Here is a 261,528-nt window from a genome sequence, read left to right as displayed (position 1 = left end):
TTTTATCTTTGCGGTGAAGGTATGAATGCATGATAAATGTGTTGTGGTCCTTGAGAGGGAGCAATGTAGTGTACAGAACATTAGGAACACCTTCCTAATATTGAGTTGCACCCCCTTTTGTACACAGAACAGCCTCAATTCGTCGGGCATGGACTGCAAGGTGTCGAAAGCATTCCACAGGGATGCTGGCCCATGTTGAATCCAATGCTTCCCACAGTTATGTCAAGTTGGCTGGATGTCCTTTGGCTGGTGGACTGTTGATACACACAGGAAACTGTTGCGCGTGAAAAACCCAGCAGTGTTGCAGTTCATAACACAGTCAAACCTGTGCGCCTGGCACCTACTACCATACCATGTTCAAAAGCATTTACAGTGCATTGGGAAAGTGTTCAGACCCGTTGACTTTTTCTACATTCTGTTACTTTACAGCCTTATTCTAAAATGGATTAAATCGCCCCCCCCCCCCTCAATCTACACACAATACCCCATAATGACAAAGGAAAAACAATTTGCAAAAAATAATATCACATTTACATAAGCATTTAGACCCTTTACTTAGTACTTTATTGAAGCACCTTTGGCAGCGATTACAGCCTTGAGTCTTCTTGGGTATGATGCTACAAGCTTGGCACACCTGTAGTTGGGAAGTTTCTCCCATTCTTCTCTGCAGATCCTCTCAAGCTCCGGCAGGTTGGATGTGGAGCGTCATGGCACAGCTATTTTCAGGTCTCTCCAGAGATGTTCGATTGGGTTCAAGTCCGGGCTCTGCCCGGGCCACTCAAGGACATTTAGAGACTTGTCTCGAAGCCACTCCTGCTTTGTCTTTTCTGTGTGCTTAGGGTCGTTGTCCTGTTAGAAGGTTAACCTTCGCCCCAGTCTGAGGTCTTGAGCGCTCTGGAGCAGGTTTTCATCAAAGATCTCTCTGTAATTTGCTCCGTTCATATTTCCCTTGATCCTGACTAGTCTCGCAGTAACTCACGCAAAAGAGAAATCCCTCAGCATGATGCTGCCACCACCATGCTTCACAGTAGAGATGGTACCCTTCCCCAGATCTGTGCCTCGACACAATCCTGTCTCGGAGCTCTACGGACAATTCCTTCAATGCACTGTGGGACTGTGCACTGTGGGACAATGCACTTATATAGACAGGTGTGTGCCTTTCCAAATGATGTCCAATTAATTGAATTTACCACAGGTGGATTCCAATCAAGTTGTAGAAACATCTCAAGGATGATCAATGGAAACAGGATGCACCTGACCTCAATAAATAAGGTATTTCAGTTTTTTATTCTTACTAAACCTGTTTTTGCTTTGTCATTATGGGGTATTTTGTGTAGATTTATGAGGGAAAACAATTATTTAATCCAACAAGGCTGTAGCGCATCAAAATTTTGAAAAAGTCAAGTGGTCTGAATACTTTCCGAGTGCACTGTACATCTTTTGTGTTGCCCTTTTACCCTCTGAATGGCACACATACATAATCCATGGCTCAATTGTCTCTTTTTAACCTGTCTCCTCCCCTTCATCTACACTGATTTTGAAGTGGATTTAACAAGTGAAATCAATAAGAGATCATAGCATTCACCTGGTCAGTGTATGTCATGGAAAGAGCAGGTGTTCCTAATGTCTTGTACACTCAGTACCGTATTTTAGGGGTACTTGACAAGACATGAGCAAGTTAATTCATGAGCAGAAATGTACATGCTTGTCTTACATGATGAACTGAGGCTAATATAAGACACACTTAAAACTGATTGACATTTCACATTGATGTGTCGAATCTAGTTAAGAACTAAGATACAACAGGAAAATGTAAGTCTCTGTCTTTGTTGAGATGGTGTCAACTAGACGTAAGATTTTTTTTTAAACTAGAATGAGATGGATATTAGTTTAATAGGCTTTTTTCTTGACTTTTGAGAACTGGTGATGCTGGTCTATGCTTTGTACAAAAGAATGCCCTTCTGATGTGTTTAGAGTTGGCTTGTACAAGAAACACAGTCAGGACCGTGGTGAAATGGAGGGATTTAATATTCTCTCAGGGCTCAAAGAGCACCACCATCTATCAGCAGTAGAAATGGAATGGGTTGTGTTTCTCTGAGCTTCACAGATTAGATAGGCATAGATGGTTTGCACGCAGAGCAGAGGCCTACAAGTATGCTTACCTTGCTACTGCTTTGGGATCAAGCATAGCACACTGACACAACTCTGGGAAAACCTGTCTCTTTCTGGCAAATCAAATGTTATTTGTCACATGCACCGAATACAACAGGTGTAGTAGACCTTACAGTGAAATGCTTACTTACAATCCCTTAACCAATGATGCAGCTTTAAGAAAGTACAAAAAAAATACAACAATTAAAGTACAAACAAGTAAGAGATAAGAAAAACAAATAATTAAAGTGTAGCCGTAAATGACAATAGCGGTGCTATATACATGGGGTACCGGTACAGAGTCAATGTGTCAAGGTATTGGGGGCACCGGCGTCAAGGTATTTGAGATATTTATGTACATGCAGGTAGGGTTGTCAAAGTGGCTAGGCATAGATAATAACAGAGAGGAGCAGCAGCGTGGTGGGGGGGGGGGGGGGGGGGGGTGCAATGGGTAGCCAATTGATTAGCTGTTCAAGAGTATTATGGCTTGGGGGTAAAAGCTGTTTAGAAGCCTCTTTCATCTAGACCTGGCTCTCCGATACCGCTTGCCGTGCGGTATCAGCTAGGGTGGCTGGATTCTTTGCCGATTTTTAGGCCCTTCCTCTGGCGCCGCCTAGTATAGAGGTCCTGGATGGCAGGAAGCTTGTCCCCGGTGATGTACTGGGCCGTAAACACTACCCTCTGTGGTGCCTTGCGGTCGGAGGCTGAGCAGTTTCCATACCAGGCAGTGATGCAACACGTCAGGATGTTCACGATGGTGCAGCTGTACAATCCTTTGAGGATCTGAGGACCTATGCCAAATCTTTTCAGTCTCCTGAGGGGGAATAGGTTTTGTTGTGCACTCCTCACGACTGTCTTGGTGTGCTTGGACAATGTTAGTTTGTTGTTGATGTGGGCGCCAAGGAACTTGAAGCTCTCAACCTGCTCCGCTACAGCCCCGTCGATGAGAATGGGGGCGTGCTCGGTCCTCTTTTTCTGTAGTCCACAATCATCTCCTTTGTCTTGATCACGTTAAGGGAGAAGTTGTTGTCCTTGCACCACATGGTCAGTTCTCATCGTTGTCGGTGATTAGGCCTACCAGTGTTGTGTCATCAGAAAACTTAATGATGGTACTGGAGTTGTGCCTAGCTGTGTAGTCATGAGTGAACAGGGAGTACAGGAGGGGACTGAGCACGCACCCTTGAGGGGCCCCCATGTAGGAGATCAGCGTGGCGGATGTGTTGTTACCTACCCTTACCACCTGGGGGCGGCCCGTCAGGAAGTCCAGGATCCAGTTGCAGAGGGAGCTGTTTAGTCCCAGGGTCCGTAGCTTAGTGATGAGCTTTGAGGGCACTACGGTGCTGAACGCTGAGCTGTAGTCAATGAATAGCATTCTCACATAGGTGCTCCTTTTGTCCAGGTGGGAAAGGGCAGTGTGGAGTGCAATAGAGACTGCATCATCTGTGGATCTGTTGGTGCGGTATGCAATTTGGAGTGGGTCTAGGGTTTCTGGGATAATGGTGTTGATGTGAGCCATGACCAGCCTTTCAAAGCATTTCATGTCTGTCTGTGGTGGCGATGACATGTTCTTTTAATTGGTTTAGAGAGTATCCCTTTGCCCTGGAGTTTAATGCCAGACCTGTGCTATTTCCATACTAGGCAGCCCAGGGATTCTTCATTATGTGTTGTAGTTGGGATGTTTGGTAATGTGTGATTCCCCTTGGAGTGTACCCTGTGTGGTGGCATTATTAACCATATGAAAGCAAGTTTCATCAAAGACTGCTTAAATTTGATGAACTGCTTTCTTAAATGTCAGAATATGTCCCCATGTGTACGGTTTGACATTTTTACCATGCAAGAAATGCCAGTTTAGATTGCTTTACAATACAGAGTGCAGAAACTTCTTTGTGACACCAGAACTAGCTACTATAGTCAGAATAAATAGTGCTAGTCCTTTTTGGAGGCTGCTTTAAATGTAGGAAGGCAGAATCTCCGTTGACTGAAGATGGAGGCCATTATCAACTGAGCCAGGTGAAACAGGAAATCAATATCACCTGTTGACAAACATTGACCAGCTTAAACATTATAGCAAGGGTATTTCTTCTGGCCTGACTCCAGTTGGTGAACAGTTTGGTCTATTGTTTTAATTACACACTGTATGTGTGAGTTTTGTATTATTTGTATGAGAGATGGTTTACTGCAGGGATGACTTTTTCCTTTATTGTGAACTGTGGTAATAATCTACCTCCCCTCCTCTGTCCCCCCAGTACCTACATGGGACAGAACCTATTTCACGGCCCTGTTAGGGTTCCTGCAGTGATGGATCCTGAGTCACGTTGGTCTTCTTTGCACAATCCACCCCTCTCTCCATGTTATCTATCTCCCCCCTGCAGACCTTCTTTAATGCATTATCTATTCACACCAACATTTGACATTGCCTTTTCTTCACAGCCCTCCATGGAATAAAAAGAACCACCAGTTTCCCATTGTTCAGCAGTCAGCCATGTTGAGATATTCAGAGTGAGGAAAGGAGTGAGAGATGGGGAGTAAAGGAGGGGAGGTACCGAGCAGGGAGGAGGTGGTGTAGAAAATAGGAGGACGAGAGGGTGGGAGCAATAGAGAAAGAGAGAGGAGGAGCAATAGAGAGAAAGAGAGAGGAGGAGCAATATTTTTTTTATTTTTTTATTTAACCTTTATTTAACCAGGAAGGGCTCATTGAGATTTAAAATCTATTTTTCAAGAGCGTCCTGGCCAAGATAGGCAGCACCAAGTCATTACAAAAATGACAGACAAACAACATGAAAAACTACAAGTAATCTAGTAAAGACCATAGAATTCACAAGAGTATAACAAAATCAAAAACAGCAAATTAAAAACATTGACAGGTCAGGAATCAGCCTCAAAATCCTTCATCAGTGATTTAAAAACACCAATCGGGACAAGTTCCCAATCGGGACAAATGGAGAGAAAGAGAGAGGGGGAGCAATAGAGACAAAGAGAGGAGGAGCAATAGAGAGAGAGAGAGGGGGAGCAATAGAGAGAAAGAGAGAGGGGGAGCAATAGAGAGGAGGAGCAATAGAGAGAGAGGGGGAGCAATAGAGAGAAAGAGAGAGGAGGAGCAATAGAGAGAAAGAGAGAGGAGGAGCAATAGAGAGAACGAGAGAGGGGGAGCAATAGAGAGAAAGAGAGAAGGGGAGCAATAGAGAGAAAGAGAGAGGGGGAGCAATAGAGAGAAAGAGAGAGGGGGAGCAATAGAGAGAAAGAGAGAGGAGGAGCAATAGAGAGGAGGAGCAATAGAGAGAAAGAGAGAGGAGGAGCAATAGAGAGGAGCAATAGAGAGAAAGAGAGAGGAGGAGCAATAGAGAGAAAGAGAGAGGAGGAGCAATAGAGAGAAAGAGAGAGGAGGAGCAATAGAGAGAACGAGAGAGGAGTAGCAATAGAGAGGAGGAGCAATAGAGAGAACGAGAGAGTGGGAGCAATGGAGAGAAAGAGAGAGGGGGAGCAATAGAGAGAAAGAGAGGAGGAGCAAGAGAGAGGGGGAGCAAGAGAGAGGGGGAGCAATAGAGAGAAAGAGAGAGGGGGAGCAATAGAGAGAAAGAGAGAGGGGGAGCAATAGAGAGAAAGAGAGAGGGGGAGCAATAGAGAGAAAGAGAGAGGGGGAGCAATACAGAGAAAGAGATAGGGGGAGCAATAGAGAGAAAGAGAGGAGGAGCAATAGAGAGAAAGAGAGAGGGGGAGCAATAGAGAGAAAGAGAGAAGGGGAGCAATAGAGAGGAGGAGCAATAGAGAGAAAGAGAAAGGGGGAGCAATAGAGAGGAGGAGCAATAGAGAGAACGAGAGAGGGGGAGCAATAGAGAGGAGGAGCAATAGAGAGAAAGAGAGAGGGGGAGCAATAGGGAGGAGGAGCAATAGAGAGACAGAGAGAGGAGGAGCAATAGAGAGAAAGAGAAAGGGGGAGCAATAGAGAGGAGGAGCAATAGAGAGAAAGAGAGAGGGGGAGCAATAGGGAGGGGGAGCAATAGAGAGAAAGAGAGAGGAGGAGCAATAGAGAGAAAGAGAGAGGGGGAGCAATAGAGAGAAAGAGAGAGGGGGAGCAATAGAGAGAAAGAGAGAGGGGGAGCAATAGAGAGAAAGAGAGAGGGGGAGCAATACAGAGAAAGAGATAGGGGGAGCAATAGAGAGAAAGAGAGGAGGAGCAATAGAGAGAAAGAGAGAGGGGGAGCAATAGAGAGAAAGAGAGAAGGGGAGCAATAGAGAGGAGGAGCAATAGAGAGAAAGAGAAAGGGGGAGCAATAGAGAGGAGGAGCAATAGAGAGAACGAGAGAGGGGGAGCAATAGAGAGGAGGAGCAATAGAGAGAAAGAGAGAGGGGGAGCAATAGGGAGGAGGAGCAATAGAGAGACAGAGAGAGGAGGAGCAATAGAGAGAACGAGAGAGGGGGAGCAATAGAGAGGAGGAGCAATAGAGAGAAAGAGAGAGGGGGAGCAATAGGGAGGGGGAGCAATAGAGAGAAAGAGAGAGGAGGAGCAATAGAGAGAATGAGAGAGGAGGAGCAATAGAGAGGAGGATCAATAGAGAGAACGAGAGAGGGGGAGCAATAGAGAGGAGGAGCAATAGAGAGAAAGAGAGAGGAGGAGCAATAAAGAGAAAGAGAGAGGAGGAGCAATAGAGAGAAAGAGAGAGGAGGAGCAATAGAGAGAAAGAGAGAGGGGGAGCAATAGAGAGAAAGAGAGAGGGGGAGCAATAGAGAGAAAGAGAGAGGGGGAGCAATAGAGAGAAAGAGAGAGGGGGAGCAATAGAGAGAAAGAGAGAGGGGGAGCAATAGAGAGAAAGAGAGAGGGGGAGCAATAGAGAGAAAGAGAGAGGGGGAGCAATAGAGAGAAAGAGAGAAGGGGAGCAATAGAGAGGAGGAGCAATAGAGAGAAAGAGAAAGGGGGAGCAATAGAGAGGAGGAGCAATAGAGAGAACGAGAGAGGGGGAGCAATAGAGAGGAGGAGCAATAGAGAGAAAGAGAGAGGGGGAGCAATAGGGAGGAGGAGCAATAGAGAGACAGAGAGAGGAGGAGCAATAGAGAGAAAGAGAAAGGGGGAGCAATAGAGAGGAGGAGCAATAGAGAGAACGAGAGAGGGGGAGCAATAGAGAGGAGGAGCAATAGAGAGAAAGAGAGAGGGGGAGCAATAGGGAGGGGGAGCAATAGAGAGAAAGAGAGAGGAGGAGCAATAGAGAGAATGAGAGAGGAGGAGCAATAGAGAGGAGGATCAATAGAGAGAACGAGAGAGGGGGAGCAATAGAGAGGAGGAGCAATAGAGAGAAAGAGAGAGGAGGAGCAATAAAGAGAAAGAGAGAGGAGGAGCAATAGAGAGAAAGAGAGAGGAGGAGCAATAGAGAGAAAGAGAGAGGGGGAGCAATAGAGAGAAAGAGAGAGGGGGAGCAATAGAGAGAAAGAGAGAGGGGGAGCAATAGAGAGAAAGAGAGAGGGGGAGCAATAGAGAGAAAGAGAGAGGGGGAGCAATAGAGAGAAAGAGAGAGGGGGAGCAATAGAGAGAAAGAGAGAGGGGGAGCAATAGAGAGAAAGAGAGAGGGGGAGCAATAGAGAGAAAGAGAGAGGGGGAGCAATAGAGAGAAAGAGAGAGGGGGAGCAATAGAGAGAAAGAGAGAGGGGGAGCAATAGAGAGAAAGAGAGAGGGGGAGCAATAGAGAGAAAGAGAGAGGGGGAGCAATAGAGAGAAAGAGAGAGGGGGAGCAATAGAGAGAAAGAGAGAGGGGGAGCAATAGAGAGAAAGAGAGAGGGGGAGCAATAGAGAGAACGAGAGAGGGGAGCAATAGAAAGAGAGAGGGGGAGCAATAGAGAGGAGGAGCAATAGAGAGAAAGAGAGAGGGGGGAGCAATAGAGAGGAGGAGCAATAGAGAGAAAGAGAGAGGATGAGCAATAGAGAGAAAGAGAAAGGGGGAGCAATAGAGAGGAGGAGTAATAGAGGGAAAGAGAGGGGAGGAGCAATAGAGAGAAAGAGAGAGGAGGATCAATAGAGAGAAAGAGAGAGGTTGAGCAATAGAGAGAACGAGAGAGGGGAGCAATAGAGAGGAGGAGCAATAGAGAGAACGAGAGAGGGGAGCAATAGAGAGAGGGAACAATAGAGGGGGAGCAATAGAGAGAAAGAGAGAGGGGAGCAATAGAGAGAAAGAGAGAGGGGGAGCAATAGAGGAGGAGCAATAGAGAGAAAGAGAGAGGAGGAGCAATAGAGAGAAAGAGAGAGGAGGAGCAATAGAGAGAAAGAGAAAGGGGGAGCAATAGAGAGAGGAGGAGCAATAGAGAGAGAGAAAGAGAGATGGGGAGCAATAGAGAGAACGAAGGAGGGGGAGCAATAGAGAGAGGAGGAGCAATGGAGAGAAAGAGAGAGGATGAGCAATAGAGAGGGGGAGCAATAGAGAGAAAGAGAGAGGGGAAGCAATAGAGAGGAGGAGCAATAGAGAGAAAGAGAGTGGGGGAGCAATAGAGAGAAAGAGAGATGGGGAGCAATAGAGAGGAGGAGCAATAGAGAGAAAGAGAGAGGGGGAGCAATAGAGAGAACGAGAGGGGGGAGCAATAGAGAGAACGAGAGGGGGGAGCAATAGAGAGAACGAGAGAGGGGGAGCAATAGAGAGAACGAGAGAGGGGGAGCAATAGAGAGAAAGAGAGAGGATGAGCAATAGAGAGAACGAGAGAGGAGGAGCAATAGAGAGGAGGAGCAATAGAGAGAAAGAGAGAGGGGGAGCAATAGAGAGAAAGAGAGAGGGGGAGCAATAGAGAGAGGGAGAGCGTTCACGGCTAGAGGAGGTATTGAAACACTATTTCATTAGTCACTCTCTCTGTCCCATCCATGGACCAGGGGATGTAATGAAAGTAATTTAACGTACATCTATAATTAATTTGCTCTCTTTGGGCGGCTGCTGGCGATTGGTCTGTGCAGCTGAGCTTGAACGGGTGATGGAGTGTGTTTATTACGTGTGTGTGAAGGAGCTGGTATGGCGGGGCACAGGGCCACTGACACGGTTATTCTGTAGCCATCACTCCAGCACCAGGGCGAGCAGGGTATGTAGGCCACTGCTGGCCCCTGCCGTACACACACTCAGCTTCCTAAACAGAGGAGATGGGAGTCACAGCACGTAGCACAGCCTGGGGCCAATGTTCTACCACTACGTGTCCCAATATCTCTTTGCCTTTCTGTCTTCTCTCTCTTTCTTACTCCCTCTTCCTCCCTCAATGTTAGCACACACTTTTGCTCCTTCTGCACCTCCCCTGTACTATCCCTCCATAGCCCTTCTGCAGAGTTTTCTCTCTATGCAGCCAATAGCTTCCTCCTCTCTTTATTTCTCATCCTACTTTCCTCTCCTCTCTCTCACAGAAACTCACTTAATGCTCTTCAGGAATGCCTTTCTTACCCAGAGTCCTTTTCCCAAACACAGTTCAAACCAAACTGCCCTCAGTGCTGTTTCCTTTTGAAACTCCCTGCTCTTTGAATCCTGGCTTTTTGAAGAGAATCCCCTCTGCATCTCTTTCTCAGAAACCCAGACTCACGAATTCACACTCACAAGCACTCACACACTCGATCCCTCTCTCTCTTTTCCCTCTTTCTCTCTCTCTCTCTCCTCTCTGTGTCTTTCTCTTTTCTTTCTCGCCATCTCTCTGCTGAATGGGGCCAATTCCGACCCGAGTTAAGTGCTCATAAATGGAATGTAATTCCCTTTTTTGGAACTCTCTATGTGTTTTTTTGCCCTTGAATTGAAGCATGAGAATATCATGCTATTCACCCGCAATTTGTTCAGGGTGGAGATCTAAGAAATGAAGCTGTGGTGGACGTGTGTCTACAGATACATCATATTCTGACCTTCCCCGAGTTCCCTGATAATTCCACTACCTGTCTACATGAAGAAACAATGAAAAGGGTAGAGTGGAAAAAGCATCTACTTTTTGATCGAAGTAACAGCGTTCTCCTCGGACTGTTATTTATAAACCGATAAGTGTTTGAAAATATACATTGCAATTGTTTTAGATGATTTTTCCTTATGATCCCTGGAGACGAATGTGAAACCAGTCATATGGAAGCAAACTGAAAATCATATCAACATGAATTGTGTCCTTTTCAACAGTGAAGTAGGCTATAAATAGCTGTGCCGTTATTCCGAAAATGTTGTGCCCTGATCATTTGCGTGGATAAAATTTGGAGACCCAAGTTATAGGCTTCTGTAGAGTTGAACCTGCCGACTTGATGTATGTGCTTTAGATTGTTTTAATTATATTTGTACCTGGGCATTTCTCCATTTTATTTTACAATTTGTATCATGTTAACTGTTAGCCGCTATCGGGAGCCACCGTCAGTAATACCCATATACATTTATAACTTTAGCTTTAGTTGTCTTTAATTTGTAGCTTACATTTTGCATCATATTATTCCGTTTACTTTTCTTTCCTCTGTCACGTCTGTGTAGTTGCTGCTGAGGGTCTGGCTAACGTTGTGCATTAATTTGGGAAATGTACCCTATTTGAATCGTTATGGAACTCAGACCACATGTAGCCTGGCTCATGGTTCACCACGACTGGACCGCTGTCACACACTTCCTTGATTATTTTTTTATTTATTTCACCTTTATTTAACCAGGTAGGCTAGTTGAGAACAAGTTCTCATTTGCAACTGCGACCTGGCCAAGATAAAGCATAGCAGTGTGAACAGACAACACAGAGTTACACATGGAGTAAACAATAAACAAGTCAATAACATGGTAGAAAAAAGAGAATCTATATACAATGTGTGCAAAAGGCATGAGGTAGGCAATAAATCGAATAATTACAATTTAGCAGATTAACACTGGAGTGATAAATCATCAGATGAACATGTGCAAGAAGAGATACTGGTGTGCAAAAGAGCAGAAAAGTAAATAAATAAAAGCAGTATGGGGGGTGAGGTAGGTAAATTGGGTGGGTAGTTTACAGATGGACTATGTACAGCTGCAGCGATCGGTTAGCTGCTCGGATAGCAGATTTTTAAAGTTGTTGAGGGAGATAAAAGTCTCCAACTTCAGAGATTTTTGCAATTCGTTCCAGTCGCAGGCAGCAGAGAACTGGAAGGAAAGGCGTCCAAATGAGGTTTTAGCTTTAGGGATGATCAGTGAGATACACCTGCTGGAGCGCGTGCTGCGGGTGGGTGTAGCCATCGTGACCAGTGAACTGAGATAAGGCGGATTAGTGAGGATCAGGGTAGATTTATAGGACTATTGTTCAACCCCTGTTGTATACTCTTTTTCCACCTTCCAATATTTCATGGGTTGACCTTGAATAATGACAACTTTCAGGATCAAACACTGGGTTTTTGATTAATCAATATATTTAGAGCGTAAAGGCTCTCCAAACCTGATTTTTATGATTCATACATACTTTCCCAACTCTTAACTATTGCCTAAATAATCTACAAAATCAGAGTCTTTTTTAAACTACCAGCTAGTGCTGAATCAGGGATGAAAATGCATATATTTAGATGGCTTTCTTTCATTGATCCCTATGTTCTGAACCCGTTCTCGATGTATTTTAGTCAGTCTGTTGACAAAATTCTAATTAAAGGTACACTGTATTTAAAGGGATGGCTTAAGATAAACGTACTGAAAACCTTATTGAATGAAAACTCCACGAGAAAATCTGTTGGCCAGCAAGTGGGAGGGTTTTCAGCGGTTGAATTAAATGTATTCAGCGCGTGCAAGGGGACCATACCTGCAAAGCCTGTTACACAAGCCTGTTACACACCTGCATAAGGTAGGTCTGAATACCAACCACTGAGAAGGCGTACGTAGGAAACGCGTACATTCGGAATAGGACCCAATGTGTTTAAGGCTTTGTAAACAGATGTGGAGTGGGTCAGTAGGTGTTTGGACTTTGCCAGGAAGGTTCCCACATGTCTGGCTTTAATGGGCAGCATATGGAGTGGATGACTGATGAGGGTGGGTCCCGTGATGACAGGTGTTGAGTCGTCTGTCGCATTGACCCCCAGTGCATGACAGGCCAAATCAAAAGACACCTTTAATCCACACACAGTGCACACACACACAGCGCACACGCTGAAGTCTCACAGGCTGACCACACATGGCACGGCACCTGTTGCCTCAGTTTCACGCTCTTTACTTTCCTTTAGTTGATTCGCTAATCTCTCAGCTTGCCTTGTGTTAGACTACACCCACCCACTCATTCACACACTTTTATAGAAAATAAGTAATTATGCTATTGAGCAAAGTGAGATGTATGGCTCAGGATATGTATTATGTTATTTATGTTATCTCTGGTAACTAATCAGAAGGTGAATAACTGTAAACCGTCCCCCGGATTGCTTATTCAAGAACGGTCTGTACGTTTATTTCCCTTGCCTGAGGCTGGAAAAATATATTTGCTTATGCATGAAAATGTCTCAAAGGGAAAATAGTGTTATTTGGTAATAAAGAGTTCAGTCAACCATGTTTATTCATTCTATTGTTTGGGGAACTATCCTCCTGAGACCAGCAATTCATTTTTGTCCACTCTAATGGACATGTCCCCCCCCTTATCTCTGAGGCTATACATCCCACTATATTAAGTCCTGTTGTACCTTTCGAGAGGACATTCTTGGCTTTTCAATTATATCGCATGTGTGGGGGGTGTGACCAGGATAACTTTCTGTCCCTGCCAACACAATCAGCAAAGTGTACAGTGTTTATAAAGTGTGTGCACTTGTGTAATTTACATTTTTGTGAGTTTGATATTCAAATTGCTTCTAGTAAGTAAATATCTCAGGAAAAGTTTGGTGAGTTTTCAGAGCACATACAGTGATCAGAATATTTGTTTTTACATTTTATAATATGTAAAAGCTTTTCCTCATCACAAACACTTATGTGATGTAAAACAAATATCTCCGGAGGCTGTAGCCCACTTCACATAGTGATAAGACAACCTTTCTCCATTCATCTCACGTGCTCGACAAACACAAACAGTGTACCCGTACCCCTCCTATCAAACCAGTATCTCTGTGCTGGCGGTCAATCCAGTTCATTTGTACTGAGGAGATCATTTTGTGTAATTGGGCCTTCTGAGGTAATGACCTTGCAACTTTTCTCCCCCTATAAATTGGAGATGGGAGATTTAGTTTGACACAGGGCCTAGAAGATGTATTACGATTCCATGGCAACAGCCTCCCGCAATAAGGTCGCAGAGGAGGTGTTTAATTAGTCCAGTAAGGCCGTCCCCGAGGAGGGCTTTTTATTACCTCAATATGTCATAGGAATGCATCAGCAACCAACATGCCCGCTGCTGGAGAGAGAGAAGAAAGAGCGAGAGAGTGGGGTGGGGTGGGTGGTTGAGAGAATGAAAGAGAGGAACAGAGAAAGGGAGTTGGAGAGAACTACGCTATATATACAAAAGTATGTGGACACCCCTTCAAATTAGTGGATTAGGCTATTTCAGCCACACTCGTTGCTGACAGGTGTACAAAATCGAGCACACAGCCAAGCAATCTCCATAGACAAACATTGGCAGTAGAATGGTCTTACTGAAGAGCTCAGTGACTTTCAAAGTGGCACCGTCATAGGATGCCCCCTTTCCAACAAGTCAGTTTGTAAAATTTCCGCCCTGCCTGAGCTGCCCCGGTCAACTGTAAGTGCTGTTATTGTGAAGTGGAAATGTCTAGGAGCAACAACGGCTCAGCTAGCGAAGTGGTAGACCACACAAGCTCACAGAACGATACCGCCGAGTGCTGAAGCGTGTAACCCGTAAAAATAGTTTTTCCTCAATTGCGACACCCCAATATCAAATTCCTAACAGCCTCTGGAAGCAACGTCAGCACAATAACTGTTCGTCGGGAGCTTCATGTAATGGGTTTCCATGGCCGAGCAGCCGCAGACAAGAGTAAGATCATCATGTGAATGTGAAGTGAAGTGTCGACTGTAGTGGTGTAAAGCTCGCCGCCATTGGACACGCGCAGTGGAAATGTATTCTCTGGAGTGATGAATCACGCTTCACCATCTGGCAGTCTGACGGACGAATCTGGGTTTGGTGGTTTCCAGGAGAACACTACCTGCCCCAATGTATAGTGCCACCTGTAAAGTTTGGTGATGGTTCGGGCTAGGCCCCTTAGATCCAGGGAAGGGAAATCTTAACGCTATAGCATACAATGACATTCTAAACGAGTCTGTGCTTTCAACTTTGTGGCAATAGTTTGGGGAAGGCCCTTTCCTGTTTCAGCATGACAATGCCCAGTGCGCAAAGCGAGGTTCATAAAGAAATGGTTTGTTGAGATCGGTGTGGAAGAACTTGACTGGCCTGCACAGAGCCCTGACCTCAACTCCATCAAAAACCTTTGGGATGAATTGGAACACCTACTGCGAGCCAGGCCTAATTGCCCAACATCAGTGCTCTCACTAATGCTCTTGTGGCTGAATGGAAGCAAGTCCCCGAAGCAATTGTCCAACATCTAGTGGAAAGCCTTCCCAAAGGAGTGGAGGCTGTTATTACACCAAAAGGAAAGTGGAGACCAACTCCATATTAATGCCCATGATTTTGGAATGAGAGGTTTGACAAGCAGGTGTCCACATATTTTTGGTAATGTATTGTATGTCATGTGGCTTCTTGCTTTGTCATTACTGAGTTGTACATTAATTTCACTTATTACTGGCTGCTGTTTTTTTGGAGATGGTGGCCAGCTGATCTTTGGGCCACTTTGGCTAGCAGAAATGAATGGCATCTGTTCAGTCCTGCCCATGCAAACATGGTGCCAGTTGGACATGTCACGTCATCACAGGCTTAGGGTGCCAGTGCCATTAACACATGCCAGCCCTGTGGATGGATAGGGAGTTTGAACATGGGAGAGAGGTCACCTGTGCTGGGTGTCATTAACTGAAATAGAGGTGTGTGTGTGTGTGGTATTGTTCTTCTATCCTTGTGGGGACTTGAAATCCCAAAATGTCCGCACAAGGATAGTAAAACAAGGAAAATAATCCCTCATGGGGACATTTCCCACATCCCCATGAGGACAAAGACTATTTTAAGCGTATGGGTTAGGTTTAGCGTTAGTGTTATAATTAGGTTTAGGGTTAGGATTTTGAATGGAAAACTGTTTTAGGCACCCGCCAGAATAGAAAAACAGGTGTGTTTGTGTGCACGTGCATGTGTGTGTGTGTGCCACCCATATCGTAGCCCAGAGTTTTACATCCTCACTGCAACCCTGTATCCACTGCCATACTGAGATGTTTAGTGACCTTGAGATAGTTAGAAATCGTAAACCTGCACCCGTCACACAGCTCTCTCTCCTGTACCCCTCTCTTAAACCAAGCCCTCCAGATCAGGTTCTGGAATGGTTCAGTTCAGTTTTGTTTTAGACAGGCAGTGAGGAGGCCACCTCCAGTTGTGCTCCCAGACCTGGATAGGCTCAATAAGGTATGGTTCTGAACACAGGGAGCCACTGGGAACTAACAGGCAGAGCAATGGATGCCTAAAAAATGACCCCAAACACAAACTACAGGTAACAACACCTGGCTGACTTATTCTGTACTCATCAACAAAGCTCATTGACCAGCAGGGTGTATATTCCAAACAATCGGACCTGCACACACAGACACAGAAACACATACACATACCAGTGGTGGCCGGTGGCACTTTAAATGGGGACGATGGGATCATGATAATGGCTGGAATGTTTGATACCATTCCATTCACTCCAGTCAATCCATTATTATGAACCATTATGCCCTCACCAGACTCCTTTGACACACACACACACACACACACACACACACACACACACACACACACACACACACACACACACACACACACACACACACGTAGGGAGAAAGTGATTGATTCGTTTTTTTAAAGTCTGATGTGGAACCACGGCTAGTAATTGGCACAGTGCTTTGTTTTTGTTTTTTGGTATTCCTCTATGTCCCCTCTCACGTTCTGAATGATTTAAGAAAGCAATTTGAGAGCTCAAGTAGCTGCGGGGTGGGAGATTAACAGGCTGAGATTTTCTGTGATTTTCTCAGACACTAGAGGTCAGTGTTGCTCCACTGTTGAAGTCTCAGCGCAACGTTATCTGAGCTGTTTCGATGCTCCTCTGACTGTTGCCCAGTAACTGAACACTGTTGTTGAGGCTGATTGAGCCAGGGTTGATTGCATTCTGACAGACCCTGGTCACTTCCTTGTCAAATCTGAGGTTAAACCAGAAGGAGTGCTTCAGGGGTAAACTGGGACACTCGATCATTTACTTCAGATACATTATGTGATGCATAAATCTGATTTATCAACCAAATGTTTTTCAGTGATAATTTGAGTGAATGTAAAAAAATTAATTATTACATAATGACATTGATTAGATAAATGATCTGAATGGAGCGGTGTACATGTATAGTTTTCTTTTGATTATAACATTATTTAACCAGGACCCCAATTTCACAGAAGAAACAATGTCAGATTTATATGTAGAAATAATCTGTTATATACCAGCACTAGGGTTACAAAATTCCAGTAACTTTATCAAATCTTTCAGAAATCCCGTTGGAAGATTCAGGTGGGAATAAGCAGGAAATCCAGAATCCTCCAACCAGGATTTCTGGAAAACCAGAAAGTTACCAGAATTTTGCAGCCCTAACCAGCAGAGATGTTTGATAAAGGATGAATAAAAAATATTGAATGTGTGTGGACTGAATAATATTTAAAAAGGCTAAGTAGGCCTATGTTAAACGTGATGCCAAAGAAAAACACAGAGGGAGTCATATTGGGGGAATATGAAGAGGGTTGTGAGGTGTGTTAACAGGATTTCGACATGGTGTAGAGAGACAAACACACATGAAAGAATAAATGAATATTGTGCTGTAAATGACCTCCTCCCCCTCTATTGATTGGTGAACGTGCTGTTGTTAACGTTTAGATTTGATTACTGCTGACATGCAGACCAGGCTGAAACACAGGCTGGTAATGACTGGCATGCACCCTGCATATTAAATATAGAATGGATCCTGCAGGAGTAATTAATATCGCACTATGAATTTCCTGTCAGAAACGGCCAATCAGATTTGCATGGCTAGCAGTGAGGTAATTAAGATGAAACATTCCTGACACGGTTAAATGAATCCTTCCTTCCTGCTCTCATTCTCTGATGGCTTTCTGACTCGGTAACAGTTGTCTTTGGGGTCTCAAACTAAAACTAGGTGTTGACAATTTAGCTTTTTCACATTTTCACAGTTAAGTGGAAAGGCATTCTGGTAATTTCACAGTTGTGGTTGGTAACAGTGGAGGCATGCATGGGGGACATGGGGTCTGTGGTGTTGTTGATACCCGTGGCACTTTTCTTTCTCTTTATGGAATGTTGCATGTGCCTGGTTGTTAAGCTCATGCTTTTTACAGGTCCAAATGTGGCTTGTTGCGTGCCATGGCCCTGTTAGAATGTTCCAGGGAATTCTGTGTGGCTCCGGAGGGAATAATTCTTCTTCACCTCATGTTCCATTTGACACTGGATTGTGTTCCTCCTTTTCTATCACTTCAGCTCTCCAGAGATTCCATCATAGTTTCTCACAATAGATTCTATCAAAAAGGTGTCAGTTTAGTTTCAGATCACGATTCTGTCAAGATGTTGCAGAAAATATTGAACTTGCGGTATACATGGCTATTTTCAGCCAACTATGACATGACAGCTCTACGGACGATTATTTCATCCTAATATATCACTATATTTAAGTAATTTTATTTTCATCGCTGTCTTTGGCCCCTTGTTGTTATATTTGACATGTTATTACCTAGTTATACATAAAACATCTTGGAAGGACAATTTGTTTGTAAGAAATCCTCAATATAGCAGATGGAAAATGGTCATAGATAATGCTCTTTTCTGTAAATAAGTGCTGTGGAAAATATAGCTACCACAGTACCTTTGAAAATATGAAGTGTTCATGGTACTGAAAGCATACTGTAAGTGCCCTTGCATCATCTCTTCTCCCTAATCCCTCTCTAAAATCACCTTTAAACCTATATATCTGAAATTTCATGTGTTTGTGTCCGTAGCTCCGGTAATGCATCTTTGTCCTTTTTTTGCCCCAGCAGATGAGATGACTGATTCCCCTGCATCTGGGCTCTTCCCTCACTCTGTGTCATTTCCAGGCCAGCGCTCCCCTGGGAGACCCCCCTGCCCCGGGCCTGACACACATAACACATTGGCTCTGTCACCACAGCTTATTTTAGAATGGCCTCCTTGGCTGCATGTGGGAAGTTTAACTTTATGTAAATCACATTCATAAATTTGCTCCAAAGTTGCTCTAAGGATTTGGGCATGCTATGCCTTAGAGGTGAGACACTGACAGTAATCCTTCTGTTCTGCAGGGGCTCCATCCACAGTCTGCTGGCTCTGCTGTTTGTATTGGAGAGAAATTGATATAAAAGGGGTCACTATAAATTCTGAAAGATGACAGAGAATATTCGCTGCAGGACATTGGAACAAAGCTATAGTATAGTTACAAGGTTGTTATCAGTGTTGGTGTGTCTGCTCATGCACATGCAAGAACATATTTGGATTGGTAATGTTCAGTTACCCACAAGAAACAAAAATAGGGATTGTATTTGTTCCACTTAACTCCTGCTGCTTGCTTTCAATAGCTCTGTCCACTGTCTTCATCTCCTCCATTTCCACCAACACCTGCGTCCCCATCAGAGAAAGCGAAAGGAGAGAGAAATGGAGGGAAGAAAGAGAGGGATAAAGAGAGAGAGATAATGAGATGTGTATGTGTGCATGGGCATTGTGTGTGAGATAGGGAGGAAGAGAGAGAGAGAGAGAGAGAGCGAGAGAGAGCTCAAAAGGAGGAGTTAGGGATGATAGACGACATAAGATGATGATAAATTCATTCCTTTGTCTTCACGTTAAGCACAGCTCAGTAGCTGGGCCAGCCATTGATTGGAGTGTGAGGTAATGTTAATGTGATCGATCCGCAGCGCTGATGAGGATGTTCACAGTAAGTAAGGCTGTCATCTTCCTCCCTCACTTCGTCTGGCCTCGCCACGGAGCCCGGCAGGGGGAAGTGGAGGAAGAAAAGAAGAGGTGGATAAAGGGAGAGGAGGAGACTGGCATACCTTTATCTCCACCATTAGCTAACTGCTCCCAGAGATCAAAGAGCCTCATCGTTAGGAAGGTAAGAAGATAGAGAGATGAATTATGATGACGTCACTTGCTTACATCATGTTTCAAAGACGATAATTCCCATCAGTTTCCCCAGGCAACATTGACATCACTGCTCTATCCATCCAGTTGTAATACCTGCCTATTATTTTATAGTCAAACCTCTCTAAGAAACAGTCACCAGACTTATAACTCATGCTAAAATGGGTATTACCTTCTACTACTGGCTTTCCCTCTGCCCTGCAGTCCACCTCTCAGTGTCCCAGTCAGTCTCCACAGGAGCCAGAGAGAGGAGGGACCCAGAGCACTGAGCCCTGCCTGGCCTGTGGATTGATGAGCAGACTCATCACATGCTCTGTCTCACTCCCAGCTCTCCTCAGGACTTAATTACAGAACAGTCTGTGACCTGCTGCTGGAGAGTAGACAGGAGAGGAGAGGAAAGGAGAGGGGCTGGTGGCTCTGAAGAAAACCTGAACCCTACACTGCACTTACAGCTAAAACCATAACCCTTCTCCCATTATGAACAACAGTCACCTTTTCAAGATGATGTCCTTTGCGTTCTGAGGTTTGAGTTGGTTGAAGCTTGTGCGTAGCCCTCTTTTCATGAGTAGCCTTGGTGGTTTCGTGAGGTGTGTTCCGGTAGGATAGCAAGATGCTGTTCAAGCGTTGGTGCAGTGTTCCTTGACCCTGATAGGCTTTTAGGCATATTTCACGGTCTGTATGAATCTCTCCCCCAGCCCGTTGGTTGATGGGTGATACAAGGCGGACCTGATGTGCTGTACATCATTGGGAACGTGGCCATTTCTTGGGACACTACCTGCGGTCCGTTGTCGCTAACTAGTTAGAGTGGCTTGCCAAGTCGACTAAACAGTTCTCCAAGCTTCTTGATGGTCTTCTGTTCAGTAGTAGACCTTATGATGTCAACATTTGGCCACTTGCTATGAGCATTCACAAACACGAGAAACATTCTGTCTTCGAATGGACCTGCGAAGTTGATGTATATGCATTGCCACGCCTCCTCCGGCCAATTCCATGGATGAAGAGGTGCAAGTTGAGGTACGTTGCTTACATTCTGACATTGGGAACACATTTTCACCTTCTGCTCAATGCTTCCTTCCAATCCAGGCCACCAGAAGTAGCTTTGTGCGATTTGTGTGATTTCCTTAATGCAAACCATTCCGCAATGACTTGAGTGTAGCTGTTTCCTCAGCGAAGGCGCAACACTGGTTTCCTCAGCGAAGGCGGAAATGATTACTCTCCTCCCCCACAGCAAACAAGCAGACTGTACTGATAGGTCAGTTCTTCTGGAAAGGTAAGGTTCAGATCTGGAGCATCCCCTCCGGCTGTACTTTTGATGATGATGTCCATCACTTCAGATAACACTGGGTCGTTTCTGGTGTTTCTCCACACTTATGTCAAAGTGAATGGTGAATTTTCCACTTGACTGCAGTAGATGTCCACTTGGCGTGACTCTGGCTTGACCACAAGTAGTGGTAACCTGGAAAGTCTATCTGCATTCCAGTCCAGTTCTAACTTGCGTTACTTGATGTTGTAGCTGTGTGCTGACAACATCAAAGCCCACCTTTGCATTCTGCTTGCAGTAGGTGACGGAATCTCAGTATGCTGTCCAAAGGTGCTCATCAGCGGACGATGATCTGTAAGAAGGGTGAACTTCCTCCGATATAGATACTGCTGAAACTTACGCACTCCAAAGACAATGCCTAGGGCTTCTTGTTCTATCTGTGCATAGTTACTTTCTGCTTTGTTCAATGTCCTAGATGCGAAAGCGATCGGCATCTCTTCACCGGAAGTCATGATATGGGATACGATTGCTTCTACACCATAGGGACCAGCATTACAAGCTACTCTATTTGAGTGGGCAATGATGGGTCAAAGTGTGTCAATGCCTCAGATTTCAGGAGTGTTTTCTTGGTTTTCAAGAATGCTTTGTCGCATTGTTCAGTCCATTTCCCTGCTTTGTGCTGACAAAGCAACTGATGCAGCGACATCAACTTTGTTGCTAACCTCGGGATAAAACGTCCGTAGTAATTCAGTAACCCCAGGAAAGTACCTAGTTGGCTGATGTTCTGAGGAGCAGGGGCGTCCAAGATAGCCTTGATCTTAGACGGTGTCTCCTTAAGGCCCGTAGCGTCGATGACTTGTCTGAAGTATTCAACCGGTGGTTGGAAGAATGCACATTTGTCTCCGTATGGATACATCTAAGTTCTGGAGATGGTCCTCTTTGTCCTTTTCAGTCTAGGTAGCTTTGTACTCTTGATAATCCACTCAATATCTGGTCAATCGCACACTGGAACAGCGCTGTGCACTTGTGATTCCAAATGGTAGACAACAGTACCTGAAAAGCCCCTTGTGTGTCACGATGGTCAGCAGCTCCTTTGACTTTTCATCCATGTGCATCTGCAAGTAGGCTTAGCAGAAGTCGATTTTTCTGAACTTTTGATCCCCAGCTAAGCCTGCGAAAAGCTTGTCTGTGTGTGGTAAGGGATACTGCTCATCAGACAACACAGGGTTAGCTGTGACTTTAAAGTCTCCACATATCCGGATTCCACCATCTTTCTTAAGGACTAGTACGATGAGTGTTGCCCATTCACTCACATTGACCGGCTCAAGTACTTTGTTCTTAACCTGTCTAGGATCAGCGTGGCGCTAGCGGCACCCCCCCCCCCCCCCCACTGAAAAACCAGTGCCGCGAAATTAAAAAAAAATATATTTTTAAAATATTTAACTTTCACACATTAAAGTCCAATACAGCTAATGAAAGACACAGATCTTGTGAATCCAGTCAACATTTCCGATTTTTAAAATGTTTTACAGGGAAGACACAATATGTAAAGATGTACATCTATTACCTAAAAACACATTAGCATCATCCACCATCTTTTATTTGTCCACCAACACCAGTAGCCATCACCAATTCGGCTAAACTAAGATATTTATAGCCCCTAACCAACAAAAAAACTCATTAGATGACAGTCTGATAACATATTTATGGTATGGGATAGGTTTTGTTAGAAAAAAGTGCATATTTCAGGTAGACTTCATAGTTTACAATTGCACCCACCATCACAAATGGACTAGAATAATTACAATGAGCAACGTGTTTACCTAACTACTAATCATCAAACATTTCGTAAAAATACACAGCATACACGAATCGAAAGACACAGATCCTGTGAATACAGACAATATTTCAGATTTTCTAAGTGTCTTACAGCGAAAACACAATAAATCGTTATATTAGCTTAGCACATAGCAATTAGCAGCCCAGCATTGATTCTAGCCAAAGTGAGCGATAAAAGTCAACATCGCCAAAAGATATTAATTTTTTCACTAACCTTCTCAGAATTCTTCCGATGACACTCCTGTAACATCACATTACAACATGCATATACAGTTTGATCGAAAATGTTTATATTTAGCCACCAAAATCATGGTTAGACAATGTGAAATGTAACTCAGCTGGTCAGAATTTGTCCTTGCGCCACTTAGACAGTGATCTACTCTTATACATAAATACTCATAAACGTGACTAAAAAATATAGGGTGGACAGGGATTGATAGACAATTTAATTCTTAATACAATTGCGGAATTACATTTTTTAATTTATCCTTACTTTTCAATACAGTTTGCGCCAAGCGAAGCTACGTCAAAAAACATGGCGTCCTAAGCCACTAAAATGTTTCGACAGAAACACGATTTATCATAATAAAAATGTCCTACCTTGAGCTGTTCTTCCATCAGTATCTTGGGCAAAGGATCCTTTCTTGGGAGAAATCGTCTTTTGGTGGAAAGCTGTCCTCTTGCCATGTGGAAATGTCAACTGCGTTCGGGATGAACTGAAAAGCGTGCCCAACTTTTCACATCGTTGCAAAAATAAATGTCCCAAAATCGCACTAAACGGATATAAATTGCTATAAAACGCTTTAAATTAACTACTTCATGATGTTTGTAACTCCTATAACGAGTGAAAAGATGACCGGAGAAATATAACAGGCTAAACTAACGCTTGGAACAGGAGAGGGTCGGTGTCTTCCACGCGCGTTACGCAGCAAGAAAAGACTTGCTAGCTAAAGGTTTTTTTCATTTGTAGGGCCTGTGAACGAGCAATCGACCCCGTTGGAATCGTCATCACGTAAAGGCATCCAGGGGAAGACGTAAGAAGTGTCCGTATAGTCATAGCAACGACAGTGCCCTTTTAACTGACTTCAGAAAAGTGGCCAACATTTCTCAAATCTGACTCCATGTCAGGGAAATTGCTGTAGAATGGGCTCTGTTCCACTTAGAGACAAAATTTCAACTCCTATAGAAACTATAGACTGTTTTCTATCCAATAATAATAATAATATGCATATTGTACGATCAAGGATTTTGTGGGAAGCCGTTTAAAAAATTAGCCACATTAGCATAAATAGTCTAAACAGCGCCCCCATCCCCAACAGGTTAACTAGAGCGTCCAAGTCAGCCTCGACTTTTGGTCTGATAGCATAAAGTATGGGTCGTGCTTTCAGAAACTTTGGTTTGCTGTCTGGCTTAATGCTAAGTTTTAATGTAATGTTTTTCATACTACCCAGCTCTCCATGTGTTATTGTACTCACCGATGGCCAGTCCAGTGTGATTTTCTCCAACCACAAACGTCCAAGTAGTGATGGATAGTCTCCTTTAACGACATAGTGGCAGCTTTTCAGTTTATCCGTTTAACTGTACTGACATATCAGTGATGCCTCAAAGCGATGATGTATGTTGGTTCAAGTGGAAGGGATTTCAGTGTCTTTCTGTGGACTGTCTGACACAAGAAATACAGCTGCCCCTCTGTCGATCTCCATACACACTGACTGGCCCTCTAGTAAGGGAGAGACATAGTAGCCGTGCGGCCCCCCAGTAACAGTCAGTATATTCAGTGTGACTTCCTTGTCTAGTCACTAATCAGGAAGACATTTAGGACAAATTGGGAATGTATTGGGTAGGTTTAATAGGTTTTATTATTAGTGTAAATATTGTGAGATATTATTTTTTACCTGTGTCCTCTTGCTCAACAGCGTGACCATGTCACTTTTTCTTTCATTGGAATGTCTTTCTTGTTTTCAGTCTGATGTTTTCTCTGAGCTCTTTTTGTTTCTGCAGGCTCGCTCGATGTGGCACTTTTCAAGTTTTATTAGTCGTATGTACAGGATACACATGGTATACATACTGTCCAACGTAATGCTTTTTAGAGTGCTTTTACCACAGGTCAGGCAATCCATGTCCTTACACCAGCATGTAGGGGCCTGATGTCCTGCCTTGCCACAGCAGAAACAAGTGCCTTGATTTCCCTGTCTCTGATTTTCAGTTGCAACTCTGTGCACTCGTCCTGATGAACTCAACTGCGGAGCTAGTTCCATGGACACCATTACATCAATGGCCTTTTCCTAGGTCAGATTACTTTTAGTAAATAGTCTCTTTTGTGTAGCTTCACTCCATAGCCCACATGCTAATCCTTTACTGGCATCCATGATGACGCTAACTCTCTCTCTTCGCTAGCGAGCTCGACTTTTCACTATGCACTGATAGCAATACGATGTGTTAACATTAGCCAAGACTGTAACATGGAAAATAAGTTTGAAACTTTCTTCTGGACAGAATAGATCTTGCAGGTTCAGATTTACTCGTCACCAATCTTTTGTTATGTCTCGTGGGTTTCACAACCACGTCTTTATAACAATTAAATAATGATGAGACGGGAGATAGAAATTCAGTTCAACCATTTATTTAGAATGTGTTCATCTCAACACATACAACTCCCATGATGCTCTGCGACACAATCTCAATACACCAAAATGTTTGAGCATAGCCCTATTTATTTCTGCAACAACACACTCACTCATCATCACAAATTGTAAGCAAGCTAGTTAAAGTGTTTCCAGGAAAAGAGTGTGGGCTATCAGCTGATCATTGGTGAGTGATGTAAATCTGCTAGGTAGCTAGCTCAATCTCTTTTACTGATTGTGATGTTTCTTCACTGCTCATATCAAATAATAACTTCATAATATAATGCTAATAATCTTCTAACTCACGATATATGGCTGGTTGGCTGGTTGGATATTGGTTGGATATTTTAGTATATGTTGGTAAGCTAAAGTGTAGACTACCTCTGTTCCTGCTGCACTGACACACATGTTCAACTCCTGACTGAAGAAGGGATGGAGTTGGGTCGCAGGGTAGTTGATCCAACTGCTCCTCTTTATGTCGTTCTGCCTCTATCTGCTGTGCATGTCAGCCATCCAGACCAAATATTGATGATGATGATGTAGGCTGAATCAAGTGTTATCCAGTACTGTTGATATTTAAACTAGGTAAATAGCTACACACACTCGACCGGTGACTGCATCTCTCAAGCCATGCATGTTTGTATAACGGGCGAGCACAATCTCCATACAGGTCAGACTAGGAAACATGCACAACCAACGGGGACAGGGTGGGAGGTGGAGAACATGATGACGTCATGACGACTTGCAGGCAGCAGTGGGTTCCGAACAAAAATATTTTTGTGTGTAATTATACCATCACCCAAAAGGGTACTTTGGAGACTGGAAGGGCAAAGTGGAAGGTCCTCTGCACTGTCTGGCACGTGCCTACTAACCCTGATCCTAACCCTAGATTGTTAATACATTGTAGGGTTAGGGTCAGCTGTAGGTGCAATGTCTTACCAATCTAGAGTTAGGGTTTGTAAAAGGGGTCAAAGAAAGACACAATGGGTACTTAAATAATGCCTTCTGTTCACGTAGTGATGTGGTCATTGGTTGTGTGTGTGTCTGATATACTGAATCTTGTATGGAATCCAGAGTGAGAGCAAATGCAACTGCTTTAATGACCACGTAGCAAGCAGATCAAACCATGTGTTGATTACATCCAGAGTGAGAGCAAATGCAACTGCTTTAATGACCACGTAGCAAGCAGATCAAACCATGTGTTGATTACATCCAGAGTGAGAGCAAATGCAACTGCTTTAATGACCACGTAGCAAGCAGATCAAACCATGTGTTGATTACATCCAGAGTGAGAGCAAATGCAACTGCTTTAATGACCACGTAGCAAGCAGATCAAACCATGTGTTGATTACATCCAGAGTGTTAAAGGGGTGTTAAAACTCATAATCAAATAGCTAAATGATCCTTGGTATTAAACAATTCTATAACTATATTCTATATAGCTTAGTAACACAAGCTCCTAACCCTAACCCTAGATCCTAAACCTAATTCTAACCCTAACCCTAGATCCTAAACCTAATTCTAACCCTAACCCTAGATCTTAAACCTAATTCTAACCCTAAACTTCCTAGAAATAGCATTTGTTTCCAGTTGGTCAAATGCACGCACACACGCACACACGCGCACACACGCGCACACACACGCACACGCACGCACACACACGCACACACACACACACACGCACACACACACACACACACACACACACACACACACACACACACACACACACACACACACACACACACACACACACACACACACACACACACACACACACACGTTGTCGTCGTCACTGGGGACAGGCCTACAGAAGAGCCCGGAGCATGTGCCCTTGGTTTGATCTTCACGCCGGCCACTTAATGGGCATGGTGGCTGAATTCCCACCCTCCTTCACCCCCCTGCCCACTCAGCTGTGGCCTCAGGCCCTCCACCTTTGGGCCCCCTGTTGTTCTGTCAGAGTGCACTGAAATGCCCCCTATTCTCCTGCTGGGAGCTGGGGGGTGTTGGCGGCTCATGTAGGGAGCAAATGGAGCGATGTAAGGGGGCAGAGGGGCAGGGAGAGGCTCAGAGGGTCTTTGCTGATGTCCCTCTCTCAGAGATGAGTTGATGAGCTGCCCTCTATTTCTCTCTATTTTCTCTCTCCATATCTATTTCTCTCTCTTTCTCTTCCCCATAGATGCCCGCAGGGTAAAGAGGCTTCCAAGAGGCTTCCGGGGGCTTGTAAATTTGTTTAAGATACATAATTCATGAAGGGCGAAACAGTAGCCCTGCTCGCGTGACTGCCTCCGTATGCTGGGCCTGACGAGAGCAGCCCGGACAGCTGAGGGTGTCCTCTGAGGTCTGACATCACCTCAGTGGAGGGATTAGAGATACTACCACGACACGACACCCGGTCCCTGACTTCCACCTCTCTCTATACTAACATCACCTCAGTAAACACGTGTGGAGGGATTAGAGATGCTACCACGACACGACACCCGGCCCCTGACTTCCACCTCTCTCTATACTGACATCATCCTCTCTCTCACTTCCAGTCTTTCCATCTCTCTCTCTTTTCAGTCTCATGGCTGTGTATAGAGTGACAAGGGCCGCAACAACATTGTCTCTATACCAGCCGCCACTGACCCACACCTCTCAATGGAATGACCTCGCGCTTTAATGACACATTCCTTTCGCTTTCCCTCTCACGTGTGTGTGTGTGTGTGTGTGTGTGTGTGTGTGTGTGTGTGTGTGTGTGTGTGTGTGTGTGTGTGTGTGTGTGTGTGTGTGTGTGTGTGTGTGTGTGTGTGTGTGTGTGTGTGTGTGTGTGTGTGTGTGTGTGTGTGTGTGTGTGTGTAAGGGAAAGAGAAAGGAATGTGTCATTACAGCGAGAGATTATTTGAAGTGTTTAAACTTGTTTTAATTGTGAAACTATTATTCAAAATGAACTAGTGTCAATGTTGGATAATCACATATCACAATCTTGCAATTAAAAGGGGAAGGGATTCTGTCTCTGTGTTATCCATTTTGCAGTTTACGGCATGCATCGCCAATGCAGCCAGAGGCCTACAGTATGATGGCATTACTGGCCTTATGGTAATCTGTCATCTGAAGCAGAGAATAGCTAAACTCACACATGTTGAGCTATACACTGAGTATACAAAACATGAAGATATGATATAGACCAGGAGGGTAGGTCTCCAGGAACAGGGTTGGAGAGCCCTGACAGACTGACCAGGTGAATCAAGGTGAAAGCTATGATTCCTTATTGATTATTAAATCTTTAAACCTTATTAAATCCACTTCAATCAGTGTAGATGAAGGGGAGGAGACAGGTTAAAGAAGGATGTTTGAGACAATTGAGACATGGATTGTGTATGTTTGCCATTCAGAGGGTGAATGGGCAAGACAAATATGTAAGTGACTTTGAATGAGGTATGGTAGTAGGTACCAGGCGCACCGGTTTGTGTCAAGAACTGCAACGCTGCTTGGCTTTTCATGCTCAACAGTTTCCTGTGTGTATCAAGAATGGTCCACCACCCAAAGGGCATCCAGCCAACTTTACACAACTGTGGGAAGCATTGGAGTCAACATGGGCCAGCATCCCTGTGGAACACTTGCCCTGACAAATTGAGGCTATTCTGATGGTCAAGGGGGAGGGGGTGCAACTCAATATTAGGAAGGTATTCCTAATAGTATGTTCTCAATTTAAAATGATACTAGTAGACAATGTATGAGGCAAACCATATACCAGATTTTGTGCATGCCCTTTAAGTGCTGACATAAACAATTGTTTAGTGCAAATCCAACCCTTGTAATGTAGGTACAGTATGAAATTAAGGAGACCATTCGGCTACAGGAGATGTGCATTACAGGTAACATTTAATGAGATTCATTATTGTTTTTTTTAATTTTTTTGTCCTCACACACCGCGTTAATCTGGTTTTGTCCTCACACACCGCGTTAATCTGGTTTTGTCTTCACACACCGCGTTAATCTGGTTTTGTCCTCACACACCGCGTTAATCTGGTTTTGTCCTCACACACCGCGTTAATCTGGTTTTGTCCTCACACACCGCGTTAATCTGGTTTTGTCCTCACACACCGCGTTAATCTGGTTTTGTCCTCACACACCGCGTTAATCTGGTGAACACATTTGGAGCTCCGCCCAAGCAAGGCATTTGATTGGTTTGACAAGTTGCGAGGCGCCACTGATTTACACCGGGTTCCGACCCCTCTTTAGCTGATTTCTGCATGGGACTTCCCCAGGCTTGCCGTTTTAGGGATGAGGCCCCCATGAATAGACCAACAGGTGTGATTGAAGAATGAAGCAGGTGTTAAACATGGGCTTTGCTACACAGAAAGCAGCAGTAAAAAATACCACATAAGTATCATGAAATTAGCTTTTAAACCTTCATTCTGTTTTTGATTATCATATTTTGTAACAGAATGAGGCTCTCTCCACTCCCTATAGTAGCCTACCAGTATGTACATTCTGGAGCCAAATGAACTGCTCTCTCAACTATACGATTCATTCCGTTCACCTAACAGATCCCTTCTAAAAGAGCTGTTAGTTTGCGAACAACCAATCACTAGGCTACAGTGACAAGTAAATGAATGTCCCGCAAAACAATAATGAAGGGGATTTCAACTCATCATACATGACATGTGACGTGTAAATTCACTCACAGGAGACGATGAAGAAGCATCTTGCTCTCCCTCCTCCGTGAAAAGAAATTCAACTGCAACCAACCACAGCGTACAAAAATAACACCGGTACCGAGAGGCAAGACAGACAGCACACTGCAAAACCAGCAGTTTCCCTGTCATCTCTCACTTTGTGACTGAAAGGCGCCTGTCCTATCAATAGATCACTAGAAGACGCATATCATTCATTCGAGCTGGATAAGGCTATACAGACTTTTCTGACTAGCAAATTTAAACTTTTAAATGAAAAGAAGCACAGTTATTTATGAAGAGGAAAAAGTAGCCGGCTTAAAATGAGTCTGTTATCGGCTATTTAGCTGATGGCTGGCGATTATGGAAAACACTGCCAGGTCATATTTCCCCCCCCCCTCATAACCCTCTGACCCTTATCTCCTGTGTGACATGTCCCACCAATCAACACCTGACCCCCACCCCCTCTATCCAATCAAATGCTGTCTGCCCATCTAGATTCCCTCTGTCTTTAGTGACAATTCTATCCTCCTCTTCTACACAACCTGCTTATCACTTTCTGACACCTTCCCAGCTCCTTACACCCCACCCCCACTACCTGACCTGACCTCACTCTCTGCCCTCACCATTATGCCCCCTAAAGTAGTAGGGCAATCCCTCCCTCCACAGAGACCCCACTGTATTCCTGCACTCTACTGCCACAGACTGCAACATCTGCATTGGAGGCAGTGGACATACTGATCATATCGTGAAAATCTTGCGTTTTCAATAAATGATGAAATTTGTCCTCCCATGGAAAAAAGCTGCCGTTGCAGTATTTAGAGACTAAGCCCAGTTCATCTGTAGTGAGGGATGACACGAGGGAAGCCTAAAGATGTGCCTCTGGTAGGAGGATAGAGGGAGGATTAGAGTGTTCAGTCAGCCACCCTCAGAGTGCAACAGTATGAGGCTGCAACGGAACAGCAGATGCCGGTATAATTGAGGAGGAGCGAGGGAGGGGGTCTTCACTTTTTATTACACATCTTAAGTGAATATCTGTCACTATGTCTTCTCTCATACACTACTTTCTTCCATTTTATGGCAGTTCCCTCCCTCTTTCTTGTTTTCTCTCTCTCTCTCTCTTCCTGTCTCCCTGTGTATCTGTCTCCCCCTATCTCTCTATCTCTCCCACCCTGTGTACTTCCTGAAAGTTTTAGGGGATGATCTCCTGTGTTCCAGTGGGAATCTGCTGACTCAAACATTCTGACTCATACAAAACTCTTTATGCGGAGAAATACTCCAAAAACTCACTGGAGTATGTCTCATTAATTCATTATTTTCACATTAAATACACATGCACATGAGTTTACATTTACACCTTGTACAGTCCCTGTTTATCTATAACATCTATATGTGGAGGAGATTGTATATATCTGTTTTTTCTTCCAGTCAGTCAGTCTGTGTGTGTGTGTGTGTTTGTGTGTCTGTGTAGGTCTATAGCTTCCCCCCTCTCTCTGTGTATAGCTGGAATGCTGCTGGCCAGAGAGGAGCCCCTACAGAGCCCTGGGACTTGCCTCTCTGCCCCCATCCTGTTCCTGCTTTGATTTCCAATATGTCCGCCCATCAAGACAGATGGCTGTAGAGGAAACATTCCCTCCACCGTCAGTACACAGACAGCCCCAGGGCCCTGAGCCAGACAGGGGCAGAAATTGGAGAATAATGTAATAGAATATTTGATTGGGCTCTGATGGGCAGGATGCTGGGAATGTTGCCACGGTAATGTGTCTGTGGCTTGGCTGCTATCCCTCGTCCAGCTCCAGGTTGGTGATTTAATAAGGTGCTGTTTGCTGCTCGTCGGGCCCTGGGTCTGGGGCCCAGGAAACGGGACCTGCTGCTTCCTGTGCTTGTCAAAAGATGCTAACTATGTGACAAATGTTTGGCTTGGCTGCTCCGGAATTTGGAGATGAATAAATTGATGTGTCAGCGGCTGAATTAATGAATTCACCCTGGCTTGGTCTGGGGGACCTGTTGGAACAACTCCAGTGGCAGAGAGCAAGATCCATACTGCTACACACACTGCTCTGTTTGGACTGTGGGTCAATCTGGCAGGGTATGTTTTGAGTGTGTGATTGTGTGTTTGCAGAATACAGAAGATTCGGTCAACAACCTGCCATGTGTGCCAATATGTATGCATGCACATACAAATAGACCTACCACTGTTTGTATGGTCTCTATTCTGGTGTTTCTGTATCTTCCACTGTTTGTATGGTCTCTATTCTGGTGTTTCTGTATCTTCCACTGTTTGTATGGTCTCTATTCGGGTGTTTCTGTATCTTCCACTGTTTGTATCGTATAGGGCCACAGTGTCTCCTGACCCCTCCTGTCTCAGTCTCCAGTATTTATGCTGCAGTAGTTTATGTGTCGGGGGCTAGGGTCAGTTTGTTATATCTGGAGTACTTCTCCTGTCTTATCCGGTGTCCTGTGTGAACTTAAGTATGCTCTCTCTAATTCTCTCCTTCTCTCTTTCTTTCTCTCTCGGAGGACCTGAGCCCTAGGACCATGCGTCAGGACTACCGGGCATGATGACTCCTTGCTGTCCCCAGTCCACCTGGCCTTGCTGCTGTTCCAGTTTCAACTGTTCTGCCTGCGGCTATGGAACCCTGACCTGTTCACCAGACGTGCTACCTGCCTGTCCCAGACCTGCTCTTTTCAACTCTCTAGAGAGAGCAGGAGCGGTAGAGATACTCTTAATGATCGGCTATGAAAAGCCAACTGACATTTACTTCTGAGGTGCTGACTTGTTGCACCCTCGACAACTACTGTGATTATTATTATTTGACCATGCTGGTCATTTATGAACATTTGAACATCTTGGCCATGTTCTTTTATAATCTCCATCCGGCACAGCCAGAAGAGGACTGGCCACCCCTCATAGCCTGGTTCCTCTCTAGGTTTCTTCCTAGGTTCTGGCCTTTCTAGGGAGTTTTTCCCAGCCACCGTGCCTCTACACCTGCATTGCTTGCTGTTTGGGGTTTTAGGCTGGGTTTCTGTACAGCACTTCGAGATATTAGCTGATGTACGAAGGGCTATATAAATAAATTTGATTTGATTTGATTTGTATGGTCTCTATTCTGGTGTTTCTGTATCTTCCACTGTTTGTATGGTCTCTATTCTGGTGTTTCTGTATCTTCCACTGTTTGTATGGTCTCTATTCTGGTGTTTCTGTATCTTCCACTGTTTGTATGGTCTCTATTCTGGTGTTTCTGTATCTTCCACTGTTTGTATCGTCTCTATTCTGGTGTTTCTGTATCTTCCACTCTTTATATGGTCTCTATTCTGGTGTTTCTGTATCTTCCACTCTTTGTATGGTCTCTATTCTGGTGTTTCTGTATCTTCCACTCTTTGTATGGTCTCTATTCTGGTGTTTCTGTATCTTCCACTGTTTGTATGGTCTCTATTCTGGTGTTTCTGTATCTTCCACTGTTTGTATGGTCTCTATTCTGGTGTTTCTGTATCTTCCACTGTTTGTATGGTCTCTATTCTGGTGTTTCTGTATCTTCCACTGTTTGTATGGTCTCTATTCTGGTGTTTCTGTATCTTCCACTCTTTATATGGTCTCTATTCTGGTGTTTCTGTATCTTCCACTCTTTGTATGGTCTCTATTCTGGTGTTTCTGTATCTTCCACTCTTTGTATGGTCTCTATTCTGGTGTTTCTGTATCTTCCAGAGCTGACAGAGAAAAATCGTTTAGGAATTGCAGCTGCAGCTTAGAAAAAGTAAATGCCTGCCAGAAAAAAAGGCTAAAATCAAAAAGAAATCCATTTAGTGTCTGCGTGGCCCTCACCTGCTCCCCTCTTAGCTGAGACAGGTGTCCAAGAAGTAATCTATCAGCACGACAGCCTGAGCCAATCACACCCCTTCAATCCACCCAGGAACATGCCGGAATTTACCCACGCTTCCCTGTGGGTGGGTGGTAATTATCGGGCACCACTTTGAGTCCGCTAGGCAGGCTGCCATCGGATGGAGAGAGGGAAGGGGAGGGCCGTCTGAACAGACGGGTAGGACTGGCATAGCCAGCGTGGTGCAGAAAATCTGATGACTCCTCAAAAGTGAGGGCTGTAATTTAGTCATTAAGGCCTCATCTGGTCTCCTCCTCCCAGGGTTTGGCTGGTGATTCCCCATAACCCCCTACGTGGTGTGCCGCCTCTGGCTACTGGACTGACAGGCGTGTTCTGCCTCAGCAGCTTGATGCGCCGTGTGAGAGGAGAGTGAGGAGCTACCACAGGCCTACCAGGCAGGGGTTTTGGATAGAGTAGAAAGAGTAGATGAGCTGCTAATTGAAGAGGCAATGCACCAAACCTGCATGGCTTCTCAGTGTAGCGCTCAACCAAACGGCTGATGCAGTGCCATCAAGCTAAGTCTGAGAACTTAAGCTAATGGCTCTTTTCTCATAAAGCAGCTGAGAAGTCATTCTGAGAAGTGATTTAGAATTGAGTCTTAAACCAGTGTACTAATGATAACAAAAGTCTAATTAGGTTACATCTCTATGAGGAAATAGATGAACTGTGGTTTTGTGATATTTCATTGAAATTGTCCAACCTTTCACCAGATCACAGAGACTTTAGAGTAAAAGTCTCTGTTATTTCTATTATATGTCTGTAACAGCGCTGTAAGTCGGAGATGGCATGGTCGTTGGGCGGAGGCCTGATGCCTGCCTGGCGATTGGGGCTGACAGAATGTCAGGTCTGGGGAAATCAGAGCAAGGCTGAGGACTTTTCTCCCCGTCATCAATCACTTGCCTGTAGCCGCACTGCAAGCCAACCCGCTCTGTTGAGGCCTGTGAATTCATCAGGAAGGACACAGTCTGACACAGAGAAAAATGAGCCCACTCTTCCATACGTCAGGACAGATTGTGTACCAATGTCACTAAGTCACTCAACACAAAAGCCCTTACAAAGAATATGAGAGAGGGCAAGATTGAAACATGATTTGATTGGAATGTATCCAGATTTCAATGTGATGTATCTGTGACGGTTGATCCCCTAGTGTGACTGCTGGTGGTGGCACTAAAGGATCTTACATAGCTAGTATGGTATCTTAGGTAAGTAGACAGGCTGGTACACTATGTGTGTATAGCTTGGCATGGAATTGACATTGAATGTGTGTATAGCTTGGCATGGCGTGGCATGAACATTGAATGTGTGTATAGCGTGGCATGGCATGGACATTGAATGTGTGTATAGCTTGGCATGGCGTGGCATGGACATTGAATGTGTGTATAGCGTGGCATGGCATGGACATTGAATGTGTGTATAGCTTGGCATGGCATGGCATGGACATTGAATGTGTGTATAGCTTGGCATGGCGTGGCATGGACATTGAATGTGTGTATAGCGTGGCATGGCATAGACATTGAATGTGTGTATAGCTTGGCATGGTGTGGCATGGACATTGAATGTGTGTATAGCTTGGCATGGCATGGACATTGAATGTGTATAGCTTGGCTTGGCATGGCATGGACATTGAATGTGTGTATAACTTGGCATGGCATGGACATTCAATGTGAGTATAGCTTAGCATGGCATGGACATTGAATGTTTGTATAGCTTGGCACGGCATTGACATTGAATGTGTGTATAGCTTAGCATGGCATGGACAGTGAATGTGTGTATAGCTTGGCACGGCATGGACATTGAATGTGTGTATAGCTTGGCACGGCATGGACATTGAATGTGTGTATAGCTTAGCATGGCATGGACATTGAATGTGTGTATAGCTTAGCATGGCATGGACATTGAATGTGTGTATAGCTTAGCATGGCATGGACATTGAATGTGTGTATAGCTTAGCATGGCATGGACATTGAATGTGTGTATAGCTTAGCATGGCATGGACATTGAATGCCTGACTATGGAAAGCCAACTGACATTGAATCCTGAAGTGTTGCGCCCTCTAGAGCCATTGTGGTTATTTTTTGACCCTGCTGGTCATCTATGTTTTCTACCCTCTTGTGGCTTTGAGTCTCAGGTGACTTGTCACGGAGTGAAATCGGTCATCTATGAAACGTTTGGATGTCTTGAAAACAATCTGGCCTTTATTGGCCACGTGTACTCTTACCCAGTATATTCAGACGAGGACTGGCCACACCTCGGAGCCTGGTTCCTCTACAAGGGAGTTTTTCCCTAGCGACTGTGCTTCTGCATCTCTTGCTCTTTGGAGTTTTAGACTGGGTATCTGTATAGGACAACTGCTGATATGAAAAGGGCTTTCTAAAATACCTTTTATTGATCGATTGACAAAATAGTATGGTATGTGTGTATCTGCACATGTTTAAACAGTAGAGGCAAACTGGGCCTACCCACTACCATCCAGGCAGGTAGGAAGGTAGAAAGGGGAGAGGAGAGCCACCAGGCAGGCAATGATTAATGCCTCTGATGTCCAGTTTGGCATCTGTAGCACATCTACCCGTGGGAAACAGGACAGATCTACTCACCGCTTCAAGGATTAAGCCTCCTCCTGGGTAAACCCTCCTCCTCCTCCCCAAACCCACAGGGCCACTAAAATCTGGGCCCACGTTGGAGATATCAGATTAAGTCAGGGTAATATGTATGATGTGAAAATGGCCTGCTATTTATTCATAGCACATAGGACTGGTAATGATTCACCATGACCCCCTCTCTTCTGTTTTTTCAAAGGGTATAGGGAGACTAGTGTGTATGTAAGCTCTCTCTCTCTCCCCATGTGCATAAATGACAGGTGATGTCTATAATGTGGCAAGAGCACGGCCCCAAAGCCACTTAGTAACAGCAGTCCACAGACAACTCACACTACCATGCCTAAATATCATAGAACCCAATGCATTCACTAAGATACTGTACATACAAATTACCATCATTCAAATATTGAATTATTAATCAAACAGAATGTGATATCAATGTGATATTAATGCATATCATATGTAGTGGAGAAGATCACCATATTGGCCTTCAGGAAAGCCTACAGCGCTAAAAATGCACAAAGCACAAAACCTCAAGCCCACATGAAACCTACATACCATTAACACCCCAATATGACAACAAGGGGTCCATGACCACATGGTAAAGTATTATTAGCACACACACAGACCACCTCCAGCCCTCTCCCCCAGGACCATGCTTTAAGAGAGAAAAAGAGTCTGAGAGTATGACAGCGGATCAATAGTTGTGTTGGTGGTGATTCCCAGAGGGACAGAGCACTGCATGAAAACCACAGCTGATGGGTTGAGGTCCTCTCAGAACATTCCCCATATGTTTACCCCAGAGCCAAGGTTAAATCCATCACAAAGAGTTCACCCCATATATATGTGCGTGTGTGTGTGTGTGCGTGCGTGCGTGCGTGCGTGCGTGCGTGCGTGTTTTTCCTTTATGATAACTTGAGATAATCCTGCGATAGCACAGCACTAGGACTGAGTAGGGAAATACAACAGAGAATGAAATGTCTAAATTGATTCATCCAGAGTCCACAGTTTCTAAAATGCTGCTTATTATCCCCAGCAATGTGCAGACATCATAATGATCATAAAAGCCATTCCACCAGGAGTAATGTTATGGTAGTAAATAAAGACAACCAGTTATTTGGCCCAACAGTAATTATAAGTCAGAGCCTGGTTAACCTTGGTGATTTACAGACATTTAAATTAACTTCTTAAGACCTTGTTATTGAATTTATTAACATGTCATATCTCCATGGAGGAATCTCTTTACCGGGCCACAGCGGTGGCAAATGAAGCATGTATAGCATGTTTGTACTTTATTATGAGACGTTTGTCTCTTTAAGGATAGGAAATACAAATAAACAGCCCAGTTTAGCTGAAAAAGCCCAGAGTATTTCATCTTTGGACACATCTCATTCTGTTACTCTCTAGTCAACACACAGTAATAGATTACAGTTTTTCTCCATCGCGTACAAGCTATTTTTTGGATCTGTGTTGAAACATGTCTATAGCAGAACAGCAATGATCAAATGCTCAAATACATAGCACACCATCATTTCTCTGCATTTTCTATAGCTGCTGTAAACTTGATACATTTTACCGATCATTCTCTTTCCGTAGTACCTGCCTGGCATATATTAGACCACCTTTTGCAAAACATTAAATACAATTGTCTTTAGTGAATACAAAATTCACTGTTGTGTTTTGTTCACAGAATATTAATTACATTTCTTTCATCAAATGTGTTCACTGTTTCTGACAATCAGTAAATACTACTGCAGAAAATTCTAAATCACCCCATCAGGGTCATACCATGTACAATATGGAAAGATCTAGGCTATGGGGACTGTCTATTTGTCATGATGTTTTACAATATTGCGGACATGCAGAGATGCAGAGAAGGAAGTTAGGTTACTTCTTCATAACTTTGGTTTACTCCCAAGTCATCTCCACCATTGTGACCTTCGACTATAGAGCTTGTTTATTTGTGTGGATTTAGGCTTAAACATTCATGTCAGTTGTGTTCCGCCATTGTAGTCATCTTTATGTATTTCTACTGTCGATTGTTTTTCTGTGCCCAGAGAATTTGAGGCAAATTATGAAACAAAGAGAAAAAAATATTGTGGAAGCCTCCATGAATACACGTCACTGTGATTTTTAAAAGACTGACTAACTTTATATTTTATTAACCTTTATTTAACTAGGCAAGTCAGGCAAGAACCAATTCTAATTTACAATGACGGCCAAACCCAAACCCTAACCCGCGCTGCCTTACGGACTCCCAATCACGGCTGGTTGTGATACAGCCTGGAATCAAACCAGGGTCTGTAGTGATGCCTCTAGCACTGAGATGCAGTGCCTTAGACCGCTGCGCCACTCGGGAGTCCAAGTGGCATTAACTCAAGAGATAAGTATGTTGGCGTTAATCTTTTTGTAGGCAGTCATGTTCTTTTGATTAATATATTTGGAATTTTGACGGTATAACATAGTTTTGATGAATGTATTTATTTTTTAAGAAGACAACTACATTTAAAACGAAATTAGGGGGACATCACGACCCGAGTTTAGCGTGTGTAAATGGAACTAAGTTAAATTTTTATGCACTTTTCTCTCTAAGCATATTCTGACATGGAACTTAAACATGAGAAAAGCATGCTATTCACCCACTATTCGGTTGGGGTAGAGATTTAAAAAAATTAAGTTGTGGCGGAGTTGTGTCAACAGATACGCCTTATTCTGACCTTGACTTAGTTCCCTAATAATTCCACCACCTTCACACGCCATGAATAAGGTGAACCTGCTGGTTTCAAGTGGAAAATGAAAATGAGCAATCCGTTTGGAGAAGGGGATTGTAAATACATATAGCAAATGTTTTAGATGATTTTTCCTTATGATCCCTGGAGACGAATGTGAAACCAGTCATATGGAAGCAAACTGAAAATCATATCAACATGGCATGCATTGCAACGCCTTTTCTACGGTGAAGAAGGCTATAAATAGCTGTGTCATTATTCAGAATTGTAATTCTATGCCCTCATAATTTGCAAGGATGAATTTGGAGACCCAAGGCTTTTCTCAGTTATATTTTACAATTTGTATTATGTTAAATATTAGCCACCATCAGTACTACCCACATACATTTATAACTGTCACTTAGTGTTAGTGTTAGTTTAAGTTAGTGTTAATTGAATTCCATTTGTAGCTTACATTTTGTATCACTCCATTCCATGTACCGTTCTCTCCTCTGTCACGTCTGTGTAGTTGTTCCTGAGGGTTGCTAACAATAGAGAATCATATTAGGCTAGTGTTAATTTGGGATATGTAGCCTATTGGAATCATTATGGAACTCAGACCACATGTAGCAGTTTAAACCTGGAGCTTGGAACATGGTTAATGAAGACTGGACCGTTGTCATGATTAGTGACATTTAGCCTGTAGCCTATTTTAATTATTATTGGGTAGATTCATAGGACTATTGTTCAACCCCTATGTACACTTTCTTCCACCTTCCAATATATAATTCAGTGAATCTGAATATGGCAACTTTCAGGATGAATCGAACAGCTATTTTGGATTCATCATTATATTTAGTGTGTAAAGGCTCTCCAATAATTCATATTTTTCTAACCCTAAACTTTGACTAAGCAATCTACAAAAAATGTATCTACCAGTTGATGCTGAAACGGCGACGAATATGCATATACAGTGCATTTCTGAAAATATTCAGACCCCTTGACATTTTCCACATTTTGTTACGTTTTGTTACGCCTTATTCTAAAATTGATTAAATTGTTTTTTCCCTCATCAATCTAGACACAATAACCTACAATACCCTACACATTTTTTCAACGTTATTATCTTTACATCTTTACATAAGTATTCAGACCCTTTACTCAGTACTTTGTTGAAGCACCTTTGGCAAGGATTACAGCCTCGAGCCGTCTTGGGTATGATACTACAAGCTTGGCACACCTGTGTTTGGGGAGTTTCTCTCATTCTTTTCTGCAGATCCTCTCCAGCACTGTCAGGTTGGATAGGGAGTGTTGCTGCACAGCTATTTTCAGGTCTCTCCAGAGATGTTCGATCGGGTTGAAGTCTGGGCTCTGGCTGGGTCACTGAAAGACGTTCAGAGACTTGTCCTGTTGCCGCTCCTGCGTTGTATTGGCTGTGTGCTTAGGGTTATTGTCCTGTTAGAAGGTTAACCTTCGCCCCAGTCTGAGGTCCTGAGCACTCTGGAGCAGGTTTTCATCAAGGATCTCTCTGTACTTTGCTCTGTTCATCTTTCCCTTGATCCTGACTAGTCTTTCAGTCCCTGTCGCTGAAAAACATCCTCACAGCATGATGCTTCCAACACCATGCTTCACCGTAGGGATGGTGACAGGTTTCTTCCAGACGTGAGGCTTGGCATTCAGGCCAAAGAGTTCAATCTTGGTTTCATCAGACCAGAGAATCTTGTTTCTTATGGTCTGAGAGTCCTTTGGGGACCTTTTGGCAAACTCCAAGCGGGCTGTAATGTGCCTTTTACTGAGGAGTGGCTTCCGTCTGGCCACTCTACGATAAAGGCCTGTTTGGTGGAGTGCTGCAAAGATGGTTGTCCTTCTGGAAGTTTCTCCCATCTCCACAGAAGAAATCTGGAGTGCTGTCAGAGTGACCATCGGGTTCTTGGTCACCTCCCTGACCAAGGCCCTTCTCCCCCGATTGCTCAGTTTGGCCGGGTGGACAGCTTTAGGAAGAGTATTGGTGGTACACATTTCTTCCATTTAAGAATGATGGAGGCCACTGTGTTCTTGGGGACCTTCAATGCTGCAGAATTTTTTTCGTACCCTTCCCCAGATCTGTACCTCGATACAATCCTGTCTCAGAGGTCAACGGACAATTCCTTTGACCTCATTAGTTTGTTTTTGCTCTGACATGCACTGTTAACGGTGGGACCTTATATAGACAGGTATGTGCCTTTCCAAATCATGTCCAATCAATTGAATTTACCACAGGTGGACTCCAATCAAGTTGTAGAAACATCTCTAGGATGATCAATGGAAACAGGATGCACCTGAGCTCAATTTCAAGTCTCATAGCAAAGCATCTGTACAGTTAATACATTTGCAAAGAAAAACCTGTTTTTGCTTTGTCCTTATAGGGAATTGTGTGTAGATTGAGGAGGAAAAATATGTATTTAATACATTTTAGAATAAGGCTAATGTAACAAAATCTGTGAAAAGTAAAAGGGTCTGAATACTTTCCGAATACCCTGTATTCAGATGGCTTTCTTTCATTGATCCCTATATTTTGAATCAGTTCTCTCAATGTCTGTCGACAAATTAAATGTACACCATATTTAAAGGGATGCCTTAATATAAATGTACTAAAAACCCTATTGAATGAACACTCCCAGGAGAAAATATTTTGGCCAGCAAGTGGGAGGGTTTTCAGTGGTTGGTTTAAATTTCTTCAGCGAGCAAGGGACCCACGCCTGCAAAGCCTGTTACGCACCTGCATAAGGTAAGTCTGAATAACAACTACTGAGAAGTGTGTAGGAAAAGCGAGCATTTCCTAAGTCTGAATCGGGTCCCTGCTGTTTTGCAATAGGCTTCAGAGTTCTGTGTCTTGTGGACTCTGTTTTGAAAAATCGACAACATTGTTCCAAAAAAGGCTTCTACGCGATTGAGAAACTGTAAAGCCAATAACACTTTACTCATCTAATCTGGAAAGTTAACTTGCTATAGGAAAACATACTGCCTATATGACACTCCTGATCTAAATTGTATAGATCTGTCTAGCTTGAGAACATAGTCCTTCAACCAAGCTTCAAAGTTTATGCATTCCTTCAATTGTGGCCCCAGCCGGCACCAAACAGAGTAGAGCTCTGACAGGTCGTCATCTCCACACTGGCTGATGGAATACTAATTAGCATGGGATGGATTTAATTATTCATGCATCTTAATTAGGGAGATTTTCCCATTAGGGTTCTCATGGTGACAGAGGAGTTTGAAAGGGGTAGAGGGGAACCAAACACACACGTGTGCACACACACACGGACACACACACAGACACACACCTCCCATCTTGACTCTAGAGAGGGAGATTAATTAACAGAGCATGTCACCCCCAAATTTGAACCATGTTGCAATATTAGGAGAGCTATGTGAAAACGTGCATGTAGGTGTGACAGATGATTATGAGATAAGTTAACTGGTTAACAAGTTAGATGAATTTCAATAAATCCTGCTAACAGAGAGGACTGAAATTGCTGCTGTGTCAGAGATGTACCACCTGAACTCTGGGAAATAAATTGGTTTCAACACCTACTCCAAACCAAGACAAGGTCAAAGGGGAGAGGGTGTAGGACATTATAAAAGAGAGGACATTTCTGCACACAACCTCCCATTCATAGAGGTACCACCTGAATTGGAGTGTTTGTGGCCAAGGCTTTGACCTAAACGATTACCAAGGCAAGTTGGATCATTTATAATGTTTGGTATATTCCCCCCCTCAATCCAATTCAGAAGATCAACTCATTCAACATCTAATGGACAGCCTTGATACTATCAGAACAAAGTACGTTGATGCTGGGATCCTTATCTTGGGTGATTTCAACCATGTTGTTGTGTCTGGACTATGCTCATGAAATGGAGTACAAAACCTTGTTAACATTCCACTAGACAGAATGCCATCCTTGACTTCATCATTACTAACCTAGAGGACTTTTATAGTACCCCTACAACAACGTCACCTTTGGGTTTCAGTGATCATAATATTGTAGTTATCACAAACAATGCTCATTCTGTCACTAACACAACCAGGAAAAAAGTAATTCAAGCAATGAAAGAGTCAATGATCAGAGCATGTGGTCAGTGGCTTTCCCTCCATAAATGGCCAGAACTAACAAATGTGAAGAGGACACAGGAGAAAACAGACAGCTTCTATAACACCCTGTCTCAGGCCATTGCAGCTTACTTCCCAACACAGGTGGTTAGGATGCATACACAGGATAAGGAGTTGATTTCACCTACTGTAGAATCAACGAGATGATAAAAAGCAGACAGAAAGCCTTCAGTGAAAAAGACTGGCCTTCATGGCGCACTCTGAGGAACAAAACTCCGAGAGAGATCCAGGTAGAAAGTCAACATTCTACCACATCAAAATCCAGAAAAACAAGAGGGTGAAAACAGCCACATGGTACTATCAAATTACATTTCTGAGCAGCAGTAAAAAATAACTTTGATCAAAGTTGATGGACTTGACCCAGACAACCACTGCCAATGCTATAAATGACAAGTTTTCATCTGTCACCACATCATTACCACAACTAAGCCTGTGTGAAGGAGTGGTTCCACATCAATGGGAGGAGGCAAGAGTGGTCCCCCAGTTGAAGAGTAATCCACCAAGCGTTGACCAGCTACAGTCCGTCTCGCTCACGCTCCTTCTAGCAAAGGTGTATGAAGGTTTTGTTGCTGAATGGGTAACACAGGATATCCAAAAGAACATCTCAAACCAACAGTTTGGCTGCCTCAAGGGACGCTCAACCACCCACTGCCTTGTAAGCATGGCTGACCAGCTGTACAGAACAGAAGACACCAGAGGCACCTCCAGCACATGGGTCCTGACAGACTACAACAAGGCCTTTGAACTTGTGGATCACAACATTGCAATGAAACCACTTTTGCAATTATCTGTCCAACCAGAGATCATGCCATGCATTTGTAACTTCCCTTCTGGCTGTAGCCAGGTGACAAGATACCATGAGACTCCATCCCAGGCCCGAGAACTCTCCTGTCGCCTCTCCCAGGGCACACAGCTCGGTCCAATTGTGTTCGTGGCTCATGTCAACGATGCATTAGAGGGTACCCTATCTAACTTTGTGGATGACCTGAACCTCATTGAATCAATAACCATTTGTGACACTTCCACCATACAACAGGACCTCAACCAACTAGCCGATTGGTCAGAACAAAAGAAGATGACATTCAAGCCAACAAAGTGCAAAGTCACGAACAAATGTTTCAGCCACATTCCTGATTCCTTACCCACCCCCTCCACTATTAATCTCCTGTCATACACTTCAAGTGGTGTCCAGCGCCATAATGCTCCAAGACAAACTAAAATGGGACACACACCTCTCTGACATCACCACCAAAGAACCGGAAGCTCTTGATGATGAACTGTGTTCGCCTTTTCAACCTCCAACCAAAAGACCTTCTGACAGTCTACACTTGCTTTGTCTGTCCAGTACTTGAGTACTCCGCTCCAGTATGGCACCCAGGTCTCACAGCCCAACGACACAACCAACTTGAGAAGATCCAACGATCTGCAACCAAAATCATCATGGACCCCACCTACACCTCCGCCGACTCTGCATGCAATGACCTGGACTTGGAGACCTTGGAGTCCCGCTGCACCCAGCTCAGCAGATCCTTTGCCCAGAAGCTTGCAAAATCACAGGATTACAACAAATGGCTGCATCGGATGAAAGGCCATGTCAGCGGCAGATCTACCTGACCCAGTCACAAACTGAACCTTCCCCCTACTCAGACTGACAGATATTACAACAGCCCTACGCCTTACTTTGTGAGATTGCTTAATGCTGCTTAACTCTAATATTGTATAATACATCTCTTTTTTTTATGTACTCAGCCTTTAGCTGCACATGTGTACAATTCAAAATAATCCTTAAATATAAGGCTTATTCCAAGTCCACCTCGATATCACTCTGAACATACAGGAACACACTCCAAAACATTACACTGCTATCAAGTGGTGTCACATAGTACGAATTCACTTATTTTTGGACTTTCCATAACTAACTATAATGAATGAATAATACATGGATAGAGGAAGCTCATCCATAGGGCCATTTGAAACATATGCAAGTCCTGGTCCAGTAATATCAGGTTCAATAGCCCCCTAATATGCAGACCTATTACTACATGTCGTGAAGGAAGGCAGGGCAGCTAGTAGTGCATGACATCACTCTGCTTGGACCCAGGTAGCCTACTCATTATCCAGCACAGCAGTATCCATCTGTTCAGAGTTAGCTGGGAAATTAGGCACTTAATGTACCATATTTGTTTAAGTAATTGGCAAGTAATTAATAATCTGAAATGCAATAATGTGCAGACAGACCTATTCTACATCCCATTCAGCAGGAATGGGCTGACTGTCAGGCCTTTCTCTTCAGAGCATTTCCATGCAGCTGTTGGTTGCTGTTCTATCTGTGTGTACTACAGCAGTGGTATAAATACTGATGTCACATCAAAGGGGAGAGGTTAAGGAATCCAGCATGCGTTCAAAGATGAGGTTTGAGCAGGGCATGTGACACGACAAAACCCGGCAGAGGTTGGCTGAGCGTGTGGCACCCGGCGTTTGTGTGCAGTGGCACTGTAGCATGGTCTCCCGTAATGCACATGGAGGATGACTGCAAAACCGGAGCCTCGGATAAGGCCGACATTAAATCCTGCCTCTAATTACACCGTTTAGAGATAGTTTTTTGATGAATATTTTATGAAATGTCATATGCAGCGCTGAGGAGCAGGGCGAGAGGAGAGGGAGGGAGGACAGAGAAGGAGTTGGAGGGGGTGTTGATGCTCTTACATACTTCACCCCCACAGGATGCTCCAGCAGCTGCAGAACGAGGCTCGTCAATGTCATTACGTACCGAATGGAGTCTTCCATGGAGTGTGCAGCCCAGGCAGCTCTTCCCTAAAGGACGAGTCAAGGATAATGGATCCAGGTGGGGTGACAGGTGGAAGTCAAACTCACCAAACAACTTACCTGTTCTACCAGGGTGGCAAATTGACAGCTGTTTCAATGCTTGAGTATAAGGGTTTGAATTCTGTAATATAATATTTTGATCCTCTGTTGAGCTGTTGGGAATGACTCATAAAAGTATTAGATAATGGCAACACATGTCGTTCCTTTCCAGGTTATAGGCTTAAAAGCAAATCATGGGTTCTCTTTGGTACTCTGTTGTGTGCTCTAAAGGTCTATTCACTCTGCGCATATCATTCAGGGACAATTGGTTAGTCCCAGAAGAAGAAAACAATGAATTGGGAACACCAACTACTTTATTAAGTACCTTATCAACCATTTCCATCATATGTGTCACGTTCCTGACCTTATTTCTTTTGTCTTGTATTTATTTAGTTGGTCAGGGCGTGAGTTGGGTGGGTTTGTCTATGTGTGATTTTCTATGTTGGGATTTTGTGTTCGGCCTGGTATGATTCTCAATCAGAGGCAGCTGTCAATCGTTGTCCCTGATTGAGAATCACACTAAGGCAGCCGGGGTTTCACGTGTGTTTTGTGGGTGTTTGTTCCTGTGTCAGTGTTTGTGCCACACAGGACTGTTACGGTTTTGTCAAGTTTGTTTGTTGGTTGTTTTGTATTTTGAAGTGTTTTGTTGACTTTCATTAAATAATGAACACTAACCACTCTGCGTTTTGGTCCTCTCCTTCTGTCAGCGAGGACAGCCGTTACAATATGCCCCTAAAGACCCCATTTGAACAGCAGCACAGATTGAGAATATGACACTAACTCAAAAACAACTATGGAATAACAAAACCTTAATCGCCATTCAGTTTAACATAACCGAGGTGTATTATTGTATATGACCTTGCCTTCTATGTGCCTGTCAGTCTTCATCTATAGGATATTTGATTGGAATGGTTAGATAATGTTTCCAATACTCCATAAACACAGATCGTATTAGATAGGAATTCTATGTAATATAAACTTCCTTAAAATGTCCGCTGGTTCAGGTTGTATCCTCATCAACCCCCTGAGGGTGAATTTTGATTTGGTGTGAAATACTAATCCGTATTGATCTAGATAGAGACATGGACAGGGGGTATGAGATAAATATACATACCTTATTAAAAGACATAGCCCTGCAGGCCAGGAGGATGACACATGTCCTAATCACAGTCAGGCAACTTTAGTGGGGTGGAAGGGAAGGGAAACAAGAGGAAGGAGGAAGTGTGTGTCCGTGTGTGTGTTGATGGGAGATGGGGAGTTAGGTACGAGCTTGTTTTCTCTGACCTTGTATCAGTGCTGTGACTCAATAACATGGTGAGGAAGGATATACACTGAGTACATGTCAGCTGCTGTGGCTGTGGCACACGGCCCTGACCTTGCCAGAGAAACCAGGCTCATTAAAGAGAGAACTCACAGTGAATTCAGTCCACACGAAAAGCAGACATGACCCTCAGACTTCGATGGTCAACTTGAAAGGATCGCGGGGAGAAAAAAATTAAATAAGATGGTGTCTTTCATAAACTTCAGATCGAACTGCATTAGCTTGCATAAAATAAGGTTAATGAGGAAACAAACCTGTATGAACATCACATCTCATCTTCCCCAGACCTTTTTGCTGGGGCCCCCTTCATAAAAAAGGCATCAGGCGCTGCTTTTTAATGATTGGTGAAATCATAAAAATTTCAGCTCGTTATTGCATCACATCTCAGAGCCATTATGCAGGAACACATGTCCTATTCAAAGAAAAGCTCAGGCTCATCTACAGGCAGTCAAACAGCATGCAATGGATACCCACAACTATTACACCCACTCAAACCAGTTAGTTAACATTCATGACCTACCACAGTAGCGTCAGAGAGATCAACTTGATAATATTAGGGTTATAACTTATTGATTTCATTGTGCAGTGGCAGAACCCTCTGATCCATTCAGGAACTACGGTAGAGAATGGCCCAATGTGAAGCTTACATCAGGGGACAAACTTCACTGGTGTAGAATCCCACTGAGATCACATTTTTCTCCCATAGAGAAGAAACACTTCCAAATCCTCTATTCCTCCATTTTATAATCAAGCAATAAGGTCCGAGGATGTGTGGTATATGACCAATATACCACGGCTAAGTGCTGTTCTTATCCACAACGCAACACGGAGTGCCTGAATACAGGCCTTTGCATTGGTACTGTATATAGGCCACATACCACAAACCCCGAGGTGCCATATTGCTACCTTAAACTGGTTACCAATGTAATTAGAGCATTAAAACTAAATATTTTCTCATATCTGTGGTATTTGGTCTGATATACCACGGCTGTCAGCCAGTCAGCATTCAGGGCTCGAACCACTCAGTATTTATTTTATACCATGGCATTGTTGAATACTCGTTTCTGATTGGCTTGAAGGGCATTCTAGAGCATGCATTACTTCCCTATAACACACGGTATATCAGCATGGTAGAATTCAATAGCTATAACTCATTCTTACATGTTTGAGCTGCTCTTGAAAGCAAAAGTTTATCTACAAAGTTCATTATTTTCCATAGAACGCATAGCCCATGGTTGATGATCCCTTACGTGATCCACCAGATTAATAAGAACAATGTTCTGAAGATTCTTGGAATGGTCATTCTTTAGTGGTTAAACACTGTGTAACCCTCTTTGATTGAACACTACTCCAATAGCTGTATCTAAGTTAATGTGTTAAAGGGGATCTGTGGCATTTGCCACTGCACTTCACGTCCAAAGGCTGTTCCAGTTTGAGTGTGTGTGTTAGTATGTTTTTGTATTAGTGTGTGTGTGTGTGTTAGTATGTGTTTGTATTAGTGTGTGTGTTTCATGGAGAGCTCTGTCCCCTAATGATGCATGTGGACATGGGTCCCTGCTGTAATACAGACAGACAGTGGTAATTGGACAGAGGGACACGGTGTCTTCACCCCACTGCGGCTCTGCCAAGCTAACACCCAGTCTAATCACACCTCCATTTGCATGAAGGGCCCCAAGAATCAGCCTCAATAAAGCAGCTCTGCTTTGAGAAATGAGTTTTTAATCTCTGGGAGGAGATGAGATTCTGACCTCCGCCTATTTGTTTTTACAGTCTCATACTTCTTTCTCTGGCCAAGGAACTGAGGGTAAATTCCCAGCGGCAGGATGGCCGTCTCGCTCTCTAAGAACTGTCATTGTGCATTCATTAATATCAGAGTATCTGACATGCTGGGGAAAATGTCTCATTGAGAAAAAAAGCTACTTGTCTGTGTGAATGAGGCTTTATAAAAGGCAATCAGAGCACTGACAGAGATCTCAGCAGGAGGGAGTTATTGGTGGGGCCGAGCCTTTGGAAAAGGATAGGTACTTATTCGTCTCCCATTGCCCTTGGCTGACCCATGTAATGGAGAATTTTACAACTGGAAGTGTTTGAAATATCCAGTGGATGTAAGTAATGTGCTCATTTAGGAGAGGGTGCCACACTGATCTCACAGAGCGCTAGCGAAACACACACACAGACAGAGGCACACCACACACACAGATATTGACAATGACATTACAATATTACTCAGTGCAGTCCCCATCTCTGTGCACAATTTTGTATGGGAAGATACTTTTGGGAATTTTATGGGAAACCTGTGTATAGCATGTACAACATTTACAGACTTCCTTTAGTACAGCAAAGGAAATTGATGTCCTTAGATCATACACGGGTTACATCCATAACTACAGTGGTGGTAGATTAGTTGAATGTAAACATAACCCAGGCATCGTCATCTCCAGCCTTGCCAGGCTTTGGAGGCACATCAGGGCTAATGAAGCTGTGTAGTAGGCTACCGTTAGACACCCAATCAACACTTTCTCCAGATAAGTTTGCACTTTTTCAACAAACAATCAGCAGACAAAGCTCTACACATACAAACAAGCATATTTCCATACTCAAACATCCTCCCCGCCCGCCAACCAGAAACACATTCACGTGAACAAACAAATACACTAATACTATCACACGCACACATACGACCCCACACCCTCCCACACACCTTGTTATCACATTAACTCGGGTACACACAGGAAAACAAGTAAACCCACATGCACACTGATTACCATGCCTGCTTGCATCAAAAAGTGTTAAGTGGAAGGGGAGATCTCCACACAAGCCAGGATGCCAAACTTCATCACCTTGTTGTGTGAGTGTGTGTGCTTCATCGCTTCTGTACCGCTTCTGCAGCCTTCATCTCCTCATTACCGCCATGCTTTAGCACATCGACAAAATCACAGGTGACAGGCCACTTTTCCTTGGCGCTCCGCACACTCTCCTCAGATCGTACGCTGCAGTCAAGCACGTTTGACGGCAATAGCACTTGACATGCACAGGCTTCATATATTCACCCCGAGTTTGAGGAAGGAGACGGAAAAAGAGACCGCGCAACCCTCTGGTTATAGCTATTAACTCCCAAAGTCACCTTCAACCTCGCCACGTGCACGCACACGTGCACGCTCGCACACAAAACTGAGACACGTAGACAACGACACAATGTTCTTTTGTGTTTCTTTCTCACTTTCTAAATCGTAGTGCGCGAACTGGTTCGAGTGGTCTACTACCTGTGTGCATTAATGTTTTTTTATATTTTTTATCTAGGTCTATAAAGCACATATAACAAACCAGTTTAAAGAAAATGAATGCAGCACATTTCTGAAATATCTGCATTGTTTTGTCATTAATAACCTATTGTTTTAACCTCTCAGGATTTCTTCTTTATGGGCGTAAACTCAGAGGAGTGCATTGTGGGACTCTGGAATATGTGAGCATGTCACAAGCACACCTGCTGAGAAATCCACCAGGAAGCTCCAGAGCCTAATTATCAGGCAATTTGAAACAGCATTATGTTGCTTGTGCTTCTGTTTTAATTAAAGAGGCGTTCAGAGGTCACACCAAATGAGCTTTTAATTAGTGTCAGTGTATCAGTAGATTCCTTCGTTATTGAAGCCTTCTCTCCTGACACCACTTTAAAGATAATTGGATCAAAGACAGCTCACAAACACATACAAATCACTGTCAAAAGTTTGCTCAGGCGAAAGTTTATGAAACAATGGAGAACTAACAAATATTTGAAAAGACGACACGGCTGAATGGCGGGGTGTATTCAGTTCATGCCTCTTTCGCTCACTCTTTTAATTAATAAAGGGCGATTAACTGCTCACTGACGAGAGAGGGGGAATGAACAGCTGTCTGTGAAGAGGTACAGTAGCCTGAGAGAGAGAGAGGGAGGGAGAAAGAGAGAGCGAGGGAGGGAGAAAGAGAGAGCGAGGGAGGGATAGGGAAAAGGTGATAAAGGCAGAGGTCATTGTTGAGTTTCAAATACTGTATGGCAGTGTGTCCAATATAGGAGTTAATTTCCCATAAGCAATTGCAGACTCAATTCCTTTTTTTTATATCCATGGTAGAAAAGAGTGCAAGAACTCCAAATCTGTTGCCCTTGCAAAAAACGTTACATTATTTAGTCGAGGTCAAGATGGATTCGGTGTTCCTGAATCCATCAAATCCTTGACCAACAGAAAATGTTTGTCACTAAAAACAATGAAGGAGGTTAAAGTGTCTCCTACCAAAACTTCTAAAAAATCTTCAGCGCTAAATTTCTTGAAGGTAGTTTTAATCGATTTTAAAGTCCTTCAATTACAGACACACTGGCAACAATTACAGGAGAGGGAAATACATTTTTCTGCCGGCCAAATGTTAAGACTTGAACAACAACCATGGACAAACAGAATATAAACCGTCTCAGAGACTTTCTCCCTCTGACATTTTGATTCAGACTCATAGTTGCTTTTTGCCATAAAACCTGTCAGAGTATATTTTTATGGTTTGATTTAGAAGTTGTAAAAATAAAGAGTTGCACACTCCATATATTTCAACTCCCAGTAATTCATTGGATAAAACACCAACGTTTCGTCACCACAGTGCCTTCTTCAGGGTAATGTCATGAATGCTAGAACCAGGTTATGTAGACAAACAGTGCAATTAGTGCAACCAATGACAATAGTGAGGGCTGTGTCATAATTGATTTAGAAGTTGAACAATTAAAGGTGCAGGTGAGAGAAAGAGGACATTTTCAGTGTGCTAGTGTTGTAATGAGAAAATAGCCATAGAAATTCAAGGACACTGTCCTGCTTTCAGGGCCAAGTGGATAGTAAGGTAGAGCTTTGCTGCGGAAAATGCTCAATAACACCCCCCCCCCCCCCCCCCCCCCCCCCCCCCACACACACACACACAGCCCTTCTAGCCTCCTACCCTCATCTGTCCACTGCCTTGGCAGCCAAACAAGCCACCTGAAACGCTTATATATTGAACTACCAATGTCCCCAAAAAAGGCAAAGTACAATAGCTGTATGCAATTTACAATGCCATTTGTTTTTTAAGAACTAATATATTAGTGGTTCTTGCCAACAAATGACTCAATAAATAACCAATACTTACCGCAAGGCCAAATTGACCTTATGGTCTAAAGCCGAAGAGCCAAAATAATGTTTTTTCAAGAGCGTTAGTTCTCAGTTTAGAGTTAAACACAAAAGGCAGCTTCATAAAGTGGCAATTACTGTTCTGACATCAATTCTGAGAAATAATAAAAAATCATGCAAAGCTTTCAGAAATCAAAATGAACAATTACATGGATAAATAAAGGGAGTCAAAAAGTGAGGAATGTACTCCTGGTGTAATAATTCAGTTTAATTAAAGAATAAGCAAGCGTGTGTATGTATGTGGTGTTAGCCTGCTCTCTGTCTCAGAAGGTATTAGCCAAGTTAAGAGCTGGGTGTAAATGATCTAATCCACTGGGTGACCTCCAATAGTTCTCCCCTCATCTATATTTATATGACAGTGCTGCACTAATTTTGGAGAGTAAATCAGCGTACACATTTTCTTCTGACCTCTGCCTCTCTTCTGAATTAAACAATGTCAACGTCAAAGCCCACTTTAACAAGCTTTAAATTCCACAGTCCAATCCATCAGCCGGGTTATTTCTGACACACCGTAAGAAGAGCATGAAATAAGGCAATTATTGAACCATCCAGCCCATTTACAAGGCTACCGTAGGCCGCCACCATTCGAAATCTGGGGAAGAAGCTGGACTTGTTCAGAAGATGACACTGCAATGGGAAAGACAAACAAGGTGATACCTAACCACATATGACTTGTAGCAACTTGTGGTATGTTAGCTGTAAAAAACACAAGACAATGTTTATATGGCCCTCTTTCAAACAGCCCCTTAATTTCCACTTATTTGCCTTGTAAATGGGCTGGATAAACCTTTTAGAACTGACAAACCAATAGCGTTTGCTGGCCAATCAATCAATCAATCAAATGTATTTTATAAAGCCATTTTTACATCAGCTAATGTCACAAAGTGCTGTACAGAAACCCAGCCTAAAACCCCAAACAGAAAGCAATACAGATGTAGAAGCACGGTGGCTAGGATAAACGCCCTAGAAAGGCAGGAACCTAGGAAGAAACCTGGAGAGGAACCAGGCTCTGAGGGGTGGCCAGTCCTCCTCTGGCTGTGCCGGTTGGAGATTATAATAGTACATGGCCAAGATGTTCAAACGTTTATAGATGACCAGCAGGGTCAAATAAAAATAATCACAGTGGTTGTAGAGGGTGCAATAGTTCACCACCTCAGGAGTAAATGTAATTTGGCTTTTCAAAGCCGATCATTCAGAGTTAGAGACAGCAGGTGTGGTAAAGAGAGAGGGTCGAAAACAGCAGGTCCGGGACAAGGTAGCACATCCGGTGAACAGGTCAGGGTTCAGGCAGAACAGTTGAATCTGGAGCAGCACCACGACCAGGTGGACTGGGGACAGCAAGGAGTCATCAGGCCAGCTAGTCCTGAGGCATGGTCCTAGGGCTCAGGTCCTCCGAGAGAAGAGAAAGATAGAGAGAAAATTAGAGGGAGCATACTTAAATTCACACAGGACACCAGATAAGACAGGAGAAATACTCCAGATATAACAGACTGACCCTTGCCCCCCGACGCATAAATTATTGTAGCATAATTACTGGAGACTGAGATAGGAGGGGTCGGGAGACACTGTGGCCCCGTCCGACTATACTCCCGGTTGAGTTGACAGGTTGATTTTATTTTTTCACCACTTTCATATATACGAATAAGCTCTTGTAAAAATGCAGACATGGTAAATTACCGGTAGTGGGATTTTGGTCTGATGAAAGGGATATTAGTTACTGTGCCCACCGTAGGTCTCTCTGCTGCAGGTTTAAGGCCTCTAGTTAGGAATCTTTTTCACTATCTGTGCTTTGGACCAAGCACCCAGAAATGTCAGTGATCTTTCAAAAGTAGCCCAGTCTGACCCCCAGTGCTCATGAATTCATTATGGCAATTGTCAGTGAGTCCTTTCAGATCAATCATCTAGATTTTCTCTCACACACTCACACACACACAAACACACAGGCCATGACTGGAACTTGTGTTCTTGTAAAATATTATGTAAAATGGTTAGTAGGCTATATCAGTTCAATAACATAGCCTATTATTTTCAATCTGATTACACTGATAACATCACCAATGTCTCTAATAAATTAGATATTTTTTATATTTCTTTGTAAGTTAATTGGGGAAAACCAGCTTGCAATCAAGAGAACATTTTCTCTCAAAAAGTCTCAAAAGAAAGGTGGAAAATGAAAATAGAAGTTCCCGGGAAGAATGGACAGAGAAAGAGGCATTCTTACCATATTTCACCAATGTCAAACCAGAGTGTCTTGTCTGCAAAGAAACGGTTGCTGTGTGCAAATAATTCAATCTTAGACGTCCTCATGAATCTAAGCATGGCACTTTCAATACTTACCTTTCCACCCAGACAGAGGCTTGACCGACGCAGAAAAATGTAAACTTCACCTGCTGGCTACTCGTCCCTTGCTTAACCCAATAACAGAAGTGCTTCCCTAATGGTTAGATTATGACAGCCCCCCCGAACCTCTCTGATTCAGAGGGGTTGGGTTAAATGCGGAAGACACATTTCAGTCGAATGTATTCAGTTGTACAACTGACTAGGTATCCCCCTTTCCTTTCTTCCTTTCTAAAAGCTGCCTGGGTTTAAACATTTATCTTTTCGGAAAGTGAAAAGCTCAATTAATAGCGACAGAATAGCAAAGTCCATTTTTTGTCTCCTCGAATACTAAAGGCCGCAGCTCAGCTTCAGAATGTCAGAGACTAACCAATATATCCCCATAGGCCTATGCATCGAAGTCACGTCTTTTGCGGGCATTTTAAAGCTTGTTTCTAGCATAAGGCATCACAGAGTTAAGCATTGTTATAGAAGCTTTAAATAATCTGGATACTTTCTATTTATTTCAAAAGCTAACAATCGGTATCCTTTTTGCACTTTTCTTTAACCAAGGGTATGGCATACCCTCACTCAATTCGAGCCTTGGTTTTAACCAAACACACCAAGCCCTTCACAGAAACGGAGGTAAATAAGGAATGCATGGTGACAGTATTGGAGGATGTGGCTATACAGACAAATCTATGGATAGCATAATTGCGTCAGTCAAACAGGTAGGCCTGCGTCTTATTTTTTTTAATAGGAAGAAATAGGCTCCAACAAAGCCATGTTGTTGTTTGTGAAGTCTGATTATACCGAGGCCACGCCAAAGCTGTCTGCCCCCTTGCCTTTTTAGTTGACTTTCTCCTGCAATCTCGCTCTTCATGAACTGACGTTAATGATTTAAAAAGTGTCTGTCTCATGACATTGTAATACATCTCGTCTCCAGTCTATGGGCTACAGAAAAGCCACAGAGGCTACTATTCTTTCTATTGTAGGCTACGTGAATTATGTTGGATTAATTTGATGGAGCACCGCAGCGTCTCTCCAACAGCACCCTGATGAGGCATGCTGGGTGTGGAAAAACTACATATTTTGCACCCCTTTCTTTGTTAAAGTGGGCACTGTTTATCATGGGGCGGCATTAGCGCTCACCGAAAATAGCCCTTATCCCACTGGGCGAGAGAAATTATCATTGTTTTTGGGCAGAATAACGGGGAGGCGTTATGTGTTGTTGGAGGTGCGTCTTGGTCAGTTTAGCTCGGAAAATGCCGCCCTCGTTAATCTCCCGCTCTAGGCCGCTGCCTAATGGGCGTGTGAGAAAAAGTGAGCGAGAGTGTGAGTATGTATGCATAAAGCTTGTGGGTGGGGCATTAGATTCAAATCTTCTCTCTGTATGAGAGAAACTGTATTTCGGATCTACAGTATGTGTCTTGGTGTGACTCACATGGAGGTGGCAATTGATCTGGTGGGTGTGGTTGTCCTCTTTGATATTGTGACAGATAATCCATCAGTCAGTCTGACTGACAGGGATAGAATTAATCTCTCTCTCTCACTTTTTTTACAGCTCACTCCACTCCGGCCCATGAAGGACAGTCACTCCTCTCATCCTAGGACACATTTATTGAGATTTATTAGAAGAGCTTTGGACTAAATACATGTACTAACAGCTTTATTAAAAGCTTTGGATTTGAAATGTATCCAGTCGACAGGTTCAGTCTCCACCAAGGCGGTGTACAGGACAACTATGTAGAAAACTAAAACCAGATTAACACATACACACAGCATATAACAAATCCACACAGACACAATTTATGAAATATTCACCTTCATTAAGCTCTCAAATGATTCATACTGTACAGTTGACCTAATCTCAATGGGTCGACAAACATTCATGATTATAAAAAGGAAATTACAATGATGTTTTGCTTAAACAATATCTCTAACACATTGGCCATGTGAATGAGTGTTGGCTGGTTGGCCTCGTGAAGTAGGCACAGATGAATGATCAAAAGGTACAGTACCAGTCAAAAGTTGACACACCTACTCATTCAAGGGTTTTTCTTTATTTTTACTATTTTCTACATTGTAGAATAATAGTGAAGACATCAAAACTATGAAATAACACATGGAATCATGTACTAACCAAAAAAAGTGTTTCCCATGTGTGTCAAGAATGGTTCACCACCGAAAGGACTTCCAGCCAACTTGACACAACTGTGGGGAGCATTGGAGTCAACATGGGCCAGCATCCCTGTGGAATGCTTTCAACGTTATGTTTGAAGTTGTTTCAAACATAACACTCACCATGTAGTATGAGATTTAGAGTGACCCATGTGTTGCGATGTCACATACCAAGGAGCTCTGATTAAGGCATCAATAAACTGGACTTCAACCAAGGCAAACCTGTGAGGTCACCTACTACAACTCAAAGATAACACAAACAAAACAACATATATCAAATGCTGATCTCTAATACTCCAGGTGTACCACGTTAGCTACACACCACAGAGCATTTCCTGAATAAAGTTATAGTTTTCTAATGATTTCACAGTGATGGTAATGGCATAGGAAAATGCAGTCTGGAACCTGCCATTTAGTTTATTAAGTCAATATCTATCATTTTGTGTTATATGGTTTGATAAAACAATACCACCATTGTATGCTTGATTCTATGAAAAGGTAATCATCTAGCTAGAGAAACACAGTTACGTTTCTCAGCCTATCAAAATGGAATGCACAATTAAAGAGTCAGGATGCAAAGTCATTTCCTAATGGAGCACCAACATAAATATTGCAGTTATTCATGATACGACAGGAAGGTGAAAGGTTCAATAGGGCTGAAGGGTTGGTGTACATGCCCTATGGTTTGGGTGGACTGAGGGGGAACATGGCGCTCAGAACGAAAGGGCTGGTCAGCATTATGGAAGGCTTGAGGGCCACTACTACTTGGCAATGGCGGCCACAGCTTTCTTGGCAGCGTCTTCCAGGTCGTTGGCGGCTACAATGGGCAGTCCACTCTCTGACAGGATCCTCTTGGCCTCCTGCACATTGGTCCCTAGAAAACACACACACACACACAGTGAATAGCCTATGACTTAGAAAGATGCATCTCACCAAACTGACTAAAAAGACACAGAACACAGGAGAAATTAACTGAACCCAATGACGGATGCACCAAAGAAGGATGCATGGCATAATTTATTAGTAAAATACAACACTTTGTCTGTGAAAGAGTGTGAAAGCCACTGGTCTTGAAAAGGGCAGAGGGCGTGTACTGTCTTTCTTTGGCTGCAGTTGGGGGGGGGGGGGGGGGTGTGTGAGGAGGCAGGCAGCTGGCGGGGTCTCTGCTGATCTGATCGTGTCCCAGTGATGCTCTAACCATGCAGACACACCCTGAGTCACTATAACCCTGGGGCTACACTGGTTAACCAACAAAGCAATGATAGAGAAAAGAGAAGCGAAAGAGAGAGAGCTAAAAAAACAGAAGAGAAAAAAAAGCCTAGAAAAAGCCAAATAATAGAAAGAGGCCAGCTGTTTATGTGGTGTTCACTGATTCACTGATTTCACAGGTGAGAACGGTACAGCAGGGAGGAGGGAATTTACATAACACAGGTGTTCCACATTACTACAGTGTGCGTGTGTGTGTCCACGCGTCGGCTCGGCTCTCCTGGCTGGTGTTTAATTAAGATTGCATGATGTGTGCAATCTCAGGAGCTTGGCTGTCTAATCAATAGAAGCAGGAATTATATTACCGCCGCCACTTAACTCCTAATATTTCAGCACTTTTGTCCAGTGAGATAACACGTCATTCTAAACATATTTCTTGAGTTCTGCACAAAGCAATCAATTGTGTGATCTAAGTAGAGGAGGGGAAGGCTATGGGTAGACACACAGCAAATATGGTATCTAAAGTCCTTTTCGAACCAAAAATCATAGCTTATTATCCTCCGTCCTCTGATCTTCATCTCAAAGGGCACTGCTTTCACTCAGAGGCTCAATACACTGTCCTATCAACTTCATTTAGATTGACGAATCACAGGGATCATATTTCTGTGGAGGCCATGGACGGGGCAGGTAGCCTAACCGTTAAGAGCGTTGGACTAGTAACCGAAAGGTTGCTGGTTTGAATCCCTGAGCCGACTAGGTGACACATCTGTCAATGTGCCTTTTGAGCAAGGCACTTAACACTAATTGCTCTTGTAAGTATCTCTGGATAAGAGCGTCTGCTAAATTACTAAAATGTCAAATTCAATGTTATCAGCTGGTTAACAAATACAATCTGAGACAACAAACATTCCTTTGAATCTTTATATGGGTCTTCACACTGTGCTGCTATACAATTGGTTTCTATACGGAAAGAAATAGACATAAATACGGTATGAGGGAATATACTTGCTGGCTCTGTCTGGATTCCTAGAACTAATTCCTACATCTAACACCAACAGACACTTTCTAAGAATCTCACCATACATAGGGTTCAAACACACAGCTGGTCAAAAAACAAACAGGGCGTGTTTGTGTGTTTCAGTGACACTGTGTGACTGCAGAGGGTGTGTGGAAAGAGTGCAGTTCCGGAGTGAGCAGCAGGGAGCAGTGTCTGTCTGTCTACAGCAGCAGCCCAGGCTACTGATACTGTACAGGTAGTGTGGTTTCACCTACAGCCAGTAGGTGCTGCCGAAGACCTACTCACAGCCTGGCCTAGAGGAAACACCAGGAGAGACCTGTCCCTTTAAGAAGAGACACACTATATACAATTTCAGTAATCTTTCAGCAGGAAGGAACATTCACAATGTTACATATAGAAATAGCCTACAGAATGGAATGAGTTCTACTGTGTGGAATAAATAACTGTTAGCACTATGCAACACAGTGTACTGAAAGAACATACATGGTCAATGCATCCTCCCATACACAGTACAAATAGTGTGTCAATGCAGTTTGTGCGATGAGGACTAGCCCTGTCCAGTACCTTCAGCTGGGATATCTGGGCTGTCAGCCTCCCTCCTGTGGCTGTAGTATGGGGATCTAAACATGGCACTGGGACAGAGCAGGATCTACACTGGCACCAGGAGCACCATGAGACCCAGCCCCAGCCAGCCCTGCCTGAGTTTTCATCTGATTATGATAATTCTCCTAAATCAGGCTGTAGCAGGGGCCTATTGTACCCTGGAGGACTGTCCGGCTGAGGGGAATACACTGCCACAGTCTGGGACCTGGAGGAGGAGGGAGGGCCTCCTGCTCTCTTTCTGAAACTACAATTTTAGTTACTCAGAGCCTATAGTTCCTTCCCTAAGTGTGCATGTTTGAGTGTCTGAGAGAGCGTGTGCTAGAGCGATAAAGGGAGAAGCGAGTGAGAGTTTATATTTGTGGTAATGAGCATGTGACAGGCATGCTGGTGTGGCTGTGAGTGTGTGTGTGTGTGTGTGTGTGTGTGTGTTGGTCTGTAGCTAGATAGCAGTAGATGGTTCTATTTAAGCTATAATGACATTGTCAGGACTGACGGAGCCATTTCGACCTCTGCAGGACCACTAGTCCTTTTTTAATTACATTGGAAAATGGCTATATCCCCCCAGTATCCCTTTAAGGAGACTGGCCTCCATGCCCAGAGACAGACAGACAAGCAGCAACATAATGGCTGTGTAAATAAATAGCAATGGAATGGCCTGAAGGGAATAATCACTTTTTCACTCGACCCTGTGGTGAGTATAAGGGGAATTTTATTAACACAGACTCATGCATACACACAGACACATAACACAAACACACACAAACACTGAGGTCAGAGTCTCAAGGAGTACGCAGTAGTTCCTCATCGAGCACCTTACATTTAGTGTGTGTGTTTGTGTGTATATTCGTTAAAGCTTTATTCTAAAATGGATTAAATGTTTTTTCCCCCTCACCATCTACACAAAATAGCCCATATTGACAAAGCAACAACAAGTTATACATTTTAGCAAACATTTTAAACTGAAATATCACAATTACAGACCCTTTACTCAGTACTTTATTGAAGCACCTTTGGCAGCGATTACAGCCTCGAGTCTTCTTGGGTATGACGCTACAAGCTTGGCACACCTGTATTTGTGGAGTTTCTCCCATTCTTCTCTGCAGATACTCTCAAGCTCTGTCAGGTTTAATGGGGAGTGTCGCTGCACAGCTATTGTCAGGTCTCTCCAGAGATGTTCGATTGGGTTCAAGTCCGGGCTCTGGCTGTGCCACTCAAGGACATTCAGAGACTCAACCCGACGTCACTCCTGTGTTGTCTAGGCTGTGTGGCTTAGGGTCGTTGTCGGGGCTCCCGAGTGGCACGAACTCCCTGGTTCGATTCCAGGCTGTATCACAACTTACTGAGGCGTGGCTTCCGTCTGGCCACTTTACCATAAAGGCCTGATTGATGTGCTGTAGAGATGGTTGTCCTTCTGGAAGGTTCTCCCATCTCCACAGAGGAACTCTGGAGCTCTGTCAGAGTGACCATCGGGTTCTTGGTCACCTCCCTGACCAAGGCTCTTCTCCCCCGATTGCTCCGTTTGGGCGGGCGGCCAGCTCTATGAGTCTTGGTGGTTCCAAACTTCTTCCATTTAAGGATTATGGAGGCCACTGTGTTTTTTATTTTACCTTTATTTAACTAGGTAAGTCAGTTAAGAACACATTCTTATTTTCAATGACAGCCTAGGAACAGTGGGTTAAGTGCCTTGTTCAGGGGCAGAACGACAGATTTTTACCTTGTCAGCTCGGGAATTCGATCTTGAAACCTTTCGGTTACGAGTCCAACGCTCTAACCACTAGGCTACCTGGGGACCTTCAAAGCTGCAGAACTGTTTTGGTACCCTTACCCAGATCTGTGCCTCGACACAATCGACACAAAGCTCTACAGACAATTCCTTCGACCTCATGGCTTGGATTTTGCTCTGACATGCACTGTCAACTGTGGGACCTTATATAGACAGGTGTGTGTCTTTCCAAATCATGTCCAATCAATATAAGTTACCACAGGTGTACTCCAATCAAGTTGTAGAAACATCTCAAGGATGATCAATGGAACAGGATGCACCTGAACTCAATTTCGAGTCTCACAGCAAAGGGTCTGAATACTTATGTAAATAAGGTATCTGTTTTTTTATTTTTAACCAATTTGCAAAAAAACCTAAAACTTTTCGCTTTGTCATTATGGGGTATTGTGTGTGGATTGATTAGGGAATACTTTCAGAATGCACTGTACATCAGGTATGGCTACTGGAATTGGTGACCTTGACAACCAGGTAATCAGCAGTGTTCATCAATAAACTAAATGACCAATTAATGAAAGCCTGTCCATTCATACAACAACCACTGGCATCAACTTAACTCCACACCTTGTGGTACTCAGCCCTCAATAGAGAATTCAGAAAACAGCCAACCCCTACCTGTGCCAAAAGGAGGCAGGCAGAGAAAAGGCTTGCCAATTAAAAGTGGTGGAGTTAATCCTGGCTGATCCTGTTGAAGAGCTTCCTGCCATTATGGGGTCTGTGGTCAGCGCAGCTAGCTCAGCTGATTGACTAACCAATCCCTCTCTTTGATGCCCCTGCTGTAATGACCACAGCTAAACCAAGGATTAAAACCCATCAGGGCTCTGTTTCTACCCAATGGTCATCATGACCTTCTGAGCCAGTCCCCAATTTGAGAGCCAGGGGCCGTTTGTTGCATGTTTGTGAAAAGTGAAACCACCAATTAAATGTTCTATTTTTGTGTCTTCCAGGAAAACATATTGGCAGAGTGAACACAAAAACACATGTATGTGTGTGTGGTCAAAGCAGTATCGACCACACGGAATGCTGCTTCCTCCATTCAGGAAATTCAACCCCATCTATGGATTTTAAAGGGGAACTGCCCCCTAGAACCAACTTATCTGGTTATAACGGCCTGTGTGTCATTGATGAGCCAGAAATTGCAGTATCAGAATTGACTACATAGTGTAGTATAATTATGGTCATAAAGTCAGTCTCGTCCAAAAGGAGATCTGGAAGTGAGTGCGTCATGACGGGTATTGATGGGTTGGGTATAAATTACATACATGCCCACTTGTGCCAATGATGTCCAACTGCCCAGAGACAACAAGGTGGTGTCCGGCCCAACTGTTATGTGTTGTGGACATGTTGTCAAGTCTGCAACGCACGCACACTTGCTCGGCATAGGAGTGAAAATGGGCTTCCATAAAGTTGGTGCAAACTTCAAAAACATTCAACAATATTGCGCAAGATGGTAAGGAATGGATTACATACAACAAATGTGCAACATGATAGCTGTGACTGGTGTGTGGTGATTAACTAGCTAGCTATGATACTGTAATGTACATAGCCTTTCCCTAATGTCATAGAAAGGAAGATATGGCTAGCTAACATTGCACATGACGATAAGGTTTGATAGGATGTAACGTTAGCCAGCTTGCTATCAAACATGTTTCAACTCAAACTAAGCTAAGAAGATCCCTGCTAACTAACGTTAGTTATGCAAGTTAGGTAGCTAGCTAATTTTATGAGAACAGGCATGTTGTTAGGGTTAGCACATGCTCTCGATAACTCAGGCCCTGGTGGTATTCTGCCTTTACTGTGATGGAACTTGGAGTCATGATCAAAGGCTAGGTTAGAAATAGCTAGCTAGCATTCGGGGGCTTCGTCTGCTACTAGTGCAACATGCCTGTTCTCATAAAAGTCTATTGTATATATTGTTGGGCAAAATAAGTAAATGATGGACGGTACTTGTCCAGTCTGAGTACCAGTACGTGTCTGCAAGCATTCAGCAACGTAATGTTACACAGCTGGTTGCATAGTAACGGCGTCAGTGTCACGGCCTGAATCTAGTCTGTACTTAGTTTATTAGTATAATTACTTCCAAACTAGAGATATACGTTTATTGAGTGATATTTAATTCACAGGCTACTTCCAAAACCTGGTGGATTTGTTGTTCAGCAGTGTTGTGGAAACCCCCCTACCATATCAGACAGTACGTGACCAGGCACCGGTCCCACTTCAGGTTGGTCGCATTTGATCTGGTCATAGGTCAGAATACTGTGACTTGTCTGTCCTGGAATTCACCTTACAATCATTGACAATGTAATCAGTGCCGTATCAACTCTACCTTGTTCTTCCACAGATGGGGGACAGGAGAGATTGTTTGTCATGGAGTCCCCTGACTAAAAGACAGGTTGATACAGATGTCTGAACTGGGAGAGACCTTGCACTGCACACTGCATAACAATTACACAAGACACATCTATTACTTCTCATCATCTTTTGTTATTATTGAATTGAATGGTGGGGGGAGCCTGTGTATTCTTCAAACGTGTCAGGGAACTGTCTTATATGGGACACCATACGAAGGGATGACGACTAACATGTACCAACAGACAACATGCTAATTGGTACAGATTCTGAAATGGGCTGTGAATGACAATAGAAAGGGAAAGGGGGATACTTTGTCAATTGTACAACTGAATGCATTCCACTGAAATGTGTCTTCCTCATTTAACCCAACCCGTCTAAATCAGCGGTGCTGCCTTAATCGACATCCACGTCATCGGAGATGAAAGACAAGTGTAATATTTGCACATTGTTATATCAGCAGAACACTGCTTCTACAGTATTATGTGAAGGATGGTTTAATCTACATGGAACTGTTACACTGTAAAGTTATCAAAACACGTTGTTTAGAATATCTACATATACTGAGTTCACAAAATATTAAGGACACCTGCTCTTTCCATGACAAACACTTACCAGGTGAAAGCTATGATCCCTTATTGATGTCACTTCAAATCAGTGTAGACAAAGGGGAGGAGACCGGTTAAAGAATGATTTTTGACAATTGAGACATGGATTGTGTATGTGTGCCATTCAGAGTGATAAAAAGGTTGAAGTGCCTTTGAACGGGGTATGGTAGTAGGTGCCCAGCCACCGGTTTGTGTCAAAAACTTTAATGCTGCTGTGGTTTTCATACTCAACAGTTTCCCGTGTGCACCAAGAATGGTCCACCACGCAAAGAACACCCAGCCAACTTGACACAACTGTGGGAAGCTTTGAAGTAAACATGGGCCAGTATCCCTGTGGAATGCTGTCGACACCGTGCGTCCATGCCTTGACGAATTGAGGCTGTTTCAGGGCAAAAGTGGGGGTGCAACTAAATATTAGGAAGGTGTCCTTAATGTTTTGTACATTGTGTAAGTTCAGAAATTGCACTCATCTCATATTACTCCTGGAGGAAACTTGGTCAGTAGCTACAGACTGGTATGAGAAGAGTGCCATCTTCCTGCATCTCACATCCAGCTGTATTTATTTAACTCTTCCTGCTGAACCCATGGGTTGAGGCAAACTCTGTCATATCCAGGATGGAGTGTGATGCACTCCACCCTTCCTGCCACCTGACTGCACCTGTCCATAACCTGTAATACATTACATAGATAGAAGGGACTTCATCACCCACTGGAGACTTGAAGACAGAACCTCACCCAGAGAGCTGTGCATGTCAGTGTGTGATAGACAGCAAAATCCTTAACATAGACCATAGAAATAGAATGGAATGTCATGCTAATTATTGGACAGCTGAAGTTCTACCAAAGGTGTGTATGCTCTTTACACAATACATTTGCTAGGTAAAGTGTAGGCATACAGTCTATAAGCAAATCAATATGATAGCCTGTTTACAGCAAACACACCCACTGATTTTTTGTTGATAAATGTACCTATACTCAATCTGGGCGATAACATTTGTACAATGTTCACATGTAACCTACACCTGTAGGGATATTCATTCTGGCATTTGTCCCGCAGGAAAGATCTAACAGAGAACAAAAGCAGAGACGAGACCAAACTAGCCAGTGATAGAATATTGTGTTGATAGCTGAGCTGACTGAAGACAGTCCATGCTAAATATCAGCAAGCTAGCTAGATATACTAGCCAGCTGTAGCTATCCCCAAGCTATGCTAACTAGCTGCAGTCGGGTTGGCTTAACAAGGTCAGCGCAGGCTTTAGACTACACATATAGCAGAACTGAATTAGCAGATCACCTTGAGATGGAGTCAGTCAGGAGGGGAGAAGTTCTCAACTTCAAAACCTCTCTCCTTAGCAGAGCTAGAATAGCTTACCTCATTGTTACTAAGTTACTCACTACTGCCGTTGTTTGCTTGTTGTAATTGAATGGCAAAGACACACCCAAGAAACAGCCACATTAAACCACATTCAAAAGACAACTTTCGTTTGAGCTTCAGTAATGGCCGCTGCACTTCTTACTTAGCACCGGAAGAAACACACGTTGATTAAGAGTGCAGTTTACCTTTAACATAATAACTTGCCTCTTGGCACTGTGTCCAAACAAAAGGAAGCTGGGTTTGTATAGTAACTGCCACTAGTTACTAGACTTTTCACCAAAACAAAAGGTAACCTGTATTTGTCTACATTTTAGCACGGCCAATGCGTACACAGTTGGTCCTTACCTCATTTTCAAAGAATGCTAAACTGCCCATACAGTATTTGTAGACTTACCTTATTGTAACTGGCCTGGTTGTGTCCCAGAAACAGTAGTGCTGACCTAAAAAGCATGGGGATGTGAGAGACAAATGGAGTGCTGTGAACTAATGGAGAGAGTCCCCTGCTCTTTCTCTGGACAAGGCCAGTCAGCTGTTTCCTGCCAATTATCCTAATGACCAGCTGGGTCCCGCTGTAACGCCCAGGTGTCATGGCGACACACCGTAACGCACGGCAATGCCGCCTTATTAGCATACGCAGGTGAGAGGTGACCCAATCAACGCCGTCTCCATTGTTATTCTGGTCGTCGTCGCTAACAAGCTCTGCTGAACGTGACACACGTGATAAATGGATTGTCTTCCTCACCAGTAAGAGGACCACACTGGACTGTCATATGAGAAAGAGGTCGTTCTAAAATAACTTACTTAAAACAGGAGTAGCTTACTGCACCGAATTCAAGAATAAGATAGAGAATGAGACCCGTGTGAAATAACAGACAGTTCATAGAAAGTGCTAAGGTGCATGTGACACGAGTGGAGTAGAGGTCTGGAGTAGTGAAAGAAATATGGTGTTGAGTACAGATAGAGCACGTGGGTGGTAGTGTGTAGAACAGTCAAACAGTGCATAGGTCGGGTGTAGAGTTGTGGTTGTAGCACCACCTGTACTGTACCCACCTTCCAGCCTGACAACCAGAGGCACTTTGAGCTCCAGCTCACGGCAAGCCTTGGTGATACCGTTGGCAATGATGGCACAGTTGACGATGCCCCCGAAGATGTTCACCAGGATGGCTTCCACCTGTGGCACAGAGAACAGGAAATGGTTTTAATATAGTCTTAAAGGAGGAAACATTCAGATTTATACAGTACTATACTTTTATTCTAAGCTGTACAGACACCAATCAGTATTGCACATATTGATATACCAAAAATGTATACAGTAACGTGAAAGGGCGTGCAAAGAATAAAACAGTAAAACTCAAGACAGACTGTGTGATGTCTGGCGAGGTGATTACACTAACACATAACACAGTAATTACCCTGGGCAGTTGTGTGGAAAGTTGAGTGTGAGTAGACAGGATTAATCCTGCATGTTTGTTTATAATCTCTGCTAATCTGTAAACGCTGCCGTGTGTGAACGGTGTGTGTGTGTGTCTGTGTGTGTGAGAGAGAGAGATCGAGAAAGAACGAGAGCGGTGTGTGTGAGAACCGTGTGTGTGTGTGGTAATGATGTTTACACACAGAGAAACAGGATCAGGGGCAGGTAGAGAGATATTAGGAATGCCCATGATACTTCATACAATAGACTGCACTAAGGGCAACAGGCCTTTCAATCTCTTAGGGCCACATCGCTGAAATCTAGAGATCTGCGTGTGTATCAAAAAAGAGCAAGACTGTTTGACATAGTGACCCCTGTTATGAATGTAATGTGAACAGACTAACAAAGAATTCCATTGTCGTTTGTTGAGTGTGTTATTCATGCATTAAGGCAGTGAACATCGCATAATACGTCCTCTTTGAGGACACACTACAACACTGTACGTGTGTGCGTGTCAGACAGTCATATTAATGTGGAGCAGCTGTCATTCTCCAAGGAGAAGCAGTCCTCAGGTGGCTGTGTTGTTCATTACTGTCATCTGTGACTGATACCACACTATTAGAGACACAGCGCCATCACCAATAACACAGGGACAGCCCTGTCACAAAGACACGCGCACACACACAGTCTACAGTAAGTGAGAGGCAGAGTGAGTGAGAGAGCTGGTGTGAGAAAGACAGCTTCATTTGTTATATAAAACAGTTCCACTGTCTGCCTTACATCCTGCTAGGTTACATCTGAAAAGGGGCCTGAGTGTTCCTTTCTAAAGGTTCATGTTACCTCCACAGCCTGGGGGTGTGAGTGTGTGTTCACGTTGGCCCTGGGTAGCTCTCGCCCCAGGCAGAGACTAGTTTAATCCCGGCACTGCTTCTGCCCAGTTACAGCATTACATTCAGACAAAAATCACAGAGAAGGAGGGAGAGAGAGACAGAGGAGATAGCACTAGAAAGGAAGAGATATAGCGAGCTAGGGAGAGAAAGAGAGTGTGTGAGAGAGACGGACAGAGTGGGGACACTGTGGCTTCTGGTGGGTGAGATCTGTCAATACTCCAGGCTCTGCTGAACCTTAGCCCTGCCATTGATCTCTCCCTGTAGATCATTAGATGATCTAGCTATACTCTGAGGACACCACATTGGGAAGGGTATATCTATGCATCAACATACATATTACACTCGTATAACCTTATAAAATGGCACTCAAGCAAGCCTAATCAATGCCCATGATCTTACTTGTGGACCACTTTGGTGGCTCCCCAGTGTGGTTTATAGTAACAACACTTGTGGACAATACAACAATAGAAATCCTGTTCAGTAAGACAAGCACATCTCACATAATCTTACCTTCACCCTGTGGTTTTGTCTGTTTCTGGCAACACACAGAGCGATTGAAGTTACCCATGAACGCTAGGGGCTGATTGACAGGCCACAACTCAGGGTTGCGTGGGTAACGATCCAGCGACAAACTGGTGAATGTCCTGCTATTCAGTCTCCTCACCACTGGGGGGCAATAGAGATCAAGACGCTGGTTCTGGAGCCCAGTACAACAAGCCCTATTCTGTTGCTATCAGCAGTACATTTTTCAATCCCGGCTCTATTGAGTAGCACCATATTTTTACCTTTCATGCGTCTCTTTATGACATCTACGTATATTAAATGATACATCAGACATGATTTATGTATGCTAGCATGCAAGTAAAAGCATTTTATATAATTATTTTATGGCTTTACCTCAGTGGAGTTTCATAATTCAAAAACACGGGAAAAAGATTCCCAGCCCCCCAACCCATGAAAAGGGGATACATTTTTTGCCACACTGTCTTTTTTATGGTTGCAACAGAAAGATTTGAGACGTTAGGCTAAGTGGCTGCTTTGCATGATGTATTGCTGTCTCTACCTTCTTGCCGTTGTCTGTGCCCAATTATGTTTGTGCCACGTTTTGTGCTGCTACCATGTTGTGTGTTGTGTTGCTGCCATGTTGTGTGTTGTGTTGTTGCCATGCTATGTTGTTGTCTTATTACTCTCTTTATGTAGTATTGTGTTGTTTCTCTTGTTGTGATGTGTGTTTAATCCTTTATTTTTATTACATTTATTTATATTTTTATTCCCAGCCCCCATCCCCGCAGGAGGCATTTTGCCTTTTGTTAGGCTGTCATTGTAAATAAGAATTTGTTCGTAAGTGACTTGGCTAGTTAAATAAAAAATAAAGTGTTATCACAAGCTTGATTCTAATGTTGAGATTGCAAACCAAAAATCTATTGTTCAGCTACACACAGAACATCTCAGGACCCCGAGCGTGGGCGAAAGAAACTGTAAAACCACTGTCGTACTGAGTGAAGTAACAATGAAACACAAATCCAGAACACTGTGACTCCCTCAGATACTAACCACAGAGGTAGAGTAGAAAGCTGAAAAGCAATGCTGTGGGTTACAGAGTCGATACACTAGGTAGGCGATACACTAGGTAAGCCCACATGACCAACTGCAGTCACACAGCACCACCATGAGCACTTACATTTCTAAAACACACAGCTAAGCACCTGGTATCCTCCGTGTTCATGAACTGGATGAACATAATACAATACCACATTCAGAAAGCTCTTTTGCCAACATGTTACTTCACATCAAGCTTCAATGAGCTTTATACTGCGAGGGGGTAACGTGACATATCCACCACCCATGTGTTGCACCTGGGTGATGCACAACAGCCATTTTGCACCTGAATGTGTACTAGATATTTGCCAGGCCTACAGTCATGGGCAAAAGTTTTGAGAATGACACGAATATTAATTTTCACAAAGTCTGCTGCCTCAGTTTGTATGATGGCAAATTTCATATACTCCAGAATGTTATGAAGAGTGATCAGATGAATTGCAATTAATTGCAAAGTCCTTCTTTGCCATGAAAATGAATTGAATCCCCAAAAAACATTTCCAATGCATTTCAGCCCTGCCAAAAAAGGACCAGCTGACATCTTGTCAGTGATTCTCTCGTTAACACATGTGTGAGTGTTGACGAGGACAAGGCTGGAGACCACTCTGTCATGCTGATTGAGATTGAATAACAGACTGGAAGCTTCAAAAGGAGGGTGGTGCATGGAATCATTGTTCTTCCCCTGTAAACCATGGTTACCTGCAAGGAATCACGTACCGTCATCATTGCTTCGCACAAAAAGGGCTTCACAGACAAGGATATTGCTGCCAGTAAGATTGCACCTAAATCAACCATTTATCGGATCATCAAGAATTTCAAGGAGAGCGGTTCAATTGTTGTGAAAAAGGCTTCAGGGCGCCCAAGAAAGTCCAGCAAGCGCCAGGACCGTCTCCTAAAGTTGATTCAGCTGCGGGATCGGGGCACCATCCGTACAGAGCTTGCTCAGGAATGGCAGCAGGCAGGAGTGCATCTGCACGCACAGTGAGGCGAAGACTTTTGGAGAATGGCCTGGTGTCAAGAAGGGCAGCAAAGAAGCCACTTCCCTCCAGGAAAAACATCAGGGACAGACTGATATTCTGCAAAAGGTACAGGGACTGTTGAGGACTGGGGTAAAGTCATTTTCTCTGATGAATCCCCTTTCCGATTGTTTGGGGTATCCGGAAAAAGCTTGTCCGGAGAAGATAAGGTGAGCGCTACCATCAGTCCTGTGTCATACCAACAGTAAAGCATCCTGAGACCATACATGTGTGGGGTTGCTTCTCAGCCAAGGGAGTGGGCTCACTCACAACTTTGCCTAAGAACATAGCAATGACTGAAAAATGTTATCAACACATCCTCCGAGAGCAACTTCTCCCAACCATCCAGGAACAGTTTGGTGACAAACAATGCCTTTTACAGCATGATGAGCACCTTGCCATAAGGCACAAGTGATAACTAAGTGGCTCGGGGAACAAAACATCGATATTTTGGGTCCATGGCCAGGAAACTCCCCAGACTTTAATCCCATTGAGAACTTGTGGTCAATCCTCAAGAGGCGGGTGGACAAACAAAAACCCACAAATTCTGACAAACTCCAAGCATTGATTATGCAAGAATGGGCCGCCATCAGTCAGGATGTGGCCCAGAAGTTAATTGACAGCATGCCAGGGCGGATTGCAGAGGTCTTGAAAAAGAAGGGTCAACACTGCAAATATGGACTCTTTGCATCAACTTCATGTAATTGTCAATAAAAGCCTTTGACACTTATGAAATGCTTGTAATTATACTTCAGTATTCCATAGTAACATCTGACAAAAATATCTAAAGACACTGAAGCAGCAAACTTTGTGGAAATTAATATTTGTGTCATTCTCAAAACTTTTGGCCACGACCGTATATACTGTACTGATGGCTTAAGAGACTAGGCGCTGCAGTAGAACCACAGAGCCACCGTAGACCTGAGTCTTTAAATGTCACACTGATTAATGGCAGAAGTGAATTGGAGTAAAGTTAGAGTCAATCCCTTTATGTCAATTGCTTTCAATCAAAAGTCCATTTTAACTGTGATCCAGCCGATTCCAGCGCATACTCAAACTCTAACCATCACACTAAAGATTAATTCAAATCCACTCTGACGCAATTCAAAACCTCCCAGGCCTCTAAGATCAGAGTACATTGTAGTATTCTCTGATTACCCCTGTGATACAGGAGCCGCTTTGGAAACATTATCATTTGAGTTAGGATAAACATATGCTATTTCTTGATTCGGTGCAGAGCAGAAAGGAAAAAAGTATATTGTACCAGGATCCTTTGAGAACCTTTGTGCCTTTACCGTATGAGGAGTACTTTCTGGTCCAGTGAATGATTAAACATAAGAGGATCATAACTGCCGCCGCTCCAATACCCTGTCAAGGCTCTTTCACAACTGGGAAAGGGCTTCACTGGAGAAACAGTCTTTTCAGACTCTATTATCCAGCCTGCTAACTGCATTTAAGACATGAAAAGTAGCCTGGAAGATTCTACACTGACAGAGGAACTGGCATTTCCCCAGAGTGTCAATGCATTTTATAAAACACATTTATATTTTATGTTCAACACACAGAGGATGAATGTCATGATTACCATCACTGACAGGTGATACGAGTAAACACACAACATTATAACCACACAAGTCAAAATTCTACCCGTTTGATACCTACAAAATGGACATGAGAAGAAATCATACTATTCTCCCCTATAGACTTGACAACACCCCAAAAAATATTTCCAACCATTCACTTGAACTAACCAGCATTGTATTTTCTCTGGCTGCTGCAGGGATCCCTGTGGTGAGTGTGTACTGCTGAATTATCACTCCGACACACATTTAGCATTGTGCTTCACACTAACAGCAGTCTACCACTGTTGACCACTGCTAATCTGTCAGAGGAAACACATCTTTCCCTTTGTTACAACCTAGAAAATTGTGCAGAAATGTTTGGAAATCCTTGGTCTCTGATGCCTATTAAGGGCATTGTTCTGCTTTATCTGGTGACAGCAGCCTCTTCTGACAGGCCTGCTGGTCCTGGCCTGTTTATTCCTGCTCCTCCACAGGGCTGCAGTGCCCAGCCTAGGGGTTAAAGGTTAATATGCAGCCTTTCCAAATGAAGACAGGGCCTATAGGCACTAATCATCCATCTTCAAATGAGCAGTTTTCTGTTGTGGGATGGGGCCCAATTCTATTTAGGTCCCCACGTCCTCCCACAGGACACACCCCTTTAGTGTTAACAGAGCCAATTCGGATAGGTTCTGATAGGTGAGCACAACAGTTTGGAAGCCCCTCTTCCCCTATTCCTCCAATAGGCTAAGACATCACCATATAAAGCAGAAATGGCGCTCCCAGTTCTACCCAAAAACACAGATTGAACCCACCTCCCAAAATTACTGTCACTTCTGAGGTCACAACACATACATGGTCAGGCATACACCACGCATACACAGCCTGCATATTAAATGGCATATGTACGTGTGTGTTTAGTTCAACAAACTGCAATTTGGCCTGGACGATAAGACAGTTAATTTGATGTAGTTCGTCTTTGTATCCTTCTGGCTTTCTATTTTGACACCATCTTGTCAAATCTAGGCTATTTTTCTCCCTGCAAATGCATTCCCTGTGGTGTGCTAGTCCTCTGGCGCTGGGCCAGGTGAGATGGAGAAGGAGAAAGGGAGAGAGGGAGAAGGAGAAAGGGAGAGATGGAGAGAGGGAGAAGGGCGGCGAGGTGCAGTGCGGGTCGTGGCTCCTATTGAAGGCTGGGATTGGGCCTGGCGAAGCAGGATAAGAGGGAAATAATTATCTAGCCTGTTGAAGCATGACAGCTCCTCCTCGCCCAAAGTGAAAGAGATGGAGCATTATGTCAAAGAAGCCTGCTCACAAACAGACATCTTGACACCACCATCTGAATTTTCACTTCATGTTAAGGAACCCTCTGCAACTGACAAGTGCCAGAGAGTTTTCAAGTTCCTTGATGTCCACACGGTCCAAACACACCAAGACAGTCGTGAAGAGGTCACAACGATGCCTATTCCCCCACAGGAGACTGAAAAGATTTGGCATGGGTCCCCAGATCCTCAAAAAGTCCTACAGCTGCACCATTGAGAGCATCCTGACCAGTTGCATCACTACCTGTTATGGCAACTGCTCGGCATCTGACCGTAAGGCGCTACAGAGGGTAGTGTGTACGGCCCAGTACATCACTGGGGCCAAGCTTCCTGCCATCCAGGACCTATATACTAGGCAGTGTCAGAGGAAGGCCCAAAAAATTGGCACTAGTCAGAGGAAGGCCCATAAAATTGACAGACTCCAAACACACACTGTTTTCTCTGCAAAAGCACGGCAAGCGGTACGGAGCTCCAAGTTCCTTAACAACTTCTACCCCCAAGCACATAAGATGATGCTGAACAATAAATGAAATGGCCACCAGACTATTTACATTGACACCCCCCCTCCTCCATTCGTTATGTACAGTGCTGCTTCTCACTGTTTATTATCTATGCAGAGTCACGTCACCCCTACCTACATGTACAAATTACCGTGACTAACCTGTACCCCCGCACATTGACTCCGTACCGGTACCCTCTGTATACCCTCGTTATTGTTATTTTGTGAAACTTTCCTTAACTCTTTCTTGAACTGCACTGTTGGTTAAGGGCTTGTCAGTAAGCCTTTCACTGTAAGGTCTACACTTGTTGTATTCGGTACATGTGACAAATAGTTGGATTTGTTCGATGGGCGGGGGACGTCTCTACCGACACAGGGAAAGATAGCTTTACTGCATCTTTTACAGGGTTAACTGCATATATACTGCAAACACTGTCTCTCTGAGTAATACTTTAGATAAAGAAATGTGTGCAAATGCCATTTGGAAGGTATTTGCATATATGAAAGTATGGAAACTGTAGTTATTAAAATGGTTGTAGAAGAAGTTATACGATTCTGTACAGCACCATTCTCTAATTTCTTCCATTTCCTTTTCCTGGAATAACCAAGCACTTTCCAGGGAAGGTGACAATCAATATCATGACATACGCTGGAAACCATTCATTGCATTTGTCTTCGCTAGATACCAAGAAGCATGAACGTCAACATGTTTGTTGAACTCTGACATGGCCTAACATTGACATAATACAAATCAAACAACTCTGAAACACAATGTCTTATCCTATACAATATGTCCACTCTCTCTCTCTCCTGTGACATCCAGCTGTCACTGTGCTGTGAAATCTGAAGATGTCCTACTGTTCCTCAGGCCCCCCTGCCACGTGAACTTGTCTAGGCACAGCCAGCACGCTTCTCCTCTCTCCGCTGAAGAAAAGAAACCAATCAAGGCAGAAATGAGTTTGCGGCGAGCCAGGAGAGGCGAAGGTGGAGAATGGAAGTGAAAGTAAGGGGGGTGGATGGGGGGACAGCAGTGTCCCTGTGAATTGATACTGGAGCCGGTCATTTCCGGCTCAAGGTCTCCCTCGTGACAGAGCGGGGGCGGGTGGGGGGGGTGAACTGTGACAGCAGCCTCTTGGCAAACCCATCCCCCAATGAGTAAGGCCGTCCTTTCACTCAGACACTCGTTCTGTTTTCAACACGCTCGTCAATATGACCAACACAAAGCAGCTAACAAGACTGTGCTTCTTTTTTAAATGCAGGAGATGTTTTTTTATTGTCTAAGCATTGTATTGTACACTGTGGCTATATCTATCAAGTCTATTGAGCATTTATTAGGCTGAGGTATATCAGCAATTTCATTATGTTGTATGTTTCAGTTTCACTCCGTTTCATCAAACAGTGGAGGTTTATTGAAGCCTCTCTCTGACCCTTACAGTTACATACACCTTAAGGAGGACAATACAGTAAGAAAACTCACACAGACTTTAACCACAGGTTTAAACACGCACCAATACACTCAAGCATACAGACACACAGACACACACACACAGACACACTCAAAATGGGTTGTATGTTATAAAACCTTACATTCATGCACTGCTCAAAAAAATAAAGGGAACACTTAAACAACACAATGTAACTCCAAGTCAATCACACTTCTGTGAAATCAAACTGTCCACTTAGGAAGCAACACTGATTGACAATAAATTTCACATGCTGTTGTGCAAATGGAATAGACAAAAGGTGGAAATTATAGGCAATTAGCAAGACACCCCCCAAAACAGGAGTGATTCTGCAGGTGGTGACCACAGACCACTTCTCAGTTCCTATGCTTCCTGGCTGATGTTTTGGTCACTTTTGAATGCTGGCGGTACTCTCACTCTAGTGGTAGCATGAGACGGAGTCTACAACCCACACAAGTGGCTCAGGTAGTGCAGTTCATCCAGGATGGCACATCAATGCGAGCTGTGGCAAAAAGGTTTGCTGTGTCTGTCAGCGTAGTGTCCAGAGCATGGAGGCGCTACCAGGAGACAGGCCAGTACATCAGGAGACGTGGAGGAGGCTGTAGGAGGGCAACAACCCAGCAGCAGGACCGGTACCTCCGCCTTAGTGCAAGGAGGTGTACTGCCAGAGCCCTGCAAAATGACCTCCAGCAGGCCACAAATGTGCATGTGTCAGCATATGGTCTCACAAGGGGTCTGAGGATCTCATCTCGGTACCTAATGGCAGTCGGGCTACCTCTGGCGAGCACATGGAGGGCTGTGCGGCCCCACAAAGAAATGCCACCCCACACCATGACTAACCCATCGCCAAACCGGTCATGCTGGAGGATGTTGCAGGCAGCAGAACGTTCTCCACGGCGTCTCCAGACTCTGTCACGTCTGTCACATGTGCTCAGTGTGAACCTGCTTTCATCTGTGAAGAGCACAGGGCGCCAGTGGCGAATTTGCCAATCTTGGTGTTCTCTGGCAAATGCCAAACGTCCTGCACGGTGTTGGGCTGTAAGCACAACCCCCAACTGTGGACGTCGGGCCCTCATACCACCCTCATGGAGTCTGTTTCTGACCGTTTGAGCAGACACATGCACATTTGTGGCCTGCTGGAGGTCATTTTGCAGGGCGCTGGCAGTGCACCTCCTTGCACAAAGGCAGAGGTAGCGGTCCTGCTGCTGGGTTGTTGCCCTCCTACGGCCTCCTCCACGTCTCCTGATGTACTGGCCTGTCTCCTGGTAGCGCCTGCATGCTCTGGACACTACGCTGACAGACACAGCAAACCTTTTTGCCACAGTTCGCATTGATGTGCCATCCTGGATGAACTGCACTACCTGAGCCACTTGTGTGGGTTGTAGACTCCGTCTCATGCTACCACTAGAGTGAGAGCACCGCCAGCATTCAAAAGTGACCAAAACATCAGCCAGGAAGCATAGGAACTGAGAAGTGGTCTGTGGTCACCACCTGCAGAATCACTCCTGTTTTGGGGGGTGTCTTGCTAATTGCCTATAATTTCCACCTTTTGTCTATTCCATTTGCACAACAGCATGTGAAATTTATTGTCAATCAGTGTTGCTTCCTAAGTGGACAGTTTGATTTCACAGAAGTGTGATTGACTTGGAGTTACATTGTGTTATTTAAGTGTTCCCTTGATTTTTTTGAGCAGTGTATTTGTCTTCACTTATCGAATGTTGAATCCTTCAGAATCAATGAGAAATAATAAGTGCTCTACCAGTACACAGTATACAGACAGATTTCTGAAGGTTGTGGTAGGGCAGGGGTGTCAAACTCATTCCACGGAGGGCCTAGTGTCTGCAGGTTTTTGGTTTTTCCTTTCAATAAAGCCCTAGACAACCAGGTGTGGGGAGTTCCTAACTAATTAGTGATGTTAATTCATCAATCAAGTACAAGGGAGGAGCGAAAACCTGCAGACACTCGGCCCTCCGTGGAATGAGTTTGACACCTGTGTGGTAGGGGATAGACATCATGGTGAAGGTAAATGCAAAGCACGGCATTTAATCTGTTGACACAATAGGGCCGTTTATTGTAGACAGTCACCCGTTATGCATGACTGACATACAGGGAAGAGACCAGGGATAAAGTGGAGTAAATACTCCCGATGACATAGGAGTGTCTCATTATGATATTCAAGCAGCGTTAGACCAACCCAATAAACCAATTCCAATTTGTACTTCTGCACCCCCATCTATCCCACCCTGACTGCACCATCACAGCCCCAGCCTCTGATCTTTCTCCCATTACACTGCACTTCCCCAGGCCACATCATTCATATTCTCCCTACGCTACCAGGCCCATCAGTAGCCAAAAGCATGCACTGGGTGCTCGGAGGCCATGCACAAGTGCCCCTGGGGGCCTCACCGAGTTTGGAACCTGACTTTGTAGCAGACGGTGAAGTGCACTTCACCTATCCCTTTGTCATGGAGATGGAGCTGCGTTGGATAGTGTCTTTGTTGTAGGGATTGAAGTGCCGATTATAACACAGACATGGTGGGCATATCTCATGGTGCCGTCTGTCGAACGGCCCTCCACTCTTTCAAGTCCTTCAGCGTTTTGCCATCCATTGTTTTTTTATCAGATGGGAGGACAGAAAAAAGTGCACACTAAATGGCTCTAGACCCAAAGCCCAATTTAGCATCAGTTATCCAGGCTGTGGGGGGTAGACATTCGACACTAGAATAGTTTCATGGGAAATATATCTACTGTCAATATGTCCTGAAGAAGAAGAACGCAAGCAATCTAGAGTGAAAGTGCAGAAGGGCTAATATTTGCCAAATATGAGAAGAGTAGTGAGAGAGAATAAGTGGGACAACACTTGAGGTCAAATGTTCACAGAAATAGGGGCAGACAGGAGGACAAGAGTGGGCAACATGGGGATGACATGAAAGACAAGACAATGAGAGGGGGAGACTGGCAGCAGGCAGACGGCACAGGAGCGAGAGAAGGGAGCACAGAGACCAATACTGGCAGGGGACGTTGTCAGTCAGGGATGTAGAACTCATTTCCTGCTGCTCACCTCAGGATCTTGTGCATGTTCTCTCTCACACAGACACAGACAGAGATGCCATGATGCTGTGCATTAGATTTGACAAATGCGGACACTGTAAAGCAGGCCTATTATTCATCCCGAGAGGGCGGCATCTCACCGTTGACAGGCAGACATAAATATTTCTCAACCCCTTCACCAAGGGTTAATGGCTGTCGATCATTGAGGGATGACAAGGGGACAACAGAGATATGCAGGGCCACGTGTGCATACATACACACAGTATTTCTCCATTCAAAGCACTCCTGTATGATGGTAGGGAGTCAGCAATGTTTAGATTAGACTGGAAAGGGAAAAAACAGACAGCCACACAAACACATCCCAAACACAATCCTCCTGTATACATTTAGCAGTGATGGTGTTTAATCCTGTCACTGGCCTACACACAATACCCCATAACATCAAAGCGGAATAATGTTTTCCAACATTTAAATTAATAAAAAATGAAAAGCTGAAATGTCTTTAGACTTGCTTAACAAGTCACGTAATAAGTTGCATGGACTCACTCAGTCTGCAATAATAGTGTTTAAAATGATTTTTGAATGACTACCTCATATCTGTACCCCACACATACAATTATCTGTAAGGTCCCTCAGTCGAGCAGTGAATTTCAAACACAGATTCAACAACAAAGACCGGGAAGGCTTTCCAATTCCTCACAAACAAGGAAACCTATTGGTAGATGGGTTAAAAAAAAGCAGACAATGAATAGCAGATGATAGGAGATTAATTCACATTTCAACAGGGCAATAACCTAACACACAAGGACAAATCTACAATGGAGTTGCTTACCAAGAAGACAGTGAATGTTCCTCAGTGGATGCGTTACAGTTTTGAATTAAATCTATTTGAAAATCCATGTTAAGACCTGAAAATGGTCTAGCAATGACCAACAAGCAATTTGACAGAGCTTGAAGAATTTTGAAAAGAATAATGGGAAAATGTTGCACAATCCAGGTGTGGAAAGATCTTACAGACTTACCCAGAAAGACTCACAGCTGTAAACGCTGCCTAATATGCTTTTACAAAGCATTGAGTCATGGGTGTGAATACTTATGTGAATTAGATATTTCTGTATTTCATTTTCTATAAATTTGCCAAAATGTACACACACACACGCGCACACACACGCGCACACACACACACACACACACACAGCTCCAGAAGTATTGGGACAGTGAAAATTGTTATTTTGGATTTGAAATGATACAATGACTATGAGATTAAAGTTTCCATCCATATCGGGTGAAAAGTTTAGAAATTACAGCACTTTTTGTGCAGAGTCCGCCCATTTTAGGGGACCAAAAGTATTAGGACAAATTCACTTATATGTGTATTAAAGTAGTAAAACGTTAAGTATTTGGTCCCATATTCTTAGCAGGCAATGACTACATCAAGCTTGTGACTCTACAAATGTGTTTGATACATTTGCTGTTTGTTTTGGTTGTGTTTCAGATTATTATGTGCCTAAAAGAAATGAATGGTAAATATGTTTGCTACCATGATTATGGATAGTATTGAATTATTTGCGAATAATGATGTAAGAAAAGTTAGACGCACAAAAACTATACCCCCAAGACATGCTAACCTCTCACCATTACAATAAGAGGCATTTTTGGGGGAGCATGATTTTTATGCCTCTAACTTTCTCACTCATTATTATTCATGATTCATTTAGGACTTTCCGTAATCATGGTAGCATCCGAAATGACACTACATTAACCATAGATTTTTTTGGGGCACAAAATAATCTGAAACACAACCAAAACAAACAAATGCATCCTATAAATGTGTAGTCACAAGCTTGATGTAGTCATTGTGTGCTAAGAATACGGGCCAAATACTTACCTTTTGACTAATTTAATACATACACAAAGTGTACAAAACCTTAGGAACACCTTCCTAATATTGAGTTGCGCCCCCTTTTTCTTTCAGAAAAGCCTCAATTTGTTGGGTCACTGACTCTACAAAGTGTCAAAAGCGTTCCACAGGGATGCTAGCCCATGTTGACTCCAATGCTTCCCACAGTTGTTTGAAGTTGGCTAGATGTCCTTTGGGTGGTGGACAATTCTTTATACACATATGAAACTGTTGAGCGTGAAATACGTACCAGCGATGCAATTCTTGACAAACTCAAGCCCGTGCGCCACGCCACTACTACCATACCCTGTTCAAAGGTACTTAAATCTTTTGTCTTGCCCATCCACCCTCTGAATGGCACACATACACAATCCATGTCTCAAGGTTTAAAAACTGATTGAAGAAGATTTAACAGGTGACATCAATAAGGAATCGTAGCTTTCACCAGGATTCACCTGGTCAGTCTATGTCACGGAAAGAGCAGGTGTTTCTAATGTTTCGTACACTAAGCGTATAAGAAGGGGGCAACTATGTACCAAAAAATACCTGTAATTTATAAACAGTTCACCCAATATGGATGAAAATACCCTCTAACTAAAGCTGACAGTGTGCACTTTATTGTATAATTTCATTGCTGGAGCAAAGAACAACAAAAGATGCGTCAATGTCTCAATACTTTTGGAGCTCACTGTATATACTTTTTGGGGTGGTAAAAGTTCAGTGTAAACTTAAATAACAGATATATACAACAACAGAAATAAAGTATGTAGTAAAGATAATGGAGTACATTTTCTGTCAGCTCCATGGCAAAATGTGTAAAATTGTAGGAAATAGGTTTAAAACGGCAACATAAATGACCTTTAATGACCTTTTAATGGCATCAGACCGAGGCTCTGCATCTGTCCTTGTGCTCCTAGACCTTAGTGCTCCTTTGATACAACCAATCACCACATTCTTTTGGAGAGATTGGAAACCCAAATTGGTCTACACGGACAACTTCTGGCCTGGTTTAGATCTTATCTGTCGGAAAGATATAAGTTTGTCTCTGTGAATGGTTTATCCTTTGACAAATCACCTGTAAATTTCGGTGTTCCTCAAGGTTCCGTTTTAGGCCCACTATTGTTTTCACTATATATTTTACCTCTTGGGGATGTCATTCGAAAACATAATGTTAACTTTCACTGCTATGCGGATGACACACAGCTGTACATTTCAATGAAACATGGTGAAGCCCCAAAATTGCCCTCGCTAGAAGCCTGTGTTTCAGACATAAGGAAGTGGATGGCTGCAAACGTTCTACTTTTAAACTCGTACAAAACAGAGATGCTTGTTCTAGGTCCCAAGAAACAAAGAGATCTTCTGTTGAATCTGACAATTAATCTTGATGGTTGTACAGTCATCTCAAATAAAACTGTGAAGGACCTCGGCGTTACTCTGGACACTGATCTCTGAAGACTGTTTCAAGGACAGCTTTTTTCCATCTACGTAACATTGCAAAAATCTGAAACTTTGTCCAAAAATGATGCAAGAAAATGTATCCATGCTTTTGTTACTTCTAGGTTAGACTACTGCAATGCTCTACTTTCTGGCTACCCGAATAAAGCACTAAAATAAGCTTCAGTTAGTGCTAATAAATACGGCTGCTAGAATCCTGACTAGAACCCAAAATGTGACTATATTACTCCAGTGCTAGCCTCCCTACACTGGCTTCCTGTTAACCTGTTGAGGACAGAGGGCGCTGTTTTCACTTTGGGGGAAAATCGTGCCCAATTTAAACGGCCTCGTACTCAATTCTTGCTCGTACAATATGCATATTATTATTACTATTGGATAGAAAACACTCTCTAGTTTCTAAAACCGTTTGAATTATATCTGTATACATGCACTTCATACGTCTTCCACTAGATGTCGACAGGCAGTGAGAGAAGAAATGGAGTGTATAACTTGATCTGGGGTCGAATAAAAGCTCTCGGCATGACGTGTCACCAGTTTCCTGTTTTCTGCAGAGCGCGTGAAGGGACCTGGTTTTGCCTTCTGAAAAGCTGCCGTTATAGACGACTAATATCTCCGGCTTTGATTTTATTTGATACATGTGACAATATCATCGTAAAGTATGTTTTTTCAATATAGTTTTATTAGATTATTGAAATTTATTTTGGGACGTTAGGCGTGTTGCGTTGTGTGCCTTTGTTCAGGAAGGAGAGCTTCGCCCTACTTTGCTAGCTTTCCTGTCTAATTGACTGGAGAAGAGGACATTCTAAAACCAAACAACGATTGTTCTGGACAAAGGACCCCTTGTACAACATTCTGATGAAAGATCATCAAAAGTAGGACCCATTTTATGATGCTATTTCATATATCTGTGGAACACGTGAAATAGTCGTTTGCGCCCAGATTTTGGGTACTCTCTCGCTATAACTAAGCTGGATGTCGTAATGAAGTTATTTTTAGAATTCTAACGGCGATTGCATTAAGAACTAATGTATCTATCATTTCCTATACAACATGTATTTTCTAGTAACGTTTATGAATAGTTATTTGGTCAGAATAGTTGAGTGTCATAAAAATATCCGCACATTCTGGGAAAAAGATGCTACGTTAGCACAATGTATAACCACTGATTTCAGCTCTAAATATGCACATTTTCGAACAAAACATAAGTGTATAGCCTCCCGGGTGGTGCAGTGGTCTAGAGCACTGCATCGCAGTGCGAGCTGCGCCACCAGAGTCTCTGGGTTCGCGCCCAGGCTCTGTCGCAGCCGGCCGTGACCGGGAGGTCCGTGGGGCGACGCACAATTGGCTTAGCGTCGTCCGGGTTAGGGAGGGTTTGGCCGGTAGGGATATCCTTGTCTCATTGCGCTCCAGCGACTCCTGTGGCGGGCCGGGCGCAGTGCGCGCTAACCGAGGGGGGCGGGTGCACGGTGTTTCCTCCGACACATTGGTGCGGGTGGTTTCCGGGTTGGAGGCGCGCTGTGTTAAGAAGCAGTGCGGCTTGGTTGGGTTGTGCTTCGGAGGACGCATGGCTTTCGACCTTCGTCTCTCCCGAGCACGTACGGGAGCTGTAGCGATGAGACAAGATAGTAATTACTAGCGATTGGATACCACAAAAATTGGGGAGAAAAGGGGATAAAATGTATTTAAAAAAAACAAAACAAAAAAACATAAGTGTATGTATAACCTGATGTTATAGGACTGTCATCTGATGAAGGTTTATGAATGTTAGTGAAAATTAATATCTTTTGCTGGTTTATTCCCTATCGCTAACGTGCCTTGATGAATGAATGCGGTAGTGTGATAGGCTATTGTAGTAAGCTAATATAATGCTATATTGTGTTTTCGCTGTAAAACACTTAAAAAATCTGAAATATTGGCTGGATTCACAAGATGTTTGTCTTTAATTTGCTGTACACCATCGATTTTTCAGAAATGTATTATGATGAGTGTTTAGGTATTTGACGTTGGTGTCTGTAATTACTCTGGCTGCTTCGGTTCTATTTCTGATGGTAGCTGTGATGGTAGCTGCAATGTAAAACTGATTTATACCTCAAATATGCACATTTTTCGAACAAAACATAGATTTATTGTATAACATGTTATAAGATTGTCATCTGATGAAGTTGTTTCTTGGTTAGTTTGGTTGGTTCTTGGTTAGTTTGGTTGGTTCTTGGTTAGTTAGGTTGGCTTTGTGCATGCTACCTGTGCTGTGAAAAATGTCTGTCCTTTTTTGTATTTGGTGGTGAGCTAACATAAATATATGTGGTGTTTTCGCTGTAAAACATTTAAAAAATCTGACATGTTGACTGGATTCACAAGATGTGTATCTTTCATTTGCTGTATTGGACTTGTTAATGTGTGAAAGTTAAATATTTCTAAAAAATATCTTTTGAATTTCGCGCTCTGCCTTTTCAGTGGAATGTGGGAGGAGTTCCGCAAGCGGAACGCCGGAGCCAGACAGGTTAAGGCAAGGGCTGATGTCAAGGTTTTACTGCTAACCTACAAAGCATTACATAGGCTTGCTCCTACCTATCTTTCCGATTTGGTCCTGCCGTACATACCTACACGTACGCTACGGTCACAATACGCAGGCCTCCTAATTGTACCTAGAATTTCTAAGCAAACAGCTGGAGGCAGGGCTTTCTCCAATAGAGCTCCATTTTTATGCAATGGTCTGCCTACCCATGTGAGAGACGCAGACTCGGTCTCAACCTTTAAGGCTTTACTGAAGACTCATCTCTTCAGTGGGTCATATGATTGAGTGTAGTCTGGCCCAGGAGTGTGAAGGTGAACGGAAAGGCTCTGGAGCAATGAACCGCCCTTGAGCTCTCTGCCTGGCCGGTTCCCCTCTCGCCACTGGGATTCTCTGCCTCTAACCCTATTACAGGCGCTGAGTCATTGGCTTACTGGTGCTCTTCCATGCCGTCCCTAGGAGGGGTGCGTCACTTGAGTGGGTTGAGTCCCTGATGTGATCTTCCTGTCTGGGTTGGTGCCCCCCCTTGGGCTGTGCCGTGGCGGAGATCTTTGTGGGCTATACTCGGCCTTGTCTCAGGATGGTAAGTTGGTGGTTGAAGATATCCCTCTAGTGGTGTGGGGGCTGTGCTTTAGCAAAGTGGGTGGGGTTATATCCTGCCTGTTTGGCCCTGTCCGGGGGTATCATCGGATGGGGCTACAGTGTCTCCTGACCCAGCCCCCAGTATTTATGCTGCAGTAGTTTATGTGTCGGGGGGCTAGGGTCAGTTTGTTATATCTGGAGTACTTCTCCTGTCTTATCCGGTGTCCTGTGTGAATTTAAGTATGCTCTCTCTAATTCTCTCTTTCTCTCGGAGGACCTGAGCCCTAGGACCATGCCTCAGGACTACCTGGCATTATGACTCCTTGCTGTCCCCAGTCCACCTGGCCGTGCTGCTGTTCCAGTTTCAACTGTTCTGCCTGCGGCTATGGAACCCTGACCTGTTCACCGGACGTGCTACCTGTCCCAGACCTGCTGTTTTCAACTCTCTAGAGAGAGCAGGAGCGGTAGAGATACTCTTAATGATCGGCTATGAAAAGCCAACTGACATTTACTCCTGAGGTGCTGACTTGTTGCACCCTCGACAACTACTGTGATTATTATTATTTGACCATGCTGGTCATTTATGAACATTTGAACATCTTGGCCATGTTCTGTTATAATCTCCACCCGGCACAGCCAGAAGAGGACTGGCCACCCCTCATAACCTGGTTCCTCTCTAGGTTTCTTCCTAGGTTTTGGCCTTTCTAGGGAGTTTTTCCAAGCCACCGTGCTTCTTCACCTGCATTGCTTGCTGTTTGGGGTTTTAGGCTGGGTTTCTGTACAGCTCTTTGAGATATCAGCTGATGTAAGAGGGGCTATATAAATACATTTGATTTGATAAAACCACACCATTCGACCAAACCTACTACCACAGCAACCTAACTTGGCCACTGCTGCGTGTCTCTCTCTCAGACACAGGGACTGACATTCTAAAACATGAGCAGTGATTACTATACACCATCCTTAGATATTTTGCCTTTCAATCATTGCAGAGTTTAGCCAGCACAGCGGTGCCCTGCTCTACTCTGAGCGAGAATTACTTTTTTAAATTGAAGGAATGCATAATAGCAGGGAATTGCATACATAATCACCTCCGAGACCTAGCACAACAAACCAGCACTGAATATAAAAGCCTAACATTCCTACTTTCTTCATAATGCTACATGGCCAATCAAAATTAATTTATTCTAATGTATTCACACAGAAGGTCAATTATCCAAATGATTCCAGTTCAGATTGCACCTGATCATGGGAGCCAATGAGCCATCTAAAGGGCAGCTGGGTGGTTTTGCAAGGCAAATCATCTCCAACTTCTTTTTGTCACCCTGTTTGCATAGACACACCGCTCTTCTTTAGTGAAGTGCATTTGCTAATGGGTAAACAACTGGGCTTTTTTGACGCACAGCAGACAGCCAGGCGGGCATGCCTATGAGCCAGAGACAGTCAAATCCGTGAGTGGACAAACAAGTCTAAATTACCAACATAACCAACAGACTATTCAGCCTTGCACCCACACAGATGAATCCCATAATTGTCACCTGACAGTAACACGTATTTCAGGAGTTAACGACTGGATTAGCTACATTATTTAGATTTTGCGTAAACACAGCCACAGGCTCATGTCTTTGAAAGAATGCAACCACCAAATAAGCACACACACTCGTTGACAATACCACACACACTCGTTGACAATACCACACACACTCTCTTTGACAATACCACACACACTCTCTTTGACAATACCACACACACTCTCTTTGACAATACCACACACACTCTCTTTGACAATACCACACACACTCTCTTTGACAATACCACACACACTCTCTTTGACAATACCACACACACTCTCTTTGACAATACCACACACACTCTCGTTGACAATACCACACACACTCGTTGACAATACCACACACACTCGTTGACAATACCACACACACTCGTTGACAATACCACACACACTCGTTGACAATACCACACACACTCGTTGACAATACCACACACACTCGTTGACAATACCACACACACTCGTTGACAATACCACACACACTCGTTGACAATACCACACACACTCGTTGACAATACCACACACACTCGTTGACAATACCACACACACTCGTTGACAATACCACACACACTCGTTGACAATACCACACACACTCGTTGACAATACCACACACACTCGTTAACAATACCACACACACTTGTTGACAATACCACACACACACACTCTTTGACAATACCACACACACACTCTTTGACAATACCACACACACTCGTTGACAATACCACACACACTCGTTGACAATACCACACACACTCGTTGACAATGCCTGAATCGTGGTATTGTGAGATTTTCTGTAGGAGTGTAAAACTGGCAAACACAACAGTGCAATTTCCTCACAATGCATCCTGAAATACCTTAACAGCACTAAAAGGGCAGAAGTGACCCATAAGCACCCTAGGGAAGGCATTTGTACTCTTTAGAGCAACAATGAGACAGCAGAGAGAGTCCCAGGAGGAACTGAGTAATTCCCTTCTCTGATGCTGTTTAGTGAGAGCCAATTTAGTGGGGATGAAATAACCTAGGAGAGCTTTAATCCTGATAGATGGGGGGGTTATTTTTTATATAGTGCTTTCACCCTCTGCGCTCCAAAAATAGAGACCGTTTTTAGACACACTCATTTGTTATTCATCTGAGTGAATGACTGAATCACTGCAGTTATTGAAAGGCAATGACTACTTTTCGCTACGACTCGGCTCTGGTTAAATGAGTAATTTAGAAATTGATAGAATACACATATTGCAAACCCTCTCCCTCCTCCACTCGCCCAGTCCTGGCGAGTCTGGGGAGCGGGACACTAAACTGCCAGAAAACCAGAAACTAGGGTGAAACAGATGGATGCAATCAAGATTTAATTTCCAAAAAGCCAGACACGGATACATACACTGACTGAGGGTGTTAGTGCTTTTTCCCCCAGCCCTCTGTGTCAATGGGAGCCCTTGTATGATGTTTTCCATGTCTCTGCCTGTACATGTCATCAAAACCCGAACAAAGACCAGGTTGGACTTTTGAAGATGAGGGGGTTTATTTCTAAGGCACCCTGCATGCAGTCTTTCAGTGAGCTGACCAGTTCTTCCTGGGCTGACATTAAGACCTGCGGGCATTGAAGCTGCGCTGTGGAACTCTGCAGCATATCAATTAGCCATTAAGGGGTTGCTTAGGTATTAGAGGGATCAGAAGAGTTGCCAAAATCTCAGGGGAGGGATGGGGGGGACCTCAGTCAATGAGATAGAGGCTCAGCTGGAGCCTGGTTCTCTGGCAGGTAAGGGCAACAACCCTCCCCGGGTAAAGCCCAGAGGAGAGAGGAGGGCCTCAGCTGGAGCCTGGTTCTCTGGCAGGTAAGGGCAACAACCTTCCCCGGGTGAAGCCCAGAGGAGAGAGGAGGGCCTCATCTAGAGCCTGGTTCCCTGTCTGTTGGTCAGTACAGGAGCAGTCAAAGGATTTAGAGTATCAGGCAGGTGGAACAGACACAGCCTTTTGACCTAATGGGTCAGTCCATTAGGGGCCAGCCTAATGAAGAGCTCATCATCAGCCATACCAGACAAGCCAGGGGAGAATCAGGGTAGTGTAGTGGCCTCTTCTCAATTCACTTCACAACGCTCTAACAAAATACCAAGAGTATTCTCCCACTACTGAGACCAGCCAATCACAGCTAGTAGTGCTACTGGCCGGCCTTTATTTTTCTTACCTCCATTCCCCCAACCTCCCTCCCCAATTGCTTCAGCTCCCTCCCATTCCTACTTCTACTGAGCTGCTGCCTGTGGCAATGACTGCTCCACTCTGACTCACTTCTCCCCCCATTCCCTTCTATTTGCCTTTCCAGTTTCACTAGCAGAAACACCAACCCACCCCACTGTACCACTCTATCAACCTTCTCCCTCCCAGAGCACTCTGTGGATGGCTAGGACAGGGCTGGGGAACGAAGCGGGGACAAGTGGGGGGAGTTAGCAAATGGAAGTCCTTTTACCCAAAGATGAGCTCCAGTGATTTTAACCAGAGACAGTTTCCTAATTATTCTGTCAAACATCAATCCTGTGGCTGATGCAGGTCGTCCTGGCGGCTGATGGACAGAGTAATCACTGCTGGGCATTAAATGGAGAAGCTCCGACTCTCCCTCTCGCTTTCCCACTGTCTCCTTCCCTCATTCCTGCTGCCTGGCAGACAGGGCCATGACAGCAGGCCTGAGAAATAGGAAATGTGAAAAGGCTCTAAAAACTGATACAGTCAGGTCCTGGCAGGGCTGGAGGGAAGTGAACCAAACACTGCCTCTGAAATATGCTTCATTCACAGGGGTGCAGGGCTGGCTTTGTTGAAAAATCCCAAAAGCGTGATGGAGGCACGGTAAAAGGGGAAATAAATACATCTTGTTAAATCAAACAAATCTCCTTAAAGCAATATTAACAAGTGAATTATACATACGTGCTAAAAAGTATACACTATAGATTATATACTGCAGAGTGTAGGGTCAATCAAACTAGTCAAGACCTAAATCTAGTGGTCACAACAGGACATGTAGAGGGTATGTAGTAAGACTCTTTAAATCAGTGGTTTTGCTGGCCTAGTTGAAGGTCCTGTGCTGCATTGTGTTCTATTTGGATAACAGAGTGCAGCATTGTAAAGGATGGTAGAGCCCAGCCATCTGCTGTCCATCTCTACCTGCTCTGACAACAGCAGATGCTCCAGGACATAGGAGGATAGGAGTGTACATGTAGCACAACTTTTTCATTCACCTGCAGCTGGAGAGAGACAGCCATGTCAGCTTGACCACAGCTGTGGGGATCAAGCTAAAGGAGACAACTGTATCAGCTAGTCTGGCAACATCAGTCAGTTTACACCTGGGGGAGGAAATTAAAACGAGCAGTGTAAGTGTTAGGACTGGTAGCAGTGCTGTGACTGTAGGAATAGTAGTACAGTGAAATAGTTGATGCCTATGTTCCTCTCAGACACACACCTCTACACGAATTTCAACAAGGTGACTACTGATAATGTGTGGTACAAGTCAATATTATGATAAATCTAAGGTTCATATTTCATTTTCAAGTTTCACAAGCACTTTGGCTAAATTCACCCTTGTTAGTTCTTTCTATTTTTAACGCAATCCTCCCTCTACCACACATGCTCAAACTGTGATAAAGCAGCGCTCCTGACAAGGGTAACGTGAGATGTACGATTTGAACAGCGATCTGATGAGAGAAACATTTCACGTGGGACTCATCTTTCCATTAGCGCGGTAAAGAGGTGTACGGATCAGACAAGAGGCACATATCAAATCAAGCCTGGAGTAGCCAATTACAGTGACAATAATATGTTTGAACTGCTGCCAGTGATGCTTACAGTAGCATAGCAAACCATACCAGGGGAGAGGAGAGAGGGGCTGGGATACAGGTAAAAGAGATAGAGGTATATGAGTACAAGACAACCCAAATAAACAGGATATTTCTTATAACACATATCCTTTCAGTTGGTTATCAGGTCTTAATAAAGTTGATATTTATTTAGTTTCCTGGAATTGCAGAAAGCAGATCACAAAGAGACAGACATCGCTGATATCCAACAGTGATTCCAGATGTTGTTTTCCAGAGCTCCATCTACAGTGCCTTCAGAAAGTATTCACACCTGTTGACCTTTTCCACATTTTGTTGTGTTACAGCCAGAATTAAACATTTATTAAATTAAGATTTTTTTTTGGCACTGGCATGCACACAATACACCAAAATAAGTTGAATTATTTTATCCAAAAATAATAAATAAAATAAAAAATGTCTTGAATACCCCTTTGAACATGGTGAAGTTTATAATTACACTTTGGATGGTGTATCAATACACTCAGTCACTACAAAGATACAGGCGTCCTTCCTAACTCAGTTGCCAGAGAGAAAGGAAACTCAGGGATTTCACCATGAGGCCAAGTTACAGAGTTGAATGGCTGCAATAGGAGAAAAGTGAGGATGTAGTTACTCCACAATACTAACATAAATGAAAGAGTGAAAATAATTAAAATATCCAAAAACATGCATCCTGTTTGCAAAAAGGCACTAAAGTAATACTGAAAACAATTTGGAAAAGCAATGCACTTTTTGTCCTGAATACAAAGTGTTATGTTTGGGGTAAATCCAATATAACACATTACTGAGTACCACTCTCCATATTTTCAATCATAGTGGTGGCTGTGCATCATGTTATGGGTATGTTTGTAATTGTTAAGGACTGGGGAGTTTTTCAGGATACAAAATAAACAGAATGGAGCTAAGCACAGGCTAAATCTGTCTCAGTCTGCTTTCCACTAGACACTGGGAGACGAACACATGCCAAAATCTACACCGGAGTTGCTTACCAAGACAGTGAATGTTCCTGAGTGGCTGAATTGCAGTTGACTTAAATCTACTTGAAAATATGTGGCAAGTATTGACTTAGGGTGCAAATAATTATGTAAATGAGATATCTGTATTTCATTTTCAGTAAATTTGCTAAAAATTCTAAAAACAAGTTTTAACTTTGCCGTTATGGGGTATTGTGTGAAGATGGGTGAAAATGAAAAAAATCGATTTAATCTATTTTGAATTCAGGCTGTAACAACAAAATGTGAAATAAGTCAAGGGTATGAATACTTTCTGAAGGCACTGTAAATGACCTTCTCTCCTCCATTCCCATAGAGTGGACAAACCTGATGTGACAGAGGAGCCAGGGATGGGCACGTCTTTCTCATTACATTGGCTATATTTTATAAAATTCATTATGGCATGGCCTTCTGCACACAGAGGGCTGCTCCTCATGCTCAAAAACAGGGGTCCATTCTGGAAGAGCTGGAGAGGCTGAGGAATCTGCCTGTCACAGATCTCAGGGTTAATGAGAGAAGGGAGTCTAAATTACATCAACAAACAGCAGCAGCATGTCAAATCAAATCATATTTTATTTGTCACATGCGCCGAATACAACAGATGTAGACCTTACCGTGAAATGCTTACTTACAAGCCCTTAAACAAACAATGCATTTCTACACATTAGGCAAGATGGCGCCGATAGAGATGGCAGCTTCGCTTCAAGTCCTTAAGAAACTGAGCAGAATTTTGTTTTTTTTATGTATTATTTCTTACATTGTTATCCCAGAAAACTTTAAGTGTTATTACATACAGCCGGGAAGATCTATTGGATATCAGGGAGACGTCAACTTACCAGCACAAACAGCACTACAACCAGGAATACGACTTCCCCAAAGCGGAGCCTTTGTCTGCACCTCCCAAGGCATTTGAACTGATTCCAGAGGCTGACCCAAAATAATGCCACCGGAGGAAGGGTGCCGGAGCGGTCTTCTAGTGAGGCTTCGGATGCGCAGACACCACGTCCCGCGCAGAGTATATTACTCACTAATGTCCAGTCCCTAGTTAACAAAGTCAACAAAAGGGCAAGAGTTGTTTTCCAAATAGATATCTGGGATTGTAACATACACTGTTTCACGGGACCATGGCTAGCTGGGGACATGCTGTGAATCCATACAGCAAACGAGATTTTCAGTGCATCGCGCCGACAGGAATAAACATCTCTCCGGTAAGAAGAAAGGCGGGGTGTATGTTTCATGATTAACGACTCATGGTGTAATTCTAACAACATACAGGAACTCAAGTCCTTTTGTTCACCTGACCTAGAATTCCTCACAATCAAATGCCGACCGTATTATCTCCCAAGAGAACTCTCCTCGGTTAACATCACAGCCGTGTATATCCCCCCGCAAGCGGATACCAAGACAGTCATCAAGGAACTTCACTTGACTTCATGCAAACTGGAAACCACATATCCTGAGGCTGCATTTATTGTAGCTGGGGATTTTAACAAAGCTAATTTGAGAACAAGGCTACCTAAATTCTAACAGCATAACGATTGCTGTACACGAGGGAGTAACACGCTCGACCATTGCTACTCTAACTTTCGCGATGCATTCAAGGCCCTCCCCCGCCCTCCTTCTGACAAATCTGACCATGACTCCATCTTGTTGCTCCCCTCCTATAGGCAGAAACTAAAACAGGAATCGCCCGTGCTTAGGTTTATCCAACGCTGGTCTGACCAATCGGATTCCACGCTTCAAGATCACGTGGACTGGGATATGTTCCGGGTAGCCTCAGATAATAACATTGACGTATATGCTGACTCGGTGAGCGATTTTATAAGGAAGTGTATAGGAGATGTTGTACCCACTGTGACTATTTAAACCTTCCCTAAATAGAAACCGTGGATTGAACAGCCTCAATTTGTTGGGTCACTGACTCTACAAAGTGTCAAAAGCGTTCCACAGGGATGCTAGCCCATGTTGACTCCAATGCTTCCCACAGTTGTTTGAAGTTGGCTAGATGTCCTTTGGGTGGTGGACCATTCTTTTTACACATATGAAACTGTTGAGCGTGAAAATACGTACCAGCGATGCAATTCTTGACAAACTCAAGCCCGTGCGCCACGCCACTACTACCATACCCTGTTCAAAGGCACTTAAATCCTTTGTCTTGCCCATCCACCCTCTGAATGGCACACATACACAATCCATGTCTCAAGGCTTAAAAATCCTTCTTTAACCTGTCTTCTCCCCTTCATCTACACTGATTGAAGTGGATTTAACAGGTGACATCAATAAGGAATCGTAGCTTTCACCAGGATTCACCTGGTCAGTCTATGTCACGGAAAGAGCAGGTGTTTCTAATGTTTCGTACACTAAGCGTATAAGAAGGGGGCAACTATGTACCAAAAAATACCTGTAATTTATAAACAGTTCACCCAATATGGATGAAAATACCCTCTAACTAAAGCTGACAGTGTGCACTTTATTGTATAATTTCATTGCTGGAGCAAAGAACAACAAAAAATGCGTCAATGTCTCAATACTTTTGGAGCTCACTGTATATACTTTTTGGGGTGGTAAAAGTTCAGCGTAAACTTAAATAACAGATATATACAACAACAGAAATGTAGTAAAGATATGGAGTACATTTTCTGTCAGCTCCATGGCAAAATGTGTAAAATTGTAGGAAATAGGTTAAAAACAGCAACATAAATGACCTTTTAATGTCCTTTTAATGGCATCAGACCGAGGCTCTGCATCTGTCCTCGTGCTCCTAGATCTTAGTGCTGCCTTTGATACAATCGATCACCACATTCTTTCAGAGAGATTGGAAACCCAAATTGGTCTACACGGACAACTTCTGGCCTGGTTTAGATCTTATCTGTCAGAAAGATATCAGTTCCCCTCTGTGAATAGTTGGTCTTCTGACAAATCAACTGTAAATTTCGGTGTTCCTCAAGGTTCCGTTTTAGGACCACTATTGTTTTCACTATATATTTTACCTCTTGGGGATGTCATTTGAAAACAATGTTAACTTTCACTGCTATGCGGATGACACACAGCTGTACATTTCAATGAAACATGGTGAAGCCCCAAAATTGCCCTCGCTAGAAGCCTGTGCTTCAGACATAAGGAAGTGGATGGCTGCAAACTTTCTACTTTTAAACTCGGACAAAACAGAGATGCTTGTTCTAGGTCCCAAGAAACAAAGAGATCTTCTGTTGGATCTGACAATTAATCTTGATGGTTGTACAGTCATCTCAAATAAAACTGTGAAGGACCTCGGCGTTACTCTGGACCCTGATCTCTCTTTTGTTGAACATATCAAGACTGTTTCAAGGACAGATTTTTTCCATCTAAGTAACATTGCAAAAATCTGAAACTTTCTATCCAAAAATGATGCAGGAAAATGTATCCATGTAACTTCTAGGTTAGACTACTGCAATGCTCTACTTTCCGGCTACCCGAATAAAGCACAAAATAAACTTCAGTTAGTGCTAAATACGGCTGCTAGAATCCTGACTAGAACCCAAAAATGTGATCATATTACTCCAGTGCTAGCCTCCCTACACGGGTTTCCTGTTAAGGCAAGGGCTGATTTCAAGGTTTAACTGCTAACCTACAAAGCATTACATGGGCTTGCTCCTACCCATCTTTCCGATTTGGTCCTGCCGTACATACCTACACGTACGCTACGGTCACAAGACGCAGGGCTCCTAATTGTCCCTAGAATTTCTAAGCAAACAGCTGGAGGCAGGGCTTTCTCCTACAGAGCTCCATTTTTATGAAATGGTCTGTGAGAGATGCAGACTCGGTCTCAACCTTTAAGGCTTTACTGAAGACTCATCTCTTCAGTGGGTCATATGATTGAGTGTAGTCTGGCCCAGGAGTGTGAAGGTGAACGGAAAGGCTCTGAAGCAACGAACCGCCCTTGCTGTCTCTGCCTGGCCGGTTCCCCTCTCTCCACTGGGATTCTCTGCCTCTAACCCTTTTACAGGGGCTGAGTCACTGGCTTACTGGTGCTCTTCCATGCCGTCCCAAGCAGGGGTGCGTCACTTGAGTGGGTTGAGTCACTGACGTGACCTTCCTGTCTGGGTTGGCGCCCCCCCCCTTGGGCTGTGCCGTGGCGGAGATCTTTGTGGGATATACTCGACCTTGTCTCAGGATGGTAACTTGGTGGTTGAAGATATCCCTCTAGTGGTGTGGGGGCTGTGCTTTAGCAAAGTGGGTGGGGTTATATCCTGCCTGTTTGGCCCTGTCCGGGGGTATCATCGGATGGGGCTACAGTGTCTCCTGACCCAGCCCCCAGTATTTATGCTGCAGTAGTTTATGTGTCGGGGGGCTAGGGTCAGTCTGTTATATCTGGAGTACTTCTCCTGTCTTATCCTGTGTGAATTTAAGTATGCTCTCTCTAATTCTCTCTCTCGGAGGACCTGAGCCCTAGGACCATGCGTCAGGACTACCTGGCATGATGACTCCTTGCTGTCCCCAGTCCACCTGGCCGTGCTGCTGCTCCAGTTTCAACTGTTCTGCCTGCGGCTATGGAACTCTGACCTGTTCACCGGACGTGCTACCTGTCCCAGACCTGCTGTTTTCAACTCTCTAGAGACAGCAGGAGCGGTAGAGATACTCTTAATGATCGGCTATGAAAAGCCAACTGACATTTACTCCTGGGTGGTTTTCACTTTAATAATGCCACTTTAAGAATGTTTACATATCTCGCATTACTCATTTCATATGTATATAATGTATACTGTATCCTTCACTATCTATTCTTTACTATCTATTGCATCTCAGCCGCTCTGTTACGGCTCATCCATATATTTTATACTTATATATTCTTATCCCATTCCTTTACTAGATTGTGTGTATTATGTTTTGTTGTGGAATTGTTAGATATTAGGTGTTGTTGTGGAATTTGGATTGATATTAGGTTTTGTTGTGGAATTGTTAGAGATTAGGTGTTCTTGTGGAATTTGATTGATATTAGGTTTTGTTGTGGAATTGTTAGATATTAGGTGTTGTTGTGGAATTTGATTGATATTAGGTTTTGTTGTGGAATTTGATTGATATTAGGTGTTGTTGTGGAATTTGATTGATATTAGGTTTTGTTGTGGAATTGTTAGAGATTAGGTGTTGTTGTGGAATTTGATTGATATTAGGTTTTGTTGTGGAATTGTTAGATATTAGGTGTTGTTGTGGAATTTGATTGATATTAGGTGTTGTGGAATTGTTAGATATTAGGTGTTGTTGTGGAATTGTTAGATATTAGGTGTTGTTGTGGAATTTGATTGATATTAGGTTTTGTTGTGGAATTTGATTGATATTAGGTGTTGTTGTGGAATTTGATTGATATTAGGTGTTGTTGTGGAATTTGATTGATATTAGGTTTTGTTGTGGAATTTGATTGATATTAGGTTTTGTTGTGGAATTTGATTGATATTAGGTTTTGTTGTGGAATTTGATTGATATTAGGTTTTGTTGTGGAATTTGATTGATATTAGGTTTTGTTGTGGAATTTGATTGATATTAGGTGTTGTTGTGGAATTTGATTGATATTAGGTGTTGTTGTGGAATTGTTAGATATTAGGTGTTGTTGTGGAATTTGATTGATATTAGGTTTTGTTGTGGAATTGTTAGAGATTAGGTGTTGTTGTGGAATTTGATTGATATTAGGTTTTGTTGTGGAATTGTTAGAGATTAGGTGTTGTTGTGGAATTTGATTGATATTAGGTTTTGTTGTGGAATTGTTAGATATTACCTGTTAGATACTGCTGCCCTGTCGGATCTAGAAGCATAAGCATTTCGCTACACTCGCAATAACATCTGATAACCATGTGTATGTGACCAATAAAATGTGATTTTTTATTTGAATACACAGGCTACTGAGAATATCAACTGTTATCAACAGAGAAACTTACACACACAGAGGGGTGTTACCAAAGTATAGTTGAGGACTTTTTGGGGACCAACAATTGATTCCCATTCAAAATCCTATTTTCCCTAACCCAACCCTAATTTTAGCCATTCATCTAACCCCTAAACCTAAGAACAGGCTTTGGATAAGTGAGGACCAGCAAAATGTCCCCAGTTATCTGAATTGTCCTGTGTGTACTATTCTTGTGTGGACTTCTGGTCCTCACAAGTATAGCACTACACGCACACACTAAATGAATCTCCTGCTGTAGCCTTCACTGTCGGGTAAATTATCATCCGTGTTCCCCTCCATCGCTCAAATAAAGGGAAGCGATCATTTAATTACTGGAGTCGACATTCATCTCTTGTGTATTGTGTGACTTGGGATGAGTCATATCAAGGCTAATGACACACAGCATACACCAATTGCTCCTCATCGACAACCACTGTCATTTCTCTAGGTTTTAGAGCCAAAATTAAGTCTGCTATAATGATTAGTGTAACATTTAAAACTGCTTTAATCATCTTTCTCACAGCAATTAACAAATTACCTATCAACATGACGTTATCCCTGACCGCTTTGGCATCAACATCTTTAGACTGCTCCATGTTTACATACAGCGTCAGGCAGTGACAGAGGACAAGAGGACGTGCTGCTGCACTGCACTGTAGAGCACGGCTCATAAAGCAGGCCTGATCCTATCATCTGTCTCAGTGTTTGGGTGGCATGGCCTCAGATGAGCCCACAGCAGCGTGCATGTAGGCTTACATCAAAACCAAGATGCGTAAAATGAGTGTGGCCTCAGCTACACCATCAGCTCAATTTTTCGGAAAACGCAGGACACCCCTGTGACGCTCGCACACGCCTCGGACAGACAGATGGAGAGATAGACAGACGCCTGACATGGACGCCTGTCCGGATGGAGGGAAGCATCATCTGTTAAATTGAGCGGTGTAGCGAGAGCGAGGCAGCTCGTTGCTGGACATGCCACGCCAGGGTCATAATGAGGGGCGTCGCCCTGGGTTACTGTAATATGGAACCATGAGGATGTCAAGAAGAAACAGGGCTACGGTTCTCATGCCATATTAATGATCAGTGGGGGGTGGAACTGAGTTGTCAGAGTGCTCTGGGTACATTTCCCTGTGGAGTGAGACTGGGTCCTCAGGCAGTGTGCCTCATAAGTGAAAATGAACTATTATGTTCCATTTCTCCAAACATGCGAAAGAGGGAAAAAAGAAAAATCGACCTCCTGTTGCTGACTAACACAGTCAGTGACTGAGAACGGTTCTCAATCTTTAATACTATCATGTGGTAGGAGGTGCTGTAGAACATGAGAAAAATGGAGCCGTCCAGCCTTTTCCTATTAAAGGAGCACTGCTTGACTTCTAGAAGGTCACTAAATCATAGACTATGTGCCCCTATGGCATTTGAAGGCATTTCTAACGCTACTACCTTGCCCCATCTGGGGCCTACCGTTGAAATGACAAAACGCTTCCTGCAGCAATAAGAGTGAGAGAAGGGCTCAAATTAGCCCAGGTCCAATTCCAGATCACATATTGATTTATCCCAGATGAGGAATGGCAGACAGGAGACTGTTCAATCAGACAGGGCCATGGGAGAAGGGGGAGGAATGGTCTAGTCAACAGGGGGTGGAAAGGGATGGTGTTAATACAAGGTAAATACATTAACAATCTATACTAAGACATAAATAGCCATTAGACATGCTATTGACAGGTGTCTTGTATATAAAATATGTCACCATATTAGCTAACGTCATAGTCAACATAGCTACTCGAGTCAGCAGCAAGCAGTTCAGCAGCTACAATGGAGGGCCCCGGTGGCAATACCTTTATAAAACCAAAAGCTTACTTTGACTTGGAAGAGTTCCAGTGTGTGATGGCCATAGCCAACTAGCTAACATAGCATCCTGGTTGTTTGAGTAGGCTAAACTAGCTTGCTGCATTTGCTAGCTAAGTAAGTGAAAGTGAAAAAAAATACAGCTAGCTCTCCCTCTTGTTGCTTCTACTTCAGTTTGGAATAAATGATTTGTTAAAAACTGTTCAACTATTCTTTCTCTCTCGGAGTCAACTACTCACCACATTTTATGCACTGCATAAAATGTGCTACTAGCTGTAGCTTATGTTATCAGTACTACATTCATTTTCTGACACTTTGTTTGGGTGGACAACATGTCAGAGCAATAGCTCTGATAAGATTGGAGGACGTCCTCCGGAAGTCATCATAATTACTGTGTAAGTCTGTGGAAGTGGGTGAGAACCATGAGCCTTCTAGGTTTTGTATTGAAGTCAATGTAGCCAGTGGAGAACGGAAGCTATCTGTCTTCCGGCTACACCATGGTGCTACCCCAGAGAGTGCTGTTGAGACTACTGTAGACCTTCATTGCAAAACAGTGTTTTAATAAATAATTTGGTGAAGTGAATATATTTAGTATAGTTTTATCTAAAAAGGATAACCTTTTTTAAATGTTTAAAATGGTCCTCCCCTTCCTTCTCTGAGGAGCCTCCACTGGTAGGTATGTGTGTATCTGATTGTCTGTGTGTGTGCATGTGTCGGGGCAAGAAGTGACTGAGGAGCTGGTAAACAGTAAGAGAGAACACCAGTGTAAAGAAGCTCATTATTAAGTGAGTGAAGTTTTCGGGACATCGATAGGACCGATAGAGGTGATGAGATGGTTAAAACATGCCAGGCCAGATGAAAGGCGATCATCCCAGCTGAATGGCACTCTGAGGGAGGGAGTGCTTCTTCTCAGGGCCATTCACATATCGACCGCAGGTGCAATTTAGAGGAGATTGAGATCTTATTGCAATTTAGCCTAACTTCTTGTTTTTAACATTCATCCAAAGTACTAGGTACAGTGGGGTAACAAGCAAACACACTGTGTGTGTGTGTGTGTGTGTGTGTGTGTGTGTGTGTGTGTGTGTGTGTGTGTGTGTGTGTGTGTGTGTGTGTAAAGGACATTCCAAAGCAGTTATTTATAACTCTTGTGAAGCAAATTGTATTTTGGTTTCTTCACAATTACACCAGAGAACTGCATCAGAGTAGCTAGGCTAATCCATATGAAAGTGCCTAAGTGGAACATAGATCTAAGAGATAATGGTATTTAGTTTGGCAGCCAGTCTGAGTTACATTTGATTTATTTCGATAAGCAACACAATTACACCCGGCAGCTGGAAGGTTAGAGGGCTCACAGAATGAGATCACTGACTGAGGTAAACAGAGACAATTAGGACAAACAAATGAAGGCAATACACAATTATCGGAGTGTGTCATTTCACCAATAGCACCCCAACAACTAAAATAAGAACATTGCAATGCTACATAGACAAAAAATAGCCAACTGTTTTTCCAATCTGCAGGTTACGACGCAGCAACTAATGATCCAAACAGCGACAAGCATTACATTTGGTCCTGAAATTAGGAGGTATCATTATCATGTACTGAATGTACTACTGAGGCATTTCTCTCTAAACATCCTCAAGGATAAAAACAATGTGTCAAGAGAAGTAATATTCACTTAGTGTTAATAAACCCACCTTTCATTCGCAGTTGGTTAATTATGCAATTCAGATCAGTATTGCCATGGGTTCATTCAAACAAAACATAAACAAAAAAAACATTGTTGCTAAAATGAAAATCTAAATAAAAACAACTTCTTGCTTCTTGACTGGAGCTTCTTGCCTGGAGTAGGTAACAACTCATAAAAACAACTTCTTGCTTCTTGACTGGAGCTTCTTGCCTGGAGTAGGTAACAACTCATAAAAACAACTTCTTGCTTGGAGTAGGTAACAACTCATAAAAACAACTTCTTGCTTCTTGCCTGGAGTAGGTAACAACTCATAAAAACAACCCACTCTACTCCAACCAATTAGACTAAAGTAACAAAGTGAACTGGCAAACTGAAGTGTTTCCAATTTCCCAAAGTCCAGATATCTTCAGTGTATGGAGGATTGATATATGCTTTTCAGAGTATAAAAAAAAAAGAGGAAAACTCCAGCGTTTTGACATTGAGTTCAAACGTCACACTGCGCTTCCAGTTCGTCTGTAGCGTCATAATGTTTCTTTGAACTGCAGCTCCATAGCCACACATCACAACTCAGAGGCTTTAGACAAGAGCTCCAGAGCCTCGACTTCTCCTCCTACCATTTACATCCCATTCTGTATGTCAATGCCTGGCCCAGTCCCAGGACTCTGTGAACAAAGGACCTGAAACCAAGTAGAAACAGCCTACATTCAGCTATGATCTTATAAGCAGTGAGGTGGAACAGCTACAATATAGCAAATCGTCAGCTACAGTATAGTTGGTTGAGGAGGCCTTGGCATGATGCACTGAGCAGGCAGCTGAGGTCTGACGGGGTCTGCTGCTAGTCCATGATCAGCCGTTATACTGAGGCTGTTAGTATTTCCTGAGTTTCCACTGAGATATTAGCATTTACGTTACGCTTAGAAATCTTTTAAGAGACCCCAATAACTCAAAGTGCCCTATGGTTCTCATCATTTAATTGTAACCAAATCAAATCAAAGTCTATTTGTCACATGCTGAATACAACAGGTGTAGACCTTACAGTGAAATGCTTACTTACAGGTTCTAACCAACAGCACAAAAAAGGTATAAGGTGAGCAATAGGTAAGTAAGGAAATAAAAACAACAGTAAAAAGACAGTGAAAAAAAACAGTAGCAAGGTTATATACAGTAGCGAGGCTATAACAGTAGCAAGGTTATATATAGTAGCGAGGCTATAACAGTAGCAAGGTTATATACAGTAGCGAGGCTATAACAGTAGCAAGGTTATATATAGTAGCGAGGCTATAACAGTAGCAAGGTTATATACAGTAGCGAGGCTATAACAGTAGCAAGGTTATATATAGTAGCGAGGCTATAACAGTAGCAAGGTTATATACAGTAGCGAGGCTATAACAGTAGCAAGGTTATATATAGTAGCGAGGCTATAACAGTAGCAAGGTTATATACAGTAGCGAGGCTATAACAGTAGCAAGGTTATATATAGTAGCGAGGCTATAACAGTAGCAAGGTTATATACAGTAGCGAGGCTATATACAAGCACCGGTTAGTTGGGCTGATTGAGGTAGTATGTACATGTAGATATGGTTAAAGTGACTGCATATATGATAAACAGAGAGTAGCAGTAGCGTAAAGGAGGGGTTGGCGGGTGGTGGGTGATGGGTGGCGGGACACTATGCAGATAGCCAATGTTCGGGGGCACTGGTTGGTCGGGCCAAATTAGGTAGTATGTACATAAATGTATAGTTAAAGTGACTATGCATATATGAAAAACAGAGAGTAGCAGCAGCGTAAAAAAGAGGGGTTGGGGCGGGGGGGCACAAAATGCAAATAGTCCGGGTAGCTATTTGATTACCTGTTCAGGAGTCTTATGGCTTTGGGGGTATAAACTGTTTAGAAGCCTTTTTGTCCTAGACTTGGCACTCTGGTACCGCTTACCATGCGGTAGTAGAGAGAACAATCTATGACTGGGGTGGCTGGGGTCTTTGACAATTTTTATAGGGCCTTCCTCTAACACCGCCTGGTGTAGAGGTCCTGGATGGAAGGCAGCTTAGCCCCAGTGATGTACTGGGCCGTACGCACTACCCTCTGTAGTGCCTTGCGGTCGGAGGCCGAGCAATTGCCGTACCAGGCAGTGACGCAAACAGTCAGGATGCTCTCGATGGTGCAGCTGTAGAACCTTTTGAGGATCTGAGGTTTCCTGAGGGGGAATAGGCTTTGTCGTGCCCTCTTCACAACTGTCTTGGTGTGTTTGGACCATTCTAGTTTGCTGGTGATGTGGACACCAAGGAACTTGAAGCTCTCAACCTGCTCCACTACAGCTCCGTCCATGAGAATGGGGGCGTGCTCGGTCCTCCTTTTCCTGTAGTCCACAATCATATCCTTAGTCTTGGTTACGTTGAGGGATAGGTTGTTATTCTGGCACCACACGGCCAGGTCGCTGACCTCCCTATAGGCTGTCTCGTCGTTGTTGATCATGCCTACCACTGTTGTGTCATCTGCAAACTTAATGATGGTGTTGGAGTTGTGCTTGGCCATGTACAGGAAGTACAGGAGGGGACTGAGCACGCACCCCTGAAAGGCTCCAGTGTTGAGGATCAGCGTGGCAGATGTGTTGCTACCTACCCTCATTACCTGGGGGCAGCCCGTCAGGAAGTCCAGGATCCAGTTGCAGAGGGAGGTGTTTAGTCCTATAGTCTTTAGCTTAGTGATGAGCTTTGAGGGTACTATGGTGTTGAACACTGAGCTGTAGTCAATGAATAGCATTCTCACATAGGTATTACTTTTGTCCAGGTGGGAAAGGGCAGTGTGGAGTGCAATAGAGATTGCATCATCTGTTGATCTGTTTGGGCGATATGCAAATTGGACTGGGTCTAGGGTTTCTGGGATAATGATGTGAGCCATTACCAGCCTTTCAAAGCACTTCATGGCTACGAACGTGAGTGCTACGGGTCTGTAGTCATTTAGGCAGGTTGCCTTCATGTTCTTGGGCACAGGGGCTATAGTGGTCTGCTTGAAACATGTAGTTCAGTTTGAAGAAAGTTGCTAACTTGTGTTAGCACAATGTCTGGAAGTCTATGTAACTACTAGGATGCTAGTAGATACCATAGACTTCCAGTCATTACGCGAACAATAGTTAGCAGTATCTTTCAAAATACCGCTAATTTCCTTCATTCTGGATGCAGAGACATACAAATGGTATCAACGAGTTCATCTGACTCTGGGGAAGTTGACAAAATGCCTAAGTATCCCTTCAAACCAATGGTTAGATCTAGCTATACATTACTGAAATAATGCCCCCTACTCTACTCACCAGCACCACTCGATTCAAATCTCATTGTCAATATGTGCTTTGCGCCACCATAGAAAAGCAATCTCACCATTCAGAGCTCACTACACATACCCAGAGAGCCATTACCACTATTAGCAAAAGGTGCTCTTGATGGCATGACCTGCTCGTCATTCTAATGTCCCCTCCTCATCGCCCCAGTCCAATGTTTACTGGTCCCACAGCACAGGTCTCAGGTGATGGCTCCCCATAGCCTGCCGTCTGTAATGCCAGGCTTAATGCTCTACGCAGAGGGAATGAACTCCATTATGGAGTGGGAGCCTGTTTCTGGGCTTTCTCTCTGGCTTATCATTGCTTGTTTTTACGACACAGGGGACTGGCTGTTCCCGGAGGCCTAGCCTGCAGGCCGACAGACCATTTTTCCACAGCAAACCCAGATCTCCGACGTCACAGCCAACTCAATGATGGCTGATTGTGCAAGTCCCTGGAGGGCTAGGCATGTGTGTGTTAGTCTGTATTTGTACGGTGCATGATTGCCTCAGCCTGTCTGAGAGGTGTAGATGAAACAGATCCAAGGACATGAATAGGAGTCATTCCCACTGAGCCTCTAGAACTGTGGTGCGGAGAGGATGATTCACCATTCACAACCATTCACGTTGCAGAGTGGGAATCTTAAAGAGGGCCAACAATGAGTCCTGTCTCCTAGTCTCCGACAGCCTCACACCATGTCCAAGCAGGCGCTCTGACATTCGACGCGGGCCGAAGACATCTCCATATGCACAGAGAGGACCAGAGAGAGAGTGGCTGATCCAGAGTGGAGTGGTTGGGCCTGCTCCTCAGAGCCCCTCACAACGCTGCCTTAACAGGATTTAGCAGATCAAAGGCTGGGGGAGGAGAGAGCTGCTATACACTGGGTATATCTGCAGTAGGTGGACAATAATACCTTTCAAGAATACTCTTGATGTAATGGGGCGATTTGGAGTGGAAATGTGACGGGAACGGGCCAGGACCTCTTCTCCATGAGGTACACCGTGCCAAAGATGGCACAACTAGCCAAGAGGGAGACACAGGTGAAGCAGAGCAGAAACTAACACATTGAGAGAAGCACACACGCCTACCACACACTGCCGCAAGGAACACAAAGGTCTGAGTGAGTGAACACCTTCGTATACAAACACCCACGCACAAAGTGCATCACAGACACTAACAAATGCTTGGGCTGGAGGGGAGGCACAGGTGAAGCTGGATGATCTGAGTGAGCACACACCTCCAGAGCAGATACAATACACACACATTTGTGCACATATAGAAACGCACACAACCCAGTAGGAAGGCCAAGGGTGAATATGAGCGAGTACACACATTCAGCATGCCTAATCAACAATGTGATTAACACCCAAGGTTGGTTACCTAGTCAAATATTCTCTCTATTATTTTTCTATTTTTCTCTCTGCATTGTTGGGAAGGGCCCCTAAGTAAGCATTTCAATGTTAGCGTACACCTGTTCTTTACGAAGCATGTGACAAATAAGATTTGACACACCATCTCTTTCCTTCCCTCTCTGCCTTGGAGCTGGTCAACTGAATGGACTAAATGCTACTGTACCGATACATTCAAGGTGGAGGATCAGAGAACCTAGCTGTGTCTGTTCCCTTTACATCTTGTTACTGGCACACACACACACACACACAAAGCTGTGAAAACACCCACAGGTGACAATTACCCAGTCACTCCCTGCCGTCACACACAGCCTAGGAGCACAGCTGCGTCTTATAGGGGCCATAATTCACCACCACCTAGGAAATACAGTGCGCAGGACAAAACATCCATTTGCTATTTCCTATCAGGACTGAGCAGGAAGTAGTGTAATATAGAGGTTATTTGGCTGTGGGTATTTGGTCACTGCCTACAGGTAATGTGGGGGGGAAACTCAATACTACAACTACTCTGTCAAAGGAAGCAGTTCTTTATATGCCTGTGAAAGAGTGGGGCTAGTTATTCTAGCAGGGACGTACGGTGCCAGAGGACAGAATTGAAACACCATTGAACAGCCTTGTACTGCATGTCCAATGAAATGAATAGGCTTTGCCCACATACTATACACACCAACACTTACTTTAGATATTACGTTCAATGTCTTCCTTTTTCTTTATCCTTCTTTTTCTCCAACCTCTTCCCTCATCCTGTACGTTTTCGTCATATTCCCTATTCTATATGGTCTCTCTTTCCCTCTTTCTAATTGACCTAATCAATGCTGTACTCCAACTGAAAAAAGCAAAAAAAACACAAACAAGATTTAAATCATATCCAATCCCAAGACCTGTCTGTTCTAGCTGAAGCTGTACACTCCCAACTGCATCTTCTCGTTGGAATAGAACGAGCTGAAGAGATCAAAGCAGAAAGAGAGCTGACAGAGAGAGAAAAGAGAGCAGATAGAGTGAGGGAGAGAGCAGTGGACGGACACGCTATCCAGTGTTTGCCATCTCCCAGATAAGAGAACTAGCCAGGTTATGCTTCATTTTACCTGGTATTTATTTCTAAATTATCCTCCTTGGTAATGGTGTTTAAATGTTACCTTTTTGATAGTCATTGAAAGCCACAATGTACCAATTGACACCAGCTATATTATACATATCCATATTAATTGCTAGTGGCTATGAGGAACCTAGTAGCTAAAATAAGGCTGTGCTAAAGAGGATAGAATATACTCACTTATGCAGAATATCAGCTTCCCTGGATACATACTGTAGTTGGCTGCAGTAAATGTATAATACTGCTGCACTAGTGAAAATGAGTATACAGCTAGTTTTATGTCACTGTTAGGCATCTCACATTACACCAAACCTCAAGGTGGAAACTGTTGGGGGTGAAGCACAAGGCGTTTGAGTTGAATATTGAATATGGCAAAATAAACATTCCACTGCTGACTCGTCTTCAAACACGGATTAACATTTCATAAGGTTGAAACGAGTCAACATCTTCCATGCCAAAGCAAATAAAACATAAGAAATTCAATTGTAAGCATGAATATTAAGTATTTGTCATGACAAACCCTTGAAATGCATTCAAGTACCTTATTCAGTTGGACACATTTCAACATTTAACAAGTGTGTATCTTTGGCATTCCCAGCTATTGATTCTCACTCTGGCTCAAGTTGTTCACAGCCTAGGCCTAAATGGAACCGAGACACAGAACATCTTTAGTGTAAGGAATTTATTAAAAGAAAAATGTAAATGAGGATTTTTATCATGCCAAGAATCTAATAATTAACATTCCCTCCACAGATCTGATGAGTCTCCAAATCCCTGTATGAAATGCAAATGGCGGTACACGGAGGTTTAATGTCAATCCGCTCTCATTTCTCGCTCATAAGGGAGGTCTCGCCTCTATACTGCTGGAGGAGGAACCGGTAGCTACTGCCTTTTCTCTAGGGTTTGGGCTTCGAATTGAAGCCAGGATAAAGAGAAGACTACTTCCTATGCAGGAATAACTGTAAAGTCTAATGCTGTCTTTAAAAGCTGGCTCGGTTTCCCCCACAAATTCATCTCTATTATGACCTCGTTTGACATCATAATGTATGAATTTGATCACACTGCCTCAGAGGACTGAGAAACACTTAAACCTCTACTTTCTCTCTTATTTTATTCTGTTTTCAGGACACCTTGATGATTTCATGCAGGGCCAAAAATAATATATACACTGTGGACATTTGACTGGGAGTTTCACTAGCACCTTTTTAAAATTCATCTCTGGTACGTGTGTGTGTGTGTGATTCGTGCCCTCAGTCTCCGACTAAAAAACAAGACTGATATAGCCTTATCTCTGATATAGTCTATAGATACATATGACATGGCTGGTCATGGCTCACATCAACACCATCATCCCAGACACCCTCAACCCACTCCAATTCGCATACCGCCCCAACAGATCCACAGATGACACAATCTCTATTCCACTTCACACTGCCCTCTCCCACCTGAACAAGAGGGGACTACAGCTCAGCATTCAAAACTATAGTCTCCTCCAAGCTCTTCACCAACCTGGGGACCCTGGGATTGAACACCTCCCTCTGTAACTGGATCCTGGACTTCCTGACGGGGCGGCCCTAGGTGGCAAAAGTAGGCAACAACACGGGGGCCCCTCAGGGTTGGGTGCTTAGTCCCCTCCTGTACTCCCTGTTTACCCACGACTGCATCACCACGCATGACTCCAACACCATCATCAAGTTGGCAGATGACACAACAGTGGTAAACCTGATCACCGATGGCGATTAGACAGCCTTCAGGTAGGTCAGAGACCTGGCAGTGTGGTGCCAGGACAACAACTTCTCCCTCAACCTCAGTAAGAACAAGGAGATGATTGTGGACTACAGAAGAAAGAGGGGAGAGCAAAGTCCCTCTTTGCCATGCAAATGAACTGAATCCCAAAAAACATATTTCCACTGCATTTCAGCCCTGCCACAAAAGGACCAGCTGACATCATGTCAGTGATTCTCTCGTTAACACAGGTGTGAGTGTTGACAAGGACAAGGCTGGAGATCACTCTGTTATTCAATCTCAAATCAGCATGACAGACGAAGCTTCAAAAGGAGGGTGGTGCTTGGAATCATTGTTCTTCTTCTGTCAACCATGGTTACCTGCAAGGAAACACGTGTTGTCATCATTGCTTTGCACAAAAAGGGCTTCACAGGCAAGGATATTGCTGCCAGTAAGATTGCACCTAAATCAACCATTTGTCGGATCATCAAGAACTTCAAGGAGAGCGGTTCAATTGTTGTGAAGAAGGCTTCAGTGCGCCCAAGAAAGTCCAGCAAGCGCCAGGACCATCTCCTAAAGTTGATTCAGCTGTGGGATCGGGGCACCACCAGTACAGCGCTTGCTCAGGAATGGCAGCAGGCAGGAGTGCATCTGCACGCACAGTGAGGCGAAGACTTTTGGAGGATGGCCTGGTGTCAAGAAGGGCAGCAAAGAAGCCACTTCTCTCCAGGAAAAACATCAGGGACAGACTGATATTCTGCAAAAGGTACAGGGATTTGACTGCTGAGGACTGGGGTAAAGTCATTTTCTCTGATGAATCCCCTTTCCGATTGTTTGGGGCATCCGGAAAAAAGCTTGTCCGGAGAAGACAAGGTGAGCGCTACCATCAGTCCTGTGTCATACCAACAGTAAAGCATCCTGAGACCATACATGTGTGGGGTTGCTTCTCAGCCAAGGGAGTGGGCTCACTCACAACTTTGCCTAAGAACATAGCAATGAATAAAAAATGTTATCAACACATCCTCCGAGAGCAACTTCTCCCAACCATCCAGGAACAGTTTGGTGACAAACAATGCCTTTTCCAGCATGATAGTTATCACTTTTGCCTTATGGCAAGGTGCTCCAAGTGGCTAGGGGAACAAAACATCGATATTTTGGGTCCATGGCCAGGAAACTCCCCAGACCTTAATCCCATTGAGAACTTGTGGTCAATCCTCAAGAGGTGGGTGGACAAACAAAAACCCACAAATTCTGACAAACTCCAAGCATTGATTATGCGAGAATGGGCTGCCATCAGTCAGGATGTGGCCCAGAAGTTAATTGACAGCATGCCAGGGTGGATTGCAGAGGTCTTGAAAAAGAAGGGTCAACACCGCAAATATGGACTCTTTGCATCAACTTCATGTAATTGTCAATAAAAGCCATTGACACTTATGAAATGCTTGTAATTATACTTCAGTATTCCATAGTAACATCTGACAAAAATATCTAAAGACACTGAAGCAGCAAACTTTGTGGAAATTAATATTTGTGTCATTCTCAAAACTTTTGGCCACGACTGTATATACACACACACACACACATTGACACAAAACCAACACACGTTCACATACACTACATATGTACACACGCGACATGCACATGCATACGAACACAACACGCATACATAAACACAATCATATGCTGCTGCTATGGTGTTCTTTACTTTTACTCTTTATTATAATATATCTTGATGCCTAGTTACTTAGCCCTGCCTTTATATAAATATCTACCTCAAATACCTTGTACCCCTGCACATTGATCTGTTACTGGCATAACAGCTTATTCTTGCATCTTTTATTCCTGTTGTGTTACTGTTTCTTTTTTCTCTCTTTTCTTTACAAAATTTGATTATGACTCTGGTCAACTATTAAAGTGACTACATGCAACTGAAGTGAAGCAAAGTAATGTCATTCAAGTGACTTGTGTATTGCAATGAGTATCATGCCATATTTGGGCATAGTACATTCCACATCATGCCTCTATGTCCTTCGTTCTCAATGTCCTTCATCTTTGATGTATCAGAAATGTGTGGTAAACTGGCCTGTTCAATAGTGTATAGAAGGAACCAGTATTTAACACTGTTCTATGACACACACGAAGACACAGCCATTGTCAAATAGACTGGTAGAAAAAACAATAATTTGAAGTGAAAGCAAACAGGGAATTAGTGCTCTGATGAGTGTCAACAAACTAGCACTGCGGCATTGTTACCAGCCTCCAACTGTTCGCTGCTGAGTTATTGGCAATCTGAACATTTAGTATTCAACTGTCGTAAAGAGAGCCAAGCTGCCACATCCTCTCCTCTGAGGTTCTGGACCTTTAATTGCACCAGGAAAGTACAGTAACGAGTTTGTGTTGTGCATTGGGAGAAGACTGTGACGGCAGGGACAAGCCATTAAAAGGCTGGCTTTATTGTGGCTGCGGGGCTGTAATTCATTACAAAACTGTCAATAAAACCATGGCATTATAATTAGGAGATCTCTAATACCCCATCTCTGGGAGAAACATAGCTGTCAGTGCCAAACCCACTAAACTGTTGTGTCTTTGTTAGAAGTGGACTGGTGCCTAACCGACCAGACAAGGCCTTAACGAGAAGCTTTAACATGACTCCTGGTTAAACAGTCACACAAAGTAGCAGCAACAAATATTTACAGAATCGCTAGGGTAAAGTGTTGAGCAGCTGGGTTGGTTAAATAGGGAATTCAACAGGTGGTTGGAACAGTGTGTTGGCTCTCTGAGACCAACTGACAGTTTGACATGGAACTAGCTACTGTAGCATAGTGAATCAGCTTTGTTCTCTATCTTTAAGTGGTACAACTCCTCTCCACAGCACACTCACACACCCTGTGGTGTTGGATAAAGTGGGCTCCTACCTTGGGGTCAGCAGTGAGCAGTTTGAATGCCTCGTACACCTGCTTCTCCTTCACCCCTCCTCCCAGGTCCAGGAAGTTGGCCGGCTTCCCTCCATGGAGGTCGATGATATCACATGTGGCCATAGCCAGACCAGCCCCATTCACTGGAATGACAGATCAAAGGTGAAACTAAACCACAGAGAAAGTTGAGAACTGTTACTGGTCTCAGAGAACAGAGAAGGGCCTCTAAAGTCCAGAGCGTCCCTTCATAATAGTTACTGTGATCACAATTTTGATGACAAATGATGATTCTGGAATGCTGATAATGGTTTCTTGCCCATTCTCTGATGAAGTTAGATTTCCCCCATTACAGTCCAAATGAAGATGAGAACTGAAACGAAAACCCTTGAGAGAAAACAGTGACAAGTAGTTGGGATTTAATTCAATTAAACATGACCTAATACCAGCATTAAAACAACACAAACATGAAAGGGCTCACTGTGAAATCAATGAATAAATTATCTAATGAAGAGGGAATAACAAATTTTTTTGAGGATTTAAATCTTTAAGAGGTACTGTTAAAACTTGTAATTGGGATATTTAACACTTGAAGAAGTTGAAAAGTGGAGGAAAATGTGATTACGGCAATGCTCTTGAGTTCAGAAAGCGAGCACCGATTAAACAAGTTTCTGTGGCACTAGTGTTGGGCCGTATTATCAGGCAGCCTTGTGAGCGCATCCCTATCCTCTGGGCTGCTTGGTGCTTTGCTGCAAGGGAGCCAAGCCATTCAGTCGCTTCCTGCCAAAGCCAACACTACAAACGTCTTACCTCATTTGGTTTAGCGGCACTGAGCCTACGTCCTGGCAAGTGCCCTGACAGAAGTCTCAATAAAAGGAAACTGGCTTTAACAGCTGTCACTTTGGTGGGTTACAAAGCTTTTAAGGAGCCCATCAGCTCTGAGCTGTTGTTCTGGAGGAGAGGCTGCGCAGGGGAAAGAGCCGCTAACCTGTGCTCTTACTGCCACAATGTTTATGAGGCTGCAGGGCAGCCAGAAGAGACTCCCCAGCAGCCCAGAATTACACTGTAAAGCTTTGATTTATGACAGGGGAGGACCATAATGAGAAGGCTAACAATCCAGCTCACTGGAGACTTTTTGGGCAGATTATGGCTAATTAGAAAGCATTGGTTATGGCAGCCTCCTTCTGGAGTCGTTAGAAAGCTGGTTGTCAATTTGGACTGGAGAGGAGCCCAGTCAGCTTTACTGTAGTTTGACAAAGTTTGAACGTAGTCTCCCAGCCTTCAATTGTCTGATAAGGAAACTAACAACTCTATTCCAGTTGGGGTGGGTTACCCATGGCTGAATTAATAGAACATGCATGTGTGTGGACAGACATAATCAGAACTCACCAAAGCAGGCGATGTTTCCATCCAAGCCGATGTACTTGAGGTCCCATTTGGCTGCCTCCGTCTCGGTGGGATCGCTCTCTGACATGTCGTCCAGGGCAAAGACGGCTTTCTGACGGAACTCTGCGTTATCGTCAAAATTGATCTTGGCATCAAAGCACACCACTGAAAGAAGCGCGAGAGAGAGAGAGATACGAAGAGAAGAGGGACAGAATAATAAAGAAAGGACGAAGGAAAAAGACAAAGAAGAAAAGAGGAAGAGATATAGAGAAAAAAAAGTAGGATGTGAACTGGAAATGTAATAATTTATAAACTCAATGAAATATGTTAAATAAAATGTGGCAAGTGATCTCACCCTATTAGACTTAATTAATTCAGTATTTGTAATGGTGGAGCTCATGTTTATGCATTGACAGTGCCTCAAAGGGGGAATATATTATGCATAATGGACAATACTTCTACACTTCACAAGGTGCAGTTCAAAGAAACTGCAAGCTGAATGTTACCTGCAGGCAAAGTATTTACTGCAGGGCTGAAATGCTGAGGTATGCTCCTTATGGATTTGTACTTTGTAAGGCCCACTACATACCACAACCATTTACACAGGGGTGATTGAAGCCTTCATCTATCAACACTCTATAACAGCCTGGAGGACAAATGACAGTAGTGGTACACGGGATCCCCATGGAACCAACTGTAAATTCACTATGTAATGGCTCGTCTCTGTGACATACTACCTGGGCTGAAGCTCCCAAGCGTAATAAAGGTAACATGACACACACACAAACACACACTAGGCAGAAAAAAAATGTATGGGAAGTCACTTCTCCTGCAGCTAAGTGGAGTGTTGGCTGTCTCCTGGAGCTGCTGTATGTGACCAACTGTAGTACAATCACATTCATTTTCAGAGTTTAACAGTCATTTAGTCTTACCGTCCCTTTGGTGATGAGGGTTCAGTTACGCTGAAATGCAAGTCAAAGTAAGAGACTAAAGTGGGAAAAAAACATGGCGTAACATTTCTGCCTACAGTGATGTTCTTCAGTACCATGTGGCGTGCTGTTTAAACTCTACTGAACAGACATGCTCGATAGTTCCTTATCTTCCCTTGTCGTATATGTACAAATTAAATAACAAGTTGATCTACTTTTAATGGGAGTCTACAGAAACACAAGTTTCTGCCTTGCTTGTTGGATGGCAGAGTTGCACCTCTCAATACAGCTTGGTTGTACACAACAAAATAACAGACCTCTCATCAATATTCATAAGCAGTGATTAGACTAGGCTACAAAACGGTATTTTCTTTGATGAACCAGACCTATAACAAGATCTTGTTTCATAACAATGAGTTTATCTGTAGGATTGTTCCTCAAGAGGCAATTAGTGATGGATATGCTCAAATATATACCTAAAATCCCACCAAGAACACTCCCATGATGTATGAGAGAGAGAGCGAGAAGAAAAGAGAGAGGACAAACAGAGACAGATCCAGATAAACAGACCTTCTAATATGTAGACACCAAAAAGAGAATGAGAAAAAGAGTCATACCTTGTCCTTCGGGAGTCTCTCCGAGAGGATTGACTTCAACTTGAGTGGCGTCGACTTTCAGGAACAGATCATAGAGCCTCTTAATCTGATCTGCAGCCTGTGAGTTCCACAGAGGACAGTTATTACCAAACAAGAAGCCTCTGAGCAGCAGGCCCGCCAGGGCCACTCAGCACCACATACACGTTAAATAAAACATGGCAAATCCCCTTATACACACAGAGCATGTGTGTGCATGTGCGCACGTGTTTTTGTGCGTGTCCGCACATGTACAGTATGTGTGTGCAGGTATTGATCTTTTAACATTTTTAAATACCACCTTTCTCAGGAGTTGTGACAACCTACTATTTTCTAACTAACACGACTCAATAAGCCTTTAGCTCATACTGTAAAAACATAAATAGGCTACACACAGTGTACAAAACATTAGGAACATCTTCCTGATATGAAGTTGGGCCCCCTTTTGCCCTCAGAACAGCCTCCATTTGTCAGGACATGGACTCCACAAGTTGTCAAAAGCGTTCCACAGGGATGCTGGCCCATGTTGACTCCAATGTTTCCCACAGCTGTGCAAGTTGACTGGATGTCCTTTGGGTGGTGGACCATTCTTGATACACACAGGAAACTGGTGGGCGTGAAAACCCCAGCAGCTTTGCAGTTCTTGACACACTCAAACTGTTGTGCCTGGCACCTACTACCATGTCCCGTTCAAAGGCATTTCAATCTTTTGTCTTTCTCATTCAGCTTCTGAATGGCACACATACACAGTCCATGTCTCATTTGTCTCAAGGCTTAAAGATCCTGCTTTAACCTGTCTCCTCCCCTTCATTTACACCGAGTGACATCAATAAGGGATCATAGCTTTCACCTATATACCCTAATAAAACAGTAATTAAACCACTATAATACATTAATATGCCACACAATGGTTGTATTAGCTATGAGTGAGATTACAATGTGTATTTTGTGCCACATTATCCTAACAGGCGCAGTATTGCTATTGGAGTGACTGTCATTGTACTAATCCTCTTTTAAAGAATACGGTGTTCAGCGGATGTCTCTGTCTGTCCCTGGCACCGAGCTGCTCTTTTGATTACGAAAAAAGCCTGACAGAAAATGATGTAAGCACTACTCTCTGCCACACACTCACAGACACACATCCGCAAACACACACACACACTTTTTGTAATCTCAAAGTTTTCAAAGAAGCAAAGTTATTTCAAAGAAGGTTCCATTCCACACCTGCGTTTTAGAAGACACAGAGTTTCAGAACTAAACTGACAAGCCAGACACTTAGCGAATCATTTTCCTGTTAAAATCAATGGCCATTCAATACCAAAACAGGCTAGTATTACACAGGGTGTACCTCTCAGACAACTGTGTATGTTCATTTCAAAAAAAAATTTTTTAACTATTCATTAAGTTGATTTATACGTTTTCCCCATTGTAACATTGAACTAATCCAATTCTTTATGCTGCTCTGCTCACAGATAGGCATATACAAATTAGCAATATAATGCTACAAGACAATTGGCTCTAAAATGAACCAGATAATAACTTTTAATATCTGATGTGAATTGTGGAGTTTATACTGGCCAGGACTGGCTACAGAAACACTGTCTGTTCATGATTTTGAGAGGAATCCAAAAAATGTAATGTACTTCAGTGACTACATTTTTGTTATGAGCTATAATGGTGAACCTATAAAGCTTTGTTTGTTGTATAAGGACGTATGAACTTCTATAAACCAGCATAGAGAGCCCAGTAGACTGGCAGTGTCCTATCCAGTTTCAACAGCTCTTGAGTTGTGTACTGTGGGTCTTCAGTGTGTGTACACTATTCTGCTTCTCTGCACTGCGGCTCAGAGAGCTTCGCCGGGCTCATCACCTGTCTCTCCAGAGGTCCTTTGAAACCCAAATGAGCTGCCATGCGGAGCGCCTGGTCGTCTCGCACCCCCTCGAAAATATCTACGACTTCCTGTGGTAGCAGAGAGGGAGAGAACGAGAAAGAGAGAGAGGGACAGAGCGGGTCAGAGAGAGAGACAGAGAGAGAGACCAAGAGAGAGAGAAAAAGCAAGAGAGAGAGCAAGAGCGAGACAGAGAGAGAATGGAGACTCAAAAACACTGCATGGTAATATGACAAAAGGTGGATATTCATTAAATCACGGAAGCTGCAATTAAGTGGTGGCAACCTGCCAGATGTGAGGAAAGGAAACCTGATACTGTAACGATGGCATTATAATTATCAGGCACTTGTAGAGATGAGATTCTCACATGGAGAAGGGATCAAGGGATTTATTGTACCAATCAGGGGAGGGAGAGAGGAGAGATAACACCGCCAGTGAATGGTGAGAGGTTCCATGTTCACATCTGTAGTCATTTGTAACATATGCTGCTTCAGAGCTCACAGAACTGTACCTTAAATATGAGCTCTGGGGTTTTGTCGGCCACCTCCTCTATGTCCATCCCACCCTGAGGACTGCCCACCATGACAGGCCCGTTGCAGGCCCGGTCCATCAGGATGGCAAAGTAGGTTTCCCTGGTGATGTCCAGGGCTTCAGCCACCATCACCTGGTCAGTAGGGAGAGAGTCGGTCTACAGAGTCAGGCTACTGCCTTCCCATCACAGACTGTCCTCAGACACAGACTGTCCTCAGACACAGACTGTCCTCAGACACAGACTGTCCTCAGACACAGACTGTCCTCAGACACAGACTGTCCTCAGACACAGACTGTCCTCAGACACAGACTGTCCTCAGACACAGACTGTCCTCAGACACAGACAGACAGGCAGGATGGAGAGAGACTGAACCTTTACAACTCAGAGAAACTGGGGGTTCTAATTCTACGCTGTAGTGAAAATGAAGCAACGTGCTGGGAGATGGCAAACAAAGAAAGTGAAAATAGAAAAGAGAGATTCATGGAAAGACAGAGGGATAGAGATACGTTGGTTGTTTGTTATCAGTTTCCTGCAGCCTAACTGGACCGTGTTCATTTGGACTTATTGACGACGCTCGTTCTCCATGTCCCATGCAAACAGGGACAGTGCAGCCCTCTTTCTCTCTCTCTCTCCCAGCTTAACGTCTTGATCTACCTTTTCCACACCACTACCACCCTCTCCCGGTCTTCCTCTCAATCTCACTGCCTTTCTGTGCCCCTCTCTCCCTCTGCTACTCTCTCCTCTGTCTTTTATGACTTTCTCCCCCTCTCCCCAGCCCTGGCCCATACTGGCAGTAGAACCATGCTCTGTGTCATGTCTGGAGAGGTTGGCTGCAGTATGGTGAAGTGAAGAGACGTGTTACAAGGGCAAGCTGACAGCCGCCCCTGGTTCTCATTCAGGGAAACAGAGTCCGACAACAGAATTACAGCCTGTTAAGAGGGCGCATACTCAGGCCTGGATCCTGTTCAATCACTGCAGCTCTCTCGGGCTACTTTATTACTTTGATCCCATGCCTAATCTAATCCAAAACAGGCTTCGAGAGAGGCTTGTGACTACAGCCAGATAGCATCATATCTCCCATGTTTGTGAATGTCTTCATTTTTCTGAAATTAATCTTGTGTGTACCTGTTTTAATGTATAATACATGATGCATGCCTGCGTATCATACCATAGGTCCCTCTGGGAGGATTTATCATGATACACTTTTGCAAGAAATCCATTTTCTGTGCTTAGTTTGTAAAATAAAACACTATCAGGCATTGTGTTATGTCAGTCAACTGACGTGCCATGGATAGATAATGCAGCAAATTTTTCAATATGAAATGACATCTCACAACAATGCTTCTGCAGTTAGGATTTCTGTGTTTACATTTTTCTCTTTCCCCTCAGCCCGGGTGTTGTTGTAGTGAACTTCCACCCCCGCCAGCACTTTCTATAAAAATGGCAAATGTGTCACTCATTTGATACTTCGCCTAAACTTTGCAGCAGGGGCAGGAGCAGAGCGAGGTGCGTTCCTGGCTGGCAGGAATGAAAGCAAGCGTTAATGGGGAGCTCTAGGCCATATTTCACTAAAAGGGGAAAGAGAAAGAAAGAGAGTGAGGAGAAACACAAGCTACAAGACAGGAAGCCTTCATTACCTGCAAATGTGTGTTTTTGGTGTGGCTGCAGAGTGTGAGTGAGGAAAATTATATTCCTGCTTGTTAGTGACACTAGGAAATGGTTGTTTACGTGACTAACACTTTGGTCTCAGAGAGGCCCTGACTCGCATGCATTATTTGTTGCAATGAACCATGACAGCAAATAGCACAAAAACACAACAAATGACATCGGCTTCAAATGGCATGTCTCCACTAGAGACCTATCCCCAGAACTAGGGGAACAACAAAATATATAGACTCATGTATTATTGCCCCGATGCTTGTGCAGTCATTCATTTCATGTAACTGTATTACTGAATTGAAATAAACCGGAAATGAGAAAAACAGAATGATCTTTTACATCCAGCTGTGACTCACCGTTTTTACTTTCACTCCCTCTTTTGGAGTCTGCTTGGTGGTCAGGCTATAACCTAGCATCTTATTGGCCAGATCACCCACCACCGAGGGGCTAAAGTCAAAGAAGAGACAGGATTGGCCCAATTACAACCACTCCATTAATAGATATTTGAATCGAGTCTAAACAAGAACAAAAACCTAGAGGACAAACATCTTTCAAAAATAGAGGACTATTACCGTGGCAGAGAATAGACAGTAATTATTTTCAGCTCCTGCGAGCCTTTTTCATTTCAACAAAGACATGGTTCAGCACATTTGTAACATGACTGTAACATGTTCTGACAAAGCACTGTTTTAGGAGAATCTTCAATATGTCTACACATCTCTTTGAATACGGCTCTCCTGATTTCAGCTCCTCTTTAAAGGCAGTGTGAGCGCCTCATTCCAGCTCTCGCTTTGCTCTGGTTATAGAATACAAATGAAGCCTGAGGTTGTGCTCTGCTTTGATAGATGGTAGTAGAGTGTGTGTGCACACATCACTGTCTGGGGAGGCTCAACTTCAGATGGCTCACATATAAAAGTTTCCGGCTATCCCAAATACCGAAATAGGGTGACAATGACACATTTGGTAGCAATTTGTCGTAATTCACAGTTCAGTCCATAACATGGCTGCTACCTTTGTTACATTTGTCATTTTAGCAGCGAGAATATTTCTAGTAACTGGCCAGAGTATGTGATAAGGATTTTGTAACAATGTGCGAGCTAGGAGAACAATATGTTTGTGCTCCAACAGAAGAGCACAATTCCAGTAACCTACCACAGTAGACTTCAGTGATGCATGCACAGTACAATTTCCCAATGATACATTTACTATTTCAAAGTTTAAATGGGGGCAGTTGTCCCTAAACAGTGTTTCCCAAACTCGGTGCAGGGGACCGCAAGGGTCCCCATTTAGTTTTTTTCCCTAATACTACACAGCTGATAAAATAAATAAAAATCGAAGCTTGATGATGATTTGATCATTTGAATCAGCTGTGTAGTGCTAGGGCAAAAAACAAACTTGCACTCTTCGGGAAATTTGGGAAACCCTGCCCTACACTATCAAACTTGGCGTGTTAGGTAACTGCAGCACAGTGAAAGCAACACTGCATCTAGGAGGGATCTTGTAAAAACTATGACTACAGGAGGACATCTCTCGGAAGCAGTAGTTACCGAGAAAACAAAACAGAAACACTCTGAATGGTCCACACACCCAAGTGAGTGCGGGCGGAAGTTGTTGGGGGTACTCCAGTGGAGGCTGCTGAGGGAGACCATGTGTTTGATGTATTTGATACCATTCCACTTATTCCGCTCCAACCATTACCACGAGCCCATCCTTCCCAATTAAGGTGCCACCAACCTCCTGTGGGGTACTCACTCTTTAGTTAAGTGCACTCCACCTTTAAGGCCACTGTCGAACACGCCCTTGCCTCGTCCCCCAGCCAGAATCTGGGCCTTCAGGACTATCTCCTTGGCACCTGAAAAGAGGAGAGAAGGGCACCGTCAGCAGGATAGAGAGATAGAGAACCAGGTTGTGAGAGAGGAGAGGAGCGTTAGACCTCTCCAATCAGTACATCACCACAGAGGCCCATTACACATCCCCCCGTCTCTGAGTCAGATGTCATCTCACCCATCGCCCTGTTTCTCTATTAGCTCCTGTGCCCCTCCAGAGGAGAGGAGGGTTAGGAGGAGGGGACAAAGGGAGAGATAGGGCTAGCAGGGGAAGTATATGGCGGGATGAGGGGCTGCAGAAAGAAGGGTACTCCAGCTCAAGTACGACATTCCCCTCCAGCACTGCTAATTACAGAGTAAGAAGACAGGATAGAGAGGGTACTCAGGAGAGGACAGTCGAAAGAACAGGCCCATTATAGACAGCAGGTGAACACACCCATACCAGGCTCTCATGCACCCATCAACAGACATGATTCCAAAGACATAGGCACACACACAAGCATGAATCTAAACATGTAATGCAACTGTGATTATTATTTTTTTGACCGATGTCTTAATTGCCATGTCCCAAATTCATGCCATTTTAAAGATACGAACAACACCATATGCCCTACTTGCACTCAAAGTCCTCCTTTCCACACCAGGAGAGAGAACTTCAGGTAGAGCGTTCAGCTGTCTGTCCAGCTGACCCCTGAACACTTGATGGGATACATATGGTCTCGAGCTATCATTATCCTGGCAGGGAGTTCCGACATGGGCCAACAGTGGGGCAACCAGAACATGCCTAGAAAGGTACGCTGACCTTGGGCCAGGAACATGGCTCCTTCACTAGCGAGGCTCCTCAAGCAGAGTAGAGTGTCTCTAGACGTGCTCTACAGATGAGGCTAAAAGCTCAGGCTGCTACAGTAGGAACAAAACCCAGATAAAGTAGCCTCTGACAAGGTGGCAGGGATTAAACCAATATTGCATTATTGAGCGCTCTCTCCCCTGGGAAGAGGGGAGAGAATAAAAGGTGAACACATGCAGGGACTGTAAGGCGTCATAACTGAATAAATATGTTAATAAAAAAACTGCTACCTCGCAAAATTTGACATTTTTTCATAGCAACATGAAATGGAGTGTCCTGTGTGTGCCGCAGAGAGGGACTGAACAAAGGAAATTACTTTTCTTTTTAAATAAGGGAGCTAATGAGGAAGGTGTTCTTTCTTAGCATTGACAAGAGGCCTGGTGCAAGGTGAGAATAGGACCACGACAGGGCTCTCTGAAAGGAGAAGAGGAGTAAGGGATGAGGAGGATTAAGGCGCAACATGGATAGGAAATGGACAGAAAATACAAAAAAATAATGAGGGAAAATAGAGTGGAGGGAAATGTGTAGACTATATAGCCAGACAGATGATTGGTAAGTGAGAGGCGGCGCTCCAGAGCTTGGTTCTGGACAGTAGTCTATCTCACACTAGGATCAGATCAAGGAGCCCTGATAACACACCAAAGCCCAAATAATGACTGATGATTTATCACACAGGAAAGAGAGTAGCTAGATAGACTTAACAGACACCATTGGAGGATATGAAGCTTACTTATTGGAAGAAGAGAGAAACCCTTTAATGAATGGACCGTTATCTCCTCAAATCAATCGCTTGGAAAATTGGCCTTGATTACACATACAAAAAAACACACCCAACCTTAACAGTGGCATCTAAAGAACACCAAACACTTCACACAACCTGTTCATTTATTTCCACTTTTCTCCAACACTGTCATCATTGTAGGTTCCTCCGAAGCTGCCACCACCAAGGCAAAAAAAACCTGTCCTTTAAAATGTATGGTGAAGTAATGACGCCCTCAAAAGATCCCAGTGAAACTAGCACTTGGAGAGAGCAGAGGAGACATTACCCATTAATGCTCCAGACATGAAACATCACCTAACACAGGCAGGAATGGAGACTAATGACTGTGAAGGACAGTGAGTGGATGAGAGAGTGTTTAGATAGACATGCAGTGCCAGAGGAGCAGTATTACTGCGTTAAACACACACACTCTGCCCCTAGACAAGGGGAAACAAGGGCACACGTCTACAACACTTGTGTGAACACGTCACCCGGTACTGAATAGCATTTATGGATTGGTGTGAGTCTCTTACTGACTCACACACAGACTACATTTTATTCAATGTGTCTGGTATTTGCTCATCAAAAAGTAGGCCTACATCTTGAGGGATATTTATGGTATTTCTTTATCAATGGCAGCCATTGAAGGCAACAGATTTGTATAGAAAAATGTGTTCTCTGTTACAGCCAGTTATCAGAGTTCCAAATACAAAACAAAGAAATTGTGTGTTGCCACCATGAGCAATTGCTGATAGTATTGATGTGGGGGTTAAGAGGTACGGTCGTTACATTTTGGGAGATGAAAGAGATATCTTTCTAACAGCAGGTAGCACAAAAACAACAAAAGAACTCAAGGAGCCAAACAGAGCCAGCACTTAGTTTATTGAATGTAGAGTGATGAAATCAGATACATTGTAAGTGTGGTTTGACCATGACACAGCACTGACATTTAATATGCAAAAACATGCACAACCAGGACATGATTACAACAGTTATTTATCTTACCTGGGACACTAATATTATTACAATAATACATTCTCAGAAGTTGTGCATATAAGCAGTAAAAGTTGAGGAGAATAGGGAATCCCTACTTTAAACGTGAAGGGACAAGCAGGCAGTATAGGATAACCAGCTATCTATTTCATTGGAACCATTTATGGGCATGACGGATCTGAAAAGGGATATTTTCTTCTCTATCTCGTTTTTCTTTGGGACACACAGAAGTACATCTCCAATCGCATCAGCTGTAATCTGAATTATACAGCAGTCCCCGGGCTAACTCATTTCCCAGTAATGAACGCAAATGAACTCCCCGCTTATTTACTGATGACAGACAGCAGTCAGCATCGAGGCTGTTACTTCTGCCTCGACAACGAATTCCCTCTCTTTTGTATTTCAAACGTTCTACCCTGCTTATCTCTCTCTCTGGAAGGATGTAGCCCAGGGGTTAGGGACAGCAGAGGTAGCGTGGTCTTATATTTCATTAAGCTGTAAAAGCCTGTGCACTGGGGGACTGTATAAAGAGACAGACACAGATGACAAATCAATCTGGAGAGAATTCAAGTTTAAAGTTTTATTAGTCGTCGTACTCATGGTATCCCGTAACATGCTTATTTTCAGGTTCCTTCTCGACAATGCAACAATAAAAAATAGTATAAAAAGTAAATATCTCAGTAGAATAGAATAAACATTTTAGCATACAGTTCGCCTTCTGTCATTCAGGTTAGTGTTGTGGAGTAACTACAATGTTGTTGATCACAGCCATTAAACAAACTGTTTTAATGTCTCCATTGGCCTCATCGTGGGTGGGAGCACGGTCCCAGTGATGTATTGGGCCATCTTCACCACATGCTGGAGGGCTTTGCGTTTGTGGACGTAGAAATTCCCGTACCAGGCCGCGATACAACCAGTCATGACGCTATCGATGGTGCAGCAGTAGTATTTGGAAAGGACCCGGGGTGGCATGCTGAATTTCTTCAGCCGCCTAGATATGCTCTTGCGCCCTCTTGACAAGAGTGGTGGTCATGTTGGTCCATGTCAAGTCCTCATTGATGTGAACGCAGAGGAACTTAAAACTGCTGACTCGCTCTACTGCAGTCCTGTTGATGTGGATCAGGGCATGTTCCCTCCTCTACTTCCTGAAGTCAACAATCAACTCTTTTGTTTTTCTGACGTTGAGGGAGAGGTTGTTGTCCAGGCACCATAATGCCAGTTCACTTACCTCCTCCCTATAGGCTGACTCATCTTTCTTGGTTATCAGGCCTACAACCGTGGTGTTGTCAGAAAACTTGATGGATTGGGTGTCGTGCAAAGCCACAGTCGTGGGTGAACAGGGAGTACAGCAGAGGACTGAGGATCCACCCCTGGGGGGCCCCTGTGTTAAGTGTCAGTACAAAGGAGGTGTTGCTGCCAATCCTCACAGCTTGTTGTCCGCTCGACTGGAAGTCCAGGATCCAGTTGCAGAGAGCGGCATCCAGACTCAGGGCTCTGAGCTTGGAGGGAACAAAAGTGTTGAAAGCTGAACTGTAGTCAATGAACAGCATTCTCACATAGGTCTTGTCCAAATGTGTTATGGCTGTGTGAATAGCGATGGATCTGTTAAAGGGGTAGGTCAATTGCAGCGGGTTCAGTATTCACTCTCAAAATGAGATGCACTCGCTAACCTTCTGTCTGCATGCCACACCATGGAGAGGATAGGGAAAGTCAGACTGAGCACGCCCAGTTCCCAGCTTCCCAATGTGTGTTTTGGTCTATTGCAAGTAATGTGGCAGCTACATGTAGAAGACTAATTAAAACTCTGGGGAGACAGAAAACACATAGGGACAATCAAAGAGTGAACATATTCAGTGTCTCCTATGGATAAGGGATTCAAACACTATTAGTAGAAAGTAAAAGGGCCTTTACAACCCCAACATTGTCTATTAGTGGTGTGAAAGTTTAAACATTAAATGAAATTGTGACCCTTAATGTTAAGAAAACATTTTTTGTTCCCCCCCAAAACATTGGAATCACCTTGCTTCTGATCTTTCTCTTCGCTAATGACGCAAGTGTGTGTTCAGTCTTCGATCTGTTGGGTGTAGAATATCCTAGCCTATTCAATGATGACAGGCCCTGCTTTACTGAAGTTGCGAGACATTGCAAGCCAGGAAATTGCGAAATACAGCATTCCATTTCGACACAGCTTTTGATTGCTGATAGATAGGCCTAGTGCACGATTCTGACTCTGTCTGCCTTGTGGCAGACCTGCCTATACTGTGCCCATCCCCTCTCTCTCGCCGTCCCTCGCTAACTCCCTATGAAACATGCCTTGCGTTTGTGTTCTCAGAAGCACGGCAAATAACAAGACTCCTCCGTTGCAAAAATACTGAATCTTAATGAATAGATTCTGCTTCGAGTGGGTATTGTTTCATATTTTCTGTGATGCAACTTTAATCAAACTCTCAATTCAAGAAATAATGGAATTTAATAACATTCTGGGATAATATGAAAAGCTACTTCTCCAAGTCACTTTTAACCATTTAGATTCTACATAATGACTTGTTTCGAGAACACATCTAGGCCTATCACTCTGCTGCTGTAATGAAGTCGAGAGTTTCATGCGGCATACAAACTTGTAAGCCTTCATTTCTTTATGACTACTACGAGGCTAATGGTAAGCCACCGAAAACAGAGTATATGACCTCTTTGAGCTGTGCAATGCTGCTGCACTCTCCATCCTGCTGCGTCTCTGCTCTCCAAGCCAGGTAAAGCCCACTCTAAGGCTGAATCTAATGATGCCGTCTCTGTGGAGCTCTACAGGGGTTCATCCTCAGCCTAGACCTCTGCTGACTGCTACAGTATCACATCCTCCTGTCACTGCCCTCATGACAGCTGACTCCTCGTTAGCCTCGTCCACCTGGGTCCACACAGTGCCAAAACTAACGAGTCCAGAGCTGGACTAAGTGCCACACTATGACAGAGAGGCAGAGTTCAAATCCTTAGACCAGTGTGGAGAATGTTAGTCACTCTGGAGGGAGACAATACCCAGATGTATGGTCATAGGTTTTCAAGACCAATGTCTCGATAAAGGCTAGCATACTGTCATCCAAACCAATAGTGGCATTCTATAGGAATAGCAACAAGGGAAAGAGCCGAGGTCATTATGATGAGCATATTGGAGATGAACCCGGCACGTACGCAGCAGCCCTCTGGGTTTCGCGGGGACTTGGTGAGAAGAGTTCCTGCAGTGAACGGTGTGCCTTTCACTGCTCTGGAGTCATTCATATCACTTTAACCCCTGCAACTCTAGGACCACAGTGATGTGTCATAAGCTTCAAGCATCAAATCAAATTGTTTTTGTCACATGCGTCGTAAACAGGTGTAGACTAACAGTGAAATGCTTACTTAGATGTCCTTCCCATCAATGCAGAGAGAAAGAAAATAGGGAAATAATAAGTAATAACACTAATAAATAACAATAACTTGGCTATATATACTGTACATGGGGTAACAGTACTGAGTCGATGTGCAGGGGTACGAGATAACTGAGGTAGATATGTACATATAACTAGGAATAAAGGGACTAGGAAACAGGATAGATAATAAACAGTTAACAGGTTGTACAGGAGGGGACTACGAGGCGATAGTCATTTAGACAGGTTCCCTTGGCGTTCTTGGGCACAGGGACTATGGTGGTCCGCTTGAAACATGCAGGTATTACAGACAGGATCAGGGAGAGGTTGAAAATGTCAGCGAAGACACTTGCCAGCTCTTGGAAATCATAATACCACATTATTAGCGCCATCCATACATCATACGGAATATGTCTGAAATAATTCCACAGTATCTTCACATACAATGAGCAGGTTAAGCAACATAATGAGAAGGAGGAAATACCATAAGCTGCTTATAGAAATCTGCTCTTTCAAGACAGCCTTACTTTCCAAAGCCTATTTACAGCTATTAAGAGAATTTCAGTGGAGCATATCTTTTTCTCACGTTTTAAGACTTCTGCCATCTATGATGCTATGGCTAAAGAATAAGCCTATACAGGGAAAGCGGAGGTCTACAACATGGCTTTAAGATACTACTAGCATCACATACATTGCTCTGACTACTCCATACTGCAATAAACTGCGCATATGGGCATACAGTAGGCGAGCATGTCTAGGCCGTCCGTGCCGGTCCGGTCTTGTCCAGTCTGCGTTAAAGAACTTGTGCTTAAACAAGCTCCTCCTCCTCCTCCTCTCCCGTGTCCTCTCCCCAGGAACATGTCCTCTTGGCAGGTAACGACACCAGGTAAACTCCTCACACCATACGTCTTCCTGTGTGACAGGCCGGTTCTCGGGGGCCTAAGCCATTCTGTCTGTCACCAAGAGGCATGCTGGGAAAATGGCGGTGTCACTGAGATAGGCCTACCTGCAGCTCCACAGACTAACTTGCTGCACACTCATTCTGCCCTGTCTGATCCTCTGGTAAACGAGAACGCTGATGTTTTCCTGGCTGTGGCACTTCAGTTTGTACTTGGTAGTTGAAATCGGGAGAGAGCAGCAGAGAGCATGGCTGTTTTGATTTGACATTAACAGTTACGCTAATAGCTATGGAAATGCACTTGGCTACCTGATAAACATTTGCATAATACTCCATTCAAACACCATGCACGTAAATCACAACAGCATGGTGCTCAGGGAGGGAATCCACACAAACTTGTTTAGAGAGAATAAATATTTTCTCTGCAAAAAAAATCATTGCAAAAATAAATGTTCTCCAAGCTGAATAATTCCTCAGTTCTCTCTAAGAGTGTAAAGATAATGTTGTATAATGGAAAACTCCATATTTCACATAATAGCAGTTAGAGCCGGGACCATTCCAGGATCACCATATTTTTTGTGTTTTGTTTCCTTTCCATTATACTAACATCGGTCCAGCCCTAATTGCATTACAGTTCCTCATGCAATCCACTTGCTGACTCCATTTTGTCATATATACACACGTCTTAGGGCAGGGAAGCCCTGATTGAGTCTATGCCAGCCAGAGGATTGGGTGCTTGCTGCTTGTGACCCAAAACTATTGTTGCCATCTCTATCTGCCCTCTAGAGAGTACTCTGCTAGCTGACAACATTCATGACTAAAGTGTATGTCAATCAAAATCCTATTCTCACTTCCCAATGCTGTTTGCCTGTTTCTCCACATCTCCCTCTCCCCAAGCCTCTCAGAACCAGCACAACATATCTGAAGTTTTGGACCAACTCAGTGATAACATTATGCCACTCCCCACTCTGATACTGCACACATTCCATTAAGAGAGAGACTCATGTCTAGCATCATCGAGCATGCCTGTGATTCCACTTCCATTTAGAGAAGACGCACCTTATCAAACCATCCCCATCATACACACAGGGGCATTTCCCCCTGAGACACCAGTGTCGTCAATGTTTATGGTAATGTCAGCTCTAGTGTTAGTGTTTCCATCAGGAGTGTGACACTAAAGACTTGTGAAGAGCAGAATCAACAACTTCTGCATCAAAACATTTGCTTTCTGATAAGGTTTTAACCATGCAAGGCGTCAACCCACGTTCACTGTAGGGCTGCACGACATGAGATTTTTTTTTTGTAATTGCGATTTCTTTTAGCAAGTATTGCGATTGCGATTTGACTTGCGATATAGATCAAAATCCTAGGGTGAACAGTTGCAAAGTGGAAAGCAGCATCATTATTGTTTGTAACAATCTGTTGACTGCATTTGACCGTTTGACTGCAACAGAACAGCATGCCATCTTAGGGGGTTCACACGCTTGATCCCTTTCAGACAATTTTTTTTACTCAATGCGTGTCACGAATCCCGCCGAAGATGGTGCCTCTTCCTGTTCGGGCGGCGCTCGGTGGTCGTCGTCACCGGCCTACTAGCTGCCATCGATTCTCTTCTTTTTGTTTCTGTTAGTTTGGGCTGATTGGGTGCACCTGTTTTGAGTTTAGTTTTGTGGGTAGGTTATTTAAGGGCAGTAGGCCCGCTGGCTTTTGTGCGGGCTTGTTCTCTGTTATTTGGTGTTGGATTTTTATGTGGATTCTATATTTTCCGGACAGTTTAGTCCTGTGTGATTGGACTGGTATTTTCATGCGCCCGTGTGTTTGGGCATGATCGTTTTCCCTGTCTACAGGAAATAAATCCACGTTCTTGAATACCTGCTCTCTGCGCTTGACTCCTCCACCCAGTACTCCTAGCAGCTCTGACAATGGGGTTTGTTTAATTGTTTTGTGCTGTGTGAACTTTGTGCAGTGTGAACTGAAAGGAACTCTGACCCCTCAAAAGCGCCTCCGAAGCGAACAGACCATCTCGAGAGGTGGTCTAAGTTCTGTTCACTTGAATTCCACGGTCTGGTTACCTTTTTTTAGGGCAAGGTGAACACAAAGCTCCCCAGGTTCACTTATTCCCACCAAACACCCGACTACTGCAACAACATTTCCCCTGTCATAACCCCTCACACTAGACTACTGCAACAGTGTTTTTCCTGTCATAACCCCTCACACTAGACTACTGCGACACAGTTTCCCCTGTCATAACCCCTCACACTAGACTACTGCAACAGTGTTTTTCCTGTCATAACCCCTCACACTAGACTACTGCAACAGTGTTTTTCCTGTCATAACCCCTCACACTAGACTACTGCAACAGTGTTTTTCCTGTCATAACCCCTCACACTAGACTACTGCAACAGTGTTTTTCCTGTCATAACCCCTCACACTAGACTACTGCAACAGTGTTTTTCCTGTCATAATCCCTCACACTAGACTACTGCAACAGTGTTTCCTGTCATAACCCCTCACACTAGACTACCACAACAGTGTTTTTCCTGTCATAACCCCTCACACTAGACTACTGCAACAACATTTCCCCTGTCATTACCCCTCACACTAGACTACTGCAACAGTGTTTTTCCTGTCATAACCCCTCACACTAGACTACTGCAACAACATTTCCCCTGTCATTACCCCTCACACTAGACTACTGCAACAGTGTTTTTCCTGTCATAACCCCTCACACTAGACTACTGCAACAGTGTTTCCCCTGTCATAATCCCTCACACTAGACTACTGCAACAGTGTTTTTCCTGTCATAACCCCTCACACTAGACTACTGCAACAGTGTTTTTCCTGTCATAACCCCTCACACTAGACTACTGCAACAGTGTTTCCCCTGTCATAACCCCTCACACTAGACTACTGCAACAGTGTTTTTCCCGTCATAACCCCTCACACTAGACTACTGCGACACAGTTTCCCCTGTCATAACCCCTCACACTAGACTACTGCAACAGTGTTTTTCCCGTCATAACCCCTCACACTAGACTACTGCGACACAGTTTCCCCTGTCATAACCCCTCACACTAGACTACTGCAACAGTGTTTTTCCTGTCATAACCCCTCACACTAGACTACTGCAACAGTGTTTTTCCTGTCATAACCCCTCACACTAGACTACTGCAACAGTGTTTCCTGTCATAACCCCTCACACTAGACTACCACAACAGTGTTTTTCCTGTCATAACCCCTCACACTAGACTACCACAACAGTGTTTTTCCTGTCATAACCCCTCACACTAGACTACTGCAACAACATTTCCCCTGTCATTACCCCTCACACTAGACTACTGCAACAGTGTTTTTCCTGTCATAACCCCTCACACTAGACTACTGCGACACAGTTTCCCCTGTCATAACCCCTCACACTAGACTACTGCAACATTGTTTCCCCTGTCATTACCCCTCACACTAGACTACCACAACAGTGTTTTTCCTGTCATAACCCCTCACACTAGACTACTGCGACACAGTTTCCCCTGTCATAACCCCTCACACTAGACTACTGCAACAGTGTTTTTCCTGTCATAATCCCTCACACTAGAATACTGCGACACAGTTTCCCCTGTCATAACCCCTCACACTAGACTACTGCAACAGTGTTTTTCCTGTCATAATCCCTCACACTAGAATACTGCGACACAGTTTCCCCTGTTATAACCCCTCACACTAGACTACTGCAACAGTGTTTTTCCTGTCATAACCCCTCACACTAGACTACCACAACAGTGTTTTTCCTGTCATAACCCCTCACACTAGACTACTGCACACAGCGTTTCCCCTGTCATAACCCCTCACACTAGACTACCACAACAGTGTTTTTCCTGTCATAATCCCTCACACTAGACTACTGCAACAGTGTTTTTCCTGTCATAACCCCTCACACTAGACTACTGCAACAGTGTTTTTCCTGTCATAATCCCTCACACTAGACTACTGCGACAAATTTCCCCTGTTATAACCCCTCACACTAGACTACTGCAACACAGTTTCCCCTGTCATAACCCCTCACACTAGACTACCACAACAGTGTTTTTCCTGTCATAACCCCTCACACTAGACTACTGCAACAGTGTTTTTCCTGTCATAACCCCTCACACTAGACTACTGCAACAGTGTTTTTCCTGTCATAACCCCTCACACTAGACTACTGCAACAGTGTTTTTCCTGTCATAACCCCTCACACTAGACTACCACAACAGTGTTTTTCCTGTCATTACCCCTCACACTAGACTACTGCAACAGTGTTTTTCCTGTCATAACCCCTCACACTAGACTACTGCAACAGTGTTTTTCCTGTCATAACCCCTCACACTAGACTACCACAACAGTGTTTCCCCTGTCATAACCCCTCACACTAGACTACTGCAACAGTGTTTTTCCTGTCATAACCCCTCACACTAGACTACTGCACACAGCGTTTCCCCTGTCATAACCCCTCACACTAGACTACTGCAACAGTGTTTTTCCTGTCATAACCCCTCACACTAGACTACTGCAACAGCGTTTTTCCTGTCATAACCCCTCACACTAGACTACTGCAACAGTGTTTTTCCTGTCATAACCCCTCACACTAGACTACTGCAACAGTGTTTTTCCTGTCATAACCCCTCACACTAGACTACCACAACAGTGTTTCCCCTGTCATTACCCCTCACACTAGACTACTGCACACAGCGTTTCCCCTGTCATAACCCCTCACACTAGACTACTGCACACAGCGTTTCCCCTGTCATAACCCCTCACACTAGACTACTGCAACAGTGTTTTTCCTGTCATAACCCCTCACACTAGACTACTGCAACAGTGTTTTTCCTGTCATAACCCCTCACACTAGACTACTGCAACAGTGTTTTTCCTGTCATTACCCCTCACACTAGACTACTGCAACAGTGTTTTTCCTGTCATAACCCCTCACACTAGACTACTGCAACAGTGTTTTTCCTGTCATAACCCCTCACACTAGACTACTGCGACACAGTTTCCCCTGTCATAACCCCTCACACTAGACTACTGCAACAGCGTTTTTCCTGTCATAACCCCTCACACTAGACTACCACAACAGTGTTTCCCCTGTCATAACCCCTCACACTAGACTACTGCGACACAGTTTCCCCTGTCATAACCCCTCACACTAGACTACTGCAACAGTGTTTTTCCTGTCATAACCCCTCACACTAGATTACTGCGACACAGTTTCCCCTGTCATAACCCCTCACACTAGACTACTGCAACAGTGTTTTTCCTGTCATAATCCCTCACACTAGACTACTGCGACACAGTTTCCCCTGTCATAACCCCTCACACTAGATTACTGCGACACAGTTTCCCATGTCATAACCCCTCACACTAGACTACCACAACAGTGTTTTTCCTGTCATAATCCCTCACACTAGACTACTGCAACAACATTTCCCCTGTAATTACCCCTCACACTAGACTACTGCAACAGTGTTTTTCCTGTCATAACCCCTCACACTAGACTACTGCAACAGTGTTTTTCCTGTCATAACCCCTCACACTAGACTACTGCAACACTGTTTCCCCTGTCATAACCCCTCACACTAGACTACTGCAACAGTGTTTTTCCTGTCATTACCCCTCACACTAGACTACTGCAACAGTGTTTTTCCTGTCATAACCCCTCACACTAGACTACTGCAACACTGTTTCCCCTGTCATAACCCCTCACACTAGACTACCACAACAGTGTTTTTCCTGTCATAACCCCTCACACTAGACTACTGCAACAGTGTTTTTCCTGTCATTACCCCTCACACTAGACTACTGCAACAGTGTTTTTCCTGTCACAACCCCTCACACTAGACTACCACAACAGTGTTTCCCCTGTCATTACCCCTCACACTAGACTACTGCACACAGCGTTTCCCCTGTCATAACCCCTCACACTAGACTACTGCAACAGTGTTTTTCCTGTCATAACCCCTCACACTAGACTACTGCAACAGTGTTTTTCCTGTCATAACCCCTCACACTAGACTACTGCAACAGTGTTTTTCCTGTCATAACCCCTCACACTAGACTACTGCAACAGTGTTTTTCCTGTCATAACCCCTCACACTAGACTACTGCAAGTGTTTTTCCTGTCATAACCCCTCACACTAGACTACTGCAACAGTGTTTTTCCTGTCATAACCCCTCACACTAGACTACTGCAACACTGTTTCCCCTGTCATAACCCCTCACACTAGACTACTGCAACAGTGTTTTTCCTGTCATAACCCCTCACACTAGACTACTGCAACAGTGTTTTTCCTGTCATAACCCCTCACACTAGACTACTGCAACACTGTTTCCCCTGTCATAACCCCTCACACTAGACTACCACAACAGTGTTTTTCCTGTCATAACCCCTCACACTAGACTACTGCAACAGTGTTTTTCCTGTCATTACCCCTCACACTAGACTACTGCAACAGTGTTTTTCCTGTCACAACCCCTCACACTAGACTACCACAACAGTGTTTCCCCTGTCATTACCCTTCACACTAGACTACTGCACACAGCGTTTCCCCTGTCATAACCCCTCACACTAGACTACTGCAACAGTGTTTTTCCTGTCATAACCCCTCACACTAGACTACTGCAACAGTGTTTTTCCTGTCATAACCCCTCACACTAGACTACTGCAACAGTGTTTTTCCTGTCATAACCCCTCACACTAGACTACTGCAACAGTGTTTTTCCTGTCATAACCCCTCACACTAGACTACTGCGACACAGTTTCCCCTGTCATAACCCCTCACACTAGACTACTGCGACACAGTTTCCCCTGTCATAACCCCTCACACTAGACTACTGCGACACAGTTTCCCCTGTCATAACCCCTCACACTAGACTACTGCAACAGTGTTTCCCCTGTCATAACCCCTCACACTAGACTACTGCAACAGTGTTTTTCCTGTCATAACCCCTCACACTAGACTACTGCAACAACATTTCCCCTGTCATTACCCCTCACACTAGACTACTGCAACAGTGTTTTTCCTGTCATAATCCCTCACACTAGACTACCACAACAGTGTTTCCACCTGTCATTACCCCTCACACTAGACTACTGCAACAGTGTTTTTCCTGTCATAACCCCTCACACTAGACTACCACAACAGTGTTTCCACCTGTCATAACCCCTCACACTAGACTACTGCAACAGTGTTTTTCCTGTCATAACCCCTCACACTAGACTACTGCAACAGTGTTTTTCCTGTCATAACCCCTCACACTAGAATACTGCAACAACATTTCCCCTGTCATAACCCCTCACACTAGACTACTGCGACACAGTTTCCCCTGTCATAACCCCTCACACTAGACTACTGCGACACAGTTTCCCCTGTCATAACCCCTCACACTAGACTACTGCAACAGTGTTTTTCCTGTCATAACCCCTCACACTAGACTACTGCAACAGTGTTTTTCCTGTCATAACCCCTCACACTAGACTACTGCAACAGTGTGTTTCCTGTCATAACCCCTCACACTAGACTACCACAACAGTGTTTCCCCTGTCATAACCCCTCACACTAGACTACTGCAACAGTGTTTTTCCTGTCATAACCCCTCACACTAGACTACTGCAACAGTGTTTTTCCTGTCATAACCCCTCACACTAGACTACTGCGACACAGTTTCCCCTGTCATAACCCCTCACACTAGACTACTGCAACAGCGTTTTTCCTGTCATAACCCCTCACACTAGACTACTGCAACAGTGTTTTTCCTGTCATAACCCCTCACACTAGACTACCACAACAGTGTTTTTCCTGTCATAATCCCTCACACTAGACTACTGCAACAACATTTCCCCTGTAATTACCCCTCACACTAGACTACTGCAACAGTGTTTTTCCTGTCATAATCCCTCACACTAGACTACTGCAACAACATTTCCCCTGTAATTACCCCTCACACTAGACTACTGCAACAGTGTTTTTCCTGTCATAACCCCTCACACTAGACTACTGCAACAGTGTTTTTCCTGTCATAACCCCTCACACTAGACTACTGCAACAGTGTTTTTCCTGTCATAACCCCTCACACTAGACTACTGCGACAAATTTCCCCTGTCATAACCCCTCACACTAGACTACTGCAACAGTGTTTTTCCTGTCATAACCCCTCACACTAGAATACTGCAACAACATTTCCCCTGTCATAACCCCTCACACTAGACTACTGCAACAGTGTTTCCCCTGTCATTACCCCTCACACTAGACGACTGCAACAGTGTTTTTCCTGTCATAACCCCTCACACTAGACTACCACAACAGTGTTTCCCCTGTCATTACCCCTCACACTAGACTACTGCACACAGCGTTTCCCCTGTCATAACCCCTCACACTAGACTACTGCAACAGTGTTTTTCCTGTCATAACCCCTCACACTAGACTACTGCAACAGTGTTTTTCCTGTCATAACCCCTCACACTAGACTACTGCGACACAGTTTCCCCTGTCATAACCCCTCACACTAGACTACTGCGACACAGTTTCCCCTGTCATAACCCCTCACACTAGACTACTGCAACAGTGTTTTTCCTGTCATAACCCCTCACACTAGACTACCACAACAGTGTTTTTCCTGTCATAACCCCTCACACTAGACTACCACAACAGTGTTTTTCCTGTCATAACCCCTCACACTAGACTACTGCAACAACATTTCCCCTGTCATTACCCCTCACACTAGACTACTGCAACAGTGTTTTTCCTGTCATAACCCCTCACACTAGACTACTGCAACAGTGTTTCCCCTGTCATAACCCCTCACACTAGACTACTGCAACAGTGTTTTTCCTGTCATAATCCCTCACACTAGACTACCACAACAGTGTTTTTCCTGTCATTACCCCTCACACTAGACGACTGCAACAGTGTTTTTCCTGTCATAACCCCTCACACTAGAATACTGCAACAGTGTTTTTCCTGTCATAACCCCTCACACTAGACTACCACAACAGTGTTTCCCCTGTCATAACCCCTCACACTAGACTACTGCAACAGTGTTTTTCCTGTCATAACCCTCACACTAGACTACTGCAACAGTGTTTTTCCTGTCATAACCCCTCACACTAGACTACTGCGACACAGTTTCCCCTGTCATAACCCCTCACACTAGACTACTGCAACAGTGTTTTTCCTGTCATAACCCCTCACACTAGACTACTGCAACAGTGTTTTTCCTGTCATAACACCTCACACTAGACTAATGCAACAGTGTTTTTCCTGTCATAACCCCTCACACTAGAATACTGCAACAACATTTCCCCTGTCATAACCCCTCACACTAGACTACTGCAACAGTGTTTCCCCTGTCATAACCCCTCACACTAGACGACTGCAACAGTGTTTTTCCTGTCACAACCCCTCACACTAGACTACCACAACAGTGTTTTTCCTGTCATAACCCCTCACACTAGACTACTGCAACAACATTTCCCCTGTCATTACCCCTCACACTATACTACTGCAACAGTGTTTTTCCTGTCACAACCCCTCACACTAGACTACCACAACAGTGTTTCCCCTGTCATTACCCCTCACACTAGACTACTGCACACAGCGTTTCCCCTGTCATAACCCCTCACACTAGACTACTGCAACAGTGTTTTTCCTGTCATAACCCCTCACACTAGACTACTGCAACAGTGTTTTTCCTGTCATAACCCCTCACACTAGACTACTGCAACAGTGTTTTTCCTGTCATAACCCCTCACACTAGACTACTGCGACACAGTTTCCCCTGTCATAACCCCTCACACTAGACTACTGCAACAGTGTTTTTCCTGTCATAACCCCTCACACTAGACTACCACAACAGTGTTTTTCCTGTCATAACCCCTCACACTAGACTACCACAACAGTGTTTTTCCTGTCATAACCCCTCACACTAGACTACTGCAACAACATTTCCCCTGTCATTACCCCTCACACTAGACTACTGCAACAGTGTTTTTCCTGTCATAACCCCTCACACTAGACGACTGCAACAGTGTTTTTCCTGTCATAACCCCTCACACTAGACTACTGCAACAGTGTTTTTCCTGTCATAACCCCTCACACTAGACTACCACAACAGTGTTTCCCCTGTCATAACCCCTCACACTAGACTACTGCAACAGTGTTTTTCCTGTCATAACCCCTCACACTAGACTACTGCAACAGTGTTTTTCCTGTCATAACCCCTCACACTAGACTACTGCGACACAGTTTCCCCTGTCATAACCCCTCACACTAGACTACTGCAACAGCGTTTTTCCTGTCATAACACCTCACACTAGATTACTGCGACACAGTTTCCCCTGTCATAACCCCTCACACTAGACTACCACAACAGTGTTTTTCCTGTCATAATCCCTCACACTAGACTAATGCAACAACATTTCCCCTGTAATTACCCCTCACACTAGACTACTGCAACAGTGTTTTTCCTGTCATAACCCCTCACACTAGACTACTGCAACAACATTTCCCCTGTCATAACCCCTCACACTAGACTACTGCAACAGTGTTTTTCCTGTCATAATCCCTCACACTAGACTACTGCAACAGTGTTTTTCCTGTCATAACCCCTCACACTAGACTACTGCAACAGTGTTTTTCCTGTCATAACCCCTCACACTAGACTACTGCAACAGTGTTTTTCCTGTCATAACCCCTCACACTAGACTACTGCAACAGTGTTTCCTGTCATAACCCCTCACACTAGACTACTGCAACAGTGTTTTTCCTGTCATAACCCCTCACACTAGACTACTGCAACAGTGTTTTTCCTGTCATAACCCCTCACACTAGACTACTGCAACAGTGTTTTTCCTGTCATAACCCCTCACACTAGAATACTGCAACAACATTTCCCCTGTCATAACCCCTCACACTAGACTACTGCAACAGCGTTTCCAATGTCATAACCCCTCACACTAGACTACTGCAACAGTGTTTTTCCTGTCATAACCCCTCACACTAGACTACCACAACAGTGTTTTTCCTGTCATAATCCCTCACACTAGACTACTGCAACAACATTTCCCCTGTCATTACCCCTCACACTAGACTACTGCAACAGTGTTTTTCCTGTCATAACCCCTCACACTAGACTACTGCAACAGTGTTTTTCCTGTCATAACCCCTCACACTAGACTACTGCAACAGTGTTTCCCCTGTCATAACCCCTCACACTAGACTACTGCAACAGTGTTTTTCCTGTCATAACCCCTCACACTAGACTACTGCAACACTGTTTCCCCTGTCATAACCCCTCACACTAGACTACCACAACAGTGTTTTTCCTGTCATAACCCCTCACACTAGACTACCACAACAGTGTTTCCACCTGTCATAACCCCTCACACTAGACTACTGCAACAGTGTTTTTCCAGTCATAATCCCTCACACTAGACTACTGCAACAGTGTTTTTCCTGTCATAACCCCTCACACTAGACTACTGCAACAGTGTTTTTCCTGTCATAACCCCTCACACTAGACTACCACAACAGTGTTTTTCCTGTCATAACCCCTCACACTAGACTACTGCAACAGTGTTTTTCCTGTCATAACCCCTCACACTAGACTACTGCAACAGTGTTTTTCCTGTCATAACCCCTCACACTAGACTACCACAACAGTGTTTTTCCTGTCATAACCCCTCACACTAGACTACTGCGACACAGTTTCCCCTGTTATAACCCCTCACACTAGACTACTGCAACAGTGTTTTTCCTGTCATAACCCCTCACACTAGACTACTGCAACAGTGTTTTTCCTGTCATAACCCCTCACACTAGACTACCACAACAGTGTTTCCCCTGTCATAACCCCTCACACTAGACTACTGCAACAGTGTTTTTCCTGTCATAATCCCTCACACTAGACTACTGCAACAGGGTTTCCCCTGTCATAACCCCTCACACTAGACTACCACAACAGTGTTTCCCCTGTCATAACCCCTCACACTAGACTACTGCAACAGTGTTTTTCCTGTCATAACCCCTCACACTAGACTACTGCAACAGTGTTTTTCCTGTCATAACCCCTCACACTAGACTACTGCAACAGTGTTTCCCCTGTCATAACCCCTCACACTAGACTACTGCAACAGTGTTTCCCCGGTCATAACCCCTCACACTAGACTACTGCAACAGTGTTTTTCCTGTCATAACCCCTCACACTAGACTACCACAACAGTGTTTTTCCTGTCATAACCCCTCACACTAGACTACCACAACAGTGTTTTTCCTGTCATTACCCCTCACACTAGACTACTGCAACAGTGTTTCCCCTGTCATAACCCCTCACACTAGACTACTGCAACAGTGTTTTTCCTGTCATAACCCCTCACACTAGACTACTGCAATAGTGTTTTTCCTGTCATAACCCCTCACACTAGACTACTGCAACAGTGTTTTTCCTGTCATAACCCCTCACACTAGACTACCACAACAGTGTTTTTCCTGTCATTACCCCTCACACTAGACTACTGCAACAGTGTTTTTCCTGTCATAACCCCTCACACTAGACTACCACAACAGTGTTTTTCCTGTCATTACCCCTCACACTAGACTACTGCAACAGTGTTTCCCCTGTCATAACCCCTCACACTAGACTACTGCAACAGTGTTTTTCCTGTCATAACCCCTCACACTAGACTACTGCAATAGTGTTTTTCCTGTCATAACCCCTCACACTAGACTACCACAACAGTGTTTTTCCTGTCATAACCCCTCACACTAGACTACTGCAACAGTGTTTTTCCTGTCATAACCCCTCACACTAGACTACCACAACAGTGTTTCCACCTGTCATAACCCCTCACACTAGACTACTGCAACAGTGTTTTTCCTGTCATAACCCCTCACACTATACTACTGCAACAGTGTTTTTCCTGTCATAACCCCTCACACTAGACGACTGCAACAGTGTTTTTCCTGTCATAACCCCTCACACTAGACTACTGCAACAGTGTTTCCTGTCATAACCCCTCACACTAGACTACTGCAACAGTGTTTTTCCTGTCATAACCCCTCACACTAGACTACTGCAACAGTGTTTTTCCTGTCATTACCCCTCACACTAGACTACTGCAACAGTGTTTCCCCTGTCATAACCCCTCACACTAGACTACTGCAACAGTGTTTTTCCTGTCATAACCCCTCACATTGGTGCCACAAAAGAGATTAGATGATGTTCAGGGGCGTATTCATTATGCCGATTCTGTTGCAAAATGTTTCTTTAACGGAAGCGGGGAGGAACCCACCTGAGTTTGTCCAACAAACTCTCATTTTAGTTGACTGTTTGGATAATGATTACACCTCAGGTTAGTGGAAAAAACGTATGTGTTTTTGGGATATTGATTAGCGATTGCCAAGGATGAACAGAAATTCCAAAATGTGTGTGGAGTTTTTTAGTTCAGCTAAGAGAGCTGTTTATTCGATTGTGGGATTTGAAGTGTAAAAAGGCACAACATCTATTCTAGCTCTTAAAGAGGCAGCAGTGTACATTGGGTGTACAATTTACAATTACAGCATTATTTAATCTGCAGTTATTCTTCTGCTGTTTATTATGTTACTAATCATATTTACATGAACATTTACATGCACTATCTCCTGATTACAATTATGTCTCATCTTGTAACTAAATGCAATCCATTAGCTACATCTACAGTAGCTGTCCAATAACATTCTGATGGAATGGCATGTCCTGCACCTTGTAAAAACTCAGAGTGCATCGAGTGAATGTTGGAAAAATCTTGTTTTTTTTCTAAACATAGAATGTGATGCAAAGAGGACTCGGACGTCAAAATAGGTGAAGTGAACTGGCAAAACAAGTTGAGTCTTCATTCAAAGGCAAGCGCAGTGTGAATACAAAGAGAACTACGTTTTTGCTTTATTGTTTTACCCCAGAGTTCACTTTAAAGACAACGCTACTCTCTGTAAATCATATATGCATAGTCACTTTAACCATACTGTAACGTTCCTGACCTGTATTCTGTTATTTTTGTATGTGTTTAGTTGGTCAGGACGTGAGTTGGGGTGGGCATTCTATGTTTTGTGTTTCTATGTTTAGGTTGTTTGTAATTAGCCTAATATGGTTCTCAATCAGGGACAGGTGTTTGACGTTTTCCTCTGATTGAGAACCATATATAGGTTGGCTGTTCACACTGTTTGTTTGTGGGTGATTGTCTTCCGTGTCTGTGCACCACACGGGACTGTTTCGTTTGTTCGTTCGTTTGTGTCGTCTGTACCAGTTCATGCGTTCTTCGTGTTATGTAAGTTCCATGTTCAGGTCTGTCTACATCGGTTTTGTTATTTTGTAACTTCTCAAGTTTGTTTAGTTTTCGTCTTGTTTAATTAAATATTCATGTCGTATCACAACGCTGCGTTTTGGTCAAATCCCTACTCCTCCTCTTCGTCTGAAGAGGAGGAGGACACCCGTTACAGAATCCCCCACCAACCAAAGACCAAGCGGCGTGGGAGAGCGCTACAGCGAAACCAGGACTCGTGGACATGGGAGGAGATATTGAATGGAGAAGGACCCTGGGCTAAGGCAGGAGAGAATCGTCGTTCTCAGGAAGAGAGGGAGGCAGCTAAAGCCCAGGAGTGGTGGTAAGAGGAGGCAGCAAGGAGACGTGGCTGGAAGCCCGAAAAGCCTGTGAGTAAACCCCAAACATTTCTTGGGGGGGGCTTAAAGGGAGAGTGGCGAAGTCAGGTAGGAGACCTGCGCCCACTCCCTGTACTTACCGTGGAGAGCGAGAGTACGGGCAGACACCGTGTTACGCAGTAGAGCGCATGGTGTCTCCTGTACGCGTGCATAGCCCGGTTCGGTACATTCCAGCTCCACGTATCGGCCGGGCTAGATTGAGTATTGAGCCGGATGTCATGAAGCCGGCCCTACATATCTGGCCACCAGTACGTCTCCTCGGGCCGGCTTACATGGCACCAGCCTTACGCATGGTGTCCCCGGTTCGCCTCCATACCCCGGAGCGGGTTATTCCACCTCCCCGCACTGGTCGGGCGACGGGGAGCATACAACCAGGTAAGGTTGGGCAGGCTCAGTGCTCAAGGGAGCCAGTACGCCTGCACGGTCCGGTATTTCCGGCGCCACCTCCCCGCTCCAGGCCAGTACCACCAGTGCCTACACCACGCACCAGGCTTCCAGTGCGTCTCCAGTGCCCTGTTCCTCCTCCACGTACTCTCCCTGTGGTGCGTGTCTCCAGCCCAGTGCCTCCAGTTCCGGCACCAGCACCAAGCCTCATGTGCGTCTCCAGAGCCCTGTACGCACTGTTCCTTCTCCCCGTACTCGCCCTGATGTGCGTGCCCTCAGCCCGGTACCACCAGTGCTGGTACCATGCACCAGGCCTATAGTACGCTTTGAGAGTCCAGTGTGCCCTGTTTTTGTTCCCCGCACTAGCCTGAAGGTGCGTAGCTTTAGCCCTGTACCTCCAGTTCCGGTACCACGCACCAGGCCTACAGTGCGTCTCAGCCGGCCAGAGTCTGCCGTCTGCCCAGCGGCGCCTGAACGGCCCGTCTGCCCAGCGGCGCCTGAACGGCCCGTCTGCCCAGCGGCGCCTGAACGGCCCGTCTGCCCAACGCCGTCTGAACTGCCCGTCGATACTGAGCCTTCAGAGCCGTCCGGCAGACAGGAGCCGCCAGAGCCGTCCGGCAGACAGGAGCCGCCAGAGCCGTCCGCCAGACAGGAGCCGCCAGAGCCGTCATCCAGCCATGACCAGCCAGAGCCGTCATCCAGCCATGACCAGCCAGAGCCGTCATCCAGCCATGACCAGCCAGAGCCGTCATCCAGCCATGACCAGCCAGAGCCGTCATCCAGCCATGACCAGCCAGAGCCGTCATCCAGCCATGACCAGCCAGAGCCGTCATCCAGCCATGACCAGCCAGAGCCGTCATCCAGCCATGACCAGCCAGAGCCGTCATCCAGCCATGACCAGCCAGAGCCGTCATCCAGCCATGACCAGCCAGAGCCGTCATCCAGCCATGACCAGCCAGAGCCGTCATCCAGCCATGACCAGCCAGAGCCGTCATCCAGCCATGACCAGCCAGAGCCGTCATCCAGCCATGACCAGCCAGAGCCGTCATCCAGCCATGACCAGCCAGAGCCGTCATCCAGCCATGACCAGCCAGAGCCGTCATCCAGCCATGACCAGCCAGAGCCGTCATCCAGCCATGACCAGCCAGAGCCGTCATCCAGCCATGACCAGCCAGAGCCGTCATCCAGCCATGACCAGCCAGAGCCGTCATCCAGCCATGACCAGCCAGAGCCGTCATCCAGCCATGACCAGCCAGAGCCGTCATCCAGCCATGACCAGCCAGAGCCGTCATCCAGCCATGACCAGCCAGAGCCGTCATCCAGCCATGACCAGCCAGAGCCGTCATCCAGCCATGACCAGCCAGAGCCGTCATCCAGCCATGACCAGCCAGAGCCGTCATCCAGCCATGACCAGCCAGAGCCGTCATCCAGCCATGACCAGCCAGAGCCGTCATCCAGCCATGACCAGCCAGAGCCGTCATCCAGCCATGACCAGCCAGAGCCGTCATCCAGCCATGACCAGCCAGAGCCGTCATCCAGCCATGACCAGCCAGAGCCGTCATCCAGCCATGACCAGCCAGAGCCGTCATCCAGCCATGACCAGCCAGAGCCGTCATCCAGCCATGACCAGCCAGAGCCGTCATCCAGCCATGACCAGCCAGAGCCGTCATCCAGCCATGACCAGCCAGAGCCGTCATCCAGCCATGACCAGCCAGAGCCGTCATCCAGCCATGACCAGCCAGAGCCGTCATCCAGCCATGACCAGCCAGAGCCGTCATCCAGCCATGACCAGCCAGAGCCGTCATCCAGCCATGACCAGCCAGAGCCGTCATCCAGCCATGACCAGCCAGAGCCGTCATCCAGCCATGACCAGCCAGAGCCGTCATCCAGCCATGACCAGCCAGAGCCGTCATCCAGCCATGACCAGCCAGAGCCGTCATCCAGCCATGACCAGCCAGAGCCGTCATCCAGCCATGACCAGCCAGAGCCGTCATCCAGCCATGACCAGCCAGAGCCGTCATCCAGCCATGACCAGCCAGAGCCGTCATCCAGCCATGACCAGCCAGAGCCGTCATCCAGCCATGACCAGCCAGAGCCGTCATCCAGCCATGACCAGCCAGAGCCGTCATCCAGCCATGACCCGCCAGAGCCGTCATCCAGCCATGACCCGCCAGAGCAAGCCAGCCAGGATCCGCCAGAGCCAGCCAGCCAGGATCCGCCAGAGCCAGCCAGCCAGGATCCGCCAGAGCCAGCCAGCCAGGATCCGCCGTCCCTCAGTCCGGAGCTGCCGTCCCTCAGTCCGGAGCTGCCGTCCCTCAGTCCGGAGCTGCCGTCCCTCAGTCCGGAGCTGCCGTCCCTCAGTCCGGAGCTGCCGTCCCTCAGTCCGGAGCTGCCGTCCCTCAGTCCGGAGCTGCCCCTTATCCCGGTGATGCCCCTTAATTTAGTTGGGGTTATTTGGAGGGTGGTCATTGAGGGGGGGATACGGAAGCAGGGATTTATTATGGTGGGATGGGGACCACGCCCAGAGCCTGAGCCGCCACCATGGACAGATGCCCACCCAGACCCTCCCCTAGACTTTTGGTGGTGCGTCCGGAGTTCGCACCTTGAGGGGGGGGTTCTGTCACGTTCCTGACCTGTTTTCTGTTATTTTTGTATGTGTTTAGTTGGTCAGGACGTGAGTTGGGGTGGGCATTCTATGTTTTGTGTTTCTATGTTTAGGTTGTTTGTAATTAGCCTTATATGGTTCTCAATCAGGGACAGGTGTTTGACGTTTTCCTCTGATTGAGAACCATATATAGGTTGGCTGTTCACACTGTTTGTTTGTGGGTGATTGTCTTCCGTGTCTGTGTCTGTGCACGACACGGGACTGTTTCGTTTGTTCGTTCGTTTGTGTCGTCTGTACCAGTTCATGCGTTCTTCGTGTTATGTAAGTTCCATGTTCAGGTCTGTCTACATCGGTTTTGTTATTTTGTAACTTCAAGTTTGTTTAGTTTTCGTCTTGTTTAAATAAATATTCATGTCGTATCACAATGCTGCGTTTTGGTCAAATCCCTACTCCTCCTCTTCAACTGAAGAGGAGGAGGACACCCGTTACACATACCTACATATACATACTACCTCAATAAGCCTGACTAACCGGTGTCTGTATATAGCCTTGCTACTGTTATTTTCAAATGTATTTTTCCTGTTGTTTTATTTCTTTATTTACCTACACACACACCTTTTTTTCGCACTATTGGTTAGAGCCTGTCTACACACCTGTTGTATTCGGTGCACGTGACAAATAAACTTTGATTTGATATTGGTTATTTTAAAGAGTACTATTGCAATATAGATACTGCACATGTCAATATTGCGATATCAATGTGCAAACGATTAATTGTGCAGCTCTAGCTCAGTTAGCCTTTAAATGCAGGCTGAACAGTACCAGTGGACTGGCCTTTGCCCCAAGTCAGAGCAGGTCCACCGAGGCCATGGCACGGTGAGACACGGAGCCGTTCCGAGGAGGCTGGAAACACAAAAGTCTGATCCTTTTTGGTAAAACAATGGGGTCAGTCTCAAGTGGAAATGCCCCATAGGTGAAAGCATCAGGTATCAGACAGTACAAAAGTGCTGTCCTGTCCACTTGCCTAGTATAAAAGGATGTATTAGGTCCAGCTGTGGCTGAACCCGATCCCAACACTTCTGAAAGACAGGAGTGATCTTGCTGGAGACACCACTCATACAGCACTGGTTGTTATTGCGAGTGTTTGCACTCTTCAAAAGACAGGCTTGTCTTCTAGAGGGGGAGATAACAGTGTGCTTAACAGTGCTTGAAGTGCTGGCTGGCTAAGGAGGGAGGTGTGGACAGAGACTAGGAGAGTCCATCCATGTTGGCCAGCATTACAATGCTCAGACTCCAGGCTTCTCCAAATCCCTCACTCAGCAGAGACAGGGGTTGCACGGAATCTGGCGGCTCATCGGATACTCAAGACAATATCATACTGTTTGATGTTAATCAATTAACAAGGCTACTTCTAAAGTTGATGGAGAACGGGATTTATTTAACTATGTATGCCAGGGTAGGTCTAGGGCTGTGGCGGTTATAACATTTTGTCAGCAGGTTATTGTCATGCAAAAGTCTGCTGGTCTCACGGTAATTGACCGTTAATTAACAAACACATTCAGCATCTCCAGACCTCCACACATACAAGCCGCTGATGTACGACTTTGGAACATCTACATTTTATAAAGTAGAATAAATCAATTAGACACCATCACAATAAATCCTTTATTTATTTTAGGCAGGTCTAAGAAACATTATGTGAAGAAAATGTATTTCAGGAAAGCAGAATATGAGTTGGCTTACTGTATGTTATCTGACTATGTGGCTTGCCATAAACTGTAGGCTAGTTCATTTAGCAGAGAAGATAGGCTATTTTATGTGATATTATAGTAAGAATAATGTAATTTAACTTAGCTGAATAAAATAAAGGATTTTTCCCATTCCGAAGTAGCGCATATGAAGTGGCTATGTTGAGCGTGAAGTGATCATTTGAAACAGGTCCTACACGCTAGATTTAGAGTTATTTGGCAACTTTAGTTGTGAATGACAAAAACCTTAGAACATCTTAAAAATCTAAACACATGGGCTGCATGACACAACTATAGGCTATTGGTGACTTAAGAAGTCTGTACAGCTGTCCTCTCATCGAGTAATCATATTTTCACCCATCAGACTATTCTCAATTTAATCTTGTCTTTACTAATATGTAAAATGAGTTTAGATTAGAATGGCCCCTTATCCAATGGGTAGGAACAGGGGCAGGGCAAAGTAGCCTACCTGTCATCTAGATGCACTCGAATAGTGAATGGAGGCCATGCGCTTTACCGCCGGTCCGTTTTTCAATGATGCCAGGTAGGCTACTTGGGTTGTATTGAGGAGTATGTGCTTAATATGAGCAGCTGAGAAATACATATAAGAACCCTTATTTCACTCAACGCATCAGCCTCTGTTTGAGGAGCATGCTCTCGCTGGGCGACAGGTGATATTCCTGTTTGAGGAGCATGCTCTCGCTGGGCGACAGGTGATATTCTGCCCAAACTTTGTATACCAGGGGCTCTCGAACCTGGTTCCTGCAGCTACCCAGTGCTTAATTTGGGAAACCAAGTGAAATCTGTTTGGGAACATCGATAATAACATGTTTTCACAACTAAACATATTTCACTAAACTGTTGACAGCCCCTCTATCTGGGCACTCGAGAAAGGAATAAAGAAGCGAGGGGAGAAGACGGAAACGCATCGTGGTGAGATTCTGTATAGCTAAAGGTAATATCATCCAATGAATTATGAAAAAAGAAAAAACTTTTACTAGTATATTACAAATACAACTGTAGGCTAACTGTAATACACCCTGCACAATCGATGAACCAACAGAATCGCCTGGGCAGGGCTGCTCAACCCTGTTCCTGGAGATCTACCGTCCTGTGGGTTTTCAGTCCAACCCTAATTTAACACCTGATTCTACTAATTAGCTGCTCAACAAGGCCTTAACTAGTTGAATCAGATACGCTAAATTGTGGTTGGACCGAAAACCTACAGTACAGTAGATCTCCAGGAAGAGGGTTGGGCAGCCCTGGTCTAGAGCTATAGGTTCTCTCCCTGACTCATAGATAGAAAGTTTGAAGGTAGCATAAAGTAACCAGTCCATCCAGTATGCATAATAATATGGTCCACACTCAAAGGAGATTACTCAAATGTGTTTAATTGTAGAATATAGGCTAGACCAATTATGTTATGTTTTATTTTGTATATTTTGTTATGTTTTTCTGCCATGCATAATATGCGGTAGGCTATGTATTGCATAACGGCACAATCAATTTTAATTCAGGTTTCTTTTCGTATTGCGTATTGATGTTTTTAATTAATCATCACCTTAAAAAGCACTATACATTTTGTTGTGTTAAGCTTTTAAACTACATCCACAACGACCATGTTTTACACACAATTTCAATCTGCTGCTGAACTTCTTTCTTTAAATTGATCATCACAGTGGTGTTTTAAAAGCAGGACACTGTTGAGATGATAAATGTTCGATGTGATTTTCGATTGCATTTATGTCAGTGGTTAGAGGGACAATAGAGCCCTGAGTACCAGGCCATTAGGACCCCATGGCCACAAGAAAGTTGGGTACTACCAAAGCATGTCCAGAGTGCATAAAAAGGAGATTACCGTGACTAAACGGTCAAGTGAAATTTTACTGCGGTCATGACTTATGACTGCCGGTAATAGGTCACAGCAACAGCCCTAGGTAGGACTACATCTAGTCCTGATCCTGTGTGTTTTAGCATGGCTACAATGCAGGCCTCATCCCAAGTCATTTCCAGTCATTGGTGGGAAAAGCATCATTATCAAACAGCGTGCAGCGTAATAGAATGGAATGAGAATGGGTCCCACTGTATACCGCAAAACTGGAACGAATGCACTGCCGAGACCGAGAAGAAGAAAAAGTCATTGTATTTCTTATTACAAATTTACTGCTCAATGGAGCACGGAATAGCCCTAATAAAACAAGCAATTTAGAGGCAACATTACCAAAATAATGGCACCATACCTCCTGCCTGAACAAGTGTTGGGAGCGTTGGCGAGGCGACGCATCAGGGCCTAAAGTGTGAGCAACGGTAATGTTCCTCCCGCAATATCAGCCACCATGAGTCCAAAATTACATTTTGATTTGTGAGGTCCCTGAAACGCAGCTCAAATTCCTCATACTGTATTTACAAAATAATTTGCGAGGCATTCCAATTGTTTTACCACAGAAACACAAATCAGAGATGTAATTATGTCTATTTATGATCCAAACTCAGATTTCTGTAACAGCAGCGGTGGCTTTTTGTTTTGCTTTCCTTCACAGCGCTCACTCACACATTCTATTAGTGATTGGGGCCTGAGCAGGTTTGCTTATAGTAGCTGGCTGCAGCTGCACCTTTATGAAAGAAAGTGGGTGTTATACAAACACAGGAACATTGCACACACTGGGCATAAACATACTCATATAATCTCACACAATGGGGTCTTCCTGGGGTATACATCTACAATAGCATTCACTTCCGTCATCACGAAGTGCTTAGAGAGGCTAGTCAAAGACCACATCACCTCCCTTCCCGACACACTCAACCCTCTCCAATTCACCTACCAGCCTGATAGGTCCACGGATGACGCAATTGCCATTGCCCTAAACCCACATGGACAAAAGGAATGCATATGTGAGGATGCTGTTCATCGACTACAGCTTGGCCTTCAATACCACAGTGCCCTGTAAGTTCATCACAAAGCTCACAACCCTGGGACTGAACTCCTCCCTATGCAACTGGGTCCTGGATTTCCTGACGGGCGCCCCCAGGTGGTGAAGCTAGGCAACACAAGGCTAATCCAAGATGGCAGCATGTCAAGTCGTTTGTCTGTGACTATTACATTTTAACCTACTAATAGTCTATTTATTTATGGTTGCGTAACTTCGTTGTTGTGTAGTGCAAACTATTTTATTTTTGTTAGTGTAAAGATCACGGGTCCTCCTCAACTCGGCACTTCATTACTTGAAGTTTACCAAAGTAACCCTATCTCTGGCTGGCCTGAGTTCCTCCTTCGTCCGCGGAGTGTCTTGTCCAAGCTGCTCCTTTTTGCTCTTCGCCTGGCTGTCAGTGGCAGCTCAACCCATTCTCTCTATCGCGCTCAACACACAATCTACTCACACGCGCAAACACTCACATTGACTCACATACACGCTGTCCCTCTCTCCCCTTACCTTTTTTACTCGGTCCACACGTCCAAGTGCCGATGCATTTGTGGCATGATGTGAACAGTATGAATGTGTCACTACCAAAGTCTAATGGTTTTAAATGACTGTTTTGTATTGTCTGGAAACTCACTTGTAGAATTCGCTTGCAGTAGGTCTCTTAAAAAAGAGAAGCCGTGCAAGGTTATTAAACAGAGGTGCCTAGTTATTCTTCTGTTGTTGATATGAGGTAACGTGCAACCTAACCCTGGCCCTGATATGCAATGTCTCCAAACCCCCTCAGATTTTAAATCTAGATCTGGTTTTGGTATTTTTCATTTAAATGTACGCAGCCTGTTGTCAAAAGTTGATGGGGTTAGGATTTGGGCTAAATCAACTGATGCTGATGTAACTGTGTTTTCTGAAACCTGGCTCAGCAAGTCTATTCTTGATAAGGATATTTGTATAAGTGGTTACAATGTTTATCGCACTGATCGGGTTAAGAAAGGTGGGGTGTGGCTATATATGTCAAATCTAAATTCCATGTAAGTGTGGCAAAGTCTGAAACTATTTGTAAACAGTTGGAATTTCTTGCTTTGAATATTGAGGTTTCAAAGGGCCTCTCTATAACTGTGATTGGCTGTTATAGACCCCACTATGCTCTCGGTGATGCATTTTCTTCTTCTTTTTGTCTAAACTTCTTTACAGTGAAATGATCTTGATTGGTGATGTCAACTGGTGTTGGTTAAAGCCGGTGTCTGATGATTTAAAAATGTTTTGTAATTCTATGAATCTTACCCAGTTGATTAACTCACCCACTCGCCTAAATCTTAAATGCCCAGATAAATCTACCCTGATTGATTTGATATTGACAAATGTTCCACATAAATCGTTACAAAAAACACCAACCGCAGAATATTTAAGTGACCATTGTGCTGTTGTTGCTGTTAGAAATACTAAGGTTCCTAAGACAAACCCATGTTTTATTCGTAAGAGAAATTTGAAGTGTTTTAATGAGCAGGCTTTCTTTCATGATTTGTTTTATTTTGACTGGAGCAAGATTGAGCTTATCCCTGATGTGGAAACTGCCTGGATATTCTTTCATGATGTTTTTTTCCAAATAGTAAACAAACATGCCCCATTCCAAAAGGTTCAGGGTTAAAGGGCGGGATAATCAATGGTTTTCTTCTGAGCTGTCTTGTATTATTCACGACCGTAATCTAGCCTGGGCTAAAGCAAGGAAATCTTGTTCTGATGCTGATTGGCTTATTTTTAGGCAGTTAAGAAACAAGTGTTATTTTCTTCTCAGGAAGGCCAAGTCTGAATATTTTATGTCTGTTACCACTGATAACCTGAATGACCCTAGAAAGTTTTGGAATGATATTAAGTCTATGTCTGGTAACAGTAATGTTAATGAATTACCGTCATGTGTTTTGAAGGATTCTTGCTATATAAGACAAAACTGAAATGCTGAATTGTTTCAATGAGCACTTTGTATCATCTGGTAGGCTGTTTGATTCAGTGTCCTCTGTCTCTGTACAACCCTGTGTGGATGAACCAGTGTCCTCTCTCTGTACAACCCTGTGTGGATGAACCAGTGAGAGCTGGTCAAACCTTTAGCTTTTTGCCATTCTCAGTGCAGGTGGTACATAAAGCCCTGAAATCCGTAGATCAAAGAAAGCCTGCAGGTCCTATTATTTTGGGTCCCTGCTTTTTAAATCTGGCAGCTGATTTCATAGCTGAACCACTTACATATCTGTTCAATCTAACCCTGGAATGTAATGAAATTCCAAAGATCTGGAAATCAGCATTTGTCCTACCACTTTTAAAAAGGGGAGATCAGATCCAACTCTTTTAAATAATTATAGGCCAATCTCAAAGCTGTCACCCCTGGTGAAAATACTTGAAACCCTTGTAAGTGAACAGCTAAAAGAGTTTTTATTTACTAACTCTATTTTATCAATGTACCAATCGGGCTTCAGGATGGCACAATTACAGCAGCCATGAAGGTTTTAAATGATATGACTGAAGCCCTTGACAAAAAACAGCACTGTGTCTCACTTTTTATTGATTCAATTCAATTCAATTCAATTTGCTTTATTGGCATGACGTAACAATGTACATATTGCCAAAGCTTATTTACAATATAAAAATGAGAATCAAAATGGTCAACGGGACAACAGTAACAACAATAACTAAGTGTCAAAATAACCATACATTCAACAATAACAATAAACATACAGTAGAGTACATGTGCAGGTTGATTGGTCTGTCAGACACTGTCCCTCAACTTATGGCAGGCAGCAATGTAGTGCGCTGCCAACCCACAGCTCTCTGCGTCCTCCCCCAACAGGACGGGTAGCCTATCCTCATCAGAGAGGTCTTTGAAACCTTGAATAAGAGTTTCAAATTTGGGGAAATTACACTCTCTAATTGTTTTATATTTTTGACATTTTGTCAGGAAATGCAGCTCCGTCTCAGGTTCTGCTGCTATTGTGCAGTGGTTGCACAGCCTTTCCTCTACAGGGAGCCAGGTTTTCCTGTGTCTACCCTTCTCAATGGCAAGGCTGTGCTCACTGAGCCTGTACTTTGTCAAGGTTTTTCTAAGGTTTTGATCAGTAACCATGGTGAAATATTTAGCCACGGTGTACTGCCAATTTAGGGCCAGATAGCACTGCATTTTGCTCTGTGCTTGTGCTTGTGTTTCCCAATAAGCAATGTAGTTTTGTTTTGACTGTGTTGTAATTTGGTTTATTCTGATTGATTGGATGTTTTGGTCCTGAGGCTTCAGTGTGTTAGTAGAACAGGTTTGTGAACTCAGCCCCAGGACCAGCTGGATGAGGGGACTCTTTTCTTTGCTCAGCTCTTGGTATTGCAGGGCTTGGTAGTGATATGAGAGGGGGTCACTGTATTTTAGATGTTTCCAAAACTTAATTGCTCTTTTTTGAGTTTTTATTATTAGTGGATATTTGCCTAATTCTGCCCTGCATGCATTGTTTGTAGTTTTCCTCTGGACATGTAGGAGAATCTTACAGAACTCTGCATGCAGGGTTTCAATGGGATGTTTGTCCCATTTGATGAAATCTTGTTTTGCAAGTGGACCCCACACCTCGCTGCCATAAAGTGCAATTGGTTCAATGACATATTCAATTAGTTTTAGCCAGATTTCAATTTGAATTTGCTTTTTAATTGCGTAGAATGCCCTGCGTGCTTTCTCTCTCAGTTCATTCACTGCCTCATTAAGGTGTCCAGTTGAGCTTATTTTTAAACCTAAGTAATTGTAGTGTGTGCAGTACTCTATATATTTTGTACCAATTGAGAACTTTGGTCTAATTCCCTGAGATCTGGATCTTCTCTGGAAAATCATTATTTTAGTCTTTTTGGGGTTTACTGCCAGGGCCCAGGTCTGGCAGTACTGCTCTAGCAGATCCAGGCTCTGCTGTAGGCCATGTGCTGTGGGTGACAACAGGCATAGGTCATCTGCGAAGAGTAGGCATTTAACCTCTGAATTATGGAGACTAACACCAGGGGCTGAGGATTTATCTAGAATAGTGGCCAATTCGTTGATGTAAATATTGAAGAGTGCAGGGCTCAGATTACAACCCTGACGAAGGCCCCGCCCCTGGTTAAAGAATTCTGTTCTTTTCTTGCCAATTTTAATGCTGCACGTATTGCCAGTATACATTGATTTAATTATGTCATATGTTTTACCCCCTACACCACTTTCAATAACTTTGTAGAACAGTCCTGTGTGCCAAATAGAATCAAATGCTTTTTGGAAGTCGATAAAGCAAGCGTATATTTTGGTATTATTTTGGTGGACATGTTTACCTATCAGGGTGTGTAGGGTGTAAATATGATCGGTCGTGCGATGTTTTGGTATAAATCCAATTTGGCTTTTACTCAAGACATTGTGCTTATTAAGGAAGTTTAGAACTCTTACATTTATAATACTACAGAACCCCTTCCCCAGGTTACTGTTCACACAAATGCCTCTGTAATTGTTAGGGTCAAATTTGTCTCCGTTTTTAAAGATTGGGGTTATGAGTCCTTGATTCCAGATGTCAGGGAAATAACCTACACTCAGGATCAAATTAAACAGTTTTAATATGGCCAATTGAAATTTTGCACTAGTGAGTTTGAGCATCTCATTTAGGATGCCATCAGGTCCGCATGCCTTTTTAAATTTGAGAGCCTGAAGTTTCTTATAGAGCTCCTGGTCAGTAATTGGGGAGTCCAGTGGATTTTGGTTGTCCTTTATAGCTTTTTCTAATCCATTCAACTTCTCATGAATTTGGCGTTGTTCTGTGTTTGTGTCAATTTGAACGGTGTTGTAGAGTGTTTTAAAATGGGTTGTCCATATGTCACCATTTTGTATCGCTAATTCCTCTTGTTTAGATTTCTTTAATTTTTTCCAATTTTGCCAGAAGTTGTTTGTGTTTATGGACTCCTCAATTAGCATCAGCTGCTTTCTGTTGTACTGGGCTTTTTTGGTTCTGAGTGTATGTTTATAGAGTTTTAAAGTCTCACAGTAATGAAGGCGTAATTCACCATTATTTGGGTCTCTGTGCTTTTGGTTGGATAGTGTTCTAATTTTTTTTCTTATAATTTTACAATCTGCATCAAACCAGTTGTCATCTGTGATCTTTTTTGTTTTGTTTTTTATCAATTTCAATTGTGCTTCTTTTGCCGTTTGCCTGAATATATAGTTGATGTTTTGTACTGCTAGATTGATGCCTTCTTTACTGTGAGTGAATGTGGTATCCAGAAAGTTATCTAAGAGTGTTTCGATATTTTGGTTCCAGGTTGCTTTCTGGTATTCTTCTGTGCTGTTTTGGGCCCATCTGTATGAATTTCTGATGTTGTACAGCTTACTGGGCTGTGAATGTGTGGTTGTTTCCATGTCTGTTCTTTTGAGGAACAATGTAATTTGGCTGTGATCAGACAGAGGTGTTAGTGGCTTGACAGTGAATGAGCTGAGAGAGAAAGGGTCAATGTCTGTGATCATATAGTCTACTGTACTGTGGCCAAGAGGTGAGCAGTAGGTGAATCTCCCCAAAGAGTCCCCCCGTAACCTACCATTGACAAAGTACAGACCCAGGCTTCTACAGAGCTGCAAAAGATCCCTTCCGTTTTTGTTGACGGTGCTGTCACTGTTGTTTCTATGGGGGAGATTAACAATTTACAATTACAATTTTACAATTTAGTCATTTAGCAGACGCTCTTATCCAGAGCGACTTACAGTAGAGTGCATACATTTTATTACATTTTTTACATACTGAGACAAGGATATCCCTACCGGCCAATCCCTCCCTAACCCAGACAACGCTATGCCAATTGTGCGTCGCCCCTACGGACCTCCCGGTTGCGGCCGGCTGCGACAGAGCCTGGGCGTGAACCCAGAGACTCTGGTGGCGCAGCTAGCACTGCGATGCAGTGCCCTAGACCACTGCGCCACCCGGGAGATACCCATTAAGGCAGTTAGAAACAGTATGGCCTGTAATAAAGCTGTCCCCTCGTGTGCTCGTTAGATCAGGTAGTGTTCCTGTGCGCGCATTTGTGTCCCCACAGATGAGCACATTTCCCTGGGCCTGGAAATGGCACGTCTCTTCATCAAGGGTGGGGAAGATCTCCTCTGAGTAATATGGGGATTCTGAGGGGGGGATATAAATTGCGCAAAGGAACACATCTTTTTCTGTCAGTACAAGTTCTTTTTTCAGTTTTAACCAAATGTGATATTTGCCAATTTTGAGGGGGTCAATTAGATGTTGTAGTTCGGATTTGTACCAAATGATCAGTCCTCCAGAGTCTCTGCCTCTATTGACAGAGCTGTGTTTCTGTGACGGTACAATTACTTCTCTGTAACCTGTGGGACAGTGAGTGACAATGTCAGCCTTACACCATGTCTCCTGCAGAATGATGACATCAACATCTTTAAGGTTTTTGTTGAACTCCAGTGCTAAACTCTTCAGTCCAAAGGTTGATGAGTTTAGGCCCTGAATGTTCCACATGCTAACTGATAGCGATTTCATGTTACAAAAGAAAGAATAGCAGTCAGAAATACTGTGACTACTAACTATTAAGTTGTTAAGAGCGAGATAAACAGGATAACAGCTAACATTCTTTCTGTTATATATATAAACATTCCTATTCATTGAACAAGTACATTTGAGTACAATAGGTGTGTGTGTGTGTGTGTGTGTGTGTGTTTAGTGCAGTTTAGTGCAGATGTATTGGAGGAGCTGTTTAATCTCACTTAATCCTACAAGGTTCTCCTGTCCTCTGACGACCTCTGCGTAGTTGCGCTGGTCCTGCTGTTGGGCCCTGTGGAGTGGAGGGGGACCAGGTCTGGGCCGTGGGGCTTCCTCTCTGGTCTGGTAGGGGTGGTGGTCTGATGCGGGGTAGTAGGCTGGGCCCGGTCCGGTCTGGCTAAGCCGATGGAAGTGGTGATGGTCTGGTGGTGGGTGGGGCCTGTGGGGTGCGCTGGGTCTGGTGTGGCGTTGAAGGGGCCTGGGGCTCCTTGTTGGTGCAGTGGTCTGGTAGGGGTCTCTGGGTGGTCCTCTGTCCAATACGGCATGAGGTGTTTGTCTACCAAGTGCCACGTCCTTTAGAGACTTGGTAAACATCCCTAATGTCTGTTTCCTCAGATGGGAGTGGTCGTGCAGATGCTCTGGGGTGATTGTTGGGTGGTGAGCAACGTGTACGTTTGGGAGTAGGCCACACCCTCTGGTGATGTCAGCGTTGACTTTCTGAATGGTATGGGGATGAAAGTCTTTGCGGGGCAGCAGAGTGGAGATGGTGATGTGGGAGTTGGGGAACCGCTCAGAGGCCATCTCTGCTATTCTGTTGACCAGGCTGCCTACTCTCTCCTGCTCCTCTCGCAGGTTGTTGGTGTCGGTGTGAATAATAATGTGGCCTGGTGTGCCAAAGTCAGGCTGGGACAGGATGTGGAGTGCATCCTGTGTTTTTGGGCAACATATTTTGCGCACCTTGTGTTGTGGAAAGAGTTTATCTTCTTGGAGGAATTTCCCATTTGAGTCAATGAGGATGGCCACCTCAGCGGGTTTTACCAGATTATTGCGTTTACGGTCTGGGGCTGGAGTACACAGGGCCTGTGTACATGGAGGGGCGTGTGGGGGTGTGTCAGGGGGGGCCAGAGAGCTTCTCTCTGTAGTAGGTGTTTCCATGTGAGCCTTCTTGTTGACTGGGGGTGTGGGTAAAGTGTTGTCGGTATGGGGGGGGGTTGTGGGTAAAGGTGGGTCAGTGGGGGTGTTAGGGGTGGTGGGGTTGTTAGGGGTGGTGGGGAGCTGCAGCTTCTCTCTAGGAGTCTCTACAGTCTGCTCTCTGTGCTGCAGCACCCTCTTGATGCCAGACAACTCCTTTGCCATCTCCTCCTTTACCTGCACCAGCTCTCTCCTCATGGTGGCCTTTACCTCCTCAAGAGCTGTGGTAAGGCTCTCTCTCAGCTCCTGGACAGAGTTCTTCAGCTGGGTCCTGCACTGGTTGATCTGGTCCTGTAGAAGCTCTGTGTCTGGGCTGGTGGTGGTGTAGCTGAGGGGCTGCTCCTTCAGCTCAGTAACCCATACCTCTATCACAGCCAGCCTGTCTCTCAACAGGCTGATGGTGGTGTGGTCTTGGCTCTGGTGGTTGTAGGCAGGCAGGGGGGAGGATGGTCCTGCTGTTGGGGTGCCTGAGGTGAGGGGAGAGGTCGGGGTGCTGTCCTTTTCTTTGTTGCTTTCCGCTATCTTCGTTAGGGTGGGGAAGTCCTGCACAACAGAGCTGAGTGCAGCCTCACTGCCCTGGACCATGACAGTGCCGTTCTGATACATATTTACCGTCAGAAACCTGTTTTCCTGGTCCTTATCGCTGTCCTCAAAAATGTGGATTTGCCTTCCCTTGCAGATGCCTTTCTTCGTGGTATAGCTGAAATGCCTGGTTACAGCTGCATGCCAGGCAGTAGTGTGGTCTGTGTAAAATAACAGGTTTGTAACAGTCCTGTTTTGTGAGCAGTCGGCAAACAAAGTTTCTGGGTTCTCCCTCAGAATTCTGTGTTTAAAATTGATTCTTCCTTTCTCTGATTTGATTTCTGCTGGGTATTCAAAAAAAAGCGGGGAAAGTCTCTCAGTTTCTGTCGCTGCTAACTCTGCTAGCGCTGCCTCAGTGGCCATGTTGCTATGGTTACCACCAGTAAACAGTTAGAGCAAGACGTTAAGCTAACTGACCGATTTGAATTTGGCTAGCTACCACGATAAAGATTGGTCTTTTAACTCACTCTCTCTCAATCTTTTCCTCCTGTGTTGATCTTCAGTTGTACAATTTGATTACCTATACATTTTTGCTAATTGAATCGTGTCAATCTCGCTCTTAACAACCAAAAAGTTATAACAAGTCAGGAGCTGTTCCTCTGCATGACTTCTCTCTCTCTCTCTCTCTCTCTGCTCTATCAATTATTGTTATTGATTATTGATATTATTGATATTATTATTATATTATTATATTATTGATCTCTCTAAGGCTTTTGATACAGTTGATCATGCTATACTAAGGCAGAGATTGTTGCGTGTAGGTCTTTCGGAGCATGCAGTTGCATGGTTTGCTAACTATCTATCTGTCTGATAGAACTCAGTGCACTCAATTTGATGGGCTTATGTCTGTTAAATTGTCTGTCCTGAATGGTGTGCCCCAAGGCTCTGTACTTGGTCCTCTCTTATTCACTATTTATATAAATGATTTAGACAAAAATGTCCAAAATGCACAACTTCATTTTTATGCTGATGATACTGTTATTTACTGTTGTGCCTCATCTCTTACAAAAGCTTTCCAGAACTTGCAAACTGCTTTTTATACTGTTCAACATACCTTGTGTCAATTGAAGCGTATCCTCAATACTGACAAAACTAAACTAATGGTGTTTTCTAATGCAAGAAATAGACCTCTGAACCTTTCACCTATTACTACCTGTCAGGGCAAGGAGATTGAGGTTGTAACCTCATATAAATATCTTGGAATTCTAATTGATGACGGCCTCTCTTTTAAATTGCATATTCAACAACTTACAAAACAATTGAAGCTGAAATTGGGTTTTTATTTTAGGAATAAGGCCTGTTTTTCTTTTGAAGCCAGAAGGAGGCTAGAATCAGCTACATGTATACCTTTACTAGACTATGGGGATATTTTATATATGAATGCTTCCGTTCAGTGTTTGAGATCAATTGACACTCTTTACCATGGCACTTTGAGATTTATTTTAAACTGCAAAACCCTTACTGTAATGGTTTTCTTCCTGGGATGAAGGAGAGGACCAAAACGCAGCGCGGCTAGTGTTCAACATAATTTAATAAAGAATATGTGAACACTACAAACAAAACAATAAATGTGAAAACCGAAAACAGTCCTATTTGGTGCAGAACACAAAGACAGAAGACAACCACCCACAATCCCCAACACAAAACAAGCCACCTATATATGATTCTCAATCAGGGACAACGATTGACAGCTGCCTCTGATTGAGAACCATATTAGGCTGAACACAGAAACAGACAAACTAGACACACAACATAGAATGCCCACCCAGCTCACGTCCTGACCAACACTAAAACAAGCAACACACATAAGAACTATGGTCAGGACGTGACACTTACGCACCACTGCACTTTGTATAGCAGGGTTGGCTGGCCTTCTCTAGTCACTCGTAGGCTCAGTCACTGGTATACTTTTATTTACAAAGCCATTTTGGGTTTACTACCTTTTTATTTGGGCATTTTTATTGTTTAGAAAAGTGGTGGGTACTCTCTTCGTTCGCTAGACTTTATCCTGCTAACTGTTCCAAATGTCCGAACTGAATTTGGTAAAAGGTATTTTATGTACTCTGCGCCATCGTCTTGGAACACCTTACAAAATCATTTTAAACTGGAAGAACTTGTCCCGATTGGTGTTTTTAAATCACTGATGAAGGATTTTGAGGCTGATTCCTGACCTGTCAATGTTTTTAATTTGCTGTTTTTGATTTTGTTATACTCTTGTGAATTCAATGTTTTTTACTAGATTACTTGTAGTTTTCATGTTGTCTGTCTGTAATTTTTGTAATGACTTGGTGCTGCCTATCTTGGCCAGGACGCTCTTGAAAAAGAGATTTTAAATCTTAATGAGCCCTTCCTGGTTAAATAAAGGTTTAAAAAAAAAAAAAAAAAACATGATCTCCTCCAAACTGATCCTCAACACAGGGGCCCCACAAGGGTACCCTCAGTCCCCTCCTGTACTCCCTTTATAACCACGACCGCGTGGCCTCACACAGTTCAAACTCCCTCATCAAGTTCGCTGACGACACGGCAGTAGTAGATCGGATTACCAACAACGATGAAACTGCCTACACAGAGGACATAGGCACCCTGATGGCATGGTGCCAGGTAAAAAAACTCTACCCCAACATCAGAAAAACAAAGGAGCTGATAGTGGACTTCAGGAGGAACTAGGCTGGGCGCACCCCCAACCTAGTTGGTTACAGCCCAACACCGTGCAGGACGTTTGGCATTTGCCAGAGAACACCAAGATTGGCAAATTCGCCACTGGCGCCCTGTGCTCTTCACATATGAAAGCAGGTTCACACTGAGCACATGTGACAGACGTGACAGTCTGGAGTCGCCGTGGAGAACGTTCTGCTGCCTGCAACATCCTCCAGCATGACCGGTTTGGCGGTGGGTCAGTCATGGTGTGGGGTGGCATTTCTTTGGGGGGCCGCACAGCCCTCCATGGGCTCGCCAGAGGTAGCCTGACTGCCATTAGGTACCGAGATGAGATCCTCAGACCCCTTGTGAGACCATATGCTGGTGCGGTTGGCCCTGGGTTCCTCCTAATGCAAGACAATGCTAGACCTCATGTGGCTGGAGTGTGTCAGCAGTTCCTGCAAGAGGAAGGCATTGATGCTATGGACTGGCCCGCCCGTTCCCCAGACCTGAATCCAATTGAGCACATCTGGGACATCATGTCTCGCTCCATCCACCAACGCCACGTTGCACCACAGACTGTCCAGGAGTTGGCGGATGCTTTAGTCCAGGTCTGGGAGGAGATGCCTCAGGAGACCATCCGTCACCTCATCAGGAGCATGCCCAGGCGTTGTAGGGAGGTCATACAGGCACGTGGAGACCACACACACTACTGAGCCTCTTTTTGACTTGTTTTAAGGACATTATATCAAAGTTGGATCAGCCTGTAGTGTGGTTTTCCACTTTAACTTTGAGTGTGACTCCAAATCCAGACCTCCATGGGTTGATAAATTTGATTTCCATTGATAATTTTTGTGTGATTTTGTTGTCAGCACATTCAACTATGTAAAAAAAAAAGTATTTAATAAGAATAGTTCATTCATTCAGATCTAGGATGTGTTATTTCAGTGTTCCCTTTATTTTTTTGAGCAGTGTATATTTATTTGGGAGGTGTCGGTTCAGACAGACAGACGGACGTCGTAGGTTTACATACACTAGGTTGGAGTCACTAAAACTCATTTTTCAACCACTCCACAAATTTCTTGTTAACAAACTACAGTTTTGGCAAATCGGTTAGGACATCTACTTTGTGTATGATAAGTCATTTTCCCAACAATTTTCCCAGACAGTTAATTATAAGTGAAATAATCTATCACAATTCCAGTGGGTTAGAACTTTACATTCACTAAGTTGACTGTGCCTTTAAACAGCTTGTAAAATTCCAGAAAATGATGTCATGCCTTTAGAAGCTTCTGCTAATTGACATTATTTTAGTCAATTGGAGGTGTACCTGCGGATATTTTTCAAGGCCAACCTTCAAACTCTGTGCCTCTTTGCTTGACCTCATGGGAAAATAAAAAGAAATCAGCCAAGACCTCAGGGAAAAAAAATGGTAGACCTCCACAAGTCTGGTTCATCCTTGGGAGCAATTTCCAAATGCCTGAAGGTACCACGTTCATCTGTACAAACAATAGTACACAAGTATAGACACCATGGGACCACGTAGCCGTCATATTGCTCAGGAAGAACACGTTCTGTCTCCTAGAGATGATCGTACTTTGGTGTGAAAAGTGCAAATCAATCCCAGCACAACAGCAAAGGACCTTGTGAAGATGCTGGAGGAAACAGGTACAAAAGTTTCTATATCCACAGTAAAACGAGTCCTATACCGACATAACCTGAAAGGCCTCTCAGCAAGGAAGAAGCCACTGCTCCAAAATGCCAAAAAAAAAGCCAGACTATGGGTTTGCAACTGCACATGGGGACAAAGATCGTACTTTTTGAAAAATGTCCTCTGGTCTGATGAAACAAAGATAGAACTGTTTGTCCATAATGACCATCGTTATGTTTGGAGGAAAAAGGGGGAGGCTTGCAAGCCGAAGAACACCTTCCCAACTGTGAAGCACGGGGGGTGGCAGCATCATGTTGTGGGGATGCTTTGCTGCAGGAGAGACTGGTGCACTTCACAAAATAGATAGCATCATGAGATATATATTGAAGCAATATCTCACGTCATCAGTCAGGAAGTTAAAGCCTGGTCGCAAATGGGTCTTCCAAATGGACAATGACCCCAAGCATACTTTCAAAGTTGTGGCAAAATGGCCTAAGGACAACAAAGTCAAGGTAGTGGATCGCAAAGCCCTGACCTTAATCCTATAGAAAATTTGTGGGCAGAACTGAAAAAGTGTGTGTGAACAAGGAGGCCTAAAAACCTGACTCAGTTACACCAGATCTGTCAAGAGGAATGGGCCAAAATTCACCTAACTTATTGTGGGAAGCTTGTGGAAAGCTACCCAAAATGTTTGACCCAAGTTCAACAATTTAAAGGCAATCCTATCAAATACTAATTGAGTGTATGTAAACTTCTGATCCACCTCAGTCACTGGCTTTATCAATAAGTGCATTGAGGACGTCGTCCCCACAGTGACTGTACGTACATACCCCAACCAGAAGCCATGGATTACTGGCAACATTCGCACTGAGCTAAAGGGTAGACCTGCCGCTTTCAAGGAGTGGGACTCTAACCCGGAAGCTTATAAGAAATTCCTCCATGCCCTCCGATGAACCATAAACAGACAAAGATCCAATGCAGGACTAAGATCGAATCGTACTACATCGGCTCCAACGCTCGTCGGATGTGGCAGGGCTTGCAAACTATTACAGACTGCAAAAGGGAAGCACAGCCGAGAGCTGCCCAGTGACACAAGCTTATCAGATGAGATAAATAACTTCTATGCTCGCGTCGAGGAAAGTAAAACTGAAACATGCATGAGAGCATCAGCTGTTGCGGGTCAGACGGATTACCAGGATGTGTACTGTCTTCACTAACATTTTAAACCTCTCCCTGTCTGAGTCTGTAATACCAACATGTTTCAAGCAGACCACCATAGTCCTTGTGCCCAAGACAATTAAGGTAACCTGCCTAAATGACTATCAACCCGTAGCACTCACGTCTGTAGCCATGAAATGCTTTGAAAGGCTGGTCATGGCTCACATCAACACCATTATCCCAGAAACCCTAGACCCACTCTAATTTGCATACCGCACCAACAGATCCACAGATGAGACAGTCTCTATTGCACTCCACACTGCCCTTTCCCACCTGGACAAAAGGAACACCTATGTGAGAATGCTATTCATTTACTACAGCTCAGTGTTCAACACCCTAGTGCCCTCAAACCTCCCTCTGCAACTGGATCCTGGACTTCCTGACAGGCCATCAGGTGGAAAGGCTAGGAAACAACACATCCGCCACGCTGATCCTTAACACGGGGGCCCCTCAGGGGTGCATGCTCAGTCCCCTCTGGAACTCTTTGTTCACTCATGACTGAAAAGCCAGGCACGACCCAAACGCCATCAATAAGTTTGCTGATGACACAACAGTGGTAGGCCTGATCACCGAAAATGATGAGACAGCCTATAGGGAGGAGGTCAGAGACCTCACCGTGTGGTGCAAGGACAACAACCTCTCCCTCAACATGATCAAGACAAAGGAGATGATTGTGGACTACAGGAAAAGGAGGACCGAGCACGCCCCCATTATCATCGACGGGGCTGTAGTGGAGCAGGTTGAGAGCGTCAAGTTCCTTGGCGTCCACATCAACAACAAACTAACACACCAAGACAGTAATGATGAGGGCATGACAAAACCTATTCCCCCTCAGGAAAAAAGATTTGGCATGGGTCCTCAGATCCTCAAAAGGTTTTACAGCTGCACCATCGAGAGCATCCTGACAGGTTGCATCACTGCCTGGTATAGGGGAGGGGAACGGCACCTCTGTACCTTCAGGCTCTGATCAGGCCCTACACCCAAACAAGGGCACTGCGTTCAACCACCTCTGGCCTGCTCGCCTCCCTACCTCTGAGGAAGTACAGTTCCCGCTCAGCCCAGTCAAAACTGTTCGCTGCTCTGGCACCCCAATGGTGGAACAAACTCCCTCACGACGCCAGGTCAGCGGAGTCAATCACCACCTTCCGGAGACACCTGAAACCCCACCTCTTTAAGGAATACCTAGGATAGGATAAAGTAATCCTTCTACCCCCCCCCCCCCCCCTTAAAAGAGTTAGATGCACTATTGTAAAGTGGTTGTTCCACTGGATATCATAAGGTGAATGCACCAATTTGTAAGTCGCTCTGGATAAGAGCGTCTGCTAAATGACTTAAATGTAATGTAAATGTATAGCAACTGCTCGGCCTCCGACCGCAAGGCACTACAGCGGGTAGTGCATACGGCCCAGTACATCCCCGGGGCCAAGCTTCCTGCCATCCAGGACCTCTATACCAGGCGGTGTCAGAGGAAGGCCATAAAAAGTGTCAAAGACTCCAGCCACCCTAGTCATTGACTGTTCTCTCTGTTACCGAACGGCAAGCGGTACCGGAGCGCCAAGTCTAGTTCCAAGATGCTTCTAAACAGTTCCTACCCCCAAGCAATATGACTCCTGAACAGCTAATCAAATGGCTACCCAGACTATTTGAATTGCCCCCTCCCCCCCTCTTCTATGCTGCTGCTACTCTCCGTTATCATCTATGCATAGTCACTTTAACAACTCAACCTACATGTACATATTACCTCGACACCGGTGCTCCCGCACATTGACTCTGTACCCCCTGTATATAGCCCCACTATTGTTATTTACTGCTGCTCTTTAATTATTTGTTATTCTTATCTCTTACTTTTTTTTGTGTTGGTATTTTCTAAAAACTACATTGTTGGTTAAGTAAGCATTTCACTGTAATGTCTACACCCGTTGTATTCAGTGCATGTGACAAATACAATTTAATTTTGAAACCCTGATCGAAGAGAGCATGGCCGTCATTTGCACCGACAGCCTCTTTCAGTAAAATTGGAGAAAGAGAAAAGCTGAAAGTTACAGAAAAACCATTCACTCAGAGGGCATTGTTTCTCATACCTCTAACTATTACACAGACTGCTGTACTAGTAAGTGGTCATATAAAGTATAAAGGATTGCATTATTGTCCCCTTCCACTCCTCTAAATAGCATTACCTCAGAACACAAAGCGCTACAGTAAGCAGCTATTTTTCTGGGAAGATCTTGGGTCATGGTATAAAATTAGTTTTCACTCAATTTACAGGTTGTAGGCCTGAGGCATGTGTGATGTGAGCCATAACAGATTCTACAGCAGACACAATATCATGGCCACACTTTTCCCCTGATTGAAAACAAAGGCTTAAGGGGACACTACTCTCTTTCGATATCATTTGAGACATTTCAGTCTTTCACACTGCCTGGGACCAAATCAAGTGCCTGTCTGAGTCAAGTTTGGAGAGCAGAAGAATAAGGCCTATCAGGGATGGATCACTGTACAATGAATTGTTGATGCATGTGCTGTACTTCACCACAGCTTTCTGAAAGCTTTTATACAGGTGAGGCTGAAATAAAAACATGTTTCATGAATCTAAAGGCAGCATAACGTATAATACGCATTATGCAAACGGTAGAAGAGTTGCTTGTTAGATCATTGGAGGAGTGTTGACATTCCTGCCTCAAAGGGTAAGCCTAATGTCAGGCCGTCTCAATATTATGCTGTGCACTGACATATCAAACTATCCCTCTAACAAGAGATGACTGCCAGCCATAAAGCTGCACTGTTTACACTGAATATTCATATCTGTGAGAAATGTATTAATACATCCCTGCCTCTTCCAATTGAGATTCTACCGGTTTGTCTATTCTGAATAAGTTCAACATGACCCAAGAAGCAGGGAAGGGAGAAAAGGGTCAAATTGGAGAAAGAGAAAAGCTGAAACCAGCGAGGAAAAGAGACAAAGGGAGAGAAAATGAAGACGACAGGGGGAGGAAAAGGAACAGGAGGAGAGAGAGAAAGAGCAAACACCTGGGGGCTAGACTTCAGGTGGCAGGATGTAGAGAATATGACAGTAATGCTGATATGACAGATGGCTGTATGCTGAGCTAATTTGAGATAATAAGGAAAACAAAGCCTATAGGATCGCACAAGCCGACTCAACCTGGGCAAATGGAGACAGCATGATAAAGACTCCAGGATAATAGACAGACAGTATGCCACATTCATGTATGCCTTCTAAGAAAATGGGTCCCAATCATTTTGGATTCATGATACAGTGGGACAATATATGCAGGAAGGCACCCTTTATGAATGTGAAAATGAATCCTTATACTGCACATAGAATGGAATGGAAACTGGAGCAAAAGGTGATGTGCGGTGAGAGAGACCGTGGCCATCTGTGTGTGCATGCGTGTAGAAAATACACTGCTCTCATTCATCAAACAAGCTCAACATGTGGAGAAGATCAAATCAGAGCAAATGTTTTTCAATCTCTGGTTCATTGATCACTGCTCAGAGGACAGAAAGCTTGGCAGGCATTAAGGCTCCCGGACACGCAGGGCAAGACAAATACAGTATTATAGTGAATTTAGAGTGAAAATACATCAAGATTTACACAGCAGATGAATCTGTCAACAGGGTTGTGATATCCGAAGTAGCTCAAATAATCACACGCTCATTGGCTGCTGGGGACAGGTGTGTGTGTGTGTGTGTGTGTGTGTGTGTGTGTGTGTGTGTGTGTGTGTGTGTGTGTGTGTGTGTGTGTGTGTGTGTGTGTGTGTGTAGACGGCTGGAGGGGCATGGGCAATGTTGAAAAGGAAAATATAAATAATCTTCATTCATTAGATGAGTTGTTCTCATATCTGAAAATAGTATGATGGCAGACCGGCTGAATCCATACCCAGTGTGTTGGATAACATCCCTGTTGAGGAGAAAGTGGTTCAGCCTTCCATTGTCTGACACTGAATATCATTATTGAGCAGGTGTTTAGACTATGCTGCTCTACAGAGAAGAAATGTCCAAAAATAGGCAGCCCCTTCTCAAATACACAAAAATCTTATAGGTTTTCGAAAGAGGGATATTTCGACAGGACATTGTGAGGCACTGCATTGCTAGATGAAGTGTCAAAACCCCCTCTGGATTGATTTATCGAGACTCCATTTCCTAATCAGCACACGACTGCTGCATACTCTAATTCCACCATTTTATTGTTGGGATGTGGTTGAGAGGCATGGTGGCAGTGTTCACTGAGTGAAAGATTACTGAACGGTGCAGGGGGATTTTTAAAAATGTACAGCCCTCCTGCCTGCGCCCTCCACACAGGGCTGTGTTTGGGACAGGTGCTGCTGGGTCATTAGCTCTGAGCAGGCAGGCAGGAGTCAGTGTCAGTCAGTCACACAGAGTGGCCCTCTGGAAAACGAGAGAGAGGTGCTATAGTCATCCAGTACTCAGCAGTCCCAGTGAGGTGCCCAATAAATGTGTCTACTTTACGTGACCGATTGGCTAGTTATGGTTAGCCCATCTGTGTTTGTGTTACTAAATGTTCGGCCACCTCGCTCAAAAACATGGATGTGGCAATTGTTATGACACAACGTCAGAGAGCTATAACCGCTGCTTGAATCTTTTAAAAGCAGTTGCTGCTGAAGATCTAAGCGGAAAAGCCCCTACGTTATTCCTCCTAAGTGGTAATGGCACAATCAATCACCATCCACCTCCGAGAGCACAGCTCTACTGTACAGGAGTGGACTTCCAGATACCACAGCTCCAATTGAGCTGTCAGGTCCACTGCTTTATGGGTAAGTGAGCCCGACAGAGGGGAGTATATTGGGGAGTGAGAAAGACTGTGAGAGTGTGTGTGTGTGTGTGTGCGCACGAGCGAGAAATGCATTTGAGTTTTGCATGGTCACGTCCACTCCCAGTGATGCTGCTGCCCCCCCCCTCTCCAGAGGGACCCTGATACTGGGCTCAGAGTCTGGGGCTGGAGACAGACTGGCTCTCTGTCTACAGGGAGCAAGGCAGCTCAGTACATATTCCAACTAAAATAAGCAAATGAAAGAGAAAGCTTTGCTCTCACACATATCCACTCATATGACCTTAGGTGGCTGGGAAGTGTAACACACAGTGGACAAACGTTGTCATCTGCACTAATGAGGCATCAATAGCCAGTCCCTCCCTTTAAAACTAAGCCAAGAGCAGTCGATGGACACAAATACACAAAAGGCGTCTGCATGTTTCCCAGCCGAAACAGTTCGGTAGAGTTTGTGCATATATTATGATGACATTTTTGTTTGTTATGGAGTTCGGTGAGGGTTTTTTCTGCGGTTCAGGCCACGCAAAAATTGTTCTGGCGGCAAGCCGAAGTTCGGAGCCAAAATCTACACCCTTTTTCATTGAATAATACTGCACCAAACATCTTTAGTTGAATGTATAATTGCTTGACTAAGATCTCTTCAGCAAAAAATAGTACTAAACAGTACTATTGACGCTTTTTCCTTGTTTTTCAAGTGAAGGTCTTTTAAAGGGACTATGCGATCTGAAGCATGCTGACGCCTTAAGGACAGACAGACCAGAGAGAGAGACAGAGAGAGAGACAGACCAGAGAGAGAGACAGACCAGAGAGAGAGCTACAGTATAGAACAGTGAACATGGACACTACAGGACAGCCGCAAAGCCCATTGTGTTGGTTGAGATAAGCAGAGATTACAGCAGCCAAAGTGTCTGGGCAGAGTAGAGGTCTGCTGAGGGCTCAATATCTGGGCCCCGTCCAACTGCATGTCCCCTTCTCTCAACGCTGAGTGAAAGAGAGCACAACTGGGACTGTCACAGAGATATTACACCTCCTCCTCCTCCGTTTATCTTGGCTCGCATCACCGCCAAGACACTGAGAACTCTCCAGGCAGGCCCTTAGTGCCCAACATCTCACTGGCCAACAACAATGTGCTAGAGATGGCTGTCCACAGCAAGGACACTGAATTAAAAATATGAGAGTGTGTGTGTGTGTGTGTGTGTGTGTGTGTGTGTGTGTGTGTGTGTGTGTGTGTGTGTGTGTGTGTTGGTTCTTCTAGGTGTTTAGGAGTAAGGTTTAGGGTTTCAGTTAAGGTGATGGTAAGGATTAGGAAAAATAGGATTTTGAATGGAAATTAATTTGAGGTGCCCATGAGGATAGAATAACGTGTGTGTGTGTGTGTGTGTGTGTGTGTGTGTGTGTGTAATAAAATCTTATTAAGACAGAGTGAGAGTGTGTGTGAGTGTGAGTGTGAGTGTGAGTGTGAGTGTGAGTGTGAGTGTGAGTGTGAGAGAGAGAGAGAGAGAGAGAGAGAGAGAGAGAGAGAGAGAGAGAGAGAGAGAGAGAGAGAGAGAGAGAGAGAGAGAGAGAGAGAGAGAAGTGAAAGTGAAACTGAAGAGAGAGTGCTGTGTGTGAAAATAATTAGTATGGTTGAGTGGGGTGACGAGAATTGAGCCTGTATGATCACTGAGCGCAAGGAACATTCGCCCTGCTCCCAAACAAACCTCACACACACAATTAAACTTGATAACACTTCAGCCAAGATTAACCACAGCAGTTTGCACGTCTGGAAGAGGGCTGGCTGTCTGGGGATTGCTACGTAAACAGAGCTTTAACAGAGCGACGACAGTGGCAGGATGCTCCTCAAACAAACCGCAGTTAGGAGACACCAGAATCTACAAAGATTTTGTTTGCTAAACACAATATACCATGTTTGATTAATGCCACTCCTGCAACCTTGGCCCTGTGTAGCCCTAGAGCATATTGTCATGGTTTTAGTCTGAATGACACCCAGTGTTGCAGTAGACTGCAGTTTTAGTGTAGGCTAGGCCTAAGTGTTAGTGTGATGTCCACTCACCGAGTCTCTTGGCAGCCTGCAGGGCGTCAGGGCCATTGTCAGCCACGTAGAAGCGCTGGACTGTAACCCCACTCTCCTGCATCAGCTTCTTGCTCTGATACTCCTGCAGGTTCAGCCATCGCCTGGAACTCACCCGTGCACACTGCAGAGAGGGAGACAGAGACAAAGAGGGAATTGCTTTGTTAAAAGTAACCAAATATTTAACTGAAGACGTAATTAGCTAAACACTAGGAAGCTAGAAGGAATCCAACATCAGGGAGGACAGCAGTTGAGGCCATGAGAGATTAAACTTGGTTTTCTATTCCCCTGAAAGGAAGCATACTACTAAGAATATGACTACACAGGCACAGGTTTTCTGTGAGGAGTATCCTTAGTGACAGCCTAAGATTTCTGTTTCAAATTAGGCCTTACATGCAAAGATTACTTTGCACTGCACAAGCCGCTGTTTCAACATCTGGTGATGTTCAGGAATTATCAATATGCCCAAACATTTATCAAGGTTTGACTGACTCTCGGTTAGAGGAATAACCATACCTGAAGTGCAGTCTGATTAAGCCTTACTTATGTTCAGTTCTCCAGAGTGCATTCATTTCCTTTCCATCTCTCCACCCTTTCTGCCTCCCTTTTCCCTTTCCCCTGCCTCTCCATCCCCCATAATGAGACCGGTAGACAGGCCTAGGATGTGTTCAAATTGTTTGCTCAGTCAGCAGATGCAGCTAGGCTGTCAGCTCCAGCTGTTGGCACTATTAAACAGACGTTTGGTTTTACTGTGAGACACCTGTGTTAAGGTTAAACGCCCTCAGTGTTGTCAGATGGGCACATTACCTCGACTGCAGTCAGTCTAACATTGTTAAGGAAAACAAAGCCATTGCCGTAACAGAAATTCAGAATGCAAAAAAAAAAAATAATAAATGCAGAATTTCCAAGACTTAAAGGTAAAATCTACTTAAACTATATTTTGCACCAAAAAATTCCCATTAGTCCACTGTTGATAGAGTCCCAAAATGTTTTGCATGTCAGTCAAGTTTTCAAGATTTGGTACTTTCAAGAAGCAAAAAGTGCCACTTGATAATTAATTTATCTTTTCTTATTCCATCCCTGCTTAAGAACGTGTGTGTGACTCCAGCAGGCGTAATCCCGTCGTGATCCACTACAAGCCCCGCTGATGAATAATGAAGGCCTCCTCAAGTGTAACAAAGTCTGAGGGGCTGATCAAACAAGCCATATTTCAGACATCCTTTAAAAAATGAATCCTGACAAGGAAGGGTTGACTGAAGGCTGATGCAGATGAGTAGTGAAAGGGGAGGGGCTGCTGCCATCTGACTTAGTGGTGCGAGGGGTCTGACAAGGCCAAGCACTGACTCTCAAACAGAGCTGCCTGGGAGCCTCTCCATCATTCATGAGAAGAGGAGAGAGGAGACGGGCTGAGAGCACTAGGCCATCTCGACGGCATCCACGACTAACTGAAGGGAGGAACTCTGACCCTGCTTAACCTCACAGTGGAAGCAAGCAAGGTCAAACCCACACTTCCTATAACACATATCTACAGTAGGCTGCATGACACAGTGTGAACATCAATAACTTAGCCCGCAGTAGGGTTGCAAAGGGTCGGAAACTTTCCAGGAAATTTACGGAAATTTACCATGAGAAATTAAGCCCGGGAATTTTGCTTAAATTCTTCAAAGAAGTTAATTTATAACAGTGAACCTTTTTTGTGGAACAAACATAAGGCAATTCTAGGTCTTGTGGCATATTTTGGTTAAACTATCCCCAATTCAAAGGAATTGCAACCCTCTGCATGCACAGTGCACTCTTCCATCACATGTATAGCTGATTCTCAAGCTCTTGCACAGTAATGATATGGTATTGAGCCCACACAACTACACTGTCTGAGCCAAGAACTACATGCTTTCTGGTAAGTTTTGATTACAATACTGGGTGGGGTGAATATATTTTATATGACATAGAATATTTTTTGTTAATTAGTAAATAGTAGCCTACAGCAAAATCTGTTTAAATCATTTCTAACTTGTTAACAATTTCTGCTAGTTAGTTTTTGCTACCATGTGGGTTTTAGCTTGCTTGAGCCTGCTAACTGAGGATTGTTAATTCACCTGTTTCCATACATGCTTCATTTTAAAACATTTAGTTTACAAAAGAAGTTGTTTAATCTAGCTGCTTAACTATTTATCTGTACATGGAATTGTATTTGTTGATTATTTACTATTTTTTTTTCTAATCTTTACAGGAAAATGCCAAGGGCACCATCTGATGCGTGGAGACATTTCACTGCAGCTAATGTAGAAGGAAAATCTGTGTACATTTGCAAACACTGTGCCAAATCATATGAGAAGAATGCAACAAAGATACAGAATCTGACCAAGTGCATAAAGTTCCCTCACAACAAGCAACCTCAGACAAAAATACCTCTACTTCTATTCAAGGTGAAAATTATGAATCAGACACCTTATCAATAGCAACAGCTCATGGTCCTCCTGGAATCAGAAGTATTTTTGACTCAATGGAGGAATGTAGTCAGAGAAATGCTGATGAATGTCCTGCTCGAGCTGTGTATGCAACTGTTTCACCTCTGAAGCTCACAGGCAATGTGTATTGGAAGAGATTTCTGAATGTTCTTTGCCCAGCATACACCCCTCCAACCAGACATGCTTTATCTACTCATTTGCTGGATGCAGAGTTCAAGTGAAGGTCAAGCAAATCATAGAGAAAGCAGACTGTACTGCAATCATCTCTGATGGGTGGTCAAATGTTTGTGTGCAAGGAATAATTAACTACATCATCTCCACCCCTCAACCAGTATTCTACAAGAGCACAGACACAAGGGACAACAGACACACCGGTCTCTACATTGCAGATGAGCTGAAGGCAGTCATTAATGACATTGGACCACAGAAGGTATTTGCACTAGTGACAGACAATTCTGCGAACATGAAGGCTGCTTGGTCTAAAGTGGAGGAGTCCTACCCTCACACCCTTTGGCTGTGCTGCTCATGCATAGAATCTGCTCCTCAAGGACATCATGGCACTGAAAACAATGGATACACTCTACAAGAGAGCCAAGGAAATGGTTAGGTATGTGAAGGGTCATCAAGTTATAGCAGCAATCTACCTCACCAAGCAAAGTGAGAAGAATAAGAGCACCACATTGAAGCTGTCCAGCAACACACATTGGGGTGGTATTGTCCTCATGTTTGACAGTCTCCTGGGGGGGAAGGAGTCTCTCCAAGAATTGGCCATATCACAGTATGGACATCCCCATCAAGAGGATCCTCCTGGATGATTTATTTTGGGAGAGAGTGGTAAGCAGCCTGAAACCTACAGCAATAGCCATCACACGGACTAAGGGAGACAATGCCATCCTGTCTGATGTTCAGACTCTGCTTGCAGATGTAAGAGAAGAAATCCGTACTGCCCTGCCCACTTCAATGTTGCTTAAAGCAGAAGAAACTGCAGTTCTGAAATACATAAAAATGTGTGAAGACTTCTTCCTGAAGCCCATACACGTCGCAGCGTACATGTTGGACCCCAAGTATGCTGACAAGAGGATCCTGTCTGGTGCAGAGATCAACAAGGCCTATGCTATCATCTCGACCGTGTCTTGCCACCTTGGCCTGGATGAGGGCAAGGTTCTTGGCAGTCTGGCGAAGTACACTTCCAAGCAAAGGCTTTGGGATGGATATGCAATATTGCAGTCGTGCCAACATCTCATCAGCCACCTGGTGGAAGGGACTTTGTGGATCTGAGGATCTTTCCTCTTTAGTTTCTAGACTATCATTTAACAGATGTATGTTGAAAATGTTTTTGGGAGATGCGATGGATCATTGGGGATCATTCAATATTCCCTTTTGTTGTTCAGTGAAATCATCCCATTTGAAGAGTCAACTTATTTAATTAAACGTTTTATTTCTATTGGAAGGATTTAATAAATGTGCAATTACGTCTACTACTGTCTCCATATGATATGGTAAATATATCCAATGCAAAAAACATCACATTTAAATAACAAATGACTTTCTAAAGTATGAATCATGTTAAAAAAGGTCCAATGCAGCCATTTTTATCTCAATATCAAATCATTTCTGCGTAATAATTAAGTACCTTACTGTGATTATTTCTGACCATTTTAATTGAAAACAAACAAAAATAGCTTATTAGCAAAGGGCAATTTCTAAAGCAAGAATTTTGCTAGGAATATCTGGGAGTGGTCTGAGCCAGGAGGGGGAAACTGAAAATGTGCTGTTATTGGCAGAGAGGTTTGAAACTCTTTCTTATTGGTCTATTAACTAATTTACCTCATGGGGATGTTACCATGGAAGGACAAAACTACATCCCACCAAGGCTGATATTTCGGGCCGTCTTTTCAAACAGCTCTTACACTAAAATAGCATTATTATCATATTCAGAATTTCACAGTATTATTCCATCTATTTAGTGTGGAAAGATATATAAACCACGGGGGGGGGGGGGGATCACATTTTTGACTGCATTGGGCCTTTAAGAGTAACAAGAGCCTTTTTTAAATTTTTATTATTTTACGCCCTTTTCTGCCCAATTTTCGTGGTATCCAATCGCTAGTAATTACTATCTTGTCTCATCGCTACAACTCCCGTACGGGCTCGGGAGAGACGAAGGTCGAAAGCCATGCGTCCTCCCAAGCACAACCCAACCAAGCCGCACTGCTTCTTAACACAGCGCGCCTCCAACCCGGAAGCCAGCCGCACCAATGTGTCGGAGGAAACACCGTGTACCTGGCCCCCTTGGTTAGCGCGCACTGCGCCCGGCCCGCCACAGGAGTCGCTGGAGCGCGATGAGACAAGGATATCCCTACCGGCCAAACCCTCCCTAACCCGGACGACGCTATGCCAATTGTGCATCGCCCCACGGACCTCCCGGTCGCGGCCGGCTGCGACAGAGCCTGGGCGCGAACCCAGAGACTCTGGTGGCGCAGCTAGCACTGCGATGCAGTGCCCTAGACCACTGCGCCACCCGGGAGGCCCTACAAGAGCCTGTTTTTGATGGCGTAGTATTGCATGCATTGTTCACTGCTACCCCCTTCCAGGTAAGGCGCACTGGAGACTTCATTAGAGCAGAAACGCCCAGCTTCCATAGGAAGCAGCCTATACTACAGTATGCTGATTAGTCTCCCTTACATCACGGAATAATGAGGGGCATATGCGGGTCCTGTGGCTCTGCCTGGAAGGAATCGTCTTCCACAAGTATGCCTGTTTTCTTTCCTTGAAGGGGGTGTCTGAGAAGTTCTAGGGTGAAACAAAATTACATCAGTCCCCATGGCAGTGGCACACTGGCTCCATCCTACATTCATAATGGCCAGACGGTCTGTCTCACTGGAGTATAACACAGTTCAATGGCAGGGCACCAGATATATGAATTGCTTTTCACGTCCACTGCTTCCATTCAAAACCCTTCTGTTGCCCTACTTCGGGCAACGCATTTACCTACGCCTAAGTTATTCAAAGCCACAGACTGAGCTCAGAGCTGACCCTCTCGTGAAACTTCTCTGGGGGCTTTTTAGAAACACAGCAACAACCAGTATTCAGTCTGATGGTTTGTTCCTCATCTAGTAGTGTTAGGAGTTGCATGTTATAAGTGAGTGGAGGCAGTGTTGCGTGTTAGTGGGCGAGTTGTGTGTTTTGAGTGTTTGGCCTATGTCCTTGTTTAAAAAAGGTAACACATTGCATTCTCGCTCTCGTGTCCACTTCACTTTAGCGGAACATGTTCCAAAGCTCCATGAGGCAAACAGAAACAAGTTCCCTGTCCTTTACTTATTGGCACTAAATGTGAGGTTATCTCTGGGACTCCATGGACTTCCCTCCTCTTAGTCACCTTGTAGTCTAAACTCTGAACACTGGCTATGTGTGTGTGTGTGTGGTAGGTGTGTGTGTTGAAGTTCAGATGTGAGAGTGGCATTTTAAATAATATCTCACCTGAACTTCAATACATACACATATTTTATAACAACTCCACACTAGTGTTGAAGAATAAAATCTATACAGTTAGGCTACATAAATCGGGATATTTTCTACGAGATATCGCAATATTATTTTTGACAATACATTTTATAACTAGTCGGCTGTGCCTGCACCAAAACTCCAGTATTTGTTTTTTATAGCCTGTTCTCCATCTTCATTTTAAGTAAAAAGAGCATTTCTTTCCCAGCACTTTAATTTTCCATGACCGATCAAAACTCGTTTTCTCATTCCCTCTCGTCTCTCTGCAGCAGACATGTAGTGAGCAATATGTTTGGAACATCGAATCGTAATATATATTTAAAAAAAAAAAAAAATGTAACACAGTACCGAATCGCAATACATACAGTATGGAATCGTGAGAATCCCAATACATATTGTATCAGCACCTTGTCTAAGTATTGTGATATCGTATTGTGATGTCCCTGGCAAATCACAGCCCTAGTGCACACGCTGAGTGTTAAGAAGTGCGCAGAAAGAACTAGCCTACAGTGTTTCAGCATAATAACACCTGCATCTTAAAATAATAATATTGTAAAATGAGAAGTGGTGTTGGGTCTCTGAGGACTCAACAGAAAGGAGACATCTTTAGGATGAAATGGGTTACATTTCAGATCCAACATCGCCTTGAGAGCTCTCACATCTTGTGAGTAGATCATTAACAGGCTAGCATGAGTTTGGAGTAATAAAACCAGTGGAGCTCAATATTAAATCTGACCTGACAAGCTCTGACAAAGTCTGCCGAGGAGAAAAAAGTTATTTTGTTACTCCTTTTAATTCCAGGCAACTTGAAAAACACCAGCATAAATAAAGCAGCTGTCGTGTACCTGGCGAACAGTTGGAGAGGGGGAGCAGAAAACACACTTCAGAGCGATTAGGGATGGCTAGTCTCTCCCGCCAAAGAGGGAGAAAAAGATCCTAAAATAACAGCTGCTGAATAGGAAGTGAGGCTGGCGGAGTCCCTACGGGCGCTGACAGTTAGCTTGCACTAAACAATAGAGGAGTGAGACACCCCCACAGCACTTTATTCCCCAGTACACTAACACCCACATACCGGTCTGTATAACCACTGTTATACCAAGGAAGGTCTAAAGCCATGCTTTACCCTGGCACTCTCACAAATAGCCCTTTTATCCCATTGCCTCTTCTCTCTGCCTAAATGCAGTTATTTCTGTGTGTTTCTTTCACCACAAAAAGGGACAACATGCAGGGATAGATGATTAGCGTGTGATTTGTCATAGGAAGTACTACAGTGCCAACATTTGAAATCTTGAAGCCCCAGCGAGAGAGAAAACATGGTGATTGTCGTTTAAATTGCATTTCCAGTTTGCTTGCCATTCCCATTCTCTTTGGAAAGTATTTTCAGGCACATACAGTATGTACTTTCACAGGATTCTCTTTCATTCCATTTAATTTCCTGTTTGACTCTTTTAGCAGTAAAGTGCTGTAAGTCATGGAAAAGTCACAGCGAAGTCAAGTGACTGCTGAGTCAAGGTTAAGTCCTTACTAACTCAAGATTAACGGCCAAGATCCACAGAGCACATTGGGAACGTTGAAACATTGGAGCGGGCGGGAGGACCATTGGCCGATGCGAGCAGCGGCGAGGGAGCGGGAACAGTGTGGGACCTACTTTTGGGAAAGTAGAACTTTATACATACTCTGCGATATCGCTGTGCACTAATCAAAGCTCACTATAACTTCCAGACCGTACAGGATTGGCTGTTGATACCTAGCACTACCTAGCTTGCTAGATCGCTTGCTAGTACACACGAGGGAGAAGCTAGTGTGGCTAGGGTAGTGAGTCGTGCATGCGCTGCAGGCCGGCACCAGGAGAGAGATAGCAGTAAGGGGTGGCTGGCAGGAGGCTGCCCTCCCCAGAGACACTCGTTCTACAGTGATTATCTTCATTAGCGCTCTGGAGACTACCTACCCAGTGCTATTAACCCTACACTCATGGGAATTGGCCTATATGGATAGGGCTAAATTGAAATGCATCTTACAGAAGAAATATGAAATGCATAAGCATGGTAGCAATTGAAAAGGGAACAGTTTGGAGATAATGGGAAAATGTTAGACTAAACACAACAGTTAACCTCAGAAGACTGAATCCAAACATTACACGGTTGCTTTCATGTGCTTTACATTTACTGTACTTTGTTGATAACGACATCTGAAAATACTCAGGACATATTCAGTAACATGTTAAGAATATTCCTGGAAAATATGGGGTAGGTGCAACATAAGACAAAAATTTACAAGGGTTTGAGTGAGAGGCAAAAGAAAATCACACTTAGGGCACAAACACATCACATGCATACACTACTCCCCTCACATAGATCAAGTGCACACACACATCTATCCACTGAGGTAAAACAAGAGAAAGTAGGCCTACACAGAGCAGTTTTTATGAATAGGCCTTAGAAACCGAAGAAGAAAAGGAGAAAAAGCACTAGGGGAGACAGGTCTCATTCATTGTCATTGTGAAAATTAAAAAAGGCCAATGTTACTGAGTGGTGAAGTCATAAAACATGAAAGGCCATAACTCTGTTACTGGAAATTAGAGCTGGAGAGACTTAACCTGAGAGGGTATGCATCAGTGAGCACATTTAGCGCTCTTGCCTGTTTTTACTCAATAGGATATACCCAGGCAGTGACGAAGAACTTCACATCTATAAACATTGACACAAAACCATATAGCGGTGACTAGGGCTTCTTATATGTTTTTTTATACTGGAAGACAGTATTGGATCATTTAAGTTTAGGCTAATCAGAATTGAGAAACTTGAATTGGGAAATGTAAGGTTTTGTTTCAAAGGAAAATTCCACATTGCTGGCATCTTTATCCCTGTCTGACCTTCAACATTGGTCTTCCTCACATCAAAGTATGAGCAAAAATTGTACTGCAATTTTATTGGTCGAGGGGAATTGACCACGCCCACAAATTGGGGAAACAAACATTCTTCCCCACTGATCCCCATGGTAAAAGAGCCAACTTCGTTGTCAATTATTTGTTATACAGAAATAACAAAACGTGACGAAAAGCTGCTTTGTTTTTCAATGTACATGTAACACCAGGTCAAACATCCTGACATACGGTTCACAATAATCCCACATAGGAAATAAAGCATGCGAGAAGAGCCCTGTAGCTTCAGGCTATTCAGCGTGGGAGAGAGGGAAATGTGGGGGCCCGTTGTCCAAGTAGGCTACATATAGCTGTGTGTGTGTAGAAAACATTTCACCACAGGTAAGACATTTTACTTGTTTAGTATAGTCCGTTTGTAACTCCACTCACTATATGTAGTGGTATAGTCTGTTTGCGTTGTTGGTCTTGGCTAGCTAAATGTTCCAGTCAGTAACGTTAGCTAGTTATCACTAACTCAAGTGGCTGCTAGCACCGTCATGAAAAGGGGCATGAGGGAAGACCTATAATATTATGTTTTTCCATCCAAGAACGCTCAGGACCAGGCAATGTTGAAAAGTGATCTTTAGACATGTACTTTTCTTAAAATGCAGAATGGAACAACATTTTTTATTAAAAACGTAACACGCTGATCCCATGTTTCATGAGCTGAAAGAACATATTCCAGAAATGTTCCATACTCACAAAAGGTTTTTTTTCCTCAAATTTTGTTAACAAATTTGTTTACATCCCTGTTAGTGAGCATTTCACCTTTGTCAAGATAATCCATCCACCTGACAGGTGTGGCATATCAAGAAGCTGATTAAAAACAGCATGAACATTACACAGGTGCACCTTGTGTTGGGGACAATAAATGGTCACTCTAAAATGTGCAGTTTCGTAACCCAACACCACAGATTTCCCATGTTTTGAGGGGACATGCAATTGGAATGCTGACTGTAGGAATGTCCACCAGTGCTGTTGCCATTTGTTATGTTTATTTCTACACCTTAGGCAGCTTCCAACATTGTTTTAGAGAATTTGGCAGTACGTCCAACCAGCCTCACAACCGCAGACCACGTGTATGGTGTCGTGTGGGCGAGCGGTTTGCTGATGTCAACGTTGTGAATAGAGTGCCCCGCGGTGGAGGTGGGGTTATGGTATGGGCAGGCATAAGCTACGGACAACGAACACAACTGCATGTTATCAATGGCAATTTGAATGCAAAGAGATCCTGAGCCACATTATCGCGGCATTCATTCCCCTCCATTACCTCATGTTTCAGCATGATAATACTTGGTTCCATGTCACAATGATCTGTGAGCAACTTCTGGAAGCTGAAAATGTTCCAGTTCTTCCATGGCCTGCATACTCACCAGACATGTCACCCATTGAGCATGTTTGGGATGCTCTGAATAGACGTGCACAAAACTGTGTTCCAGTTCCCGCCAATATCACACAACTTCAGAGAAGTGGGATAACATTCCACAGGCCACAATCAACAGCTTGATCAACTTTACGTGAAGCCAATGTGTCACGCTGCATGGAGGCAAATGGTGGTCACACCAGATACGGACTTGTTTTCTGATTCAGGCCCCTACTTTAAAAAAAAAAGGTTTTTAAGGTACCTGTTACCAACAGATAGATATCTGTATTCCCAGTAATGTGAAATCCATAGATTAGGGCCTAATACATTTATTTCAATTGACTGATTTTCGTAAATTCTTTGAAAAAGTTGCATGTTGCGTTTATATTTTTGTTCAGTATCGTTTTGTAATTGACTATAGCAAGCAAACCACATTTTTCTTTTGTTGCTCTGAGCCAATGAAGTAACCTAGGTAAGCACAAGTTGTTTTCCCCGCGGTTGGGCGGGGCCGCGACGTTCTTATGCCACCAAGTTGAAGCGAGAGAAAAAAGTACCAATGAGAGTAGAGTAGCACCACAACATTTTGTGAGAGTTTTGCTTCCAGCTACGATCTTGCCATTTAGCCAGTGATCACAAAATGTCAGAGCAAAGCACCTCAAGACATAAAAATAAGCCTTTTAACTTTAAATTGCTCCGCCATTTCCTTGTTGCTAAAATTCTAATGTTTCGCCTAATTTCAGTTTGTGACAAAACCCTTAAATGTAGAAAATACAATTTTTATTTGTTTGAAGCTGGTGTACAAAACCAAAAGGAAAAATATGCAGAAACAAAACGCAAAGAAATAGCACACATTATAACAGATATACTGCTTCTTAGACTCGCTTTCGATGCGAATGACAGATCCATAACTCCCATTTCTACGTGAATTTAGTCAGGTTGTCCAAAAGTTACAGCTTTAAAAAGGGAAGATTTCAGAATTAGGTTGCTGTTAAACATTCTGATCTTTTATCATTCCAACTAAAAGTCCCAATACGTCATATCACTTTACATTTGTATTTTGGTAGAAATGTATATTTGACCGAAGTCATTTCGGAAAAAGCGGTCGGAAATGTGATGTAGAGAGAGCACTAAACGAGCAGGAGTGAAGCCACTGTCCACATAAGATGGTAAAGACCCACATCATACCAAGTCCAATTGTTTTTGGAAAAATATTTGGCACTCTGAATAAAGCTAACTAATCATCTGACAAAATCCTGGGATTTCTTTATTCTGTATCAGCTAAAACAATGTTTATTCTGTATCAGCTAAAACAATGTGACCCGTTTCAGGAAAGTAGGCGTATGTCGCAAGTCACGACTTCACAGGAGAGCCATTTGAACGTTTTTTGTTGATTTATTTAGTCAGAAATGCCTTCTGGAACATGTGAACTTTCATGTGCCTTGATAACAAACTGGTATGCCATCTGTAAATACGAATACAATTGTTAAATTACGAGCCTTGTTGGTTAAGCCACAGAAAAAGTAAGCAACCTTCCCACTAGCCACGATTGGCTGAGATAATGAGTGGACATGCCGAGAAAGAAGTTCGGATTGGTCTGCCATATAGAAGGCTTCTGTCTATTTGAGCTGGTCAGTCTGTGTTGGTAATCCTGTCGAACGCAGATATTTTTTTTTTTTTTTTAAGTATCGTGTAGTGGAGCTGCATAAGTGATGCTCTCCACTTTTGAAGGATCGAGTTTTGAAATCAGTGGAATTAGAGTATGATAGCTAAAGAGATGGAGAAAACACCTGTCTCCGGATTACATCTTCAAACTAAGGGCAACCGTGGCATGCCATCCGTGACAGGGAGATGCGTCCATTATTGCATGATGATGTATACGGGTAAGATAGTCTAGATAGCTAGCTAATGTGTATGACATTATTTGTATCCCAGAACCATTTGCTTTGCTAGTTAGAGCCTAATGTTAGCTAGCTAACATTGAACCTGGTCACTTAGCTCCTTGCAGATTCATGCAGGGTAGTAATGACATGATTTGGCACTATGTTCATTGTTTTTTAACAAGCTAACATTAGCTGGCTGGCTCATTAGCTAACGTTACTTGACATGTGATCTTAAAAACGTTGTTTTTGTAGCTAGGTTCATTGTTTACCTAGCTAGCTAGCTACATGTCTTAAGCTAAAGCTAAGCTAAGCTGGCTGGCTCCCTAGCTAAAGTTACGTGTATGACATTATTATTCGTATCTCAGAGACGTTTGCTAATTAATGCCTAATGTTAGCTAGCTAACATTCAACCTGGTTGGTTAGCTCCCAGCATATTTATGCAGGGTAGAAAAGACATGATTTGGCACAATGTTCATTGTAGTTTAACTAGCTAACATTAGCTGGCTGGGTTGTTAGCTAACATTATGTGACGTGTGTTATCTTACACTTTGTTTACCTAGCTAGGTTCATTGCTTATCTAGCTACATGTCTTAAGCTAAAGTGTACAACACCTGATGAATATGACCGGTGTCAGAAAACGTCTGCAAAAAAGAGTAATGAAATTGTTGCCAGCGGTGCTGGTTAAGCTGTTTTCATGTTATCCAGAGGTAAACAGAACATTGGCCAGAGCATCAAGTGTGCGCTCTGAACGCTCCAAGAGCGAAACGAGGTGGGTGGGGCTAAAGCTTAAGAGGGTGTGAACAATGCTGAATGGGTGTAGACAAAGAAGAGCTCTACACTAGATACCAAAACATTCAAATACCATTTCCTCAAAAGTCAGTTTACATGGTTAATCAACTTTCAAAGAAGAATTACTTTCCCATTGTTCCTCAAATGCAGTGTATGATATACCATTTTGTAGCTCTGAGTCTCTACACAATTCCAAATTTTGATACACAAGACCAAATCCAGGTGGTGAGTCAAATAAGTATCATAGACCCTTTTATAGTAGCATAGAACCTTTTACACCCCTGCTGGCTTACACCTACTAGCTACCAACTAGCAACCTTGAAACACATCACTTATTAGCAGTTCAGAACATAATTATTTATCGTACTGTTATACAAGAAGATAAACATTTACCATCATAAACTCAGCAAAAAAATAAATGTCCTCTCTTACTGTCAACTGCGTTGATTTTCAGCAAACTTAACATGTATAAATATTTGTATTAACATAAGATTCAACAACTGAGACAAACTGAACAAGTTCTACAGACATGTGACTAACAGAAATGGAGTAATGTGTCCCTGAACAACAGTGGGGGTCAAAATCAAAAGTAACAGTCAGTATCTGGTGTGGCCACCAGCTGCATTAAGTCCTGCAGTGCATCTCCTCCTCATGGACTCTGATCCAACAGGTCCCAGACGTGCTCAATGGGATTGAGATCTGAGCTTTTCGCTGGCCATGGCAGAACACTGACATTCCTGTCTTGCAGGAAATCAGCCATACTGCTCATTCTGTGCGTGGTGGCATTGTCATGCTGGAGGGTCATGTAAGGATGAGCCTGCAGGAAGGGTACCACGTGAGGGAGGAGGATGTCTTCCCTGTAACGCATAGCGTTGAGATTGCCAGCAATGACAACGAGCTCAGTCCGATGATGCTGTGACACACCGCCCCAGACCATGATGGACCCTCCACCTCCAAATCAATCCCGCTCCAGAGTACAGGCCTCGGTGTAACGTTCATTCCTTCGACGATAAACGCGAATCCGACCATCACCCCTGGTGAGACAAAACCGCGACTCATCAGTGAAGAGCAATTTTTGCCAGTCCTGTCTGGTCCAGCGACGGTGGGTTTGTGCCCATAGGCAACGTTGTTGCCGGTGATGTCTGGCGAGGACCTGCCGTACAACAGCCCTACAAGCCCTCAGTCCAGCCTCTCTCAGCCTAATGCGGACAGTCTGAGCACTGATGGAGGGATTGTGTGTTCCTGGTGTAACTCGGGCAGTTGTTGTTGCCATCCTGTACCTGTCCCGCAGATGTGATGTTCGGATGTATCGATCCTGTGCAGGTGTTGGTACACGTGGTCTGCCACTGCGAGGACGATCAGCTGTCCGTCCTGTCTCCCTGTAGCGCTGTCTTAGGCGTCTCACAGTACGGACATTGCAATTTATTACCCTGGCCACATCTGCAGTCCTCATGCTTCCTTGCAGCATGCCTAAGGCACGTTCACGCAGATGAGCAGGGACCCTGGGCATCTTTCTTTTGGTGTTTTTCAGAGTCAGTAGAAAGGCCTCTTAAGTGTCCTAAATTTTCAGAACTGTGACTTTAAATTGCCTACAGTCTGTAGCTGTTAGTGTCTAATGACCGTTCCACAGGTGCATGTTCATTAATTGTTTATGGTTCATTGAACAAGCATGGGAAACAGTGTTTAAACCCTTTACAATGAAGATCTGTTATTTGGATTTTTACGAATTATCTTTGAAAGACAGGGTCCTGAAAAAGGGACGTTTCTTTTTTTGCTGAGTTTAATAGACATTGAATGTCTATAACCAAACTGGCTAAAAGTCTGTTGTTGGCCGACTGAAGCTATAGCTACACACGTTCTAACCTAAGTGCTACTACTAGTCATGGGGGGGGGGGGGGGGGGGGGGGTCGTTTTCGTCACTCCGCAGCAAACATATGGTTAACAATATGTTTGGAACATCAAATCACAATAAAATCACAGTATCGAATCGCAATATATAGTATATATACAAAAGTATGTGGACCCCTTCAAATTAGCAGTGGTGTAAAGTACTTCAGTAAAAATACTTTAAAGTACTACTTACCTAGTTTTTGGGGGTTTCTGTTTTTTACCTTTTACTCCACTACATTCCTAAAGAAAATAATGTACTTTTTACTCCATACATTTTCCCTGACACCAAAAAGTTACATTTTGAATGCTTAGCCGTACAGGAAAATGGTATACTTCACGCACTTATCAAGACAACACCACTGGTCATCCCTACTCCCTCTGTCTGGCAGAATCACTAAACACAAATGCTTTGTTTGTAAATGATGTCTGAGTGTTGGAGTGTCCCTCTGGCTACCCACATTTAAAAAAAATATATATTTCAACTTTATTTAACCAGGTAGGCTAGTTGAGAACAAGTTCTCATTTACAACTGTGACCTGGCCAAGATAAAGCAAAGCGACACAAACAACAGACTTAAACATGGAATAAACAAAACATACAGTCAATAACACAATAGAAAAAAGTCTATATACAGTGTGCGCAAATGAGGTAAGGCAATAAATAGGCCAATGTGGAGAAATAATTACAATATAGCAATTAAACACTGGCATGATAAATGTGAAGAAGATGAATGTGCAAGTAGAGATACTGGGATGCAATGGAGAAGGGGCAGACGGAGCGGTCTTCTGGTCAGGCTCCGTAGACGGGCATATAGCTCACCGCTCCAAAGTATACTACTCGCCAATGTCCAGTCTCTTGACAACAAGGTAGACAAAATTCGAGGAAGGGTTGCCTTCCAGAGAGACATCAGAGACTAACATTCTCTGTTTCACAGAAACACGGCTCACTCGGGATATGTTAGTCGCTACAGCCACCCGGTTTCTTCACACATCACGGCGACAGAAACAAACATCTCTCTGGCAAGAAGAAGAGCGGGGGTGTATGCCTTATGAATAACGACTTGTGGTGTAATCATAACTCAAGTCCTTTTACTCACCTGACCTAGAATTCCTTACAATCAAAATGCCGACCTCATTATCTACCAAGAGAATTCTCTTCGATTACAAATCACAGTTGTGTATATCCCCCCAAACAGATACCTCGACGGCCCTGAAAGAACTTCACTGGACTCTATGTAAACTGGTAACCACATATCCTGAGGCTGCATTTATTGTAGCTGGGGAATTTAACAAAGCTAATCTGAAAACAAGGATCCCTAATTTTGGATCATTGCTACTCTAACTTCCGTGACGCACACAAAGCCCTCCCCCGCCCTCCTTTCGGCAAATCTGACCACAACACCATTTTGTTGCTCCCAGGCTATAGACAGAAACTAAAAACAGGAAACGCCCGTGCTAAGGTCTGTTCAACACTGGTCCGACCAATCGGATTCCACGCTCCATACATCAATGTTGTTGTCTGAGGCTGGCTCGGTGAGCAAGTTTTTTAGCAAGTGCATCGGTGATGTTGTACCCACGGTGACTATTAAAACCTTCCCTAACCAGAAACCGCGGATTGATGGCAGCATTCGCACAAGAAGTGCGAACCACTGCTTTTAATTATGGCAAGGCGACCGGAAACATGACAAATAAAAACAGTGTAGCTACTCCCTCCACAAGGCAATCAAACAAGCTAAGCATCAGTGGCGAGACAAAGTAGAGTCGCAATTCAATGCCTCAAACACGAGACGTATGTGGCAAGGTCTACAGTCAATCACGGATTACAAAAAGAAAACCAGCCCCGTTGCAGACACCGACGTCTTGCTACCAGACAAATTAAACAACTTCTTTGCTTGCTTCGAGGACAATACAGTGCCACTGACACGGCCCGCTACCAAAACCTGTGGGCTCTCCTTCACCGTGGCCAACGTGTAAACCCTCGCAAGGCTGCCGGCCCAGGCGGCATCCCTACGAGACCCTGAGTCTCGACCCCACCCTCTGCAACTGGGTCCTGGACTTTAACGGGCCGCCCCCAGGAGGTGAGGGTAAGAAACATCTCCACCCCGCTAATCCTCAAGGGTGCGTTCTCAGCCCTCTCCTGTACTCCCTCTTAACACATGACTGCGTGGCCATGCACACCTCCAACTAAATCATCAAGTTTGCAGACGACACTACAGTGGTAGGCTTGATTACAAACAACGACGAGATGGCCTACAGGGAGAAGGTGAGGGCCCTCGGAGTGTGGTGTCAGGAAAATAACCTCACTCAACATCAACAAAACAAAGGAGATGATCGTGGACCTCAGGAAACAGCAGAGGGAGCATCCCCCTATCCACATCGACGGGACAGTAGTGTAGAAGGTGGAACGTTCCTCAGCGTACACATTACGGACAAACTGAAATGGTCCATCCACACAGACAGTGTGGTGAAGAAGGCGCAATATCGCCTCTTCAACCTCAGGAGGCTGAAGAAATTTGGCTTGTCACCGAAAATTCTAACTTTTACAGATGCACAATCAAGAGCAATCCTGTCGGGCTGTATCGCTGCCTGGTACGGCAACTGCTCCGCCCACAACCATAAGGCTCTCCCCAGAGGGTAGTGCGGTCTGCAAAATGCATCACCGGGGGCAAACTACCTGCCCTCCAGGACATCTCCATCACCCGATGTCACATGAAGGCTCATGTGAAGATCATCAAGGACAACAACCACCCAAGCCACTGCCTGTTCACCCCGCTACCATCCAGAAGGCGAGGTCAGTACAGGTGCATCAAAGCTGGGACCGAGAGACTGAAAAACAGGTTCTATTCTCTATACCAGGGGTGTCAAACTCATTTCGCATCGTGGGCCACATACGGCCTAGGGAGATGTCAAGTGGGCCGGACCATTAAAATTATACCATACTCTGCTATAAATAACCAAAATATCATGTCTTTCCTTTGTTTTGGTGTAAAGAAGCACAAGAACATTAGGAAAATATTGAAATTTAATGAACTATCCTTTTACAAAACATTTCATGAAACACCTCATATTTCCTTAGACAAATGTGCAATTTACTTTTATCATTCACAAATATGCATTGCAACTGATCCCACTGATTGTACAAAGGCACAAAACTTTAATTGGTACTGAAAAATAAAAATATTGGCAAAAGCTTGTCGCTTCTCGGGACATACAAGTTCAGCCGCCTTCATCATGCATCGTTTAACAAAGTCACCGTCGGAATACGGCTTCGATGCTAATGCTATTTCGCTAGCAATTAGGTAGCTGGCTTTTACCGCTGCTTCACTGACTTCTCGGCTCTGGATGAAAGTTGACTGCTGTTTCCTCAGACCCGCCAGCAATTCGTTAATCTTATCTCTTCTCAGTTGTCCTTGCAAGCCGTCATATTTTTCGCTGTGATGAGTCTCGTAGTGGCGTCGAATATTATATTCCTTCAATACCGAAACTTGTTGCAAACACACCAAGCACGAAGGTTTTCCGTGCATCTGTGTAAATAAATAGGACGTGGTACATTTTTCTTTGAAAATTCTACACTCCTTATCTACTTTTCTCCGTTTGGATAACGACATTTTGGCTAATGAGGGTGTAGCGGAGAGGTAGAGACCAAGGTATTAACAACGTCGTAACAAGCAGCAGATGGCGCATTGATACCGTCTGCTGTTTTCAGTCTGTCTCAGTGATGCGGCTTGTCTTCTACTCTGATGGAAAGAGTGCGCCCCTTAGCGGATAATCCATGAATTGCAGCGAATTAAAAATATTAATTCCATGTCTTTTATGCATTTTTTCCACTTTCAAATTATCCTGCGGGCCTGATCGAACCTCCTTGGGGGCCGGTTCCGGCCCGCGGGCCGTATGTTTGACACCCCTGCTCTATACCATCTACAGAATCTTGCCTACGCAGCACGGCCATCGCTCATCCATATATTTATATGTACATATTCTCATCCCTTTTCACTTGTTGTTGTAGTTGTGAACTTGTTAGATATTACTGCACTGTCGGAACTAGAAGCACAAGCATCGCTACACTCGCATTAACATCTGCTAACCATGTGTATGTGACCAATAACATTTAATTTGGATAGGCCAAGTACCCCTGGTTGAGAACCACTGCTGTGGAGCACTCAAGGTGACTGTCTGTACTCATACAAAAGGCAGACAGAGGACAGTGCTGTGGAGCACTCAAGGTGACTGTCTGTACTCATACAAAAAGGCAGACAGAGGACAGTGCTGTGGAGCACTCAAGGTGACTGTCTGTACTCATACAAAAAGGCAGACAGAGGACAGTGCTGTGGAGCACTCAAGGTGACTGTCTTTACTCATACAAAAGGCAGACAGAGGACAGTGCTGTAGCAGAAGCTGCATCAAATTGTGCAGCTGCACCGCCAAGAACTGAGTGACGTGGAAGGACAATGCCAGGGTACCAAGGGTGGTAGCAAATTGCTCATACATCAGAATTCCTTTCCCCATATGGCATTCAGCACATCCAGAAGCACACTCAGCTCTTACTTTCAATGGAGTATGGAGGCCACCGTGGCATTTTTTTGTAGCCTTCCCCCAGATCTCTGCCTCGACACAATCCTGTCTCGAGCCTCTATGGACAAATCACTGCTATTCCACAAAATGGCCTTAACGCCTTGTCAAGATGGGCTGGTACATCTCGTGAAGTAGGCTAGGTCTTAACCATTTCCCTATTTTAGGCCATGCATTAAGGGGAGGGAAATACTATATGAACCAATAGAACACAGAACTGAAGGAATGCTCCCACACAATAACATAGCAGGACATTTCTAGAACAGAACTCTGATGATGGATGGGATGAAGAGCCCATACAAAACAGCAGAGAGCGAGATCACTAAATTGTAGGACACCTGGACAGAGGCCAATATCACTCATTCACTCTTCAAATTCAAAACCTGGAGTGCTTAGTTTAACTTTTTTTGATGTATGAATAAAAGAGCCTCTGGCCGGCTCCATAAAGGGCCAGTGGTTGCATTAAAGCATTAGAGAAGAATGGATATGGCCCTTCAATGGCCCAGTGATCTACCCCTCTCAGGGATGGCTATCATCATTAACATGTCTCAGAGGCTGGACATAGTGCTCCCTCCATTAGGAGCACAGAGACAGAATAACTCAATACATCGATACGGGATTGATTCCTAAAAGAGTCCTTGCAGAAAACAAAAAAATGCAGCTGCTTTCCACCACAAGGGAATACGTGTCTTTTTTTAACAAGCTTATTCATGAGCAAGTTTGTATTGACCCGGCCTAGCTTTGGGAATAGGAAGAGGAGCTTATGGGAGTCCAGTCAAGTTGTTTATTTTCTGCAGAAGACGCTTAGAAATTTCAAGGTCTCCTAAATGACAAGATGGCCTAGTTGTACAGTAGACTAACCATAACACCTAATGAGAGGAATGAGTAGGACATATTGCAACTACTAGATTATCTTTAGGCAACAGCCTTGTGGGCATCAGGGAAAATGTATGGAGTAAAAAGTACATTATTTTATTTCGGAATGTAGTGAGGTAGAAGTAGCCAAAAATATAATTAGTAAAGTAATGTACAGATACCCCCCAAAAAAGACTTTAGTACATTAAAGTATTTTTACTTAAGTACTTTACACCACTGCCCAAATGCCTTCACACCAATACATTAGCATACTTTATATACTCTTACACATGCATTTATCACATAGTATTCCATACATAAGTTAAGGCCATGCAACCGGAGTGAGGTGCACATGTACAATACATAAACAGATGCATGCGCCATATATTTGTGTGGTGAACACTTTTGTGATACGTCACAAAATCATGTTACGACCACATATCAATATTAATTTTCTATATCAATACTTTGCTAAGTCTTGGTATGTGGATGGCTCACTACAGAAGGTTTAAACGGCACCGCCAAACAGTTACCCTCATAGTAGCAATATCAGAACAATATAAATAAAATAATATACAGCAGTCGTGGCCAACGGTTTTGAGAATGACACAAATATAAATTTTAACAACGTTTGCTGCCTCAGTGTCTTTAGATATTTTTGTCAGATGTTACTATGGAATACTGAAGTACACTGCTCAGAAAAATAAAGGGAACACTTAAACAACACAATGTAACTCCAAGTCAATCACACTTCTGTGAAATCAAACTGTCCACTTAGGAAGCAACACTGATTGACAATAAATTGCACATGCTGTTGTGCAAATGGAAGACAAAAGGTGGAAATTATAGGCAAAGGCGCAAGACACCCCCAATAAAGGAGTGGTTCTGCAGGTGGTGACCACAGACCACTTCTCAGTTCCTATGCTTCCTGGCTGATGTTTTGGTCACTTTTGAATGCTGGCGGTGCTTTAACTCTAGTGGTAGCATGGGACGGAGTCTACAACCCACACAAGTGGCTCAGGTAGTGCAGCTCATCCAGGATGGCACATCAATGCGAGCTGTGGCAAGAAGGTTTGCTGTGTCTGTCAGCGTAGTGTCCAGAGCATGGAGGCGCTACCAGGAGACAGGCCAGTACATCAGGAGACGTGGAGGAGGCCGTAGGAGGGCAACAACCCAGCAGCAGGACCGCTACCTCCGCCTTTGTGCAAGGAGGAGCAGGTGGAGCACTGCCAGAGCCCTGCAAAATGATCTCCAGCAGGCCACAAATGTGCATGTGTCTGCTCAAACGGTCAGAAACAGACTCCATGAGGGTGGTATGAGGGCCCGACGTCCAAAGGTGGGGGTTGTGCTTACAGCCCAACACCGTGCAGGACGTTTGGCATTTGCCAGAGAAGACCAAGATTGGCAAATTCGCCACTGGCGCGCCCTGTGCTCTTCACAGATGAAAGCAGGTTCACACTGAGCACATGAGCACATGTGACAGACGTGACAGAGTCTGGAGACGCCGTGGAGAACGTTCTGCTGCCTGCAACATCTTCCAGCATGACCGGTTTGGCGGTGGGTCAGTCATGGTGTGGGGTGGCATTTCTTTGGGGGGCCACACAGCCCTCCATGTGCTCGCCAGAGGTAGCCTGACTGACATTAGGTACCGAGATGGGATCCTCAGACCCCTTGTGAGACCATATGCTGGTGCTGTTGGCCCTGGGTTCCTCCTAATGCAAGACAATGCTAGACCTCATGTGGCTGGAGTGTGTCAGCAGTTCCTGCAAGAGGAAGGCATTGATGCTATGGACTGACACGCCCGTTCCCCAGACCTGAATCCAATTGAGCACATCTGGGACATCATGTCTCGCTCCATCCACTAACGCCACGTTGCATCACAGACTGTCCAGTAGTTGGCAGATGCTTTAGTCCAGGTCTGGGAGGAGATCCCTCAGGAGACCACCCGCCACCTCGTCAGGAGCATGCCCAGGCGTTGTAGGGAGGTCATACAGGCACGTGAAGGCCACACACACTACTGAGCCTCATTTTGACTTGTTTTAAGGACATTACATCAAAGTTGGATCAGCCTGTAGTGTGGTTTTCCACTTTAATGTTGAGTGTGACTCCAAACCCAGACCTCCATGGGTTGATAAATTTGATTTCCAATGATCATTTGTGTGATTTTGTTGTAAGCATACTCAACTATGTAAAGAAAAAAGTATTTAATAAGAATATTTCATTCATTCAGATCTAGGATGTGTTATTTTATTGTTCCCTTTATTTTTTTGAGCAGTGTATAATTACAAGCATTTCATAAGTGTCAAAGGCTTTTATTGACAATTACATGAAGTTGATGCAAAGAGTCAATATTTGCGGTGTTGACCCTTCTTTTTCAAGACCTCTGCAATCCGCCCTGGCATGTTGTCAATTAACTTCTGGGCCACATCCTGACTGATGGCAGCCCATTCTCGCATAATCAATGCTTGGAGTTTGTCAGAATTTGTGGAGTTTTGTTTGTGGGTTGACCACAAGTTCTCAATGGGATAAGGTCTGGGGAGTTTCCTGGCCATGGACCCAAAATATTTATGTTTTGTTCCCCGAGCCACTTAGTTATCACTTTTGCCTTATGGCAAGGTGCTCATCATGCTGGAAAAGGCATTGTTTGTCACCAAACTGTTCCTGGATGGTTGGGAGAAGTTGCTCTCGGAGGATATGTTGATACCATTTTTTATTCATTGCTATGTTCTTAGGCAAAGTTGTGAGTGAGCCCACTCCCTTGGCTGAGAAGCAACCCCACACATGAATGGTCTCAGGATGCTTTACTGTTGGCATGACACAGGACTGATGGTAGTGCTCACTTTGTCTTCTCCGGAAAAGCTGTTTACAGATGCCCCAAACAATCGGAAAGGGGATTCATAAGAGAAAATTACTTTACCCCAGTCCTCAGCAGTCCAATCCATGTACCTTTTGCAGAATATCAGTCTGTCCCTGATGTTTTTCCTGGAGAGAAGTGGCTTCTTTACTGCCCTTCTTGACACCAGGCCATCCTCCAAAAGTCTTCACCTCACTGTGCGTGCAGATGCACTCACACCTGCCTGCTGCCATTCCTGAGCAAGCTCTGTACTGGTGGTGCCCCGATCCCGCAGCTGAATCAACTTTAGGAGACGGTCCTGGCGCTTGCTGGACTTTCTTGTGCACCCTGAATCCTTTTCACAACAATTGAACCGCTCTCCGTGAAGTTCTTGATGATCCGATAAATGGTTGATTTCAGTGCAATCTTACTGGCAGCAATATCCTTGCCTGTGAAGCCCTTTTTGTGCAAAGCAATGATGATGGCATGCGTTTCCCTCCAGGTAACCATGGTTGACAGAGGAAGAACAATTATTCCAAGCACCATCCTCCTTTTGAAGCTTCCAGTCTGTTATTCAAACTCAATCAGCATGACAGAGTGATCTCCAGCCTTGTGCTCGTCAAAACTCACACCTGTGTTAACCTGTTGAGGCTGGGGGCGCTGTTGTCACTATTTATGCTAATCGTGTAATTTTTGAAACGGCTTCCCACAAAATTCTTGATCGTACAATATGCATATTATTATTATTATTGGATAGAAAACAGTCTATAGTTTATATAGGAGTTGAAATTTTGTCTCTAAGTGGAACAGAACCCATTCTACAGCAATTTCCCTGACATGGAGTCAGATTTCAGAAATGTTGGCCCCTGATCTGGAGTCAGTTAAAAGGCCACAGTTATTGCTATGAGTATACGGACACTGCTTACGTCTTCCCCTGGATGCCTTTACGTGATGACGATTTGAATGGGGTCGATTGCACGTTCACAGGCACTACAAATTAAAAAACCCTGTAGCTAGGAACTCTTTTCTTGCTGCGTTATGCGCGTGGAGGACACCGACCCGCACCTGTTCCAAGCATTAGTGGAGGGAGTAATATTACTCTGGTCATGTTTCTACTCGTTATAGGAGTTAAAAACATCATAAGGTAGTTAATTTAAAGCGTTTTATAGCAATTTATATCTGTTTAGTGCGATTTTGGGACATTTATTTCTGAAACGCTGTGAATTGCTGGGCACGCTTCCAGTTCATCCCGAACGCAGTTGGCATTTCCACATGGCAAGAGGACAGCTTTCCACCAAAAGACGATTAGACCCAAGAAAGGATCCTTTGCCCAAGATACTGATGGAAGAACAGCTCAAAGTAGGACATTTTTATTATGATAAATCGTGTTTCTGTCGAAAAATGTTAGTGGCTTAGGACGCCATGTTTTTGACGTAGCTTCGCTTGGCGCAAACTGTATTGAAAAGTAAGGATAATTTAAAAAATGTAATTCCGCGATTGTATTGAGAATTAAATTGTCTATCAATCCCTGTCCACCCTATATTTTTTAGTCACGTTTATGAGTATTTATGTATAAGAGTAGATCACTGTCTAAAATGGCGCACGGACATTTTCTCACCAGCTGGGCTACATTTCACATTGTCTAACCATGATTTTGGTGGCTAAATATGCACATTTTCGATCAAACTCTATATGGATTGTGTAATATGATGTTACAGGAGTGTCATCTGAAGAATTCTGAGAAGGTTAGTGAAAAAATTAATATATTTTGGCGATGTTGACGTTATCGCTCACTTTGGCTAGAATCAATGCTGGGCTGCTATGTGCTATGTGGTATGCTAATATAACGATTTATTGTGTTTTCGCTGTAAGACACTTAGAAAATCTGAAATATTGTCTGTATTCACAGGATCTGTGTCTTTCGATTAGTGTATGCTGTGTATTTTTACGAAATGTTTGATGATTAGTAAGTAGGTAAACACGTTGCTCTATGTAGTTATTCTAGTCCATTTGTGATGGTGGGTGCAATTGTAACCTATGCCATCTACCTGAAATATGCACATTTTTCTAACAAAACCTATCCCATACCATAAATATGTTATCAGACTGTCATCTGATGAGTTTTTTTCTTGGTTAGGGGCTATAAATATCTTAGTTTAGCCGAATTAGTGATAGCTACTGGTGTTGGTGGACAAATAAAAGATGGTGGATTATGCTAATGTGTTTTTAGCTAATAGATTTACATCTTTACATATTGTGTCTTCCCTGTAAAACATTTTAAAAATCGGACATGTTGGCTGGATTCACAAGATCTGTGTCTTTCATTAGCTGTATTGGACTTTAATGTGTGAAAGTTAAATATTTAAAAAAAATATTTTTTTTGAATTTCGCGGCTCTGCCTTTTCAGTGGGGGTGGGGGGGGGGGGAGTGCCGCTAGCGGCACCCTCAGCCTAGACAGGTTAACAAGAGAATCACTGACATGATGTCAGCTGGTCCTTTTATGGCAGGGCTGAAATGCATTGGAAATGTTTTTTTGGTGATTCAGTTCATTTGCATGGCAAAGAGGGACTTTGCAATTAATTGCAATTCATCTGATAACTCTTCATAACATTCTGGAGTATATGCAAATTGCCATCATGCAATCTGAGGCAGCAGACTTTGTGAAAATTAATATTTGTCATTCTGAAAACTTTTGGCCACGACTGTATGTACAAGAACAATATCAATAATGATATCAGTGATAGACGAGGTAGTTATATGCATAAAATCAGGGGCAAAGTGGCTGAGTAGCAGGATAAAAAATAAAAAAACATTGCTGCTACAATTTATGGCGTGTGTTAAGAGAGAGCCTGTTTCTGTCCTGCCCTTGACTTTGGTGCAGGGCATGTGATGTCCATAGCCTCTTTGTTGCAGAACTCCCTGATCTTCTCAAAAAAGATACGTTTGTTTAGCTGTCCAGTCCAGGTGGTGCTTGTAGAGGCAGACCATCTATGGGAGGAAGGTTTTGGCCATTGCAGTTATCACAATTCAGGTCCACACGTGTTACCCAACTCTGTAGTTGGTGAAGAAATAGTGCATGTAGTTGATGTCTGCGCTTCTGCCTTTGCTTGCTTGCTTGGGCCATCTCTCTTTCTGATGGGAGTTATTAGGTCATTCTCCTTGTATGACTGGTGGAGGAGAGTCAGGCGTGTTCTACTGATGCTGAAAGAAACTCCAGACAAATATTTTAGCATTATTATAGAATTGATGTGAAATGGCATTTGAGAAAAATTCAGACACGTAATGTTAGCTAGCTATCTAACGTCAGCTGGCTAGCTAACAGCAAGCATTAACTAGCAATGCAAACCGATTGTCATAGCTAGCTAAAGTTAAGTTAACCAAATCGGTTCAATGTTAGCTAGCTAACTAACATTAGGCTATAACTAGCAATGCAAAATGGCATTCTGAGAAAACATCACTAAGACAGCAAGCTTTAACTTGGAGTCTTTGGTTTAGACATGTCACGTTAATGTTAGCTAGCTAAAAAATTAACTATAATCCCAATCCAGAGGAGTAACATTACTAGCAATACAAACCGAATTTCATAGCTAGCTAAAGTTAACCAAATAAATTCAATGTTAGATAGCAAACCAGCCATCAAACTCCAGCTGGCTAGCTAACAGCAAGCTTTAACTTGTAATGAAAACAACTTTGACTAAATTAGAAACGTAAAATATCTGAAAGTGTAGCTAGATTCTTACACGTATACATGGATGAAAGCGTCACGGCAGACTGCAACCACTTTTATTAAATAAGATGTCATGTGTCATTTCTGTTTAGTTTGCACAACTTGTTTGACCCGTTGTGTTCCACTGATTTCAAAACTTCTTCCGTGACAACATCACTGTTGATTGACGTTTCTTCCCCATCACTGTCATCAGAAGACTCTACAATGTCTTCAATGAAAATGTTTTTACCCAAAATCAGGGATTTCCTCGTCGTCTAATTCATTTTCAGAGTCAGAGAGTCATCCTCCAGAATGAAGTCCATCACAACTTTTTCCCCACTGACCTTTGTCGATAGCGCCTGATAAATTCAGGGCAGCAATGTTGAGAGCAGCAACAACATATTTGCAGTTCTCCATGGCTAATGTTATATCTTTCGAAAAAACTGCAGTAGAAAGGATTATCTACGCATAACGAGCAGCTCATTTTATAGACACAAGATGCTACACCGCAGACCACTGAAACTCATCTCTCAGCATGTCCAGTCCACTCATCATCTCAGCCAATCATGGCTAGTGTTAAGGCTTCCAACTTTTTATTTGGCTAAACCAACTAGGCTCGTAATTTAACAACTTTATTCATATTTACAGATGGCATAATAGTTTCTTATTAAGGCACATGAAAGCTCACATATTCGAGAAGGCATTTCTGCCAACAAAAAAAAAAAAATGTTGATAAAAATATATTTATTACATTCAAACGGCTCTCCTGTGAAGTCGTGACTGCGACATACGCCTAGTTTCCTGAATCGAGTCACATTGTTACAGCCTTATTCTAAAATGTATTAAATCGTTTTTTTCCAGAAATCTACACACAATACTCCATAATAACAAAGCAAAAAGATTAGAACATTTTGCAAATGTAATTAAAAATAAAATATCACATTTACATAAGTATTCAGACCCATTACTCTGTACTTTGTTTTAGCACCTTTGGCAGCGATTACAGCCTTGAGTCTTCCTGGGTATGATGCTATGAGCTTTGCACACCTGTATTTGGGGAGTTTCTCGCCTTCTTAGCATATCCTCAAGCTCTGCCAGGTTGGATGGGAAGAGTCGCTGCACAGCTACTTGCAGGTCTCTCCAGAGATGTTCGGTCGGGTTCAAGTCCGGGCTCTGGCTGGGCCACTCAAGGTATTCAGAGACTTGTCCCAAAGCCACTGCTACGTTGTCTTGGCTGTGTGCTTAGGGTTGTTGTCCTGCTGGAAGGTGAACCTCTGCCCCACTCTGTCCTGAGTGCTCTGGAACAGGTTTTCATCAAGGATCTCTCTGTACTTTGCTCCGTTCATCTTTCCCTCGACCCGGACTAAACCTCCCAGTCCCTGCCACTGAAAAACTCTAAGCAGACTGTCATTTGCCTTTTACTGAGGAGTGGCTTCCGTCTGGCCACTGTACCATAAAGGCCTGATTGGTGAAGTGCTGCAGAGATTGTTGTCCTTCTGGAAGGTTCTGCCATCTCCACAGAGGAACTCTGGAGCTCTGTCAGAGTGGCCATCAGGTTCTTGGAAACCTCATTGTCCAAGGCCCTTCTCTGATGCCTCGGTTTGGCCAGGTGGCCAGCTCTATGAAGTCTTTCTGGTTCCAAACTTCTTCCATTTAAGAATGATGGAGGCCACTGTGTTGGGGACCTTCAATGCTGACCTTGGGGACCTTCAATGCTGCAGAAATGTTTTGGTAACCTTCCCCAGATCTGTGCCTCGACATAAATCAATCATGTCTCAGAGAGCTATTGACAATTCCTTCGGCCTCATGGCTTGGTTTTTGCTCTGACATGCACTGTTAAGTGTAGGACCTTACATAGACATCGCCTTTCCAAATAATGTCGAATCAATTGAATTTCCCACATGTGGACTCCAATCAAGTTGAAGAAACATCAAGGATGATCAATGGAAACAGGATGCACCTGAGCTCAATTTCAAGTCTCATAGCAAAGGGTCTGAATACTCAAATAAAACAGTAAAATAAAACAATTTTTTTAGATATAAATTTGCAAAAATCATTATTGGGTATTGTGTGTAATTTGATGAACATTTTTATTCTAAATCCATTTTAGGATAAGGCTGTAACGTAACAAAATGTGGAAAAAGTCAAGGGGTTTGAATACTTCCGAATGCATGTAGGCCTACAAGCTTCACAAGAAAAGTGCACACTCTTGTTGTTTTTATGTCTTTGTTAAACACCACAAAAGTGATCCAATATATGCATGTGTTTATTCCCTCTGTGCTCTGAATTTGATAGAGCCAGCCAGACAGCTTCTAGAGGATGTGTCGACAGTTCTGAATCTTTTCTAATACAGTGGCGTCCCTCGATGTCTCCTGGGGTTAAAATTCTCATTAGTAGTCATGTCCAGGCCCTAACCCTTTGAAATGACTCTGGCTAATTAGCACCAATGGATGGCCTCCCAGTTAATTAACCAGAATGCTCCTTAAGGGGCTTTATCAAATGCTTAAGAAATTAACAAATTGCAAGTTTGCCAATTGTACCTAATTGATTTGTTCCTATTCTGGTTTTGAACTCATGCCCTTTGCCTCTGTTTAGCGAACCATCCGGTTGAGTTTAAAGGGGTTTGGAATCCTGATTCACTTACAAGACCAGAACCTGGAATGTGGATAGACACTGCACTTTGAATTGTTATAAAAATCATTGCTTGTCCTGATTGCAGTTAAATGTTTTCCAGCTAATGAGGTAGTTTGCTATTAGTTCTGACTCATAAAGATGGGCTGTACTGTAATTAGACAGCCACTGCATACTAGTTAGCAGTGATGGAGGCGACCCTGAAATAAGGGGCAGAAAGGCAGCGTAAACAGGCCAATGTGAATCATCTGTAAATCCTCACATATAAACCAACCATGTAGTAATATCACGCACGATGAAGCATTAGGCCTAGTAGCTTAATTCAGATCAGCATTTATTCGGAAAAAACGAACGTATAGTCCCTTCAAATTAATGGACTAATTAAATGTTGATGACAGAACACCCACAGTTTTCCTGTCATTGCACATTGTACCAAATGGTAGGTTGGACCTCACTTTGTGAGCAGAAAGATACAAATGTATGTGTTTATCTACAAAGCCCTTTTGGGTAAACTCCCTATTTACCTCTGTAGTCTGGTCTCCTTCACCACCAGCAGTTACCATACCCGGTCTGCTAGGTGGTTGCTACTTAAAGTCCCCAGGATATTCAGTGTTAGGCAAGACTGCCTTCTCTTCTTGTGCACCAGACGCATGGAATAATCTACAATCCATGCTTCATCTAGATATGTTAGTGCCACTGATATAATTTCAAATATTGATGGGAGACTCTTACAGAGGAGTGTAAATGATTTTATTTAGGCTGGATTGTTGTATGTTTTAACTATGTAATATACTGATTGTTGCTGCCTTCTTGGCCAGTTCTCCCTTGAAAAATAGACTCTGGGTCTCAATGGGTTTTCCCTGTTTAAATAAAGGTTAAATAAAATAATAGTCAAAAGCTGTTTGAACGGAATGGACTCAACAGAACCTCTTACTCTCTCTGTACTGTAGTTACTTCCTTGTTTCTTCTACAACATCCTCAATAGGGCTGGGAATTTCCAGGGAGCTCACAACACAATATTATCACGATACTTAGGTGTCGATACAATATATATATTGCGATTCTATGTGTATTGCGATACAATACTGTGATTTTATTGAGATTCGATGTTCCAAACACATTGCTCACGATATGTCTGCAGCAGATGGACACGAGAAAGCAATGAGAAAACATGTTGTTTTGATCAGTCATGGAAATAAAAGTGCTGAAAACTAATTGGCTCCCTATTTAAAAAATATGGAGAACAAGCTATGAAGGAAAAATACTGGAGTTTTGGTGCAGGTGCAGAAATAATATTACCAAAACTATACGATATGTCAAAAATAATATCCCGATATGCAACTACTCCCCCCCCCCCCCCCCCCCCATCACTAATAACCACTGTCCTATCTCAGTTGATCTCGTCCTTGCCATTCTAAAGACATGTAGTGGAAGTCCTTGGCCTGTGTAAGCCAAGGTCATGTCCCGGACATGAAAAGGAATTTGAGGAGATCTGGAGGAGGCTCCATTAGGCCATGGTGGAAGGCGTGAACAATAACGTCTGCCTGTTTGGGATGGGAGCAGTGTTGTGGTAGAGAGGGGGAACAAAGGTGAGGCAGGAGTAGTGGAGCATAGCTACAGGATTTAGATCACGGAGATTTGCATCAATCGGCAACGTGAGGAACAGGAGGGCCTAATCTGCTGCAGACAGGCTTAGCAGGAGAACAAACTCAAGACTCTGGGTCTCCAGATAGGATGTTTAGCAATTAGCATAGTTAATAAGAGGCATCATAGAGAGACGTAATTGCAGGTGTCAGGTCATGAGGGAAGATAAGACTGAGGAAAGATGTGTGGATGCTCAGTCTGTCAAAGCACACTCCTCTCATACTGGGATGACTTGTGCAGGACGTGGGAGCTACGGAAGTGTGAACACTTTACCATTGTTGCAAGAGGAATACATATAGGCCTAGTGAAGGCCAATGCCCTACAGTAGCAAATATCCTGATTTTATTTTATTTTTACAATATTGCTCTTTATCCTTCCATTTCAACTGCTGCTGTTTCCCAGGATCTATCAACCTAATTATCATCAGTAAAGAAGAAATGAATTGACTGGATGGGTATGAGTGCATTCATTCATTACGTTCTTGCTTTGGAGGCTGCCAAATTCAGAATGATCGCAGCCCTTCTAAATTATTGAAAAAGCCTAAACACCTCTTATGAGCTACAGAAATGGCTATTAACCTTGGCAAAATGATATTCAAATCCAGTTATAGCTAACTTGGTCTACTGTATCCCCCATGGGAAGGAAATGTAAATGTGCTCTTGCTGTAGACAGATGGGAAAACCGCCTGGCTTTTGAAGTTCCAGCAACCAGAGTCGTCGCAGCCCCCACCCCCTCGCTAAAATATTCAGGACAGTCTCATTGAGCGCCTCTTTCGCTCCAGTATCCCACACACAACGCTGAGTTGGGCCCAGGCTGGTTAGTACTACGGGGCCAGAGCTGCGACACCTTAAAACATTTGCAAATGTTCACAAATTCAGCACAGCGCGGCAACAGTAAAAATAAAATAAAAATAAAACAGCCAGAGGATTATCTCGCTGTGCAGAAAATAATTTAGGAGATTGATTTATGAGGAGAAAAAACACCCATAACTTTCTCTCCCCCACATACACCATCCTGCAACCATCTGAAATATTGTGATCTCCTGCGCATTGTTATTGACAAATCATTGGAAATTGAATTCCCTGTGGAGCAGATGACTGTCACAGCCAATGAGACACCATTGTGACTCTACCTGCCAGTCAGTCAGTCATCTTGAACGGGCTCTGATACTGTGCCACAGACAACAGCCTCCTGGATCGTTACTCTTATCACAACGGCAGCGGGCCCATAAGAGAGAGAGGCTATCAAAACCAGGTGCTGCAGCCAGAAAAAGTAGATTAGAAGTTCTGCATAAGTTTACCACTGGAGTAGAAGAGCGTGTGCTGTCACTGAGTAAAAAGATGAATTGTTTGGAGTGCTGGCAGACATCCAGGCCCTGCAGATTACGCTGAGGCTCGCATGTAGATGAAGTGTGAACACAAGGAGAGGCTGAATGGAAGGAGGGGAGATGGGGGTGCTTTAACCCCTGAAGCTGAGGAAAGTTATTAACACCCATCTAGGCTAGAATCTGGAGGAAGATTTGCTGAGCTCAACAACACAGCCTGTGTCTTGATATCTCAGTAATACAAGGGCAAGAGAAAATACTACAATATATCATCTAATGCTATCCAATTGAATCTAGTTACTTCCTTTATCACATGCACACTGGAAACTCTAGTTACTAGCATAATTTTCAAAATTGAAAGTTTTTTTCAATATAAAGATGTGCAATGTAATACAACTTGGCAGTGTGTGCTTTTTCATTATCCGAAGCCTTCTTCCAGATAGCTGTAGTAGCTAGGGACTGTCTCATTATACCAACTAGATGAAAATATATGCTTACTTAGCACTATACACAGAATACCAAACTAGATTTTCAAAGCAAGTACCCATGTGTGTGTAGGGGGATGGTCTTCTGCGCTTGCTAAGAGTGCTGCTCGTGTTAGCCTAGTCGTGGGAGGGAGAGTTATACAGTAACTGCGTCCAGGGCTTCAGGTAGATAATACACTGCTCAAAAAAATAAAGGGAACACTTAAACAACACAATGTAACTCCAAGTCGATCACACTTCTGTGAAATCAAACTGTCCACTTAGGAAGCAACACTGATTGACAATAAATTGCACATGCTGTTGTGCAAATGGTATAGACAAAAGGTGGAAATTATAGGCAATTAGCAAGACACCCCCAATAAAGGAGTGATTCTGCAGGTGGTGACCACAGACCACTTCTCAGTTCCTATGCTTCCTGGCTGATGTTTTGGTCACTTTTGAATGCTGGCGGTGCTCTCACTCTAGTGATAGCATGAGACGGAGTCTACAACCCACACAAGTGGCTCAGGTAGTGCAGCTCATCCAGGATGGCACATCAATGCGAGCTGTGGCAAGAAGGTTTGCTGTGTCTGTCAGCGTAGTGTCCAGAGCATGGAGGCGCTACCAGGAGACAGGCCAGTACATCAGGAGACGTGGAGGAGGCCGTAGGAGGGCAACAACCCAGCAGCAGGACCGCTACCTCCGCCTTTGTGCAAGGAGGAGCACTGCCAGAGCCCTGCAAAATGACCTCCAGCAGGCCACAAATGTGCATGTGTCTTCTCAAGTTCCTCTGTGGAGATGGAAGAACCTTCCAGAAGGACAACCATTGCTGCAGCACTCCACCAAGCAGGCTTTTATGGTAGACTGGCCAGATGGAAGCCACTCCTCAGTAAAAGGCACGACAGCCCTCTTGAAGTTTGCCAAAAGGAACCTAAAGGACTCTCAGAAACAAGATTGAACGCTTTGGCCTGAATGCCAAGAGTCACGTCAGGAGGAAACCTGGCACCATTCCTACGGTGAAGCATGGCGGCGGCAACATCATGCTGTGTTGATGTCTTTTCAGCAGCAGGGACTGGGAGACTAGTCAGGATCGATGCAAAGATGAACAGAGCAAAGTACATTGAGATCATTGATGAAAACGTTCAGGACCTCAGAATGGGGCGAAGATTCACCTTCAGGACAACGACCCAAAGCACACAACCAAAACAATGCAGGAATAGTTTCGGGACAAGTCTCTGAATGTCCTTGAGTGGCCCAGCCAGAGCCCGGACTGAACCCTATCGAGCAACTCTGGAGACCTGAAAATAACTGTGCAGCGACGCTGCCTATCCAACCAGACAGAGCTTTAGAGAATCTGCAGAGATTGGGAGAAACTCCCCAAATACAGGTGTGCCAAGTTTGTAGTGTCATACCCAAGAAGACTCAAGGCTGTAATCACTTCCAAAAGGTGTTTTTTACAAAGTGCTGAGTAATGGGTCTGAATACTTATTTAAATGTGATTATTTTTTAAATTATACAATTGCAAAAAAATCTAAACAGTTTTTGCTTTGTCATTGTGGGGTATTGTGTGTAGATGGATGAGGGGAAAAAACAATTTAATACATTTCAGAATGAGGCTGTAACGTAACAACACGTGGAAAAGGTAAAGAGGTCTGAATACTTTCACGAATGCACTGTGTGTATATATATATATATATATATATATATATATATATATATATTTGCTATTGCTTGACCAACAGCCTATCAACCAAACAATCGACCAGTCGACTAATTGGGGTCAGCCATAATTATGAGCATATAAACAGTAAACACGTTAATTTACATATTAATACACAACTGTATCATTTTATTCATATTTGATATCAGTCCTTATTTACCTATGCCCGTCTTCAATTATAAAGGAAGCAGACAATGTTAATTAAAATGTATACATTTTATTATTATTTAAAAAGTCTTTGCAAATTTCAATACAAAATGAGTTTACCCTAACTGGGCAACTCAACTGGCTGTTTGAGATGTGTTATCCAATTTTAAGTCATGCAAATTATTTATTTATTTTTGGCCTATATTAGAGCTAAATACAAATGTTTCAGCCCAAACAAAATGTCTGATATGTACTTGTGTGCCAGTTAAAGGGTTTTTATTAGACAAAGTTTTTTTTTTTTTTCAATAATCATGTTTATATTTTTCAATATTCATGAATTAAATAGTTTACTCAGCGATTTGAAGTAAACAGCATAGTGGGTCAATTTCTGCAACAACTTAGAGCGTTGAAGCACGAGGCTCAACATCTCTGCTGTTTTGATGCCCTGGCTACCACACTGAACAGTTAAACGCCTGTGCACATGCGCAGATACTGTGTGTGTGTGGCTGTGAAGTGTTGCATCTCACTCATCTTAATATCTCCGGTGCTGCTCGTGGCAATGTCTAGCTTTAATTAATGTAAAAATAAATTAAAAAAAGTTATTCAAATCAAAATATGACTTATATTAGAGCAAGCGGTAAAGATTCATGACACCAATGTTTTCTTTGTAGCACCTACAGATGAAACACTGGAGTTTTAATGGAGTCCTGGTCAGACCAAAAATGTAATAAATATGCTAACTTTTATGAATTATTTCTCAATTATGCTTTTAGATACAAATGTCAAATATGTCAACCATCCAGCATGAAAATCTATTTTTGTCTGTGTTTCGTGAGGAATCGCTCATGCTTCTTTCAAAAACGTGTTCTTCACAACTACATAATACTGCTGTAGTACAGAGGACATAAGCTCCTCTAATTGTGTCAGTATATTTCATGGAGGTTTGGATACAGTAAACAAAGACATCCAGCCACATCCACTCCCAAGTTAATCTTTATCCCCAGGTGTCACTGACAAACTGCCACAACTGTGCAAACCCCAAAACATCTGCCATGATGCACAAAGTGCAAAACCATAGAATCTATTTAGCAACATTAAAACTTTATCTACATTAATTATAAAGTTTAAAGTGCAAATAGCACTGACCTTTGAACTATTACCACATCTTGAAAGCTGACTTTACTATTAAACACTTATGTAGGCATTTTAGTCAGTCAATTAGGGTCAAAGGTTGCATAGTGAATTACCACGGGAAAAACAGAGGTCAATCAATATCAGATTTTAGTTATATACACGACGCACCTTCATGACATTGTTTTTACATGATCAGCCTGGCAAAACAACTAGCTCAAAATGTTTCCACACAAATATACCTAAATATTTAGCAGCTATTCTGTTGTCAATGACACTTAATAATCAATTCAGCACTACAGTTTTACCATTGCACCAATAGCGATCCAGAACAATGACACAATATATAGTATCTATTCAAAACGGCATTTAAAACATTACCAAGCTGATTGGATAAAGGTACTTTATCTAGTGGCTCTAACATTGCACTACACAAGGACAGTTAAGACAAAAACGCATGCAGATGTTGTGATGGAAATCAAATATGCCAGTGCTGATGTCGTGTTCGAATAATAGTTGTCTTCTTTTGAAATGGTGTTTTATGAAATGTCATCACCGTTGGTAAGATAATGGACTGCACACGCTCATCAGCGAGCTGTTTCTCAACTTTGAGCCGTTTGTTTCTGGCTACAGCAGCCAGGCTGGCAAGCTCGAGACCTGTCGGTGACAATGACAGCGAATGCACTACACTGGAACCAGCCATTATAACATCAGAAGCATATTGTGAACATTTATAAATGATGTCGGTACCTTGAATTTGTCAAGAAACAAGTGCTTGGCGCTTGCTCCACGTAGTCCTCTCGCTACAATCTGGGATACGATGGATGCCGCCATGTTGACGCGGAAGAGAGCAATGTGAAAGACCATGTGCGCGCAATCTGACCAGTGATAGGAAGGCTGGCGGAAGAGGGCGTTGCAAAAATATTCAATGGAGAAGGGTCTGGGCGCGTTAGAGTGGTAAGGCTAAAGCAACCGACCGTAGAGGAAAGTTGAGGAGTTTAGTCGGGGAGGTGAAACTGCAACATCCGAAAATCAGACACTAATGTGGTTTTCCAACAGCAAGGCTCAGATCAACATGACAGGGTTGCCATTGTTTATAAAAGTTTTGCTTTATAATGTTGAAATAAACATATCTCCAATCCCCATATCACTCACAAACTGAAATCATGTGTGTATATTGTAGGCTACAATCTAGTGAGAGAGAGCCTCAAATATGACATTCATTTGTACTGTATGAATGGCAAATTGGTTCTTGTTTGAGTCATGTCTTTGGCAGGCGCCAGAACAAATCACTTGGATTGGCCTTTGATTTTCATAGGCAGCACGTTTTTTTCATGGGACCTCTTATGTTTGCATGCCACAGGAGGATGGTGGCACCTTAATTGGGGAGGACGGCCTCATGGTAATGGCCCTGAGCGGAATAGATGGAATGGTGTCAAATAAATGGCTTCCATGTGTTTGATGCCATTCCATTGGCTCCATTCCATTTGCTGTCCTCCCCTCAGCAGCATCCATGGGAGCAAACACTTTTTATGGGTGTTATAGTGAAGACCATAGGCAGCTCGTGAGTTTCAATTTGGGGAAGCTTACATTTTATCCTACCAAGACACACCTGTTAATTGAAATTCATTCCAGGTGACTACAGCATGAAGCTGGTTGCGGGTAAGGCAAGAGTGTGCAAAGCTGTCATCAAGGCAAATGGTTACTACATGATTCCATATGTGTTATTTAATAGTTTGATGTCTTCACTATTATTCTACAACGTGGAAAATAGTAAAAATAAAGAAAAACCCTTGAATGAGTAGGTGTGTCCAAACTTTTGACCAGTACTCTATATACAAACAAAACAACTAAAGAGTAATGTGTGTTTAGATTTCTTCAAGTTTTAATGTCACGTGCACAAGTACAGTGAAATGCCTTTCTTGCAAGCTGTAAACCAAATAATGCAATAATCAATGTCAATGTAATACTACATATAACATAGTGTAGCACAAAAACTAAAATGAGAAAAACAAGTGAAAGTAAGAAAGCATATTATAACAGGGTCAGTCAGTTCCAGTAGCATATTTACAATGTGCAGGGATACTGGAGTGATAAAGGTAGAAAATGCATGAATAAGGGTATATGATAAACGGAGTAGCAGCAGCATATATGATGATTGTATGTGAGTGGGTGTGAATGCAAGTGCATATTATGTGTGTGTGAGAAAATGATAGAGTGTGTTATTATGTTTGTTAGAGTGTGAGTGTGTGTGAGTGTGTAATGTCCTCTGTGTGTGAGAGTGTGATAGTGTGTGTGTGTGTGTGTGTGTGTGTGTGTGTGTGTGTGTGTGTGTGTGTGTGTGTGTGTGTGTGTGTGTGTGTGTGTGTGTGTGTGTGTGTGTGTGTGTGTGTGTGTGTGTGTGTGTGTGTGTGTGTGTGTGTGTGTGTGTCATTTTACAGTCCCTATTTTGCCGTGAGATGTTGTTTTATAAAACATTTGAAGGTCATTTTGCTGTTTGCTTGAGTAATTGGAGATGGGAGTTCCATGCGATCATGGCTCTGTATAATACTATGCATTGGTGTGAATTCGCTTTGGACTTGGGAACTGTGAAGAGATCCCTGGTAGTATGTCTTGTGGGGTATGTATGGATGTCTGAGCTGAATGTTATTTGATTATGCAGACAATCTGGAATTCTCATCACAGTAATATTTCTCATAAACGCTAAAAGAAAAGCAGTTAATCTCTTGTCAACCCTCAAACAGGAAAGACAGGCATGTTGTTGATGTTAGTTCTGTATGTGCAGATAAGAGCAAGGTGTGCTGCTCTGTTTTGAGCCAGCTTCAGCTTTGCTAGGTCTTTCTTTGCTGCACTTGACCATATTACCAGACAGTAATCAAGATGGGACAAGACCAGAGCCTGAACAACTAGTACAGTTGATTTTTGTGTCAAAATCATTGTATAACATACGTACCCCACACCATCTTCACAACAACTTTGTCAATATAACTTTACCTTGATAATTGACCATCCAATATTATACCTAGGAGTTCAGCTTCCTCAACTTGTTCAATGGTCACATCTTTTATGCACAACTCCAGTTGAGGTTTACGTCTTAGATGTATTTAAGACCAGTTTATTATTAATCCCCCATTCTGATAGTGACTGTAACTCCTTATTTATAATTTCAGTGAGCTCACTGGCTTTGGGTGCTGACATTTAGAGTGTGGAATCATCTGCATACATAGTCATTCTAGCTTTGTGTAAGACCAGTGGCAAATCATTTGTAAAAATAGAGAAGAGTAACAGCCCAAAACAAGCTTCCATTGACTAAAACTCTCTGGGTTCTATTGGATAAATAACTATCCAACCATGGCAGTTGATGGCAGTTGATGTAAAGCTATAGCAAGTGAGTTTTTTTATAACAATTTATGATCAATAACATAAAAGGTTGCACTGAAATCTAACAATAGAGCTCCAACTATCATCTTATTACCCATTTCTTGTAACCAATCATCAGTCATCTAGTCAGTGCAGTACAAGTTGAGTGTCCTCTATGTACATGCTGAAATTCAGTAGTTAACTTGTTCTCTGAAAAATAGCATTGGTTTTGGTCAAACACAATTCTCTCCATTAGTTTACTGAAAACAGGCAGCAAACTGATTGGGAAGCCGTTAGAAATTTTAGGCAGTGAAATTACTTCAGCTTCCTTCCACACCTGTGTTCACACATATTCCTTTAGATGCTACAATTCTCAATTCTTTCCCATCAAGGTTGTCTATACCTGGTGGCTTATCATTAAAAAAAAATTCTCTCCCACACTAACCTGACCAATTTCAAAACAGCAGTCCTTCTCTTTCATTATTAGATATTTTATACAAAAATATGAGGGTTTACTGTTCAATGTTCTCATTTCACTTCTGAGTTTTTCCACTTCACTAGTGAAATAGTCATTGAAGTGATTGGCAATATCGAAAGTGTTTGTTATAAATGACCCATCAACTTCAATGAACGGTGGAGATTAATTGGGTTTCCTGCCCATGATATAATTTAAGGCAGTACTGTAACGGCTGTTGAAGTCGTTCTCCTCCTCAGACGAGGAGGAGCATGGATCGGACCAACACGCAGCGAGGTATGTAGACATAATGAGATTTAATTATAATAACGAATACGAAAATACAAGACAAACTTCAAAACAACAAACGACGTCAACAGACCTGAACATGCAAACTAACATAAAACGAAGAACGCACGAACAGACTAAACAAACCGAAACAGTACCGTGTGGTGCACAAACACAGACACAGCAACAATCACCCACAAACAAACAGTGAGAACAGCCTACCTTAATATGGTTCTCAATCAGAGGAAACGTCAAACACCTGCCTCTAATTGAGAACCATATCAGGCAACACATTTAACCCAACATAGAAACACATAACATAGAATGCCCACCCCAGCTCACGCCCTGACCAACTAAACACATACAAAAACAACAGCAAACAGGTCAGGAACGTGACAAGTACAAAGTCTTTTTCCATTATGTTTTATGTCATTTATCTCAATAGCCTCGGTTTTTCTAATGACTGCCTTGCCTGGTTCACCAACTACTTTGCAGACAGAGTTCAGTGTGTCAAATCGGAGGGCATGTTGTCCGGTCCTCTGGCAGTCTCTATGGGGGTACCACAGGGTTCAATTCTCGGGCCGACTCTTTTCTCTGTATACATCAATGATGTTGCTCTTGCTGCGGGCGATTCCCTGATCCACCTCTACGCAGACGACACCATTCTGTATACTTCCGGCCCTTCCCTGGACACTGTGCTATCTAACCTCCAAACGAGCTTCAATGCCATACAATACTCCTTCCGTGGCCTCCAACTGCTCTTAAACGCTAGTAAAACCAAATGCATGCTTTTCAACCGTTCACTGCCTGCACCCGCACGCCCGACTAGCATCACCACCCTGGACGGTTCCGACCTAGAATATGTGGACATCTATAAGTACCTAGGTGTCTGGCTAGACTGCAAACTCTCCTTCCAGACTCATATCAAACATCTCCAATCCAAAATCAAATCTAGAGTCGGCTTTCTATTCCGCAACAAAGCCTCCTTCACTCACGCCGCCAAACTTACCCTAGTAAAACTGACTATCCTACCGATCCTCGACTTCGGCGATGTCATCTACAAAATAGCTTCCAATACTCTACTCAGCAAACTGGATGCAGTTTATCACAGTGCCATCCGTTTTGTTACTAAAGCACCTTATACGACCCACCACTGCGGCCTGTATGCCCTAGTCGGCTGGCCCTCGCTACATGTTCGTCGTCAGACCCACTGGCTCCAGGTCATCTACAAGGCTATATTAGGTAAAGTGCCGCCTTATCTCAGTTCACTGGTCACGATGGCTACACCCACCCGTAGCACGCGCTCCAGCAGGTGTATCTCACTGATCATCCCTAAAGCCAAAACCTCATTTGGACGCCTTTCCTTCCAGTTCTCTGCTGCCTGCGACTGGAACGAATTGCAAAAATCTCTGAAGTTGGAGACTTTTATCTCCCTCAACAACTTTAAAAATCTGCTATCCGAGCAGCTAACCGATCGCTGCAGCTGTACGTAGTCCATCTGTAAACTACCCACCCAATTCACCTACCTCACCCCCATACTGCTTTTATTTATTTACTTTTCTGCTCTTTTGCACACCAGTATCTCTCCTTGCACATGATCATCTGATGATTTATCACTCCAGTGTTAATCTGCTAAATTGTAATTATTCGATTTATTGCCTACCTCATGCCTTTTGCACACATTGTATATAGATTCTCTTTTTTCTACCATGTTATTGACTTGTTTATTGTTTACTCCATGTGTAACTCTGTGTTGTTGTCTGTTCACACTGCTATGCTTTATCTTGGCCAGGTCGCAGTTGCAAATGAGAACTTGTTCTCAACTAGCCTACCTGGTTAAATAAAGGTGAAATAAAAAATAAAAATAAATGTATCTTGTTTTGTTAATATAATTTCTTCTTTTGTTAATTTTAGTCATTAAATGTCTCAATTTACAGTATGTCAACCAATCAGCTGAGCAGCCTGACTTGTTAAACACTTTTTTAATTTATCATCAACGCCCATGGTGAAGAGCAACTGCAGAAACTTGCAGTCGACTGCAGTCAAAACTTCACGACCTTTGATCACATGATTTTTGTAAAGTTCATGCAGTCGACATGTAGGCGCAAGTCAGACATTGTTTATCCCCATAATGGAACAAACTTTGAAAGGCGCTTGACAAAAGGGATCCACTCGTACGTGCCCTCTGACTGACACAGAACCCAAACCGGCTGTGCGTGTGCGCCATCGTGCATAAATGTATTTCGTCCCCCCACACCAAACGCGATCACGACACGCAGGTTAAAATATCAAAACAAACTCTGAACCAATTACATTAATTTCGGGACAGGTTTAAAAGCATTAAACATGTATGGCAATTTAGCTAGCTCGCTTGCACATGCTAGCTAATTTGTCCCATTTAGCTAGCTTGCTGTTGCTAGCTAATTTGTCCTGGGATATAAACATTGAGTTGTTATTTTACCTGAAATGCACAAGGTCCTCTACTCCAACAATCAATCCACACATAAAACGGTCAACTGAATCGTTTCTAGTCAGCTCTCCTCCTTCCAGGCTTTTTCATCTTTGAATTTATATGGTGATTGGCATCTAAACTTTCATAGTAATACCACGTCGACCGGCAAAACAGTTTGTCTTTCAATCACCCACGTGGGTATAACCAATGAGGAGATGGAACGTGGGTACCTGCTTCTATAAACCAATGAGGAGATGGGAGAGGCAGGACTTGCAGCGCGATCTGCATCAGAAATAGGAATGACTTCTATTTTAGCCCTTGGCAATGCAGACGCTCGTTGGCGCGCACGAGCAGTGTGGGTGCAATAATTGAATAACATTGATTTCTACATTTATTTTGCAATGCTCGCGCACGTGACGTGTCCTGTCTGGTCAGCATGTCACTCCTGTCCAGGGAAACTCCAGGGAAGAACCGCTCAGGGAAACCAAGCTCCCTTTTGCTTCTCTTTCTATTGGCTCCTGGCTACTTCCTTGTTCTACAGTAGCATTGTAGCTAAGCCTAACCTTAACCCTTTTTCTAACCTGCTACAGTATGTAAACAAACCATCTGTGGCGACTAATGCCACGTTCACGTGCTAGTCGGAACCGGAACTTAGAAACTCAGACATTTTTTACTTGCTAACTGGTTGAATGTGGCACGTTTATAACTACAACCGGTTAGCAAGTCGGAAATGTGAGAGTTTCCTAGTTCAAGTCGGTGACCATCATTGGAAGTGTGCTGATTATGGTTATAAAAATGTTGACTGCAGGAATTTGACAAAAATCATGTGATCAAAGGTCATGCAGTTTTTTATGAAGTTGCCTTCAAGTTGCTGCAGATTCTTCTAACCAACTGCACCATACAGCCATTACCTGCATAGTTGGAGGTACTATTTATTAACCAATCATTAGGGTGTTTTTATTTGACTCACGCGAACGTGGCATGTAGCAGATCATTGTACCTTACTAGTCGTTATTAGATATATAAAACAATATGAAATATGCAAATAGAGCATATTTGGCTAGGTCTTTATGTGACAAAGTAACGTATCTCATGCCAATGGTATTTTATTTAGCCAACTACAAGGTGATCAGTGGGTGGCTGTCGACTTGAATAGGCCAACAAATTGATCCATAAAAATTATAAAAGTAGAATGTAAAGTTATGTCTTGTAAATGATCAGCAAGAATGCCTCACAACACAGATCTCCTCGTATGAATGGACAGGCAGGTAGAAATGTAGTATCCTATCCCGAAACAACCTGGTAGAAATACTAGTTGCTGGTAACCAACCTGGATTGGGTCATACCAACTCACTTCTACACTCTAAAATAGCCTACATACTAGTTGCTAGGAAACTACCAACCTGGATTAGGTCATACCAACTTACTTCTACACTCTAAAATAGCCTACATAGTATAAATTACAGTCGTTCATAGAACTCCTCATCTCAAAATAATAAAGACCACATACATTTAGTCAAAATAACAAACAGAGAGAAGCTGAACCCCTGCGCCAAACTGGGTATGAACCATAGAGATAGATAGAGATCTCATGTCTGTATCTGTGCCATTATGGAGGCTATGACGGCATGGGCAGCACCATTGAGGATCCATTTTAATATATTATTTTGTGTTTGAAAAAAGTGTAACGCTAATATAGGTGATTCATTTCATCTTGCAGTGCTATTGTCCTGAACCATATATTGTGTGTCATTAATCTATTGTGGCCACTAGATGGCAGTGATATAGGATATAGCTTAAACGCACGAGGTGTCTAAAAATAGACCTCCATCCTATGCTATCTTGCTACCGATAGCCATCTACCCGGCCAGCTGTCTGGATCGCCGTGACCCCAACCAACCTCTACTCACTGGACCCTTATTGATCACTCGATTAAGCATGCCTCTCCTTAATGTAAATATGCCTTGTCCACTGCTGTTCTGGTTAGTGTTTATTGGCTTATTTCACTGTAGGGCCTCTAGCCCTGCTCACTATACCATATCCAACCTTTCATTTCCACCACCCACATATGCGATGACATCACCTGGTTTCAATGATGTTTCTAGAGACAATATCTCTCTCATCATCACTCAATACCTAGGTTTACCTCCACTGTTTTCACATCCTACCATACCTTTGTCTGTACATTATTCCTTGAAGCTATTTTATCGCCCCCAGAAACGTCCTTTTACTCTCTGTTCTAGATGCTCTAGACGACCAATTCTCATAGCTTTTAGCCGTACCCTTATCCTACTCCTCCTCTGTTCCTCTGGTGATGTAGAGGTGAATCCAGGCCCTGCAGTACCTAGCTCCACTCCTATTCCCCAGGCGCTCTCTTTTGATGACTTCTGTAACCGTAATAGCCTTGGTTTCATGCATGTTAACATTAGAAGCCTCCTCCCTAAGTTTGTTTTGTTCTCTGCTTTAGCTCACTCTGCCAACCCGGATGTTTTAGCCGTGTCTGAATCCTGGCTTAGAAAGACCACCAAAAATTCTGACATTTTCATCCCCAACTACAAGATTTTCAGACAAGATAGAACGGCCAAAGGGGGCGGTGTTGCAATCTACTGCAAAGATTGCCTGCAGAGTTCTGTTTTACTATCCAGGTCTGTTCCCAAACAATTTGAACTTCTACTTTTAAAAATCCACCTCTCTAAAAACAAGTCTCTCACCGTTGCCGCCTGCTATAGACCACCCTCTGCCCCCAGCTGTGCTCTGGACACCATATGTGAACTGATTGCCCCCCATCTATCTTCAGAGCTTGTGCTGCTAGGCGACCTAAATTGGAACATGCTTAACACCCCAGCCATCCTACAATCTAAGCTTGATGCCCTCGATCTCACACAAATTATCAATGAACCTACCAGGTACCACCCCAATTCCGTAAACAAGGGCACCCTCATAGATATCATCCTAACCAACTTGCCCTCCAAATACACCTCTTCTGTTTTCAACCAAGATCTCAGCGATCACTGCCTCATTGCCTGCATCCGTAATGGGTCAGCGGTCAAACGACCTCCACTCATCACTATCAAACGCTCCCTGAAACACTTCAGCGAGCAGGCCTTTCTGATCGACCTGGCCGATGTATCCTGGAAGGATATTGATCTCATCCCGTCAGTAGAGGATGCCTGGATATTTTTTAAAAATGCCTTCCTCACCATCTTGAATAAGCATGCCCCATTCAAGAAATTTAGAACCAGGAACAGATATAGCCCTTGGTTCTCTCCTGACCTGACTGCCCTTAACCAACAGAAAAACATCCTATGGCGTTCTGCATTAGCATCGAACAGCCCCCGTTATATGCAACTTTTCAGGGAAGCTAGAAACCAATATACACAGGCAGTTAGAAAAGCCAAGGCTAGCTTTTTCAAGCAGAAATTTGCTTCCTGCAACACAAATTCAAAAAAGTTCTGGGACACTGTAAAGTCCATGGAGAATAAGAACACCTCCTCCCAGCTTCCAACTGCACTGAAGATAGGAAACACTGTCACCACCGACAAATCCACTATAATTGAGAATTTCAATAAGCATTTTTCTACGGCTGGCCATGCTTTCCACCTGCCTGCCCCTACCCCGGTCAACAGCACTGCCCTCCCCTCTGCTACTCGCCCAAGCCTTCCCCATTTCTCTTTCTCCCAAATACAGTCAGCTGATGTTCTGAAAGAGCTGCAAAATCTGGACCCTTACAAATCAGCCGGGCTAGATAATCTGGACCCTTTCTTTCTAAAACTATCTGCTGAAATTGTTGCCACCCCTATTACTAGCCTTTTCAACCTCTCTTTTGTGTCGTCTGAGATTCCCAAAGATTGGAAAACAGCTGCGGTCATCCCCCTCTTCAAAGGGAGGGACACTCTTGACCCTAACAGCTACAGACCTATATCTATCCTACCCTGCCTTTCTAAGGTCTTCGAAAGCCAAGTCAACAAACAGATTACCAACCATTTCGAATCCCACCATACCTTCTCCACTATGCGATCTGGTTTCAGAGCTGGCCATGGGTGCACCTCAGCCACGCTCAAGGTCATAAACGATATCTTAACCGCCATCGATAGGAAACAATACTGTGCAGCCGTATTCATTGACCTGGCCAAGGCTTTTGACTCTGTCAATCACCACATCCTCATCGGCAGACTCGACAGCCTTGGTTTCTCTAATGATTGCCTCGCCTGGTTCACCAACTACTTCTCTGATCGAGTTCAGTGTGTCAAATCGGAGGGTCTGTTGTCCGGGCCTCTGGCAGTCTCTATGGGGGTGCCACAGGGTTCAATTCTTGGACCGACTCTCTTCTCTGTATACATCAATGATGTCGCTCTTGCTGCTGGTGATTCTCTGATCCATCTCTACGCAGACGACACTATTCTGTATACTTCTGGCCCTTCTTTTGACACTGTGTTAACAACCCTCCAGGCGAGCTTCAATGCCATACAACTCTCCTTCCGTGGCCTCCATTTGCTCTTAAATACAAGTAAAACTAAATGCATGCTCTTCAACCGATCGCTGCCTGCACCTGCCCGCCTGTCCAACATCACTACTCTGGACGGCTCTGACTTAGAATATGTGGACAACTACAAATACCTAGGTGTCTGGTTAGACTGTAAACTCTCCTTCCAGACTCACATCAAACATCTCCAATCCAAAGTTAAATCTAGAATTGGCTTCCTATTCCGCAACAAAGCATCCTTCACTCATGCTGCCAAACATACCCTTGTAAAACTGACCATCCTACCAATCCTCGACTTCGGTGATGTCATTTACAAAATAGCCTCCAAAACCCTACTCAATAAATTGGATGCAGTCTATCACAGTGCCATCCGTTTTGTCACCAAAGCCCCATATACTACCCACCACTGCGACCTGTACACTCTCGTTGGCTGGCCCTCGCTTCATACTCGTCGTCAAACCCACTGGCTCCAGGTCATCTACAAGACCCTGCTAGGTAAAGTCCCCCCTTATCTCAGCTCGCTGGTCACCATAGCAGCACCTACCTGTAGCACGCGCTCCAGCAGGTATATCTCTCTGGTCACCCCCAAAACCAATTCTTCCTTTGGCCGCCTCTCCTTCCAGTTCTCTGCTGCCAATGACTGGAACGAACTACAAAAATCTCTGAAACTGGAAACACTTATCTCCCTCACTAGCTTTAAGCACCAGCTGTCAGAGCAGCTCATAGATTACTGCACCTGTACATAGCCCATCTATAATTTAGCCCAAACAACTACCTCTTTACCTACTGTATTTATTTATTTATTTATTTTGCTCCTTTGTACCCCATTATTTCTATCTCTACTTTTTTCTATCTCTACTATCTCTACTTTTTTAACTTTTTTTTTACTTGCTATATTGTATTTACTTCGCCACCATGGCCTTTTTATATTTTTATTTATTTATATATATTGTAATGACCTGACTAGATCATAAAAGAACAACTGTCCAGACAGAGGATTGAGTTTACGAATGGACGGTTTATTAAACCAACTTTACACAGGCTACTGTTTGGCCGTAGCCCACGCCAAATAAATGAAAGATAGCCCACAAGCCAATCGTGACCTTCTCTTGTGAAGCCCAGACGTAAGAGAGAGAACAAAGGCAAAACCTGGTCTTAACTTCCAATGCTCCATCCCCCTGCCCAACCCCCCTCCACGCCACTCCGCCAACCACCAGGATGCCCGGCATCAGAACATTCCAGGCATTCCCGTGATTGGCAGATAGCAGGTTGACTGACATGTCGGACCCCGCGAACACAACCACCTACTAGCCTAACACATAACACACAGCTGTCTGTGCGGGTCGCTACACAGCCCCCCCACCACAAAGTCCCTCGTCCCCGAGGGAACAAACAAAGTCTCTGAAGCGACCCGGAGGTCTCCTTTGCCTGCGTGGCCGTGATGGTCGCAGAGTGCCCCTCTGGGAACCAGGGGATGAAGGCAGGGATATGGGGGACAAGGAAGCGGGAACGGGTAATACAGTCCGTGGCTCTGGGGAACCACGCGGTGACACAGGAGGGGAGACAGGGGGAGTGGGCTGTCTGGAGCCTTGTCTGCGGCACCTGGGGGTGGGTGCCTGGAGAATGGCATTGCCAGAGAGGGGAATTGTGGGGGTTCCTGGGGTTTGGGGAGAAGAGGCCCCTCTGTATGGGGCTAACCTGTCCCGGTGCAGTGCCACCTTTCTCCCCCTGGGAGGAAGCTGCACCCGGTAAACAACCTCCCCTACCCTCTCCAGGACACTGCAGGGTCCCACCCAGTGACTGTCCAACTTGGGGCATCTGCCTTTTTTCCTTAGCGGGCTGTAGACCCAGACCAGCTCCCCAGCCACAAAGTGCCTTCCCCGGGTGTGCACGTCATAGTTCCTCTTCTGCCTCACACCTGCATTCACCAGCTGCTCTCTGGCGAAGGTGTGGGCTGTCTCCAGGCGGTCCTGGAGTCTCCGGGCATACTCCGGCCCCGGGGGAACATGAGGGCTATCCAGGGGCCGACCAAATGCCATCTCCGCAGGGGTGCGGATCTCTCTCCCCAGCATGAGGAGGGCAGGCGTGCAGGAGGTGGAGTCTTGGACAGCGGAGCGGCATGCCATGAGGACCATAGGCAGGTGCTTGTCCCAGTCACGCTGGTGTTTGGAAGAGACGATGGCCAGCTGCTGTCCAAGCGTTTTATTGAAGCGCTCTACAAGGCCATCACTTTGAGGATGGAGAGGAGTAGTGCGGGTCTTGTGCATACCCAGCCTCTCACACATGGTGGCGAACACACGAGACTCAAAGTTTCTGCCCTGGTCGCTGTGGATGGACTCTGCAGCTCCAAACCTGCTGAACATCCCCGCTGTCAGGGCGTCGACGATGGTCTCTGCCTCCTGGTCAGGCAGAGCATAGGCCTCGGGCCATTTTGTGAAATAGTCCATGGCCGTGAGCACCCAGCGGTTTCCACTGTCTGTGGTGGGGAACGGCCCAACTACATCCACTCCCACCCTCTCCATGGGAGCCCCCACTGGGAACTGTTGGAGCTGAGCATGAGAGCGGCCTGGGGGGCCCTTTCTCGCTGTGCAGTTGTCACAGCGGCGACAAAAGTCCTCCACATCCCTCTTGTGCTGCCCCCAGTAGAAGCCCTGACGGAGACGGCGCAGTGTTTTTGTGACCCCAAAGTGTCCAGTCCCCACCCCGCCATGAGTACTCTGGAGCACAGCCTCCCGCAATGCTTTTGGGACCACCACCTGCCACCTCTCCTCTCCCGTAGCTGACTCCTTCCATGCCCGCTGTAGCACGCCATCAGCCAGCCGCAGTCTCTCAAACTTTGACCACAACCCTTTGGTCGCGAGTGAGAGCGCTGTCACCTCTTCCCATGGTGGCCTCACCTGCGCCTCTACCCACTGTAGCACTGGCTGTAGGTCTGTGTCCCGTCCCTGCTGCTGCCGCCATTCAGCCATGTCGACAGTCTGCAGCTCACAGCAGACAGGCCCGCTCGCCCGACACACTGTGGCACAGACCCCCTCTGCACACAGCTCTCTCTCCCGTCCCTCTCTCCGTTCACAGTGGCGGCAGCCGTCTGCAGTACAGGGCCGACGGGACATGGCGTCGGCGTTGGAGTGGCGTGCCCCTGCCCTGTGCACCACCGTGAAGTCATACGGCTGAAGCTCCTCCAACCAGCGTGCCACCTGGCCCTCTGGCTCTCTGAAAGACATGAGCCACTGGAGAGCAGAGTGGTCAGTCCTTACAGTAAAGGGCAGACCACCCAGGTAGTACTTGAAGTGTTTGACGGAAGCCACAACAGCCAAGAGCTCCCGCCGGGTGACACAGTAGCGGCGCTCATGTTTGTCAAATGTTTTGCTGAAGTACGCCACCACTGTCTCCCCCGCTGGCCCCACCTGGGCCAGCACCCCACCCATGCCCACATTGCTCGCGTCTGTGTCCAGGATAAAGGGCAAGGTGAGGTCAGGGGGGGCGAGCACTGGGGCCTCGATCAGTGCACGTTTGAGGGTGTTGAACGCCTCCTCACACTCCACTGTCCAAGTGAAAGCTTTGTCCTTCGGCAGCAGGCGGTTCAGTGGAGCAGCAACGCTTGAGAAGCCCCGTACAAACCTCCTGTAGTACGAGGCCAGGCCCAGGAAGCTCTTCAGCTGACGCTGGTCGGTGGGGGTGGGCCAGTCTCTGACAGCCCCTACCTTGTCCTCCATGGTGCTGATCCCCTCCTTCCCCACTCGGTGGCCCAAGAAGGACACCTCTCTCCTCATGAAGTGGCACTTCTCGGGGTGGAGCTTCAGACCTGCGGCAGCCACCCTCTCCAGCACACGCCGTAGCGCCCCCAGGGCTGACTGGAAGGAGCTGCCATGGGCCAGGATGTCATCGAGGTATACCAGACACTGCTGTCTGGGGATGCCATCCAGCACCCTGTCCATCAAACGCTCAAAAGTAGCTGGAGCGTTGCACAGGCCAAAGCACAGGACCTTGAACTGCCAGTGTCCTCTGTTAGTGGAGAATGCAGTTTTGGCTCTGGCCTCTGGGGAGAGGGGCACCTGCCAGTAGCCACTGCGGAGGTCTAGTGAGGAGAACCAGGAGGACCCCCTAACCAGGTCCAGCGACTCATCGATACGTGGTATGGGGTATGAGTCCTTCCTGGTTACCTCATTCAGCCGCCTGTAGTCCGCACAGAACCTCAGCTTGCCCCCCTTCTTCGGAACCATGACGACTGGCGCCGCCCAGGGGCTGTCTGAGGGCTCAATGAAGTCTGCCCGCTGCATCTCCAACACAGCCTTGTCTGCCGCCTCCTGGCGTGCCAGCGGGATACGGCGGGGACGCATCTTGATGGGCCGAGCATCACCTGTGTCGATCTCATGCTGCACCAGATGAGTCTGACCCACCTCTTCCTCACTCAGCGCAAAGCTGTCTCTGAATTCAAACAGCAACTGCCACAACCGTTCCTGCTGCTCGGGGTCAAGACCAACACAGTTCCTCCCCCATATCTCCCTCACTGCAGACAGTGTCCCCTCCTCTCCCATCTGGGGTAGCTGGGCTGGGGGGGCGCGGCCTGGGCTCACAGAGGGCTGTGTCATGGAGGTAGCTGGGGGAATGTAACACACCGCAGTAGGTGACAGGGGGGCTGGGGAAAAGTCACACACAGCTGTGGGGGAGGGGGGGCAGCCATGAGTCTCTGCTGCTTTAACTGTTGGAGTAAAGGGTTTGTTGGGTTGAGTGAATGTGACATTAGGGGGGGCCATGGTGACTTCCGGCCCTCCCTGGAAGCTCAGTGTGCCCCTATTTAGGTCTAACTGGCAGCCTGTGCTCCTAAGAAAGTCCAACCCCAGGATACAAGGGTCCTGCACAGCCGCCACCCACACAGGATGACGCACAGTCCTGCCCCCTACTGTCAGAGTCATTATTCCCTTCCCTTTCATGGGTGCCAGCTCACCTGTGACTGTGCGGAGCTGCACAGTTGTAGGCTCACACTGAGTCCAACCTGGCACAATATCTGGCCTCACCAGGGTTACTGTGGACCCAGTGTCCACCAGGGCGGAGCAGGGCACACCCTCCACAGTGACAGGGACATGACAAAAGTCCCCAACACAGGTCCGGCCCACCACAACAACAGGCTCCATCCGCTTGCTCTCGTCTGCTTCTGGGGGAAGTGGAGCCTTGCTTCCCCGTCTGTGCCGGTGGGCTCCTCCTGAAGATGATGGTGGTTGGGATAGAAAGCCAGGGGTCCGCACTACCCGGTCTATGCGGACCCCGAGCCGTTTCCCTGAGCTCTGGGGGACATGGGGCAATTTCGGCGCAGATGGCCTGGCTGGCCACAACCCCAGCAGACCCTGGGACCAGGGTGTGTGTTTTGTGCCGCCTGTAGCGACACAGCACGAATGAGTTCTGTCATTTCAGCCACCCATGCAGGCTTTTCCGGCTCCGGGCTGCTCTGCCCCCCAGCTCGCACAGAGGGTGTGTCTCCCTGCACCCCCACCAAAGCCCCAGCTGAAGTCCCAGCCCACACCAGCTCCCTCTCCAAAGCCATCTCCAAGGCTATCTGCAATGACTCAGGATGAGCCAGCTGGGTCTGTATGCGCAGCTCCGTAGGAGAGAGCCTGTATGCTAGCTCGCTCTGCACGGAGGGGGGCATGTGAGCATATGCCCGCCGAGAGAGGCTCTCAATGTCATTAGCTAACACCCGTAGAGGCTCTCCTGGCTGCCTGCGTCTATTACTCAGTTCGGAGTGCAGTAGCCCGGGCTGTACACACATTCCATAGCGCCTCCTCAGTGCTCCCACTAAAGCGCCATAATCATGTCTGTCCTCGGGGCTAATCAATATCAAACAGGACAGAGCTTCATCCGTGAGGCATAAAGCCAACTGCAGTGCCCTTTCTTCATCTGACCACCCCCTAAAATGAGCTAACAGTTCAAACTGAGCATGAAAAGCTTCCCAATCCGCCTTACCGGAATACTTCGGGGTCTTAACAGATACGGACGCAGCCGGGAACTGGGCGCCGCCATGTTTGTTTACATCCTGAGCCCCAGATTCCTCGTCCCGCCGCGTCGACGTCACCACTTCGGCCCGCCCACCAGAATCCGCGCGAAACACAGTCGACGCGGCGCTCATGCCCGCTTCAGCCGCCATCACTCTAGCGTCCTCCCTCAAGCGGCCTCTGCGCTCCGACGCCCTGGCGATCTCCTCAGCCAAAACCTCCGACGTCCATTCACACGTATCTCCTTGGCCATAATCGTCCCCTACCTCCACCTTCACTTTCGGATTCCCTCGAAGCATTTTCAACCCCCGTTCTCACCTACGGTAGCTAGCCACAGAAGTCAGCTAGCTAGCTGGCTAACTTTTATCAACGTTTTTACTTCTGACACCAATGTAATGACCTGACTAGATCATAAAAGAACAACTGTCCAGACAGAGGATTGAGTTTACGAATGGACGGTTTATTAAACCAACTTTACACAGGCTACTGTTTGGCCGTAGCCCACGCCAAATAAATGAAAGATAGCCCACAAGCCAATCGTGACCTTCTCTTGTGAAGCCCAGACGTAAGAGAGAGAACAAAGGCAAAACCTGGTCTTAACTTCCAATGCTTCATCCCCCTGCCCAACCCCCCTCCACGCCACTCCGCCAACCACCAGGATGCCCGGCATCAGAACATTCCAGGCATTCCCGTGATTGGCAGATAGCAGGTTGACTGACATGTCGGACCCCGCGAACACAACCACCTACTAGCCTAACACATAACACACAGCTGTCTGTGCGGGTCGCTACAATATATTTTGTTTGCCTTCACCTCCCTTATCTCACCTCACTTGCTCATATTGTATATAGACTTATTTTTCACTGTATTATTGACTGTATGTTTGTTTTACTCCATGTGTAACTATGTGTTGTTGTATGTGTCGAACCGCTTTGCTTTATCTTGGCCAGGTCGCAATTGTAAATGAGAACGTGTTCTCAATTTGCCTACCTGGTTAAATAAAGGTGAAATAAAAATAAATTTAAAAAAAGCCATTTACAAACCAAATTTGAAGAAGAAAACAATGCACTGATCATTTGCTGATCTCTCCCAACCCATAGGAATCCCCACCCAGTTGACACCTTTAAAATGGTAGAAGCCCTCAATGGCAATGTCCATGTTGAATGGTATGAACAGAGAGGGAGATTTGGTGACAACTGCGAACTCCAAAAAAATGAGCTCATGCTGTGTTCACGTGCTATCGGAGTTATCGGAAGTTCACTTGAGCGACACTCCAATTTGTAATTACAAGTGGGAAACTCAAGAGAAAAATGTTGTTGCCTGAGTTGCCGAGTTGTGATGTTTCACCAATGACCTTTTACCTTTTCAACCAAAAGATGACAAGAAATCTATTTTTGACAACAACAATATGGGTAATGTAGCTAGTTCGACCATATTGTCAATGTTAAGCAAGCTATCTAACTTTATTATAACCTGTCGAGGACAGAGGGCGCTGTTTTCACTCTGGGGGAAAATCGTGCCCAATTTAAACGGCCTCGTACTCAATTCTTGCTCGTACAATATGCATATTATTATTACTATTGGATAGAAAACACTCTCTAGTTTCTAAAACCGTTTGAATTATATCTGTGAGTAAAACAGAACTCCTTTTGCAGCAAACTTCCTGACAGGAAGTGGAAAATCTGAAATCGATGCACTGTTCTAGGGCCTGCCTATTAAAGTCCTTGATATTTATTAGTTTAGATGCACTTCATACGTCTTCCACTAGATGTCGACAAGCAGTGAGAGAAGAAATTGAGTGTGTAACTTGATCTGGGGTCGAATAATAGCTCTAGGCATGACGTGTCACCAGTTTCCTGTTTTCTGGAGAGCGCGAGAAGGGACTTGGATTTGCCTTCTGATAAGCTGTCGTTATGGACGACTAATATCTCCGGCTCTGATTTTATTTGATACATGTGACAATATCATCGTAAAGTATGTTTTTTAAATATAGTTTAATCAGATTATTGAAATTTTGCCGTGTTCCGTTCTCTGAGTTTGTTGACGATGGAGAGATTCGCGCCACTTGGCAAGTGTGCTTGCTAAATCGAGAGGGAAAAAGGCCGTTCCAAAACCAAACAACGATTGTTCTGGACAAAGGACCCCGTGTACAACATTCTGATGGAAGATCAGCAAAAGTAGGACCCATTTTATGATGTTATTTCATATATCTGTTGTGAACTAGTAGTTTGCGGCCAGGTTTTGGGCTCGCTCTCGCCATAACGTAAACTGCATATCGTAATGAAGTTATTTTTAGAATTCTAACACGGCGATTGCATTAAGAACTAGTGTATCTATCATTTCCTAAACAACATGTATTTTTTAGTTATGTTTATGAATAGTTATTGGTCAGAATATGTGTGTCAGAAAAAGTGCCAGAAAAATATCCGGACGTTGTGGGAAAAAGATGCTATGTTAGCACAATGTATAACCACTGATTTCAGCTCTAAATATGCACATTTTCAAACAAAACATAAGTGTATGTATAACCTGATGTTATATGTAGTCAAAAATTATATATCTTTTGTTGGTTTATTCGCTATCGCTAACGTGCCTATTGCTATCACTAACGTGCCTTGATGAATGAATGCGGTAGTGTGGTAGGCTATTGTAGTAAGCTAATATAATGCTATATTGTGTTTTCGCTGTAAAACACTTAAAAAATCAGAAATATTGGCTGGATTCACAAGATGTTTGTCTTTCATTTGCTGTACACCATCGATTTTTCAGAAATGTTTTATGATGAGTATTTAGGTATTTCACGTTGGTCTCTATAATTACTCTGGCTGCTTCGGTGCTATTTGTGATGGTAGCTGTGATGGTAGCTGCAATGTAAAACTATGATTTATACCTCAAATATGCACATTTTCGAACAAAACATAGATTTATTGTATAACATGTTATAAGACTGTCATCTGATGAAGTTGTTTCTTGGTTAGTTTGGTTGGTTCTTGGTTAGTTAGGTTGGCTTTGTGCATGCTACCTGTACTGTGAAAAATGTCTGTCCTTTTTTGTATTTGGTGGTGAGCTAACATAAATATATGTGGTGTTTTCGCTGTAAAACATTTTAAAAATCGGACATGTTGGCTGGATTCACAAGATGTTTATCTTTCATATGCTGTATTGGACTTGTTAATGTGTGAAAGTTAAATATTTCTAAAAAATATATTTTGAATTTCGCGCCCTGCACTTGAAGTGGCTGTTGTCATATTGTGCCCGGCTTCGGGCTTGCAGCCCAAAGAAGTTAACAAGGTCTTTCCTTGCAGCACTGGACCACACGACTGGACAATAATCAAGATTAGACAAAACTAGAGCCTGCAGAGCTTGCTTTTTGGAGTGTGGCGTCAAAAAAGCGGACGTAGAGATGAACAGACCTCTCCCAATCTTTACAACCATTGAATCTGTATGTTTTGACCATGACAGTTTACAATCTAAGGTAAAACCAAGTAATTTAGTCTTCTCAACTTGTTCAACTGCCACAGCATTCATTACCAGATTCAGCTGAGATCTAGAACTTAAGGAATGATTTGTACCAAATACAATGCTCTTAGTTTTAGAGATTTTCAGGACCAGTTTATTACAGCCACCCATTCCAAAACAGACTGCAACTCTTTGTTAAGGGTTTCAGTGACTTCATTAGCAGTTGTCGCTGGTGCGTATATAGTTGAATCATCAGCATACATGGACACACATGCTTTGTTTAATGCCAGTGGCAGGTCATTGGTAAAAATAGAAAAGAATAGAGGGCCTAGAGAGCTGCCCTGCGGTACACTACACTCTACATGTTTGACATTAGATAAGCTTCCATTAAAGCAAGCTCTAAATCCACGATATAGCAGAGGTTGAAAAGCCATAACACATACGTTTTTTAACAACAGGTTATGGTTAATAATATCAAAGGCTACACTGAAATCTTACAGTACCGCTCCCGCAATCTTCTTATTATCAATTTCTTTCAACCAATCATCAGTCATTTGTGTCCGTGCAGTACAGTGCAGTCTGTTGTTAATTTGTTTACAGAGAAATATCATTGTATTTGGTCAAACACAATTCTTTCCAACAGTTTGCTACCAGCTGGCATCAAGCTTATAAGTCTGCTGTTAGAACCAGTAAAGGCCGCTTTATCCAATCAAATCAAATCAGAGTCTCTATGTAGGCAGCAGACTCTCTATTTAGCTGTTGAACAGTCTAATGGCCTTGAGATAGAAGCTGTTTTTAAGTCTCTTAGTCCCAGCTTTGAAGTACCAGTACTGACCTCGCCTTCTGGATGGTAGCAGGGTGAACAGGCAGTGGCTCGGGTGGTTGTTGTCCTTGATGATCTTATCGGCCTTCCTGTGACATTTGGTGCTGTAGTTGTCCTGGAGGGCAGGTAGTTTGCCCCTGGTGATGCGTTGTGCAGACCGCACCATCCTCTGAAGAGCCTTGCGGTTGAGGGAGGTGCAGTTGCCATACCAGGCGTTGATACAGCCAGTTTCCCTATCTGTGGTGATTTTGTACAGCCTATCCCGACTCCCTGTGAACTCCGCTTACCTCCTCCAGAACGATATTCAGGGAATCCTGGTACCTGCCGGGGTTTTCTTTCTCAGTGCTCACTTATTTTTGAGCTACAGCCATCTTCATTTTCTTCAGACCGATCGAAGATAGCGTAAATAATTACGCTAATGTTGGGAAGGGCGCTCTCCTGTGCTACGGCAGTTTGGGAACAACAATCTGCCATTTGAGGTCATTTGGAGGAATTTATGGCATAGGTGAAAGGTGGAGAAAGGAGAAAGGTGAAAGGTGGCCAGCAAACTGCTTGACTTATGTCAAAACTCCCGTAGTGTGGCAGACTACGCAATGGACTTTTGCACATTGGCTGCCGAGAGTGCCTGGAATCCGGAGTCTCTTTTCGATACTTTTCCGCATGGATTATCTGAGGAGGTAAAGGATGAGCTAGCTGCTCGGGAACTGCCGGTGGACGTTGACTCTCTTATTGCCTTAACTTCTTTGGTATAGGGGGCAGCATTTTCACGTTTGGATGAATTTCGTGCCCATAGGGAACTGCCTCTTACTCTGTCCCACATGCTAATATATGCATATTATTATTACTATTGGATAGACAACACTCTGAAGTTTCTAAAACTGTTTGAATGATGTCTGTGAGTATAACAGAACTCATATGGCAGGCAAAAACCTGAGAAAAAATCCAAACAGGAAGTGAAAAATCTGAGACAATGACCACCGTTGTTAAAGTCATCGCCTATTCAATTCCCTGTAATATATGACCGCCTTCCACTAGATGTCAACAGTCAGTGGAACATGGAATGAAGCTTATGCTGTGTTGTGGGACCGGATGGGAGGGGAATGAGTCAGTGGTCTGGCAGATTGCCAGGTCATGCGCTTTCCTCATTATATCGTCTTGCGTTTACTTATAGACTGAAAAGAATTCTCCGGTTGGAACCTTATTGAATATAAATGATAACAACATCCTGAAGATTGATTCTCTACTTACTTTGACCAGTTTATTCGACCTGGAATATAACTTTTTGAAGTTTCTGTCCGACATTTGCCTGCATCTGCGCGAGCGTTTGGACACGTGCACTAAACATGCTAGCAAAATTAGCTAATTGGACATAAGTAATGGACATTATCGAACAAAACAGCGATTTATTGTGGAACTAGGATTCCTGGCACTGCATTCTGATGAAGATAATCAAAGGTAAGGGAATATTTATGATTTCGTATTTCTGTTGACTCCAACATGGCGGAGAAATGTTATTACTATCTGAGCGCCGTCTCAGATTATTGCATGGTGTGCTTTTTACGTAATAAAAAAAAAATCTGATACAGCAGTTGCATTAGGAACAAATGTATCTTTAATTATATGTAAAACATGTATCTTTCATCAAAGTTTATGATGAGTATTTCTGTTACTTGACGTGGCTCTCTGTAATTATTCCGGATATTTTGGAGGCATTTATGAACATGGCGCCAATGTAAACCGAGATTTGTGGATATAAATATGCACATTATCGAACAAAACATAAATGTATTGTGTAACATGATGTCATATGTGTGTCATCTGATGAAGATATTCAAAGGTTAGTGATTCATTTTATTTCTATTTCTGGTTTTTGTTACTACTATCTTTTGCTGGGAAAATGGCTGTGTTTTTCTGTGGCTATGTACTGAGCTAACATAATTGTTTGGTGTGCTTTCCCCGTAAATCCTTTTTGAAATCAGACATGTTGGCAGGATTCACAACATGTGTAGCTTTCATTTGGTGTCTTTCATGTGTGATTTCATGAAAGATAGATTTTTATAGTAATATATTTGAATTTGGCGAGCTACATTTTTTTTCTGGATTTTGGGCAAGTGGGATGCTACCGTCCCACCTATCCTAGAGAGGTTAACCATTAAAATTGATGGACGCCTAAGGGAACGCAAGAGTGAGAGGAGGTCTGGTCTCGGGCACACTCGTGCACCCGATATTTCGCGTTCACCTCCTATAGAATCCGGAAGTTTCTGAAGGCAGCTCCTCCGAGAGGAGTCAAAGTCACCCAGGCTCTCATGTGAATCTACGACGGGTGAGTTGGATACTCCTGAGCCTATGCAGTTGGAAAGAACTAGGCTATCAGTTTGGGAGAGCTCACAAAGGATGAATAACAACTGTTGTCTGAACTGTGGAGGGGCAGGACATTTTATAGCTACCTGCCCTATTAGGAAAACCTTGTCTCTAGTGGGTACCAGTACTATATTGAGTCAGACTGGGAGTTCCCTAATTCCCATCACATGCACACCCCTTTTTGCTCTTGTGCTGTGGGGAGTTCAATTTAACTGTCTCCGAGTGCTTATTGACTCTGGTGCTGATGAATGTCTTATGGATGCCACGATGGCTTCGGAGCTTGGTATTCCCACTCAGCCTCTCTCTGTGCCCATGGATGCTAGGGCACTGGACAGCCGCTCTATAGGGGAAGTCACCCATAGTACTGTGCCCGTTCAATTATGGGTTTCTACAGTGAGACCATACAGTTCCTCCTCATTGCATCTCCCCATGTTCCGGTTGTAGTGGGAATTTCCTGGCTACAAAAACAAAATCCTGTGATTGACTGGGCCCCAAGCTCCATCCTGTGTTGGAGTCCTTTTTGCCATTCCCACTGCCTTCAAGCAGCACAGCCTTCCCCAAGTCGTCCTCCTCAGGATGTTAGCAAGACTGTGGATGTCTCTGCTATTCCTACTGATTACCATGACCTCCTGGAAGTGTCCAGTAAGGCACGTGCTACTTTCCTTCCCCTGCACCATCCTTATGATTGTGCCATTGACCTTCTCCCAGGCACCACACCACCTCAGGGTCGGTTGTATTCTCTGTCTGGACCAGAGACCAAAGCTATGGAGGAGTACATAGGGAGTCTCTGGCCACTGGGGCCGGCCGTCCGTCTGCATCTCCAGCCGGCACAGGGTTTTTCTTTGTGGAAAAGAAGGACAAGACCCTGCGCCAATGCATTGACTACCTGGCACTTAACGATATCACTGTCAAAAATCATTACCCCCTACCTCTCCTCTCCTTGGTGTTTGAACCTCTCCAGGGGGCTACCTTGTTTTCCAAGTTGGACCTTTGGAATGCCTACCACCTGGTTCGGATACGCGAGGGGGATGAGTGGAAGACATCCTTCCATACAGCCAGTGGACATTATGAGTACCAGGTCATGCCATTTGGACTCACTGTCTTCCAGGCTTTGGTCAATGATATGTTTCGGGACATGCTAAACCTGATTGTGTTCGTCTACCTGGACGATATCCTGTTTTTTCACGATCTGCCCAAGAACATGTTCTCCATGTTAGACAGCTCCTTCAGGGCCTCCTGGAGAACCAATTGTTCATGAAAGCCGAGAAGTGAGTTCCACTGCTCTTCTATCACCTTTCTGGGATATGTCATTGCTGAGGGCAATGTTCAGACGGATCCTGGAAAGGTGAAAGCAGTGGTGGATTGGCCTCATCCAACGTCCAGGGTACATTTGCAACGGTTTCTTTGGTTTGCAAACTTCTACCGCCGTTTCATTTGGGATTACAGCACCCTGGTGGCCCACCTCTCAGCACTCACCTCCCCCAAGGTACTGTTCAAATGATCTCCAGCTGTCAACAAAGCCTTTGTGGACCTGAAGCATCGGTTCACAACAGCATCCATTCTCATCCATCCGGACCCCTTGCGTCAATTTGTGGTGGAAGTGGATGCTTTGGATGTTGGAGTGGGGGCCATCCTGTCCCAGTGATCTGCCCAGGACCAGAAGCTTCATCCCTGTGCCTTCCTGTCCCATCGTCTCAATCCTGCTGAGAGGAACTACGATGTTGGCAACCGAGAACTCCTGGTGGTGAAGATGGCGTTGGAGGAGTGGAGGCACTGGCTGGAAGGAGCAGAACAGCCATTCCTGGTCTGGACCGACCATAAAAACTTGGAAAATCTCCGTTCAGCCAAGCGCCTCAACTCAAGGCAGGTCCAGTGGGCCCCTCTGTTAACCAGATTCAACTTTACCATTTCCTATCTTCCTGGGCCTAAAAATGTGAAGCCTGATGCTCTCACCAGTCTATACAGTTCCTCTGCCACAGCCTCAACTTCTGAAACCATTCTCGCTACCTCATGCCTTGCTGTCACTTTGGATTGGGATATTGAGAACCTGGTTCGCGAGGCGCAACGCTCCCAACCTGGACCTGAAGGGGCCCGGCTAACCGGCTGTTTGTCCCTAACCCAGTCCGGTCCTGGAATGGGCTCATTCCTCCAGGCTGACCTGTCATCAAGGGTCCAGTCGTACAATAGCCTTCCTCCGACAACATTTCTGGTGGCTCACAATGGTCCCTGACGTCTCTGCCTTCGTCACTGCGTGTACTGTGTGTTCTCAGAACAAGACTCCACGGCAAGCTCCTTCTGGCCTCCTTCAGCCACTACCGGTTCCTCATTGTCCCTGGTCTCATATATCTCTGAACTTTGTCATTGGGCTCCCTCCGTCTGATGGAAACACAGTAATTCTGACGGTAGTCAATCGGTTCTCCAAGGTTGCCCATTTCATCCCTTTCCCCAAACTACTTTCTGCTTATGGTGCAGCATGTCTTCCGGATCCATGGACTCCCGGTAGACATGGTCTCCAATCGGGGTTCTCATCTCAGTTCTGCAAGGCATTCTGCACCCTTATTGGGTCATCGGCCAGCCTGTCATCCAACCCCAAACTAACGGTCAGTCATTGTAAGCATTGTAAGACTCCAACCATCTGCCTCCTGTGTCTGAATTTGGGTCTGGCCTTGTGCCTTGATAAGGAGAGGGGGGCCCGCAGTCCTTGGTAGTGGGCCGCAATGGTGGTACTGTATTATCCTCAAAGCGGGAAAATAATGGGTTTAGTTTGTCTGGAAGCAAGACGTCGTTGTCCGTGATGTGGCTGGTTTTCTTTTTGTAGTCCGTAATTGCCTGTAAACCCTGCCACATGCGTCTCATGTGTATCCCGTTGAATTGCGACTCCACTTTGCCCCTATACCGACATTTCGCTTGTTTGATTGCCTTGCGGTGGGAATAACTACACTGTTTATACTTGGCCATATTCCCAGTCATCTTTCCATGGTTAAATGCAGTGGTTTGCTCTTTCAGTTTTGTGCGAATACCGCCATCTATCCACAGTTTCTGGTTAGGGTAGGTTTTATTTGTCACAGTGGGTACAACATCTCCAATGCACTTCCTTATAAACTCACTCACCAAATCAGCGTATACCTCAATGTTATTCTCTGAGGCTGCCCAGAATATTTCCCAGTCCGTGTAATCAAAACAATCTTGAAGCGTGGATTCCGATTGGTCAGACCAGCATTGAATGGTTCTTGTCACGGGTACATCATGTTTGAGTTTCTGCCTATTGGACGGTAGGAGCAGAATGGACTTGTGGTTGGATAATTTATTTTATAATTGGCAACATCAAATGGTTTTGTGATGAATAAGCCATCTGATTCGATGAAAGATGGAGTTGAATTTGTCTTTCTGACCCTAATTTCATTTAAAGCAATCAAGTATATTTCAGTCATTCTTTATATCCTTGATCTTGGTTCATAACACATTTTCATCTATTTTCATCAAATTTTGTTGAGTTAGGTCACAGAATTCATAAATTTGCAGTAATTCTGTCAGTCAGATGTACAGCCAGACGTATTAGCCACTCTCTTTCAACCATACAGTTTTTCAATTCCTCCTTAACAGTTCTAACAGTCAGTTTCTTAACGGGTGCATGTTAATCAATAATTAGAAGAGGCAATGTCATAAATTCATCAAGAGCAGCATCTGGATGCTCCTCATTAATCACATCAGACCAACAAACATTTTTAACATAATCCAAGATTCCCACACGCAAAATCTTTTGTATGATCTATTATACAGCCCAGCTGTTGGAACTTTGGCTTTCCTGGATATAGCCACTATATTGTGATCACTGCATCCAATGGGTACGGATACAGCTTCAGAACAAAGTTCTACAGTATTAGTAAAAATGTGATCAATACATGTTCCTGTAGTGTTTGTAAACACCCTGGTAGGTTGATTAATAACCTGAACCAGATTACAGGCACTATTAACAGTAAGAAGCTTCATCTTAAGTGGACAGCTTGATAAAAAACAGTCAATGTTCAGGTCCCCAAGAAAGTAGACCTTTGTTTACATCACATACACTATCAAGCATTTCACACATATTTTAGATTCTGACTGTTAGCACTTGGTGGTCTATAGCAAAACCCAAAAGAAAAGGCTTTAGATGTGCCAAGTGAACCTGCAACCACAACACTTCAACAACACTTGACATAAGATCTTCTCTAAGCATTAAAGGTTCGGGGAGGGTTTGGCCAGCTGGGATGTCCTTGTCCCATCACGTTCTAGCGACTCCTTGTGGCGGTCTGGCACATGCATGCTGACTTCAGGTCCAAAGCTGTGCATTGTTTCCTCCGACATATTGGTGCGGCTGGCTTCCGGGTTAAGCGAGCAGTGTGTCAAGAAGCAGTGTGGCTTGGCGTGTCGTGTTTCGAAGGACGCATGGCTCTCGACCTTCGCCTCACCCGAGTCCGTATGGGAGTTGCAGTGATGGGACAAGACTGTAACTACCAATTGAATATGACAAAATTGGGGAGAAAAAAGGGGTAAAAAGTACCAAAAAATGTATTACAAATAAAATAACATTCTTCATAGATTGGAGAGATACCTCTATGGCATAGATCAAGTTGGGCTTACTCTGGTTCCCTAATATTAAATATTTCCTAATTGAACATTGGTTTGATTTGTTTTTTTCTAAAAAGACAACCCTGATTCATTTAACCATTATTCCTGATTCAGTCTATAGGTTACAATGACATCAAGTTGCTGAAAGGAAGCTATAATAGCCTACTGTTCAAATATTCTCTACCTTCAGAGTACAATCGAGGTAGAACTTTTAATTTGTACAAAGAGAGTGGGATTAAGAGAATGATCTATCATCTACAGGTTATAAGCCATGCCCTATCAGTCAAATACTGTAAGTGCTAGTCCGCCCTCGCTGAGGTTATTCATTTTAAATCTACATTTAGACATATTTCTGTACAGTAAATTGCAGGGACAGAAAGACGACTGAAGCTAAAAGAGAACATGCACATTATCAAAGGCGTATCTCTTCTGCTCTGAACCTCTCCAGCTCAATTCACTTTTGTGACGTTGTGCTTTTAGTCTTGTACCAGCATGCCACTCTCCTCAGTAGACAGGGTTTGGGAGGTAGGAGCAGAGGAGAGCAGGCGTGGGCTGTGGGAGCTCGACTGAATAGCTAAATAACCCACTCACCCAGTCCTCCAGAACACTCATTACCCTGACATCTTTAAAGGGCAAAAGAGGGCAAAGGGACCATAAAGAGCAGTGATTATGACAGAGAGTGAGAGAGACACTCGCTTAGAAATGATCAGTGTCAGCAGACGAGGGAGAGTGCAGGCAGAGGGGAGGAGGAGGTGATGAACCACCTCTCGAAAAAAAAGATGAGTGTGTTTTCTTCAGCCCCGTTTCAGTCAAATAAACAAATCTGTTCGGCGGTGAAAATGAATTTCCCTTTTTGACGTGCAAATGTGGGACATTTTATAATGGCAAATGAGGTGAATTTGCTTCATGTTTATTCTATTCTTTGCACTGTCTGTCGTTTTGAGGTTTTGATAGTCAGTGATCCATATTCCATCAAGTAAAATATTCTCTGTGTTCTGGCCTTTCTCTACTTTATAACCAGGGCAAGAGCAAAAATGAAGTAAAGATAGATTTGTTTTATTTCACCTTTATTTAACCAGGTAGGCTAGTTGAGAACAAGTTCTCATTTGCAACTGCGACCTGGCCAAGATAAAGCAAAGCAGTGTGACACAGACAACAACACAGAGTTACACATGGAGTAAACAATAAACAAGCCAATAACACAATAAACAAGTCAATGACACAGTAGAAAAAAGAAAGTCTATATACAGTGTGTGCAAAAGGCATGAGGAAGTAAAGCAATAAATAGGCCATAGGAGCGAATAATTACAATTTAGCAGATTAACACTGGAGTGATAAATGAGCAGATGATGATGTGCAAGTAGAGATACTGGTGTGCAAAAGAGCAGAAAAGTAAATAAAATAAAAACAGTATGGGGATGGGGTAGGTAGATTGGGTGGGCTATTTACCAATGGACTATGTACAGCTGCACCGATCGGTTAGCTGCTCAGATAGTTGATGTTTAAAGTTGGTGAGGGAAATAAAAGTCTCCAACTTCAGTGATTTTTGCAATTCGTTCCAGTCACTGTCAGCAGAGAACTGGAAGGAAAGGCAGCCAAATGAGGTGTTGGCTTTGGGGATGATCAGTGAGATATACCTGCTGGAACGTGAGCAAAGGTGTTTTTTTTCCCTAGGAAAGAAACATGGCTTGCTGTATTCCTGATTTACAATCTGTTTATACTTTAGCAGTTACTTTGGAATTAGTATGGGTGCCAAATCTGTTACCATTATTCGTAGCATAGTGTAACTCTTTCCGTAACACAGGCTTCCTGCCGTCATCATAGCATGGTTCCTGGGGTGTAAAAAGAGAACATGCAAATATAGACAATGCAACGTGTCAGTGTGATAACTTCCTCAATGTCATCCCATTGTGCTTTTATTCCAACATAAATGAGATTATACTCTGTTGGATGGTTATGACATGTATACTTCCCCTTGAGAGATGAGATGGTACAGGTACGATATTGCCATTGAGATTAACTACAGAGCATTTTACTTAGCATCAAATGAAGAATGGAGAAAGGGAGGAGGAAAGGAAAGGAAAGAAGGATGGGTGGAAAGGGGAAGTGAGGGAATGTGTGGGCTTAGAACAATAGGACTGAATCTTTCAAATTAAAAGCAGCGATTCCACCCAGTAGCCTTTGAATGTACATTCTTAGTGGAAAAGCAAATTTTATGTGTTTCGAGCAGTGAATTGGCCATTTTGACTTGGGCTCCAAAACATATGAATTCCTACAATGTAGATAATGATGAGAGTTGCGGACAGCTTCAATTTGTCTGCTAAGTATAAGGTTCCTCCAGCTTTATTGTCATTAGAAACTGCATTAACTTCTATGCAGCCCCTGTTTATGTCCAACCCCATGTACAGCTCAGGTCTCTTCTACAATGTTCAGCACTACTCGAAGAGGGAGATAATGATGTCACACATCTGATCTCCCTTGCTCCCCACCTCCATTCCCATAGAGGGTAGAGGAAGACAGTCAAGTGTTTTGTGGTTTCCCTCTATAATCCATTGTCAATTTCCACTCAGCAAGCTGTAGGCATGGAGATCGCTGGAGAGGAGAGCCACAGATCCCAGAAGGTGGTCTGCTCTACCTTCCCTCACACTTATGTAACAGCAGGGGGCTTCACTAATAACCCACAGGACTCACTGCATGTGGCTGAGACCTCAGGCCATGCCCAGTGGAGTCTGGACTCTGTTGTCTTTTTTTGTCTTGATGTCTCTGTGTCTGTCTGTCTCTGTCTTTCTCTCACTCTCTTACACACGTTCTCTTGCTCTCTCTGATCAGTATGTTAATCTCATTTTCCGCCAGTGAGTTTGAACCCAGTTCGGTGTGGTGCTAATGATGCCCTCTTAAGAAGTCAATGAGACATTGACAGCAAGGCGGTGCCCGTCTCATTAACTGGTCTGGTCGGCGTGGCGTAGCCCCGAGTAGAAAAGCTACTGAATAATCCTCCATCCATCCCTCTCCTCGCAGGCTGAGTCTCAGCCTGAACAGCCATGGGCCATCTGGGTATCCCTGACAAAGCTCCTCCATTCTGAGAGAGTCTCTTCTCCTTCTATTTAGATTCACCTTGCCCACATTAAAGGCCCCAGCCACTCTCCTCTGGCTCAATGCAAATAGGCCCATTTCATTTTATTCACTCCCCACTTCTATGCCTGCTCTCATTCTCCCTGTCTGAAAAAGAGAGACACTCTCAGTGATTTGGATGTGCATCGGTGCCTCTTTGAATGCAGTATATATGATACACTCAGGCACCACATACACTCTAAAAAGAAAAGGTTCCTGGAGAATCCTTTAGGGGTTTTTCAAATGTAAACTGTGGGGGAACCCCTATAAGTTCTTCAAGGAACCCCTTTTAATGGATAATCGAAGAACCTTTTGGGTTAGATTTTTTAACTACCCCCCCACTCCCCCGGTGTTATTATTATTATAATAATAATAATACATATCACAAAAACAACAATAACACAATATTTTAGTTCTCTGTGTTTTATTATTATTTTAGTGGCAAAGCAGAATTTAAAAAAATAAAAAATCCAAATATGAGGTAAACTCCCAGCAGAGCCTCAAGTCCAATGGGTATATCCTCTGGCATGCTGATGTTAATGTGTTGATGTTCTCCGTATCCATAGCCAGAATGATTTGCTGTTCATGGTGATCAAACAGGTTTCCTGTTATATTCGTCAGAGGTGTAGGAAGGGTGAATCTAAAAAATTGTAATTATACAGATGATTAACAAAATATGCAGACAACAGTATTCATACCTTGGTTTTTGTGGTAAATGTGAATGAAAAAAGCTGTTTGGATAATGGTTTCATACACATAACTTGTCCATAATGTAGAGGCCTATGGGATATTCATTGAAGCGGTAAGAGAGGAGGATGGTAAATGTGATCTGCATAACATACCAACTGACATACCTTTGCATGCCTCCTTGTCTGTATTCCAGACAAGGAGACAAAAGGGAGCAGTTCATTTATCTGCACCCAATACAGCTAGCCTTCAACATGTTATAATAGCCTACATATTGTTACCTCTTTATTGATTGATTTCCATTGAATTGTGTCCATTTTCTGTTTTAGAAAGATTTGCACAAATATGAAAAGATAGATGGTATCATCATAAAACAATATCAATTTAGAGGAGATTTTTACATTTTTCAGTTGAGTGCCTACACCTGCTGTCCTTTCAAATTTAAATCCAAGTGTTTCAGTTGGGTAGTTAAGTTCCTGCAAGAACCCCCACCAACTAAGGAGTTCCTCGATGAACCCCACCTCCTATGAGGTTCTTGGAAGAACCTTTTGGGGGGCTTTTTCAGTGCCAAGAACCCTAAAGTTCTTCAAAGAACTTTGAGGATCTTAGAAGAACTCTTGTTAAACCCCTACTTTTTAGAGTGTACTGCATAAGAGCTTCAAAATGGCTGCCAGTCTTGTTATTGTGCTGTTATCCCCGTCAAAGCCCTGCATTCACACTTTATTGTATGTTTTCATACAGCTTTATGAGGCATTAGGCAGCCACAGGAAGGCCTTGTTTTCTATCCGCCCGAATACAAAATGAGAGATGGGAATGAATGCACTTAACTGCTGAGTCAACAGGCAGGGAATCTAGAAGCTTAGTCACAGAGAAAGTAAACCTGCTGCCTAAAGGGGAAATGAAATGAGAGAGAGACACCATTAAGACTCTTGATAGAGATCAGAGTGCATGGTCTTCTGTGCTCAGCACATCTTTTCACATGACAGAATGCAAACATAATTAGTAATCTGTTTTGTCCCACTGTCGTGCCCCCAGTATCACATATGTATGTATGAGTTCTCCTCCCCAGATGTCCACAATAGTATAGGGTGTCCAATCAAAAACACATCTTTTGACCAATGGGTAAAATAATATGTTGATTGTGTAGATAATTCTCGATGAAAATAAATGGTCCAAAACTCATTGAGGCTATTGCGAATCCACAGGACATTAAACAATAAGATGGATATCGATTTTGAGACATGACATGTAGTGTTTTCATATTTTAGTATACACTTTTCATATTAATAAGAAATTCCTGTGATTTCTCATAAAAACAAGCATATCTCTGTGAAATGTCAACAGAGCACTGAGCATATCCCAAGCTTTTTATTTTCTAAGCCTTTTACATGTCATTCAGCTCGCGTCATGCTAATTTAGCTTTTTGAGACCTGCGGAAACAACTTTGAAGATGACAAAAAAAAAGTGACATTCTTAAAAGTTATTACGAGAAACCGACAGAGCTCGGTGCTTATTATCGGATGTATTAGGTTACGAAATACGAGTTTTTGTATATTATGTTAATGATATGATAGAGAAAGACCCCACTGAACGATTCAGATCATGAATAATCATATTTGTCTTGGTAAAATGTATTTTATATCATAAGGAAGTGAAATTTCATTGCCAAAGCAATTTTCACCCACTGGGCAGTTGGCAGAGTGGGTGGACACCCTAAATAGTATCTCGGTAACACCAATAGTATGGCTGCAGTCATAAATATAGGCATATTCAAGCAGTCCAGCTTTTTACCATTTTCTTTCCTGAGTGTAGAAATTGCCTGCAAGTACCTTCAGTTTGCTTGTTTTGGACATATAGGCCTACCTACAGTATAATGATTATGTGATGTAAATAGCAAGTACATGTATGTGCCTACATGTTGTATTTGGAGTGAATTTAAGAGTGAGGATTGAGTCCATACGAATAGCCTACAGAACCTGCAAATCCTTCCCAGAGCCTCAAAGTCCAAGTAACTATCAGGTTCACTTAGCTGGAGGAGTTCCTTTTACTAGACAAATAATATGTGATGTAGGCTATGGTTGGAAATGGAACGGAGGCATCAGACAGATGCCTGATTTTCATGTGTGTTGTAACTGTAGGGATCCTCAGACAATCCTTATGTGAACAAAGATGGTGAGACATGGTTGAAATTGAATACTTGATATCACCAGACGAGTCTGTATGGAGATCTGTCTAGTAGATTAAGTTTGCCGGTGAGAGGATATGCTTGAAAACGTTCACAGCTGTAGGTATTTAAAGAATATATGTAATCTGCAACATTTCACAAGCCTTAGGTTGACATCATATTGTTGAAATAGAGGTAGCTAACAAGTAGTAATGTTCAATCTGTCAACCTGGCCTGCTTTAGTCACACACACACACATACAAAATACAAAAATAAATAAACAGACCGAAAAACACTACAATAAAAAGGTGACATCTGAAGTTCTGCTACAAAGGCAGCCCCTGTTTTATTTCCGTCTTGAATATCAGACACTGCGTGCTTCACTGCACTGGGGAGCTGGAATCTCATAACTAATACTAAACACAGCACCTGCTGTATGCACTGACTGCCAGGCCGGCAGAGACTGAAAAGAGCTTAGATGTGCATATGAGAGTCAGAAAGCCAAACTCCTCCTCAAGCTCCTTGCTGCACGCCGTGCTACATTCATCTCCAAAGGGGAGCTGGGTCATACTTTAAAACTCTTAGCTGCTCTTCTTCACCTTTTCATTCCCTTACAAACCTCTGCCACATCAGCTGCAGTTCTGCTTGTGACCTCAGAGAAGCAGCTGGATTCTTCTTCTCCCCTTCTCTCTGCAGGGAATAGCACCAAGGATGAGGAGCTGGGAGGGAGGAGAGAAGAGAGAGATACTGGAGGTGGGCCACTGTGCTTAATACATAAATAGTCAACATGATAGAGGCACATGCTTGTGGTAGATTTTTTCTTTATTATGGTGATTATTATTCTGGATCCATGTAGTCTCCAGACAGCCATAAAAAATGCATGGGACCTAAGAGTTCCATGCTCAGAGGAAATGTCAATAAAGCTATCAAAGCAATCAGGGCGCTGGTGGAGGGGGGGTTGTGATAACTCATGCTGTGCCTACAGAGATCACAGTGGAGGGAGGGGAGGGGTGAGGAGGCACGAGGTCACATGATACTCAGCGCTGTGATCCTGTATACTCTTGGGAAAACACGCTTTATTCAAGGGTGAGATTTCAAGTGTGACTTGATGCAAACACATCTCTGTGATTGTGCTTACGCTGGGGCTTATGCGCTGCTACTATTTCTCTTAAGGGGATGTTTGACAAATACAACAGCTACTTGAGAATCAGTTACATCAAAAAACATGGGCTGAATTAGGTATGCATTAGGAATGATTAGAAAAATAATTCAGAGGCATGCTTTTTTGTGTGTGACAACAGCAATGCTGATTAATTTTCATATGTGACCAATAGTGCTGTATACATGTACATGTAAAAAAAAAAAAATATAGTGCTGTATATCATTTTGGTAATTTAATAAAACATGCAAGTCAATTAGTAATTCACTAATGTAGTGGAAACAAGAAAAAAAACAGCTATAATTTGCAAGCTTTCCATACTGTCGTAATGATCGTTGTGTCTTGACTGAACTGCAAATCATTTCAACGGCTAGAATTGCCCAAGACACACCTCCATCTTAATAGTGACCAACACTGGTAATAACCCATTGGGCAAAAACTGGTTGAATCATCAACATTGTTTCCACGTCATTTCAACAAAACAATTAAATGTGATGATGTTGAATCAACGTTTTCACCCAACTTTGAACCTAAATCGAATGACATGGTGACATTTTATGTTGATTTGAATTCACAACTCAACCAATGCAAATCAAAAATAGACACACTGTGGGAAGTAACACACTGTGGGAAGTAACACACTGTAGGAAGTAACACACTATGGGAAGTAACACACTGTGGGAAGTAACACACTGTGGGAAGTAACACACTGTAGGAAGTAGCACACTATGGGAAGTAACATACTATGGGAAGTAACACACTGTGGGAAGTAACACACTGTAGGAAGTAACACACTGTGGGAAGTAACACACTGTAGGAAGTAACACACTGTGGGAAGTAACACACTGTGGGAAGTAACACACTGTAGGAAGTAACATACTGTGGGAAGTAACACACTGTGGGAAGTAACACACTGTAGGAAGTAACATACTGTGGAAAGTAACACACTGTAGGAAGTAACACGCTGTGGGAAGTAACACACTGTGGGAAGTAACACACTGTGGGAAGTAACACACTATGGGAAGAAACATACTGTGGGAAGTAACATACTGCGGACCATGATGTCTTGCTCCCAGACAGACTAAATAACTTTTTTGCTCGCTTTGAGGACAATACAGTGCCACTGACACGGCCCGCTACCAAAACCTCCGGGCTCTCCTTCACTGCAGCCGAGGTGAGTAAAACATTTAAACGTGTTAACCCTCGCAAGGCTGCAGGCCCAGACGGCATTCTCAGCCGCGTCCTCGGAGCATGCGCAGACCAGCTGGCTGGTGTGTTTAAGGACATATTCAATCAATCCTTATCCCAGTCTGCTGTTCCCACATGCTTCAAGAGGGCCACCATTGTTCCTGTTCCCAAGAAAGCTAAGGTAACTGAGCTAAACGACTACCGCCCCGTTGCACTCACTTCCGTCATCAAGAAGTGCTTTGAGAGACTAATCAAGGACCATATCACCTCCACCCTACCTGATAACCTAGACCCACTCCAATTTGCTTACCGACCCAATAGGTCCACAGACGACGCAATCGCAACCACACTGCACACTGCCCTAACCCATCTGGACAAGAGGAATACCTATGTGAGAATGCTGTTCATCGACTACAGCTCAGCATTTAACACCATAGTACCCTCCAAACTCGTCATCAAGCTCGAGACCCTGGGTCTCGACCCCGCCCTGTGCAACTGGGTCCTGGACTTCCTGACGGGCCGCCCCCAGGTGGTGAGGGTAGGTAACAACATCTCCACCCCGCTGATCCTCAACACTGGGGCCCCACAAGGGTGCGTTCTGAGCCCTCTCCTGTACTCCCTTTTCACCCACGACTGCGTGGCCATGCACGCCTCCAACTCAATCATCAAGTTTGCGGACGACACTACAGTGGTAGGCTTGATTACCAACAACGACGAGACGGCCTACAAGGAGGAGGTGAGGGCCCTCGGAGTGTGGTGTCAGGAAAATAACCTCACACTCAACGTCAACAAAACAAAGGAGATGATTGTGGACTTCAGGAAACAGCAGAGGGAGCACCCCCCTATCCACATCGACGGGACAGTAGTGGAGAAGGTGGAAAGTTTTAAGTTCCTCGGTCTACACATCACGGACAATCTGAATTAGTCCACCCACACAGACAGCGTTGTGAAGAAGGCGCAGCAGCGCCTGAAGAAATTCGGCTTGTCACCAAAATACTCACAAACTTAAACAGATGCACAATCGAGAGCATCCTGTCGGGCTGTATCACCGCCTGGTACGGCAACTGCTCCGCCCACAACCGTAAGGCTCTCCAGAGGGTAGTGAGGTCTGCACAACGCACCACCGGGGGCAAACTACCTGCCCTCCAGGACACCTACACCACCCGATGTCACAGGAAGGCCATAAAGATCATCAAGGACAACAACCACCTGAGCCACTGCCTGTTCACCCCGCTATCATCCAGAAGGCGAGGTCAGTACAGGAGCATCAAAGCAGGGACCGAGAGACTGAAAAACAGCTTCTATCTCAAGGCCATCAGACTGTTAAACAGCCACCACTAACATTTAGTGGCGGCTGCCAACATACTGACTCAACTCCAGCCACTTTAATAATGGGAATTGATGGAAATTATGTAAAAATGTATCACTAGCCACTTTAACCTGTCTAGCCCCGGGGTTCCGCTAGCGGAACTCCTCCCACATTCCACTGAAAAGGCAGAGCGCGAAATTCAAAAAATATTTTTGAGAAATATTTAACTTTCACACATTAACATGTCCGATTTTTAAAATGTTTTACAGCGAAAACAGCACATATATTTATGTTAGCTCACCACCAAATACAAAAAAGCACAGACATTTCTTTCACAGCACAGGTAGCTTGCACAAAACCAACCAAACTAACCAAGAACCAACCAAACTAACCAAGAAACAACTTCATCAGATGACAGTCTTTTAACCTGTTATGGCTGCACGCTGAATATTGAAAAAACTGGAAAATGTGTGCACATTTTCAAACGGCCTCCTAAGAAACTTTTTATTTTCCAATATGCATATATTTACTACTGTTGGATAGATAACAGTCTGTAGTTTCTAAAAAGGTTTGAATTGTTTCTCTAAGTCGAACAGAAATATTTTTACAGCCATTTTCCCAGCCGAATTGAGTTTTCCAAAATGCGATGTGTCTCTTTAAGACCTTCTCTATAAAAGGCCCTTTGACTTAGGACCATAGGGACACGTCACAGGCGTTCGTCAGACTGTAATGCGGAAGTGAGAATTGAAAGGAGTCGAATATCTCGTCCATGGACTGAATAACACACCTTCTTGTGAGACCTGCGCAGTTAAAAAAAAAATCCGGGCGCGAAGGATAATTTGTTCTCGGCTTCTGGAACAAGGTAGATAACGTTGAATATGATGCCTGACTACGATATTATTTGATACATGTCACAAAATCATCCTAAAGTATGTTTTTTCAATATACTTTAATTATATTATTGCAATTTATTCTGGACTTTAGATGTGAAACGACGGAAGAATTTTTTGAAGAAACGCTTTCTAGCTCAGCAATGCTATCGTGCCTGCTAACCAAAGAGGGAAATAATTCGTTCTGGAACCCAACTAAAGACTCTACTGGACATTGGACCCCGTTACAACATTCTGATGGAATATCAAGAAAGATAAGACCCAATTTGGGATGCTTTTTCATATATATGTCGAACTGTTGAATGCTAACTCTGCTAACTGTGCTAGGCTAGCGCTTGACTAGAATCAATGCTGCCTTATGCTAGCTTCTGTTGTTAGCTAATATAACGATATATTGTGTTTTCGCTGTAAAACACTTCAAAAATCGGAAATGTTGGCTTTATTCACACGATATCTGTCTTTCATTAGTTATCCACCATATGTTTTTCTGAAATGTTTTATGAGGTGTAATTAGTAGCCGACGTTGGTGTATGTATTTTCTCTGGCTACTCCCGGCTGGATTCAGTCTCTAGCTATGTATTAGCATTTTTGGGTAGCATCAATGTAAAACTGATTTATAGCTAAAATATGCACTTTTTATGAACAAAACATAGATTTATTGTGTAACATGTTATATGACTGTCATCTGAGGTAGTTTTTTCTGGGCTCTTTAGGTTGGTTTTAGTTTATTTCGGTTGGTTGTGCATGCTACTTCAATCATAATTCATACTTCATAATCATAATTCATACGTGTCTGTCCACTTTTGTATTTGGTGGTGAGCTAACATAAATATATGTGGTGTTTTCTCTGTAAAACATTTAAAAAATCGGACATGTTGGCTGGATTGACAAGATGTTTATCTTTCAAATGCTGTATTGGACTTGTTAATGTGTAAAAGTTAAATATTTTTAAAAAATAGATTTTGAATTTCGCGCCCTGCAGGGGTGTCATTTTCGGCCGATTTCGGGCTTGCATCCCAAATTAATGGCGTCAGACCGAGGCTCTGCATCTGTCCTCGTGCTACTAGACCTTAGTGCTGCCTTTGACACCATCGATCACCACATTCTTTTGGAGAGACTGGAAACCCAAATTGGTCTACACGGACAAGTTCTGGCCTGGTTTAGATCTTACCTGTCGGAAAGATATCAGTTTGTCTCTGTGAATGGTCTGTCCTCTGACAAATCAACTGTACATTTCGGTGTTCCTCAAGGTTCCGTTTTAGGACCACTATTGTTTTCACTATATATTTTACCTCTTGGGGATGTTATTCGAAAACATAATGTTAACTTTCACTGCTATGCGGATGACACACAGCTGTACATTTCAATGAAACATGGTGAAGCCCCAAAATTGCCCTCGCTAGAAGCCTGTGTTTCAGACATAAGGAAGTGGATGGCTGAAAACTTTCTACTTTTAAACTCGGACATAACAGAGATGCTTGTTCTAGGTCCCAAGAAACAAAGAGATCTTCTGTTAAATCTGACAATTCATCTTGATGGTTGTAAAGTCGTCTCAAATAAAACTGTGAAGGACCTCGGCGTTACTCTTGACCCTGATCTCTCTTTTGACGAACATATCAAGACTGTTTCAAGGACAGCTTTTTTCCATCTACGTAACATTGCAAAAATCAGAAATTTTCTGTCCAAAAATGATGCAGAAAAATTAATCCATGCATTTGTTACTTCTAGGTTAGACTACTGCAATGCCCTACTTTCCGGCTACCCGGATAAAGCACTAAATAAACTTCAGTTAGTGCTAAATACGGCTGCTAGAATCCTGACTAGAACCAAGAAATTTGATCATATTACTCCAGTGCTAGCTTCCCTACACTGGCTTCCCGTTAAGGCAAGGGCTGATTTCAAGGTATTACTGTTAACCTTTAAAGCGTTACATGGGCTTGCTCCTACCTATCTTTCCGAGTTGGTCCTGCCGTACATACCTACACGTACGCTACGGTCACAAGACGCAGGCCTCCTAATTGTCCCTAAAATTTCTAAGCAAACAGCTGGAGGCAGGGCTTTCTCCTATAGATCTCCATTTTTATGGAACAGTCTGCCTACCCATGTGAGAGACGCAGACTCAGTCTCAACCTTTAAGTCTTTACTGAAGACTTATCTCTTCAGTAGGTCATATGATTGAGTGTAGTCTGGCCCAGGAGTGTGAAGGTGAACGGAAAGGCTCTGGAGCAACAAACCGCCCTTGCTGTCTCTCCAGGGCCGGTTCCCCTCTCTCCACTGGGATTCTCTGCCTCTAACCCTGTTACTGGGGCTGAGTCACTGGCTTGCTGGTGCTCTTTCATGCCGTCCCTAGGAGGGGTGCGTCACTTGAGTGGGTTGAGTTACTGACGTGAACTTCCTGTCTGGGTTGGCGCCCCCCCTTGGTTGTGCTGTGGTGGAGACCTTTGTGGGCTATACTCGGCCTTGTCTCAGGATTGTAAGTTGGTGGTTGAGGATATCCCTCTAGTGGTGTGGGGGCTGTGCTTTGGCAGAGTGGGTGGGGTTATATCCTTCCTGTTTGGCCCTGTCCGGGGGTTTCTTCGGATGGGGCCACAGTGTCTCCTGACCGCTCCTGTCTCAGCCTCCAGTATTTATGCTGCAGTAGTTTATGTGTAGGGGGGCTAGGGTCAGTTGGAATACTTCTCCTGTCTTATCCAGTGTCCTGTGTGAATTTAAGTATGCTCTCTCTAATTCTCTCGTTCTCTCTTTCTTTCTGAGAACCTGAGCCCTAGGACCATACGTCAGGACTACCGGGCATGCTGACACCTTGCTGTCCCCAGTCCGCCCGGCCTTGCTGCTATTCCAGTTTCAACTGTTTCTGCCTGCGGTTACGAAACCCCTACCTGTCCCAGACCTGCTGTTTTCAACTCTTAATGATCGGCTATGAAAAGCCAACTGAGATTTATTCCTGATTATTATTTGACCATGTTTGTCATTTATGAACATTTTGAAAATCTTGGCTCTCTCTAATTTTCTCCTTCTCTCTTTCTCTCGGAGGACCTGAGCCCTAGGACCATACGTCGGGACTACCGGCCGTGGTGACTCCTTGCTGCCCCCAGTCCGCCTGGCCTTGCTGCTATTCCAGTTTCAACTCTTCTGCCTGCGGTTATGGAACCCCTACCTGTCCCAGACCTGCTGTTTTCAACTCTTAATGATCGGCTATGAAAAGCCAACTGAGATTTATTCCTGATTATTATTTGACCATGCTTGTCATTTATGAACATTTTGAAAATCTTGGCTCTCTCTAATTTTCTCCTTCTCTCTTTCTTTCTCTCGGAGGACCTGGGCCCTAGGACCATGCGTCGGGACTGCCGCCCGTGGTGACTCCTTGCTGTCCCCAGTCCGCCTGGCCTTGCTGCTATTCCAGTTTCAGCTGTTCTGCCTGCGGTTATGGAACCGCCACCTGTCCCAGACCTGTTGTTTTTCAACTCTTAATGATCAGCTATGAAAAGCCAACTGAAAATTATTCATGATTATTATTTGACCATGCTTGTCACTTATGAACATTTTTGAACATCTTGGCATAGTTCTGTTATAATCTCCACCCGGCACAGCCAGAAGAGGACTGGCCACCCCTCATAGCCTGGTTCCTCTCTAGGTTTCTTCCTAGGTTTTGGCCTTTCTAGGGAGTTTTTCCTAGCCACCGTGCTTCTACACCTGCATTCTAGCTGTTTGGGGTTTTAGGCTGGGTTTCTGTACAGCACTTCGAGACATTATCTGATGTACGAAGGGCTATATAAAATAAAATTGATTGATTGATCGGGAAGTCGTTTTTTGGGGGGTTCTATTCAATGCCATTACAGTATTCATTGAATTAGGACTCAAATTGCAGTTCCTATGCCTTCCACTAGATGTCAACAGTCTTTAGAAATTGTTTCAGGCTTGTATTCTGAAAAATAAGGAAGTAAGAGCAGTCTGAATGAGTGGACCCTAGTATCACAGAGCTTTTTCATGCGCGAGACCGAGAGAGTGCCTGTCACGCCCTAGCCTTTGTTTTCTTTGTTTTCTTTACTATTTTAGTTAGGTCAGGGTGTGACATGGGGAATGTATGTGTTTTTGTAGTGTCTAGGGGTGCCATAGGCATTAGGTTAATGTGGGTAATTGTCTATGTTGTACGTTTGTAGCTTGTGTGTGCACTTACGTCTATAGCTTCACGATCGTTTGTTGTTTTGTTTTGTAAAAGTGTTCGTTTCGTGTTTCGTCATCTTTAATAAAAGAAGATGTCTTCATATCCCGCTGCGCCTTGGTCCGCTTATTATGACGATCGTGACAGTGCCTTTCTTGTTTACCTTTTATATTGACGACGTTATTGTCCGGTTGAAATATTATCGATTATTTAGGCTAAAAACAACCTGAGGATTGAATATAAACATCGTTTGACATGTTTCTGTGAACTTTACGGATACAATTTGGATTTTTTGTCTGCCTGTTTTGACTGTGTTTGAGCCTGTGGATTACTGAAGAAAACACGCAAACAAAATTTTGGTTTTTGGATATAAAGAGACTTTAAAATAATGATTGTGCCATTATACAATACATAGCCCACCGCATATTACACACAGCAGAAAAACATTTTAAGATATCTTTGGTACATATCATACAATTTCAGAGTTACGCTATAATTATAGTGAATTTGTATTTGATTTTGAATAGCCTAGTAATATACTTTTTTTATCTTTCCGTAATTAATAGGCTGACACATTACCTTTAGCTACAGAATATCTCATCACCGTGTGTTTTCTATCTCCTCCCCTCTCTCCTTCATTCCTTTCTCCAGAGGGGTGGTCAACTTTTTAATTAAATATGTTTTGTTATCAATGTTCCCAAACATATTTCAGTTGGTTTCCCTAATTAAGCACTGGGTGGCTGCAGGAATAGGGTTGGTGAACCCATGGCATACAGAGTTTGGCCAGGATATCACCTGTAGTAGCCTACACAACATGAGTGAAATGAACATGAACCGGAGGGAAAGTGACTTCCATTTGCTATTCGAGTGCATACAGATTACATGTATTTTTTCTCTTGCCCCTGTTCCAAAGGCGCTCATCGGCAGCTTGTATAAATCCTGTTTGGGATAAGGGGGAAGTATTTTCACGTCCGGATGAAAAGCGTGCCCAAAGTGAACTGCCTGCTACTCAGGCGCAGAAGCTAGGATATGCATATAATTGGTAGATGTGGATAGAAAACGCTCTATAGTTTCTAGAACTGTTAAAATAATGTGAGTATAACAGAACTTATTTGGCAGGCGAAACCCCGAGGACAAACCATCCAGGCAAAAAAAAAGTTGAGTTCACTGTGTTTTCAATTAAGTTTCTATGGGAATCTAGATTTCTGAGGCACCTGGTTGCAGTTCCTATAGCTTCCACTACATGTCAACAGTCTTTAGAAATTGGTTGATGTTTTTCTTTTGAGTAGTGAAGAAGTAGCCCTTTTCTTTCTGAGTGTCGAGCCAAGTGTACTCTTTTGTTTGGGGCGCGCGACCATGAGCTCGCTCCACTTTGATTTTATTGAACACAATATATTCCGTCTTAAATTTGATCGATTATTTACATTTTAGGATACCTATAGTTGGATTAGGAAAGTTGTTCGAAATGTTTGGACGAAGTTTACAGGTAACTTATTAGATAATTTGTAGTCATGTTGGGCGAGTTGGAACCGGTGTTTTTCTGAATCAAACGTGCCAAATAAATTGACATTTTGGGGATATAGCGAAGGAAATTATCGAACAAAAGGACCATTTGTGATGATATGGAACATTTTGGAGTGCCAACAGAAGTGTCACGCCCTGACCTTAGCTATCTCTGTTTTCTTTATTATTTTGGTTAGGTCAGGGTGTGACGAGGGTGGGTATGCTAGTTTTGTATTTTCTAGGGGGTTTTGTATATGTCATGGGGTTTTGGTAGTCTAGGTATGTGTATGTCTATGGTGGCCTTAATTGGTTCCCAATCAGAGGCAGCTATTTATCGTTGTCTCTGATTGGGGATCATATTTAGGCTGCCATTTTCCCTTTTGGTTTTGTGGGTTCTTGATCTATGTTTAGTTGCCTGTCTGCACTATCCATATTAGCTTCACGGTTCGTTTTGTTTATTTTGTTTGTTTGTTCAGTGTTCGTTCAGTGTTCGTTCTTTTAATAAAGAAGAATGTACGCTTACAACGCTGCGCCTTGGTCTCCTCCTTACGACGGCCGTGACAAGAAGATCTTCAAAGGTAAGGCATTAATTATATCGTTATTTCTGAGTTTTGTGTCGCGCCTGGATGGTTGAAATATGATTGTCATGTGTTTGTATGATGGGGTGCTGTCCTCAGATAATCGCATGGTTTGCTTTTGCCGTTAACCTGTCTAGGATCAGCGTGGCGCTAGCGGCACCCCCCCCCCCCCCCCACTGAAAAACCAGTGCCGCGAAATTCAAAAAAAATATTTTTTTAAAATATTTAACTTTCACACATTAAAGTCCAATACAGCTAATGAAAGACACAGATCTTATGAATCCAGTCAACATTTCCGATTTTTAAAATGTTTTACAGGGAAGACACAATATGTAAAGATGTACATCTATTACCTAAAAACACATTAGCATAATCCACCATCTTTTATTTGTCCACCAACACCAGTAGCCATCACCAATTCGGCTAAACTAAGATATTTATAGCCCCTAACCAACAAAAAAACTCATTAGATGACAGTCTGATAACATATTTATGGTATGGGATAGGTTTTGTTAGAAAAAAGTGCATATTTCAGGTATATGGCATAGTTTACAATTGCACCCACCATCACAAATGGACTAGAATAATTACAATGAGCAACGTGTTTACCTAACTACTAATCATCAAACATTTCGTAAAAATACACAGCATACACGAATCGAAAGACACAGATCCTGTGAATACAGACAATATTTCAGATTTTCTAAGTGTCTTACAGCGAAAACACAATAAATCGTTATATTAGCTTAGCACATAGCAATTAGCAGCCCAGCATTGATTCTAGCCAAAGTGAGCGATAAAAGTCAACATCGCCAAAAGATATTAATTTTTTCACTAACCTTCTCAGAATTCTTCCGATGACACTCCTGTAACATCACATTACAACATGCATATACAGTTTGATCGAAAATGTTTATATTTAGCCACCAAAATCATGGTTAGACAATGTGAAATGTAGACAAGCTGGTAAAGAAAACGTCCTTGCGCCACTTAGACAGTGATCTACTCTTATACATAAATACTCATAAACGTGACTAAAAAATATAGGGTGGACAGGGATTGATAGACAATTTAATTCTTAATACAATTGCGTTATTACATTTTTTAATTTATCCTTACTTTTCAATACAGTTTGCGCCAAGCGAAGCTACGTCAAAAAACATGGCGTCCTAAGCCACTAAAATGTTTCGACAGAAACACGATTTATCATAATAAAAATGTCCTACCTTGAGCTGTTCTTCCATCAGTATCTTGGGCAAAGGATCCTTTCTTGGGAGAAATCGTCTTTTGGTGGAAAGCTGTCCTCTTGCCATGTGGAAATGTCAACTACGTTCGGGATGAACTGAAAAGCGTGCCCAACTTTTCACATCGTTGCAAAAATAAATGTCCCAAAATCGCACTAAACGGATATAAATTGCTATAAAACGCTTTAAATTAACTACTTTGTGATGTTTGTAACTCCTATAACGAGTGAAAAGATGACCGGAGAAATATAACAGGCTAAACTAACGCTTGGAACAGGAGAGGGTCGGTGTCTTCCACGCGCGTTACGCAGCAAGAAAAGACTTGCTAGCTAAAGGTTTTTTTCATTTGTAGGTCCTGTGAACGAGCAATCGAGCCCGTTGGAATCGTCATCACGTAAAGGCATCCAGGGGAAGACGTAAGAAGTGTCCGTATAGTCATAGCAACGACAGAGCCCTTTTAAATGACTTCAGAAAAGTGGCCAACGTTTCTCAAATCTGACTCCATGTCAGGGAAATTGCTGTAGAATGGGCTCTGTTCCACTTAGAGACAAAATTTCAACTCCTATAGAAACTATAGACTGTTTTCTATCCAATAATAATAATAATATGCATATTGTACGATCAAGGATTTTGTGGGAAGCCGTTTAAAAAATTAGCCACATTAGCATAAATAGTCTAAACAGCGCCCCCATCCCCAACAGGTTAAGCCTTTTTGAAATCAGACACGGTGGCTGGATAAACAAGAAGTTAAGCTTTATTTTGGTGTATTGCACTTGTGCTAGCGGAACGTCTAGCCGTAACAGGGTAAAGCATGTATACGTGAAGGCCTGGAGATGCTAAACATGTTTATGTTAATTAACGGTCAAATACTGCCAGTTTTTTTGTATGACATTAACTGTCAGAAAACAATATAATGACAGCCACAGCACTAGTTCCTCTTCCTCATGCTCCATACCCACTCCACACACCTCCAGCCCCAGCCCATCAGGTGCACCAGCAGCCCAGGGCTACTCCATCTCCTCAAAAGTCAGATCAAATTTTGTTTGCCAAGAGGTCATTTTGAGTTGCACCCCCTTTGCCCTCAGACCAGCCTCAATTTGTTGGTGCATAGACTCTACAACGTGTCGAAAGCGTTGCACAGGGACACTGGCCCATGTTGACTCCAATGCTTCCCACAGTTGTGTCAAGTTGGCTGGATGTCCTTTGGGTGGTGGACCATTCTTGATACACACAGGAAACTGTTGAGCATAAAAAACTCACAGTTTACAGTTCTTGACACACTCAAACCGATGCACCTGGCACCTACTACCATACCCCATTCAAAGGCACTTAAATATTTTGTCTTGCCCATTCACCCTCAATGGTACATACACATTGTCGTAGATTGGTGCCGGAGTGGATGGCTGACGTTTTATGTGTTCCTAACCAACTGTGTTACTTTGTTTGTTTTTATGCGTTGTTTGTAACTTATATTTTTACTTTATTTTGTACATGATGTTGCTGCTACCGTCTCTTAACATAACTTCTGGACATCAGAACAGCGACTACTCACCACGAGCTGGATGAAGCTTTTTCTTTTAACGAGTCCAGTAAGTCTGATGTGAAGGATATACTGCTTTCCCAGGAACAGGACCAAATCCCCATCATTGGCATGAAGAGAAGACGGAGAAAAGGGGGGTGGAGGTCGGCTGCCTTCTGAGAATTCATACGCGAGCGAGTAAACCCACACTGTCATCCGTCCTATTGGCCAACGTCCAATCATTGGAAAATAAAATCGATGACCTAGGAGCAAGATTAAACTACCAACGGGACATTAAAAACTTTAATATCTTGTGTTTCACCGAGATGACCAGAAGAACATACAGCTGGCAGGTTTTACACTGTATCGTCAGGATAGAACAGCAGCCTCTGGTAAGACAAGGCGTAGCGGTCTATGTATATTTGTAAACAACAGCTGGTGCAATATATCTAAGGAAGTCTCAAGGTTTTGCTCGCCTGAGGTAAAGTATCTCATGATAACTGCTGTAGACCACAATATCTACCTAGAGAGTTTTCATCTGTATTTTTCGTAGCTGTCTAGATACCAACACAGACCGATGCTGGCACTAAGACCGCACTCAATGAGCTGTATATCACCATAAGCAAACAGGAAAACGTTCATCCATAGGCGGCGCTCCAAGTAGCCGGGGTCTTTAATGCAAGGAAACTTAAATCCGTTTTACAAAATCTCTACCAGCATGTTAAATGTGCAACCAGAGGGTAAAAAACTCCTAGACCACCTTAACACCACACACAGTGACGCGTACAAAGCTATCCCTCGCCCTCCATTTGGCAAACCTGACCATAATTATATCCTCCTGATTCCTGCTTACAAGCAAAAATTAAAGCAGGAAGCACCAGTGACTTGGTAAATAAAAAAGTGGTCAGATGAAGCAGATCCTAAACTACAGGACTGTTTTGCTAGCACAGACTGGAATATGTTCCGGGATTCTTCCGATGGTATTGAGGAGTACACCACATCAGTCACTGGCTTCATCAATAAGTGCATCGATGACATCGCCCCCACAGTGACTGTACGTACATACCCTAACCAGAAGCCATGGATTACAGGCAACATCTGCACTGAGCTAAAGGGTAGACCTGAACTCTAACCCGGAAGAAAATAAGAAATTCCGCTATGCCCTCCAATGAACCATCAAACAGGCAATGCATCAATACAGGACTAAGATCGAATCATACTACACAGACTCTGATGCTCGTCGGATGTGGCAAACAAACTATTACAGACTAAAAATGGAAGCACAGCCGAGAGCTGCCCAGTGACACGAGCCTACCAGACGAGCTAAATTACTTCTATACTCGCTTTGAAGAAAATAACACTGAATCATGCATGAGAGCATCAGCTGTTCCAGACGACTGTGTGATCACGCTCTCCACAGCCGACAGGAATAAGACCTTTAAACAGGTAACATTCAGACGGATTACCAGGACGTGTACCCCGAGCATGCGCTGACCAACTGGCAAGTGTCTTCACTGACATGTTCAACCTTTCCCTGTCTGAGTCTGTAATACCAACATGTTTCAAGCAGACCACCATAGTCCCTGTGCCCAAGAACACTAAGGGAACCTGCTGCCGTGTCTTTACTATGGATTAAATGATATGACATGCTATTTTATAAAATCTGATTAACCTAATCATGTAAATGTAATTAACTAGGAAGTCGGGGCACCACTGAAGAATGTTTATAGATCTGTTGTCTTCTGAATAAACTCTTAAAGACCTGGTAATCTTTTATATCAATAGCAGTCAATTATTCAGTCTTATCTGAACGTCGTGAAATGATTGGTTATCTTCGCGAACCCTGGCTAACAAGTTGAATCAGCAATAAAAAAAAAGTTTAATTATTTTTTTACTAAATACATAAACAATCACACAGAATTACATATACACAGGACGTATACACATACAGTTATTACTAATTATGTCATGAAATAAAACGTCCCTAGCGGGCGAAACCGATTTGACGGCTTGTTACACAAAGAAAGGGGGTTGGGTTTGAATGAAAGTGCGGTAAGACTGAGGAACAAAAGGATTGGGTCTCTATCAGACCTTATGAAGCAATGCTATCGTAATACAGAATCTTATGCATTCTAAATAACCGCCCATTCAGAAAAGGAAAATGCAAGAAATATATTTACCCTGAGCTGCACTTCGATAGATTGGTCGAAGATGGAAGGCTGGGTAGAACGAATACATTTTAGTGCCCCTGTCGTCTGGTGGTAGAATGAATACGTTGTAGTACCCTGTTGTCTGGTGGTAGAATGGATAAGATGTAGCACGCTGTCATCCCAAAGAGATTCTTCTTCCTTTCCCAGGCCACGTACGTCCACAGCTGCAGCTGATAACTCGATGCCCAGGATGTATCACTTCTTTAGTGAATAAGAGTTTAAAGTTCACACTAAGTTGCCATACTATAAGCTCATGCCATATTCTGGCTGGTATAGTTGAAATTCATCCTTCCAGAGTGTCGATCCTTCCAGAATCACCTCCACGTTGAAATTCACCCTTTTAAACGTATGGACATCAGTCCTCACGTCATCGGGAACGCAATGTTAATTTCGTTAGGTTGTAATAGTTCAACCATTCGCAACCAGAGCTTACGCTGAGGTTGGCTCAGTTCTGTAGTTGATATTAGCTCTTTTAACGTATGGACAGCAGTCCTCACGTCATCGGGAACACAAGAGGTGGACTTTTGTCAATGGGCTTTTGTAGTTGGGGAGAGAACGGCGCGTTTCATAGTTCACAACCAATGCCTGTTCACTTGGGCGGGGCCACTGAGTGAGCATAGTTCACTTATGAAAACAATTCTCTCATTTAGAAGCTAAACTTACATTTACATTTTTACAAATAGTTTCACATTTAAATTGAACAACAATTACATGTGAATCTGATAACTAGAATGTGTAGACTTCCAAGACATTTATGTCGTCCTATCATCAGTAATAATGTCTCAGACGGCAACTGATCTGACATCATATTCTTTATGTACCCTAACAGGTCCACAGATGTTCAGGAGTCTTATGACTTGGGGGGGAAGCTGTTTAGAAGCCCCTTGGACCTAGACTTGGCCCTCCGGTACCGCTTGCCATGCAGTAGCAGAGAGAACAGTTTATGACTAGGATGTCTGGAGTCTTTGACAATTGTTAGGGCCTTTTATGGCATTTCACTGTAAGGTCTACACCTGGTTGTATTCGGTGCATGTGACAAATACAATTTGATTTGATATACATAATCCATGTCTCAGTTGTCTCAAGGCTTAAAAATCCTTCTTTAAAGACACAATACAAACTGTAGCCTCATATATTAACATCGTGCATCTATGGATATTATTTAATTATCTTAATTCACAGATGCAAAATAGCAATGATTTAAGTCAACATTTTCATGAGTTAACTCTACGTTTGATAGAATAGATGGAATATAATTCATATGCTAAATGAGAAACATGAGAATTTCATGACAAAGGACATGATTGGTATGTCTCTCTCTTTGTCCTTTAAAACCTGTTTGAGATAGAGGGCGCTGTTTTCACTTTGGGAAAAAATCGTGCCCAATTTAAACGGCCTCGTACTAAATTCTTGCTCGTACAATTTGCATATGATTATTACTATTGGATAGAAAACACTCTCAAGTTTCTAAAACCGTTTTAATTATATTTGTGAGTAAAACAGAACTCATTTTGCAGCAAACTTCCTATCAGGAAGTGAAAAATCTGAAATCGAGGCTCTGTTCCAGGGCCTCCCTATTCATTTGCTTGAAATCTATGGATATACACGCACTTCCTACGCCTTCCACTAGATGTCAACAGGCAGTGAGAGGTGAAATGGGGTGTATAGCTTGATCTGAGGTCAAAAGAGAGCTCTTGGAAGGACATGACCCCAATTCCCTTTGTTCAGGAAGGCGCAGGAAGGAACTCTGGATTGCCTTCTGAAAAGCTTTCGTTATAGACGGCTAATATCTCCGGCTTTCATTTTATTTGATAAATGTGATAATATCATCGTAAAGTATGTTTTTTCAATATAGTTTTATAAGATTATTGAAAGTTTATCGGTAGTTTTGGCGTGTTCCGTTCTCTGCGTTTGGTGGAGATGGACAGCTTCGCGCCACTTGGCTAGCTTTGGTTGCTAATTCGACAGACGAAGAGGACATATGCACATTTTCGAACAAACCATATATGTATTGTGTAATATGATGTTATAGGACTGTCATCTGATGAAGATTGTGAAGGTTAGTGAATAAATGTAATGCTTTTGCTGTTTTCTTTGCTATCGCTACCATTGCGCTGAATGAATGCGGTTGTGTGGCTGGCTACTGTAGTAAGCTAATATAATGCTATATTGTGTTTTCGCTGTAAAACACTTAACTTCTTATGGCTGCAGGGCGGTGCCGGTACACTTATGACAACAGCCACTTCAAGTGCAGGGCGCGAAATTCAAAAGATATTTTTTTTAAATATTTAACTTTCACACATTAACAAGTCCAATACAGCAAATTAAAGGTACACATCTTGTGAATCCAGCCAACATGTCCGATTTTTTAAATGTTTTACAGCGAAAACAGCACGTATATTTATGTTAGCTCACCACCAAATACAATTTTCACAGCACAGGTAGCATGCACAAAGCCAACGTAACTAACCAAGAACCAACCAAACTAACCAACAAACAACTTCATCAGATGACAGTCTTATAACATGTTATTCAATAAATGTATGTTTTGTTCGAAAAATGTGCATATTTCAGGTATAAATCATAGTTTACATTGCAGCTACAATCAGAAATTGCACCGAAAGCAGCCATAATAATTACAGACACCAACGTCAAATACCTAAATACTCATCATAAAACATTTCTGAAAAATACATAGTGTACAGCAAATGAAAGACTGGCATCTTGTGATTCCAGCCAATATTTCCGATTTATTAAGTGTTTTACAGCGAAAACACAATATAGCGTTATATTAGCTTACCACAATAGCCAGAAAGACATGCCATTTCCCAGTAGCAAAAGGTCAGCGATCGTAACAAACAAGCAAAAGATATATAATTTATGACTAACCTTGATATTCTTCATCAGATGACAGTCCTATAACATCAGGTTATACATACACTTATGTTTTGTTCGAAAATTTGCATATTTAGAGCTGAAATCAGTGGTTATACATTCTGCTAACGTAGCTATTTTGTCTCACAACGTCCGGATTTTTTTCTGACACTTTTTATGACACACATATTCTGACCAAATGACTATTCATAAACATAACTAAAAAATACATGTTGTATAGGAAATGATAGATCCATTAGTTCTTAATGAAATCGCAGTGTTAGAATTCTAAAAAATAACTTCATTACGACATCCACTTCGGTATAGCTAGAGTACCCAAACATTGGGCGCCGACGACTAGTTCACATGCACGACAGATATATGAAATAGCATCATAAATGTTTCTTACTTTTGCTGATCTTTCATCAGAATGTTGGACAAGGAGTCCTTTGTCCAGAACAGTCGTTGTTTGGATTTAGTACGGCCACTTTCCATCTCGATTTAGCAAGCGCACTAGCCAAGTGGCACGAATCGCTCCATCGTCAACAAAGTCAGAGAACGGAACACGGCAAAGCTCCCGAAAAATGTTCAATACTCTGATTAAACTATATTGAAAAAACATACTTTACGATGATATGGTCACATGTATCAAATAAAATCAAAGCCGGAGATAGTAGTCGCCTATAACGACAGCTAAACAGAAGGCAAATCCATGTCTCTCTTCGCGCCTTCCTGAAAACAGGAAATGGAGGACACGTCATTCAATGAGCTGTAATTCGAGTCCAGATCAAGTTACACAGTCCATTTCTTCTCTCACTCCTTGTCGACATCTAGTGGAAGACGTATGAAGTGCATCTAAACTAATAAATAACAAGGGCTTTAATAGGCAGCCCCTGGAACAGAGCCTCAATTTCAGACTTTCCACTTCCTGTCAGGAAGTTTGCTGCAGAATAAGTTCTGTTTCACTCACAGATATAATTCAAACGGTTTTAGAAACTAGAGAGTGTTTTCTATCCAATAGTAATAATAATATGCATATTGTACGAGCAAGAATTGAGTACGAGGTCGTTTGAAATGGGCACCTTTTATCTGGCTACTCAATACTGCCCCTGCAGCCCAAACAGGTAAAAAAAACTGAAATATTGGCTGGATTCACAAGATGTTTGTCTTTCATTTGCTGTACACCATGTATTTTTAATAAATGTTTTATGATAAGTATTTAGGTATTTCACGTTGGTCTCTGTAATTGTTCTTGCTGCTTCGGTGCTATTTGTGATTGTAGCTGCAATGTAAAACTATGATTTATACCTGAAATATGCACATTTTTCGAACAAAACATAGATTTATATGAATGACATGTTATAAGAGTGTCATCTGATGAAGTTGTTTCTTGGTTAGTGACTAATTCTATCTCTATTTGGTCGGTTTTGTGCAAGCTACCTGTGCTGTGAAAGAAATGTCTGTGCTTTTTTGTATTTGGTGGTGAGTTAATATAAATATACGTGGTGTTTTCGCTGTAAAACATTTTAAAAAATCGGACATGTTGGCTGGATTCACAAGATGTTTATCTTTCATTTGCTGTATTGGACTTGCTAATGTGTGAAAGTAAAATATTTAAAAAATATATTTTTTGAATTTCGCACGCTGCCTTTTCAGTGGAATGTGGGTCCTAGACAGGTTAATTTATAGAACATTACTGAACAAGAATGCATTGCAGATAATGCACGGCTAATCTTGAGCACTGAGTCAGAAGGGCACTGAGCCTGCTGTCCATGGCGCTGAATAAGCAGCTGGAAGTATAATTCTGAAGCCAGTCCTACAAGCTGCAGCAGTAGCTGTCTGTGGTACTGAAACCAGCCCTACTAGTTGGTTTTGACTTGATGGTATATATACTGAACAAGAATATAAACGCAAGATGCAACAATTTCTCAGATTTTACTGAGTTACAGTTCATATAAGGAAATCAGTCAATTGAAATACATTTCTTGGGCCCAAATCTATGGATTTCACATGACTGGGCAGGGGTGCAGCTATGGGTGGACCTGGGACGGTATAGGCCCACCCACCGGGGAGTGACATTCAGAGACTTGTCCCGAAGCCACTCTTGTGTTGTCTTGCCTGTGTGCTTAGTGTCGATGTCCTCTTGGAAGGTGAACCTTCGCCCCAGTCTGAGGTCCTGAGTTCTCTGGAGCAGGTTTTCATCAAGGATCACTGTACTTTACTCCGTTCACCTTTGCCTTGATCCTGACTAGTCTCCCAGTTCCTGCCAGTGAACATTCCCACAGCATGATGCTGCCCCCACCACGTTTCACCATATGGATGGCGGCAGGTTTCTTCCAGACGTGACGCTTGGCATTCAGGCCAAAGCGTTCAATATTGGTTTCATCAGACCAGAGAATCTTGTTTCTCATGGTTTGAAAGTCTTAAGGTGCCTTTTGGCAAACTCCAAGCGGGCTGTCATGTGCATTTTGCTGAGGAGTGGCTTCCCTGGCCAATCTACCATAATGGCCTGATTGGTGGAGTGCTTCAGAGATGGTTGTCATTCTGGAAGTTTCTCCCATCTCCACAGAGGAACTCTAGATCACTGTCAGAGTGACCATCGGGTTCTTGGTCACCT

At 43.8% G+C, this 261,528-nt stretch overlaps 2 protein-coding genes across 3 annotated transcripts; both read right to left on the bottom strand.

Annotated features, from left to right (window-relative positions):
• Window positions 1–56,523: 56,523 nt before the first annotated feature.
• LOC129815104 (succinate--CoA ligase [GDP-forming] subunit beta, mitochondrial-like) lies at window positions 56,524–206,915 on the bottom strand. 2 transcript variants are annotated; one of them, XM_055868474.1, is made up of 11 exons: window positions 206,786–206,915; window positions 170,181–170,322; window positions 120,178–120,277; window positions 118,782–118,872; window positions 116,746–116,898; window positions 116,216–116,305; window positions 114,332–114,428; window positions 112,789–112,950; window positions 111,403–111,545; window positions 66,886–67,006; window positions 56,524–57,770 (listed from the first exon to the last, which is right to left on the bottom strand). In XM_055868474.1, exons 1-11 carry the CDS (start codon window positions 206,900–206,902, stop codon window positions 57,658–57,660), a joined length of 1,329 nt encoding a protein of 442 aa, XP_055724449.1. In that variant the 5' UTR covers window positions 206,903–206,915; the 3' UTR covers window positions 56,524–57,657. The 2 variants fall into 2 exon arrangements, with proteins under 2 accessions (XP_055724449.1, XP_055724450.1); XM_055868475.1 differs by lacking the exon at window positions 56,524–57,770 and adding an exon at window positions 58,018–65,118 and having other exon boundaries at window positions 206,786–206,901.
• Window positions 153,652–158,441, bottom strand: LOC129815103 (bromodomain-containing protein 4-like). Its single transcript, XM_055868473.1, has 2 exons — window positions 158,282–158,441; window positions 153,652–157,975 (listed from the first exon to the last, which is right to left on the bottom strand). Exon 2 carries the CDS (start codon window positions 157,836–157,838, stop codon window positions 156,219–156,221), a length of 1,620 nt encoding a protein of 539 aa, XP_055724448.1. The 5' UTR covers window positions 157,839–157,975; window positions 158,282–158,441; the 3' UTR covers window positions 153,652–156,218.
• Window positions 206,916–261,528: the final 54,613 nt, after the last annotated feature.

This window comes from Salvelinus fontinalis, chromosome 18, assembly GCF_029448725.1.
Source record: "Salvelinus fontinalis isolate EN_2023a chromosome 18, ASM2944872v1, whole genome shotgun sequence".
Taxonomy (NCBI): Eukaryota; Metazoa; Chordata; class Actinopteri; order Salmoniformes; family Salmonidae; genus Salvelinus; species Salvelinus fontinalis.
The sequence above is the reverse complement of the archived record's forward strand: the minus strand, read 5'-3'. Positions and strand labels throughout refer to the sequence as shown.

What these genes read in the sequence shown, in the direction of transcription:
- LOC129815104 (XM_055868474.1), bottom strand. Translation starts at nt 206,902, where the DNA reads ATGGTCTTTCACATTGCTCTCTTCCGCGTCAACATGGCGGCATCCATC. An exon ending in CCCCAGAGCTCATATTTAAG is followed by an intron (nt 116,306 to 116,745) that starts GTACAGTTCTGT and finishes CTGCTACCACAG; the next exon opens with GAAGTCGTAGATATTTTCGA. An exon ending in AAGGACCTCTGGAGAGACAG is followed by an intron (nt 114,429 to 116,215) that starts GTGATGAGCCCG and finishes TGGAACTCACAG; the next exon opens with GCTGCAGATCAGATTAAGAG.
- LOC129815103 (XM_055868473.1), bottom strand. Translation starts at nt 157,838, where the DNA reads ATGTATCAGAACGGCACTGTCATGGTCCAGGGCAGTGAGGCTGCACTC.